At 41.4% G+C, this 288,358-nt stretch overlaps 2 protein-coding genes across 22 annotated transcripts in view; one reads left to right on the plus strand and one right to left on the minus strand.

Moving 5' to 3' along the window:
- The first annotated feature begins 17,552 nt into the window (after window positions 1-17,552).
- On the plus strand, window positions 17,553-168,015 carry MAP3K4 (mitogen-activated protein kinase kinase kinase 4). Of its 11 annotated transcripts, none has more exons than XM_038395736.2 (27): window positions 17,553-18,265; window positions 54,645-54,835; window positions 67,291-68,678; window positions 76,757-76,999; window positions 83,877-84,023; window positions 89,207-89,364; window positions 92,562-92,678; window positions 93,057-93,156; window positions 93,262-93,345; window positions 95,945-96,211; window positions 114,636-114,785; window positions 115,967-116,128; window positions 117,220-117,353; window positions 126,018-126,096; window positions 129,443-129,509; window positions 134,060-134,156; window positions 135,112-135,228; window positions 140,486-140,586; window positions 142,424-142,504; window positions 143,313-143,504; window positions 144,353-144,423; window positions 146,418-146,534; window positions 152,334-152,493; window positions 161,795-161,917; window positions 164,640-164,746; window positions 166,126-166,305; window positions 167,488-168,015. In XM_038395736.2, exons 1-27 carry the CDS (start codon window positions 17,814-17,816, stop codon window positions 167,506-167,508), a joined length of 5,106 nt encoding a protein of 1,701 aa, XP_038251664.2. In that variant the 5' UTR covers window positions 17,553-17,813; the 3' UTR covers window positions 167,509-168,015. The 11 variants fall into 11 exon arrangements, with proteins under 11 accessions (XP_038251664.2, XP_038251662.1, XP_038251666.1 ...); XM_038395734.2 differs by having other exon boundaries at window positions 17,911-18,265; window positions 129,443-129,521; XM_043511246.1 differs by lacking the exon at window positions 17,553-18,265 and adding an exon at window positions 21,347-21,438 and having other exon boundaries at window positions 129,443-129,521.
- A 3,294-nt stretch (window positions 168,016-171,309) lies between these two features.
- The window catches only part of AGPAT4 (1-acylglycerol-3-phosphate O-acyltransferase 4), a 133,264-nt gene continuing 16,215 nt past the window's right edge, over window positions 171,310-288,358 (minus strand). For 5 of the 11 annotated variants that reach the window (XM_038395610.2, XM_043511255.1, XM_038395611.2 and 2 more), the window contains 8 exons: window positions 283,318-283,557; window positions 229,986-230,155; window positions 218,783-218,944; window positions 216,945-217,098; window positions 205,137-205,239; window positions 202,545-202,620; window positions 191,719-191,917; window positions 171,310-173,705 (listed from right to left, as the gene is read on the minus strand). In XM_038395610.2, coding sequence (XP_038251538.1) covers window positions 173,614-173,705; window positions 191,719-191,917; window positions 202,545-202,620; window positions 205,137-205,239; window positions 216,945-217,098; window positions 218,783-218,944; window positions 229,986-230,155; window positions 283,318-283,495 — 1,134 coding nt within the window. In that variant the 5' untranslated portion in view covers window positions 283,496-283,557 and the 3' untranslated portion in view covers window positions 171,310-173,613. Of the gene's footprint in view, window positions 173,706-187,311; window positions 187,908-191,718; window positions 191,918-202,544; window positions 202,621-205,136; window positions 205,240-216,944; window positions 217,099-218,782; window positions 218,945-229,985; window positions 230,156-230,880; window positions 230,972-283,317; window positions 283,558-288,358 lie in introns of those variants that run through there. The other 6 variants (XM_043511252.1, XM_043511253.1, XM_043511257.1 and 3 more) reach the window with 5 other exon arrangements.

Consider the following 288,358-nt stretch of genomic DNA (forward strand, 5'->3'; position numbering starts at 1 on the left):
AAATGTTGTAGTGGGGCCAGACTGTCCTTGGCTCTAGCTTGGCTGCACAGGAAAATGAGGAGAAAGCATGAGGAGTCTTTCCCTCCCTGCACACCCCTTACAAATGCTACAGACCTTTGCAGAGAACTGATTCCTCCTGGTACCCCTGGGGCACAAATCATCCCAAATAAAGGAGGGCAGGGGTAGGGCCTTGACAACATACCTACCTGCTCCAGCCTATTGAACCAGCCAGGCAAGCCCAGAGGAGCAGGTTACACTTTCCCAAAGGATGGTGTAGCTTGTACACTCCCCTATAGATACCAGACAGCTGAGGGAAGGCATTGGCTTCCTTGAGACACTATCCCTCCCGAGCCTCTCCTGGAGGGGTGGAAGGTTACTCCACACCATCCTATGGCAAATGGCAAAGTCAAGTCCATGATCAATAATGATACATCCTAAAGTAACGATAGACTGTGCACTCTCCTCCGCTACTACACATAGATTCCACGGCCAGAATAATCATCCTGTCTGGCCTCCTGGAGAACACAGGCTGGAGAACTTCCCCAAAATAATTCCTAGAACATATCTCTTCGAAAAATATCCAATCTTGATTTTTAAAATTGTCAGTGATGGAGATTCCACCACAACTCTTGGTAAATTATTCTAAGGTTTAATTACTCTCACTGTTAAAAAAGTGTGCTTTTTTTTTCAATGCTTTTTTTGCATCAGTCTTCACAGACAAGGTCAGCTCCCAGACAGCTGCACTGGGCAGCACAGTATGGGGAAGAGGTAAGCAGTCCTCAGTGGTGAAAGAACAGGCTCAGAACTATTTAGAAAAGCTGGAACTGCACAAGTCCATGTGTCTGGATCTAATGCATCCAAGGGTGCTCAGGGAGTTGGCTGATGTGATTGCAGAGCCATTGGCCATTATCTTTGAAAACTCGTGGTGATCGTGGAAGGTCCCGGATGATTGGAAAAAGGCAAATATAGTGCCCATATTTAAAAAAGAGAAGAAGGAGAATCCGGGAAACTACAGATTGGTCAGCTTGACCTCAGTCCCAGAAAAATGATGGAGCGGGTCCTCAAGGAATCCATTTTGAAGCACTTGGAGGAGAGGAAGGTGATCAGGAACAGTCAACATGGATTCACCAAAAGCAAGTTATGCCTGACCAACCTGATTGCCTTCTATGATATAACCGGCTCTGTGGATATGGGGAAAGCGGTGAATATGATATATCTTGACTTTAGCAAAGCTTTTGATATGGTATCCCACAGTATTCTTGCCAGCAACTTAAAGTATGGATTGGATGAATGGACTATAAGGTGGACAGAAAGCTGGCTAGATTGTCGGGCTCAATGGGTAGTGATCAATGACTCAATGTCTAGTTGGCAGCTGGTATCAAGCATAGTGCCCCAGGGATCTGTCAGGGGCCAGTTTTGTTCAACATCTTCATTAATGATCTGGATGACGGGATAGATTGCACCCTCAGCAAGTTCGCGGATGACACTAAGCTGGGAGGCGGTAGATACTCTGGAGGGTAGGGATAGGGTCCAGAGTGACCTAGACAAATTGCAGGATTGGGCCAAAAGAAATCAAATGAGGTTCAACAAGGACAAGTGCAGAGTCCTGCACTTACGACGGAAGAATCCCATGCACTGCTACAGGCTGGGGACCGACTGGCTAAGTGGCAGTTCTGCAGAAAAGGACCTAGGGATTACAGTGGATGAGAAGCTGGATAGGAGTCAACAGTATGCCTTTGTTGCCAAGAAGGTTAACGGCATATTGGGCTGCATTAGTAGGAGCATTGCCAGCAGATCAAGGGAAGTGATTATTCCCCTCTATTTGGTACGGGTGAGGCCACGTCTGGAGTACTATGTCCAGTTTTGGTCTCCCCACTACTGAAAGGATGTGGACAAATTGGAGAGAGTCCAGTGCAAGGCAACGAAAATGATTAGGGGTCTGGGACACATGATTTATAAGGAGAGGCTGGGGGAACTGGTTTTATTTAATATGCAGAAGAGGGGGCAGGAGGGAAATTTGATAGCAGCCTTCAACTACCTGGAGCGGGGTTCCAAAGAGGATGGAGCTAGGCTGTTCTCAGCGGTGGCAGATGACAGAACAAGGAGTAATGGTCTCAAGTTGCAGTTTGGGAGGTCTAGATTGGATATTAGGAAAAAACTATTTCACTATGAGAGTGGTGAAGCACTGGAATGGGTTAGCTAGGGAGGTGATGGAATCTTCATCCTTAGTGGTTTTTAAGGCCCGGCATGACAAAGCCCTGGTTGGAATGATTTGGTTGGGGTTAGTCCTGCTTTGAGCAGGGGGTTGGATTAGAAGACCTCTTGAGGTCTCTTCCAACCCTAATCCTCTATGATTCTATGCCTTATATCTAGTCTGAATTTGTCTAGTTTCAACTTCCAGCCATTGAATCGTGTTATACCTTTATCTGTTAGACTGAAGAGCCCGTTATCAAATATTTGTTTCCCATGTACATACTTATAGCCTGTAATCCAGTCACCCCTTAACCTTCTCTTTGTTAAGCAATAAATTCAAAGAGCTCAATCTATCACTATACGGCATGTTTTCCAATCGTTTAATCATTCTTGTGGCGCTTCTCTGAACCCTCTCCAATTTATCAACATCCTTTTTGAATTGTGGGCTCCAGAACTAGACACAGTACAGCAGAATATCTTTCTTGGACCATATCATTCTCAGGATTCTTTTTCTTCCTAATATATTTAGGAAACTTCTTATTGTCCTTAAGTCTGCTGGCCATAGACTTCTTGTGTCCTGTTGCTTCCCTTATCAATTTTCTACAATTCCTAGCTTCTGATTTATATTCATTACTGTCAACGTCCCCTTTCTTCCATTTGTTATTTTTTAGGGAAGGCACCCCTAAAAGGGACAAAGGACTGATGCAGAAAAGCTCTGCAGCCTGATCCTACAAAAGCCCCTCTGCAAGTACATTGGGGGGCAGAGCTCTGCAGTTCAGGAGCTAGGTGGCCTGCATCAGAAATAGTTTGGTCCAGAACATTGCTATATTTTCTGATATCACCCTTGATGTAAACCTGCATGGATTTCCACACATAAGACCTTGCTGAGCCTACAGCTGTTCAGTTCTACAAACTTTTTTTAAAGGCTTGACTCAACATTTTCAAAACAAATCCACATTTAGGTACCTTTAAAAGTGCCATGACATTCAGAGATGTTGAACGCCTGTAATTCCCATTGAAATCCCTGGAAGCTCTGGATGCTCAGTATCTTTGAAAAACAGGCCACTTGCCTTCCTTCAGACACCCACCTCTGAAAAATGTTGCCTCTTCTTGCTCACACAGAGAGCCCATTATATAAGTTTTCCAAGATTTCTTTGCTTTCAACAACCATATTTAGCACCTTTTTTTTTTTTTAAAATGACCGATATGAACCTTAGGAATAAAGGGTCACTAGTGAAAAAGTGAACAGACTTTTGGTTATAGCAGTGGAATTTGGATACTGTTATGATCATCTTTTTGGCAAATAGAATATGCAGCTGGATCAGCAAAGAATGCAAAAATTCTGCAAAAATATATAGCCTATTCAGCAAAGAATCCATTATACTTAGTAAATGTGCAAGTTTTCAGCTACTGAAATTTACAGCCCTTAGGCCTTGGGTCCTATTTTACTGGTCAGAACACATCTGTCAACTTGTACCTCAGATAAGTGGAAAAAATTGACAGGTTAACTAAGGGCAGAGCCACAAGTACTCCTTTTCTTTTTGCGAATACAGACTAACACGGCTGCTACTCTGAACACTAGAAAGTGTTGCCGGCACAGCTATCTCCATTAGAGGTGTGATCTTTTTGCCAATACACATGGGCAGCATGTGAACCGCCAGCTGGGGGATGCTAGCCCCCAGCCCCACCCCTTCTGTCTGAGGCCTTGTCCCATCCACCCCCACCAGAGGCCCCCTACTGCAGCCACCAGTCCCCACCCCAGGCTAGTCGCCCCAGCCTTTCCAGCCCTGGGAAGGAGGGTGGCCAGCATGGCCACAGCCTCCCCACCCCCAGGAGGGAGGGTGGCGCACAGCCGCAGCCCCCTCATCCCTGGAGCACTGGGAGGGAGCGTGAGCAGCATGGTTGCAGTCTCCCCAGCCCCAGAACATCAGGAGGATGGGCGGCAAGGCCCCAGCCCATGGAGCTAGGCCGTAGCCATAGAGCGGAAGCAGAGGGTTGGGGGGTGGAGCATGGGCAGAGCCACGCCTGGCTGTTTTTGGGAGGCACAACCTCCCCCGGATTCTGGTACCTGCTGCCTATGTGCCAATTTAGCTATGCAGGTAAAAGCTCTAGGGCTAGATTCAAGGGGAACTTAGGCATTACAATGCTCAGCATTGCAGCACCTAACTTTTAGGTGCCCTGCCACCTAGTGGAATTCACAGCCCCCGGTCTCCCTATACAATGCATGCGGAAAGTTAGATACTTGAAAAAAAGGGATTCACAGAACCCAGCAAGCTGAATGGTAAACTGCATAAGCTAGCCAGTAAGAAATGCCAATGAGAGGGGCATGGCCTAAATCCCATCCCTCAAAGGGAGTTAGGCATGAATTCTTTCCTGGAGTTAGGTGCCTAAGCCAGGTCAGCCCTTTGTCAAGAAAAGCTGATGAAGGGGTGGTGGTGCTGACGTCCGGATGTGCTATAGCCCAATAGTTAGAGCACTCAACCAGAATGTGGGAAACAAGGTAAAAATCCCCACTCTGCCTGACGTGCAGCAAGGACTTAAATCCAAGTCTCCTAGCTAGAACTTCTCCCCTGTTGAAGCTGTTCCACTTTGTATAATACTTAAATATTCATTGGAGCAGGGACTAGAACTGAGTTTCCTACATAGTGGAAGAAAAGTGGCTAAAGTGGCCCTGCAGTTGATTTAGCTAACCACTTTAATTCCACAATAGGTACCCACACGGAGACTAGCACCAAAATAACTAAATTGATGTTAGCAAACCCATGCCTTTAAATCAGTGCAAGTTTCTATGTAGACCAGCCTAAAACATGACTCAAGGCAGGTCCTGGTGAGCTGTAGCTCACGAAAGCTTATGCTCAAATAAATTTTAGTCTCTAAGGTGCCACAAGTATTTCTTTTCATCTTAACCTTAGTTATACCATCCTGTTCCTTGTTTTGTTTTTTTAACTAAACTTTAACCTATTTCTTTTCCTGTGTATGTGATATATCCCCTCATTTGCTAACTCACCAATGTGTGATACACACCATCATTTATGCTCAGATTAATGGATTCCAAGGCCAGGAGGGACCATTGTGATCATCTGTGTCACAGGGCACATCACTCACTGCTGGACTGGCGCCTCCTCCTGGTCGCTCTGGGGATTAGCTCAAGGCCGCCCCTTCCTGTTTGCGGTTTACACACCATCACAGCATCTGCCTGAAACCCCTCTCACAGCCTCAGAAACTGCAGCACCCGCTTCATGACTCAGCCCTCTGGCTGTGTCATCATCTGTGTTCCCCCTGCCCCCCTTCCAGGGTTTAGTATCACTTCCCCAGTGGCAAGTTGGAGGGACCCAGTCCCACCCACTGCTCCGAGTCCCAGGCCCAGGATCCTGGGGATGGCAGCCATGTACTGCATCCCCTCCAGCTTCTCAGTACACTTCCTTGGCCACTTCCCAGTGGCCCAGCAGCTTCACCCTTAGCTCAGGGCCTCAGCATGTCAATCCTAGCAGCCAGTTAGGAACTCCCTCTCACTCCTCCGGTCCCTGCCAGCAACTGCTCTGTCCATGATGCCTGCAAGAGACGCAGTCCTGAATCCTTGTGCCTCTGCCCCAGCAACTTCTTAGCTACTGGGCCCTAATACTAGTTGCTCCCAGCAGCTCTTCCCTGATTGGCTGCGCCCAGCACAGCATCTCTAAGATGCTTGAGGACTCCCCTCCACTGCTCACACCCAGGATTAATCCCTTTTACACGTGTGTGGAGTAGATACACTATCACAATCTGGTCTGACCTCCTGGAAACACAGGCCAGAGAACTTCCCCAAAATAATTCCTAGAACATATATTTTAGAAAAAACACCCAACCTTGATTTAAAAATTGTCAGTGATGGAGATCCTTCATTCTATCACTATAAGCCATGTTTTCTCATCCTCTAATCATTCTCATGGCTCTTCTCTGAACTCTCTCCAATTTATCAACAACCTTCTTGAATTGTGAGCACCAGAACTGGACACAATATTCCAGCAATGGTCACACCAGTGCCAAACATAGAGGTAAAATAATCTCTCTACTCCTACTTGAGATTAATCTGTTTATGCATCCCAGAATTGTATTCGCTCTTTTGGCCACAGCGTCACACTGGGAGCTCATGTTCAGTTGATTATCCACTGAACCCCCTGATCTTTTTAAAATTACTGCTTCGCAGGATAGAGTCCCACATCATGTAAGTATGGCCTACACTCTGTTCCTAGATGCATATGTTTATATTTAGCCATATTAAAACACATATTGTTTTCTTTTGCTCAGTTTACCAAAGTCACATGTGACTTTGTCCTGTTGGGTTAAAACCCTGCAGTGTTTATATTTTTATTTAAACATTTGACTTTTTCCCCTGTATATTTTATTCTACATAAATCCTTCTTATATATATAAGCAAAAAGATGTGAACCAAAATATTTCATATTAAAAAAGCTTTGCTAAAAATAGACAAGTTAGAAAACAGAACAGACCAGCCAAATTATTTTTTTAAACAGCTGACCACACTGATTCTTTAGGATGGTTATATAGAGCTCACATGTTTAAATAGTTTATTTCTGACTATTTATAGATGCAAAGGGGAACATTTTGAAAATCAGCCTCTAACATTGTGCCCACAAATGTGTAAACAATTGCACACTGAATCCTCAGATTTGCAGACGAATATGGGTATTTGCACACATTAGTCAGGTTGTTACATGTCTAACTGCTGATTTGCATGTGCAATTATACATTTGTAAATGCAAATACGTCTTTTTCAGCTTCAAAAACTGCAGGCAGACAACTTGTGAGTATAATTTTAGTTGCTGAGCTGAGGAACAAAATGTCTGTGATCAAGTAGGATATAGACACAACACAAAACTAATAGAGATTTTTTGTTTTTAGTTGTTGCTTCCTAAGTGGAAAACTTTAAAACAAATAATGACATATATCTAACCTTATTGACCAGGAAAATCTGATTCTGTTAAGATAGTTTAGCAAGCTATAATTACAGGTTTCAGAGTAGCAGCCGTGTTAGTCTGTATTCGCAAAAAAGAAAAGGAGTACTTGTGCCACAAGTACTCCTTTTCTTCAAGCTATAATTGTGACACCTCCAGTTTAAGCTTTCTAGGAGACTCATGCTTGTGGGATTGCATCAGAGGGTAATCTGATTGCTCTGCCCTTATCCGCTATAGACAAGTGATGAGGAAGGCAAACTTCCCTTTCAACAGACCATGTGACACAGCTATGCCAAGTAGATCCATATACAGTAGAATCTTCTTACTTGGGTCACCCTGGTGGGCATACTGTCATATATCTGGAGTGTACTTAAAATAACTGTAGTAAATGTGACACTAAATGTTACTTTGCAAACATATATAGATTAAATAGATTAAAACCACTTCCCGAACACTCCCACCACACACACTTATTATTTCCTCTAAAATGCAGCTGGTAGCTTGGTTACAACATATCAGATAAATCACTTAAGGCTCCATTGAACCTTTGCTCAATGTGCTGAGCAGGGGATGTCAAGCAGCTGATTCAGATGAAACTCACACTGGTTTTACAAGTGTTTTGCCTGAATAAGGACTGAGTAAGAATTCCAGAATTTTACACTGCCCCCTGCTTACTTGTACAGGGTCATCACTGTTTATTTCCATCATCTAGAACAGACCAAATACACACAATATATGTCTTCACTTTCATTAAGTCCCCTATATTTAAAGTCCAAACATTAAGAATAACATATTTCCTACAATAATAATAAAAAGTAAAAAAACAGACAAAATACAATATAATTACAATTTGCCTGAATGAACTTCTCAAAATACTGTGGATTACATCCAGCATTAACAAAATATAGTATAGAAGATTTCCAAAAATAAATCAGCATAGCACAGCCTGGCTGCAAAACATTATTGAGTTGGTATAATGTAAGATGATATAGAATAATCTAATTGATTATTCAAAGTAAGAGAAAATAGATTCTTCCTTAAAGTTATTCTAATACCTTTGTAAATAATTTTCATGCAGCCTCTTCACGTGGGCAATTCTGAAGTAAATTCTAACGTGAAAGAAATGGCAAATTCTACTGTCTGTTACAATGCTGTTAATCTGGAATAACACTAACAGCATTCTTAGCTGGAGTTACTCCAGATTTAGACCATGGTAATTAAGAGCAGAATCTTACATTAGTTATTACACTACTCAGTTATTTTACACAACTCCTACATTACACATTTATCATATTTATATCTGTATGGAGCTGTATGCTTCTAAACAGCTGCGGTAGTTCATCCTCTCAGTAGCTGCATTTCACTGATGAATTAAAAGATCCTTCTATAATGTCGTTTGAATATAACTTGAAAGTGCTTTGAAATTCCTCAGTATGGAGGGTACTCTATAAATGTGTAGAAGTCTACCACTATATTTTAATGCAAAAACTGACATTAAGTATTACATTTGAAAATTAAAATCCAGAAAAATAAGGAAATTTAAAGTTTACATTTGTATGTAAACTGCCCCTTAAACATATGAATAATAATATTTATGCATGATTGTATATAATATCTCCTTATTCTGTGAGTAATCATATATAAAAACTAGGTTTCAGAGTAGCAGCTGTGTTAGTCTGTATCCGCAAAAAGAACAGGAGTACTTGTGGCACCTTAGAGACTAACAAATTTATTTGAGCATAAGCTTTCGTGGACTACAGCCCACTTCATCGGATGAATAGAATGGAACATATAGTAAGAATATATATATATATATATACAGAGAACATGGAGTAAGAGGCTAATTAATTAAGATGAACTATTAGCTCATCTTAATTAATTAGCCTCTTACTCTACCTTTTCATGTTCTCTGTATGTGTCTGTGTGTGTGTGTATATATATCTATCTATATCTATATATCTTCTTACTATATGTTCCATATAGAACATATATAGAAGATATATATAGAAGATATATATATATACATACAGAGAACATGGAGTAAGAGGCTGATTAATTAAGATGAGCTAATAGCTAATTAATTTGTTAGTCTCTAATAGCTCATCTTAATTAATTAGCCTCTTACTCCACCTTTTCATGTTCTCTGTATGTATATATATATATATATGTTCCATTCTATGCATCTGATGAAGTGGGCTGTAGCCCATGAAAGCTTATGCTCAAATAAATTTGTTAGTCTCTAAGGTGCCACAAGTACTCCCGTTCTTTTTAAAAAAACTAGTTTTACAGCACATCAAGATGAAGATCAAAACTGGATAGTTTCAGATTAGTCTGGCTAGAGTTTATATGCCTAACTAAGGAGGTAGAGCTTGAAGATAAATAACTTTATGACCTCACCCAGGCAAGTTACTGTTATCTAACTAGTGTGATAAAATTTTGTAACTGATGATAGCAAATGCCTTTGACAGATCAGCCAACTAGCTCGAGTCAGCAATCCCTCCCCCGCTGCTACTGAGAGAATAGCATGAACTCCTTACATTAAAAAGTGGGTGGTGAAATCAGTGCATTAGCATTTTTCTTTTAGCCCTCTGTAATATATATTATCACCTATTCATTAATGACCAATCCAGGGACAGAGGGCCTGATCCAAAACTCACTGAGGTCAATGAGAGTCTTTCCATTGACTTTAGTAGGTTTTGGATCAGGCTGCCAGTGCCTGGCCTAAGTAATAGGGCTGGATGCTGAATATCTCCACTAGGGATTAAGGAGAAAAAAATTATTCTTCCAAGCCATGGAATATCTGTGCATGCCTTGTAGATAGGGTTGACAACATTTCCTTATTACAAGGAATGTCCCTTATTTTTTCATCTCTGTACAACAAAATCGGGAGTTGCTGAGTGCTGCAAAAAGCAGCAATAAATACCCCTGGCGAACGTAGGTGAGTACCACTTGTTAATTATTATTAAATAATAATTAATAATATCAGGAAGAAGGGTGGCCCGGGGTGCTCAGAAAACAGTCCCTTATTTTTGAAATACAATGTTGGCAACCCTAATTGTAGAGATGCTATTCAAAGGCCCCACTGCATCTACAAGGGATGAAAGAAGGATCTGCATTGTGTCAGTGCCTTGAGCCCCATTCACTAACTAGCCTATATGATGCGACAGATTGATTGGCAAACCAGTACCTTTCACACATACTAAATTAACATTCAAAACTTCCATCTGTAGACTGTATATTTGAATCTGTGATTACCAATCATAGCAGTGTAGCATTATGACACAAATTCATAGAGTAACAAAGTTAAAAGTAGCCACTTGCTTTTTAGTTTAAAAAACTGTTTACCATCAGAGACATAACTTAGTAATCCTCCCAAACGTGTTTGTGTTGTCCACTATTTTGGAACATCATCAAAAGTATTTCACTTTCTAGCAATAACTGTAGAATATAGCTATGAAAGCGAGGCTCAGGCTATATAGTATTTTAATATAAAAAATTAACAATGCTCATTAATATCAGCTTTAAAAAAACTCTTTGGTTTTTCTCTCAAAGAAAACATTGTCAAACAGTAACACAAACATTACATACAGGAGAGCTACAGTAGACAAGGCTAATTGTAAAACCATAAAGATGAACCATAAAGTTGGGGGCCTTATTCTGATTATTTTCACTCGCTTCTACATATTGTGCAATTAGCTCTTAAGTATGACAGACTTTTAGATATCTGCATTGCAACTTCTGCCAAATACTTATCAAAGCACCTGTGTAACTTTCTCCTGTAAACCTCAGCATAAGAATTCAACACCCTTTAGCAAAAAGAAAAGGAGTACTTGTGGCACCTTAGAGACTAACGAATTTGTTTGAGCATAAGCTTTCGTGAGCTACAGCTCACTTCATCGGATGCATTTGGTGGAAAATACAGAGGGGAGATTGATATACACACACAGAGAACATGAAACAATGGGTTTATCATACACACTGTAAGGAGAGTGATCACTTAAGATAAGCCATCACCAGCGGCGGGGGGGTGGGGGGGAGGGGGAGGGGGAGGGAAACCTTTCATGGTGACAAGCAAGGTGGGGTATTTCCAGCAGTTAACAAGAATATCTGAGGAACAGTGGGGGGGGGGGGAGAAATAACATGGGGAAATAGTTTTACTTTGTGTAATGACTCATCCATTCCCAGTCTCTATTCAAGCCTAAATTAATTGTATCTTGTAGGTGTTTGTCTCTGTCTGAGGGGTTGGAGCAAATGCGGTTATATCGTAGAGCTTGGCTGTAGACAATGGATCGTGTGGTATGATCTGGATGAAAGCTAGAGGCATGTAGGTAGGAATAGCGGTCAGTAGGTTTCTGATATAGGGTGGTGTTTATGTGACCATCGCTTATTAGCACCGTAGTGACCAGGAAGTGGATCTCTTGTGTGGACTGGTCCAGGCTGAGGTTGATGATGGGATGGAAATTGTTGAAATCATGGTGGAATTCCTCAAGGGCTTCTTTTCCATGGGTCCAGATGATGAAGATGTCATCAATGTAGTGCAAGTAGAGTAGGGGCATTAGGGGACGAGAGCTGAGAAAGCTTTGTTCTAAGTCAGCCATAAAAATGTTGGCATACTGTGGGGCCATGCGGGTACCCATAGCAGTGCCGCTGACTTGAAGGTATACATTGTCCCCAAATGTGAAATAGTTGTGTGTGAGGACAAAGTCACAAAGTTCAGCCACCAGGTTTGCCGTGACATTATCGGGGATACTGTTCCTGATGGCTTGTAGCCCATCTTTGTGTGGAATGTTGGTGTAGAGGGCTTCTACATCCACAGTGGCCAGGATGGTGTTTTCAGGAAGATCACCGATGGATTGTAGTTTCCTCAGGAAGTCAGTGGTGTCTCGAAGATAGTTGGTAGTGCTGGTAGTGTAGGGCCTGAGGAGGGAGTCTACATAGCCAGACAATTCTGCTGTCAGGGTGCCAATGCCTGAGATGATGGCGCATCCGGGATTTCCAGGTTTATGGATCTTGGGTAGCAGATAGAATACCCCAGGTCAGGGTTCTAGGGGTGTGTCTGTGCAGATTTGTTCTTGTGCTTTTTCAGGGAGTTTCTTGAGCAGATGGTGTAGTTTCTTTTGGTAACCCTCAGTGGGATCGGAGGATAATGGCTTGTAGAAAGTGGTGTTAGAGAGCTGCCTAGCAGCCTCTTGTTCATATTCTGACCTATTCATGATGATGACAGCACCTCCTTTGACAAGGTTGTATCTAAATCACAGCTGTTATGCTTCATAATCAGCACTCCATTGAGATGAATAGGGGCTGTTCACAACTCTTTTGGAGCTTGCTCAAATAGATAGCACTGCACTGGTTACACATGGTTCACATTTTGAAGGTTATCTTTGTAACCATCTGGAGACCTGGAAAAAGGGAGGGTTCAGATAACCGTGGGTGTTCAGGCTGCAGGAGACCATGTAGCATGTCAGAGAGAATTCTGCAATTGTGTTCACAGAACTGTGTAATCAGGTAGATACATTCAACACAACTGGACATAGGCCATGCCTACAAAAGATATTGTTTCAGTCAGATAAAGGGGCAGGGTAGGCCAAAATTCAATATGCTCTAATGCTGAGATCCAGAGGATGTGTAAACAGGCAACTACTGAAGCGAATACATTGCTGCCACAAAATGGAGCAAAAAACAGTGCAATGAACTTGATCCTATGTGTGGAATCCTATCCTGCCGTGGCAGGATGATGGTACCCAAAGCAGAATAGCTAGCAATGTTTTACTGTACAGGCAATGGGCCCAGGGCCAGGGTTTTGCCCATTAAGATCATGCCACTTCATCCACCACCAAAATTCATATGCTTCCTACGTGGGTCATGCAGTCATATTAATGGCATCAGCAACCCTGCACAATCACTATTTAGTACAGGAAGTAGAGAAGAATACCTTATCCAGTTGAAGTGGCAGGCCAATAATCCTAAGAATGTTTCTGACCTCATGTTACTATTACTAACAAACGCTCCTATAATAGAGATGACTTAATGGCACCAAAGACCAGCATGATCTGACATGCAGAATGTGGGCTGATAGTGTTTAGACAGAAATGTCAAGTTGACTGGCTCCTATTATAGCACAGCTGTTGAACGCTGCAGCTGAGCAAGGTCTAGCAGCTATTAGACAGGATGCTGCAATGAATGAATCACAGGGCTAACAGCTGATTGAGCAGACGTGTATACAAGATGATGCCTTAATTTCCCACAGAGATTCATATATTAAATGAATTGTAGATAGGCTCAAATTATTCCATGCTGCAGATCGAGGTTTATTTCTTAAAAATAGATCCTCTGTCATCCTATTATTGAACTATAACTACTATGAAAAAAACATAACCGTAAATGGGAGAATTCCCAAGTTTTCACATGGAAATTTGTCTTGATACCCTGTTTGGAATCTGGGACAAGACAAAGATCTGTATAAAAAATAAATACCGTCAGATGAGGTTTACTAGTTCTCAGACACAGGTATCATATATCCTGTACTACTCTACTGGATCACAGAAGAGCTGTTTTAATCTCTGACCAAGGAAATATGCAAATCCATTCTTCAGCATTCTTATCTAGATTTTGCACTTCAGTGCTTTCTAGTGCCTAATGAAGGCAGGATTTTGTTTAATTTACTTTGTTTCCAGTTTTTAAAAACTAATTTATTGTGACTTTCTAATAGTTATGAGATGAGGGTAACTAAACCCACAGTCACTCTTATTTTCCTGAAAAAATGTTTTTCAATGCATACATGAAATGTTCATGAGATGAAAAAAGCCTGACATTAGTCTGTGGTAAGGACATTTGGTTGAGGTATAAGTCATACCTTCCTGTGAATAACTGACACAGAAAATGAAATAAATGTTTGAATCTATGACCATGTTCAACTGAAGATGTCTAATAAAGGTATTCTCTGACATTCCTTGTAGCCATCTAGTTGCTGGACATATTTTTTTTTCTTTTTTTAACTGTTTCTTTATTAGTATTTGTTGTGGATAGAGCAAACATATCTAATAAAATACAATGTAATCCAGAAGTAACAAAACCATAGACATGTAGGCCTATCTGATGTTTGTGATGGCATGGGGAGAACTGACCCTATATGCCCTTAATACAAAGGATTTAAAAGAGCACTCAAGGTAGAAATTCAAATAGCTATTCTACAACTATGTCCCTACTTTTGTTACTAAGGCAGTGTTGCCAACTCTTGCGATTTCATCTGAGTCCCACAATTTCAGTGTATTTCTTAAAGTCCCAATTCCTGGAATGAAGAGAATGCATGAGAATCTCCACATTTGTTAAAGTAAGTTTCTAGCCCCCATGATTGCAGAGAAAAGTTGAAAACATGAAGTGCACCCTAAAAGCTCAAACAAGAAGGCAAATAAAAAGAATCTTAAATTTCATATTTTTTTTAAATCATGATTTTTAAGCCAGTCATGGTATGGGGGGGGGGCCCTAACTCATGACTTTTGATTGCTTGAGGTTGGCAATACTGCAAAGAATACCTGAGTAAATTGAGAAAGATTAAAAATCTCATTTACTGTTCCCTATGCTTTGTTTCCTTTTTGCACTTCCTTTTGCACCAACAGTGAAACCAGACTGGTCAATTTTACTTGTGGGACTTCATACATTAGTACAGTGTTGTGTCTGGAATCACAAACTAGCAGGGGAACATTTTGAATTAACAGGAGAGAATATCTGTATTGAAAAAAGTCATTAATATAATCTTATTCATATTAGGTTCTGCAGACCCTTGGTTTTTAAAAGCAAGCAAAGAAAAATCAAATGTGAGGCCTAACCTATGTATAGATTTCATTGCTACATAGATCTTTAGGTCACCAACTATGCCACATATCATGGCTGAGTATAGATATACTTAATGGCCATCCGTATGTGAAAAAACTCAGGAACTCCATGCCCTTACTGCTTGACCTAAAAGAGAATATCCAATAGAAGGTCACACACCTTGTTTCTTGTGGAGGCCACCAGGCACACACCAGGGGGCTCCCTGCGTTCTCTCTCCCTCACCCATCCTAAGTTCCGTTTAGGCCACCCTCCTATCCCCCTCTATTTAAGCAATTCTCTGGAACCCCCATCTCCTCCCTCATGCAAGGGACTCTTTGTGCATCCCCATTTCTCCCTTGTCCTCGGTGACAAGGGCTTCGTGTGCCCTCTATGTCCCTCTCAGACAAACAGAGAAATGTAATCACTCAAGTTGAGTGTGAGATCCCACTTTGCTTGACCACTCAGCTGACGCAGTAGTATATTCTCTGCAGGCCTCCCACAAGCATAGTCACAACATGACATCATCTCCATGGCAAAAGGTGGCATCAGAAATTTTTACACTAGATAATAAAATCAGTGTGATTCTAGTAGACTATTATGGTGCTATAGAACTTCAAAATCTTCCACAGTGACTGCTAAGCATAACCACATCTTTGCCTGACAAAAAATACCCAATGAGATGGTATCAGACAATGATACCACAATACAATACACAAAAATTCCAACAGTTTATGTATAGCTACAATTTTTGTCACACAACATCTAGTCCTTTCTATCTGCAGCAATCAAATGTACATATTGAAAAAATAGTACAGCTTGTGAAGCAAGCAATGTGGGAGAGACCCATACTTCCATTTAGAGTACATGCATTTCTATATACTGGATAAAAATAAGGTACTTATTTATTGGGTAAATAGGGTAAGATTTATAATGTCAATTTCTTTGCTTTTCAGTGCTTTGGGTTTTGTTAATGACATAAATTTTAGTTGTTACATGACAAACTTACCTGGCTTTTGGAACTGTTTTTTGTTTCCAGATTTACATATTTGAGCCAGAGAATCTTTCACACTCATTCACTTCAGTACTGCTTTTGTTAACTGTATCATTTTACTTCGGAAAGTATACAATGTGCACAGAAATATTCTCTCTTGATGGTGAACTATCATAATGATAAATGCAAGTCTGCATAAATCCATTGATCTGGCTCCAGACATTTGGCACTGGCTATTTAACAAAGCTGATAAATTTATATTAGCAATATCTTCTGGATTATTAATGTTCAATACAACACAGAAAAATTATTACTAAAATAAATAGTACATACTGCTTAACTGTGATTAACAGGTCAAGTATTTTAAACATATTGAGATATTTCTCTTTGAGGCACAGGAACATGTCAATAATTTTACATCAATTAAGAATCTGTTGTAGAGTCTGGTGCAATATTTGTAGGATCTTAAATAGATTTGCACATCTGGTGTATGGTTAATTTCATGGAGGATCTTGGCATAAAACAGACAGTGGCTCTCATTCTAATCCCTTATTTCTTGTATTTCATCCTACAAAGAAATATAATATATACCATATGGATATTATGCCTGGGTATAGGAAGTGGAGATGGTGATACAATATGTAGCACTCTTTCTAAATCAGTACTAGTGCTAGGGGGTGCTGCTCTGCTTTCATGATAATTAAATGTAGAAGGCTTGACCACCCAAAGTGATTAACCATCTCCTGGTTCTCTAAATGTTAAGGGTGTTAACCTATGTATTCTAGCCAAGTTCCAGTTCAGGAAATTGCATTTTTCCTTCCTATATTCCATGTATAGTTGCAAATGGCTAATGTGGTTCTACTTCAGTTTTTGTTCGAAATTGGTGGAAAATTCTGCAGTGGGCTTTAAAGTGACCAGATTTCCAAAATGAAAAACCAGAACATCTATTGCAGGGTTTGAGCCTGCAGAGGATAGTTTTGTTGACAGGCGGTGCACCAGAAACTCTGTCAATTGAAGAGAGAGAATAAGGTGATTGCTTCACCCCTGTCAAACTATGCACCTCCCCCTTCTCCTCTGCCATCCTATCCATTTGACGACACTCTATACACCAGGAAGAAAAGGAGGACTTGTGGCACCTTAGCGACTAACAAATTTATTTGAGCATAAGCTTTCGTGAGCTACAGCTCACTTCATCGGATGGTGGGGAAGGGCTGATAACATCTGCCAAGCCTGGTGAGACGTGCTCCTTGAGGTGCAGATGTACCTAGCCAGCCTACTGTAAATTTCTCTGACAGCCAAAAGCTGTTTAAAAAAACAAGTCCCCCCGTCTCCTCCAAGGCCACTAGAACAGTCAGTTTTCAGGGGCACTTCACGTGTTTGTTCCTGGACAACTCCTTGTGTGATTCCTATCCCTGCCTCCCAGGGCATGGGGAGAGAGCTTAATTAATGTTCCCAGCATCCATTGTCTCCCTTAGATGAAAGGAAGCTGGTACCACGGCCTTGGTATTAATTCAGTATCACCATCCCTAGGTGTTAAAAATTAGTCAGACCCCCCCCCCTCCTCCATACTTAAGACTGGCTGAAAAATCATGAGATTTTTACAAAGTAATGAAGGGTGGGTTCGTTTTATTTGACTTCCGGCTTTTCAACCTCAGGTTTCGGGCTTTTCTCTGTAACGGGGAGAGCTAGAAACGTCCTTTGCCCATAGCAGAGCTGAGCGTGTCCCCCATCTCCTGACCCCAAAAGCTGCAGCCTGCGCGCCTCATCGCCCTTGCCAGAGCTGGGAACCGGGGCGGTGGCGGGGGGGGGGGAGCGATTAGGAGTAAAATGTGGGTCAGTAAAACTAACAAACAAGGTATTTATCAATGACATCATCATATTCAACCCCCTCCCCCCCCCCCGCCGTTCGGTCCCCCGGTGCCCCCAGCCCTAGGGATGCAGGCGGCTCTCGGGGAGAGGCTAGCGACAGCTCTAACACCGCCCCGCCCCCTCCCGCTCCTCTCGCAAGGGGAGGCCTGAGCGCCTGTGGTTTCCCTTGTCCCTCGGCGCGCGCCGTAGCGCTGCTCCCGGCTTCTACCCTCTGGAGACTGTTTGCAAGATGGCGGCCGCGCGGGCGGCTCTTCGCGGCCGGATCCCCGCGGCCGGGTAGAGACACCTCCCCCCCCCCCCCAACGCCGCTCCGCGCCGGGCTGCAGACAGGGGCCTGCTGCTGCCATGCCGACCTCGGTGCATGCATGAGAGACGTCGCCGAGCTGCTCCCTGCTGCTGCCGCCGCCATGGAGGAGCCGCCGCCGCCGCAGGGGCTGAGCCCGGGGAGGTCAGTGACCGCCGCTGCCAAATAACGAGCCACACACAGACAGGGGCCCGGCCCGCCGCCACATAGTGAGCCAGCCTTCCCGGCCGCACCTGATTCCCTCCTCGGGGACCGGAGCAGCCACCGGGTCTCCCTGCCCAGGCGCCACCTGCCCCCCGGTGCTGGCGGCTTCGTGATCAGCACAGGCGGGGCAGCCTCCTCTCCCCTGCGGGAGCCGCTTGCCGCGGATCGCTGGGGCGCGCATTTGGGGGCTGCCTCCCCCGCCCGTGTCTGGGCGCTTCCCAGCCCCCCGCGGCGCCCGCGGCACGCGCTCAGCTCGCGCGCGGCTGCACTGGGGATTTTTTCCTCCTGGGGTGGAAAGGCCGCCGCCGCCGCCGCCGCTGCTTCAGCCGTTCTGCAAACGGCCCCGGAGGAGAAACTCGTTAGACAGCAAATCTCTCGCGGCGGCCGTGGGGCACAGCAGCACTTCGTGGGTAGATCTGTGATCGCTAAACACGCACCGGAGCAGCAGGAGAGGGTGATGGTTCTGAAGCATTCACAAAAGAAACAGGCGGCCCCGTTCCCGTCTCCCCCCGAAAAGCTTTACAAACTGGCAATATTTTATGGAGTTGGCACATTTCCTGAGATCAAAAAGGAGAATAAAACCCATTCAAATCACTTATCGTTTTTCGGTAAAGGAGGTACAGGGTGACCTATCCGTGTCGGCTGAAATATAAAAGGAGTACTTGTGGCACCTTAGAGACTAACAAATTTATTAGAGCATAAGCTTTCGTGAGCTACAGCTCACTTCATCGGATGCATTTGGTGGAAAAAACAGAGGAGAGATTTATCATGCAAGAAGGTTTGGGGATTTTGTAGCAGTTCTGGATAACAATCGGTAGTTAGATCTCTGTGGCTCTTAGAGAAAACAGCAGTGTCTCAGAGAAAGCACCTCTTCCTTAAATTATTGCTTTTGGCAATGTTGCAATAGATAACTCTGATAGAAGAAAACATTTTAAAACATTTATCTACAGTCTCAAGCTTCTTACTGCTACCTCTGCCTGCTGAACATGCTGAACTCAAACTGGCTTCTTTCAAGTCTCCATCTCAGCCCCATTGTGAGATGAGTATGTAGATAACGTAATGGTTTAATGATTCCAACTAGCTGCAGAACTGTTGCATAACTTCAAGTTATTAATTCCTTAGCAATTATTTCTCTTTTTAAAATAACATCCTGTTGATACATTACTTCTCACCAGGAAGCATGCAGGAAACATTCTTTTAAAACATTTCAATTAGTGTACAATTAGTAACATAAGGGGAAGAGTCAGGCACACTCCATCTCAGGTGCACTGTAAAGAAGAACTAAGTGCAGTCACATTCATGAGATCCTTCTTGGATGATGATAGTGACTCTTTTATTACTGTAATGTGTTGAGAGGGACATGGGTATTTACCTTTAGATGTAGTTTGGACTAAGGCTGTGAAGTTGGATGGCAACTAGTTTGGATTTGCTTTAATATCTTTTAAGTAAAATAATTTTTAAAAATGTTGTCATAAAAGCCTGTGATTTTTAATATGTTAATAATTTTGACTCATACTAGTTTACATTGACATTAACAGGAGTATTATGCTCTATAAATGCAAATAAGACAAATGAATTCATAAGTTCCCCAGTTCCTTTTCAGAGGTCTTCTAATAGTAGCAGTTTATATTAAGCAGAAAGACTTAAAAACAAAACTGGTATAATCAAGACCCCAAACTAAGAGTCAAATTTAGTGTCTTCATGTACGGTAGATTACTTTCCCACATGAATAGAGCATACCCGTGCATTTCCTGCTTAGGGCCACTTCTGACCTCTGGTGGATCCTGCTTATTAAAATCCAGTTTATGTGGGTGTAGATCGGGGTGGGCAAACTTTTTGGCCTGAGGGCCACATGGGGTTTCTGAAATTGTATGGAGGGCCGGTTAGGGGAGGCTATGCCTCCCCAAACAGCCAGGCATGGCCTGGCCCCTGCCCCCAGCCAACCCCCCCCCCGCTTCTTGCCCCCGATGCCCCCCCTAGGACTCCTGCCCCATCCAACCCCACCTGTTCCCTGTCCCCTGATGGCCCCCCCAGGACCCCTGCCCCATCCACCCCTCCCTGACTGCCCCCAGACCTCCTTCCCCCTGCTGCCCCATCCAATCCCCCCTCCTTCCTGACTGTCCCCCCCAGGACCCCTGCCCCCATTCAACCCTCCTGTTCCCCGTCCTCTGACTGCCCTGACTCCTATCCACAGCCCTGCCCCTTGACCACCACCCCAAACTCCCCTGCCCTCTATCCAACCCCCCCGCCCCCTTACCGCGCTGCCTGGAGCACCGGTGGCTGGCGGCGCTACAGCCGCACTGTCCAGAGCACCAGGCTCTGCAGCTGCGCTGCCCGGTATGAGCTCGCAGCCCTGCCACCCAGAGCATTGCGCCAGCGGCACAGTGAGCTGAGGCTGCAGGGGAGGGGGAACAGCAGGGGAGTTTCCAGGGGCTAGCTTCCCAGCTCAGGGGCCAGGCAGGAGGGTCCCATGGGCCAGATCCACCCGTCCCCGTAGTTTGCCCACCTCTGGTGTAGATAGTGTGGTGGCAATTCTTTCCAACAAATGAAAATTAAATACTTAATTTAATTTTTTCAGAGTGGGTAGGAGGTGTCTCAAAACAATTGGGTATTCTTAGTTTGTGTAGTGCAATTGCCTGTTCTCCACTGTAATTCACCTCCATATGAACTGTAGATACTGACTTATCTTTAGAGTAAAATGATTTCCATGGTTCTATAGGAAACTTGTGCTTATTTTTTAAAAAAATGAACAGAGTACGCTAAAGTTTTTGTAGCAGAATTACTGTGGATTTAAACATTGTTGGTACATTTAGACCTCAATCTCACAATCAGATTTATGTGGGCAGAAGTTGAAGAACCCTGTTGAAGTTGGTTAGACTCTGCACAGACTTAAGAGTCTGCCCATATGGATCTGATTGGAGCCTTTGGTTTTGAAAACAAGATATTTTAAATCAGTGCTCCCTTCACTTAATTGCCAAATTTTGTGTTTAAAATGTAGGGTTTTCGCTAGAATATTTGAAGGCCACTTGATGACATATGACACAAACTGAGAACTTCCAGTCCAGTTATAAGAGCACAAAGATGCTTTCTTACCGTTATTACTGGTCCTTCAGGTTTGTGTTGAGGGACATTTCACTGTTGTTGCTTGTACTGTACTCTCTTTTGGAATAAACAATGAAGTGAGGCTCTATGTATTTTGCATAAACAATACACTTGCATTTATAAAATATAAGTTGACCCGTTTTGTCATTTCTGAAACATTGTCTTGGTCTAGCAAATTACTGAAATAAATCAAGGATTCCATAGCTCGTCAGAGCATAATTTTAGCAATATAGGTATTGGCTCAAGATAAGCACACAGTGCAAAGTCACATTTTGTTTGAATTACATAGAATCAGTTATTACTATAAGATACTCCAAAATATTTGATTGAGAATCCTTCTCCAAAAACAATATTTTCTCCCAACCCTTCTCTTTCTTCCTAAAAAATACCACTCCCTCCCCTCCTCCCCCTCAGAATAAAGAGTTTTTGAGCAAGAGAAAAAGTGAATGCTGGGCAGACTGGAGCACTTAAGAGCATCAAGTGAAATCATGCTGCTAGTGGGGTTTGGGCAGGAGTTCATATGTGGTGGCTTGTTTGATTTTTTTTAAAGACAAATGAAATATGATTGTATTAAAGTTTTAAAGGTAAAATTTGTGCATACTTATATGAATGAGAATACTTGTTCAAAGTGTTCAATTGCTTAGCACTTTTTGATTGTTTAGAAGTTTTGGCTGCAGGTGTTACCTGGTAATTGGGGCCGTAACAGTTTATGTCCAAAAACTGCCTGGCACAAAATCCAAGATAGAGGAAAAGGTGTCCTTAGTTCACCTTTATTGATTACTTTATTGATTTGTGTTCCAATTTGGTCCTTGGTAAAGGGGAGGACAGCCTTAGAGATTTCCTAACTTTCACTTTGTTTCTGTAGCCCTCTTTTCTCCTGTCACAGCTCTGGTGCCAGGACTTGGGATTGGGTGGAGAAGCAAGGAATAGGGCTGCCAATGAGGCATCTGAAGCTGTTGTGCCAGCTATGTACCATGTGGAGACTGGGAAAATTCCCAGCGACTGATCTGCCAAATTTATTGGCCATAGGGCAATGATGAATTGAGTGCTTAATCTATTGAGGAATCTAGTGTTTTGGGAAGTCCAGTGTTGTTTCATGAATTGAATTCAGTATGTTTCTCACACTGATAAATTACATTTGTAGGACTGATAGTGAAAAGAATAAAACTAATTTTCTATTCCCGATTATATTTTCAAGTGGAAAATTAATCTGAAAGAGCTTCATCTGTTGTTTTTCATGTATTTAAAGAGACAAAAAATGCTCCACTTTTATATACTATAGTCTCTTGTTCGAGACTGGGATCAGTGAGTGACTGTCCTCAAACCCCCCACCCCCACCCCAACCACACAGATGGAGTACTACGTGAGATGTCTTTGGCATTCATAGCAACAAGGATTAATTTTGCAGAGTGTGGCTGCTTCAGTTGTTTTCATGGTTGTTAATTGGTGCTTTCTGTGTCAGGGTTGGTTTTATTGTTATGTAAGCTGGTGATGTTGGCCCTTGTGGAATGCAAGCCATGCTGTTGTGAAAAACAGATCCACTGACTATAGAAGGAGAAGATTAGGGGTATGCTGGTAATTTTTAATCTAATGAGTAATATTAATTAGTCTTTGCACTTTACTCCCTTTCCCTTTACCTGAAAATTTAAAAAAGTTCCATCCAGACATATCCTGTGAAATATTTTTATACTAACTTTAAAAATTCATAACTTGCTTCTTTTTAAAAGTGCATTTTTATTTTTAAAACCCTCTTACTGGAATATTTAATATATTGGCTTCTAGCAGCACACAGTATTATATTAGAAGATGCAGTTAGCTCAGCTTCTTTCTCCATCTCTATGATTTAACTTGTTTTACACACTCAAAACACTTCCATTACTTCATAAATCTGCAGAGCAACAGGTTTTAAGCATTTGTCCATAAAACATGTTAATTGCTTTAAAATTATTTGTTGCTTTCCTGGCTTGATACATAAATTCTGAATTAAAATACTTTTCAGGAAGGGATTGAGGAAACCCATCATGTAGTTTAGAATAAAGAAAAACTAGCATCTGTATTATATTCTCTACATGGGGATTGAAAGTTTTACCTGGCATCTTTTATCCAGAGACCAATGTTGAAGATATGGGTGACTGGCTCAGTGAAGTGCCAGGGCGATGCCCTCATGAGAAGCCCAGACTCCCTCCAGTTCCAGCTGCTGGGAAAGGCAAGAGTACTGGGATTCTTACCAGGGTGCTGTCCACATTCCTTACTTGGGGCCTGACATTTCAATCTTATTAGTAGGGATTAATGTGAATCTACTTTTACACTACCTACGCTCTTACTGGCTGCTGGAAGAGAGAAGCTTTGTATCTTTTTAATAGTGATAGTAGATTCTTTTGACTTGTGCAGGAGTAGGTGGATCTCCCATTACCCTAGCCTTCTGACTGTTCCAGGGGAATTAGACAGTTTCTGCTACTTTACCCCTTTCCTAGCTGCCTCTTTTTTTGAAGGGTGTGGGGTGGGGACTCTTCTCTGGAGAATTACTTCAGCGCTTGACTTCTGTGTTTCTCATAGCTTTCCCAGGCAACAACAAAATGAAAGTGACTTAATCTATGTCTGTTTTACTGTACTTACTGGGTTCTTAGTAGCAGCTGTGAAACTGACCTGTGTTTTGTCAATTTTATTTTTTCTGCTCTTGGGTTGAACTTTTACATTCTTCCTCTAAAGGTATATCTACATTTATGGTGGCATATAGTGTATGGACACTGCATGCCCAGCTAGCATGAGTATTAACAGCAGTGTAGACAATGGGGCACTGCTCAGGCGAGTAGTGTGTCCTAGGTGCCTGAACCTTAGACCATGCACCCTACATGGCTCTCTATAAGCTCAAGCAGGGTCTCCAATGTCTACAGTGCTAAAAACAGCACTGTAGTGTCCCACTCCGTCCCCACTGCCAGAGCCTTTTCCTGTTGCCTCCCCCCGCTGGAGCCTTTTGCTGTCGCATGTTGCACCACAGTGACTAGTGTGGATGCAGCCTACCTGCAGTGTGTAGCTACATACGGCATTATGTAGGGTACAAGTAGACCAGGTCTAAATCTGCAAGAATTACTTTAAAGGTCCTGGCTAAAATGAGTACCCATTTGATAACAATTATCTCGTGGCACAATCCACTCCTTAGCCTATCATAGTCCAAATCAAAAGGAATTGTCCAAGGAAACGTAACAGGCATAAGAATTCAGATTCTGGATAGCTAGTATCTATACACTGCAGAGGACAACTACCTATGCATGGGCCTGAAGCAGATCAACGGAAATAAAAATTGATGCTGAGCAATGCAAGATTTACTGTGAACCAACAACAATCAATTTAATCAGCAATGATGCATCCAATATAACCTGCATCCCAGAGGCCTGGCTGGATGATGATTTGAGTCCTTTGCTAACCCCCTTTGTCCCTCCAGGATACTTGGTACATCACAGACTTGGACAGGCCAAGAAGGTCTGGGGCACTGTGTTCATTTTTTTTTTTTATTATTTTCAAAAGAGGTGCCTCAGTTAAGACACATTCATTTGAATTTCTCATCTGACAATAGAAACCAGAATCAATGCTAGCAGACTTTATACTCATTTACAGGTCTCACAGGCTAAAGAGTTCATAATGGAGCTCACTGATACCTGGTTGATGATGGTAGTATTGTCCACGGAGATTTCAACATGCATGTTGACAAGGCCACAGATGCAGAAGTCCCAAAACACATATTCTCACTTGCCTCCTAAGAACTTTCATGGGTCAGCTCTGGTGCATCCCACATAACTGGTCACACCCTGGCCCTGATCTTTGGCCTAGATGTCAGTAGCAAGGACATCATGATCCAGACACTGTCTTGGACACACCATCACCTTTTTAAGTTAGTGATCAGAGCTCTTCCAGCTTGCAAGCAACAAGAAAGAGCCATGACACTGATTCAATCATGAAGACTTATGAAGTATACCAAATTTCAAAGCCTCCTAAAGGACAGCGGTACCCCACCCACAGGATGAGTTGAAGAACTGGCCAATCATTATCATTCTATACTAATTTCAACTATTGACATGTTCGCCCCCAGATAGCCCCTTCTTAACCATCAACACAGATCTCCTTGGTTTTCTAGATGAAGAGAAAGAGGTGGAAACTCAAACACCAATGGCGGAAAATGAAGATTAATACAGACAGGTTGAAACCAAATGAATTCTTCCAAGTCAGTGCTGTGGCTGTATTACAGGCCAATAGCATCTTCCTTTCAGCTTCCATTGAATCTGCCAAATCCTGCCCCAAGAGCTGTCCAGGATAGTAAACTGCATCATTGCGTCTGAATGTCTATAGCTTGCACAGAGTACAGGACAGAGTACTAAACTCTGCAAAGAATGGTCATTGTACTTAGCTGAAGAGAGTGTGCACATTTGAGGATGCTTCCCAAACTACCTTGATCCGCCTTGTCTGCTCCCACCAACCAGTAGTCTGTTTGCATTCCCAGAGTCCAGTACATTCACTCAGCCAGAAATTCTGGATACAGTAAAGGAGCCTTGACTCAAGACCTGTGAATTTGACCCAGGCCTTTCCTGGCTTTTGAAAGAGAGACATGAACAACTGGTGCCAGACATTAAGAAACCCACCCTGGACGCATCTAGAATAGCCAGTTACTGCCCAGTGTCAAACTTCCCATTTGCCAAAGGCCAACTTCAAGCTCATCTAATTGTGCTGAGTCTAGGTTATAAGCATCAGTCTGGATTCAGGCCAACATGGAACTGAAACCGCTTTAGTGGCATGGATGATGGATGATCTCCTACTGTCAAGGGGTAAGGGGCAGACATCCATTCTCATCCTTCTGAACCCAACAAATAGTGATGGGAAACCACACCTTCTCTACTAGAGCCCTCACTTGTGGAGTCTCACAAGGATCAGTTCCGTCTCCAGTTCTGTTCAACATCTGCATGCAGCCACTAGGTGAACTGGTCATTAGACATGGATTCCAGTGCTGGCAATATGCAGGTGAAATGCATTTCTGCGGCATATGATCGCACTACTACTACCAAGATGGCCTAGTGCTTTGATGAAATCAGCTCATTGATGGACAGCTGGTTGAAACTGACCAAGACAGAGGTTATGCTGATTGGGCAGAGGATAGCATTTTGAGGCGTTTACAGCCCTGGTGTAGTCTGCTTTGGTTGAAAGTGCACACCTGCAATTGGTCAATTCTTTCTGTAGTGTAGGAGTGTTCTTGAGTTCCTCACTGATGCTAAACTCTCCCTTACCATTATCCATGAGAAATGTCTTCTGTCATCTCCCATTACCTAGGAGACTCATCCTATCCTAGTGAACTGTGACCTCACCTCAGTTATTCATGGCTTTGTCACCTCTCTACTGGACTACAGCAATGCAGTATACTTAGGCATGAAGCCCTCAGTGCTAAGGAAACGCCAAATAATACAGACTGCTGCAGGATATCGCCTCAGTAATGCTGGCTGTTGTGAACACCTCTTCCGCGCCCTACACTGGCTTTCTATAGAATATTTAATCAGGTTCAAGGTGCCAGTCCTTTATTTCCCCCCAAGGTACTGTACTTAATGGCCTAGGCCTAGGGTATCTAAAAGACTAAAACTCTCTGGGGTGAAGACTGTGATCAGCAAAGTCATTCCTCTGGCACAATGGGACTTTCTACTAGAATCTTGCATGTGCAGGAGACGGAGCTTTCTCGGGGCCCAACCCAAAACTGTGGAATGAACTCTCAGGAACCAAGCATGATCACAAACCTCATCACCTTGCACTCAAAGAGCAAGACAGATTTCTTTGACCTTGCTTTCTATAACATAAACATATAGCAACATATGTGTGTAGAGGGTTTTTTTAAATTAAAAATGAAATACACTACTGCATGCATGTCTCCCTCCCCTCCCCCCCCCCCAAGAGATGAGAACAGACACATGATGGATGTTAGTCATGTTGCTTAATGCACTGCTGGAAGGAGCTTAGATATGGTGATGACAGTGATATAAAAACCCATAGTGTATAGAATAGAATTATATAGACAGAGTAAATTGTGGTTGTCTTTCGTGGGGGACATCGATTAAAGAGATATGTGGATCCTTTAAAAGTTTTTGTGTGGTTAGAGAATATTTTCTGATTCTGCACAAGAATATATTAGTGCAGCATTGTAAAATCATTATAACAATTTGCAAATCTAGACTGAAACGTGCTTGGTCACTCTCGCTCTCATGATGAAAAAGCTAGTATCTTGGCTGCATGTCATTTAACAAAAAAGAAAAAGTAGTGGGCTCATGTGAATAAGCAAGTAGAATTTTGTAAGTTTGGGCTAGAATATATCAGGGCTTGAAAAATTTACCATACTTACTAGCCAAAGGATGCAACATAATGGCACAATTGATGCACTGTCAACTTCAATAACTGTCATCCTGGGCATGGAGGGAAGCAGGAGAGGTGGTAGTTGAAGGACTGAGTGGAGCACTGCTACCAGCTCTGCTGCTGCTGCAGTCCCAGAGGGTGATCCATTTGTGTCTCACCAGCTGGTACTCTCACAGTTTGTTGGAGGAGGATTTGTAGCTTGCAAACTAGCCAGCCAAAATCTACCAAAAGTTTCAGGCCTTCTTTATATGTCACAAAGAAATGCCCCGCACTCCCCCAAAAAGGTGCAGCTCCGTTTCTTTTTCCGTTTGCAGGTTACCTTTGAACAGTAACAGTTTTATTCAAATGAGCTTTCTGTGAAAGAATAAAACTCATAGTTCTAAACGAACTCACCTTTACATGTATATTATGCTACAAATGTGGCAAAGCTCAAGCTGGAGTTGAAAACAATATAATCTAAGGTGAAAAAATTTGTTAATATTTTTCTATTTCTAGGTTTACTAGTTACAAAGAACTGGGAGTTCTGATTATTATTTTTTCTGAGATGAGAACATGAAGGGCTGCCAAAATGTTAAAGAGCTCTATTTATTGTATTTATTTATTTATTTATTTATTTATTTGTACTTATTTCTAGCTGGTACCACTTGCAGAATAAAAGTCCTTTTCTGTAGATCATTTAAATAGTCTGCAACAGTTGTGAATTCTGCTTGTGACAAAAAACAGGTACATTCTATTGAAAATTTATTTGCATTTTCCTTAATTCATTCTCTATTTTTGTCCTGTTTTCTTAATGTTGATCAGATTTTACTTTCAGCCAGAATGTACTTGAACACACTTCACTTACACTTATCGTTTTTGCCTCATCACTCTCTGGCCATACAATTTTCCATTATAAATAGTTATAATAGTATGCTTTGGGGTTTTCTTCCCAGGATGTTATGAAAAGTTGGGATAAGGTGTCAGAGTATCAATAGTGCAATGATATGGCTAGTTAGATCATGGATAATTTTTTAGTTAAATGTAGTTATTCCCCAGTTTCCCAAGATGATTTTGATTAATTAGTAGGACTATAACAGGAAAGGATCTGACTACAATTAGAGAACTATACAAATACAGATAGAGATATTTGAGATATCCTGGAGAAAGGAACTATACTATAGCCTCAGCATCTCTCTGTTTGGGATGGCTTTTTATTTTTATTAAAGGGCTTTAGTGGGTGAGAGACATCTTCCCTCTTTCTAGGTACAGTTTCTATGGCGTTCCATTAAAGAGAAAAATATTTGGCTTTGACCCCCATTTAGAAGTGAAAAAAGCTATTTTCTCCTGCAGTATTTTGCAGAAAAGTATTTCATCTTTCTGAGGAAAATGTTAGACTCTCAGAAATTTTATCAGGGTCATGCAGCAGAAGTACTTATTTGACACATCTGTCTCTTAAGGCCTTACCTGTGCTGGGGATTTACAGTCCTTGGTGGCAGGTTGCTAGCCTAGCTGCACTACCACAAGCCCCTAGTGCAGACAAGGAAAGCCACTGTATATCATGACTTGCACTGGTGCACTTTACTTTGGTATCAAGAAGGAGTTAGCTGAATTGGTGCAAATCAAGGCTTAGAGCACCTGTGCCTATTTGCACTGGTGCAGCCACATTGGGGGTTGACTTTCAAGGACTGTAACCAGGACAAATGCCCAGTATAGACAAGGCATTAGTAGGACCCACTTCTGTTTCTCTTTTGAAGTGGTAGTTGAAAAATGTTTACTGAATCAAAATTACAAAAGTAAATATGGCTTGGATTTCTGCCATAAGACAGTTTAAAAGATGAAAATGTGATGGAGAATTTTTTTCTTGACTTACTTCTTGGCCTTATCTTTACAGCTTCATGTTTCCTTTTCTCCTTTCAGCAAAAGTTGGCATGTACAGAGGAGTTTTGTGGCTTATATAGCTCATTCTGTATATCAGGCCCTGCTTTTTATTTCTAATATTGGTTGCTTTCATTTTGATAGTGATCTTGCTTGTTAACTTTTATTGAACACCCACTAGTAAGGCATATTTGGGTAGATGACTTGAGTGGTAGGAGCTTTGGTATTCAGTATCAGAATTCATATATTTTTCAAACTTCTTCCCCAAATCTCAAGTTGCCTCCTGATTAACTTTTTAATATTCTGATCTGCTTGAGTTCCACCCAGAGCCCTACATTGTAACTACTTAACCCTACAGAGTAATTATTTGGATTGTAATGTCTTTGGGTCAGGGACTGTCTGGGAAATGTACAAAATTGTATGATAACACTGTTGCAGTACATTAAATTTAAGAGTAAGCATTCAGGTGGCAATGCTTATGATACATTTTAATAGTAACTTTTACAGACCATTGCTAACTTATATAAATCTTTTTAAATAGCTGATCAGCCATAATGGCTTTTCACTTCATTTTAAAGATAAATTTCAAGGCTGTTTTCTCAGTGGTAGAGTCGGAGCCTTTCGGTGTGTGTGACATAATATCTAGGTTCTGTGAATTTATTTTATTGGAAGAGAAATTAATCAAAGAAATTTAAAAAGGGCCACATCTAAGGTATCTCTGTGTTCAGCCAAGATGGAGACTGAGTGTATTCAACCAGTGGATGTGAGCTAGCTCTTATAGAAAAAGAACAATGCTACAGATCAAAAGTAGATTCTATGGACATGGAAGCTGACCCAAAAACAATTTCTAGGGGAGCAAGAGTGGAGGAGTGGATAGCTGGCCAGCAAGCAGTCTGGACAGAGTGGTCAGGGAGCATACTGTTTTCAAGAGGTGAGTGCAGTTCACTTTTCCTGTTTTTATCTCTGACTCAGCTGAGAGTACTTAAGATTACTGTTGCATAAGTCATTTCTCTCAGACATCTGTCCTCGGAGGAAGAAAACCCTGTAACTTCTAAGAAAAGGTGCTGAAGGGTAAAGCATTTCTGTAATCTAAACCCCTCCCAGTCTAAATTCTGGGGAATGGACAAAGCTATCCTCTCCCAATGAATTTTGTTGCCATTAAGCTGTGATGTGTGAAAATAAGGTGAGAAACCCAAAGACTAAGGAAGAGGTGAGAATTGGCAATGGTGTTGGTCAAAATGTACTAGAGCTTAAATGGTATAAAGCATGATTTTACTTTTGGGCTTTATGTGATAACTGTTAGTTCAGCTGGAATCATTAATCAGGCTAACTGCACTATGTTACCTATCAAGGTCAAATCATCCCTTCAGTGGTTTAAGATTAAACCTTTTAGCAGATAAGTTAGAGCAGGGTTTGCTAGCTATGTACTTCTTTGCACTGCTAAGCACCTTTATTATCTATCGGAAGGTTTTATGCTGCTCACCATTGATGTAGTATTATGAGCACCTTCCATGTAAAACTGATTGGCAATAGCAAAGTATGTAGTGAACTTCATGGAATCTCTGGACTTTCTCTTGAGATATAAAAAGTTGTAAGGTTGTTTTTGGTTTTAAGGAGGGGGAAGGGACAAGTAGAAGGGGTGTTTAGTGTCACACATTAAGTGTGGAAAGAGTTTGTTAAAAATGAAAGTTCTGCAGCCTTTTCTAAAGATGGACAAAACTCCAATTTCACCTCATCCCCTCTGGAAGTTTGTTCCACAGCCAGATACTCTCAAATGAAAAGGTTTTGTCTCCCAGCTGCATATGCTTTGTCATGGACTTCATGATCTGCATTGTCTCAGAAGAGTTCATCTTCCTTGGCATTTCATATATTGAATAGAACATTCGTGTGGGAGAGAAAATACCAAAGAAGCCCACCATAGTAGTTTTAACTTCAAAAGGGGGAACTACACAAAAATGAGAGTGATAGTTAAATGAAAATTAAAAGGAACAGTCACAGGAGTGAAATGTCTGCGGGCTGCATGGAAACTTAAAAAAACAACAACAAAAACATAGAAGCTCAAGTTAAATGTATGCCCCAAATAAAAAAAATATGAGAGGACTAAAAAAAAGGTCTCTCTATAAACAATAGAGTAAAAGAGGTCGTTGGAGGCAAAAAGGCATCCTGAAAAATTTGGAAGTTTCAGATCCTACTGAGGAAAGGAGTATAAACTCTGGCAAGTCAAGTGTAAAAGTATAATTAGGCAGGCCAAAAAAGAATTTGAAGAACAGCTAGCAAAAGACTCAAAAACTAATAGCAAAATGTTTTGCATCAGAAACAGGAAGCTTACCAAATAGGCAATGTGGCCACTGGACAATCGAGGTGCTAAAGGAGCACTCAAGGAAGACCAGCCATTGTGGAGAAGCTAAATTAATTCTTTGCATCGATCTTCGCTGCAGGGGATGAGAGGGAGATTCCCACAGCCATTCTTTTTAGATGGTAGAAGGGGTTTTAGAACGTAGAAGCCATTCCCTGAGCCTTTCTTTTTAGGTGACAAATCTGAGGAACTGTCCCAGATTGAGGAGTCAGTAGAAGAGGTTTTGGAACAAACTGATAAAAGTGAACAGTAATAAGTCACTAGAACCGGATGGCATTCACTCAAGAGATCTGAAGGAACACCAATATTAAATTGCAGAACTACTAACTCTGGCATATAACCTGTTACTTATATCAGCCTCTGTACCAGATGACTGGAGGATAGCTAATGTAACGCCAGTTTTTAAAAAGGATTCAAAGGTGATCCTGATAATTACAGGCTGCTAAGCCTAACTTCAGTACCAGGCAAAGTCGTTGAAACTATAGTAAAGAACAGAATTATCAGAGAGATAAATGAACATGATGTGTTGAGGAAGAGTCAACATGGCTTTTGTAAAAGGAAATCATGCTTCACCAATCTATAAGAGTTTTTGATTATGTCAGCAAATGTGGACAAGGGTGATCCAATAGACATGGTGTGCTTTGGCTTTCAAAAAGCCTTTGACAGGGTCCCTCGTCAAAGGCTCTTAAGCAAAGTAAGCAGTCATGAGATAAGAGGAAAGATTCTCTCATGGATCAGGTTTCAGAGTAGCAGCCGTGTTAGTCTGTATTCGCAAAAAGAAAAGGAGTACTTATGGCACCTTAGAGACTAACAAATTTATTAGAGCATAAGCTTTCGTGAGCTACAGCTCACTTCATCGGATGCATCCAAAACGCTTATGCTCTAATAAATTTGTTAGTCTCTAAGGTGCCACAAGTACTCCTTTTCTCATGGATCAGTAACTGGTTAAAAGACGGGAAGCAAAGGATAGAAATAAATGGTCAGTTTTCCCAGTGGAGAAGGTGAATAGCAGTGTCCCCCCAAGAATCTGTACTGGGACCTGTGCTGTTCAACATATTCATAAATGATCTGGAAAAAGGAGCAAACAATGACCTGACACAGTTTGCAGATGATAAAAAAATTACTTAAGATATTTAAGTCCAAGGCAGACTGTGAAAAGTTACAAAGGGATCTCACAAAAGTGGGTGACTGAACAACAAAATTGCAGATGAAATTCAGTGTTGATAAATGCTAAGTAATGCACATTGGAAAGCATAATCCCAAAGCATACCGAATAATGGGGTCTAAATTAGGTGTTACCACTCAAGAAAGAGATCTTGGAGTCATCGTGGATAGTTCTCTGAAAAATCTGCTCAATGTGCAGCGACAGACAAAAAGAAAAAAAAAAAGCTAATAGAATATTAAGAACCATTAGGAAAGGGATAGACAAGTCAGAAAATATCATATAAATCCCTGAAAACCCACATCTTTACTACTACATGCAGTTCTGGTCCCCCCATCTCAAAAAAGATGCATTAGAATTGAAAAAAAGTGCAGAGAAGGACAACAAAAATGATTAGGGGTATGGAACAGCTTCCATATGAGGAGAGATTAAAAAGACCAGGATTCTTCAGCTTTGAAAAGAGACTACTGGGATGGGAGGATATGTTAGAGGCTTATAAAATCATGAATGGTGTGAAGAAAGTGAATATGAAGGTTTTATTTTCCCCTTCACATAACGCAAGAAGCAAGGGTCACTGGATGAAATTAATAGGCAGCGGGTTTAAAAACAAACAAAAGTACTTCTTCACATAATGTACAGTCAGTCCGTGGAACTCATTGCTGGGGATGTTATGAAGGCCAAAAGTATAACTGGGCTCAAAAAAGAATTAGATAAGTTCCTGGAGGATAGGTCCATCAGTGACTATTAACCAAGATGGTCAGGAATACAACCCCATGTCCTGGATTTCAAAAGTCTTTGACTGCCAGATGGTGGGAGTGAATGATACTGGATTGATCGCTCAATAATTGCCCTTTATGTTCATTCCCTCTGAAGCATCTGGCATTGGTCACTCTTGGAAGACAGAATACTGGGCTAGATGGACAATTAATCTGACCCAGCATGGCCATTCTTATGTTATGTTCCTATGAAATTTGGTGTCTAAAGTAGATGGGGCTTGGTCTGTTAAATGCTTTGAAGGTTAGGACTGAGGCCTTAAACTGAAATTGGAACTGCACTGAGAGCAAGTGGAGGGACAGGAGCACAGACGTGATGTGTTCATGGCAGCCTGAACCAGGTAAGGAAGTGGGCAGCTGCATTTGAACCTGTTCATTGTTTTTACGTTCAGTTTCAGATACAGTGAATTGCATTCATCCAATCTGGAAATAGGTGCATGGATTATTGTGGCCAGGCTCTCATGAGGGAGCAAGGGATGGAGCTGGAGATGAAAAGGCATTTTTAGACACTGATGCTATCTGATCATCCAAGCTTAATGAGGAGTCAAAGAAAATTCTGAAGCCTTGCACCAATTTGATGAATGGGGGTTGTATGCCTTCAAAGGAGGATGAGGGAGATGATGTGCTGACTAGTTTTCAAAGCATTTCCCTCTGCAGACTAGCATCATTTCGGTCTTTCCTAGGTTGAATTTGAGTCGGGTAGTGTTGATCCAAGAGCTGATCTCTTGAAAACAGTGGCTGTGGTAGCAAGAGTAGAGAATTAGATATACAGTTCAGTATTGGAAGCTAAGTCCATGATGTCTCTTTAGCTTTTCTAGTCTCATGTAGCTGTCAAAGAGAAGCAGAGATAGTAGGGATCCATGAGGGCCCTACAGCTGAGGGCCTTCAAGGAAGTTACCCGTCACCACTTTCTGGGTTCTGCTGAAAGGAATGATTGGAGCCATTGTAATGCTCTGTCACCTATTCCTGCTGTGCCATGTAAATGGGTTAGCAGTACCTTGTGATCCTCAGTTTTTAATACAGTAGAGGGTCCACTATTGTGAGTGGATGGGTCATTACACAAAAAGTAAAACTATTTCCCCATGTTTATTCCCCCCCCCCCCCCACAAACACCCCCCACTGTTCCTCAGACGTTCTTGTCAACTGCTGGAAATGGCCCACCTTGATTATCACTACAAAAGGATTTCTCCTACCCCCACCCCCCCGTGCTCTTCTGCTGGTAATAGCTCATCTTAAGTGATCACTCTCCTTACAGTATGTATGGTAACACGCATTGTTTCATGTTCTCTGTGTATATAAATCTCCCCACTGTATTTTCCACTGCATGCATCCGATGAAGTGAGTGTAACTCACGAAAGCTTATGCTCAAATAAATTTTAGACTCTAAGGTGCCACAAGTACTCCTTTTCTTTTTGCGAATACAGACTAACACGGCTGCTACTCTGAAACCTGTTGTTGTGAGTATGGAGATCTTGCCTGTATCCATGGTCATGTGGAGGTTGTCCATTAGTGCTGCTAGAGCTGTCTCTGCCATGCTCTCTGCGGCATCCAGGAATTGGCTGATGTCACATGTTGTAGAATGTTGGTGATTACTGCTTTCTCAATTACTTTTCCCAGAATAGGAGACTGGAGACAGGATGGTAGTTGGAGATGTCTCCTTGATTGAGTGATGGCTTTTTGAGGATTGGGCAGGTTATTGTCTCTTTCAAAGAGTTTGGTAAGTGTGTTTCACGGAAGGAGACGTATCCTTTACTAGTGGGCATAGTATTTCACTGCCCAGGAGGCACATGGATTTGTTTCACAGGTTCTAATATTCTTCATGGCTTCTTGAGTTTCTGCGAGTGTGACGGGACTGAAGTCTGTCATAGGAAGTGAGATGAATAATGCAGTCTGGTCAGCGTCCAAGATCTTAGTTGATTACTTGGTTTACTGTGCAGAATAGCTCTGTCTGCTGTGATTCTGCTGCATTGATGGCAGAAGAGTAGAAGATGCTTTCTGCCTCCTTTACTGCATTAGCGCAATTCTGTAAGAATTATTTGTGCTATTGGCGGATGTACATCCTGCAAGATATTCTGAGCCATGCTTCAATGGCTGCTATGCTTCAGCAGCCCTCTCTCTGTGCTCCAGGATAAACGTTGCTTCAGGTGGCTTTACAGCTTTATTGTTCCAACCTCTCTTCTCCTCACAGGGACAGAGTAGTGATTAGAAGATCTTTCAGTCCTGGAAACCTGGAACATCACATCACTCAGTCCTGCAGCCCTATTTCTCCCCTTCAACTCAACTCAGTAGTGGGCTTTCTGTGCTGAAGTTGGGACATACGATAATTCTCAGTGCTCCAGTTCTCACTAGCTCTTGTGAGGAAAGATGAGTAGTGGACATTTCTCTCAGGCCCTTTTTCCAAAACATGAGATTTCAGTTGTCAGAGTCCCTCCTGTCCCCTCCCTTTGCCTTAAAAAGAAAAGGAAAAAAAAGAAGAAGAAGAAGAAGAAGCCAGGAATATTTTCTGCTGCAGGGATTTACCTTGAGCTCCAATCCTTAGTCTGCTCATGACGCTTTTTCTTTTTCCTCTCTCAAACAAATTTGCTCATTTCCACCCTTCATTCTCTGACTCCTTTTTACAGACTCTAGGTAGGACAAGAAAAAATTCCAAGAGGACCATTGTAACACTTGGTCTCTGGTGGTGATTTAACAAGGATGATGATGAAACAATGTTCACTGCTTCATTATATCTCCTCGCAATTGTATGCAGATAGAAATAGTTTTAATATGCTTGATAAGGCTTTAATATGCTTGACAATATGCTTGATAAGAGGTAATAGTGTTTTAGAGCTTCTTTAATGCAAATTGTGTCACAAATTTGTCATGATCTCTGTATTTTTCTTGGCCTCAGAGGTATGTGTTTCTAATGTGGAAAATATTAGTGTCCTAGGTTTTCAGATGCAAACTGCTCAGAAATGCTGGATACAGAAGGCATAGTAACTTTATTTTGACAGGTTTCAGTGTAGCAGCCGTGTTAGTCTGTATTCGCAAAAAGAAAAGGAGTACTTGTGTTGGTCAACTTTATTTTGTATTTATGTTTGGGTCCTACATGAATGAGAATCTTTATAAGGAAATATTGAATAGCCTATTGTAATAGCCTAAAAGGACATGCTGCAGTTTTGCATAGGAGGCAGTAGTAGAAATTTATCCCTGGGATGTACAGGGCTGTCACAAACTTTGCATATTTTTTGTTACTCAGGCCACTTTTATCTTTTCATGAGTGTGCAGTTTGCAAGTTGCATAGTATATAATACTATTTTATTATTTATTTTTATTAGTATAGTGCTAGGGTTCCCGATCATAGTCTAGAACCTTGTTGTTCTAGATGCTGTACGAACACAGAACAAAAAAGAAGGTCCTTGCCTGAGGGGGCTTACAATCTATTTTTCTTTTCATACCAGATAATTGAGTATATTGCTGCCATTTCATAAAATTCCAGCATCTAAAAAAAATTAGTTAAACTTCGTTGCTTTTTACCGAAGGTCTCCAGAGAGTTTTGTACTTTTTTCCTTGAGATTTTTTTACATTGTTCTTTCAATGCTGCTTCTATACCGAGGTCTCTATTGTCCACTTTGTGTAATATTTTTGAAACTTCAAGAAGCTATTTACAACAGCAGTGTGTGGAATGCACATCTCGGTGACTGTTTTAGTAGATGGTTACTCTAGTTACGGTCTATAGTCTGCTATAGTACAGTCACCAGATCTGAATTTATTATTCTGCACCTAAAGTTTAACCAGTTGATCTCTGTTACTGTGATTGCTTCCAGGCTTTTGTGCCACTTCTGAGGAGATGTGCATTGCTACAGGTTGGCAAGCATTGGATGACAAAAACCTGATCTAATGTACATGCTAAATATTTATCTTGTTATAATTTCTGTTTTTGTGAAACACCATTTAAGTAAGACACTAGTTTTGCTCTTTAAATAGATTATACTCTCTCTCTCTCTCTCTCTCTCTCTATATATATATTTGTTATGTAAGATAAATATTGTCAGCTGCTTGTTTCTGTAGTGTTTTTCCTACCAACAAGAAAAAAACCTGTCACAGAAATTGTTAACTTAATATTTTGTTCAGAGACTTTCTTTTGCAGATTGAGTGAGTATGTGAAAACAGGAACAGTTTACTCAGCAGATCCTTACTCAGTTCCAATTGTAGGGCCACCTATGCTACCCTTTTTCAGCTATCCTAAGCAACCACAACTTAATCTTTGCCTAAATCCAAGGTAATTATCTGTTGGCCAAAGAACACACACAATGTAACAACAAAAAGGACTTGACTTGAGTATTTTAGAGGATAGAGAGGAAAAAACAGAACAGCAGCAAAAAACAGGCTCAGTGGAAGCTTAGCTGTATGGAGAGGTTAGTGACATGTTTTAATGAGGCTACAAAATTGAAGTATTAATCATTTGAACTGTGGAAAACAGAAGGTGAAGTTACAGCTGTTTTTAATCCTCGTGTAGTGCCTTCAGAGCAGTAGTATGTTGAACAGAAGACAGTTACGGAGTCAACGAATACAATGATTAAGGGAGGGAGAACTGTAGGAAATTAGTGTGAAAGTGAATATGTTGAACAAGGGCAAGGCCAGATATTGCACAGAATGCATTAGAAATTTTTTAAAATAAACAAAATCAAACAATAAGCCAACTAAGGAAATAAAGGGTGTGATAAAATGAACAGCTACTAAAGAGGCTAAATGTACTGGTGGCAGGCTTACAGAAAAAAATAGATGCCAAATATTACTTAGGAGGAAAGTAGGGAGTACATAGCTTTCACACCTCTTTCAATTTATACAGCACCTGCCTTCAGCTTTTATGGACAATGTTTCTCATCAATTTTACTCTAGAGAGTAGTTCAGATTTGGGGATTGGGATGCATAGATCAAAAGCATTGCTAAAGTTTCAGGAGGGTTTGAAAAAAAATGGGACTTTTCCCCTTTTTAATCTCACAATAAATAATCCATGATTTTTCCAGCAAATAAATAGTATATGATATCAAGGTATGTTCTAGCCACCAGTGCAGAACACATTATTTCTCAAAAGCTACATAAATCACAGAGATCTTTTGTGATTCCAAAGCCTTTTATCCATTCCAAAAAGCATCTTTTAGTCTACACAAAGACCTGAATTCCCTAATACCATCATAGATGAGTTATAGAATTTTCCACTGGCTTCATTAATGCCCCAAGTCTCAGCTTTCGTCATATAAAAGTTTTTACGATGCAGCTGCCACTCTTCTTCCAATGGAAATGGCCATTGGATTGCCCTAAATAGACATATGGTGCTTTAATCTAATTACCATTTAAAATTAAGAAAAGACTGTTTTATAAAAGGTGATTTTTAAAGCACCTTTACCATCCTCCATTAGATTGATGATCCACTTTGGTTCATCAGTCATGAATTTTCTTAGCAGGAAGTAACGGAAACGTGTAGTGTCTCACTGATACATTTTCAAGAGCCAGATCCCATGGTTTTCATATGGGCACTGGAACAAGAGCCCTGTGAGGCTAGTATTTTATTTTTTTAATGAGAATAAAGAAAATCTTTTGTAAAGATAAACTTTAAAAAGGAACATCCCTTCATTAAAATTTCCATTTAAACATGAGCTGGAAATAATTGGAGAGGAGAAGTGTAAGGGAGACGTACTGCATTTGCTATAATATCTAAATAAGGTTTTAACTTTACCATCAGTGTTTCTACCTGTATTTGTCCCCAAAAGTTTATGAAATCAAAACATTGAAAATATTTGACTTTTTTCAGTGATAATGAATTATAAAATTTTATGCTAGATCCCTTAACTTCTCAGGTTCTTGAAAGTATATATATAGAGAGGGATTGATATAACTGCACATTGCTGAATACTACAGTTGGCTGTCACTGGATAATTTGACTCCTGCAGGTATATCAGGGGCACCAAAAATTAACACCAAATGGTAACATCTAGTCTGTTTATAATTTATATACTTTTGAAAAATTATATATATGTACAGTACTGTAACATTTTCTTATACTGATACTTGAATCCTCCTTGTTGTTTTCTAGAAAATGTTTGATGGTCTTCACAAGCTGTGGAAACCTACAGTTTTTCCTAGCAAATAACAGTTGATCAGTTTAGATCACACCTTGATTTATGTTTGCCAGGGGTCATTTTATGAATCCGCAAGCTTCATGTTTAGCACCTTTGGCCTTCTTAAGTGTTAGATGTAAGAGAGCCATTCATTTTATAAACAGTACATTGGCCATATGTCAGTGTTCTGTTATAATGGTAACTGTTTCTTTTAAGCAGGAGTCTTGCTGTGAGAGTTTATCTGAAGGCTCTTGGGATTTGTCTAGGTTAGAGAAATGTGCGCCAGTGTAACTAAATTGATGCAGTTACACTGTTCAAATCCTTAAAGTAGGCACAATGCACGTGTGCATAGTGAGGCTTGCACTGGCACAACTAAGGGCTTGTCTTCGCTGCAGAATTAATTTGAGTTATGACTCGAGTGTTGCCCTTAACTTGAGCCCCATCCACACACACAGTCTTACATTGCTTTTAATTTGAGTTGGCTATCCCACGAGGGGAATATTGGCTACAGCTCAAGTTATCACAACTCTTTCACACTCTGAATAGGTCAGTCATTATTTTACTGTGTGGATCCTGCTGCAGGTGTACATGTGCCTCAGGTTTTTTTAGTAAGTGTCTGTCAGGATCACAGATGCTTTCTGTGCCACTTCATGCTCCTGTGCAAGGGCATAGCGGCCAGGACCCTCTGTCAGCATCTGACCGGTTACTCTATTCAGAGACCTTAAACTGGTTCTTTTCTATTCAAATTGGTGAAGAAGCCTTGTCTTCGCATTGTCAGCTAAGGATGTTTCTTAAAAGGGTGGGGGGAGAGAAATGATCAGACATATCACAAGAAGTATAGGCCATGATAGAAGACCTGCCTATTAAAGGAACATAGCTCTTTAACCAGAGGATAGACTAAGTGTGGCAATTTAGATGTAAACGTTCTACAGAAAGCCATACAAATACCAGCCCCAGTTCAACCAGCGAAGTTGAACCCCAGTCATGCGCAACCCCTGTCGTGCAGGAGTGTCCTATTCTGCTCCTAGCACAGACAGCCGGAGTGCCAATAAAGAAGCAAACCCAGGTACTCCAGGGGATTCCCCCTCCAGTCTGGCCACCCCAAGGCAACAGATTTGATGGGAGTGTAGAAAGTCATGCTGGAGCTGTTTTGAAGTCTGCTCCCTTCCCTTCAGGAACTGTTTTATCCCTTTCCATCTAGCCTGAGTTAGTGTCACAGTGGAAAAATGGGCATTAGACATCATGCCCAAGGCTACTATATACATTCTGTGCCCTCCTGCCTACCTACCCTCTTCCCCCCACTGTACTTAGGGGATCCTTCTCATGAGAGCCTCTTACAAACAAAAGTGGCCTCATTGCTTAGTCTAGAAGCTATAGAAGAGGAGGAGTAGAGGGCAAGAGACTTCCAGTACCAATATCACAAAGAAGAAAGTTGGTCTTCATCTTATCCTAGACTCATAGATTCATAGATACTAAGGTCAGAAGGGACCATTCTGATCATCTAGTCCGACCTCCTGCACAGCGCAGACCACAGAATCTCACCCACCCACTCCTACAAAAAACCTCACCTATGTCTGAGCTATTGAAGTCCTCAAATCATGGTTTAAAAACTTCAAGGAGCAGGGAAGCCTCCCTCAAGTGACCCGTGCCCCATGCTACAGAGGAAGGCAAAAAACCTCCAGGGCCTCTCCCATCTGCCCTGGAGGAAAATTCCTTCCCGACCCCAGATATGGCGATCAGCTAAACCCTGAGCATATGGGCAAGATTCACCAGCCAGATACTACAGAAAATTCTTTCCTGGGTAACTCAGATCCCATCCATCTAATATCCCATCACAGGGGATTAGTCCTATTTACCCTGAATATTTAAAGCTCAATTACTTACCAAAATCCCATTATCCTATCATACCATCTCCTCCATAAACTTATCGAGTAGAATCTTAAAACCAGATAGATCTTTTGCCCCCACTGCTTCCCTTCGAAGGCTAGTCCAAAACTTTACTCCTCTGATGGTTAGAAACTTTTGTCTAATTTCAAGTCTAAACTTCCTGGTGGCCAGTTTATACCCATTTGTTCTCGTGTCCACATTGGTGCTGAGCTGAAATAATTCCTCTCCCTCTCCTGTATTTATCCCTCTGATATATTTATAGAGAGCAATCATATCTCCCCTCAACCTTCTTTTAGTTAGGCTAAACAAGCCAAGCTCCTTAAGTCTCCTTTCATAAGACAAGTTTTCCATTCCTCGGATCATCCTAGTAGCCCTTCTCTGTACCTGCTCCAGTTTGAATTCATCCTTTTTAAACATGGAGACCAGAACTGCACACACTATTCTAGGTGAGGTCTCACCAGTGCCTTATATAACGGTACTAAAACCTCCTTATCCCTACTGGAAATGCCTCTCCTGATGCATCCCAAAACCGCATTAGCTTTTTTCACAGCCGTATCACATTGGCAGCTCATAGTCATCCTATGATCAACCAATACTCCAAGGTCTTTCTCCTCTTCCGTTACTTCTAATTGATGCGTCCCCAATTTATAACTAAAATTCTTGTTATTAATTCCTAAATGCATAACCTTACACTTCTCACTATTCAATTTCATCCTATTACTATTACTCCAGTTTACAAGGTCATCCAGATCCTCCTGTATAATATCCCGATCCTTTTCTGAATTGGCAATACCTCCCAGCTTTGTATCATCTGCAAACTTTATTAGCACACTCCCACTTTTTGTGCCAAGGTCAGTAATAAAAAGATTGGTCCCAAAACCGATCCCTGAGGAACTCCACTGGTAACCTCCCTCCAGCCTGACAGTTCTCCTTTCAGTAGGACCCGTTGCAGTCTCCCCTTTAACCAAATCCTTATCCACCTTTTGATGTTCATATTGATCCCCATCTTCTCCAATTTAACTAATAATTCCCCATGTGGCACGGTATCAAATGCCTTACTGAAATCTAGGTAAATTAGATCCACTGCATTTCCTTTATCTAAAAAATCTGTTACCTTTTCAAAAAAGGAGATTAGGTTGGTTTGGCACGATCTACCTTTTGTAAAACCATGTTGTATTTTGTCCCATTTACCATTGACTTCAATGTCCTTAACTAATTTCTCCTTCAAAATTTTTTCCAGGACCTTGCATACTACAGATGTCAAACTAACTGGCCTGTAGTTACCCGGATCGCTTTTTTTCCCTTTCTTAAAAATAGGAACTATATTAGCAATTCTCCAATCATTCGGTACTACTCCTGAGTTTACAGATTCATTAAAAATTCTTGCTAATGGGCTTGCAATTTCAGGTGCCAATTCCTTTAATATTCTTGGATGAAGATTATCTGGGCCCCCCGATTTAGTCCCATTAAGCTGTTTCAGTTTTGCTTCTACCTCAGATATGGTAATATCTACCTCCATATCCTCATTCCCATCTCTCATGCTACCATTATCCCTAAGATCCTCTTTAGCCTTATTTAAGACTGAGGCAAAGTATTTGTTTAGATATTGGGCCATGCCTAGATTATCTTTAACCTCCACTCCATCCTCAGTGTTTAGCGGCCCCACTTCTTCTTTCTTAGTTCTCTTCTTATTTATATGGCTATAGAACCTTTTACTATTGGTTTTAATTCCCTTTGCAAGGTCCAACTCTACTCGACTTTTGGCCTCTCTCACTTTATCCCTACATGTTCTGACCTCAATTAGGTAGCTTTCCTTGCTGATCCCTCCCATCTTCCACTCCCTGTATGCTTTCTGCTTCTTCTTAATCACCTCTCTAAGATGCTTGCTCATCCAGCTTGGTCTACAACTCCTTCCTATAAATTTTTTCCACTTTCTTGGGATACAGGCTTCCGATAGCTTCTGCAGCTTTGATTTAAAGTAATCCCAGGCCTCCTCTACCTTTAGATCCATAAGTCCTTCAGTCCAATCCACTTCCCTAACTAATTTCCTTAATTTTTGAAAGTCAGCCCTTTTGAAATCAAAAACCCTAGTTGCAGATTTATTTTTGTTAATCCTTCCATTTAGTTTGAACTGAATTAGCTCATGATAACTTGAACTAAGATTGTCCCCTACAACCATTTCTTCTATGAGGTCTGCGCTACTCACCAAAATGAAATCTAAAATGGCATCCCCTCTAGTCGGTTCAGCAACTACTTGATGAAGGAATCCATCAGCTATTGCATCTAGGAAAATCTGAGCCCTATTATTATTACTAGCACTGGTCCTCCAGTCTATATCTGGGAAGTTAGTCTCCCATGATCACGCAGTTTCCATTAGTATTTGCTTTATTAAAGACATTAAAAAGGGCTCTGTCCATATCCAAATTAGATCCTGGAGGTCTATAGCACACCCCAAGCACTATCGTAGGAGAGGCTTTACTAGTTATCTTCCCCAATGTAATTTTTGCCCAGGCGGACTCTGTGTTATCCATTGCATCACTTCTTATTTCTTTACATTCTACCTCATCATTGATATACAATGCTGCTACACCCCCTTTACCTTTGTTTCTGTCTTTCCTAAAGAGCACATACCCTTCAATAACTGTAGTTCAGTCATGACTACTATTCCACCGTGTTTCTGTTATCCCTATAATATCTGGTTTCACTTCCTGCACCAGTAGCTCTAGTTCCTCCATTTTGTTACCTAGGCTCCTCGCATTGATGTACAAACATCTTAATTTTTGCTGTTTGGCCTCGCTCACATTTTGTACCCTATTAGGCACAGTCATTCTACAGCCAATATAACCTATTAGACTAGTATCCACACTGCCCTCGCTCCTTATATACATTCTCCTACCCACGGCTGTATCCTTTCTTACTTCGTCGTCTTCCCTCTCAATGCTAAAATCTGGCGTGGAGATTACCTGGACATTTCCCAACCATCTCCCCCAAATTCCTAGTTTAAAGCTCTCTTAATCAGTTGTGCCAGCCTTGATCCTAGAAGTCTATTTCCTTCCCTACTCAGATGAAGTCCATCCCGAGAGAACTGTCCTCTGTCTGTGAATGCCTCCCAGTGGTCATACATCCCAAAGCCCTCCTTATAGCACCATTGCCTAAGCCATCTGTTGACAGTCATAATCTTGTCACACCTTTGTGCTCTTCTCTAGGAACAGGAAGGATCCCACTAAAGATCACCTGAGCCTCAATTTCCTTAAGCGTCTTCCCCAGCCTAGCACAGTCTCCCTTAATACTTTCCAGCGAGAATCTAGCCGTATAATTTGTTCCCACATGAAGGATAATTAGGGGATTCTTTCCTGCTCCCTTTAGGATCCTTTTCAACCTCAGGTCTACATCCCGTATCTTAGCTCCCGGAAGACAGCACACCCTTCTATTCTCTGGATCAGCTCTAGTTACAGGCCTGTCTATTCTTCTCAGTAAAGAGTCCTCTATCACATAGACCTGCCTTTTCCTGGTGACAGTGCTATTCTCCAGTCTCTCCCCTGTTCCCTCTGGCTGCAAGTTCTTTCCATTCCTATTTTCCCTTATAATCCTCTTCAACCCATCCTGTATCCTCCTGGGGCTCATATTTGGTGTAGTCTCCCTTGACTCTTCCCCTTTTCCTATAGGACTAGCCTCTCTTCTCTTCTTCCTTGCCCTTCCACCTTCAGTGATTACCTGCTGAGCCCCTTCTTCATTTTCCAACTCTGCAACCCTGTTCCTAAGCTCTATTTCTCCTTCACTAGCCCGTCTTTTCCTCTGCCTGGTCCTTTTAGTCACATGCTTCCACTGACACTTTCCTCGCCCAGTCTCCCCTCAGAAATCCCCAGCCCTGCTTCCATCTGTGAGTCTGAGCTTTTCCCTTCAGATACCTCATATCTTGGCTCTATCATCTGCTCAAACCCCTTCCTAAACTCAACAAGACTTTCCACCTGCATCTCCAAACCTCGGATCTTTTCCTCCATCAGCTCTATCAGACCACATTTCATGCAGACAAAACTCTTACCAGGTCCCCCCTCCAGGATCATGTACATACCACAGCTTCCACATCCAGTCATCCTCAATGTGTCTTCCACCGCATGAGTCACTCCCACAGCTGCCTCCGTATCTGTCATCGCCTTCCCACCTAAGTCCTGTTAATCTGTTAGACCTGAGGAGACTGAACAAATATATATTCAAATTTAGGATATTCAAATTCAGGCAACACTTATCTGCATCCCATTTCTCCAGCTCAAGACTGGTTCGCAGTTTTTGTCTTACAGGATACGTACTTTAGTGTAACGATCTGTCTCACCCACAAGAAGGTCCTAAGATTCACAGTGCGGGCCTAACCATTACCAGTACAAAGTACTGCCATTCAGATCCTCTGTGGTGTGAAGAATCTTCACAAAGTGCCTAGCAATAGTAGTAACACACCTAGGAAGAAAGGTTGTTCATGTCTACCCTTACCAGAGATTGCAACAAGCCTAGAATGCGCCTTTTCTCTCTTCTCTCAGCTAGGCCTGTGAGTGAGCTATGAAAAATCATCTCTTAGCCTATCACAAAATGAAAGAGTTCATAGGACCCCTGATTAACTCCAGTTCAGCAAGGGAATACCTTCCTGAAGACAGGTTCCTGTCAATGCTATTGCTAGTGTTGGGGTAGAATCAAATCTCACTATGCCACTATGGATGTGTCTGGGTCTGCTAGGCCACATGTTGGCATGCATATATGTGATGCCAATTGCCAGACTTCACCTGTGCCTGCTCCAACTCTGGCTTAGGGCAGACTGTTTCCCACCAAACCACCAGATGGACAAGGAGCTTGTGGTTGCACCTTGCATCATCACAGAACTGAGATGGTAAATGTAACTCAGAAATATGCATGGAAGATGTACTATTCTCTGTTCCCTACCTGACAATAATTAATTATGAACACATCAAGCACATGTTGGGAATCCCACCTGGATCATCTGCAAACTCAAGGGACCTGATTCCCAGAAAACATGGGACTCTTGGAGCTTAGCTGTGGCTATCCGCTAATCAAACAACATGCACAAACCTCTTAGGACACCAAAAATCCAATCTTGTTGTTAAAAAAGATTAATTTTATTACAAAACAAATAGGAAAAATACATCTGGAATTTAGGCTTTTTGCTAGATCTTAAAAGAAACTATTACAAAAATTAAGCACCCAAAATAGCTTTTTTGGGGGGTTCAGCTTAAAGGTTACAAGCAAACAAAAGCATCTGGCCCGTGCACAGGAATAGGGTTCATATTCACACAAACTTTAGTTAAAATCTTACCCTGGTGGAGTGCGTGGAATGTGATGGGGGGAAAAATACTTCAGATCCTTGGAGTGAGGATATAATCACTTTTTTATTTTTTCTGGGACTCCTATTTTATCATACACAGTTTTAAATGCAGTGAAATCAACATGTTGAATGCCTTTTCCTCTCATGGAACAATTACTAGTTCATTTCTTTAAACATCTTTTATTTTTTCATGGCAATCCTCATTGAAGTGTAAGTATATTTTGCATCCACATTATTGCTTCACATCTGACCCTGTCATGGTAGAAGAGAGCATTGTTCCACTCTTTCTCGTTAATCTGACAGATGGTGATTTAAAAAAACTTTTTTTTTTTGCTTTCAGACGCATATAAAGAAAGCACTTGCTCTCCTATCTGTTTCTATTAGGTCACAGTCAGATTTTGAGGTACGTTCAAAACAGTTGAATTTTTGGAAGTAGGAAAATACCTGTATGTTTTCCTAGCAATTGTAGGAGTCTCTTTACATATAATGTAGATTGTGGAAATCAGTGTCCTACTACGTGAAACTCTTTTCTGTTCTAGAGTAAAATTTACTTTTATTTTTTTTTCCCTTGCAGCCTCCCCTCCCTTGTTAGATGAGGGGGCATTTGGCACCCAATCCGCTAAACACTTACACACTTGAATTACTTTACCCCCATGAGTAGTCCTATTGAGCTGATAAATTATAACTTTTTCATTATATTGCTTTCTTGAATATACTATAATGCCTTGTGACAAATGAAATTTTTGCACATTTTATCAAATGGACTGTGTACCAAACAGTGAAATTGCTGTTTCAAATTTATTGATAGTGTAAAAATGAAACTTTAGTTAGTAATCACGTTATATATAACTGTAAATGATATCTTATAGATTCGTGTTTTGATTGAAGCACACAAGTATCACATTGTTATAATTAAGTTGGAGATATTGTTTAGGCTAGTCCAAATCCAACAGTAATTGTATAGTGAGTGATGGCATTGCTGCAGTAAACATTTGGATGAAGTTATTGTAGATGTAGAGCCATGGTGGAGCAAATTTTAAATAATGATTAAATAACTTTTTTAAAAAGTTGATATAAATAAGATTGGGGCTTAAATTATTTGATAATTTGTGCTATTGCAATTGTAGATGTGTAATGAACTAGACTATTCTATAAACAAACCTAGTATTTCAGTGCGACTACTTGTAGGATGTTTTATTGGAATTTTACAAAATTGCTGTAGACAAAAACGAAAATGTTAAACTATAGCCCTAATGCTGCACTTAAACAGGTAAGTAAGCTTACTCGCATGAATAATTCCATTGACTTCTTTGGGATTATTTGTGTTTAAAGGTAAGCATGTGCGTAAATGTTTGCATTTTCAAAGGCTAAACATATAATTAAACTTTTCTTAGTGGCATATACTTCTTGTCACTTCAAAACCAAATAGCTTCTGTATTAACAATGACATGTTGTTTAGATTTTTTTTTTTAAGTAGGTTAGCAAAATTATTTTGAACTTTTTTAATACACAAAGGAAAAAAATTCAAAAATAGCCGGAAGTTAGCCTCCTTAGCATATTTTTAGGCACTGAAGGGTGGGATTTTTCAAAAGCACTAAATGATTTAGGTGCATGAATCCTACTGATTTCAAACTGCCGATTCTGATGGAAGGATATAGATTGTAGGGACATAGCCTGATTGAAGCTTTCTTGACTTGTGATTGTTCAATATATCAGAATGTAGTGTAAGTTACAGATATAGCGTTGTCTGTTTGCAAATGGATTTAATGGTTTGAGTTTGTGGTGGTTTTGCAGTAATGGTTTAAAAGAAGCCCTGAATTGGTCTTTTTCAGCATAGATGATCATTTTAAGTATGAAATTTGTTAGTAGAAAAAAATCTCTATGTAAAATCCTTCTAATAATTAGGATTCTAATAAAGAAGTATAAAACATCCACTTCAGAAATTTAAGACTATAAAATGGGAAGAAAGTAAAGAACTAGCAATGTTACTAAAATATATATTTAAATAAAAATCATTTATATTTTAAAAACATTTAATTTTTTATCATTTTTGTCTACCTTGTGTAGGACTTGATTTTAAAAAGCAGTCTCTTTTTTTGCATCTGCAAATAGTTGTGCCCTTAAGTATTAGTGATTTGTCATTTTAACTAACAAACTTGCTGGTGCAGAGTAGGCACATTGACATCTATTTGTGCCAAAATAGTCTGCACTGAGGCTGAGCTAAAAATCAGGCACTTAATTGTTTGTTATAGGTGTATTCAAACTTCCACAAGATTGATGTCTCCTCTCTTTAAAATATCTCTTGATTTCACCTTCATCTTTAGATTGCTTTATGATTTATGCAGTATTGAGAGTCTATCATCATATGAAAATGATCTGATCTGTTGACTTTTTCATGTTTTTAATTGTCTGTTTGCTAGCCATGTGATTCAGTGTTAGGAGTGATGCTTATTTTCAAACCTATTTCTGCAGAATTTGCATGCTGATGTTGAAATAAATGGCCTTATTTCTGTTTTTATAATAGAACATATACATGAAAGCATATTAATATTGTCATTATGATAGTACTCAAAGTTCCCAGTTATAAGAGAAATAGCATGTTGCTAGCTGTATACAATATAAGAGACAATCATTGCCTCAAACTGCTCATTTTAAAGGCAAAACATAGAGGGGTCGGGGGATATGGATAAAACAGTGAAGCCCAGTGATCAGAGTGATGTTAGGCATATAACAACAATTATAGCCAACTAAGATATATTCAAAGAAAGTTTTAAGGTTGCAAAGTCAAGTCTCAGAATTTAGGTATTGACAAAATTAAGGTTCCCTATGCAACCTTCATTTGGCCTCCTTATGTGTATAAACTGATGATCTTATTATGTGCTCACTTAGTGTTTTGTTTTCTACAGGACCCTTGCATCATTCAGTGAATAGATAGTTATTCAATTTCTATTAATCTTCAGAAACCTATCATGAGAAATTTCAACCTGAACACTTAATATGTATATTTTTTATACCTTTTAAAGACGAGTTTACAAGTTTTTGGTAGATTAAGGTAATAGTATTGATGTGATATACTTCTATTTCTGTAAGGCATTTGCATTGGTACCGCATCATAAAACAAAACAAAACTGGAAAGATAAAATTAACATGGCACAGATTAAATGGATTAAAAGTGTTTCTAGTGGGCATCTTTTCTTGGCCCTACACTATTTAACATTTAAAATAATAACCTGGAAGAAAACATGAGATCATCACTGATAAAGTTAGCAGATGACACAAAAATTGTGGGAGTTGTAAATAATGAAGGCAGGTCACTGATTCAGAGGGATCTGGATGATTTGGTAAATTGGGTTTTAATGTGGCTAAAAGTATACATCTAGGAACAAAGAATGTAGGGCGTACATACATGAAGGGTGACTCTATCTTGGGAAGCAGTGACTCTGAAAATGATTGGGGTGGAGGAGATGGATAATCAGCTGAACATGAACTCTGTTCTATAGATATTGATCTCAAAGGCACAAAGAGTAAAAGGTGTTTATAAATTCTCTCACTGTCCCAACACTAAACGGTGATAGATAGGTTTGGGGTTATTTTTAAAAAGAGCCCTTCGTTACTTGGGAGACACCCAAAAACATTCATACAAATTGAAAGTTTATTAGTTAAACACAAGAAATTAAAATAAGCATTTGTATTGAAACTGTGGTTGAGTGATTGTGCAAAATGGACAGCAAGACTCTATCAGAGTCTCTTTCCTTTTGGAGTCAAAATACCATTCTCATTTTCTGAACAACCTTTCTTTATTGAGAAGGAGGAGGTTAATTTTGCTCTCTCTCCTGATGAGAAGGGCATTCACTTATCCTGTTCATAAATGGACAGATGCAAGTTGGACGAGAGACAGGATAGAAAAGATGGGTAAAATATGGCTTTGGGTGATGTGTTTTGGAACATTGCACTACTGGGTAGTTATGAGTGGATGATTTGGCTGGCAAGTAAACCATGACACCTGCTGCTTGAACTTTGGTTAATTACGAACTAGTCAGGGCTGTCATCTGGTTGGAGCTTACTCTTTAGACAAGGCAGGTTTGGATGATAGCAGTATAGGTGACTTCAGGATTCGATGAAAAGCCAAGAGAGCGAGACAGGATAGAAAGAAAGGAAAAGTGGAGCAGAAAATAAAACAAGGGAAAGGAAATGCAATACAGGATATCGTGTGCCTTTGCTGTGCTGCTAATTAGCACCATTGGTGGGCTAAGGACTGGATGTCATGATAATGTGATGACTTTCAGTGCTCCCAGGTGAAAACAAAGTTCCTTAAACAGGAGCAAGACAGTCCTTCTCAGAAAGAAAGTCCTTTAGATTAGTCAAGATGAGCGAGAAGAGTTGTAGTGCTGGCAGGTATGGGGATGAGCTAGGGGAAGATGAGATAAGGTGAGCTGGGATGCAAGTTGGGACAGGAGATGAGAGAGAGAGAGAGAGAGAGCTGAACTGAATGGATCTCTTTTCAAAGTCTCTCTTTAAGAAACCCCAAAAGGGAAAAAGTGGGCAGTATATTTCAACCCCCCCTCCATTATTTTCTCCACCAACTAGGAGTAATATCTATCACACCAATTTTGGTCTATTAACTTCTGGTTCCACATCTTCTGTTTTTTACCAAGCATGATTTGAACAGTCCTTAGATTATATCCATTGGGCCTTTTTGGTTTAGACTAGTGGTTCTCAAACTTTTTGGTTTTGCGGACCACTTGAAAATTGATGAGGGTCTTGGGGGACCACTTAATGATCTTTTCAAATGTTGTTTGTACCATTAGCTAACTATTGTAAAGAACTTTGGAGAAAAGTGCTCTATAAAAAAACCTGTACTAATAATAAATGTTTTTTGTTCTACAAATAAAAGCACACAACTCATATTTTAATATCAGTAGTCTTACCTTTCTAATGCGATGGATGTGCCCTCTCTCCCCTGCCACGGCAGCCCCTGAGCTGGGGCTGGGAAGCAGGGGGGTCTCTCCCTGGCAGCTGCAGCCCTCGAGCTGAGGCTGGGAAGGAGGAGGGTCTCTCCCCGGCAGCCGCAGCCCTGGACCTGGGGAAAGTTGCCTCTCTCTCTGGCCACTGCAGCCCTGCAAGTCCCCAATTCCCCCCACCCCTTCTTCTCACCCCACTACCCCTACCACCTATTCCCCCAAGGCCACCACCTCACCTTACATGTGCATCTTCTCCAGGGTCCAGGCGCCTAATTAGTGGAGTCATGCCTGCGTGGCTCCACTAATTAGGTGGGGGTCCCTTCATTCTCTTGTGTGCGGCTGCCCAGGCACGCATCTCAGGAGTAACTATCCGCGGACCCCCTGAATGGAGCTCACAGATTGCTGGTGGTCCGCGGACCCCAGTTTGAGAACCTCTGTTTTAGCTTAATCCAACACTTGTGCCTGGTTCTCTTGCGCTTGTTACTACATTCAGCATCGTAAACAACTTGACCTATTTTTCCTTGTTATTGTAACATCTTATGAACATTCACGTATTTTTTTTTACATTTGAGCTCACAATAAGGATACGCGTTGTAGGCCCAGTAGTCACAACAACTCACAAGACAACACTGTGGCCAAAAGGGCTAATGAATCCTTGGGATGCCTAAACAGATATCTTGAGTAAGTGTAGAAAGGTTATTTTACCTCTGTATTTGGCACAGGTGAGACCTCTTCTGGAATACTGTGTCTGGTAGTGGTGCCCACAATTCAAGAAGGGTGTTGATAAGTTGGAGAGGGTTCAGAGAAGAGTCACAACAACGACAGAAGGATTAGAAAACATGTCTTACAGTGATAGACGCAAGGAGGAGCTCAATCTATTTAGCTTAACAGTGAGAAAATTAAGGGGTGTTTTGAGTAGTTTGTAAGTACCTGTGTGGGGAACAGATATTTAATAATGGGCTTTTCAGTCTAGCAGAGAAAGGCATAACATGGTTCAATGGGCATAATTCAGAAGCTAGGCAAATTCAGACTGGAAATAAGGTGTGAATTTTTAAAGGTGAAAATAATTAACCAGTGGAACAGCTTACCAACAGTTGTGTGGGATTCTCCATCAGTGATAATTTTTAAATCAAGATTGGAAATTTTTCTAGAAGCTATGCTCTAGGAATTATGTTGGGAAGGTTCTATGGCCCGCTTTGTACAGCAGGTCAGACTAGATGATCACAGTGGTTCCTTTTGGCCTTTGGATCTATGAAATTTGGCAAAATTAAAGCAACTGAAAGTGGGGTATTTTAATAATCAAAAGTGTCAGGAATCATTAACTACAGAAGTGTTACTTGTTTCACCTATTGTAATATTTATATTATGGAAGACCCCAATTGGGATTGGGACCACATTGTGCTGTGCTCTAGACAAACGTGGGCCATGATGCAGCAAACATGCATGTTTAATTTACTCCCATAAGTAGTTCCATTGAAATCAATAGGGCTGCTCATAGAGGTAAAGCTAAGCATATGTCTAAATTTACATGGTTGGGGTTAGAGAAAAGACAACTCCTTCTGTGAAGAGCTTGTGCTTGTCATCTTAGTTCATTTTAATGTGTTTGTGTGTGTGTGTGTGTGTGTGTGTGTATATGTATAATATATGTATGCATGTAATACTTCAAAAGAGCTGGGAAGATGTGTATAATATATGAAGCTATCCCTAAAAATCAAGGTAGACTTAAACAAACAAATCTGGTAACAAGCAAAATAAAACCTCCTATGAAGAGGTAACTATTTTCATGCTACAAGGAGGAAACAAGAGATTGGGCCAAGAAGAAACTTATTTTATATTGAAATTGATGGAATAGGCACTGAACTTCTCTCTCCCTGATGTGTGAGTACTGGACAGAGTGGAGTGCTTCCCTTGATGGACTTAGGCAATGCCTCTGAGAGGTAGTGGAGTATCAAAATGTAGTGGAGGACTGGAGTTGGCCAATGACCAATTTAACTGTGGTAGTGTTCAGTAGTTCAGTATGTTTTTTGAGCCTTGCTTAAAATCATCCATCCCTTATTTGATTTTTGGTTTCCAACAATTTTTTCTTACGCATATTTTTTTAAAATGCCTAGTTCGCTTACCTGTATGGTAGACCTATATGGTAACGTTTGTTACTTCCAGTAAAAGTTTTCTTATTGACATGTATGATAAGTACTACATATACACTGCACAAGGATGGTAACAAAACTGCATTAGTGGAAGGTGAAAGGAAACTTGCTGTGTTTACCAGCAAGTTTGCTGGTAAAAAGAGTTGTTACATGGGAGCGGCAGGAAAGTACAGAGATGGGGAGGTGACATATTAATGGGTGAGCTCTCTAAAGTAATTAGCTAATTTTTTTAACTCCATATTCTGACTTACTTTTCCCTTGTTCAGACAAGAGTGCAAGTCAGAGGATGTTGCTTGCAAGATTTCTGAATCTGAACCTGAGGAATTATCAGATGAAGCCAGTGCTGACATTTTCTATGGGACCTCTCCTCCTAGCACGCCCCGACAGATGAAACGTATGTCGTCAAAGCACCAGAAAAATAACCTTGGGAAACCTACTAGCCGCTCCACTTTGAAAGGTGTGTGACTTTTTTTTAAAAAAAAAAAATCTATAATTTAAAAGTAGTAGTACTATATGATATTTTTTTGTAACCATTCAGTAATCTATGAACTTTCATAGGTCCTTTTTATAGAGAAATATAGATTTGTAGTAATTCCCCCTTTCTTTTTAATGTACACTGGGCAATAAATCATAGCAGCCATTGTATATTCCCAATTGCAGTTCAGTTTCAGACAGACCTGTTTACCTTCTGGTGGTCAGCAATCTAAAAAGCAGTTTTTGTAAATTGTACAGACCATTTAGTTTTGTTACAGACCATTTAGTTTTATTAATTTTTTATTCTATTAACAAACTATAGATACTGGGTAACCACACTAGTAAATGTACAGACAGGTACATCCATTGTTACAAAATGAATAGGAAAATACACTAGGAAGCCAGCAAGCATTTTGAGCAAAATTATTCAACTTATTATACAGTTTCAGTGAATGATGGACAGCATTTTTTCTGTGCAAGATATAATGCAATTTCAGGCAGAGACTAACAACCAGTTTCTTTGCTATTTGTTGTTCTATTAGGTTCCCCCCACCCCTTTTACTGTAAACCAATTTTACAAGTAGACTTGGTGTTTGGACATATTTGCCGGAAGGGTATTGCACAGAGAAACATGGGTTCAGAATCATGGAAGTTCCCTTGGTATGGACTACATGAGAATAGTTGATTATTAGGAAATGCTGGTGACTTTTGACCAAGTTTTCTCAGTGAACCTAACAGTTCTCTTCTTACCTGTGTGCATAGAGCTATCTGCTTCCTGGGAGCTCTCTAGACCTGGGTTCTAGACTTGCTGGTCCTTAAACTGGCTTGCAGGATCTCACTGAATACTACTGGGTCATTAACAGAAGTAAAAAGAAAAGGAGTACTTGTGGCACCTTAGAGACTAACACATTTATTTGAGCATAAGCTTTCGTGAGCTACAGCTCACTTCGTCGGATGCATTCAGTAGCTCACGAAAGCTTATGCTCAAATAAATTTGTTAGTCTCTAAGGTGCCACAAGTATTCCTTTCTGGGAATACAGACTAACACGGCTGCTATTCTGAAACCTGTCATTAACAGAAGTGGCTTTCTTGGAACTGTTCTTATCTACTGATTCTTTTACTACTATACACTGAGCGATTTTAAGAGAATGGAATCCTATTACCTGGGTTCAGAATAGTAATAATTTTCAAAGTTGTTACCTGTAATATTAAATAGATAGCATTTTATAATATCAGGCAGCCAAACATGCTTTTCTCATTATACTTTGCACTTTTATAGCATTTTCCATTCAAGGATCTCAAAGGTGCTTTACAAACACTCATCTTTAAAGTGAGAAAATTATTAAAGGGACACTCTCCACTCTAGCCAATTTAAGAAATTGAATTAAAAATATTTTCAAATGCTTGAGATTCTGTGGTTTTACAATTACACTACTGTGTTTCTTTAATTGTTCCCCTTTTTGCTGTGTGAAAGATCCACACAAACTGGGAGAAATTGAGTATATAGAAAGAGCTGTCAAAGACGCAGCATAAACGAGCTGATAAAAATAAACAATGTCTCGTAATCATTTATTATAATAGGTAACAACAAATACATAAGTAATGTTATCTGACAACAATAGGTAAACATTTTCACCCAGAAGTATGAATTTTTGAGTTGGTGTTCTTTACTCATGTTAAGTATCATTAGTAATCAGACTTCTGATAGAAAACCTCATCAGATCACCTGCTCTACCGAAAGTGCCACTTTACTTTTTTTTTGTTTGTTTTTTGTTTTTATTGTTCATAAAGTTTTTTGTTAAAGCTGTTTTAAAAAAAATGATTGGTTCATTATTGTTGTCATAAAGAATATACCTACAGTTTTTTAGAAATTTTAGAATGATGTTTGTAAAGTTACAGTGGTGGCACAACTGCACCAGCTGAAATTTGTTTTTAAAACAGTTTTTTTAATGTATATATGAAATCTTAACACTGAATGTATGTTTACTAAAAGGATTGCTTTGCCAGAATGTAGTATAGGAAAAAAAGATAAATGCTTTAGCAGAATCAAAGATATACACAGTATTCATTGAATAATTGTGGGACTGGAGCTGTCTAATGAAACTATTCATAATAATGGAGTATTTATACTGAACATGTTCCAAAAGTTTTGATTCCCCACTATTTTAGGCATCTTCTGTATAAGGTCATCCTTACAGTATCATTCCCAAAAGACCTTTTCTTTACAGTGGAACTTAAAAGAAGGCATACTGTATCTGTTATTAGCTGCATAGTCATTTGAGCTGTTAAACTCATTTTACTGGGTTTTAATTGTGCCTTTTTTAACTTTTTTGTGAAATATTAAAGCCTGTCTAATTTTGCATGTAGCAATTTATCAATAGCTTTTCTTGCCTTCATGTGATTTTAATACCATGGTAACAAAACTTCAGTCTCTGATCTAAGAAAATATAAATCAAAGTAACTGCAGCTGTAGTTCATAGCAGTCTTGGTATGTTTTAGGGAATTGAAATACTGAGAGTATATATCGAGGGTTTGTATCTTTGTGAGAGAGAGGAGTATTATATCAATTAAGACAAATTTTCTTTTGTTGGCTAACTTTATCTATGTTCGTAAAGTTCTGCTGATAGATTTCAAGCTGTGCAGAGTGAGATCTGGTGTGTGTGTGTGTGTGTTTGTGGAAGGCAGGGGGATGTCTGGCAGATTGTAAGTTCACTGGAATATAATACATTTTTAGTTGTATTAATAATTTAAAAATTAGGCCTTTTTTCCCTTTTGTATAGAATATACAGATAATATGCTGAGGCAGGGAATCTGTGGTAGTTGATGGAGGGGTTAATGTCTTCTATCACTAAAAAAACTAACTGAAATTACTCTCCTTATTTCTGAACTAAAACAAATGCTTTCTAGTTAGGCTGAGTTTGTATAATATTTGCTTTAAATGAAGCACCAAACAAACTGTTTTTGAAACAGATCATGAAGCATTTTGTTTGGCTGTCTTGAGTTGATAAAATTTTACTTTTAACATGAAATTACTTCTATCCTGCAGTTAACTGAGAATTAACAAAGCTTTGAGAACAAGGCCAGTTATTGGTGTCACCGGTGTTTGTTCATTTAATCGCTCTCTCACTGGATTTCTTACTACCGTGTATTTAGAAGCAAAAAAGATGACATAACAAACTCTACCTGTTTTAATTAGTTTCTGGATCCTCACCTTCCCCCCCACTCTGAAACATCTGCGATGCACTTTTCTTCCAGCAGATGATGACTGCAGTTCAGACTTGTCCATAAGGCTGGGCTGAGCAGTGCCCCTTCCACACCCTTGCCAGATTCTGTGCCTCCGGTAGTGCAAAAAGAGTGGCAGTTCTGTGCTCCTTACTTAGCCACTGAAATCTCATCTCGTGTACTTGATTTTGGGATTGCATCAAGAAAAAATCATCTCATGTCTCTCTTCCTCCTCAGGGGTCTGAAATTTCTGGAACTTTGTTTCCCAGATGGGACTGCCCAATGATCTTATTCTCTCCATGTATTCTTCCCTCCTCCGTTGTGATTCAACAGGCCAAATGCAGGGAGCTTGAAGGGCAAGAGAACTCTCAGGAGCTACAGAAAGGGAGCTTTACTACAGTTGTTCCCAAGCATGGACCTTTGCTTAGCCAGGGGAATGAATGTAGAGTCTGGACAGTTTGTTGGAATCTCTGCATTCCCCCACACCTCTTGGGGCTCTTCTGGAGACACCTCCAGAAGATCAGATTAATCATCTTCAGCCAGCCAGGCTGAACCTCCTTTAGTAATCAAGGACTCTTCAGGTCATATCCACATGCCCCTTATTCCGTGGTCCCTGCCCTGTTTTTAAGGGGTAATTGAGTCACTTCATAAAGAATCTAACATCCTTTAGGACTCTCCTTCTGAATAGGAAAATCTGGGCTCCCCTAAGGATATTAGATGATGATGATGATGAGAAGTGGGGCTCATGACTTCTTTGTGAGCTGTGACCCAAAAGATAAGAAGAAACTGACCTTTTGATGCTGGTCCCTCCCTCACCAAAACAACCAACCCAAGAAAAGACACACTGCTTCAGAACATTATCTGCTTCCATGCGCTCTAGCTTCTCACCTCAAAAATGAGAACTCTCAAATTTAGACCATCATAACTCAGAGCAAGAGAAACAGCATAGGTTATTTTGCTTCCTGACCTTTTTGAAACCATGTAGAGGAGGTGCGGGCCACTGATGAGATCTTTCATTCAAAATTGAAAATGTAATTTACCATACCCATTAATTCCTCCTTTGAACAGGTCACTCAAGAATGATATAAAATACCCAACAAAGGTAGAAGGTTTTGTAGGGAATCTCTGAAACTTGTCAGGGTCCTACAATGCAAAGACCAATTAGTCTAACTTTGATACCTAGAAAGATATCAGAACAAATTTTCAGATTTTCAGATTGTAAGCACCTAGAGGATAATTAGGAATAGCCAACATGGATTTATCAAGAACAAATCATGTCAAACCAATCTAATTTTCTCTTTGAGAGGGTGATTGGCTTAATAGATGTGGGAAGCAGTAGATGTGATATCTCTTGATTTCAGTATGGCCTTTGGCACAGTCCTATGTGACATTCTCATAAGCAAACCAGGGAAATGTGTTATAGATGAAATTTCTATAAGGTAGGTGCACAAATGGTAGAAAGATAATACTCAAAAAGTAGTTATCTATTGTTCACTGTCAAACTCTGAGGCGGTATCTGTCTTTTGAGAAAAGTAGACCAAGAGGAGACTGGATAACTGTCTTCAAATATATTAAGGCCTGTTGAGATGGTGATGGATTGTTCTCCATATCCACTGAAGGTAGGACAAGAAGTATAATGGGCTTAATCTCCAGCAAGGGAGGTTTAGTTTACATATTAAGAAAAACTTTCTAACTACAAAGGTAATTAAGCTCTGGAATGGGCTTCCAAGGGAAGTTGTGGAATCCCCAGAATTGGAGATTTTTAAGAACAGGTTTGACAAATGCTGGTCTAGGTATATGTTGTCTTGCCTCAGCACAAGGGGCTGGACTTTATGATCACCTGAGAGCCTTCCAGCTCTACGTTTCTCTCATTCTTTGTATCCTCCCTAATGCTGATAGAGCAATAGTATCCCTGGCAAAGGACATGATGATTTTTGCTGAGGGAGACTTTTTTTTTCTGAAAAGATTCCATGGACAAGAAGATAGCTACTCTTAGAAGGGACTTGGAAGCTTCATCAGTGGTTCTTAGTACATTACTGGCTGCCAGTTGCTTCACTAGAACCACAGTGTTCTGGTATGATGACTTATTCTTGACCTTCTGGACCATGGCTGATTCAGGTCTGTTCCAAAGATATCTCCAGCTAATGAGTTTGTGGTGGACTAGTGCATGGACTTGGGTAACTGTAAAAGCTGTGGCTGCTAACACAGTGGTCAGGTGCCAATTCTGTTTTTAGCCTTGGACAGTAGATTATTATTAAAAGTAATTCCTCCCATCCTTAATGAACATACTTATCAGAGCATTATCCCCAGAGACTGTGCCGAAAGGAACACGGAGAAACCCTCTGCCTGAACTGAAAACTGTTTGGTTAACAAGTGTAACTGAGGTCATAGCTTGACCTGGAAGACCCTTCACTTATGGTGGTGTGTGAGAGAGGAAGAACTCAGCTTGGCTGTCAAAGCAGGGTGAGTCCGTGACACTGGTGCTTAGAAAAACTATGTATGTATGTATGTATGTATGTATGTATTTGCAAATTGGATGCATGGAGTAACAGCAAACATGAAACCCCATATGCCATTCTTCAGGGTGGATTTGATTTAAATCACTAGTCAGGAAGACTCGATTTAATCATGGTTTTCTACATAAAAGAGCATTCTTGTTGGTTGTTATAACCTTAATACATATTCTTCACAACTCAGAGATAGATGTAGGTTTCATTTTTAGAAGGTACACACTATACATTTTTAAACAGTGATTTATTTTGAAAACTTTTTCAGATGAGTTTTACAGCTGTATCAGAAAATGAATGACTGGTTATTTCATTTACCAAAGGTAATTGAAGCTGATATTTATGAAGTCATTGGGAGGCGGACTATCTCCAATTCAACAGGTTAATCATTAATATTAGGAGGATTTTCTTGCCATGCTGTATTAGGAAGAGAACATCACCAGACAGACATTTAAATTGTTTAGTTTAACTAAAACAACAACGTTAAGTATTCTGGATTTTTTTCTTCAACAGCAAACACATAATATTTTAACAAAAAAGCATATGTCCCTTGCTTCTCACATTTATCTCCAGATTTCTTCTCCTTGTCCAGATCTATTCAGCCCCCAACAATCTTCTATTCATTGAACTTTTTGAAACTTTGCACTTTTAGAGAGAGGTAAGGGATAGACTCTGTGTACACAAATTTGCAGAGGGACAATAGAGTTGAGGTCTGTTGTTTCTCACCTCTCTATCTTTATTTATTTAAAAACATTTTTGCTGTTAGCATGTTACCTCTGGAGATACAAATCCACAGTTTGAGAACTGCAAAACTAAGCATCTCTGATGGTATCTTCTAGAGGGAGCACTGAGTCTCATTGGCTAGATAGGAAGATTAACCTAAATTATCTATACAGAAGCCTGTGGAACCCCATAAAATTGGGTCCTTAATCCATGAACTATTGGAACTCATTTACAAAACTTTTCTTAAACATTACATGAATATATTGTCTCATACTATAGAATTAGAATTTATAAACCCTATTCCATGATGAGATATCTTTGAGCTATAATGTATCGTTAGATGGGGTTTTTTTCCTCAAAAAGCATTTTATAAAAACAAATCAGATTTTAAATTAAAAAAATCAATTTAAAAAAAAATCATTGATTTTTATCCACCCTGCCATTCTTCCTAGAAGTCCCATTTGACGGTAGAATTGCACTTTTTAATATTGACCACCGGAGAAAATTACAGAAATTAAACAAATTGTGTCTCCTGAAACAAAAAGTTTCAATCTTTCCTCAGTTTTTTTTGCTACATTCCACAATTTTCTGCAAATTCTATCACAGTGTAAACCAATTTTGTGCTGCCCAGTTAACCAAACTGAACCTTGCAAAAAATCTGTCTGACCAAACAATAATAACTGTAAACTTGCCTAAATGAGATGTGAATGTCAAAGCTTAATAATGTTTAAATGCTAACATTTAGACTATCTTTTTCTCTTGTCCTTTAAAATAAAAAACACACATCAACTTGAAATCTAGTCAACTTAAAAAAAAATAAGTTGAAAGTAATGTCATGTTCTACATCTGCAATTAGGTTCCCCAGGCCTTTTGTGGTTTTACAATGGCTTACTTTGTTTTTTAAATGTGTTTTCTCTACCCTGCTGCTGTGAGTCTTGCCCAGAAAAAAGGGATAATGGACTGACTATATAGAAGAATCTGTGAAACTGGCTACACACGCATGCTGTCAAACGCACAAAGCAAATTGAACAATGAAGAAATAAGCTCCCTGTCCCGAAGTAAATTTTACTAAGGTTCAGGGGCAAAAGGCATCTTTAGTGGATTTTTTAAAGTGTTTAATGTTGCACTTCAGAATTAAATTTTATATAGTTGGACAAGGAAAAAGGAAGATATCAGTTGCTGAACAATCTGATCATTAAGTACACACATGCTGGAATTCCTTATAATGAGTGCCTAAAAAATAATTCAGTAATACTATAGTAGAATTCAGTGATACTACAGTAAAAAAGATGATTTGTAATTAAGAAGCCAGTGTCCACATACTGGACATATTAGAATGTAAATAGACATACAGAGTAGGGTCTCCTTATTTCCCTTTCTCACCCGCCCAAAAAAGGGCAGATGTGGGAGAATGCTGGGGTGTGGGAGCAGAGGCAGAAAAAGAGGAAGGAATGATTTACATACCCAAGCAGCAGTTCATAGAATCATAGACTTTAAGGTCAGAAGGGACCATTATGATCGTCTAGTCTGACCTCCTGCACAACGCAGGCCACAGAATCTCACCCACCCACTCCTGTAACAAACCCCTAACCTATTTTGAGCTATTGAAGTCCTCAAATTACATCCATTCCAAAGATGTCAATATTTTCCAGGGAAGGAAGTAGACAAAGCCAAAGTTTTGTTGATAAAATATCTGGTAACCAAGACAACACAACTTTATTCTATGTAAGGCCTATTTACAGCATCTGTCATATAAACTACATCCAAAAATGCTGCTTCATCATTACATATAAATACCAAATTAAATATTTATTAGCATTAATAGAGAGAAATTCAGCTAGAGGCAAGAAAGAAAGAAAAATTAATTTCTGCTCACTTCTAAAATGAGCTGGAGAGTCTGTGAAATTGAGATACACAAGAAGGCTATTCCAGGGGGCAGAAGCTGTGGTAAAGAAGGGGTGAGATTGTGCAGTGGGACAGAGAATATGTGGGTGATGTAAGGAGAAGATAGGATGGTCAGAGCAGGTTCTGATAAGTAGATTGGAATGGATCCATGGAGAGATTTATAAAGTGGAGGGGACATTTTAAATTTAGATCCTTCATATGAATGAGTTTTTTGAAGAAGGGGATGATGTGGTCATGCTTCTTTGTATGCATGAGAAGATGGGTGGTAGCATTCTGCATTTGATAGAGCAGGGGTCCGCAACTATGGCATGCATGCCAAAGATGGCATGTGAACTGATTTTTAATGGCACACTGCTGCCTCCTGGGTCCCAGCCGCTGGCCCCGCTCAGCAGGCTCAGCGGGACCGGGACCGGGGCCGGGACCCCGGCCGGCAGCCGAGTGTCATTAAAAATCCTACCCACCCCGGTCCGCTCTTCTCTGCACCTTCCCCCCTCCCGGCGGGGTGGGGAGAGGGCCGGGTGAAGAAGCTTGGTTCTGCTAGCTGCTGCTGCTGGGCAGGCAGGTTCCCTCTCCTTCACCTCTCCTCCTCTCCTCCCTGCCACCAATCAGCTGATGGCCCTTGCAAGGGAGGGGGAGAAGCGGAGCCGCAGTGCGCTTGCTGCTCTGGGGAGGAGGCGGAGACAAGGTGGGGACAGGGCCTTGGGGAAGGGGATTGGAATCAGGGCATATCTTCTCCAGCCCTCTGCCGTGAGCCGCTCTAGGCAGGGGGCTGGGAGCACCCCTGTGACCCCAGCCCACACCCCTAGCTCTCTGCCCTGACCCCTGCACCCCCCCCACGACCCCAGCCCTGACTCCAGCACTCCCCCACATACCCAGCCCCCCACACCCTCATGCCCTGACTCCTGCACCCTCCTCACACACCCCCAGCCCTGGTTCCTGCACCCCCCACACATACCAAGCCCCCCCACACCCATGCCCTGACTCTTGCACTCCCCACATTCCCACCCCCACCCTGAGCACCAAACAGGAGCTCCTGCACCCCTCGCACCAAATGGGAGCTGCCTAGGTAAGCACTCCACGCCCAAACCTCCTGCCCCAACCCTGAGCCCCCTCCCTCATTCTAGCCCCTGGCCAGATCCTGCACCCTAACCCCCAACCAGCTCCTTCACCTCCAGCGCTGTGCTCAGTGCACTCCTACCCTCAGCTCAGTGCAGAGAGAGAGGAAGAGAATGGGCTAGGACTAGTGAGAAGGTAGGTACCCACTCTGTGTGGGCAGGGCCGGGATCCCTGGGTGGCAGCAGGCTGAGCCGCTCAGTCCACTGCCAGTCTGGGGTCCTGGCCGCCAGTCCCACTCAGCCCACTGCTGGTCTGCGGTTCTGGCTGCCGGCCCCTTGCCAGCTGGAGTCCCAGCCGCAGGCCCAGCTCAGCCTGCTGCTGGCCTACGTAAATGGAACCCCAGGCTGGCAGCGGGCTGAGCGGGCCGGCGGCGTAAGATCAGCATTTTAATTTAATTTTAAATGAAGCTTCTTAAACATTTTGAAAACCTTGTTTACTTTACATACGACAATAGTTTAGTTATATAATATATAGACTTATAGAGAGAGACTGTCTAAAAAACGTTAAAATGTATTACTGGCAGGCAAAACCTTAAATTAAAGTGAATAAATGAAGACTCAGCGCACCACTTCTGAAAGGTTGCTGACCCCTGTGATAGAGCATTGAGCTTTGGGACCTGGGTAGCCTATAAAACAGGGATTGCAATTAATAATGAAGATGAAAGGAGAGACAGGTTTGGATGGAGAAGATTTTAGCAGACATGGTGGTCACATGTTCCGCTTTTCTGCCTCTCTATTGATTCATCTTTGTCTACATGGGGAAATAGTGTAGCATTAGTAACAGGTATAGCTGAACAGAGTACAAACACAGTTTTTTGTCCTCTGCACTTGCATTTAAATCCATGAGCAGCATTGATTTTGCAAAACCAGTTGCTGACATAATGCTATTTTCATATGTAGACCAGGCTTCATTCTTCCTCACTCATTCCATTCCCCACACTTACCACTAGACTTGGCTGACATTTTTCAAACAATGCACTGAAAAATTCAGTTTTGGGTTGACCAAAACTATTTGCAAATTTGTATAGAGTTTGCCAAACCAAACCAAAAAAGTCAAAATGTTTTGATAAGTCAAAACAGAACATTTCATTCTGAAACATTTTGTTTAGCCTTTCACGCATTTTGACAAAAGCAAACAAAAGGCCCACAGAACAGTCAGAGAAGAAGGTAGTGCTGATATTGCTGCTGTGCAAGGCAGCAGGCTCCATATAGCCACTTCTTGTGTGGCAGGCTAGAGCACTGTAGATTTACATCCCAACTTGCCGTACACTAAATCACCGTATAGCCATGCCCTTAAAATCCCTTCTTCAAGGACTATTTATAAAAAGCAGAACAGCTTTGAGACGAGAGGCTGAGAAATCCCTCTATATCTTTGACTAAGGCAGTCTCCTGCAGGGGGGGAGACCCAAATTCAAATTCCTAACTCCCTATCAGGTAAAGGGGGGAATTGAACCAGGGACTCCCAAATTTCAGGTGAGTGCCCTAACTATTGGGCTAAAACTGATAAGGAGAGGGATACCACCACCACTTTTTCCTCTGGCTGTTTTGTGAAAGGGGAGACCAGTGGCTGGACTTTTATGCAGCAGGCATCAGTCTGTGAAGGGTGTCTTCTAGCAGAGGCTGTGCAAGCACAGAGTTTGAGGAGAACCTTGATTAGTGGCCACTTCCCTGATTGCTATCAGGGTTATAATGCAGATACTTTCAAGTAATGGGAATGTACTCAATATAGGGAATAATCATGCATTGACAACGTGGGATGTTTACAGCATTTTGTATTGTTCCTTTGTTCTAGGGAAATAACAGTTTGTGATTTGTTTCTATCTGGTTGTGGATACAGCTAGTGTTAGCTACTAGATATATATTTTTAAAAGTGCTGAATTGTAATTAGCATTCCATCATTGCTAAAATATTTTCAATAAGATGATACTGAGATGTGAGAATCTAGGTGGTTGGGTACACCGTTCTGACTGTTACCACTTTATTACACTTCTAATGTATTCAGTGTAAAGAAAGGAGAGCTCCTTGCATCAGACAAAATGTTTGGTGGTGTAACTTTGACAAGTTCACATTTTGATCACTTGCTGATTTCCCTGTTTTGTAAATACTGTATGCAAGAAACTAAAGCAGGCCCCAACTTTTACTGTCAATCTGCCTCCAGGCCATTAGTCCCTCTGTGCCCTCTGGATTGCTGCTTAGTCACTGACTCCAGCTGCCACATGCAGCAAAAGAGGTAATTATAATTAGAAGTCAATTATTATAATTTTATTTAGTACTGGAAAATGTTCTTACCAGTGGTTGCAGAGTTCAACCTGTTGTTAGAAAATCCCACAATATAATGGTGTGATCTTCATTTTTAAGTGGATTCAGCATTTCGGGAATTATATGTGTTCTAGGGTTTTCACTTGTGTATATGAATTGTTGGCATCCATTTGACTGTGTAATTAAAAGAGAAAATTTTGGAGCTATTGTGTTGTGCCAGTAATTTGTGGATTAAGATTGATGGATATTCAGAGGTAGAAAAATCCTGTTTGGTCATTTTATAGATACCTAATATTTGACCTAGATTTTTTTAATTTAGCTTTTCCCAGTTTAGTTTTTTTAAACTCCCGTAGATGGAGATTTAGAGTAATGTATCGCTATATATATAACTTTTAAAATCAGTAAGTTGATCAGATACCATGATGATAACTACAGTATAAATTCTATTAGTGGAGGTTATGGCATTCATAAATAACAAGGAAATGCCACCTAAACTAATAAAATCAAAATGGAGATATTACTTTTAATTATGGAGCTATTTTCTTTCTATCTATTTAGCATATGATATAAATAAAACAAAATTTGGAAGCTTGGGTGGATAGAAAGTACAAATAAAATAAGACTCATAAAATGTAGTTAAGGAGCAGTGTTCTTTTAAAAGGTCCTCATGTTGCTGTAGTCAAATTCTTTTTCAATTTCTTTTACAGAAAAGATGAGTGCACCAAATCAGCCTCCACAAAAAGACAATGGCAAAACCACTGACAATGTGGAAGAGCACAGCTATAAGCATGGGAAAAAGATTCGAGCCACCCTTAGGACAACAGAACGAGATCTCAAGAAAAATGTGCAGTGCTCATTCATGTTAGACTCAGTTGGTGGGTCCTTGCCAAAAAAATCAATTCCAGATGTTGATCTCAATAAGCCTTACCTCAGCCTTGGCTGTAGCAATGCTAAGCTTCCAGTCTCTGTGCCCATGCCTATAGCCAGAACTGCACGCCAGACTTCTAGGACTGATTGCCCAGCAGACCGCTTAAAATTTTTTGAAACCCTGCGGCTTTTGTTAAAGCTTACCTCAGTCTCAAAGAAAAAGGACCGGGAACAGAGAGGACAGGAAAACACCTCCTCTGTCTGGTTGAATCGATCCAATGAACTGATCTGGCTTGAGCTGCAAGCGTGGCATGCAGGCCGGAGCATTAATGACCAAGATTTCTATCTGTATACGGCCCGTCAAGCCATCCCAGATATTATTAATGAAATCCTCACCTTCAAAGTAAAGTATGAAAACTTCTCCTGTCTAAGAAATGAAGCCAGTTTCAATGGTACTTCAGGAGAAGGACATTGCAAAGCAGCCCATGGAACTACTGCTGTGGGTTACACAAGTTACTATGAACACCTCCATCGTCAGCGGGTCTCCTTTGAGCAAGTAAAGAGGATAATGGAGCTGCTAGAGTATGTAGAAGCACTTTATCCATCTCTGCAGGCCCTTCAAAAGGACTATGAAAAGTATGCTGCAAAGGACTTTCAAGACAGGGTGCAGGCACTCTGTCTGTGGTTAAACATTACAAAAGACTTAAACCAGAAACTAAGGATTATGGGAACTGTTTTGGGCATCAAGAATCTGTCTGACATTGGCTGGCCAGTGTTTGAAATTCCTTCTCCTCAACCGTCCAAGGACAATGATCCAGAGGATGAGGAAGATGGTAGGGAAGCAGAAGTAAAAGAATCCTCAGGAACATGCATTGAGGAAAGTGAAGATGAAGAACAAATCTCTGAGGAGAATGTTGAGGAACTCAGACAAGCCATCAAGAACAATTTTACCAATAAGCCAAATTTTGATTTTCAGCTACAGGACCATTTTTCAAGGAAGCCTGACAGGCTTGAATCAGAGGATGACTTGGCCTGTTGGGTTATTCCAGAGTGCAGGGCCGAGGCCGGCTGCAGCAGACACTGTTTGACCTCTATTTACAGGCCATTTGTAGACAAAGCACTGAAGCAAATGGGGTTGAGGAAACTAATTTTAAGACTTCACAAGCTAATGCATGGTTCCTTGCAAAGGGCCCGTATGGCATTGGTAAAGGGTGATCACCAGCTGGAGGTAGGTTCCTTGCTGGCATAAATGGGAATACTGTAGATTCACTCGACTCCCTCCCCCACCCCCCAGTATTGTTTCAAATGTTACCTACCACAGTTGAATCAAGAGCTTGGAAAACATCAATTATTTTCACCTGACAAACCAGTTTTCTGACTTACATTTTTCTCCTTCTTAAAAATAAAAATAAAATCTCATTCTGGACACACCTGTTTCTTACTTTTGGTATGTAATCTCTGCTGATTAGAAACAGGTGTTTTCTCAGGTGTTGCAATTTGATTTATAAAGTGTCTCACTCTCATTATGTAAAGTGGTGGTAGTAATTCGTAAATTCCAAGAATCAGTCGCTCATTCTAATTGCCATGTTTGTTTGAGATAACTTTTATATTAATGAGTTAATCCTTTTAATTTTATGAGACAAAGGAGGTGCGCTACTATTAAGAGCCTACTCCAGCTAACAATGAAATTAAGAAATGTTTCTGTTGACCTTGGCAAAAGTAAGAATGAACCTTACATGTAGTATAAACTATATTTACTATAAGCACCGTTATTGTTTGTTTGGTAAAGTTCTGATGGTTGGAAGTTAAAGCTAGACAAGTTTAAATTAGAAAGAAAGACACACATTTTGAACAGTGAGGGTGATTAAACATTGGAACATACTACCAAGGGGCAAATGGTCTTCTCCATCTCTTGTCTTTAAATCAAGACTGAATGCCTTTCTGGAAACAACTGCTTTTGCCATACACAAGTTATAGGCCTCAATATGAGATTAAATTCTATGGCCTTTGGTATTCAGGTGGTCAGAGCAGGTGATCTAATGGTCTTGTCTAACCTTAAAATCTATGAAAGAAAGCAGCTTAAGTCCATTAAATTTTTCCACTGGCTCTTATTTGTTTTCATTTTTTTGTTTCAGGTTATAATACACTAAATAAAGAAAATTATGAGTGAATTAAATGGACAGTAATGATGGAAGCAATAAACTGAGTATACTAGTTGAAATGTCATGCAGTAATTAAGGTCCAGGATAATTAGCTATGGACTTCTGAAATTTTTATGGCTAGAATTTGTAGCCCAATCAGGATCTGAATTCAGGTCTCCAGAGGTGAATTAAGCCACAATGCCATTTATGGTTTACTATCTATTTTTGTAGATGTAGATTTCAGCACATCGCACATGTAAGGACAATATATGCAAATGCTTCACTTCATCTAATCCTAACTACACAGTAAACTGTTCTTACACAACATACTACAAATTTAGTATAACACTGAGCAATAGTGAAAAAACTTTAAGGCATATTGGTCACTTCAGTGTTAACTGCTTTATCCACAAACTTCACCTAAGAAAATCTGTTAGCTGTTGAAAAGAAATTGCATAATACCAGCTGCTGACTAAACTTAAAATGTTCTATGGTGTATATTTTCTTTCTTGTTAATGATGCTGCGAACCATTGTGATCATCATAGTAGTGTAAGTGTACGTGAATGGAAATAATCTTGCAAGATTCTACGTTTGTATATAATTTTAAGAAGAAAAAGTAGGTTATTGTGTTATATTTTAGAAATGGCATCTGATCATGTAATTAAGTTGCTATTCAACGTAGCATAAGTATTTCCTTAGTTGTGATTGATTATATAACCTTAACAATATTTTGATAGAAACAACAATTTTCCATGGAGAAATCCTTTCCAGTAAACTAGTTATGTACCTTCATGAATTGCTAACTCTCCTGACACTCACTACTGAAATAAGCATAGCTAATTTATGGAATTTGTTTATTACATGTTTGTATTTTGGAACAAAAATAACATTTCCTACCATATATTCTTCAATAATCATGACATAAACAGTGTTACGTAAGTTTTAGACAATATGTATTTAGCAGTACTAGTAGTCGGGTGTTTTTCTTCCATCATGAGGTAACATTGTTTAGTGGCATGACTAGTCCTGGAACACAGGGATCCTTCTGCGTTCTAATCCCAGCTCTAATATGAATTCCTTCTGTGCTCTTGGACAAGTTGCTGGATCCTCTTGGTTCCATTTTCCTATTTGTAAAAGGATAACATTTATGTACCTCACAAGGGTTTTTTGAGGATTAATAAATTCACGTTTATAAGTAACTTGATGGTGTGAAGAGCCATGCTAGTAGTACTACTGTTGATCTTGAGATCATTTTGTTCTCTACAAAAAATTATTGGCTGAAGTTGCAGCCAGCTTCAAACTGGCTTCAGCTTACGTTCTCCAAGATTTTGTATGAGAATATGTTTGTGCATTTCTGAAGCATATGCATGTGCAAAAAGTTAGTTCATGTATATGCTGATGTGTGTATGCCATTCTGTATTAGTGAACAAATGTGCATTCACATTTTTATAGGCTAAAAAAAAAAAAATAGAAACTATGTATGAAAGTTTGGCCCGATATGTAGAGCTTACTTTTAAAAATGAATAGGAATGAAAAATAATTCCAAGGTTTGAAGGAATATCTGCATATTTTTTTCCTGTTTCTACAGGAATACAGCTGCATGCCTTTCTAGAGCAATGGTTCTCAGACCACAGCCTGAGAACCACCAATAGTTTGTAGAACCCTTGCTGGTCCCTGTGATTAAACATTCTGAGAATCAAGCAGAGGAGTACTTCTAAGATCATTAATCTTTTTGTAGAATAGTTGGGAACACCTTTATGACCTCATAGCACTCAGTGGCGCTCATTTTCACTAAGCTGTTCCTTCATTTTTGGACTATTGAAACAACATTTGTAAACTTCCTGTGCTAGCCTAAAAAATAATAGGATATTATCAAATTGGAAATCACATTTCTCTGAAATGCTTTACCTAGAGTAGTAATAGATTACAGCAAATATATTTTTCAGTTTGCCTACTTTTTGCATTTTGACAGTACTCTGAATATAGTAGTTTTCATTGTTTCCCTTTAAGTCAGTCCCATTCTCCTTTGCTAAAAAAACTCTTGTAGATTTCTAACGGGAATAACAATATAATTTTTATAATTAAAAAAATACTTAAAAAATTCAGGGATTGCTATTAAAAGGTTAACTTTTAGAGTCTATGAGAAACTGCAGTTTTTAAAAGTCCCCTTTCAAAGAAAAATTCCAGTTAACATTAAGGTATAATTTCCTTTTTTGTAAGTGTACGTATTCAACTCTGAGGTTCTGTTTATTGTAAATATCTTACCAGTTTTGCAGGGTTGTTTTTTATTACTGCAGACCATATACATTAAATAATTCCACTTTTCCCTTCCCCAAAACAACCTATAGAGGAAACATTATGTAATTATATATTTCATTGCGAATTTTGTTTTTTCTTACACTTTATTTAATCCTTGTATGTGTATCATGTTAGTGTACAAATGTACTTGTGTTGAGAATCAAACCATAATAGGTACAATTTTTAAAAATGCGTGAATGCTGTAGGTGCTTAAGTCCCAATGGGAAGTTAAGTGCTTTTGAAAATAGGACTTAGGCTCCTAAATTACTGTAACTTAAGCACTTTTTGAAAATGTTACCCAGTGTTAGCAGACTTTGTTTTCTCTAGGTTTTATATTCAGCCTCCTTTGTCCTAATCTTTGGAACACATCTTCAAATGCTGATTAGGGCTGTGATTGTGGCGGGTGCATTTCACTTCCATTTTTGTGTTTATCGTTTTATTAGTTTCCTGTAAAAGTATTACAATCATGAAGTTTCACTGATAATTTTTTGTACTGAAAACACAAAAGTAAAATTTAGACTAATGCACAATTTTATATATTGGATGTGTGATATTGGCTTTTCAGTCTGAGGACTTGTCTACACAGCAGAAAAATCATGGTGTAGCTGGTGGCGCACAATCTGCTCTGTACTAACTTTCTACATGGACACTTATTGTGCATTAGAAGTGCCTTTGTGCAAATTAGCTTAATACACTTTGAATGTGTGTTAAGCTAATGAGCACAAAGGCATTCCTAGTGTGCCCTAAGACTGTCCACGGGGGGGAGTTAGTGCAGAGTAGCTAGTGTGCTTTAAATTCACACCCAAGTTTATTCTACAATAATTTCCCTTTGAAGACTAGCTGTTAGAGACAATGACAGCACTGCTAATCTACAAGAACACTTGTTATAACAAAACTATCCTACTTGTAGTACTTTGTTTTCAGATAAGACTTGCAGAAGTAGTTCTGTTACATATGTGTATGTTATGTATAACTTTAAAGTCTTGCAGTGATTATGCAAATGTCCTTACATTGTTTTCTTTTCCTTCTGGAAATATTACCTATTATATAGTTGTATCTGTTACAGTTTACTTTTGTGGGTTGGTGAGGCTTATTGTAAATCAGGGTGACATTCTTGCTATAATAATTGAAATCATTGGTGTTTCATTATAAACCTTTGTTACTTCTGTTAAAGAATTTTTATATATTGCCTGTGTGCTTGAGTATACACATGTACATTTTACAAAATATAAAGAAAATTTTAATGCAGTGGCTCTTTAAAAATGAGCTTTGATTTAAAAAAAAAAAAAAGTTTCCTGAACTCTCCTATTTTGAAAATGAATTGTTTATGTAATTTAAACATTAATATCTAAAAACTCAGGAAATTTAATTTTTGAATAAAAAAGTTTATATACAGTATGAAACTGAGGTTAGATATTCATCACACTTATGACCCAGTACTACAATGAGCTCCATGCAGATGAAAGGCTTCATCTGTATTAAAGTCATGTAGGACCTGGGCCTTAAAGATTGTGGCCAACATTTTCAAATGTCTATTTCAAAATTAGAGACCTGGGGTAAAATTTTCAAAAGTGCTTTGGGCTATGTCTACATGGCAATTGAACAGTGGTATCTGGCCCGTTCAGCCAACTTAGGCTTGTGGGGCTCAAGCTGCAGGCTCTAAAAACTTCAGTGTCGACATCTGGGCTTGAGGGAGCCTCGGACCCTTCTCCATTGTGAGGTCCCAGAGCATGGGCTCCAGCCTGAGCCTAGACCTTAACACTGCTGTTTTTAGAGCCCTGCAGCCCGAGCCCAGTGAGCTTGAGTCAGCTGACCCAGGCCAGATGCCAGGATTTAATTGCAGTGTGGTCATACCCCTAATGACCAAGTCCCACTTTCAATAAGAGTTAGGTGCCTTACACCCAGATTTTTAAAAGTATTTAGTTACCTAACTTGTGTGGATATGGAACTAAGGCTTGTAAACAGTTTAGGCACTTTTGTAAATTTTACTAAGACCACCATATTTTGGCACTTAAATGGTGCAATATTTCAGAGGTTCTGGAAAAATGTCTGCAGAGAACGATTTGTGGCTACTCAGAAGTTCTGAAAATCAGGCATCTTAAGTGGCTTAATAGGGGTTTAGGTGTCTAATAATAGATGCCCTGTATTTGAAAGTCTTGCTGTATTATCTCTAGTGTTAGAAAATGAAACACCATTTTTAATTATTTTGTATTTTAATCCTGTATTCCTAGAAGTAATTCCCCAGTATTATGAAAAGTCACATGTTGTTTGAAAGAGTCTTTTAAAAGTTTTCTGAACAAACACTAAAATCTATATTCTCATTAGCTATATTCCAAATTGAGAATTTAAATTTCATTAGGTTATTTTTGCTACTAGTGTAGCTCTTAAAACACATTGTTGGCAAAAGTGTGTTTGGAAAAAAATTTATATTAAAACAAAGACTTTAACCTTCAGATGTTTGCACATGGGCAGTAAAATTCATCCTTACTAATTTTCGTATGGCTTATTGCTAATAAAAAAAGTCCCCTTTTAAAAAGCCTTGACTGCTATTGTTATGGGTCCATTAAAGCCCCAGAAAATAGATTAATTTAAAAAAATTGAACGGGGTAAAAGGAAGGTGTAGTGAGATTTCTTTTGAAAAGATTAATTACTGCAGTAGCAGACCATCTAGTCGCAGGGATACACAGGAGTAGTGTTGAAATAAATCATTGATTTTTGTTTTTTACATTAAATTTTATACATGTATAAGCAGAAATGTAGGCACTTTGTATCAAGATACGTGCTGATTGATTCATCTTGGTCTCTTGATTTTTGTCCCAGCAGAGACTGGGAGTTCTGTGGAGACAGTGGGTGAAATCTTTATCTCATTGAAGTCAATGGCAAAAATCCCTAACTTCAGTGGGACCAGGATTTTATCCAGTGTATTCCACCTTTTGGGTGGAGAAGAAGGGGTTCGTGCCTTTTAAAGCTGCTGGTTCACTTGAGAAACAGTTGATTAGCTGTAAAGGTGATTTCCCTGGTCATCCTAGAGAGGAAATGAGGGTGATGACTAGTTACATCATAAATATCATGCTAATATCATGATAGTTAGCATAAACCTTGAAGGGGGCAGGAATTGAAGTTTCAGTTTGGAATGGATAGATTTTTGGAACACAGAAATCCCTTCTATTCATATTGTTTTTCAGGGGTTGGTGGAAACTCTGTGTAAGGAATCACCATATTACCTATTACATGCACAGGAATTAGTTTTACTAATTATAAAATGTGTATAATGCAAAGAAGCCCATATCAGCCCTTTTTTTGTCTTTAAGGTAACTAGTTTGGTCAAATTCAAGGAATTTTCTATCAAACAGTAGGCTAGTGCTTTTTAAAGTCCCTTTAGAATCTACTTCTGCCAACTAGTTTTGTGCCATTGCTAAAAAGCAATGAACACAGTATGTTGCTGGAAAAGTACATTGCCTAACTTTGTCAGGCAGAATAATTCTGTGCAACTGTTCTGGGGAAACAGAGCTTGCCTGATGCAGTAGGAACAAAATGTCAAAAATGTGAATGTGGGTGTAAAGGAATAAACAAGTTTTCTATTAGCTGGTGAGCCTAAAAATAGTTAGCATATTTAAAGTTTTTAATTTTCATGACTGTACTTGATCATTTGATCTACTTTCTATTCTTAATCCATTTACCTTTCACGTTAATCCATGTTGTATGCATCTGGCACTGAAGAAAAAGGAGAGAACCACATGTGAAAGATGCTAGTCACATCTCTTAATGCATCAATGGAAGGTGTTCAAATATCACAGTAATGGGTGCAATATAAGAACTAGATTAGAGTTTAAAGAGCTTAAGGACCAATTTTGTCTTTGGATAATGCACGACTCCCATGAACATTAGTGAGCACTGCATGCATATTAAAGGACAGATTTCTAAATTGCTATCACCCACTAAGCTTGCATGTGCAACTGTGCCTGAAACACACATTACATTTGGGTACACTTATAGTTTAGATAAAATCATTGAGAATATCTCTGAATGCAATCAGCTTAAGATGTTAAATATAATTTTAACTTCCTTAATTTGAAAACATACTAGCTATACTTAGTATTTTGTATTACTTGTTTTAACCACAATGCTGCTTTAAGAAACATAACCAAGTTTGACAAACCCTTGCAGGAGGACACTTTCAAGATTTTTTTTCTTTTGGTTTTGGGGTTTTTTTTGGTTCGCTGTGTGATGACTCCTATTTGTTGCTTTGTGCACTTTCCCCCACTGTGCTATTTCTAATAGAACAGTTGGAGGAAATACGGTAATGCTACCATACAGATACAACACACAGCTTCACAAAGGCCAGTATAACCTTACTTTTCCAGAATTACTCCATTAGCATAAAACACTTGAACATTTTTTGAAAAAGCTTAAATCTTGAAATTACCTTTAAGTATGCTAGGATGATCTGAATAGATGTTCCAGTGTCGTTTTAGGTTTAACACTATTCCAGGCTCTCATGTGCAATCCAGTTTTCTTTCTATACAGAGAATATTCTGCTTCATTGGATAGTTTAATCATATTCTGATCTTGGAAATAAATTAAGATTGGATTGTTCAATCTCAAGTGTCCATACCTGTTGTTAAATTATTTGTCCTCAGTCTGGCAGCTTTATGAGGAAATTGGATTTTAGCTTTTTTAAAAAAGACTTAATTTGAAATCATAGTGTTGCAGACTTTTCAGTATATTAGATCATAATGGATTAATAGCCTGGCTCTTAAAAAGCAATTTCTTTTTTCATGCATGCCATTTTTAAATATTGATCCTTAAACTTAGTTTATTTAAAATCCTTGTTACAATACTTGTTTTATTTATTTTTTGTTACAGTTTTCAGAGTTCCCAGATCCCATGTTGTGTTCAGATTATGTGCAGTTGTCAAATTCCTCATTTTCCTCAGAGCAAAAATGCAGCACTGTATCAATGGAAGAGCTGAAATCTATGGATTTACCATCTTTTGAACCTGCATTCTTGGTCCTTTGCCGAGTACTTCTCAATGTTATCCATGAATGTCTCAAGTTAAGGTTGGAACAAAGACCCGCTGGGGAACCATCTCTCTTGAGTATTAAGCAGGTTTGCTTCAAGAGTTTTTATTAAAAACTGCTTTCTATTCTTTAATTACAATGTTGTCTGTTTAATTGTTTTAAAGAGAATCTGTTACAGAAGTGATAGTACATTATGTGTCCCTTAAATTGCCTTCAATTCCATATGGAAATGAGGTTTATGTAATAAACAACTGGTCACATATAGCTTTGATTTATGCGGCCAGGAATCAAAATGTCTGAGTAAAGGATTATGAGACACTAAGGATGGATGGATGGATGGATGGATGGATGGATAGATAGATAGCATTCCATTGCTGTTATAGGCTGTAGTTATCATCCGCAGTAAGGTTGAAATAGGTCTACCAGCAGTTGTGTTGAATGTGGGCATAAGCTAGTATGAGTGTAGTATGGTTTCCATCACCAGTGTAGAGTAGGATTTTTTTGTCTGCTCCTCATTCCACAATCTGAACCAATGAATTCTTCTCTACTGCTTATACTCGATAGGCAGTAACCAGTTGCTTGTTTCCAAGTTCTTGTTTTTTTTTTTTTTTCCTCCCCATCCAAAAGTATTTCCTCTACTTGCTGGTTTCCTCACTTTCCTTTTGGTCTTTCTTGTGAATTCAAGACCTGTTCAAAACCTGGACATTCAGTGCAGCATGACTAGAAAAATTAAAATAAAACTACCTCTCATTGCCAACCAAACTTGTATGTGATGCCAGAGACTTGCTTCAGGTACTGGCCTGGGAGATGGCAGGCAGTGTAGTCGTTCTGGCTGATAGGTAGGCTTGGCTGAACTCTATTTTTATTTTTTTATCATGTCAACGGAAAATATTGATGTTTATTTTTAAGAATATTTTGATTTTTTTTTAAATTTTTAAATTTTCTCTGTTGCAGGAAATTATGTGAGTGTGGTTAGACAATTTATTTAATGACAGCAGATGTTGAGATATAAAAAGTTAAAGCTTTATAGCCATCAAAATACAAATTGCCAACATCACATGTCAAAATATACAAAGTAAATATTCTCAAATCAAACTAAGTTCTCAAGCAGCATTTTACTTTGGTGATCTGTAAGTTTTTTTTTTTATTTTTTGATGGAAATTTTTTTTTAAATGATTTGTGTGTGTTTGGTGAAATTGATGTTTACTGACATTAACTAGTAAAAATATAATTCTTTGGCCTACTCAAAGGTGATGGTCTATCTAGGCCCTCTTTTATGGCCCTTTTTTATGGCCCTCTCCTTTCAGGGAGATGGCCTTTTTTGGGATAGCCTGCATTGACTTTGAAAAAGACTGCTGATCATAAGAGATCGCTTCCTTCAGACAAAACTAAAAGCTCTTGGCCTCCTTCATCTAAGTCCTTTTAGGTACCACCATTTCATAAATTCTCAGGTTGATTTAGATCCTGGTTCTAGATACTCAAGATTAATTTCCAAACTGTAATCGAGCTCCATACCTCTTGACTGACTGACTGACAGGTTTTTTAAGACCATTTTCTGAGCCCATTCCTCTCATCTCTCTTGGATCTGGATGTCCTTATGTTGGAGGGCATGGGAGAAAACCACTTCAGTCTGATGGGTCCTCTCCATAATTTTAAAAAGATGGTTGCACATTAGTTTCTCTTTTTCAAACTCCTTGGGGGGTGGGAGGTGCTTTCTCTTCATTTTCCTTCCCTTTAGTTTGTAAGACAGCATTCTTCACTGTTGGGTAGAGGTGACTAAGTCTTGCTGTCAAAGTTGTACACCTGGCAGAGACAAGATCAACAGTCAATATTCTGGCTAATTTACTCATCAGAGAGAATGGATTCACCCCCAACAAATGCTAGATGTGTCCCAATCAGTATTTTTAAGAACCTATAGTTCAAAGGTGGTACTTAAATAGATCTTTTGCTAACTGAATAAACTATGTAGGTTCAAGCCAGGTACTTTCATCTCACGTTTTTTTATCTCCATCAGATGGGCAGGGAGCTTGAAATACGCATAATCCCAAGGGTCTTTCAAAAGTGCTTCTTTTTTTTTTTGTTTATTTTAAAGTTGGAGGTATTTGGCATACTCATCACAGCATAGTTTTGAGATCTTGGCTTTCCTACTCCTATCCGCAAATCTCAAGTTTTCCTTTTCATTGCCCCCTTCTTTGAGCCCAGTCTTGTATTGATTACCATCCTCCTTATTGCAATCCTTAAACATATTTCAAGATGGTTATCCTGTCACCACCCTTGGTCTGCTTGTCTCAAGACTGAATGAGCAGTTTATTTAACTGAAGCAAAATAGGCATTAAACACCTCAGCCTTGTTGGTGTCATCCATTTGTTCTGCTTAGTCACCTTAATAGTGGACCTTCACTTTCCTTTGCTTTTTTCTTGTTCTTAATTAATTTATAGAACCTCCTTCTTACTGTCTCTTATGTCCCTTGCTAAGTTTATGTGTTATCAGCAGTGGTGCTGGAACAATTTGTATAGTGGAGGTGCTGAGAGCCTTTGAACCAAACTATAAACCCTGTACATGATGGAAATCACTTCAAGCCAGGGGGTGCTGCCACACCCCCAGCACCCTTAGTTCCAGCACCCCTGGTTATCAGTTGAGTCATTAGAACCATAATACCCAATAGATGTTCATTCCCTTCCAAATTCTGTAACAGGGTTATAGGCAACTTTTTCCCCCTCTCCCCCCCCCCCTATTTAAAGCTGCAGGTCTTCTCTCCTGGCAGCAATCATAACCCATGTCTCTTAGGGCCGTGACTACTAGAGTTGGGTGAAATCTTTTGGATGAAACTTTCTGCTGCTGAAAAATGCATATTTGGTCCACTGAAACACTTCAAGAAAAGGAGTACTTGTGGCACCTTAGAGACTAACAAATTTATTAGAGCATAAGCTTTCGTGAGCTACAGCTCACTTCATCGGATGCATCCGATGAAGTGAGCTGTAGCTCACGAAAGCTTATGCTCTAATAAATTTGTTAGTCTCTAAGGTGCCACAAGTACTCCTTTTCTTTTTGCGAATACAGACTAACACGGCTGCTACTCTGAAACCTGAAACACTTCACAAATTCTTGGCGAATTTGCTGAATTGTTTTGTCCAAAGGGGGGGGGGGGGACTGGAAAAAGTCTAGTCCCTTTTGTTCCAAAAATGGCAGTATTTCTATTTGAAATGATTATTTAGAATTTTGTATCATTTATGTTTTTAAACAGTTTAACACCACCAGCCCTTCTTCCCCACAAAAAAACAAAATACAATTAATGTTTTTCTCAAATTTTTCATTTCACCCCCCCCCCCAATGTAAATTGTTTTGGGTTGACCCAAACTAATTTTTTTCAGTGGGGTGTGTGTGTGTGTTGGGGGGGGGGGGGCGGGGGACTTGGCCACTGAACCAGAAAATCAGCTAATTGCACAACTCTAATAGCCACTTCTCTGGCTGAGAAGGAAAGGTCTTCAAAAGAAGATTTGTGTAAGGATGCCACCTGTTGGTCCTACATACCTTTTTCAGGCACTACAGGTAGAACAATCAGTCTGCACCCTTATTATGTGAGTGCTGAGTTCTGTCATTTTGTAAGAGTTTTTCCCCTCCTTCACTGGGGAGCCAGGGGGCACTGCAATTTATAGCTTTTTGGTTCAGATTATAGACTGGTTAGGAGCAGAGAGAGAGGGAGGATTCCCTACCTATAAATTGGGTTTCTAGGATGAAACATTTTACAATCTGGAGCCATCCCAGGTTGTTTTAACTTGACCCTTATGATTAACTAGTAGTTAGATACTTTAATTAATTAAAAAAATTGTCTATTCTCCACATGTTTGTAGCTATCCAGTTAGTTTTTTTCACAAGTGTGTTTAAGGACTAAGGAAAATTCTAATTAAAGAAAGTCTAGCTGGGGGGTGGGAGATTAACCTTGGAAGCTGGTGATTAGTCATTTTGCCTAGTGAGTCTGAACAGCATAGGGAAATTGGTTGGTCCAGTTTGTCAAAAGCTTGGTTGCAGAACCTAATTTACAGGTGAAGAAAATCTCTGACAAATAATCGTATTATAAAACTGCTATAGACTATAATAATTTGGAGATTACGATATATGTCCAGCATGGTTTTCAGAAAAGAATCCTTGAATTCCTGTACTTATTCTTCAGAGAAGCAGCATTGGCAGCTACACTTTTGGTCAGTGTAGATTGGACCATAGTTGACATCCCTTAGTATGTACAGTTTAGACCATGTTTTTGGAGGTGCTCATTGCTTTGTTGTTTTAAATTCCTATCAAACTGCCACTTACAACTTTTTTAGCCCAGTTCCAGTTTTTTCTATAAAACTTCTACTTGTATTTAATTTCTCTGTTATGAAGTATAAATAGTTTTTTGCATATGGTAATATTAGATGCCGGATTAAGGTTTTGGAATGAATAATCTGCTTTATTTTGTTAACGAAATGTTGTTGTCATATTGGTGTGTAATACAGAATAGGAATTTTGATTTTTAGTTTACCTGTATTCAAAAAGTGACTTGCATATATGTGCAATATTACTCTGGGTCTAACTATTTGATACAAATTATGGAATAGGTACAGTGTTTCAGTGAACAATGCATATAGTTGCTATGTAGTTAAACTTCTTTGAGGCAGCTGTAATATGGATACTTCATTGGATTTATGTATAAAAGCTGCATTATTGCAAAACTCCACCAAATGTGGAAGTATTAGTTTGTTCTAGGACTGTCACACAAAAATATTGGATAAAGTTTATAAACATTTCAATTCACTACTTATTTTTGATACGATTCTTTAAAAATCTATTTTAAAAAAAGGAACTAATGTTAAACATGTAAAATATTTTATGTGCCACTATGGGAACAGCTATTAACAACTTTTAGAAAGGCCATTATAAAGTGGTAACTGAGCTATTTCTAATTTGAACCCTACTATTAGGGTCATAATTTTAACAAATGACCCATAGGCCCTGTAGTAAACTATGCAGTTAGTTTTCTTTTACCTGAATTATTTAGGTACAGTCACTAATCTTGCACTAATACTAGCAATTTTAAGGCAGTTCTTAGTTTTCTTCAGGAGCATAAATCAGCTGAGAATTTACGTAACAACCCCTCAAACCTATGTAAATGGGTCAGCAGCAAATGGTGAGTGTTAGCCAATTTGCAAATAAAAGGCTTTCAGCTGGTCACTAAGCATCCACTGCCACCACTACACTACATTTAAGAGCTGAATAATATGGTATACGTCATGTAAAGGAGGGCTGATATACTGCTCGTTGGACATGACATAAGTCAATAGATTGGCAGGATGCATATTGTATGAGTGAATGAAGAGTAAAAAAAAAATGGGCTTGTTCTTTAAAATATGTGATATGCTAGGGGTTTAGTTATTCTTTTTGCCTGATTTCCAAATCTGTTTCAACAATCTTAGTTGCGCAAAGTAAAATGAGCTGCTGCATTTGGTGCACCTGTAGAATCAGAACAACATTTCTTCCTTTATCCACAACACAGTGTGTATATATACTTTTTTAATATACCAGGTCAGTAATACATGACTAGTGTAGTTCACACAGAGGCATGTCTAAGCCACAATGGCACAGCTACTATGCAGCAGCTGTGCCGCTGTAGGACCATAGTGTAAACACTCCATGTCTATGGAAGGAGTTGTCCATCAGTGCAGTTAATCCACCTCTCCAAGAGGCGGTTGCTAGGTTGATGGAAGAATTCTTCCATTGACCTAACTGCATCTGCTCTTGGAGTAGGTGGTACATGGCACTCAGGGTACAAAAATTTTCCGAGTCCTGAGTGACATAGTTAGGTTGATCTAATTTTAAAAGTGTAGACAAGGACAAAGAATAAGTGATTATTTGTTTCAGTTCTTTGAGACAGTGATTGTCTCTTTGTTCTGTTTGTTCAGCACCTTGCAGAATGTGGTCCATGGTTGGACTGCATAGGCACTGCACCCTGAAAATAATAATAATACAGGATTCTATTTTTTGTATTTCTTGACTTCATTATGTTTAGCCTTCTCATACACTGGGTTCAGTGTAGTGATTTTTTTTTCAGAAAGAAAATTAATTGTAACATTTTCCATAGAATTTAAAAAAGAAAAAAATCCCACTCCCAAACCTAAATCTAATGAAATCGGTGCTCAAGGACAGTGATGCATAGTCAGACCTATGGATGGAAGTTAGGTTTGGAATAATACAGATTTGGGAATGGAAAATTCCTATTATTTCATCCAGACTATCTCTTTGCCAGTGCATGGTTGATTCCTACAGTGTACTTCTAGTGTCTTCTTGTTTAAAAACCTATGCTTCCTAGAGCAAGTATGGAATGGCCAGCCTCATTGGTGTGCCCATGTCTTGACCTGAAGTGATCACTTCTGTGAATAAGTAGATTATTCATTCAGTCCTTGGCTTCTTTTGCCCAAACTGTCAACAAGGGAGGGTGCCAGTTATTGTCAATTGTAGTGATGTGTTTCATGTTGTGGATATCTGCCCAGTAGGAACAGGATCAAGACCAGTATAGTAAATTATTTCACATAGGCTTCAAAACAGCTGACAACTGTCAAATGACATATTACTACTGACTTGCTATGGATTTAAATCATTGATCTAAAGGTGTGAAGCTCCTTGTCCAATTATAAAATTTTAAACTATCCGTTCAGTTGCATACAATGGTTTTCCAAATAGCAAAAATAAAATTTGAAGCATTTGCTGCCATCCCTACTTGCAGTAACTTGCTGAGTGGCATTACAGTCTCAGGAGAACTTATTCAAAAGTTTCCAGGAGATATAGGAACAATCCAACTAGTCTCTGAAAGCCAGAGAAGCACAATAGTGACACAAATGTATTATTTAAATAAGATAAACTTTAATTCCCGAATCTCAGAGGAAATTTGAGAATAGCAAATTGATTGCAGTTTGTGGTCTCTTCTGTTGCAGCTAGCAAGAGAGTGTAAAGAGGTCCTGAAGGGTGGCCTGCTAATGAAGCAATATTATCAGTTTATGTTACGTGAGGTGTTAGATGACTTACAGAAGATTGACTACAACATAGATTCTTTTGAAGAGGACCTGCATAAAATGTTAATGGTGAGTAGCAAAAAAGGGAATATTTTTGGTGTCCCAGTAAATGTGTTACCGTTACTCTATGTGTTACCGGTACAAATCTGTTATATATTTGCCTGATTCTAGGTCTTGGGATCATTTCTGATTGTCCTTCCTTAGCCAGTAACTGTCTAGCCTGCTTATATTACCTTTTTTTAAAAATGGCAGTAATGGTCATTGTTCTAATAAATTTTATCAAAGGATGTAAAAGTATGTTAGAGGCAATGTTGATATTTTTGATGACTGGATTGTGGGAATTGCTATTATCTTAGGTGCTAAGAGAGTCGATAATATACTTTTTTGGCAAATTACCTTGTTTATGAAATAGCTCATCATAGAATCATAAATGTGATACTTAAATTAATTTAATTTTATTTATTAATATTAAGTTTTAAATTAAACCAAGGAAAACAGTTGTCTGGCTAACGTCTTTTTGCTTCAATTTTCACCTTGATATTGTAGCCATCCTAGAAGCATGTCTTATTTTTAGTATATTTGGTACGGCAATAACTAAACACAGAAGGCTGATTTAATGATATACTGCTGGTCTCCAATGAGTGTAACTGAAGTTGTTTTGTTTTTGAGAGTTTAAATTAAAACCTCATTTCTTTAATGTGGCTTGATATATTTTCATTGTGTGGCTTTTTTTTATTTTTTTTATTTTTTTTAAAGTAGCTTAAAGAATAAAGGAGGCTCAGGAAGACTCTGATTTTGGTGTCTGATGATAGGGAGAGCTGACAGCGCTGCATATAGTTAAGGTTAGCTGACACTTCCCATTATTAGACCCTGTTTTCAGTCTTATAACGTTGCCAAACTTCAACCATTGGAGCTGAAATTTCCTGTCTGCCTTAGGCAGAATTTTTTGGAAACTTTCAGCAGAAGTGGTTCAGCCATTTCTGAGAACTAGATTAGAGGAAAAAATGTTTTGACCATGTTTTAAAAAAAATAAATTTAATGTAAAAAAAAGAAGCCACTTTTAACCATTTCATTGAGAAGTTCTAGTGCCTCCATGCTTTGAAGCAAGGGCTTGAAATTTGGCAGCAGGCTTGCCTTCATGTCAGGAATGAGTCTTCTGCTGTTCTTGTGAAAAACCTCCCCAATTGGGCCAACTAATAAGCCTTTGAAAAAAGTCACAGTTCACCAGAGAATTGTTAGTCTGGTAGCTAAATTCTTCAAAGATTCTGTGTGTACTGGACATGCCCCAGGCTGCACAGGACATGAGCAGGGCTTTTGTTGAAAATGCTGCTCCTGGCTGCTGTGGTGCTGGGTACTAGAGCTAAGAGCAGGGACTCTCACCTATGTTCTCAGTGCTTCCCTTACTGGTTCTTGGGCAGAGTGGAGAAGAGAGGATGAGACTCAGACCTAGTGAAGGGATTAGATTGGGATTTGGAGTTGGGAACATCTGGCCAAGGTGATTTGCTTTGGGAGCCGATGGAGAGAAATGGGGGCAGGGAATACGAGAGAATTGGGAGGAGGTAGACGGAGATTAGATGAATTTTGGAGCAGAAAGGGAGATTAGGACTTGGAGCCAGTGGCAAGGAAGTGGGGAGACTGAGCTTGGACAAGGAGCCATGGTGCAGGATGCGGATATACGGTGGATATCTGCTGATTTACAGGGCTCTAGATATAAAATTTGGATCTGTATCCACCTGCGATTTGCTGGGCTCTACTTATGTTCCTTGGTTCCACTTCTGATACAATGTGCCCTTTCTATATGGGGTAAGTAAGTATGGTCATTTCCCCTTAAAAAATCTTCTAGGAATGCACGCTCATCTCCTCAAGAGTGCCTTCAGAGTGATTAGCAAGAACCTCATAGTGAGGAGGAAGATCTTGTGGAGGAATATGAGGACCAACTTATTCCACTGGCTATATCATCTTTATCACTTGATGAAGCTGTGACTCCATCTAATACATCCACAATAGAGAATTTCAGGAGTTTCTTAAAAGAATGGTGGACACCTTAGAAATTTCTCTAATGGTCATCCAGGAGGGATCTCATAAATTATTTGACATTTTGCACCCACTATTCCAAGGTCATTAGTCTAGCCTATAAATGAGGGCATTCTTGAGCCTGCCAAGGACCAGTGGCAAATGCCATTATCTATCTCAGCCATGCCAAAAAGGGCAGATTACAGGTATCAAGTTCCCCTGAAGGGATTTGAGTATTTTTTTTTTTTTAACCCACCTGGTCCCTGGGTATTTGGTTTTGACAACAAGGCTAAGCCCAAGAAGATGAATCTTCTAGGGAGAAAAGCTGGCTCCTTTGCTAGTTTGCAGATTTATATAACCAACTATCTAGCCATGTTAGTTAAGTATGATTTTTCTGCAATGGGACAAGGGTTTAGAGGTAACTGAAAAACTTCCTCAGGAGACCAGGGACTAAATAAAGGTGGTGGCTACCTAAGGCTAGTTGGTGATGAAGACAGCTTTGCAGACTTCATTAGATGCCTCTGACACTGTGGCAAGGTCAATGGCCACTGCGGTCATTATGCAAAGAACATTATGATTGCATCTGTCAGCCATTGCAAAAGAAGTTCAGGCCACAATCAAGACCTTCTTTTTGAAAGGCCATGACCCCTTTAATTGGGGAACTGACAAAGCAATTCACTCTCTGAAGGACCCCAAGGACATCTGTAGTTGTTCACACTCCATTGCAGAAGTAGTAGTAAATTAGATCCTAATCTTTCTCCTTCTCCATCTTCTTCATGTCTGTACTCCAAAAGGCTCCTGACTCTTTTAGAAAAAGGCCTCTCTTCTAAACTTCTGTGACAATGCACTCTTCATCTGACTAGAGGTTTGATTTGAGGCTGCAGTTGAGATTCCTGGATCACGTGTAGAGGATCTTTATTTCTTCTCCCATTGGCAATCACCTTTCTCTTTTGTGGATGCATAGTTTGTAATTGCTGATCAGAGGGCTAAGAAATTATCTAGAAAGATTACTAGCTACTAAATTATCCTGAGGGTTCACTAACTAGTCCCTTAATTTCCAAAAGTTTGCTTTTTTGAAATTGAAAATGTTTTTGATTCTCCTTCCATTTTTAATTTTAACTAAATCAACTTTTGATTGCTCTATCCAGTGTTGTTTTCTCTGACTAGCTTGTCTGTAATGTCCTCACTACTTACCAAAACTAAATGTAAAATATCACCTCTTGTTGGTTCCAGTCATGCTAATTGTTCCACTCTGTTTCTGTTACTTCTATAACATCCAGTTTCTTATACTGAACCGGTAGCTCTAGTTCCTCCATTTCGTTGCCCAAGCTCATCACATTAGTATACTGACATATCAGTTTTATCCCTCTGACCTCACCCAATTTCTAGATGTATTAAGTATAGTCCTTTTGCACTTTTTAAAAAGCCCGAGTTGTATTTCCTCTGGTTAAAGAGCCATTGCATTGCCTACATGAGATTTGAATGTTGTGCTCCTGTTTCTAATGGATTGTCCCTATGAACCTGTCATTATGTTCACTTTTTTGGTAGGTATCACCTTGGCTTGCTGGGTGAGTAAAATTCAGGCTTTGATGATAAGTCTTCCATACACAATTTTTCAGAAAGACAGGTTTACTCTCAGGCTGCATCAGTATTTTTTTTTTACCAGAAGTGGTTTCAGATTTTCATGTAAATCAAAGTATACATTAAATGGTATTTTTTTCTAAATCTTATGGCTCGCCTTCAGACTCTGAACTCCACACACTAGATGTTTTAAGGGCTGTGTCCTTTCATAGGTCATCTGGACTCTTTGGCTTTTGCTAATAAATCAAAGGACAAGCTGTTTCCTTTCAGAGATTCTCTAAATGGGTTATAGACTGTGTTAAGATTTCCTGATCATTAAACTACTTCTTCCCTCTCGAGTTAGGACACAGTCTTTACTAGGGCTCAGTCAACATTTGTAGCTTGCTTTAGGAGAGTCCCTGTTTTTGAGATTTGTAGTGTGGCTACTTGGAGTGCAGTTCATATGTTTGGCAACTTCTAGAAAAGATGCCCAGTTTGGAAGAGCTGTCCTACAGTCATAATTAAGGTTAGATATTGTCACAGGTGTTTTTAGTAAAAGTCACGGACGGGTAGCAGCCAATAAACAAAAATTCACGGAAGCCTGCAACCTATCTGTGACTTTACTAAAAATACCCGGGGGGTTGGGTGGGAAGTGGACTAACAGTCCAAGCCCCGCTGTCAGGAGCTGACCACCGGCTTCTGCTCCAGTCCCGGGGGCTGACAGCTGCTCCAGCCCCGCCGCTGAAGTGGGCAGAAGTCACGGAGGTCTGTTAAATTCATGGAATCCATGACCTCAGTGACAAAATCGTATTCTTAGCGATATTTAGATGGGAATCCTATCACCTATCTCCTTGGAAAGGACTTCTAGTCACTCTCCTACAAAGGGATTTGTGGACAAAGTGCAGACACTTACCTTAAGTAACTGAAATTCTTCAAGATGCTTTTGTCCACACAGATCCCAAAACCCGTGTTTCTTTCCCACTCTTAAGGAGTTTCTGTATTTCTGTATTAGTAAAGGAACTGAGTTGTGGTTGTGACTGTTCTGCCCTTTATACCCTCACTAAAGGGGGCATGAGAATGCGCACAATGCATGTGCAACCCCAGTGGACATTCCTTGCTAAAAGATTCTTGACTTATGTGGGTAGGCTGTGCACACCGACAGTGGGATGCATGTAGAAGAAAGAATCTGAGAACACCACTATTATTTAGATACCTTTAAATTGGCACTAATTCTTCCCTCCACTCAGTAAGCCCACCATTGGCATGCCAAGGAATTCACTGTTGTCAGTAGTGGATGACAACTTGTAGCGACAATGACACTCTTGTCAGTAGTGGATGACAGCGGAGCTGACTGTACTTGTTTGCATATGGGAGAGGGTTTGGGAAGGAGTGCATATACAGTGGAGCTCCTCATGTTTGTGAAGAGATCTGCAGTCTCCAATGTCTTTCTTTGCATATGTTTCTCAAAATAATAATTTGGTGTGTCATTCATCTTCCAGTGCCACAAATTGCAGAGAAGCTTGCAGCATATTTTCTGCTGCAGCAAACAGAATATTACAGATAGTTCCCTCCATCTCCTTGGTATTATGTGGAATCTTTTGTGGGTGTGAAAATTAGGCCCCTTAATTACAGGTTTTATAACACGTACAATTTAAATGACTTTTTTTTTCCATTTTCAGGTTTATTTTGATTATATGCGAAGCTGGATCCAAATGCTACAGCAGTTACCTCAAGCATCTCATAGTTTAAAAAATCTCTTAGAGGAAGAATGGAATTTCACCAAAGAAATAACTCCTTATATACGAGGAGGTGAAGCTCAAGCTGGAAAACTGTTCTGGTAGGACTTCTTCTTCTCTTCTTGTCCTGTCAGTTTATTCGAGACATTTAGGCCAGTTAGAGTCACACTGCATAATTGTAATGACCTGATCTTTCAAAGTAATTTCTGTTATGCTCCAGATTACTGTCACACATACACACACAATTTTCTCTTTGTGTTATCAGTTCCAAGATTTATTTTAATTGCAGAATCAGGATCCAAAAATAAAAGAATACATAAACTCCATAAATAGGACTTTAGAAGCTACTTAATTGAATGTCTCAGTGGATTCCAGTTCATGCAGTTTTAAATTACTATCTTATTTTTAACTAAATTTATCCAAGTATTGTTAGTATCGGCTAATATATTCTAGGATCATGGAAGTTAGGTAGATAAGACATGGTGAACAGAACGAATATGACCCCTAAAATTGACCTCCTGTAGAGGACTTACAAGTTTGAAATTTGAAAGTTGAACTCACTATAAAAGAAACATGGTTACACTTTATATACCTTTTTATTATTGGACAAAATTAACTTTCAATTTCTGACCATTTTAAAAATATCAAAATGCCGAACAGTACTGCTGCCCCTTTTTGACCTGAGTGGGCAGTCAAAGTTCAATACCCTGGGAATATTCCAGTTAGGAGCAAAAATTGATAATGTAGTTGGGTATTTTTTTATTCAGTCTTGTTTATGTACAAGGAATGTACAAAGACCTGTTTTTCTGAAGGCTGAAGGAATGAAAACCAGGGGATAGCTGCTTTGCTTACAGCCATAGCTTCTTTCAACTCGCACCCCTGACCCCGAATCTTCCTTTAGGCTTCTCCCACGGTTACACTGTGCTTACAGGCAGTTGCTTGGCTTTTTTGCTGCCTCTGAGATCTGGTTTACACCTAAAAATTAGCTATATTGTCCAGGCTGTGAAAAATGTCACACCCAGGGCGACATACTTAGGCGTAGACACAACTAGGTTGAGAGGAGAATTCTTCCATCTACCTAGCTACTGCCTCTCAAGGGAGTGGATTTACTGCATTGACAGAAAAAACCCACCATCGCTGTATAAGTGTCTACACTACTGTAGCACCTGTAGTGTAGACATACTCTGAGTCTCTGTTTCTTGTCTGCTTCTCTCTGCCCGCGGGTAGATTTTTTTTTCCAACCTACAGACACCCACCCACGTGGTCAGAACAATACCCAGTGGAACCCTTTGTACACATGGTGCTAGTTTCTGGGTAGAGTCCATTATGCCTTGTTTTAGGTGTGGCTCCTTAACCATCCCTTAAAGCAGTTTTATATGATGTGCACCCTTCGCAGAGAGCAAATGCTAATAACCTATATGATTTCCAATGGACATGTTAACACCTCTAAGGGTACCGGGCAAGTAGGCCAGAAATCATCTCAACAAACAACAAATTTCAGCAACTACAATTAAAACTGCAGAATATTTGCTCAGTTTAATAGGATATCTGTTTCCTGAGTTTTCTCCAATTAAAGTAAAAAGAAAAGGAGTACTTGTGGCACCTTAGAGACTAACAAATTTATTAGAGCATAAGCTTTCGTGAGCTACAGCTCACTTCATCGGATGCATTTGGTGGAAAAAACAGAGGGGAGATTTATATACACACATAGAGAACATGAAACAATGGGTTTATCATACACACTGTAAGGAGAGTGATCTCTTAAGATAAGCCATCACCAGCAGCGGGGGGAGGGAGGGAGGAGGAAAACCTTTCATGGTGACAAGCAAGGTAGGCTAATTCCAGCAGTTAACAAGAATATCTGAGGAACAGTGGGGGGTGGGGTGGGGGGGAGAAATAACAAGGGGAAATAGTTTTACTTTGTGTAATGACTCATCCATTCCCAGTCTCTATTCAAGCCTAAGTTAATTGTATCCAGTTTGCAAATTAATTCCAATTCAGCAGTCTCTCGTTGGAGTCTGTTTTTGAAGCTTTTTTGTTGAAGGATAGCCACTCTTAGGTCTGTAATCGAGTGACCAGAGAGATTGAAGTGTTCTCCAACTGGTTTTTGAATGTTATAATTCTTCACGTCTGATTTGTGTCCATTTATTCTTTTACGTAGAGACTGTCCAGTTTGGCCAATGTACATGGCAGAGGGGCATTGCTGGCACATGATGGCATATATCACATTGGTAGATGCGCAGGTGAACGAGCCTCTGAAAGTGTGGCTGATGTGATTAGGCCCTATGATGATATCCCCTGAATAGATATGTGGACAGAGTTGGCAACGGGCTTTGTTGCAAGGATAGATTCCTGGGTTAGTGGTTCTGTTGTGTAGTGTACTCCTTTTCTTTTTGCGAATACAGACTAACACGGCTGCTACTCTGAGTCCAATTAAAGTAGTTGTTTTGATTGTCCACATCCCATGTAAGCAGTTACTGGAGAAGGTTTCAGACCTGCAAAAATTCCAGAAAAGTACCACAGTTATGTTGCTTCCATTCAACTTGAATGAATGAGTCAGAGCAAATTCATGGTGCCCTCATTCTTTGATATTGCTGCCATATTTACAAAATTTCCAGTTCTCTTATTACTACTATAATATCACATAGCCCAGAGACATCAGTTCTGTGAGGAGCCCCTCAGTCTGGAGTCTGGGCTCCTGCTTCTACTTGCCACATTGTTGTGGGTAACTAGGCTCCATAGATATTCATAGAATATCAGGGTTGGAAGGGACCTCAGGAGGTCATCTAGTCCAACCCCCTGCTCAAAGCAGGACCAATCCCCAATTTTTGCCCTGGATCCCTAAATGGCACCCTCAAGGATTGAACTCACAACCCTGTGTTTAGCAGACCAATGCTAAAGCCACTGAGCTATCCCTCCCCCCAACATGATTGCTAGGCTTTTGATGCCTAGCATAACCTCTCCCTCAAGCAACCATTGTTCAGCTCTAGTCTTCTGCTATGTCAAAGTGAGACAGAAACTCATGCTGAAAACTTTGTAGTGGTTCTGGTGGCAGGAGACAACAGGTACGCATGCTGCTGCAATAATTGAAGCAGGCGTGGCCCCTTCTGTGGCAAGACTATTTGGCCTTCCTTGCCTTATTGGGCTTTCACCCTTTCTTGAGAGGAAGGGGAGACCCCACAAGATGCTGAGACGGGGCAGCATTGCTGTCTTATGTGGGATGCAATAAAGAGGAAATAAAAGGAGTGGTAGTGCATGAATGAAAGTGACATTTCTCCCCATTTTCTTTTTGTTTCAGTGATATTGCAGGAATGCTGCTGAAATCTACGGGAAAATTTCTAGACTCTGGTCTGCAAGACAGTTGTGATGAATTTTGGGCCAGTGCTGATGACAGTACTGCATCAGATGAAATCAGGTATTCCAGTCTTCAATATCTGGTCTCTCTTACTCTGATGCTCCTTTAGTCCTGTCATTGACAAGCTGCAGTGTTGAAACTTTTTGAAGCACATGAAAACAAACTGCCCAAACCATCTCAGGCATTTTCCGTCTGTAGTTAGTAATTCATCTTTGTTTTGTGTATGTGAAAGCTAATAACCTTGGTTATAGCTAAGGGCATGAGAAACATTTTATATAATGTTCTCTGTGTTATTTTTATATTCCTGTGACATATGTGTCTGAGCGATGAAAGTTCATTTCAGTTTGCTGCTTGTGCACATTTATCTTGTATTTTTTCAGGCTGTTCATACTATTGTGTATTTAAAATATAGTAAAGTCATTCTAATCAACATTACAGGAGGTCTGTTATAGAGACCAGTCGGGCACTGAAAGAGCTCTTTCATGAAGCTAGAGAGAGGGCCTCCAAAGCTCTTGGCTTTGCTAAGATGCTGAGGAAGGTAAAGTAACAGTGGTGTTTGATCTAACTTACTAATGTTCATTTTTATTTCTCTGCCTAAAAAACTTCAATTCAGTAAAGAGTTTCTTTTTATAACTGTCATTAGGACCTTGAAATAGCAGCAGAATTCACATTGTCGGCCCCTGTGCAAGAGTTCCTGAATGTCTTGAAAACAAAACAGTATGTGAAGGTAAAATCCATTTAGAGACATCACACTTATATGGTTAATGCTAAACAAGGTATCCAAAACAAAGCTGTACGTGACTTAAGTGCATCTATTTCTTGCTGAATTTGTAGTATCAACTTCTTAGAATTGAGCTGTGGCAATCAAGTTAATTTCTTCTATTTTGAAAGTGCAGTTTTTCTAAAACCACCAGCATTTGTTAGCTGCAACAACTTTCAAATAATCTACAAGATTGGGACAAATCTCCAGTCTGTATTCCTGGTATATCTTGTACTTGTAGGAAGAATCCTACAGTGGCAAGTGTGCTAGCCTAGGTCTTGGGAGACCTAGGTTCACTTGGCTGCTCTGACATAGATTTCCTGTGTTACACTGGGCGAATCACTTAGTCTCTCTGTGTTTCAGTTCCCCATCTGTAAAATGTGATTAATAGCACTTCCCTACCTCACAAAATAGCACTTCTCTACCTCACCTATTTGCGAGGATAAATACGCTAAAGATTGTGAGGTACTCTGATACTCTGATACTATGCTCATAGTTTTCTACTGTGTCCTTTTGTCTTTGCTGTGCAAAACGTTTAATATAAAATTTCTTCCTTGACAATAGTCTGTTATCCTATGTGTGAGCATAAGTGTAGTTAGTGTTAATCAGAGTTGTACATACATTTTAAGGGGAGAATAAAATCGTTAGTTTGAAATGGTTATTTATTGCATCTATTCTGGAATGAGATCTTTTAACATTCTTTTTTTCCTAAATGAATTTTGGGATTTATCATCTTGGCCTTCTAAAAATGCATTTGACTTTTAATGTTGGCAGCCTAGTCAGATCAGATGCAAATTAGTTTCACAAAATGTTTTTTTTTATTTCTAAAGTATCAATAACAACCTTGTAGTTTTAAGTTCTTTTCCAGCCTCTAATCAAACTGGTTTAAATTGTAAAATTAAGAAATGTAATTTTAAAAATGTTGAGTACAGTATTTGAATTTAGGCTTCTTGCAGAAGTCATATTTAGCCTAAAGAGTTGGGTTTAGGGGATTAAAAATTTCCTAATGACATTTGCAGTGTCCCCTCCTCCCGACAGAGAGGCATTGACATATTGAGGATACCTACTGCACTGTTGTTCTCTGTGCCAGGAAATTGGTGTAAACATAGTTGTTTAAAATGATTTGTGTGATTGCAGATGTGGTGGAGAGTGTGGGCTTAGCTTTGAAAACTGAAAAACTAGTAAAGTTAACTAACCTTAGTAATCTTGAATTTTTTTAATGTTTTGCCACATTCCAACCAATGCAGCTGTGTTTGTAAAAGCTGTTTATAGAAACTGCTTTCTTGCACAGGGAAACTAGTGTAGATGCGTCCTGACAGACTCTGAATAGAGTTTTGTCTTTTCTGCAGCTAGAAAAATGCTGACTGACATGTTAGGCCTAGGGGCAGGAGAAGGCATAAACAGGCAAAAGTAAATGAAGGATTTTGAGACCTCATTTATGAGGTCCCAAAACCACTGAAGGGATCATGATAAAGAGGGGAAAAAAATGGACAAATTCTGGTGTTGTGAAAAAAAAAATATGTAAATGGCTTAGTGATGTAACTTTAAAAATGGGTTATACATGATAGCTAATTTTCGTTGCTTTCTGCCACTAAGCAGTTATTAAGATGTGGCCAGGAAGGGAGGCAGCGGTCTTATTTTTTTGAATAGTGTAGTCAGAAATGTAGTTATCTGTGAAGATCCATTTTACAGTGAACAAGAGAAGAGAGTTCCGTTTCATTGGGCACTTGAATAGCATCATCCTTAGAGATTTTGCTCTTTTCTCTCTACAAATTGCCTTAATGTGTGAGATCCATTATGTGTAACTTCTGACAAGACGAATTCCTAACTTCGTAAAAAGAGTTGTGGCACCATTTTTTTTAATAAGAAATTTATTTACCAAATGTAATATTCCTTAAATAATACTTTACTTAAAATGGAAATCTGTCTTTGGACTCTATCACAATAATACAAAACAAATTAACCTCTGTAAATTTGAGTGTCGGCAATAACTAAAGAGACAAGCCATTGTTTTGATCGGTCCTTTTATGCCAAGACAGTACGTGTTTCTGTCATGGGCTGTCAAGGAAAGTATATGAATAGAATTAGAGTGAACTTTTTCCCCCAATTTTTTTTTTAATGTTCCATTGTTTAAGCAGAAGGGAACTAATATTTACTGTCATGGCATCTTTGACTTGTTTCTTTGTTCCTTATAATGATTTTAACATTGGGAAGGGACATCTTTTTAAATGATACATATAAAATAATTATTTGAAGATGTGTGCGGGAGCAACTTTGTATTGTAAGTTGCTGTGGCATCACCGTACTTACAGTGTGATACTTTGATTTTTAGCATATAAGTCATCAGCACAGGTGGTGTGATGTGATTAAAAGTGAGTATATTGCTAGAGTGGCTGCACTTCTAGAGATATCAGTTTTTAGTGATATTTTCTATGCTTAAAATGGGGAATATGTCTAGAGCTGAAATGACCATTTTAAGCGGACTCTGCTGTGTGTGCAACATTCTGAAAAGCTGAGTAGTGGTGTGCAGTTTTGCTCACTGAATGTCGTTTTATTCTTTCTGCAGGTGCAAATCCCTGGACTTGAAAACTTGCACGTATTTGTCCCAGATAATCTTGCAGAGGAGAAATCTGTAATTTTACAGCTACTAAACGCAGCTGCAGGAAAGGACTGTTCTAAAGATTCAGAGGAGGTTGCATATGAGGCCTACTTACTGATGACCAAGTACAGTGGTAAAGACCATGAATTAGATGACAGCTGGAGCACATGGGAAGGACAGCCAGTCAAAATAGTGCCTCAGGTGGAAACTGTTGATACCTTAAGTAGTATGCAGGTACGTGTTTTCCATTTTATGTAGTCTACTTTTTCCTTGGAGGTGAAGTGCTTCCAGAATAACGACCACAGACGTTAAATGAGACATTCTGCCTTCTGTGGCTAAGGTGTATTGGAAGTATAATAGTTATCCAGGACAATAACTTAAAATGTTCTTGCTTTGATATTTTATCTCTAAATATGTTACTTTAGGAATTGAACGAGACTATTTTTGAAAGCAACATTCTTATTTACAAAAACAATTCGTTCCCCATTAAATCAAAACATGAAAGGGAAGGGAGTCCAGGAGAGCTGGCTGTATTTCAAGGAATCCCTGTTGAGGTTACAGGGACAAACCATCCCGATGAGTCGAAAGAATAGTAAATATGGCAGGCGACCAGCTTGGCTTAATGGTGAAATCCTAGCGGATCTTAAACATAAAAAAGAAGCTTACAAGAAGTGGAAGGTTGGACATATGACCAGGGAAGAGTATAAAAATATTGCTCGGGCATGTAGGAAAGATATCAGGAGGGCCAAATCGCACCTGGAGCTGCAGCTAGCAAGAGATGTCAAGAGTAACAAGAAGGTTTTCTTCAGGTATGTTGGCAACAAGAAGAAAGCCAAGGAAAGTGTGGGCCCCTTACTGAATGAGGGAGGCAAGCTAGTGACAGAGGATGTGGAAAAAGCTAATGTACTCAATGCTTTTTTTGCCTCTGTTTTCACTAACAAGGTCAGCTCCCAGACTGCTGTGCTGGGCAACACAAAATGGGGAAGAGATGGCCAGCTCTCTGTAGAGATAGAGGTGGTTAGGGACTATTTAGAAAAGCTGGACGTGCACAAGTCCATGGGGCCGGACGAATTGCATCCGAGAGTGCTGAAGGAATTGGCGGCTGTGATTGCAGAGCCCTTGGCCATTATCTTTGAAAACTCGTGGCGAACGGGGGAAGTCCCGGATGACTGGAAAAAGGCTAATGTAGTGCCCATCTTTAAAAAAGGGAAGAAGGAGGATCCTGGGAACTACAGGCCGGTCAGCCTCACCTCAGTCCCTGGAAAAATCATGGAGCAGGTCCTCAAAGAATCAATCCTGAAGCACTTAGAGGAGAGGAAAGTGATCAGGAACAGTCAGCATGGATTCACCAAGGGAAGGTCATGCCTGACTAATCTAATCGCCTTTTATGATGAGATTACTGGTTCTGTGGATGAAGGGAAAGCAGTGGATGTATTGTTTCTTGACTTTAGCAAAGCTTTTGACACGGTCTCCCACAGCATTCTTGTCAGCAAGTTAAGGAAGTATGGGCTGGATGAATGCACTATAAGGTGGGTAGAAAGCTGGCTAGATTGTCGGGCTCAACGGGTAGTGATCAATGGCTCCATGTCTAGTTGGCAGCCGGTGTCAAGTGGAGTGCCCCAGGGGTCGGTCCTGGGGCCCGTTTTGTTCAATATCTTCATAAATGATCTGGAGGATGGTGTGGATTGCACTCTTAGCAAATTTGCGGATGATACTAAACTGGGAGGAGTGGTAGATACGCTGGAGGGGAGGGATAGGATACAGAAGGACCTAGACAAATTGGAGGATTGGGCCAAAAGAAATCTAATGAGGTTCAATAAGGATAAGTGCAGGGTCCTGCACTTAGGATGGAAGAATCCAATGCACCGCTACAGACTAGGGACCGAATGGCTCGGCAGCAGTTCTGCGGAAAAGGACCTAGGGGTGACAGTGGACGAGAAGCTGGATATGAGTCAGCAGTGTGCCCTTGTTGCCAAGAAGGCCAATGGCATTTTGGGATGTATAAGTAGGGGCATAGCGAGCAGATCGAGGGACGTGATCGTTCCCCTCTATTCGACACTGGTGAGGCCTCATCTGGAGTACTGTGTCCAGTTTTGGGCCCCACACTACAGGAAGGATGTGGATAAATTGGAAAGAGTACAACGAAGGGCAACGAAAATGATTAGGGGTCTAGAGCACATGACTTATGAGGAGAGGCTGAGGGAGCTGGGATTGTTTAGTCTGCAGAAGAGAAGAATGAGGGGGGATTTGATAGCTGCTTTCAACTACCTGAAAGGGGGTTTCAAAGAGGATGGCTCTAGACTGTTCTCAATGGTAGCAGATGACAGAACGAGGAGTAATGGTCTCAAGTTGCAATGGGGGAGGTTTAGATTGGATATTAGGAAAAACTTTTTCACTAAGAGGGTGGTGAAACACTGGAATGCGTTACCTAGGGAGGTGGTAGAATCTCCTTCCTTAGAGGTTTTTAAGGTCAGGCTTGACAAAGCCCTGGCTGGGATGATTTAACTGGGACTTGGTCCTGCTTTGAGCAGGGGGTTGGACTAGATGACCTTCTGGGGTCCCTTCCAACCCTGATATTCTATGATTCTATGAAAAAAATAAATTATCCACAATAGAGCTGCTCAGTATCAGATGTATGGTTAGACTGATAGCGTTTTTTGTTTTAGCCAAAAAGCCATCATATCTTGTGAACTGATAGGCCATTGGTGTTTCTTTTGGGTGCATTATGACATGAAACAAATTGCTTCTGATGCTGGGCAAATCACTTTTTCCAAAATATTAATTAAAAAAATGGGTGCCTCAAATTAGACATGAGTTGGTGCTACTGGATGCTCAGCATTTTTGAAATTCAGGCCCTTATTTAGGTTGTAACTTTAGGCACCTGTTTTTGAAAATCTTGGCTTTAATCTCTGTGTCTCAGTTCCCCATGTGTAGAAACTGAACTAATAGTTCACTATCTCACTGGGTTGATGTGCAATGAAATTCATTCATGTTTGTGAGGTGCACTAAAGTGATAGGAAACTTGTGAGTACCTAAATATAGGAATTCCTAAGCTCTGCAGGAAAAAATCTTCCCATTCATACTCTGAGCCAGCCGGGGGTTCCTTCCACCATTCCCTCTGCTCCACTATATGCAACCAGGACTCCCCTTCCCTTCTGCCCACAACCCCTACCACCAGAGCCAAATAAGATTTTTCCTTCCGGTGTTCTCTTTGCTTCCTCACATCTCTACCCTGATTCAGCTCCCTTATGCCCTGGCTCTTTTACCTCCTAAACCAGCTTTGGCTTGCCTTCAGACTTCCTGGGCTGACCCACTAGTTAAATGTTAGAATACCTCTTCCATGTATACGGTTGTTTGTAATGTACAGACATTGCTTCTTGTTTGTTAATAGTACAGACTGCTCAGTGATAAGTATACGCTAATGATAGCTAATCTAGTCTCCGATGACATCCTTGTTAATATTTTTTGTTTTACAGATATTGTAAAACATCAGGCTTTTTTAAAGTTAGAATTTATTTCTTCTAGAAAATCACAAGACAAAGAATTTGGTTTGGAAATTATATCCACCATCTTTTTTATATATATATATATAATATATGTAATGTGTGTGTGTGTGTGTGTGTGTGTGTGTATATATATATATATATATATATATATATATATATATATATATATATATATATATATATATAAAAAGCATTATTGATTTTTTTTTGAAAGGCTATGTTTAAAAAGTAAGGAAGAAAAAATTAAAGTAATATATGAAGACCTAGTAAATCTTCCACACTTTCTATATTTTAAACTGCAGGGAAATGTTTAAAAATTATATATTTTCATTGAAAATTAAAAGCAATATTTCTGAAAACATGTCTTTAAATCTTAAGCTTTGTAAAATTCTTTTTAATATAAAAAGTTTAATCCTAACAATAATTGACAGTGTCCCTTCAATTAGAATCTAACATTCAGTTTTTGTTCTGTATTGAAGTACATTATGAATGACAGTCATGACTCTGGAATACTAACCATGTAGCTGAATTTGGACTTGATCTGCTGTAATTAATACATTATTACAACTGGGTTCTTGCAGTTTGTCATTAACAGCTCAGAGAGTGAATCATGACCTTGGCTTTGCTCTGGGACCATCTGTTATGTTGTTTATCTTTATAGGTTTTGCTGAAACACTGAATGTTGGTTCCTAAAGGATATATGCATATTTTAGGAATTCATAAGTATAACATAGTTCTTTGAGTGCTTGCTCATGTCCATTCCATTGTAGGTGTGTGTGCTCACCACATGTGCCGGTGCTGGAAGTTTTTCCCTCAGTGGTATACATAGGGGACTGGCTCTGGAGCCCTCTGGAGTGGCATGCGTATGCACCAGTATAAGGAGAGCTGCTGGCTCCCCCCACCCTCAGTTCCTTCTTGCTGCCAGTGACGGTGCTGGAATGTCTTCTTGCCTTGGCAAGCTTACTACTCTCAACTGTGCCTAGTTGTGAACTTTCTGTATATAGTTGTTAGAAATTCGTTAGTTTTATAGTTCCCTTAGTGTAGACTTAGGCCTTGTCTATACTACAAAATTAGGTCGAATTTATAGAAGTCAGTTTTGTAGAAAGTGTTTTTATACAGTCGATTCTGTGTGTCCCCACACAAATGCTCTAAGTGCATGTAGTCGGCGGAGTGTGTCCACAGTACTGAGGCAACCGTCGACTTCCGGAGCATTGCACTGTGGGTAGCTATCCCACAGTTCCTGCAGTCTCCGCTGCCCATTTGAATTCTGGATAGAAATCCCAGTGCCTGTTGGGGCTAAAACATTGTCGCGGGTGGTTCTGGGTACATATCGTCAGGCCCGCCTTCCCTCCGTGAAAGCAGGGGCAGACAATGGTTTTGCACCTTTTTTCTTCAGTTAACTGTGCAGACACCATACCACGGCAAGCATGGAGCCCACTCAGCTCACCATCACCATATGTCTCCTTGGTGCTGGCAGATGTGGTACTGCATTGCTACACAGCAACAGTTTATTGCTTTTTGGCAGCAGACAGTGCAGTATGACTGGTAGCCGTCATCAGTGTAGTCCAGGGTGCTCTTTTAACCAACCTCGATGAGGTCAGGGACGCCTGGGCAAACATGGGAGTGACTCAGCCAGGTCATTTCCCTTTTAAGTTTTGTCTCATGGTGATTGAGTCCTACCGGCAGTGCACTGTCTTTTAATCTGCAGTCAGCAGAAGACGATAGTCAGCGGTCGTACTGCACAGTCTGCTGCCAGCAAGATGTATAAAGACAGATGAAGTGGATCAAAACAAGAAATGGATCAGATTTGTTTTGTATTCATTTTCTCCTCCCTCCCTCCGTGAAATCAACGGCCTGCTAAACCCAGTTTTGAGTCCTATCCTCAAGGTTTTGAGTTCTATTCGTGAGGGGGCCATTTTGTTTCTCGCAAAGCCATCCCCTTTGTTGATTTTAGTTCAACCCTGTAAGCCAACCCTGTAAGCCATTTTGTCAGTCGCCCCTCCCTCCACCAGAGCAACGGCAAACAATAGTTTCGCGCCCTTTTCCCTGGATTGCCTGAGCAGACGCCATAGCGCAGCAAGCATGGAGCCCGTTCAGCTCACCCCAGCAGTTATGTCCATTGTAAACACCTCGTGCATTATTGTGCAATGTATGCGGAAACAGCACCTGAAAAACCAGGCGAGGAGGTGACGGCAGCATGGAGATGAGGCCCTGAACACACTTTTCTCTAAAACCGCGTTCCCCGCAATTTGGAGATCATGGTGTTAATGGGGCAGTCTCATGCAGTGGAACGCCGATTCTGGGCCCGGGAAACAAGCACAGAGTGGTGGGACCGCATAGTGTTGCAGGTTTGGGATGATTCCCAGTGGCTCCGAAACTTTCGCATGGATAGGGGCACTTTCATGGAACTTTGTAACTTGCTTTCCCCTGCCCTGAAGCGCAAGAATACCAAGATGAGAGCAGCCCTCACAGTTCACAAGCAAGTGGCAATAGCCCTGTGGAAACTTGCAACGCCAGACAGGTATCGGTCAGTCAGGAATCAATTTGGAGTGGGCAAATCTACTGTGGGGGTTGCTGTGATGCAAGTAGCCAACACAGTCACTGAGCTGCTGCTGTCAAAGATAGTGACTCTGGGAAATGTGCAGGTCATACTAGATGGCTTTGTTGCAATGGGATTCCCTAACTGTGGTGGGGCTATAGACGGAACGCATATCCCTATCTTGGGACCGGACCACCATGGCAGCCAGTACATAAACCACAAGGGGTACTTTTCAATGGTGCTGCAAGCATTGGTGGATCACAAGGGATGTTTCACCAACATCAACGTGGGATGGCCGGGAAAGGTTCATGACGCTCGCGTCTTCAGGAATTCTGGTTTGTTTAAATGGCTGCAGGAAGGGATTTACTTCCCAGACCAGAAAATAACTGTTGGGGATGTTGAAATGCCAATAGTTATCGTTGGGGACGCAGCCAACCCCTTAATGCCCGGCTCATGAAGCCGTACACAGGCACTCTGGACAGTAGTCAGGAGCTGTTCAACTACAGGCTGAGCAAGTGCCGAATGGTGGTAGAGTGTGCATTTGGACGTTTAAAGGGTTGCTGGCGCAGTTTACTGACTCACTCAGACCTCAGCGATACCAATATTCCCATTGTTATTGCTGCTTGTTCTGTGCTCCACAATCTCTGTGAGAGTAAAGGGGAGATGTTTATTGCGGGGTGGGAGGTTAATGCAAATTGCCTGGCCGCTGAATACGCACAGCCAGACACCAGGGTTGTTAGAAGAGCACAGCAGGAAGCAGTGCGCATCAGAGAAGCTTTGAAAACCAGTTTCATGACTGGCCAGGGTACTGTGTGACACTTCTGTTTTGTTTCTCCTTGATGAAAACCTGCCCCCGTGGTTGACTCTAATTCCCTGTAAGCCACCCGCCCTCCCACCTTCAATCACAGCTTGCTTGCAAAGAAGTAAAGTCACTATCGTTTAAAAAACATGTATTCTTTATTAATTGATTATAAAAATAGGGAGATAACTCACAAGGTAGCCCAGGTGGGGTGTAGGAGGAGGGTAGGAGGGAAGGAAAAGGCACTTTAAAACTTGTTGAATGCCAGTCTTCTATTGCTTGGGCTGTCCACTGGAGTGGAGTGGTTAGGTGCCCAGAGCCTCCCACCCCGTGTTCTTGGGCGTCTGGGTGGGGAGGCTATGGAGCTTGGGGAGGAGGGATGGTGGTTAAGCAGGGGCTGCAGCGGCAGTCTGTGATCCTGCTGCCGTTCATGAACCTCCACCAGACGCCGGAGCATGTCCGTTTGATCCCGTGGTATCCACAGCGTTTCCTCATGCCGCCTCTGATCTTCCTGCTGCCACCTCTCCTCATGTTCATCGGCCACCGTTCTGTACTCTGCTATTGTGCCTCTCCACACAGCTCTGTCAGTGCCGGACAACTGCATGAGCTCAGAGAATGTGTCATCGCGCGTGTGTTTTTTTTGCCGCCTTATCTGAGATAGCCTCTGGCATGGAGGAGGGAGGCTTGAAACATTTGCAGCTGCTGGAAGAAAAAAAGGGAGTGAAGTATTTAAAAGATACATTTTACAGAACAATGGCTATACTCTTTCACGGTGAACAACACTATTCACATTACATAGCACATGAGATTTTGGTACAAGGTCACATTTTGCATCTTGCCTGCGTGAGTGCCTGCGGCTTTGGTGTTAGAGATCACACAAGCATGGCCGGGCAACAGAATTCGGCTTGCAGATGGCCATGGTAAGCCATAGTCTTTCGGCTTCTGCAACCTTCATAGCAGCACCCCCTTCTTTCCCATACCAAGCAAAGCCCATTGAGTTGGCCATTTGCTGCAGCAGTTAACATGCAGCAGCAGAAACTAAACTAATCCTCTCCCTCCATCCAATTCTCTGGGATGTTCACTTTTCCCCTCCTCACACCGTGTGGCTGGTATCAGGGAAGATGCCTGCTAGCCAAACGCGAATAGCTCAGTGCCAATGACCCCTCCCCTCCCACCGCGTGACTAACTGCTGGGAGGATTTCTTTTCAGCCACAGGCAAACAGCCCAGTAGGAACGGGCACCTCTGAATGTCCCCTTAATCAAATTCCCCTATTTCAACCAGGTTACCATGAATGATATCACTCTCCTGAGGATAACACAGAGAGATAAAGAACGGATGTTGTTTGAATGCCAGCAAACACCGGGACCATACGCTGCCAGGCTTCATCATGCAATGATACCAGATTACTTGCTACTAGCATGGCATGATAAAGTGTCCTACCATGGAGGATGGAATAAGGCTGCTCTTCCCAGAAACCTTCTGCAAAGACTTTGAGTACCTCCAGGAGAGCTTCATGGAGATGTCCCTGGAAGATTTCCGCTCCATCCCCAGACACGTTAACAGACTCTTCCAGTAGCAGTACTGGTCACGAATGCATCCCAAGTCCTCAGGGCTACTTAATCATTAAAAAACGCTTCTATAACATGTATTATATTTTAAAAGGTACACTCACCAGAGGTCCCTTCTCTGGCTTCATTGGGTTGGAAGGGTATTTCAGTCAGAGTGATAAAAAGATCCTGGCTGTCGGGGGAAAATGGTGTGCTGTGTGCTCCCCCCAAGCTCGTGCTCCTCCTCATCTTCCCCATCTGCAAAATTCTCAGCCATGGCGGAGAGTATCCCATCCTTGGAGTCCATGGACGGGGTGGGGTAGTGGTGGCGCCCCTCCCCCCCAGAATTGCATGCAGCTCAGCGTAGAAGCGGCATGTCTAGGGCTCTGTCCTGGAGCGTCGTTTGATTCTTTCGTTTTCTGGTACGTTTGTCTGAGCTCCTTATGTTTCACGCGGCACTGTGTTGCATCCCTGATGTAGCCTCTGTACCTCATGGCCTCTGAGATTTTTTGAAATGTTTTGGCATTTTGTCTTTTGAAACGTAGTTCTGATAGCACGGATTCCTCTCCCCATATAGCGATCAGATCCAGTATCTCCCGTTGGGTCCATGCTGGAGCTCTTTTTCGATTCTGGGACTGCATGGTCACCTGTGCTGATGAGCTTGCCTGGCCACACAGGAAATGAGATTCAAAAGTCCACGGGCTTTTCCTGTACACCTGGTCAGTGCATCCGAGTTCAGAGTGCTGTCCAGAATCGTCACAATGTTGCACTGTGGGATAGCTCCCGGAGGCCAATACTTTCGAATTGCATTCACACTAACCCTAATTCGAAACGGCAATGTCGATTTCAGCGCTAATCCCCTCATTGGGGAGGAGTACAGAAATCGGTTTTAAGAGCCCTTTATGTGAAAAAAATGGCTTCGTTGTGTGGACGGATGCAGGGTTAATTCGGATTTAATGCTGCTAAATCCAACATAAACTCATAGTGTAGACCAGGCCTTAATATTGGTTTGTTAGTCCTGAATAGTACTTAGCCTAAGCCCTGGTCTACACTAGGCATTGAGGTCGAATTTAGCAGTGTTAAATCGATGTAACCCTGCACCCGTTCACATGACGAACCCTTTTTTTCGACTTAAAGGGCTCTTAAAATCGATTTCCTTACTCCACCCCCGAGAAGGGGATTAGTGCTGAAATCGGTTTTGCTGGGTCAAATTTGGGGTACTGTGGATGCAATTAGATGGTATTGGCCTCCAGGAGCTATCCCAGAGTGCTCCATTGTGACCGCTCTGGCAGCACTCTCAACTCAGATGCACTGACCAGGTAGACAGGAAAAGGCCCGCGAACTTTGGAATTTCAATTTCCTGTTTGGCTAGTGTGGCAAGCTGCAGGTGACCATGCAGAGCTTATCAGCAGAGGTGACCATGATGGAGTCCCAGAATCGCAAAAGAGCTCCAGCATGGACTGAACAGGAGGTACGGGATCTGATCGCTGTATGGGGAGAGGAATCCGTACTATCAGAACTACATTCCAGTTTTCGAAATGCCAAAAACATTTGGGAAAATCTCCCAGGGCATGAAGGACAGAGGCCATAACAGGGACCCGAAGCAGTGCCGCGTGAAACTTAAGGAGCTGAGGCAAGCCTACCAGAAAACCAAAGAGGCAAACGGCCACTCCAGGTCAGAGCTCCAAACATGCTGTTTCTATGGTGAGCTGCATGCCATTTCAGGGGGTTCAGCCACCACTATCCCAGCCGTGTTGTTTGACTCCTTCAATGGAGATGGAGGCAACACGGAAACTGGTTTTGGGGACGAGGAAGACGATGATGAGGAGGTTGTAGATAGCTCACAGCAAACAAGCGGAGAAACCGGTTTTCCCGACAGCCAGGAACTGTTTCTCACCCTGGACCTGGAGCCAGTACCCCCTCGAACCCACCCAAGGCTGCCTCCCGGACCCACCAGGCGGAGAAGGGACCTCTGGTGAGTGTACCTTTTAAAATACTATACAAGGTTTAAAAGCCATCACGTTTAATGATTAATTTGCCCTGGCATTCATGGCTCTCCTGGATATACTCCCAAAGCCTTTGCAAAAGGTTTCTGGGGCGGGCAGCCTTATTCCATCCACCATGGTAGGACACTTTACCACTCCAGGCCAGTAGCACGTACTTGGGAATCATTGCAGAACAAAGCATCGCAATGTATGTTTGCTGGCGTTCAAACAACATCTGTTCTTTATCTCTCTGTATTATCCTCAGGAGAGTGATATCATTCATGGTCACCTGGTTGAAATAGGGTGCTTTTCTTAAGGGGACATTCAGAAGTGCCCATTCCTGCTGGGCTGTTTGCCTGTGGCTGAACAGAAATGTTCCCCGCTGTTAGCCACGTCCCTTGAAATCCACTAGTGCTTGCAGCACTATTGAAAAGTACCCCTTGCGGTTTATGTACCCGCTGGCTTGGTGCTCCAGTGCCAAGATAGGGATATGGGTTCCGTCTATGGCCCCACCACAGTTAGGGAATCCCATTGCACAAAGCCATCCACTATGACCTGCATGTTTCCCAGGGTCACTACCCTTGATACCAGCAGATCTTTGATTGCATTGGCTACTTGCATCACAGCAGCCTCCACAGTAGATTTGCCCACTCCAAATTGATTCCTGACTGACCGGTAGCTGTCTGGAGTTGCAAGCTTCCACAGGGCTATTGCCCCTTGCTTGTGAACTGTGAGGGCTGCTCTCATCTTGGTATTCTTGTGCCTCAAGGCAGGGGAAAGCAAGTCACAAAGTTCCATGAAAATGCTGTTACGCATGTGAAAGTTTCGCAGCCACTGGGTATCATCCCAGACCTGCCACACTGTGCAGTCCCACCAGTCTGTGCTTGTTTCCCAAGCCCAGAATCAGCGTTCCACCGCATGAACCTGCCCCATTAGCACCATGATGCCCACATTGGCAGGGCCCGTGCTTTGAGAGAAGTCTGTGTCCATGTCCTCATCACTCTAGTCATCACACTAATGTCGCCTACTCGCCCAGTTTCGCTTTGCCAGGTTCTGGTGCTGCATATACTGCGGGATAATGCGTGTGGTGTTTAATGTGCTCCGAATTGCCAAAGTGATCTGAGCGGGCTCCATGCTTGCCATGGTATGGCATCTGCACAGAAAAAAGGCGCAGAAGATTGTCTGCTGTTGCCCTGATGGAGGGAGGGGCGACTGATGACATGGCTTACAGGGTTGGCTTACAGGGAATTAAAATCAACAAAGGGGGTGGCTTTGCGAGAAACTGAATGGCCGCCTCAAGGATAGAACTTAAAACCTCAAGGATAGAACTGAAAACTGGGTTTAGCAGGCCGTTGATTTCACAGAGGGAAGGAGGGAGGGAGGAGAAAATAAATACAAAACAAATCTGGTCTATTTCTTGTTTTGAGCCACTTCATCTATCTTTATACATCATGCTGGCAGCAGACTGTGCAGTACGACCGCTAGCCATCGTCACCTCCTGGGTGCTCGGCAGAAGACGGTGCAGTATGACTACTGGCCATCGTCTTCTGCTAGCTGCAGATTAAAAGACAGTGCGCTGCCGGTAGGACTCAGTCGCCATGAGACGAAACAAGGGAAATGACCTGGCTGAGTCACTCCCATGTTTGCCCAGGCGCCCGCTTAAAAGAGCACCCAGGACTACGTCGACGACGGCTACCAGTCATACTGCACTGTCTGCTGCCAGCAGCAATAAACTGCTGCTGTGTAGCAATGCAGTACCACGTCCGCCAGCACCCAGGAGACGTATGCTGACGGTTAGCTGAGTAGGCTCCATGCTTGCCGTGATATGGCGTCTACACAGGTAACTCACGAAAAAAGGCGCAAAACGATTGTCTGCCCTTGCTTTTACAGAGGGAGGGAGGGAATGGGAGCATGACGATATGTACCCAGAACACCTGTGACAATGTTTTAGCCCCATCAGGCACTGGGATTTCTACCCGGAATTCAAATGGGAGGTGGAGACTGCGGGAACTGTGGGATAGCTACCCACAGTGCAAAGCTCCGGAAGTCGACGGTTGCCTTGGTACTGTGGACACACTCCACCGACTACATGCCCTTAAAGCATTTGTGTGGGGGGACACACACTCGACTGTATAAAAATGCTTTCTACAAAACCGACTTCTATAAATTCGACCTAATTTCGTAGTGTAGACATACCCTAAGGATGGGGCATGCCCTGGTTCCCGGGCTTTGAACCTTGTGGCTGTTGCAAGAAACCCATTCCAGTCAGTGATCCCCATAGAAGAAGTTTGAAGTGCTTAGGGAAACCCATGTTAGTGACAAGAGCTTCAGACTGTGGACCAGAAACCAGTGGGACATTAGTCTCTACGTGATCGTTGTGGAGTCAGCCCTTACGCCAGCCTCAGAGCCGACCAAATTGGATTCTGCTCCTAGCACTGCGGCCTCAGTGTGGAGTGCACCGCTGGTATCGGCCTCAGACCGGCACTGATTCCCATCCTGGTACCGGCTAAAAAGCAAAGAAAGGTTGGGAGGGGACATTCTTCTATGTCCCGTAAAGAGAAGGAAAGGGCCGGAGGAGAGCAAAGACCTGTGAGGGGCTGTTCTCCTCCTCCAGACAGAGGTCGGGCTCTGACTCACGCTGAGCAGTTGAGCCCAATCCAAGACCCGCCTGCAACCCCCGGGAGCAGCAGAGGCACTCAGTACCTGGCAGTGCATTCCACACTGGAGACCTTTCAGGCCATGAAGGACATTTTGTCCCTGCCAGTGCAGCCCATGCCACTCACGGAGATGCCCCGCTCTAGGGATAAACCTGCCTTGAGACCCTTCCAACGGTCCCTATCAGTGCAGCACCGATCCTTGCCGCTGGGGGTGCCCCGCCAGCGCTCGCCTGAGCAGAGCCATCTGGATGCAGGTCGGTTTGCCAGCCAGAGTTCCTGGAGTCAGTCCCCAGACTCCGGGCAGTATTCCTTGGGCTCGAGGCAGCGGTCACCAGTGGGCTGGCACAGAGGTGCAGCACCAATTTCCAGTGCCAGAAGTAACCAAGCCACTCTCCCAGCTCACTGTACTGCTCTGGAGGGTCAAGACTCTGGAGCCCGATTGCTGTACCGCTGATACGGTTCACCGCGAGCATGTTGACAGTCTCCAACACATCAGCTTACTCACATTCCTGCTCTGTGGAGCAGCACCACTCACTAAGTGTAAAGCGTCAATAACCGTGGTACTGTCACCGATCCGCCAAATGCCGTTGCTGCACCGAGAGCCATCACCCTCCTACAGAACCTCAGCGGAGGTCTGGGGCCAGAGCTGACAGGATCGGAGTAGACAGGTGGCCTTGGCACCTTCCTGGTCCCTCAGGCATGTATCCTCCTCCTTGGGCTCTGACAACGAGGAGGAAAACTTGCCTGTGGACCAGGGAACCCATCAAGGTGCTGGCATTCCCTGCTGGGTCACCAATGGCAACATGGCCCCAGGCCCAGTGGCCTGCCCCCTGGCAATTTTGGAACCCTTGGGAATTTCCCCAACCATTGCAGGGGCATCTGACAAATGGTCAGCGACAATCACCCGCCTGCCCCCTGATTTGGATGCAGAGTCAGAGCAGGCTCCCCAGCTTCAGTCAGCTTCTCCTGAGGCTCCCATGGCAGAAACGACGCAATTGGGAGACCTACCTGTACCTGCCTCCTCGTCTTCTTTGCCTGATGAGGGATAGCAGGACCCTCTCACCCGGTTCCCCAGGACGATGCCTAGGAGCTCCTGAAGAGGGTCCCCTCAAACCTGGAGCTGGAAGCTGAGGAGCTGGCAGACCCCTCAGACTCCCTGTTTGATGTACTGAGAGTGGCAGCCACCGCCAGGGTGGCATTGCCAGTGCATGAGGGAGTGGTGAAAATCACTAAGGCCCTGTGGCAGACATCTTCCTCACTGCCTCCCATCTGCAAGCGGGCAGAGCAAAAATACTACATCCCCGCTAAGGGGTATGAGTATCTTTATACCCACCCTGCTCCAAGCTTACTGGTTGTGTCAGTGCCCAATGAGCACAACAAACAGGGCCATCCAGGATCGACGCCTAAGAACAAGGAGGCAAAGAGACTCCATCTCTTTGGTAGAAAAATTTATTCTACATCCAGCCTCCAGCGGAGAGTGGCTAACCATAATGCCTTGCTTGGCCACTATGATTTTAACATCTGGCGTCAATGGCCAAATTCTCAGACTCGCTGCCAGAGGAACTAGGAAGGAATTCCAGGCTATCCTCAATAAGGGCAGGGCGGTGGCCAGGGCAGCACTCCAAGCGGCCTCAGATGCGGCAGACTCTGTGGCCTCGGTCATTTTGATGAGGCAGGCGTCCTGGTAGCAGTCGTTGGGCCTTTTGATGGAGGTTCAATAGTCCATCCAGGACCTCCCATTTGATGACCTGGCACTGATTTCTGAGCAAAGAGACAAAAATTGCATGGCCTATAAATTCACGGGCTATCTTGTGCACCCTGAACCTGTACACGATGGGGCTGTCAAGGAAGTTGAAGCTGCAACAGACTCATAGGTTTGGGAGCCCTTCTGTAAGAAGGGCAAGGGCTATAAGCACCAGCAAGGCCACCAGCCAGCATCCTCTGCTCACTTGAGCTCCACCCATAACCAACTGGGTGGTAAGCAGGCATTTTGAGGGTGCATTCGAGCGTGACCTTCCAGCCTGTGTCCTGGATTCTGCTCCCTTGTTGTTTTCCAACCACCTGTCTCCCTTCCTCCCTGCCTGTGCTTCTATAACATCAGACCAGTGGGTCCTCAGCACAGTAGCCGGGGGATATACTCTCCAGTTTATTTCTATCCCCTGCTCTAGCCCCCCCTCTTTCCGTCCCTCTTCAGGGACTCTTTTCAGAGGCATCTGCTCGCTCAGGAGGTGCAAGGCCTTCTGCAGGTGGGAGCCGTGGAAGAAGTCCTATTGCATTTAAGGGGCAAAGGGTTTAACTTTAGCTATTTTTTAAGGCCAAAGGGGGTCTACAACCCATCCTCGACCTGCGGAATTTCAATAAGTACCTCAAGAAGTTGAAGTTTCGCATGGTCTCCCTGGCCTCCATCATTCCTTCCCTGGATCTGGGAGACTGGTACTCTGCTCTCGATTTGAAAGCCGCTTACTTTTACATATCGATATTCCATAGTCACATATGGTTCCTACGGTTCATAGTTGGGACCGCCCGCTACCAATATGCAGTGCTCCCTCTTGGCCTAACAACTACACCAAGAGTGTTTACAAAATGCATGTTGCTGGTTACGGCCTACCTCAGGCATTGGGATATCCAGGTTTACCCATGCCTGGACGACTGGCTCATCAAGGGCTGCTCCAGGGTCCAGGTCCAGAGCAGCGTCAATATGCTGCAAGTCACTTGTCAAACTCTGGGCCTGCTGATAAATGAACAAAAATCAATGTTAATCCCAGTCCAACAAAGAGTTTATCGGGGCGGTACTTGATTCTACCTGAGCCAGAGCATTTCTACCAGAGGCCAAGTTCAGGGCAATCTCGCATCTAATTGCCAGTGTCCGCGCACATCTGCTCATCACAGCCTGAGTCTTTCTCAGACTGTTGAGTCATGTGGCAGCATTGCACATATGTTGTCCGCCATTTGAGACTCAGGCTGCACCCCCTTCAAATGTGACTAGTGGTAGTCTACTCCCCATCCAGGCATCACCTGGACGAGGGTAATTAACTCTGCAGTGGTGGACCACCTTGAAGTTGGTGTTGGAAGGAGTGCTGTTCAAGAGTCCATGACCCACGGTCTCCCTGATATTGGATGTGTCCAACCTCGATTGGGGAGCGCATCTTGGTATGCTGTGGACTCAAGGGACAAGGTCTTGAGAGAAGCTCATGTTACATATAAACGTCAAGGAGCTTATGGCCATCCGACTAGCCTGTGGTATCTTCCTTCCACAGCTGTCCGGAGTTGACCTATTTGCCACCAGACAGAACAGAAAGTGTCATCGGTTCTGCTCTCTCCAAGGCCTCGGCAGAGGCTTTCCCTTTCCAATGCTTTTCTTTCTCCTGTCATGGTTGAGAGACCTGATATGTGTTCCTTCCAATTCCGCTTTTCAGCAAAGTCGTCTCAAAAATCAAGAGCGACAAGGTGCGAGTCATTATGGTTGCCCCAGCGTGGCCTTGCCAGCATTTGTTCTGATCAATGGAAGTGGCTGGGGCAGCTCTGTGGCTACTGCCTAGCCACCCAGACCTACTCTTGCAGGATCATGATCAGCTCCTGCACCCGAATCTTACCTCTCTCCACCTCACGGCTTGGATGCTGAGTCTGGAGGACCAGGCCTGCTCTAGTCAGGTACAGCAGGTTCTCTTGGAAAGCAGAAAGCCCTCCATCAGAGTAACTTACCTGGCAAAGTGGAAGCGTTTCTCCTGCTGAGCGTCGGAGCACATCATCTGCCTAACCCAGTGGTTTTTGCAATCCATCCTAAATTACCTGCTTCAATTAAAGCACCAAGGCCTTGCCTTCTCTTTGATCAAAGTGCACCTGGCAGCCATGTCGGCCTTGCATCCAGGGTAAATCAGTATTCTCGCATGAGATGTCGATCAGTTTCCTGAAGGGCCTTGAATGGCTCTTTCCGCCAATCCAGGACCCAGTCCTTGAATGGGACCTCAACCTCGTCCTCTCCAGCTCAGGGTTTCCCCCTTCGAGCCCATGGCGTCTTGTTCCCTTTCCCATCTGTCGTGGAAGGTTGCATTCCATGTAGCAATTAGCTCAGCGAGGCATGTATCTGAGATCAAAGCCCTTACTTCGGAGCCACTGTACGTGGTATTCTACAAAGACAGGGTCCAGCTGAGGCCCCATCCGGCTTTCCTGCCAAAGGTGGTGTCTCATTTCCATGTTGACCAAAATATCTTTCTCCCCGTGTTCTATCCAAAACCTCACTCGATGAATGAGGAGAGGTGGCTACGCACTCTGGATGTCCGGAGTGCCCTGGCGTTCTAACTGGAATGCACCAATCCCTTCTGCATATTGGCCTAGCTCTTTATTGCGGCAGCTGACAGGATGAAGGGCCTTCCGATGTCCTCTCTGATGATTTCGAGGATCACCACCTACATCTGTATTTATTGCAACTTGGCACAAGCTGTGCCTCCATCGATAGTGAAGGCTCTCTCCACTGGGGCTCAGGTGTCTTCATCTGCCTTCCTGGCATGTGACCCTATCCAGGACATCTGCAGGGTCGCGACGTGGTCTTCAGTACACATGTTCACAATGCATTATGCCATCACTCAGCAGGCCAGAGATGATGGTTTCGGCAGAGCTGTGTTGCAATTGACATGTCCATAAACTCCTACCCACCTCTGGTGGCACTGCTTGGGAATCACCTATATGGAATGGACATGAGCAAGCAGTTGAAAAAGAAAAGACCTTTTCGTAACTGGTGTTCTTCAAGTTGTATTGCTCATGTCCATTCCATGATCCACCTTCCTTCCACACTTTTGGAGTTTCTGGCAGGAAGGAACTGAGGGTAGGGGGAGCCGGCGGCGCCCCTTGTACTGGTGCATACACGCACCACTGCCAGGGCCAGTCCCCTACCAATACCACTGAGGGAAAAACCTCTGCCACTGGTGCATGGGGCGAGCACACACGCCTACAACGGAATGGATGTAAGCAACATATCTTGAAGAACAGCAGTTACGAAAAGGTAACTGTCTTTTTTCCTGCTTAGGAAATGTTTGTTCATGTTGCTAAAGTCTCTTCTGAAATCTGCTTATTCCCAGCATTTGTCACCTATTTTGGGTGACAGTGTAGTTATTTTGCTAACAGGCTAACTTTTCCAAGTGTAACTAGTTGGTTCATTGGCACAGTTTTTCCCAAACTTCTGAAGTCTGAGCTTCCTTTCAGGAAATGAAACCTTTTATGTCTCCCTTGCAACCCAGTCATGTGGTGTTAAAGCCCTACCCATCTTAATTTTTGTATCTTGTGCTTATAAAAATGATTCAGGAAACATACTACTAGTCAAAGCACAATTGCCAAAGAACTCCTCTTTGTATAAGTGGGTTTTAGCCCATGAAAGCTTATGCCCAAATACATTTGTTAGTCTCTAAGGTGCCACAAGTACTCCTCGTTCTTTTTGTATAAATGAAGTATCCTTATAGTATCAAAGAATAAGATTTATAATATTTTGGGGTTTTCCCAGAAAACATTTGGGAACAGTAAAATTGCCATTATGAAACAGCTTTTTCATACAATTGGCTCTGGTAGCCATTTTTATCTGTAAGAACTTGACAGTATCATCTTTAGCAGTATGTTTAATCTTGTATTCCTAGGTTGACAACCTCCTCTTTGTAGTCATGCAATCTGCCCATCTTGTGAGTCAGAGAAAAGCTTTCCAACAGTCTATTGAAGGGCTCGTATCTTTGCATCATGAACAGACATCCAGCCAGCCAGTCATTGCCAAAGCATTGCAGCAGCTAAAGGTAAGCAGCCTTCTAATTTATTTCCATGAGGATTGTTTATTGTTTTATCATTTGAATTTCATTCACTGGTATAAATTAAAACACAAATGGCTCAAAAGCTGTTGACGTGATTTAATTCCAGTGATGATGATAATCCAATACTCTGCATTTGTACTTTGTACAAGTTGTTGTAGGCCATGTTTTCTGTTCAGTATCCATTGCGCTCACATAAATCACTTGTGAATGCAACTTTTGAGCAATATCATGTGCATGTACAAGTCAGAGAATCTACACACAAAAAATAGGAAGCCAGTCTGTAGTACAGTAGACATATGAACCATGGCAAAACAAAAAGTTTCATAGAAAGGGGTCACAGAGTTGAAATGAAGTACATTTGCTAGTTCTTGAAAACTTCGTGTTCAAAAAGTCAGAAAAACCAAACTTCATTTATTATATATAATATATTATATATATAACTTTTTATAGATGATGGAAAAATGAGAATTTTCAAAACTGTGGACAGCAAACATTAAAATGCTTTTATGTGACATGAAAGTGGGTAGGCCTACGAAACCACAGGACCCAAGGAAACAAGGATTTACCAACTGAAGGAGTCATGGCTGTCCCCAGATGTCCCACTGAAGTCAGTGGCATCCGTACCCCCACACCCACGGATAGAATTTGACTCTGGGTTATGTTCTATATAGATAGTAACGATAGTACTCTTTTTCTAACTCAGCTAGCTGTTACTGTGAAATGTAGTGTCTGAGAATGTGGGCATTGATTAACTAGCAATGTATTTATTTATTTCCCACAAAACTATAGATTTTGGTCAGAATTTGGTAAAATAGTACTGTAGCCAACAAACAGTATTTTAAGCAGCTGTTTGGTTTGTATAGATCTGCATGAGTTAAGAATTGTTGATTTATATGAATAAAGCGCATCACCTGCTAAGTCAAGTAATTGTAATTCTTGATTGTCTTAAAAGATCTACGGGTGTACTCTCTTGTACAATCATCCTCTTATTCCTGTGACTTCATCTTCACTCAGGCATTTGTTTTATCCACTCTTTGACTGTGTGTCCTTACAGCACTTAACATAGCGGTACCCCAACTACTTTGGGACTTTGGTATTGCTGTTCTATAAATAATAATGATTCAGTGTGTCTCTTCAACTGAAGCTGACTTCTTTTTGTTCTTCAGAGTGATGCATTACAACTATGCAATAAGATAAGCTGCGCCATTGATAGAGTTGATCGCATGTTCACTTCTGAATTTGATGCTGAGGTTGATGAGTCTGAATCTGTCACTTTGCAGCAATACTACCGAGAAGCCATGATTCAGAGTTACAATTTTGGGTTTGAGGTAAGTGAGCAAAAGGGAATGCATTTTTTGTGGTAAAAGAATGTTTTTAACGTATTTTTGGGGGATAAACTGATAAAATTCCACTCTTTCACTTCCAAAAATTAGTGAATTATGCTTTTGTGTGAATTCTGTTAATTCTTATAAGAGTATTGTGTGGTGCTGTGCAAATCTTTTCATGATGTGAAAATTAAAACTTTAGACTACATAAGAGAGAGAGCAGATCTGTTGAATCTGCCAAACTCTCAAACTCCTTGAAACTCTTACTTTGGCAAGGCATTCCTAGTTGGCAGTCTGAATTTTAAGTTTAGTCTTTTCAGACTTTGCACGTTGACAAATTTTTACAGGAGATCAGAAATATTCTGATGTGAGCTGTGTCACTTGATCTTTCTCTGCCTCATTTTTTTCTTCCTAAGCCCATACAAGCTACTATGTAAATGCAAAATATTTTAATTTTTTAATGTTGAGCCCTTATTCTAAGGTTCTCTTTAAACCCTTCATGTCAGTGGATGCAGCTCATCAATGCCTGCCTTAGTGTGCCAACCAGGAAATGTCAGCTTCAGGCCACTTCTGATACATCTTCACTTGTATGATTCCTTCAAACCCTTTTTAAATACATCTTTGAGACAGTACACACTTCACTATGTACAGAATCCTTGTAAGAACGATCTTCTAAAACAGCCCATGTTCCTGTTTGCCTCTAAGGTATGAATATTACTCAATGCTAGTTTGAGACTTGCTCTATATGATAGCAGAGCTGCGTATTGTTCCTGTCAAGACAGTATAATTCTTTCTTGGTATGCACATTGTTTAAAAGTAGTGCATGCTCACACCTAGTATGCTATATGGCTGAAACGCTACCTTTTTGTCTTGGTTCTTTTGCTCTAAATGTCTTGTATTTGGGGATTTCCCTTGAAGATACTGTTAAATAAATAATCATGCAAATTATATGGATAGAATTAATTATATGAGAGTGAGATGTAATCGTGCTTCCTTGTAATGTTGTATTAGCTAGCAAATATTTCAGTAGATATTATATATAATTGATTTATTTTAATTTTAATACTTGAAGGATAATTTTTAATATATTGTAGTACCATAAAGAAGTTGTTCGCCTGATGTCTGGAGAATTCAGGCAGAAAATTGGAGATAAGTATATCAACTTTGCCAGAAAATGGATGAATTATGTGCTAACAAAATGCGAGAGCGGTCGAGGCACGAGACCCAGGTAATGGCTAACTGGGCACCTTATCATAATATGATGTGTTGCTCTTTTCTTAAATATAATGCAGGATATTTCGCATTGATTAATGAATAATAGCTACTTCCCATATAAATTGTTGGTGCTTCCGTTCCTTTTATTTCCGTGAGATTTTCCATAGTAAAAGTACATAGCAAAGCACTACCCAAACTACTTATTGAGTTTTTCTTTCCAGACTCCTTGCCCTGAGTGTTAGCTGTCATGGAAGAGAGAGAGAAGAGATACCTGAGATAACTAGGGCCCAAACCATTCAAAGCTTTCAAATTAGAGGCCAACACCTTGATGAAAAATTACTATTTGGTCAGGAATCAGTAAAGATGGCAGAGCATTAGTGCAGCAGGCATTCTTTGGGGTGTCCTATTTAAAAGGATGATGATGTTGTGTGGTGAATTACTACGTGTGCAGCATCTGATGACTTTCTCCTTCAGTAAGAGTTCTTTGTATTAATCCAGCCTGAAGGTGACAAAAATGTGGCTCACAAGTGACTAGATCTTCTTTTAACAGGAAAGGTTGGGCAGTCTTCTGACGAGATGAAAATGATAGAAAGTATTTTGCCATTGTTTGATATTCAGGAACAATGAGAAATCTACTAAGACCTTGGGACTATGTACTCTTTTGAGCATCGGATGACAGGTGTCTTTTGAATGAGAGTGTGGTCATTGTTTTTGGAGCGATTTCACATGTCCTTTCCGCTTTAGGTGTGTGCATGCCCAGTATACCAAAGTCGGAGATTTTCCCTTAGTGGCATGTGTGCGCCCTTTGTAGCCTTGTACTGCTGTGTTATGTATTTCTCTTTGTATCACCCTTCTGCCCTTTGTACCACCCTTGAGCCCTCTCAGTTCCTTCTTACTGCCCATGTTGGTAGTCTGAGTGTGTTGACTTGCTTTGCAAGTGTTTTCCCTATCAGGGAATTTGTTCTCTTTTATATAATTAGGGTACTCATCTATAGTTAGCTAGAGATTTAGAGTAAATTCCATTTGTTATTTTACTTAATTTTAATAGTGTGTTGATTCCCAAATGTTTTAAATACTAACTCCCAGTACCAGGGCATGCCTCAATCTCTAGACTTTAAGGCTTACACCAGCTGCAATAAGTCTATGCTGGTGAGTGACCCTCATTCCAGGAGTCTAAAGTGCCTCAGGGAGGATCACCTCAGGGACCGTTGTCAGATCTGCAGAGACTTCAGGTCCTGGACTAGAAAGGATAGGGAGATGAGACTGCGTAACCTTTTCATGGAGTCCATCTTGCATCCACCATCTGAACCTTCCCCCTTAGGATAGGTATTGAGCACTTCTTCCATCAGAAGTGCTCCTCCAGACATAGCATAGTCTCGGGACTGTTCCCCTTCCCTGATGCCCAGGAAGGAGCTTAAAAACCATGCCTCAAAAGTATGTCTGGTTCCTTCACAAAATCGAGGTCTCTGGTACCGTCTGCCAGCAAGAAAGCTGGACGGTGAGGTAGAGTGTTCTCCGATGATTGACAGGTCCCACTACCGACTTCGTCTTGTCCAGGGTTGTTGACTCCATCACCAGTGGTGTTGAGACTGACCCCCTACTGTTGTATCATCCCTTTAATGCCACAGCCTCGGGGGGGAACCGCGTGGTAATGACAACACTGACTGCTTATGCTGTGGTGTGAGATCTGCTATGCCTCTTGGTACTGGGTGCTCCAGCAGCACAGGAGACAAGTCATCCGGTACTGATATATTTTCAGTCTTTGTTGGAGTTACCTGCCAGTAAGGTCCAACCCTTGGTACTGGCATAGCCAACTTTGTCATTCACCTTCATTAAGAGGATTCTGCCCCTGGTATCTGACACAGGTGCCACAGTGGTCCAGGACATGGCTTCTTGGGCCGATAGAGATTAGGCTTCAATACTCTACCATGGGATTTCCTCACCACCAACAGATCATCCCCAGTTCCTCTGCTTTCCAGACCTCTGAGCAAACGATGGGATGATTCACATGAGAAATCTCAGGAAGTCTCCCAAGCCAGTACTGAGGAACAACCTTCCATGCCACAACCTACACCTGGGGCAGTATAGGAGAACTCCAGCTGAACCTTCTTTACACTTGTCCTCCTTTTCATCTGATGAGGTGGTGTGGATTGTCTGGATTGTCCTCCTTTCTCCAAGATGACTGCAGGGCCTACTAAGAGCTCCTAAAGAGAGTTGCTTCCTCTCTAGATATCTGGATTGAGGTAGTGCAAGAGAGTTCCAATAGACTGGTGGACATACTGGGGTCAGCAGAGCCTTCCTGTCTTCTTCTACCTATAAATGAAGCCATACTAGAACTTACAAGATTGCTGTGGCAAACACCCTCTCTCTGTCACTGACAGTCAAGAGAACGAGTGCAGGTATTATGTCCCTTTTCAGGGTTCTGAACATTTCTACACTCGTATCTCACCAGGTTCTTTGGTTGTCTTGACAGTAAATGAAAGAGTGTTTCAGGGATGGCCATCTTCTACCCCAAGGGATAAAGAAGCAAAAAGACTCAACTTTTTCAGTAGAAAAAATTATTTCATTGTTGGCCTACAGTTTCGTATCTCTAAAGAGCAAGTCTTGCTGGGAAGATATGATTACCATCTCTGGGATAATGTTCTCAGGGACAAGTAAACAGAGGATGCTAGATAAGAGTTCCTGGCCATCTTGGATGAGGGTAAACTCATAGCTAGGACTTCTCGCCAAACTATGTAAGATGGGGCAGATTTGGCAACCAGAACTATTGCATCTGCAATAATGATGCACACATGTTCATGGCATCAATCTTCTGGTCTTCCACAGGAGGTCCAGCAGACTATCCAGGATCTTTTTTGAGGGTCCCACCGTATTCTCACAGCAGACTGATGAGAAGCTTCACAGTCTCAAAGACTCCAGGACTACATTGAAATCATTGGGGATTTACTCTCCATTCCCTATAAAGAATTAATTTCTCCCTCAGTCGAACCAACAATACCCACCTTTCCTGCCTAGACAAGCTTGATCACTCCAGGAGCAAAGGGAAAAACTACAGGATGAGACCTCCACTTCCTCACTTTGTCTTCATCCAGTCCTTCTAGAGAACCCAGAAAGACCAAACAATGTGTTTGACTACCTTGTTAAGGGGAAAATATCAGTGTGTCTTGGGCCACTTTCTCCTATCCCTGTTTTTCCCAACAGCTTATCCCACTTTCAGTATGCTTTGGGCCTACATTACCACAGACCAGTGGGTTCTAAGCATAGTGGAACTGGGATAAACCCTTCAGATTTTCAATCCTTCCCTGTCCCTCTTCAGAGACCTCCTCTGAGAGGTCCAGTCTCTCCTCCATAGAGCCATGGAGGAGGTTCCTTGTTTCTACTGAGAAAAAAGGGTTTTATTCAAGTTACTCCCTGATTCCAAAGGCAAAAGAAGATCCCAGACTTATCCAAGATTTGTGAAATCTGAACAAATATCTAAGGAATATAAGGTTTCACATGGTCACCCCAGCTTCCATTATCCCCTCCCTTGATCCTGGCAACTGGTACTCTGCCATGGACTTGGACACACATTTCCATGAAACTATTGATCAAAGCCATAGGCTATTCTTAAGATTTCTGGTCAACAATACCCATTCTCAGTTTACAGTCCTGCACTTGGGCCTCTCTGTGGCGCTGTGAATATTTACAAAATGCATGGTAGTGATGGCTGCATTCTCAAAAAAGCAGAAGTGCAAGTATTTTCCTACCTTGACAATTGGCTGGTATGGTGTCGGTCCAAGAACCAGGTGGAATTCGGTATAGCAGAACTCAGTATTTTGAGGTCTGTTGATCAACAAGAGCTAGTCAGTCTTGAGTTCAGAGGACAGAGTTTATAGGGGCACTCTTGGTTTCTACAGTAGGCAGGACTTTTCAGCTCAAGCCAGATTCCAGGCAATGTTAATGATTTCGACAGATCTGAAAGTCCATCCAACCACAGCTTCAAGGAACTGCCTCAGACTTCTGGAAATGTGGCCTCATGCATGTACATGCTCTGTCATGCCAAACTTTGTCTCAGAAGGTTGCAAGCCTGGTTAAAGTCAGTGTACTACCTAGCTCATAACCCATTCAATGTGTTGATTTGTGTGCCTGCAGGTGTGCTGTTCTTCTTGGACTGATGAATGGATGCAATCCAATGTGTGTATGGGAATTGCCTTTGCCTCTCCTCTATCCACACTGACTCTGGTTACAAATGCTTCTTTTTTAGGGTGGGGAGCACACCTAGGCACTCAGCATCTGTGGTCACAACAGTATTTAGCTCTTCACATAAACATGCAGGAGTTGAGGGATAATCATCTGGCCTTTTGGACTTTTCTCCCTAACATCAAAGAAAAACTCTGTCCTTATGAACAACACTGCAACAATGTTCTACATGAACAGACTGGGAGGGACCAGGTCAGACAGTCTTTGTCATGAAGCATTACAGCGTTGGGAGTTTTGTATCATCAATTAATTCACCTCAAAGCACCCCATCTTCTTAGGGTTCACAACCGTTTGGCAGATTGCCTGACCAGATCTTTCAGCAAAGATCATGAATGGTCTCTCAGGCCAGGTATGGACAGATTATATACCCAGGTTGCAGTTCCTATCCCTCCCTGGACTTGAATCTCATGCTAAGAAGGTTGATGGGTCCACCCTTTGAACTGATGGCTTACCTGCTCATTACTCCAGCAATATATGAAATCTGCATTTTTGGCACGAAGAGTAGCAGAATTACGAGCATTGGTAGCTGACCCTCCCTACACAATCTTCTATAAGAACAAAGCAAAGTTATGTCTGCATCCACAAATTTTGACTTTAGTATCAGAATTCCACCTCAATCAAGCAGTATACTTACCAACTTTTCTAAGCCTCATTCTCCTAAGGATTAAGAGAGACTCTATACCTTGGAAGTTAGAAGGGTGTTAGTGTTTTACTTGGACAGAACTAGGTCATTTTGTTTGAGTTTCGCTTCTACCTCAGATATGGTAATATCTACCTCCATATCCTCATCCTCATTTGTCATGCTACCATTATCCCTAAGATCCTCTTTAGCCTTATTAAAGACTGAGGCAAAGTATTTGTTTAGATATTGGGCCATGCCTAGATTATCCTTGACCTCCACTCCATCCTCAGTGTTTAGCGGTCCCACTTCTTCTTTCTTTGTTTTCTTCTTATTTATATGGCTATAGAACCTTTTACTATTGGTTTTAATTCACTTAGCAAGGTCCAACTCTACTTGACTTTTAGCCTGTCTCACTTTATCCCTACATGTTCTGACCTCAATAAGGTAGCTTTCCTTACTGATCCCTCCCATCTTCCACTCCCTGTATGCTTTCTGCTTTTTCTTAATCACCTCTCTGAGATGCTTGCTCATCCAGCTTGGTCTACAACTCCTGCCTATGAATTTTTTCCACTTTCTTGGGATGCAGGCTTCCGATAGCTTTTGCAGCTTTGATTTAAAGTAATCCCAGGCCTCCTCTGCCTTTAGATCCATAAATTCTTCAGTCCAATCCACTTCCCTAACTAATTTCCTTAATTTTTGAAAGTCAGCCCTTTTGAAATCAAAAACCCTAGTTGCAGATTTATTTTTGTTAATCCTTCCGTTCAGTTTGAACTGAATTAGCTTATGATCACTTGAACCAAGATTGTTCCCTACAACCATTTCTTCTATGAGGTCCTCATTACTCACCAAAACCAAATCTAAAATGGCATCCCCTCTAGTCAGTTCAGCAACTGCTTGATGAAGGAATCCATCAGCTATCGCCTCTAGGAAAATCTGAGCCTTATTATTATTGTTATTATTATTATTATTAGCACTCGTCCTTCAGTCTATATCTGGGAAGTTAAAGTCTCCCATGATCACGCAGTTTCCATTAGTGTTTACTTCATTAAAAACATTAAAGAGGGCTCTATCCGTATCCAAATTAGATCCCGGTGGTCTATAGCACACCCCAAGCACTATCCCAGGGGAGGCTCTAGTAGTTTTCTTCCCCAATGTAATTTTTACCCAGACGGACTCTGTCTTATCCATTCCATCGCTTCTTATTTCTTTACATTCTACCTCATCATTGATATACAATGCTACTCCACCAACTTTACCTTTATTTCTGTCTTTCCTAAACAGCACATATCCTTCAATTCCTGTAGTCCAGTCATCACTACTATTCCACCATATTTCTGTTATCCCTATAATATCTGGTTTCACTTCCTGCACCAGTAGTTCTAATTCCTCCAGTTTGCTACCTAGGCTTCTCGCATTCGTGTACAAACATCTTAATTTTTGCTGTTTGGCCTCGCTCACATTTTGTACCCTATTAGGCACGGTCATTCTACAGCCAGTATAACCTATTAAACTGGTATCCACATGCCCTTCCTCCTTATATACATTCTCCTATCCACGGCTGTATCTTTTCTTACTTTGTTTTCTCCCCTCTCAATGCTAAAATCCGTCGTGGAGATTACCTGGATATCTCCCAACCATCTCCCCCAAATTCCTAGTTTAAAGCTCTCTTAATCAGTTGTGCCAGCCTTGATCCTAGAAGTCTATTTCCTTCCCTACTCAGATTAAGTCCATCCCGAGAGAACTATCCTCTGTCCATGAATGCCTCCTAGTGGCTATACATCCCAAAGCCCTCCTTATAGCACCACTGTCTATGCCATTTGTTGATAGTCATAATCTTGTCAGACCTTTGTTGCCCTTCTCTAGGAACAGACAGAATCCCACTAAAGATCACCTGAGCCTCGATTTCCTTAATTGTCTTCCCCAGCCTAGCATAGTCTCCCTCAATACTTTCCAGCGAGAATCTAGCCGTATCATTTGTTCCCACATGAAGGATAATTAGGGGATTCTTTCCTGCTCCCTTTAGGATCCTTTTCAACCTCAGGTCTACATCCTGTATCTTAGCACCTGGAAAACAGCACACCCTTCTATTCTCTGGATCAGCTCTAGTTACAGGCCTGTCTATTCTTCTCAGTAAAGAGTCCCCGATCACATAGACCTGCCTTTTCCTGGTGATGGTGCTATTCTCCAGTCTCTCCCCTGTTCCCTCTGGCTGCAAATTCTTTCCATTCCTATTCTCCCTTATAATCCTCTTCAACCCATCCTGTATCCTCTTGGGGCTCATATTTGGTGTAGTCTCCATTGACTCTTCCCCTTTTCCTATAGGACTAGCCGCTCTTCTCTTCTTCCTTGCCCTTCCACCTTCAGTGATTACCTGCTGAGCCCCTTCTTCATTTTCCAACTCTGCAAACCTGTTCTTGAGCTCTATTTCTCCTTCACTAGCCCGTCTTTTCCTCTGCCTGGTCCTTTTAGTCACATGCTTCCACTGACCACTTTCCTCACTCGGTCTCCCCTCAGAATTCCCCAGCCCTGCTTCCATCTGTCAGTCTGAGCTTTTCCCTTAGGATACCTCATGTCCTTGCTCCATAATCTGCTCAAACCCCTTCCTAAACTCAACGAGACTTTCCACCTGCATCTCCAGACCTCGGATCTTTTCCTCCATCAGCTCTATCAGACGGCATTTCATGCAGACAAAACTCTTACCAGGTCCCCCCTCCAGGATCAGGTACATACCACAGCTTCCACATCCAGTCATCCTCAATGTGTCTTCCACCACATGAGTCACTCCCACTGCATCCTCTGTATCGGTCATAGCCTTCCCATCTAAGTCCTATTAATCTGGGAAACACAAACCACACCACAACACCACCGCCCACAGCAAGAACAAACCCCAAACAAGCACCACAATACAAACTCCCACTCAAACTCCCCTGTTTACAGCTCTGTTTGCTAGCTCCTGTGCCGCTGCAGCTGTCTGTGCCGCTGCCTGGCTACCTTTATAGGACCCCTAGTCAGAGAAACCCCACCCCCTAATCAGGGCTCAGCTTCTTTCCCAGCACAAAGCCCCTACAAGCCTCTGCACATCCAAATATACAAATACAAAACCAAATACAAATACCTTCTCCTAGCTAGCTCCTGTGCCGCTACAGCTGTCTGTGGGGAATTGATATGTACTTCCTAAGACAGTAGTGGGCTGAGGTGGATAACCAGGCCTGAGGCAGGTAGCCTACTATCTTTATTTGGGGACGTTCATATTAAAAGTCCAGAACTCAGAATTTCATGTCCATTTATCACCTGGCTAAAGATTAACCCCTTGACAAAAGCCAGATACTGCACTCTGTGCATGAATCCAAACTGTTATACAGAACTTTTGTTAACGTAAGCAAGTAAGCAGCAGTCATTGGGTATGTCTGCACTGCAAAAATAAGCAATAAATAAATAAACCCGCAACAGTGAGCCACAGAGCCTGGGTCCATTGACTTGGGCTTGCACTATGGGGTCAAAATAGTAGCGCAGACATTTGCGTGTGGGCTAGAGCCTGTGCTCTGAGATCCACCCCTGCCTTGCAGGGTTTCAGATCCTGGGCGCCAGCCTGAATCCGAATATCTGTGCTGCTGTCCTGTAATGTGAGTCCTGCAAGCCCAAATCAGTTGAGCTGGGCTCTGAGACTTGCTGCCATGGGTCTTTCTTTTTTTTTTCTTTTCTTTTTTCTCAACGTAGACATACCCTTAACCATGTATATTAGGATAAGTCACTAGAACTCATGTGACATTTATGTAATTGTTTTTGGCTAATGAACAATTCCCTTCTGCTTGACAGGTGGGCAACACAAGGTTTTGATTTTCTTCAAGCCATCGAGCCAGCCTTTATTTCAGCTCTGCCTGAAGAGGATTTCTTGGTATGGAATTAATTGTTCTCCCATTGTAGCCCAACCTGCTTTCAGTTCAGTTTCAATCAATAAAATCTATTATCTGTCTGTTATGTTTTCTGTGCTCTTATTTCTGATTAATTACTGTTCCGAGACTGTTCTATATAAATCTAAATGTCTTTTGCTTTGATTTAGCTTGCAAAATTCTGAATAGTGCACGGTAATGACATCAATATACTAAAAAATTAAAATTGTCATGTCAGGTTTCTGCAGTACTGAAACCTTTGTATAGTAACTACATTCACGACCCGGGATACTTGGCAGCAGTTTGCTGATGAGCTATTAATTTACACTAAACGTAATATTGCTTTCTATTGGATGATCTGAAATGTATCTTTAATAACCCTAGTTCATGTATGGAGCAAACATGAAACATTACAAAATAACTGTATTTCTTTAGAGGTAGCGTACAAGATTTAAAATTTGAATCTTGCCTTGTTACTGTTAAGTTATATGGTAGAGCATAGTTTGTGTTTGGTTTTGGTGGGCAGAGGTTGTTTTGTTTCTGTGAAACAGAATCCTGGAAGCTTTAGTTCTGTAATGTGGTATGTTCTTGGTCTGCAGTGGAGGTGAAAGTTCAGCCCCCTCAAAAGTAGCGGAACACAGAGAATAATATTGATGGCAATTGATTGTGTTCACTTTTATTTAGAGTCAGCTTTGCTTTGGAATTTTGACAGATATTTTCCCCAGTCAATATTTTGTTTCTCAACTAGTGTGTCTGCATTTATTTAAAGAAAAGGACAGGTTACTCAAAGCCTATCTCACAGTCAGTACATTGCTATCGCTGCAGCATTTTTCAGCTCTACTGTTTCAGGAGGGAAAAGAGCATTGATCCCCAGTGGCAACACACTGTAGTTGAGTTAATTAGGAGACAGATCATTAACCACTGTTAATTAGGAGACAGATCATTATGAACAAATTAAAGATACATTATGAAATACTAGGGTACAGTAATCTTATTAAATAAATACTGAAACTATAGCATTCATCCTTTTCCTTTAATATTATCTTTAAAACTAAACTGGCTATTAGCACAAAAATCCTAAAGTGGACTATTTTCCAATGTTTGCATTGCTGGGAAACATAGTGCTTTTAAAAAATTCCAGATCTTTAAATATGATCTTAATAAGCTTGAGTATTGTGCCTGATATGTCAGATAAGATGTAAAGTTCTAGCTTTAAAAACTAGCCCCAGCTTATTTTTTCCCCAACTTTGATGCAGTTTCTAAAGTATCTATAACAGTTTGATGGATAGTACAAGTATTTTTTTTTTAAATAATCTAACTGTAGTCCTGGCACCTTCTGATGTGATCTCTCCAGTTCTCAAGCTCAGGTGAATCTCAGAGACTTTGAGAAAATAAATATAAAGTGGTTTGGTGCTTTACAATCATAGTATTCTTTCCTCTGAATGTGTATGGAACCAACACCTCAGCTAGCATTGTATAGTGTGGGAGCTATTTATATGATAAAACCTAAATTCGAGGTTCTGACCACTTAAGGTCGTTGAAAGATAACTTGGCACTTTTGCAAAAAGTGGGATTTGCAATGGGAACTGCACACAAACATCAAGAGAATACCCCAGTAACATTCAGGATAGCTGAACTAAATTCAGACCTGGTGTAAACAGAAAAAGACTGAGTTGAAGTCAGTGGAGGTTGTGCCATCTTACACCTGGTTTCAATTTAATAGATTTTTACAGTCAGATGGGACCATTATGCTCTAGTCATATCTCCTGTATAACACAGGCCATAGAACTTCAAGGAGAAATCCCTGTGGCAACCTCAAACTCTGTTTTGAGCTATAATATATATATATTTTAGAAAGACATTTATCTGGATTTAAAGATTTAAAGTCTTCAAATGATGGAGAATCTATTATATTCCTTGATATTTTCTTCCCGTGGTTAATTACCCTTACAGTTAAAATACATCACTTTACTGGGGGGCTCAATTTGTCTAGCTTCAGTTTCCATTATTATACCTTTGAATTGCAGGAGGAATTTTAGCAAGGCAGAATGATGTTTGTCTATATTTATGACTCTCACAGCAGTTGTAACTGAACACATTAAAAACATTAATAATTTTATCCCCAGAAAATACCTGTAAGATAGGGAAGCATTAGTACTCCTGATTTACAGATGAGGAAACTGAAATATAGAAAGATTAAGTAACTTGTCCAACTTCTCTCACATGGTATGTAGCAAAGCTGGGAGATGAATTCAATCCCCTGCATCCCAGTTCAGTACCTTAATCCCCCAAGACCATTCTTTCTTGAGAGAATTGCTGATGTTGTGGGTGGACAGAAGAGGGTCTTCTCTTGTGCTAACAAAAGCAATTTTTCTGGATCAGTGCTGAGCACTATATCTCAGAGTGAACAGTATCTTTGAATGTTGTCAGCCAGGTCTAATGCTTATCTCTGTGACATAGAACACTTTTTTTTTTTCCTTGAAAGAAGATAATGAAAATAAAGCAGTTTATTCAGTAAACATGATACTTAGTTTTATGGTCTTTGTCAATGCTTGCATATAATTCCTACTAGCATTATAGTGTAGAGGGGCTGTTTTATTGTATATCGTTCATGCAGTGTTGTTATAGCCATATTAGTCCCAGGATATTAGGAGAGAGAAAATCAGTGAGGTAATATCTTTTTTATTGGACCAACATCTGTTGGTGAGAGAGACAAGCTTTTGAACTTACATAGAGCTCTTCTTCAGGTTTGGTCAGGTTTCCCAGATTTGAAGAAGAGTGCTGTATAAGTTTTCAGGCTTGTCTCTCTCACCAACAGACGTTGGTACAATAAAAGATATTACCTCACCCAGCTTCTTTCTATGATTAAGTCTTTTTAACTACTTAATTCTGGCAAGTCTATTGCAGAGAGGAATGTCTAGCAATGAAATCCTAACTTTTGGCTCCAGAGATTTAACTTAATGGAATAGATAGAAGCAGTAGTATTGCACTTGACAGACTATGCATGTATTAGTACATTTTAAGCAATAACACCCTGCCTGTGTTGACTTCACCTCAGGATAACTGACTGTTAGAGAAATCATGTTGCAGTCATTGTCTAAGCTATCTCATACATTTACAAATATATTTCAGTTAGCAGCATACTTAACTATATAGGTCATATCTGTTGTAAAGAAACATATTTTGGGGATTTGGGATTTTTATGTCTGAAGACAAATTTAAAGGCTTGATCAAAATTGGAAAAACTAGTAAGCCAAATTTTCTTCAAATCTAGATAAATGATTTTTTTTGGCAATTATCTTGTGTAGTGTACAATATCATAACTTTTTTGTTGTTGTTTCCCTCTCCTAGAGTTTACAAGCTCTGATGAATGAATGCATCGGCCATGTAATTGGAAAACCTCACAGTCCTGTTACAGGTTTGTACATTGGTAAGACAGCAGTTACTGGCATTACTTCTAGAACCTAGCTACTGTACTTTGTATAAATAAGTTTGAAAAATAACAATTTGATTGCAAGTTCATTTTAAAACATTAAAGTTAACAATAAAAAGGTACTTTTAAAGCTTTTCCTGGTTGTTCTTATATGAACATTACTGTCTGATTTCAGAGTAGCAGCCCCGTTAGTCTGTATCTACAAAAAGAAAAGGAGTACTTGTGGCGCCTTCGAGACTAACAAATTTATTTGAGCATAAGCTTTCATGAGAAAGCTTATGCTCTAATAAATTTGTTAGTCTCGAAGGCGCCACAAGTACTCCTTTTCTTATTACTGCCTTAGTCGTCATTAAACTGTGGAAGTGTTAACACAAGTAATGTGTAAAATGAAAACAGTCCATATTTTCAAGTAGTTTTTGGTGTTTTTTTTTTTTTAAATAAAGTAAATCACTCAGGTGATTCCTCTGACTAAGGGCAAGTCTACACTACAAAATTAAGTAGACCTAAGTTATGTTGACGTACAGTCACTGCAGTAATTAAATCGCTTTTGCATGTCCATGCTATGCACCTTGTGTTGGCAGTGTGTGTTCTCACCAGGAGCAGTGCACCGATTTAACTGTAAATATGGGGCATTGTGGGACGGCTTCTGAAAGGCAGCAACAGTCGATGTAAGCAACACAGTGTCTACTCTGACACTGCATCAACTTAAGTGCTGTGCCTCTCACGGAGGTAGAGTTATTAAGTCGGTGTAATGGGGGAGTTACACTGGTGGAAGCTACGTTTTAGTGAAGGCACTTACAGAGTTAGGTCGATGTAAGCTGCCTATAGTGTAGACCAAGGCTAATTAGTGTCCGTAAATGGCTCCCAATAGAGTCCCATCAAGTTTTCTGAAAAAAATATTATGGCTGTGAGGAGTTACAGCTTTGGGGAAAGTCAGGGCTATATAAAGGCCTCTTCTGTAGTTGATCCCATTGCAGATAAGAATAGAAAAGTGAAAGGGTGGCTACAGCAGAATTTCAGATTCAAGTCAGAGGCAAGTGTTTGTAAGAGCAATCTAGTTATTCTAATATAGTATATTATCCAGTTGGGGGGCTTGTCTGCAATGGCAAGTCACTGTGTGGAAAGTCAGGGTCTGAATCTACAGAGCAGCTGTTTGCCACATAGTAATGTTTTGTGTGGATACTGCTAAAATGCACTGAAAGCCAAGCCATATTCCAGGATGTTTAGTGCACTGTAGCAATGTCCACAAGTGACATTACTGTGTGGCAAGCTGGTACACTGCAGATTCATATCCTGGATTGCTGCACAGTAACTTGCCATGTAGACAAGCTCGAGTGATTTGATGTGTTCTGTGGATCAATTTCCTTGCAATGCATTTTTGACTTGTTTATTTTTATATTACATTGAAGCTTTGTAGACACAAGTGATAATGCAGATATTAAAACTGTTTGAAAAGAAGCTTTAAAATGTTCCTTGTTGTTTGATCCCAATTAACACAAAACAAAAATTTTACTAGATCTAAAATGAGCTACTTCCCATGTGGGCTCATAACCTCCACTGAAGTGTTAAATATGGCATTGTATCCTTGTTTACAAATCTACTTCTTGCCTAGAGTTACTATTTTCATTCCAAACTAGATATATATTTCCATGTAGTGAGTGTCATAAAATTATGCTAATTTATTTTTTAAAAGACAAATGTTAATATTACATTAGTTTGCATTGAACATCTATTGGTTGTAAATATTTTCATAAATAAGATTATCTAATTACTAATGAATGAGTCTGATTACATTTATTTTGGTTTAGAATTAAAAATGAATTCTATTTATTTGTTAAAATAATCATATTCAGACATGATTCTGGATAAAGAGTATACAGCAATATGTTTGCTGTATACCACCTACAAGGGGAAATAGGTTGGAAACCATCTGAAAGAGCCAAAGTTAAATGTCAGTCTGTGTAAAATGGTGATACTGTAGCTGCAGGCTATTGTGAATATCTTTATTAATTGTATGGCCTAGGAAAAAGCAGTGTGATTTTTTTCTAAAATGTAGATTAGAAGACTTGCCAAATTCTTAATTCAGTGCATCTAACATTATAATCAACTATGTTATTGACTCAGAACTTTAAATTGAATTAAGCAAATGTTAATTGCAAAGATTTTCTTTGATGTTGCTATTCAGTAGTGTTGCTACAACAATAGAGATGTGACATTCTGTTAGGCTTTAAATGCAACCAAGCTGCCTTGCCAACAGAGTATTTCTGATTGTACCTGCAACTCTTGTAAACCATCTTGTGATTTGTCAAGGTTAAAAATGTCCTTTGTTAAAAAGGTAAACTTCTGTTTTGTGGTATTTCATGCATGAGGAGTATTAACTTTTTTTTTTCCATACATATGTTTCTGTCTTATGTCCTTGTAGGAGACTTCTGTGCTGATGTCTGGTGCAGTACTTCCAGTATCTTTGTTAGATTCCAGAAGATATAACTTCCAAAATCATTTTGGCTGCTTACTGTCCACACTGCAATTATTATTTCATTTTAGCACCATTGTTGCGGTTAGGAATGCTATCTAGTAATTTCTCTCATTTCCCACCTCTTTGCCAGTGCAATTAGTCATTGTTAGACATTCATACCTCTCATTTTTCCTGAAGTTGCATTCTGGTCCCTCATGTTTTCACATAGTCTTGACACACTTCACACGTGTTAAGGCACAACATGGAGTGGGGTGCACCTGCTGGTTTTGAAATCATAAGCAGCTCTTCCACACCATGATGAATGAGGGCAAATGGGTTTAGATGGCAGGGGGAATGAAAGGATCAGAGGAAAACAGGAGAAGGAAGAAGTGTGGGTATTGTGTAAAGTACAGAGAAGTGGCATTGGGAAGAGAGAAAGTAACAGGGTTGAGCTGACGATATCACACATGGAGGGAGGGAAGCAAAAGTAGTACAACTGGAGGAAAAAGCATTATCTCTCTGTTGTTTTAAGTTCAGTGAATTTTATATCAAAATAGAACACTTTTATTTGCAAGTAACAAAAAAAAAATAAACTTTATTACAGTATCTATGTTCAACTGACTGCGACTGTAAACGGTACAAGGTTCAGTGTGCGTGTGTGTAAGTCTTTGCAGTATTCGGATAAAACACTGGGTTTAATGTACAGAAAGATAGAGATGTACAGATATCTAACTTCTTTAAAAAGGAAGTGCCCAACTTTTTGGTCAGTTGCACAGCATTAATTGTTCATTTTGGTTGCTGGGAGGTGTGTTTCTTATTCTGGCAGGGTAGCTTTCTCCTGTTATGATCCCCTGTCTGCAGATCACATATCAAATACGTAGTTTGAAAGAATAATGTGCAATGTCCTCCTTGAGTCTAGAGCTAGGGTTCATTTTATTATACATCACACCAACAGTTTGGGTTGTAAATTTATAAGGGAGTCAGCTACTTTTCTGTCCACATAACCCTTACCCCACTCTGTGCTTTCCTTTAGAATGGAATGGTTAATGTACAATAAATACTATTTAGAATAACTCAACGAAGTGTTCCGTGCTCTTCATATAAGCTTCTAGATTCACAGTGAAACTAGTTCAGAGATGACTGGTTTCAGAGTAGCAGCCGTGTTAGTCTGTATTCACAAAAAGAAAAGGAGTACTTGTGGCACCTTAGAGACTAACAAATTTATTAGAGCATAAGCTTTCGTGAGCTACAGCTCACTTCATCGGATGCATTAAATGAATCCGATGAAGTGAGGTGTAGCTCACGAAAGCTTATGCTCTAATAAATTTGTTAGTCTCTAAGGTGCCACAAGTACTCCTTTTCTTTTTAGTTCAGAGATGAGACTAATGTTAATTTTGGTTAAAACAATGGTTTTAGCATGCATATGAGCCCAAAATACTGAAACACTTGCAAATGCTGCTTCAGCCATGACTGAATGCACGCTCTTGGCTGACAACTTTTAGTACTGATAAAACTATTTATTTAGCTTACTGCATATATGCATGGCATTTGACCAGCATGCTTTTACTTTTTATCATTGTCGAGAAAATTAATATTTCTGGTGCTAAGAGCATCTTATAAAGCAGTAGTGTTGGCATTATTCAGTTTTTAACATTTTGTTTATTTACTGCATAAAAAAGTAATAAATTAACACTTTCCTGTGAAGTTGAAAAAATGAAAATACAGTTACAGTATTAGATGCACATTTATTAGATGCACATCCTGTTACAGCTATTTTTTCATTCCCTTGATTGTTTTAATGGCTGCTTATATTTTTTAGAAATCTGATGCTGAAAGTTACTAGTATGATTAGTATTACTTTATAAGTAATTTATTTTAAATGAGTTTTTTGGGTTTTGTATATACAAAATCAATAAAATATTTTGATGTAAATAGAAGCTGAACTTATATTATATAATTGATTAATTTGTGGGGGGAATCTTTAACAAAATTACAACATTATTACTTTTTAAATTTTTCATATCAGGTGTTTTTCTGACATTTATAATAATATCTATGTGTTGACTTTTACCATTTGCAGCTATTCATCGAAACAGTCCTCGTCCTGTGAAGGTACCTCGATGCCACAGTGATCCACCAAATCCCCATCTTATCATCCCAACTCCTGAAGGGTTCAGGTATTCAGCACTTGTCCAGATTCTTAAGTGTCAGCTTTCTCCTCTTTCACTGAAAGTTTGATGTTACTGAAGCTGTTTGTTTAACTCAGGGAACTGAATATAGTTTCTCTAAAAATTTGTTCTGATAAAGCCAATACTTCTGTTTTTGCAAGAGGAAAATCGAGGAGATTTTTAAAAAAGAGTAAAAGAAATCTGTATTTTAAAGGCATGCTTTTGGAGATGATGCATTTTCTCATTTGTTTAATGCTCTTATTGCTGCATGCTTTCCAACTTTAAAGTCATTCTTTGTTTCCTTCTTTACAAAATTGCTTTGGGAAAAGAATATTTTATAATGAGATTCAGTATTTTAAATACTGGCAGTTAACTAGCTTTTTCCCTTCCCCTGAATGAGTGAGTGAGCGTGTAATGCCTCTGACTTTGCTTCTGAAGTTCAGTTTACATGAGATTTTTCAAAGATAACACCCTTGAATATGGTGGCATTTCTGTATCTTAGTTTTAAATAATTTTTAAACTATATTCACATAATTGTTCCCCATTAAAAGTTTTGGTCTTGAAATAGGGCTAAAATATTTTTGAAAAGCTTCCAAACTAATTTTGCCATAGAGCCTTCCACATAAACATCAAAGGGGATGTTGCCCAGCCTCAGAATATGGATCCACATTTTTTCAAAGCCTGGTATTTATACACACAAATTGGGAGCTATTCTAGAGGTAACTGTTGAAATGTTGGTCTCTTAACATATTAGGTGGTGGTTTGCCCATTGACTACTCTGCTTCGAAAACTTTTGGGACCAAATTTATTTTACCAAAAAAAAAAACCCTTCCCCCCCCACCCCCATGAATAAACTTTAGAAATCGACACTGTTTTTTATTGTTTCGCTATCTTATTTTTAAATTAAATTTTCAACTCCATACACTTTTTCAACTGTTTCCTGAAGTCTTTCTTCTCATCGCAGCACGCGGAGTGTCCCTTGTGATGTACGGAACCATTGCAGCGCTGCTGTCAGTCGCCCCGCTCCCATCGGTAGCGACTCAGCTCAACCAAAACCTGTCAGCAGTGCAAATGATACCAGGTAGTTCCACTCCGCAACGCAGAAGTCTCATTTCTGTTTACGTCACCCATGCAAATTGCTCCCATTAAATACATTCCATTAGATAATTTAAACAGTAAAAGTCCATCCCGTCATGTGCTCTGTTCCAGTGGCTTCTTCATCTGTGTTCAACTTATGTGAAATTATTATGCTATAGAAGAGCATGTTTATAAGTCTGCACTGAGCTAAAACAAGAGGGTAATTTGAACATACAGTTTTGACCTTGCATATTGGTCAAAAGACTATACATTAATTCATGCAGTAAAAATACTCATGCAGTTAACATATGCCATTCAGTTCCTCAGTAGATTAGCTTTGATAGGCTATTAGTAATTGATAAATGTTCCACTGCACATGTATTTCTCAAGGAGGTTTTAATATGCAAATTAATCAGTTTATTGTTTACAATTAAACTGTAAGAATTTTTAATATAATACAGAACTGGAAGGAAATTATTTTTAGTGAAGAAAAATACTTGTGAAAATTTTCTGGTAGCAAATACAGAGTACTACAAATAAGTTTTGTGGGTTTTGTGGGATTTCTACCTGTGGTTTCTTATACCTGTGCAGAATAAGAACATGACCAAAGATGCCTTTCATGTTTCAGAGCAGTGCCATTTTAAAAGAACGTCAATAAATTGCTGGAAACAAATCTATTCCAGTATCTTTCCATTATCAGGCTTACAACATTGGTGTCGCATTTTTTTTTGTCCCCTCACATCTGGCCACTGCCAAATGCTGTTGGTTCCTCCATGGTTTCTAAGTCTGCTTTTTCCTCTGCATCCTGACCACAAAAATCCTTGTTGATGTCTTGGTAATCTCTTGCCTCATCTACCGCAATCTTATCTTTTCTGGCCTCTCCTTACTCCCCTGCAGTCCATCCAAATAGTTGCTAAAGTCATCCTCCTCTCCTATGATTGCTGTCACTTGCTTCTCCTTGCCTTCTGCATCAAGTTTAAACTCCTTGTTCTAATGTTCAAATGTCATCCTGCTCCCCCTCTCTGTACCTTCTATTCAAGCCTTTCTTATATCCTTTCCAATCCTCTCCCTTCCACTCTTTTCCCTTGTATATTTCTCCCATGTCCATGTTCAGGCTTCTTTCCCCTTGCTTCTTGTGCTTGGTGTAATCACATATGTGCTGTGTGCTAATTGACCACACCTTATCGCCACAAAAAACCTGCACTGCTTTGAGTTTAGACCGGCTGTATGACATCATAATTGTGTTTGTGACAGATATAGCAATTTCCTGCAATATCCTGAACAAACCTTATTGAATTAAGTTTAAGTAACTTAGAAGTTCATTTTATTAAAAATGAAAATGTTTGTGTTACTGTGGGATTGTATGTAACGTCCCTAGGGAGGAGACATGACTAATGTAAACCCTGAGAAGTGCTATCAACTTCAAAGGACTATTTGAAACATGTGTCAGACAAGAATGAACGTCTAAAGTTAAGCAGGTTCCCAGGAAATCTCTAGTGAGAGGTGAAAGCAGATGTAACTCCTCCAGTTTTGCAAGAACTTAGCCTTTTGAAGCTTCACCCAGTGGGAAGGGACCTTTATCTGCTGATAACCTGTTACATGAGGATAAGATCAGAGGCCCAAAAGAATGACTTACAGATTCATGGGTGTTCTTATTCTGAGCTAAGGTGGTTATGAACATGACAGAAGAACCTCTGGGTGCAGTTTTGAAGGCCTGTTCACTTGCCAGAGCCCTTGTTGGAGTTGGGGTAATCTCTAGTAAATTTATTAGAATGCATATAGTTTTTTATTGTTATGTTTTCTCTGTAATGCTTTCACTTTAAGAATAAATGTTCTTGCTTAGGAAAAGCTGTGTGGTGGTTTATAACAGTGGATAATTATGCTATTGATAGCCTCTGAAGAGAAAGCAAATCAGGCCTGCTTAGGCAGTCTGACTTGATGGGGAACTCACAGTGAAGGCAGAGAAAACACCCCAGTCAGGAGGGAAAGAGACATGGTCTCCACCCAAGAAATATAACAGCTGGGGAGCTAGATGCCTGAAAGTGGTTCCCTTGCTGGATTACAAAGGGGGAGTATTATCTAATTAATGTTGCAAGCCCCTTTTGGCTGAGACCACATCTGCCTCCACAGCTCTGAGCACTGTGACAATACTCAGCAAATAACCTTGGAGTAGCAATCTCATTAGTGTTCTACTATTGCCACCTTCCTTATAGTTCAGGGCGGGGGGGAAAAATTAGGAAAGGGAACAGTCTGTCAGTGGAACATTCATATAAGGGCTGTAACTAACTTCCTATGTGAGTTGAGTGGGAAAGAAATGAACTTCAATTTTATTTGTTCAGCAATTTTCTAGCAATTTTCACTTACATTTTTGTGGTACTAAAATGTTCATCACGGCCATGCTTTGAAATAACATCTGTTAAAAGCATGAGACACACTTTTAATTACAGTGGCTAGTAATTGTGCAGAGGTATGATTATGAGTTAATAAATGAATAGCAGTTATTGTTTAAGACCTCTTAATATTTTGACATTAAGAGGATTTATGCAGTTAGAATACTGTTAATTATACTAGTCAAATAGTGACTATATCTGGAGTCTCAAGATTTCTAAATACCTTATGGATCTTAATTTTTATTTGTATGGTCATAGTGCCAAGAGCTCTGTTGTGCTAGTCATCATATACACCTAGCTCATGCTCTAAAGAAGTTACAAACTCATTTGAAATAAAACACGACAAGCAAATGTAGCAAACATTAAGAAGTGAAGGGGAGGCAGAAAGAACAGGACAACAGTAATAAGATTGTATGGTTACCTAGATGAACTATGCACCCAGCTTAATTAGTCTGAACTATTTTAAAGTTTGTTATTTTTAATAAATAATATCTGCTATCTGCAACTGCTACTGAATCAACCATCCTTGTTAGCTGATTTGTTGTAGGTGGCACAGTAGAAGCAGGTTTTGAGATATTTGGAGAGGAATGGATTGTGACCTTATAGATCATTTCAGGGGGAGTGTTCCAGGCATAAGGTGGCAGTTCTTTTGACATAAAGCTCTAACTAGCATATCTTCAAAGTATCTTGTCACTTCACATTCTAAAAGTTTTGATTTGCATCCCAAAATGGTCTCTACATGTAGAAGCTGGCTGTACAGTACACTCTGTGTTCACTAAAAGAACAGTCCTGGTCTTTGGAAGAATACTTCTGGATGCTATTTGCATGTTTATCAAACATTCTCTGTACTTCCATTTTAAGACCGTCATTACAGAAGACCCAGTAGTAGTGATCAGCTGTGCCAAGCATGTTACAGATCCTTTTCATGGTTTACAGACAGAATAAATAACGCATGAACTATACCTTTCATTTAGGAGTTCTAGCAGTTTCAGAAATCAAGAGAGATGTGGTTGAGTAGTATTTGTGGTTTCTAAAAACACACATTGAATCGATCCATTATTTAAATATTCCTTTTGTGTTACAGACCACGTAAAACAGATTTCCCCTATTCTGCCTCCAGCTCCTTCTGTCCCGCTCCCTTCAAATTTCCCCTGGAGCATGTGGGTTACTTGAAGTGTTGCCTGAGCAGCTGCTTTTTGAACAGGCACAACAGAGGGATAGAATTTTTGACTATCTTATGCTTTGGTGTGATATTATACTATTGAATGTAACTGGGACAGACTTGTAATTCATGTGTGATGACGCACCCATGTACTGTGGTATCTGTAACAGTTACCATGTGTGTGTTTCTTGTTTTCATTTTTTTAAACCGATTAAAAATGAAAGAATTAAAATGTTTGTCAAACTACAAAAGAATCGAATGATCAACAATAGTTAATGGAATGAAAAGAAATAAGAAATATACATTTCAAAGGACTGGGTCTTCACTTCTTAAGAGCATCCACATATATATTTCAGCCAATAATATTAGAATGTTGGAATGGCTGCAGTGTGGTACAGAAATCTGTGTATTCTGTTAATTAAAGAAATAATTCCCTAGAAGTTCGCATGCTGTTCTTGGAGCCATCTACTTTGCCACTCTTTTGGGAGTTGGAAATAACAAACTGCCATGTTTTCTTCTACAACAGAGGCAGTGAATTCTGATGTGCACAATCTGTAATTTTAAGTTGAACTCCGATCACCCATGAACTAAATAAATAGTATTTTAAAACTAACTAAGGAAACCGGAAATCTGTAGTACTGTAGTAGCATTGAAGAGAATTGTCATTCAAGAATGACTATAATGTTCTGTGCACAGTGTAATCCACTTGAAGTGAACTTCAGTTTTAGTGAAAAGGAATGAATGTCCCAACTCAGTCTGCAGATTGCTGTCTTAATTATAGTTATCTTCATTTATAGTGACGTTATTCAATGGAAAAAAACCCCTCTTCACCAAGGAAGGCTCTATTGTATTTAAGAGGATGGAGGCCTAGCCACTAGAATAGTATAGAAACAAAGCTTTAATCGGTTCTAAACATTTGCATTAGGTGCATACAATTTATAGAATATGAGAACTTTCTAAACCAGTTGCACTAAGCAATGTGTGGTGCACAAATGCTACCATAGTTCATTCAAGGCTGTTCTTAAAATATTCTTTTTTTATGTAATTTGAAAATTAAATGCAAAGCAATTTTAATCTAGTAGTTTATATTGAGCTTTTTGACAGTTTGGGTCTGTGCTATTTCTATACTGATTTTTCCAATTTAGTTGTTGAATGTCCAAGGTCAGAGAAGGTTGTGGTTGGTCATTTTGTATTTACCCAGACCTAGTATTTGAGCAGATTTCCTTCGGTCTTTCTCACTGTTTCTTTACCTGTTTAATAATTTGCATATACAGAGGCTCATAATTAATTTGTGCAAAGTAGGGTTCCTGTTTTGTCTTCTGGCAGTATTTATCTTTGAAATAGGACTCTGAGCGGAATATAGCTCTGAAGTGCTTTGAGCTTGATCTGGTAAGGTGTTGAACCCCTGTAGATCCCATTTTAATCAATAGGAGTTTCAGGTGCTTAACGCTACATAAGATCCAACCTTTAGATTGGTGGAGTGGGACAGTTTCTCCATCCAGGATTTAAATAATGTCACGGAGAGAGCAGGAAAGAAAATGCTGAAGATGTATAGTACTTCAGTTTACTTCCCAAGAACTGGTTTTGCCTTTGTGTGGTTTTCATTAATGGGATCACGGTGGATACACTCGCCTCGTAAGCTTTAGAAGTTCTGTCACTTCAGAAGTGCAGTTAAATTGCTAATTAGGACAGTGGCTGTTTTTTAACAGGGGTTCCAGTGTTCCTGAAAATGATCGACTGGCTTCAATAGCAGCTGAGTTGCAGTTTAGGTCCCTGAGCCGTCACTCAAGTCCCACTGAAGATCGCGAAGGTGATTATTTCGATAACAGATTGTGATCTGGATCTGCAAATGATTCATGTGATTAATATGATTAATGAATGTATTGTCTCTCTCCTGACCCAGGTCCATAGAATTCCTTTATCAACACTTCATTTCTAAACAGGTCTTTACTGTGTTAGATTTAAATTAATGACCAAATTTTCAAATTAGGTTGCCTAAGTTTTCCCAAATATGTATGTGTGGGGTTTTTTTCATAAGTAGCTTGTTTGGCTTTTTTAATAGACCCCTGGGGTGTTCCACTACAGCAGGGTGGGCAAATTTTTTGGCCCGACAGCCACATTGAGGAATAGGAATTGTATGGTGGGCCATGAATGCTCACAAAATTGGGGTTGGGGTGCGGGAGGGGGTCCAGGCTCTGGGGTGGGGCTGGGGATAAGGAATTTGGGGTGTAGGAGGGTGCTCTGGGCTGGGACTGAGGGGTTTGGAGGGCGGGATCAGGGCTGGGATTGGGGTGTGGGGAGAGGTTCAGGAGTTCAGGCTCCGAGCGGCACTTACCTCATGCGGCTCCCAGAAGCAGTGGCATGTCCCTTCTCCGCTCCTACACAGAGGCACAGCCAGGCGGCTCTGCACGCTGCCCTACCTGCAGGCACCGCCCCTGCAGCTCCCATTGGAGTGCGTAGGAGCCAGAGTGGGGCCATGCCGCGGCTTCTGGGAGCTGCTTGGTGCGGATTCCGGAAGCTGCCTGGTGCGGCTCCTGCGCCCCAGCCAGAGTGCTGGAGTGGAGCCCAGCTATGTAGTGCGGCCCCCAAACCAGTGTCCCGACCAGAGTGGGGCCCAGCGCCGTGGTGCAGTTTGCAGGCCATAGTTTGCCCACTCCTCCACTCATTCAAAATGAGATTGATACCATAGTGACGTTTTGTTGGGATATCCCGTGTCAGTGACTAGATCTACTCTTCCACACACCTTCTCAGCACAGTAACCTAGCTGTGAGGTGAGGATTTCTCAGGCTGTGGATCAGAAGCAAAGACTGTAGCTGCTATTGCAGCATCAGTGTTACAGAAGTCCCCAGAGCCAGTACTTGCACCCACCACTAGTGGGGAGAAATGGCTGGATCCACATGTTGGTAGATCGATTGGTCCAGGCCTCTCCTCCTCCTCAGGTTTCTCTTACCCCTCATATTCTTAGGCATATAAGTGAAATATATTTAAACAACTTCCTTAGAAAATAAACTTGTTCATTAAGAAGTTTCATTTTATTTTTATATATATATATATATATATATATATATATATATATATATATATATATATATATATATATGTCATATATTTGTATGACAGACAATGGACTTCTCAGTGTTTCAGCCATCACTTATGACTGGAGTTTGAATATAGTAGATTGTGTTGTCTGTCTCCAAATTGGAAGAAACGTTTAACAATTGAACTTTTAAAGTATATTTTTTGATTTGCTTGGGTTGCCTGATCATTGCCTTTTACCTGTGCCTGATATTGAAGGGGAGACTAACTAGGTTGAACTGACTATTTATAAACAATTTTGCAATGCAAAGTCACTTTTTATGTATACAGATGCTGAATTTCTGCCATGTGTTATATACATATATATATATAAAACTATTTCTAAAGATACTAAATTGTCTTAAAGTTCAAAGAATGTAACTAGCTGTGGTGTTGCCTCAAATACCATAACGAAGATCAGTGTGAGTTGTTAAATTTTCAGGTGTTTTAATCCAGAAATGTAAAATGCAAGATTTTGTTGTTGAATATGGCAACACTGTTAATACCTTAAAAGTAGTATGAAAACAAACAATTTTTAGGCAACATAATTTCTCACATTACTGTTTTTACAGAACCATTGTATCCTAAAGGAGACTTGAGTGGATCAGCCCGAAGGAGTTGGGAGCTTCGAACTCTCATCAATCAGACCAAAGGTAAGAGACAAAGGAACACTACTTAATGCAGTATATTTCAAGCTTAGCTAAGTCAGTATATTTAAAAAAAACAAAAAATCCTTAATATTGTACTTCAGAAAAATACTGATTTCTGATATCAGAGGAGTCTAAAAAAAGAACAGTATGTCGTCTTTGAGGCATTATCTATTGTTCTTGATATACAAAATTAGTATTAATAGTTGCCAACATGCTTATTATCATCAGTTGATAGAAGACATTTTTGAGAAGTTGGGTTTACATGAAATCTCTAGATCTAGAGGTTCATAAAGAAGTTAGAGGTTCACACAACCCTTCAGAATTATTTAAATTTGAGAAAAGTTCTCAAATCTACATGAAGTAAAACCTTAAATTTCTTCCTTCCCCTGTTTCAATATGGTAATGAACTCAACTGTATTAATATCCAAACTAACAATCAGTGCTTTAATTAAAGGCTAATCAAAGATAAATCATATTGTAAGTTTATTACTTCAGTGCAGCTAACTTCTTTGAATTATGTTAGTGGGAATTAAAATCATGTTAGTGGGAATTAAAAATAGTTTAATATTTTCATCTAAGATGCAAAATAAGAAGTTTCATATGAAACCAGAACATGTATTTTCTGCTTTCCTTAGTTCCAGCTTGCTTATTGTTTGAACTTCTGTTAAGAAAATAGTTGCATTGTACCTCATAACACTTGTTCAACGTGGTCTCATCATAATATAGTAGTGGCAAAGGAGTAGACATGCAATTCAGATATAGGGGTGTAGGTCTCTGAATCAATGAATTTATGCACTGCTTTTTTTTTTAGACACCGCTTCCAAGCAAGGACCTATTGATGCTGTTCAGAAGTCTGTCCGGTTGTTTGAAGAAAAGAGATACAGAGAAATGAGACGGAAGAACATAATTGGCCAAGTCTGTGATACCCCCAAATCTTATGATAATATCATGCATGTAGGTCTAAGGAAGGTGACCTTCAAGTGGCAGAGAGGAAACAAAATTGGTAAGTCCGTAATGGACTTGTCATGTAGCTTAAAATACTGTATTCAGACCTTGTTTCGCCTTAAGATTTGCATTTGAAATCTTGCATCTTGGTGTAGATATTAAAGTTTGTTTTACTACACAAGGAAGGTTTACAGAATATTAAACACAAAATACTATTGGAACTAGCATTTCCTATATAGCATTTACTGCAAAATCTTCACTGGTCAAGTAGTTAGAAACAAAAAATTGATATGTGACATGAATTAATTCAGTAGCATGTGCTGAACAGCTTCATTTTGTGCTTGATCCTGCAATCTCTGAAAATGTGACATCCTCAGGGCCATACAGGTAGAGTGAGTGTGTGTGTGTATATGTATGTATATGTATATGTATGTGTGTATATATATAGTGTGTGGGTGCTGCCCACATAACTAATATAGAGCTGCATATTTGGCCCACAATGATAAAATGGGTTGAGAGCCACTGTTGTAGGGTATTCTGCACATGGAAAGATTGTGAGGTTAAGTGCAACACATGTTGGCACTAACTTCAGTAGACTAGTTTCACTTACTGATGTAGTCACTGTTGGCCACCCTGGAGAGAGATGATTATTTTCCCACTGATTCTGACTGTATATGTCTCAGACTATTACTGCATAATCATGAGAAGATTCTACTCCTGATAAAGCTTAGAGTTAATGTGCTTAACTTTTAATCATCTTGAACATAGGATTATAATTGCTTTATTATGTTGAACAAGCATTACAAGTTGAAATATTTTTGAAGTTAAAAAGGAAATCAAGGAAGAAAATCTGCCAGACTGAGAAGTGTGTTTGAGCTGTTCATTGTTTTTATTGTACTTCTATAGGTGAAGGCCAGTATGGGAAAGTCTATACATGTATCAGTGTTGACACTGGTGAACTGATGGCCATGAAAGAAGTGAGTACATTACCTACAAGTGCCACTGCTATTTAATTTTAATGATGCATATGCTGTTTCCATAACCACATATACATAAGTTTAGATGGCAGGTCTCCTTGTCAGAGCATTGTTGACAGCTGGGTAGAGCAGAGGAAATGGGAATATGATTTCCTGCTTCAGATAGGCTGTCATATAACTTTTCTGTAAAGTCCAGGTTAGTCCTAAATGTTCAGTATATACATAAGTAAATCTATGTATGAATTGAGACCTTCTGTCTGTTTTGTATTACATTTTGCTTGGTAAGAAATTTACCAGTCTTTTTAGTTTTTTTGCATTCATCCTTATACTTCCATTTGGAAGGTTGCCTCGGTATGACTGGCTCCCAGCAATTCCTCTGACGGCCACTTGACACTAATGTAATTAGGTAGGTTTGGGGCCAAATTCTGTCCCCAGATTTACAGGTACAATGCTGTTGTCTAACATTTGTATAAAAGGGTGGAATTAGGCCCTGTTTCTATTATTCCTATCCCAGTATTCATCCACTGAGCTTGTAACACCGACTCCCAGAAGTTCACCCTGGTGTTGTTTAAGAGGAGATTATCTTTTTCCCATCAGGAGCTCTCTCTGTCCCTCTTAGCCTTAGGTGCAATTATTTAATTTTCTAGATATCAACTGATATATTCATTCAAGAGAATGCATTGAGCAAAGTTAATGCAAGAGAGACTCACACTTGTTGATGGACCTCACATTGATGGGTTAAATATTTAGTACCGGTATATTATTTTCCTTATGCTGTTTTCTAGCACTTAGAATCTTATTCCTCACCAATTGTTTTCAAAATATTCATTCCTCATTGGGGATTTATATACAAGCTGTGTTTGAACTTTTCAGTACAGAGTCTCTTTGAGTATAAAAAGGTTCAGAGGTTTTTTTGGTTTTGTTTTTTTAATACTGATTGAAAAACGTTTTTTCCCTCTAGGTGTTTCTTCAGACTTTAAAAAAGAAAGCCTTTCTGAGTAAAGGAGAAACTTTAGAAACTTCAGTCTAAACCACTGAAATAAGGGTTAGAATAGATATCTCAAATATCACTAACATCAGTAAAAATGATGGGGAGTGCTTGTTTACAAATATACATCAGACCTTCATAATTTTGAAACTTGAGAGAAGTATTTGACAAAGAAAAGTATTTGAACTTTCTTTGTCGCTGTTATTACCTTTTTATAATTAAGTTTAGCACTGTTTACCAAAGTATGAAACCTCATGTTCTGAAATTGTTATACGGAAGCAACCAATCATAATGTCCTTGCTACACTATGTACCTTTACTTTTTCTTAAGGTTGTCACTAACTTGGTGTATTAAGTTTTTTCTGATCTCTGACCACACAATAAAAGTAGCACTCCCTGTAATTTTTATTAAGTGTTTTGTTTGACTTAGTCGTATGTTGACTAGGAAAAGAGGAAATCACTTTTTCAGAAGAAATTTTTTTGCTAATTTGTATTTACCTCCAAAAAAAAAGAAAAGAAAAATCCATGACAAGGCATCATTGGGATATTAATGAAAACTGCTCTTTTAGTCAAAGCCTTCTGACTCTGTGCCTCCTTCCGTTCCACACCTTACTCTTGGAAAAGCCTCAGCTAAACTGCGCGCATGAAGGAAACTCCTCTTCCAAATCTCTCTTGGCAGCCTGCTTCTTCATGAAGCCTTTCTACACTGATCTCACCATGTTGTTTCAAGGCCTTCTTGTATTTAACCTGTTGTGTTCTAGATCATATCTGTCTGAGTTAGGTTGCAAGCTCCTTAGAGCAAGGGCCTTGGTTTTTTGTTGTTTTTTTAAGTGACAACACCCTATCCCTGTAGATGTCTATAAATCATCATATCTCCAAATCTTTTCCTAGAAATATCAGAAGACATCTGTAGATGGCTTCTTAGATGTTGTTCCTCTCTTGGTGGTTTTTTTTTATTTCACACTTACGTTAATAGCAGCAATAATGAAAAATGATCACTTTTGCAGATAAGATTTCAACCGAACGATCACAAAACCATCAAAGAAACTGCAGATGAACTGAAAATTTTTGAAGGCATCAAGCACCCTAATCTGGTTCGTTACTTTGGTGTGGAGCTCCACAGGGTAAGCAAACATTCATCACTGGATTTTCATAAGTTAGGAGAGAATCTTTAGGAGTTCAGAAATGGAGTCGTGTGTTCTATACCACAAGTTATCTTACTTCTGAGAACTGTAATTTTGCCTAATTATCCAGGAAATCTCCGTGAACTGCATCATTTCTGTCTTCCCTGACTCTAGAATTCTTCCTGAAACGTAAGTTGTAGAAAGCTGTTAGACATCAAAGCACTAAAACTCACTCTACTAGTAATAGCAAAGGACACACCAGTGTCTTAGCACTCCTGCCCACCCCGCAAAAGCATGTTTTGCTTGTGTGAAATCTTCATGAGCAAGTTAGGTATGTAAACACTTCAAAAAAGACAACATTTTCAAACAGCTAATATTTGTTACCTATAGTGACCATACCACAGTCTTTTCAGCATCTTTTCATGAGAAACTAAAACTGCAAAATAGCGAGGAGTTAGAGAAATGAGACATCCTTAATAGAAGCGCAGAAACTGGAAGCTGGCCCACAGAGCGATTTGAACATTCCATCATAGTAGAACCGGCAAAAGAGGGGATAAAATTACTAATCTTGTTTACTACTTGCTAGTTTACAAAATTTTCTTTTTAAAATGTGACTAGTTCTTAAGCTATGGAAACATTGTAAGTATATTATCTTATTCTAGTATTACAAAGTGCTCTACTTGCTATTTGGGCGATTCCAAGAACCCCTCATCTATAACTTGTAGTATTTGGTGTCACAACTAACTTTATAGTTACAGAATTACATGCATGGGAGATTTATGCATATGTGAAAGAGAATGTAAAATTCATTTGCAGCAAGGGAGATTGAGGTTAGATATTAGGGGAAACTTTCTGACTCCAAGGATAGTTAAGTACTGGAATAGGTTACTGAATGGGATTGTGGAATCCCCGTCACTGGAGGTATTTAAGAACTGGTTAGACAAACATATGTGTCAAGAATAGTTTAGGTATACATGGCCCTGCTTCAATGCCAGGGGATGGACTCTTGAGGTCCCTTCCAGCCTTTCATTTTTATGATTCTATGATACAGATGTTCAGTCTGTAATCTTAGAAAAGTACAATGAAATTTGCATGAAGGCTTGGTTTATTAGTCCAGGTTATTCCAATTGAAACTGACCCCTCTCAAAAAACAAACAAACAAAAACCCTGCCACTGTAAAAAATAATGCAGGCAGAAGTCCAGCAGCAGGGGGACTATCTGATTTATTGCACAGAATGCAGCATGTATGATTACTGCCTTGTGGGCCGATGGCAACTTATGGCCCTCAGAGACCGAGTATGGGCTCTTGAGAGAATGGTTGAACTGGAGGAGCTAAAGGAGACAAAGGTACAGAAATGAGACTTTACAGGACACAGTACTGAAGTCCCATCCCCAGTCTGACAGCCTCTGTGCTGTTGAGGAGGATGAAAATCTCGTGGAAGGAGACCCTCCAAGCTGGAGTGCAGAGAAATGATCCCATAGTTGGGAACCATGCTTCCAGATGATGTCATGGTATCCTTTCGCACTGAGGATACCTCTCTGGGCGAGGGAACCTCAATTATTAGGAAGAAACAGGTAATAATAATGGGGAGTTTGATTTTTAGAAATGAAGATAGCTGGGTTTGTGATGACCGGGAGAACTGCATGGCAAATGGCCTGCCAGATGAAAAGGCTGTGGACCTCTAAAGAAATCTAGATAGATCTATGTACAGAGCTGGGGAGAAGCTGGTGGTCACAGTTCATGAAGGTACCAGTGACATAGCGAAAGGTAGGAGAGAGGTCCTGGAGGCCAAATTTAAGCTGCTAGGTAAGCGATTAAAGTCCAGGACCTCCATGATAACATTCTCTGAAATGCTTCCAGTTCCATGCGCAGGGCCAGTTAGATAAGCAAACTGCAGGGTCTGAATGCATAGATGAGACAATGGTGTTTGGAGGAGGAACCCAGGAGCAACTGGGGAACCTTTTGGGAAAGGAGGAGCCTATACAGCAAGGATGGGCTCCACCTAAATCAAAACAGAATCAGACTGCTGGCATGTAAAATTAAAAAGGTTGTAGAGGAGTTTTTAAACTAAGGGAAAGCTGACAAATGTGGAGGAGCACATGATTAAGACACACCTATCCCTTAGGGGAGGAATTATTAAATGGGATACGCCTATGTTCTGAAGAGGAGTGGCTAGAAGTTGAAAAAGCAGAGGTCAGAACTGAAGAGAAACAGTGAAATGAAAGAGTCCCGTTCAGTTACATCATATGAAGGCAAACAATACTGACAATTTTATAAGTGAGTGTATACAAATACAAGAAGTCTAAATACTAAGATGGGTGAAGTTGAGTGCCTGCTATTAAAGGAGGATATTGATATAACAGGCATCCCATAAACTTAGTGGAAGAATGATAATCTGTTAGCCAGTAATACCAGAGTATAAAATATATAGGAATGACAGAATAGGTCGCGTTGGTGGGGGAGTTGCACTATTGGTGAAAGAAAGCATAAAGCCACATATAATAAAAATCTTAAATGAAACAAACAATACCACAGAATCTCTGTGGATAGAAATTCCATGTTTGAACAGTAAGAGTATAGTAGTAGCAAAAAGAAAAGGAGTGCTTGTGGCACCTTAGAGACTAACAAATTTATTTGAGCATAAGCTTTCGTGAGCTACAGCTCACTTCATCGGAAATGCATCCGATGAAGTGAGCTGTAGTTCACGAAAGCTTATGCTCAAATAAATTTGTTAGTCTCTAAGGTGCCACAAGTACTCCTTTTCTTTTTGTGAATACAGACTAACACGGCTGCTACTCTGAAACCTATAGTAGTAGCAATATCCTACCAACCACCTGACCAGGATAGTAATGGTGATTGTGAAATAATCAGGGAGATTAGAGAGGCTATCAAACCCGAAAACCCCATAATAAAGGGGGAATTTCAATTATTCTCATATTGACTTGGGTGCATGTCATCACAGGATGGGTTGCAGAGATAAAATTTCTAGATACCACTAATGACTTCTTGGGGCAGCTAGTCCTGGAACCCACAAGGGGAGAGGCAGTTCTTGATTTAGTCCTAAGTGGCACACACGATCTGGTACAGGAGGTGAATATAGCTGAACCACTTGATAATAGCAACCATAATGTAATTACATTGAATATCGTTGTAGGAGGGAAAAATACCAAAGAAATCCACCACAGTACCATTTAATTTCAAAAGGGGGAACTCTACACAAAAATGAAGAAGCTAGTAAAATGGAAATTAAAAGGAACAGTCGTCAGAGTAAAATGCCTGCAAGCTACATGGAAACTTTTTAAAAACATCATAATAGAGGCTCTATATATATATATAAACCCCAAATTTTAAAAAACAGCAAGAGGACTAAAAAAGACACGGCCACAGCTAAACAGAGTAAAAGGCATCCTTTAAAAATTGAAAGTCAAATACTACTGACAAAAATAGAAAGGAGTGTAAATTCTGGCAAGTGAAGTATAAAAGTATAATTAGGCAGGCCAAACAAGAATTTGAAGAGCAACTAGCAAAAGACACAAAAACTAACAGCAGAAAATGTAAGCTTTAGAAGCAGGAAACCTGCCAAACAATCAGTGGGGCCACTGGATGATCGAGGTGCTAAAAGAACACTCAAGGGGGTATGTGTACACTGCAGATAAAAACCGGCACTAGCCCGTGCCAGCCTACTCAGGCTTGCGGAGCTCAGTCTGCAGGGCTGTTTAATTGCAGTGCAGAATTCCAGGCTTGGGATACTCCCATGTCGCAGGATTCTAGAAACCCCAGAAGTCTGCATTGCAATTAAACAATTGCCCAAGCCCCGCAAGCCCAAGTCTAATTGCATTGTAGACATACGCAGGGAAGAAGACAAAGCCATTGCAGAGAAGCTAAATAAATTCTTTGCATCAATTTTCACTGCAGAGGATGTGAGGCAGATGCCCACATCTGAGCCATTCTTTTTATATGAGAATTCTGAGGAACTGTCTCAGATTCAGATGTTAGTAGAGGAGGGTTTGGAATAAATTAAACAGTAATAAGTCACCAGGGCTATATGGTATTCACTCAAGATTTCTGAAGGAACTCAAATATGAAATTGTAGAACTACTAACTGTGGTATGTAAACTCTTACTTAAGTCAGCCTCTGTACCAGATGACTAGAGGATAGCTAATGGGACATAGATTTTTGAAAAAGCCTCCAGAGGCGATCCTGGCAATTACAGGCCAGTAAACCCATGTTCAGTACCAGGCAAATTGGTTGAAACTATAGTAAAGAACAGAATTATCAGACACATAGATGAACACAATATGTTGGGGAAGAGTCAACAGAGCTTTTTTTAAAGGGAAATCATGCCTCACCAATCTACTAGAATTCTTTGAGGGTGTGAACAAGTATGTGGACCGGGGGATCCAGTGGATATAATGTACTTAGATTTTCAGAAAGCCTTTGACAGGGTCCCTCACCAAAGGCTCATAAGCAAAGTAAGCTGTCATGGGAAAAGAGGGAAGGTCCTTTCATAGATTGGTAACTGGTTAAAAGATAGGAAACAAAAGGTAGGAATAAATGGTCAGTTTTCATAGTGAAGTGAGGTAAGTAATGGGGTCCCACAAGGATCTGTCCTGGGACCAGTGTCATTCAGCATATTCATAAATGATTTGGAAAAAGGGTAAACAATGAGATGGCAAAGTTTGCAGATAATACAATATTACTCAGATAGTTAACTCCAAAGTAGGCTTCAAAGAGTTACAAAGGAATCTCACAAAACTGTGAGACTGTGCAACAAAATGACAGATGAAATTCAATATTGATAAATGCAAAGTAATGCACATTGGAAAACATAATCCCAACTATACATACAAAATGATGGGGTCTAAAATAGCTGTCACCACTCAAGAAAGAGATCTTGGAGTCATTGTGGACGGTTCTCTGAAAACATCCACTAAATGTGCAGTGGCAGTTAGAAAAGCTAACAGAATGTTAGGAACCATTAGGAAATGGATGGATAGATAAGACAAAAAATATAAAACCACAGTATTAATCCATGGTATGGCCACACCTTGAATACTGAGTGGAGTTCTGGTCATCCCATCTCAAAAAAGATATATTAGAATTGGAAAAACTATAAAAATGATTAGGACATGGAGCAGCTTCCATATGAGGAGAGATTTAAAATACTGTCACTGTTCAGCTTGGAATAGAGGGGAGATTTAACAGAGGTCTATAAAATCTTGATTTGTGTGGAGAAAGTGAACAAGGAAGTATTTACCCCTTCACATGACACAAGAACCATGGATTACTCAATGAAATTAATAGGCCGCAGGTTTAAAACAAACAAAAGGAAGTACTTCATCACACAATGTGCAATCAACCTGTGGAATTCATTGCTGGGGATGTTATGAAGGCTGAAAGTATGACTGGGTTAAAAAAATTAGATAAGTTCATGGAGGATCGATCCATCAATGGCTATTGGCCACAATGGTCAGGGATGCAGCCCTGTGCTCTGGGTGTCCCTAACCATCTGACTGCTAGAAGCTGGATCTGGATGATGGAGACAGATCACTCGATAAACTGCCCCGTTCTGTTCACTATCTCTGAAGCATCATGCACTGGCCACGGTCAGAAGACAGGATACTGGGCTAGGTGGACCATTCGTCTGACCCACTATGGCAGTTCTTGTGACCCTGTTTCACAAATAGCAAGGAAGTTAGAGGAGGCTACGGGCAAACATTAGCATTTGAAAAGAAATTAAGATTAGAAATAAAACCAGCGCAGACATCAAAGAAACCTAATTTGATTCCCACAACAGGAAGAAATGTATATCTTCATGGAGTACTGTGATGAGGGCACTCTGGAAGAGGTGTCAAGGCTGGGCCTTCAGGAACATGTCATTAGGCTCTACACGAAGCAAATCACGATTGCTATCAATGTACTACATGAACATGGTATAGTTCATCGGGACATTAAAGGTAAATTGTTTTTTAAAAAAAGTTAAGGTAATGTTGCTTTACGGTGTTGTAAGTAAGGTATTGCCTAAAGCATCTGTGGGGATTTGAGGCAAGTTCTCTGCTCTAGAGCAGTAATTATGTTAACATGCCCTGCCCCAGCGCTGGACAGTTGATAAGCTTGCATTACTGGCTATTGACTTTTATTTAATGCATTAAGCTTGAAATGTTGGCACACAGGGTTGCAAAATTAGGGACAAATTCTGCCCCGGGTGCACTTATGCAACTTCCTTTGAGTTCATTGGAGCCCTGTGGCTCCATCCAGGGACAGAATTTGGTCCTTACACTTCTAACACTAGTATTACTGTAACTTATCTGGTATATTTTTATTCTGAGCTTTTCAAGAATTGAAATTGGAGAGATGGAATTCTCTGGGAGTTTAAGAGTATCAAAAAGATAATTTGATCATAATATTTTCTCTGTGGTTCTCAGGGCCCAAGAAGGGTTGTAGGATTTCAAAGGGATGATAGAGTCATCATAGTGGTGAAAAGCTGCTGTTTTATGTTAGAGAGATTATGAAAACAAATAGGTTTAAAATTAGACCTATCCAATGATTCTCTGATGTATGGTAGTCTACACACATTTCGCTCTCAGCCGTCTCTTACAATGAACAGGCTGGAGCTACAAAAACTGCAGAATTCTTTGGCGTGCTCATAGAAACCTCCTCTATCTCCAGTTTAACTCCTTTTCCCACATGATCAATAGCACGGCTTCTTGTCTCCTGCTCCTTTCAAAACATTCTCCTAGTCTAGCTGTTCTATTTTTGTTTAGTGTGACTTGTCTTCCTCAACAATGGTAGAGAAACCAGAGAAGGAAAGGAAAAAACTTCACACAAATTATTCCCTGTAAATGCTCAGTTTACAACAAGGCAATGCAACCCAACCATGCTGGGTTTCTATGTCCCTCTTGCTCGCAGGGTTCTGAATCATCGCAGCAGTCTAGGAGATTCCCAGTTGCTCTTGGTCCTTTGGCCTCATGCTCCTGAGCTGGGAAAGAACTGTCCATGATCCAGAGGCCTCCCACCCAGGTAGGCCACTCTTCAGTCAGCTTTGGATTTTTTTTAGGAGATAATTGCTCTCTCCTCTCCTCCACTACCCTGCCCTAGCATTCTTTCCTTTCCTGTTTTCCCTGCTGGCCAAGGCTTTTCGTCCAGGTGTGAACTCAACTCTGTATTCCCCATAACCCCATATCTATGGTGATCATTTCTTGTTTAGATAACTATTTAGTAGAAGGTTGCTCCTTCGTGGAAGACCAGGTCAGCTGTGACAAAACCCAGGGCCTGTTACAGAAACTGGGCCTCATGAACAGGATCAAGATTCCTTTTGCGCCGGTGCAGTCTTTCATTAACGTTGGGACGCAATTCTAGGCTGACAAAGAGGGTGTCTTCCTCTTGTCCAAGAGAAACACTGAAGTGAGAACTTTTATCCAGCAGTTCAGGGAGCTGTATCACTACATCGTCCAACAGGGTCTCCACTGGCTGAGCTTCTTAATGTCCAGTATTACAGGAGTGCTTCTTGGGAACATTCCAGCTTCAAATGTTGAAGCTATATCGGATAAGGGTCAGCGCTTGAACTTCCCTAATCCTTAATGTTAAAGTAGTGCTGACATGGTGACTGCGGGAAGGTCAGCTGTACAAAGGGGGCATCTTTGCACCACTCCTAGTCTGTAATTTCCTTGGATAAATCAGATTAGGGATTTATATAGGTTGCCAGATGGCACATTGTAAATCATCTCCCCCGAACTCATGTTATATACACAAGTTCTCAAACTCAGGGCAGTGAAGCAGGCTCTATTCTGTTGTCCTACTAGGATCCCCTTAAAACAAATCAAGTGGTCAAATGCTTCTGTTTTTATGGAGGGGGGTGGAAAATCATATAACGGAGAGGCTGAGCTACAGCACATTCCCATAGCATTAGATCCCTAGTGCCCAGCTGGCATCATCTTTTGGTGAATCTTTCTGTTAGCAATAAACACGCAGTTTGTCTTTGAGTGATTGTCCATATATATTCCACTCTTGGTGTTGGATTGGAATCTTTTGCCACTACTGTCCTTTGGAGCAATGCTTGTACCCTGACTGCTCTTGTGCCTCCCTGCTCTTCCCCACCACTTGAAGATATAAAGGGCAGAGTGGGGCCAACAGTTTCTCAGTTCCTTCTTTCTGCACATGGCTGCCGGATGGAACTGCAAGGAATGCCTCTATCTCTTGCACTTGGCTAGCTTTATTTGAATACAGCTACTTATCTTGGCATACACAGCAGTTGATTAGTATTAATAGGTATGTTTTTTGGGGGGCTTTTTTTGCGTGTTTCTATCTGGTACTAGGCTTCAGCCCTTATGGCTGAAACCAAATCTCCCTCTCTAAAATATTATGCCTCTTCTGTCTGGGGAAAAAGGCATATTCCTGAAAAGTGTTCAGTCTGCAGATCATTTTCAACACAAACCCAGATGGTTGAGGGGAAGCTCCTCTGAAACTTTTCTTATTTGACAGGTCGATGAGACCTGCCTCTGTTCCGGGTAGACAGGCCCCTCCAGGGACAGAGCAGTCCTCATTTAAGAGTGCTCCAGTGAGCTGTGACTCCGTTGTTACCTCCCATGTATCTCCTTCTAAAGAGACCTCTTCTGTTCCGGCTCTCAGGTCCTTGTCATCAACTACTGAGAGGTGTGGGAGAGTGCACCACACCACTCGACAAAAGAGTACAAGCATAGGTCATCTTCCGAGGGTCTGAGTAACAAGAGGCAGCTAAAGTTGCCTCTCTTATTCTTATCAAAGCATAGCATATGGCCTGTGGCAGCATAAAGGACTCTGGTCACCAAGGAACAGTTTCAAGCTGCATCCATTTCTGGAATTGCAGTAGCAGCAACGGGGCTTTTAGTACTGATGCTGGGACTTTTGGTGCTGGCACCAACATTTTCGGTACCAACATCTTTGGCATCTCCCACTCTAGTGCTGTCTGTTTCCAATGTGGTGCTCATGGTACTGACTTTCTTGGCACGGAGATTCACGATACCAAGTGACATCACTGTATCGGTGTTTCCTGAGTCACCACTGTTAACATCTGGGGTGAAGGTACCCCTCTGAACTGACTGCTGGCTTGATATTGATACTGAGTGTTTCTGGGACACAGATGAGGGAACTCCTTACAGTACACCAAGGGACACCTAGAAAAACTTGGCTAGTACTCAGAAGCACTCCTCTGAAGGTTACAAGAAGGGTAGAGGAGCCTGTCCTGGATACTGCCAAAGATCTTAGTCTGCTTAAAACCTATATACATCTGATAGGGATTCTAGGTCCCATTAACTATCACATGCAAAGGGGATCTAAAGAAAGACAGTCCTCATGGTATCACTGCCACCTCCCTTGCCCTTTTCTCCTTCCTCCTGTGGCTCCCAACCCTGGCCATATTGGACCCTATGGGGGTTACACCCAACAAGGAGACTCTCCTCAACAGCTTTTTCTCGGGGCAGGGCCTAGTCTCCAGTAAGATCCCTTAATGTGCAACATCTTCATCAGCCCCCAGGGCCTCACACTGAGCCCCAGCAACAACCACGACCATCTGATGAACCTCAACAGATAGCAGCTGCTGTCTCTTCTTCATTGCCCGATATAGCTGTGGCTCCTGTACTTCCTCCTATCCTGACAATTATAAAGCTTTTCAGGACTTTCTGCATAGGATGGGAGATGCTCTGGAAATCCCTTTGGAGCTTGTACAGATGAAGTCCTATAAGCTTCTGCAAATTCTTCGCTCCTTCATGCTGGAGAGGTTGGCTAAGGCAATCAGTGAGATCCTGCTGGAGCCAGCACAACGTCTATGGCAGACACCATAATCCACTTGCATCCAAGAGAGCTGACAAATAGTATCAGGGCCCTATCTGTAACACAAAGCAGAAAAGTTTGCCCAAGACTAATGTATGCAGGGAAGTGCAAAAGATTTCTATTTGGGCAATTCTGCAGCAGCTCTCTCCTTCGGAGAATCTGATCCTCTGTGTTTTGGACTATTGGTTATTTTTCAAGAACTCTGAATTATCTGTTGTTTATATCCTAGTGCACCTCGCAGCAGTTTCAGCCAGTCCAGGGCCACGTGAGATTCTCACACTCAACAGTAGCTGGGTTCCTCAAGGGCCTAATTCATGCTTTTCCTCCAATACAGGAGCTTCCTCCTTCCTCAGATCTCAGTGTAGTTTTAGCTAGGGATTGATAGATCCCCCTTAGCATCATGTTTTCTAGACCATCTTTGAGTAAACGCAGCCTTTTTACTAGTGATCACGTTAGCTCAAAGAGTAGGGGAGAAGCAGGCAGTCATGGCAAACACACTGTCTTCCACAAGGACAAAGACTCCATCCAAATTTTTTTACTTAAAGCGATCTCTGACTTTCATCTAAATCAGATAAGCCACTTACCTGTGTTCTTCCCTAAACCACACACCAATGGGGGGAAGCTAGACTTCACACCTTGGATGTACTCAGAGCCCTCTGCTTGTACCTTGATAGAACCAAAACACGCTGGGTATCCCCTAGACTGTTTGTTGCTTTTGAAGATAGGGTGAAGTCAAGGGTAGGTCAAGAAATATCATCCAAAGGTTTTCTAAATGGGTCTTTGATGGTATTGAATTATGTTAACAGCTACCTAGTTTAGACTCCAACCCAGTCAGGTGTAGGGTTGCCAGGTGTCCAGTTTTCAACTGGAACGCCTGGTCGAAAAGGGACCCTGGCCGCTAAAAGTCTGGTCAGCTGCACGGAGGGGCTAAGGCAGGGTCTCTGCCTGCCTTGGCTCCAGGCGGCTTCCGGAAGTATTGGCGTGTCCCCGCTCCCGCTCCTAAATGTAAGGGCAGCCAGGTGGCTTCGCATGCTGTCCCCACCCCAAGCACCAGTTACATAGCTCCCATTGGCTTGTAACCATGGCCAATGGGAGCTGCGCAGGTGGTGCCTGTGGATGAGGCAGCGTGCAGAGCCGCCTGGCTGTGCCGCCACATAGGAGCCAGAGTGTGGACATGCTGTTGCTTCTGGGAACTGCTTGAGGTAAATGCCACCCGGAGCCTGCACCCCCTCCCGTGCCCCAACCCCCTGCCCAAGCCCTGATCCCCCTCCCTTCCTCTGAACCCCTCAATCCCAGCCCAGAGCACCGTCCTGCACCCCAGACCCCTCATCCCTGGCCCCCGCACCTCAACTCCCTGTCCCAGCTGGAGCCCCCTCCTGCGCTCCAAACCCCTTATCTCTGGCCCCTGGAGCCACACCCCTTCCCTCACCCCAGTGCTCTGAACCAGCCTGGTGAAAATGAGCAAGTGAGTAAGGATGGGGAGGGGAGCGACAGAGGGAGGGGGGATGGAGTGAGCAGGGGGGTGGGACCTCAAAGAAGGGGCAGGGCCTTGGAGGAAGGGTGGAGCTGGGGGCGGAGCAAGGATGTTTGGTTTTGTGCAAGTATAAAGTTGGCAACCCGAGTCAGGTCAGAGCTCATTTGACTAGAACACAGGTGTTGATAGATGTTTGGTTGCATGTGTGTGTGTGTTTCCTCCAGTCTGTGCAGATAGCGGAGAAGATAGCAGACTTTGACTGAACTGCCCAATAAATCCACAGACTCGGGTTTCAGCGAAAGAACTTGCTCAGGTTTGTTGCCAACGAAGCAAGGTGCTAATGCCCCGGCTCAGTGGTTACAGGAATACTAACACATGTATGCTCGTGCCAATGGACTGGCTCAGTTAGTGGCAGGACTGTCCACTATCCCCTTGGCCAGACATGCTTTGCTTCCTTTGATGCTTCATTTTATACAGCAATACAAACAAGTTTTTGCCCCTCTGATGTGGATTGTTACCACCCATTACCTTGTACGTGTTGGTTTGATCACAACGTATCTATCCATCATCCTGAGCTTATCTTTGAGAGGACAACGTGTTCCTGTTCTTTTGGGGGAATGTGTTTGTATCAACTTGGTTTTGGGGTTTTCTGGTACTACCCTTCTGGAATGTGTTTGCGGGAGTGTTGTGCCTAGCACTCCTTAGGAATGTATGTTTCTGCACCGTCAGCCCTGTTCTTGCTAGATTCCGTGAGCAGGGCCTGCCTCTTGCTCACAACCTGACTTTGCTTTTATCAGCAAAGTTTTGACCACTACTTTAGTTCAGGCCTCTGATACAAGGCCTTGTATCTGAGACTGTCTTTCTACTACAGCAGGCAGCATCTGTGGCTTCTTTGAGAATTGTAGCCATCTCTGAAGTTTGAAGGGCAGCTACCTTGGCATCAATAACATACATTTATAGAATACTATTCCCTGGTAGGGGCATCATGCTTGTTTTGGCAGAGCTGTCTTACAGTCACTGTTTGGGTAGACTCCAAGCACTCACCTCCTACACGTCAGGTCACTGCTGAGAGTCATCAGAAGTGGAATACATATGGACAAGTCCCTCAAAAAAGAAAGAATGGTAACTTACTGTAACTGTGGTTCTTTGAGATGTGTTGTCCACATCTTTCTTGACCTATGCTCCTTCCCTGCTACTATGGAGATGGTAACATCTGAATTATGTATTGGCAAAGGAACTGAGGGATGGTTGGCCCTACCCTGCCCTTAATGTCCTCCGGTGCGGGGAGGGTGCAAGGACATTCAGGGCACAGACATGGCCCCAGTGGCCAGAAAACTGCCATCTCAAGGGGCATGTGCAGCCAGAGGACAATACATGTAGACGACACATTGCTAAAAACCACAGTTACTGTAAGGTAAGTTACCATTCTTTCCCAATAGGTACAGATTCTGTTGGTAATCAAAAAAAGCCTATAAATGGAATTTATTCCTGCTACTCATTTTCTCCTTTTAGTGTTAAGTATGTAACTTCTCTGCCTCCCTTATTTTAAATAATATCTAAACTTTGTTTCTAAATGTTTTGATAGCTGTCAAGGAACCTCTGAGTGAGAAGAGAGTCCCAACTTCGTGGGGCTGCACTGCCTTTCCATAAACTGAGCATTTTAAGGGCTATTTACAGTTCCTTTCTGGTTTCTTGGGTTTCTTTGTGGAAGAGCTAAAATGCACTAACTGGAAGTTGGAGAATATTTTAGAAGGGTAAAGGAGACAAAGGGTCCTGCACTGCCCCCTGTGCAATACAGAGCAAAAGTGGGGAGCTGGTGGGAGGACATAGTGCCTAGATGAGCACAAAAATATCGTTGTGTGATGTGGATAGAAGGCTAGTAAGCGTGGATAAACCTGAGACAATGCAGTGATATACCATTTGCAGGGAGCAATTTTGTTGATTCATGTGTGCCACTCATTTTCCATCAAGAAAAGCCACCACTAAAGTCACAGCATTAAGGTTTCAGCATCTCTGCTGGGAGACCCACCACCAACCAACCGAGAGCTTCATTATGATTACTCACTATTAGTCAAGATTTTGCTTGACTTGCATAGTGTACAGCTGCTTCTATACTTGTTAGCTCTAAACATATGGGTTGGCACAATATTGAAATGAAAAAGAATGCTGGTCACCAAGGGTCAGGTTCTCCAGTCCACTAAGTTCACTTTCCAGCTCCTACATGAAGCAAAGTGAATTTAAGATGACCAGTTATTCCTCCCGGAGAACTCTTCTGCACCACGTAGGGGGAATCTCCACACATTAAGGTGGCAGTGGCAGAGTAGTCACCTGCTACAAATAAGGAACGTTTCTGGCAATGGAAAAGGGCCTGTATCAGGAGTGGGATAGGGGATAGTGGTACAAAACGCCACTATCCCTGATAACTAGGGCCCTACCAACTTCATGGTCCATTTTGGTAAATTTCATGGTTATAGAATTTTTAAAATAGTCAATTTCATGGTTTCAGATGTTTACATCTGAAATTTCATGGTGGTGTAATCCTGGACGGGGATGGTCACAAAGCACTTGGGGCGGCGGCATGGGATTGCCACCTTCACTACTGTGCTGTGGAGCTTCCTGCAGCTGGGGGAAGTACTGGGAGATGTGTCTGATCTCCCCCAGAGAGTGGTTGTGCAGGGGAAGAAGTAGTCCCATCCTTCCCCAGCCTTGCTGGGACTAGCAGCTGGAGCCTGGTCTACGGTAGGAGCTAGATTTCATGGGGAAGATCTGATTTCACGGTCCGTGGCACGTTTTTCATAGCTGTGAATTTGGTAAGGCCCTACTGATAACGCAGTGGTGTAAGCTCCATTAGGCAGGTTGGCCATAGTGTTGAATTGGGACCCAAGTGCTTTAGATAGCAGGGTTCCATTATACTGCAGTGTCCTATCTAGCTCACTTGAACTGAGCAGATGGTTACAGTGAGGGATGCCATTATGAGCATGTATGAGTCCTTGCTTGCAAGGAAACCCATAATACTGGAGTTTGAGCAATCACTTAACAGAGCACCTGGCAGCTGTCCAATTATGCAGCTCTCATTTTGACAATCTGATAACTATTTCAGGCATAGGATTACAGTGTTAATTTCCTTCACATTCTTAATGGAGCCAATTTTAAATCTGTTAACCATGACAGGGCTTCTTAAAAGTAGTGTTAGATCAGTTAAAATCTTAAAAATCCAACCAAAAATAGCTCCTAGAGACAGTGTGAATGTGATTTTGTGACATGTGCAAGGAGCAGAGCATTTGTTCCTTTGCCAAAAGGAATTCTGTACTTGTATTGAATATAATGGACAAGGACTCCTGAATTCCTAGGAGAGTGGTTTCATTCTTGTCAACACCCAATATTTTGTTCAGAAGAGAATGAACACTTTTAAAAAAAATAGTTTGAATTTTTCATAATGTTTATAAAAAGTTTAGTAGAAATGACCATTCTGGGCTTCCCTACAGAGCTGTGCCACTGCATCTCATTCCTGACTGATAGTCTTGGGCCTACCAATGGAGGCAGATTTTGTGGTGATTTTTGCCATATGGAGCAATGCCGTCCTGAGATTAGAATGAAACTCCCCAGATTCCTTGTGTCCTAAAATTGCACAAGAACACAGGTCTCCAACGTTTGTAAGACAGATGAATTAACCCACTGGGCCACCTAGCCCCCTGGACAATTTGTTTTGCTTTGTCATGAAATTTAATTCTTGGATCATACTGACTTGATTTGTGGACTTCATGGGTATGCCTAGGCTTAGTGTTTACAGAAGATGCCCAGCAAAAGGCCAGTTTGTGCGAAGAATGCATCATCTCTGGAGTACTGCCAAATTACACATATGTGACTTACTATGCACCATTTGTCTTAGCATACTATGCTGAAGTGTCCTGACCTCTTAATTAAGCAGAAATTTAACAAGTTGTTTAATTTTTTTTTGTTTTGTTTGCATTTCCCAGGAGCCAATATCTTCCTTACCTCATCAGGACTGATTAAGCTTGGAGACTTTGGTTGCTCAGTAAAATTAAAGAACAACACACAGACAATGCCTGGAGAAGTGAACAGTACTCTGGGGACTGCAGGTGAGGAAGGATGTGCTAAAATGCTGACATGTTATGAACATGTTTAGCACTGACTAGTGAAACCCTTCGGTCGAAAAAAGAAAAGGAGTACTTGTGGCACCTTAGAGACTAACACATTTATTAGAGCATTAGCTTTCATGAGCTACAGCTCACTTCATCGGATGCATACAGTGGAAATATAGTGGGGAGATTTTATATACACAGAGAACATGAGACAGTGAGTGTTACCATACAGACTGTAAAAACAGTGATCACGAAAGGTGAGCTATTACCAGCAAGGGGGGCAGGGGGCGGAAAACCTTTTGTAGTGATAATCAAGGTGGGCCATTTCCAGTAGTTGACAAGAACAGTAGGGGGGAAATAAACACGGGGAAATAGTTTTACTTTGTGTAATGACACATCTACTCCCAGTCTTTATTCAAGCCTAAGTTAATTGTATCTAGTTTGCAAATTATTTCCAATTCAGCAGTCTCTCGTTGGAGTCTGTTTTTGAAGTTTTTTTGTTGAAGAATTGCCACTTTTAGGTATGTAATCGAGTGACCAAAGAGTCCACACAAGAGATCCACTTCCTGGACACTACGGTGCTAATAAGTGATGGTCGCATAAACACCACCCTATACCGGAAACCTACTGACCGCTATACTTACCTACATACCTCCAGCTTTCATCCAGACCACACCATATGATCCATTGTCTACAGCCAAACTCTACAATACAACCGCATTTGCTCCAACCCCTCAGACGGAGGCAAACACCTACAAGATCTCTATGAAGTGTTCTTACAACTACAATACCCACCTGCTGAAGTGAAGAAACAGATTGACAGAGCCAGAAGAGGACCCAGAAGTCACCTACTACAGGACAGGCCCAACAAAGAAAACAACAGAACGCCACTAGCCATCACCTTCAGCCCCCAACTAAAACCTCTCCAATGCATCATCAAGGATCTACAACCTATCCTGAAGGACGACCCATCACTCTCACAGATCTTGGGAGACAGGCCAGTCCTTGCTTACAGACAGCCCCCCAATCTGAAGCTAATACTCACCAGCAACCACACAACAGAACCACTAACCCAGGAACCTATCCTTGCAACAAAGCCCGTTGCCAACTGTGTCACATATCTATTCAGGGGACACCATCATAGGGCCTAATCACATCAGCCACACTATCAGAGGCTCGTTCACCTGCACATCTACCTATGTGATATATGCCATCATGTGCCAGCAATGCCCCTTTGCCATGTACATTGGCCAAACTGGACAGTCTCTACGTAAAAGAATGAATGGACACAAATCAGACGTCAAGAATTATAACATTCAAAAACCAGTCGGAGAACACTTCAGTCTCTTTGGTCACTTGATTACAGACCTAAAAGTGGCAATTCTTCAACAAAAAAACTTCAAAAACAAACTCCAAGGAGAGACTGCTGAATTGGAATTAATTTACAAAATGGATATATTTTACTTAGGCTTGAATAGAGACTGGGAGTGGATGTGTCATTACACAAAGTAAAACTATTTCCCCTTGTTTATTCCCCCCCCCCCCACCCCCGCACACACTGTTCTTGTCAACTGCTGGAAATGGCCCACCTTATCACTACAAAAAGTTCTCCCCGCCCCCGCTCTCCTGCTGGTAATAGCTCACCTTTCCTGATCACTCATTACAGTGTGTATGGTAACATTCATTGTCTCATGTTCTCTGTGCATATAAAATCTCCCCACTATATTTCCACTGAATGCATCCGATGAAGTGAGCTGTAGCTCATGAAAGCTTATGCTGAAATAAATGTGTTAGTCTCTAAGGTGCCACAAGTACTCCTGTTCTTTTTGCGGATACATGACTTTCGTCGAAATGGTGCTGGGGACAAATTTGAGTAGAGCTTGGTGTGACCTTATCGGGGAGGGGTGCCTGGGGCAACTTTAACTGGTAGAGTGTATAGAGAGAGGAAGGCCCAAAGTATAGCACAACAAACAAAAGTTTAAATGGAACAAAAGATGTGTATATAGCTTCTGAAAACTCACTCATATTCAGTGGAAAGTGTACACAGCTGTACTGTTCTCTTTGACTAGATAAACATCAAATATTTGTCATATTTTCTATTCTTGACACATTGTTTTTTTGCCACTCTGTTATGACTAAGCAAGATAGCCTAAATTAAGAGCAGGGGTAAATAGCTGCAACTCTGTAGAAGTCCCAATTACATCAGCTCTGAATTTGGTTCTGTGTACTGAATATGGGCCCAATCCTGTGTGTGAACTCCCACTGAGTGCACCTGGAGGACTTGGACTTAATTGGGTTGCAGAATTCTAGAGAGGTAAGACTGCATCTGCACAGAAAGAGTGTGTCACTGCATTTCACAGGAGTGTCCCCTTTTTTCCTATTTAAGATGGTACCTTCCTCTGCCCCCTTATGGAAATGGCCTAGGATTCTTTTGCATTGGTGTTGAATTTTTTTTAAGCAAAGGAAAGTAACTGAAAAATATGTACTGTTTCAGCCCTGTTAACTATTCTACTTAAAGATGAAAAACGTTTATGCTGGAACTATTTCAGAGAACTCAAGAAGCCAGTAAATGACATCCTAGAACAGAAAGGAATAACCAGCAGTAATTGACTGCAGATATATTGAAAAGCATTTGATTGCTCAGTTTAATCACTTTATTTAGATACATACTGTTCCTTCTGTTGTATAAATTGACACCACCATATGTGTTGTTTCAAAGCATACATGGCACCTGAGGTAATTACTAGAGCTAAAGGAGAAGGGCATGGACGTGCAGCAGACATCTGGAGTCTGGGTTGTGTTGTAATAGAGATGGTCACTGGCAAGGTAAGAACATTTCACGTACCAGACTGGTTCTAAATGCTCAATAATACAGGCTCCGCTATTTGTAAAAGAGGCTGGTGCAGTCCTCCTCATTGAACAGCGTAAAATGGATATTCATTTATTAGTTGGCATCCCCCAAAGAAAAATCAAGTTTACAGACTTGTATACATTCTTATTTCCAATGACTAAGACTGACTTGGTGTTGCAGGGAGGTTCTGGAATCTCCATCGTTGGAGCTTTTTAAGAGCAGGTTAGCCCAACACCTGTGAGGGATGATCTAGATAATACTTCTGCTATGAGTGCAGGGGACTGGACTAGGTGACCTCTTGGGGTCTCTTCCAGTCCTATGACTCTATGATATGTTAACGTTTGGAGGATGGAACAGTCATTTGTTTATTGACCTAGAGCAAGGGAGATCTTTCTGTTCCTTGGGTCTAAATCTTTAATAACTTCTTGACCATACCATTTTCTCCTCCCTTTTGTGTAACTTTTGGGGTGTGTCTCATCATTCAACTATGTTGTGCAATCATTTCAAGACCTGTGTGTGACATTCACTCCCCATATTCTCAGCCTCTCAGGAATTTCACAATAAAATCACTGGGAAATGCCCTCTACTCTGACCACTAAAAATGGCATTTTGTCATGTACCTGCAGATTGTTTCCTGTGTCCCACTTTAAGTTTCTTATTCATTCTTCCCCTGGTCTGTCTTCTGTTCTGTATAAACTTGCACTACTGTTCCATACATGTTCTGTTTAATACAGAATAATGATCCCTCCCCCTCCTCAATTTTAGGCTTGCTTCAGACCAAGTGCCAGTCAAAGCATGTTTGTCTTCCTTACTTCCTAGGCATCAGCAATTGCTCTGTTTAAGCACAGCTTGGGCATAGGAAGTGTGGCTCTAAATGATATGACTTTCTTTTGGTTGCTCACTGTTATACAATGCAAAGTCTGAGGACAGAATTTAGCGTTCTTTCTTGTTCTGTACACGTTTTTACATTGAGCTCATCACTGTAATATCTGGGCACCTTCCAATAGTGCATTAAGCAACGTAACTGGCATCCATGAATTGTCTGAAAATGAGCTGCACGTGTTCATCCGAGGCCTACTGTGTTATATCCGATGAAGTGAGCTGTAGCTCACGAAAGCTTATGCTCTAATAAATTTGTTAGTCTCTAAGGTGCCACAAGTACTCCTTTTCTTTTTGTGTTCTTAGCAGTTTGTTTTAAAGGCCCACAAGGCGTAATTCACAATATCAAGTCCATGAGCACTGGGGTTTTTAGTAGATTTCTGGAGCTAGAGAAATCTATGCTCCCTTCACTACTGGCTAACAAACAGACCTATTTACCAAACCTTGCATTCAGCAATTTTATTATTTGTTGCAGAGACCCTGGCATGAATATGAGCACAACTTTCAGATCATGTATAAAGTGGGGATGGGTCATAAGCCTCCGATACCTGAAAGGGTAAGCCCAGAAGGGAAAGACTTCCTTTCTCACTGCCTGGAAAGTGATCCAAAGATGAGGTGGACAGCTAGCCAGCTCCTTGATCATCCATTTGTCAAGGTTTGTCAAGTTGATTTAGTGCCAGGATCGTAGTAGATACGAATGAGAGAGATGTAACTTCATTGAATACGTGTACAACTGTAGGGCGTTGTCTCCTGATAGTGCCTGCAAACCATGTGTGTTTTAAAATTTGTTACTTTTTGTGTTCTGCATTGTATTGGCTTAATATTTTCACAGCTACTAACTTAGGTGGTACATTTACCTGCTTAAAGGAGTGTGGCTGCAGCAAACTTGCACTGGTGTCTCTGTACATCTTATAGTTGACTTTCATCATTGAGTTTTAAGGGCTGTTACTATGTACATATGTAACTTAAACACAGAATAAAGCAACCTTGACACCTATCTTTTTAAATTTTAAAAACCTCTAGTGAGAATTTAGTGGTAGTACCAGCTGTGCTGTTAATGGGAGTCGGACCTAAAACTTTAGAGAGCACATTTACAATGACTTGAGTATTGCATAGATGACAGTCCATTCCCTAGCAATTTAAACTTTTTTATGCCAGAGAACTTATATGTGACAGGGTTTGTTTTATTTAATGACTGCTTTCTAGTTTTGTTTTGGTTTTTTTGAGGGGTTGATACTGGTTTTGGTTTTGAAGCATCTGAAATGAAAGTGCTCTGTCCATTTCAAAGCCTATGTTGTTCAGTGGGATGTAGATTTTGTTTGGTTCTTCAGAGATTGGAACAACTTAAATAAATGTTATAACTTTTTTTTCATTATTTAAAGATCTTTTAATATACAATTTAAAACGTATTCATAGAATCAGAAAAAAGACAAAGCAGGCCATCTGTCCCACTCAGCCACTGCAAGATTGTTTAAGCTAATTCAAACAAAGTCAACTATGCATAATCCACACAGTCCGGCTGCTTTCCCTTGGTGTTACTCCATATAGCCAGCAATGCTTCAAGACCATTCATCTTACCGGAATTAGAGTAATGAAATCCGATCAGTCACGTCAGCAGAAAGCACTATTATTCACGGGAAAGTTTTTTGATGGGTGGGGATAGCATACAGAGGCATTAGCTTGTATCATAATATTGTCAATGAGTGTGATGAAAAGAGAGGGAGTTAAACTGTAAAAACGCTATCCACTTGGTGAGGGGGAAGAAGAGGTGACCTACTGATTTCTTTACTGCAGTCTGTACAAATTAGACTCAGTGTCTTGTATCCTTCTTTCACAGGTTTGCACAGATGAAGAATGAAGTTACTCAATATATGGCCTCTTGTACTCTGGCGAAGTATCTGCTAATCACTACTGTATGTAATATTTACATAAAGACTGTGCTAAGAAACAGTATAAAATTTAAACTTACCATGACTGAAGACTGCACAAGTGACAAGCGTCACTTTTACTGCTGCTCCTGTATGTTTTACTTGGCACATGTTGCTCATGTGACTGTGTCTGCATGTTTCAGTGAAAGTGCCATTACTACTGTATATGGACCATTACCTTTTTGTTCTTTCTTTAAATGTTTCTCATTTAAGTGAGAACTGTAATGTTAATATGTAGTATTTTTGGACTTTCTAGGTTCGAAAAAAGTTGTAGTGTTACCAGGCGTTCTGGACCTTGTTTTTTAAATCTCCTGTTTGAGTGCACTGACTGTGAACTTTTACTCTGTTTTTTTGCCCAGCTTCAGATTTGTTATGCAAAAGGCTGATTAATGAAATTACAAAAAAAGTTTTTCTCAATAAATGGTTTATTTTAGGAAGTTCTTTGTGCAGTTCTCTCTTCATGGTTGAAGATGCCAATATGTATAACAAACCCAAGACATTCTGGGATAAAACATCCACCCTGAAGCATTTGAGAAGCAACAACGCTTGGATTGAAATCACAGCCTTCTGTGCCAGTGAGTTCTTCTGGATAAGTTACTCTTACAAATGCCTGTTGAGTTCATCAATAAGCAAGCAAGAGTAGTTAAGGTTTTTACCCCTCATGCTGCTTGTGAAGGAAGTATGAACTGTTCAGTGGTTACAGCTGTGTTCAATATGGCCAATGCATTTTTGCAAGTACACAGCATCTGCAGTGAGGAAAAAATACTAGAGCTTTTGGCACAAATCACATGGGTGGGTTCCTACTTGACAGCTAAAACAAGTACTTTTTAAAACCTTAGAATTCAATAGTGTGGAACATAAGAGAAATCTTTTACAGAATGTGGGGCATTTCCTTTCATTCAGGAGGTCCTGGATTTTCTTCCTGTGCTCTTAAAAAGCAGCGTACCACCTCCTGATATAAGTACGGGTTTCTGAAATTAAACTTCACAGGGGAAGGCACAGTGCTGAATCTCTAATCTGAAATGTCACTGATCACCTAATTTTTGACTTCTTGTACCCCCTCTGGCTAATCTTCCCAGAGGCAATAACATCTCCCCATTAGTGTATCCACAGATCATGATAGTCGAACAGCCTTCATCACATATGAAGGCTTGCTGCCTAGCTAACATATTTAGAAGGCTGCTGATGTTAGGCCCTGCTTAATGTAAGATACCCCAACTTCCAGTTTGCATTGAATTGCAGAACATACTTGTGACTGTTTTACTAACATTGACCAGCATTCTATATTTCTTGCTGGCAAAGTCACCGCAGCAAGGTATGCAACAGCTGTATCTCGATAGTCAAGTGAATGATGTAGCTATCTCTTGATTTTTTCATGTCTAATTTCCCCTATTTAGGGAGATGAACAGCTTGCAAAAACTGCACTGTTGTCAAATTAAACTACACAGTGTGTCGTCAGCCCTCCTGTAGAGCTGAGAGAGTTGGATACTTCTAGTGGACGATTTAAGCTTTGGTGAGGCTGCTTAACCAGAAGTGGTTATGGAAATGGTTATGGAAATGGAAATGGTTAAGAAATGCTTAACCAGCATTCTTGTCAGCAAGTTAAGGAAGTATGGGCTGGATGAATGCACTATAAGGTGGGTAGAAAGCTGGCTAGATTGTCGGGCTCAACGGGTAGTGATCAATGGCTCCATGTCTAGTTGGCAGCCGGTGTCAAGTGGAGTGCCCCAGGGGTCGGTCCTGGGGCCCGTTTTGTTCAATATCTTCATAAATGATCTGGAGGATGGTGTGGATTGCACTCTCAGCAAATTTGCGGATGATACTAAACTGGGAGGAGTGGTAGATACGCTGGAGGGGAGAGATAGGATACAGAAGGACCTAGACAAATTGGAGGATTGGGCCAAAAGAAATCTAATGAGGTTCAATAAGGATAAGTGCAGGGTCCTGCACTTAGGATGGAAGAATCCAATGCACCGCTACAGACTAGGGACCGAATGGCTCGGCAGCAGTTCTGCGGAAAAGGACCTAGGGGTGACAGTGGACGAGAAGCTGGATATGAGTCAGCAGTGTGCCCTTGTTGCCAAGAAGGCCAATGGCATTTTGGGATGTATAAGTAGGGGCATAGCGAGCAGATCGAGGGACGTGATCGTTCCCCTCTATTCGACACTGGTGAGGCCTCATCTGGAGTACTGTGTCCAGTTTTGGGCCCCACACTACAGGAAGGATGTGGATAAATTGGAAAGAGTACAGCGAAGGGCAACAAAAATGATTAGGGGTCTAGAGCACATGACTTATGAGGAGAGGCTGAGGGAGCTGGGATTGTTTAGTCTGCAGAAGAGAAGAATGAGGGGGGATTTGATAGCTGCTTTCAACTACCTGAAAGGGGGTTTCAAAGAGGATGGCTCTAGACTGTTCTCAATGGTAGCAGATGACAGAACGAGGAGTAATGGTCTCAAGTTGCAATGGGGGAGGTTTAGATTGGATATTAGGAAAAACTTTTTCACTAAGAGGGTGGTGAAACACTGGAATGCGTTACCTAGGGAGGTGGTAGAATCTCCTTCCTTAGAGGTTTTTGAGGTCAGGCTTGACAAAGCCCTGGCTGGGATGATTTAACTGGGACTTGGTCCTGCTTTGAGCAGGGGGTTGGACTAGATGACCTTCTGGGGTCCCTTCCAACCCTGATATTCTATGATTCTATGATTCTAAGTGTGACTAATAAGAGATTAATTTTTAAAAAGAGCACAATGATTGCAGAAAGATATTCTCTCATGTTGGGGCTCAAGGCACAGTGCATTAATCAGGCAAGATTGCAAGCAGTTTTTAAAGATCCAGCTTTGTTAGAAACAGGGCCACATATAAAATGTCCACACTCTATATTGGATGCTAGTGCAAGTCTGTTGCATCTGAAGTTCTGAGGGTAGTCAACTGCTATAGTGGAGCTGTCACCTGAAAAAGACCACCTCAAAGGTTTTCCTAACATGGTTGTGGAGAAATGTTTCAAAACTAACTAGGGCTATGGGAAGTTCACATTTTGGCTGCTCTGCTTCCTTGAGTGTGATACAGGAGGTAGAGTTTTACATTCTTTAATCTGCTCTTTAGCCCAGAAAAGCCAGTTGTGTAACCTAATAAAAAAAAACCCTCCACAATCAAAGGTGTATGTTTAAACAGGCCGGGGTGCAGCGTCCTCAACTGTATTGAAAGATCAGCAGACACACCCTCAAACTCCACCTGGTTAAGAGCACCTCAGACATCACCACGCCTTACAAACAATAGGACAGCCTATAAAGTCACACTGTCCACCTGAAGCTCAGAGGTGTTTTGAAAAACACACAAAACAAAAATTTCACTTCACTTTAACAGCCTTCACATTTTCCTTCCCAGTTGGTTGCAGATACAGAGTGAAGCAACCCTCAGCTAGTGTGTGTTTGGCATCAGTTGCATTAAAAATTCCTTGCATTTCAAAGACAAGTTTTGCACTCTAACTTTATTTTTTTTTTTTGTATAAACAAACTTAAGACTACTTTTGTTAAGGCAGTTGTAAAACATAAGTTGCTCAGGGGAGGGGAAGTAAACACTGATGTCTAAGACAATATGTCATTCTTTTAATACAATAAACCAGACTTTAATTTTGGCAAGTACCTTTTACAGGCATTCCAGCAAAGCCACAAGAAGTACAATGCTGATTTCAGCAGCAAGGGCAGGATAATCACTTAAATTTATGTAGTGTTTGGGAAGGTCCAATCCTACGTTCCTTGTGCATCTAAAATTCCCAGTTAAATCAAGGGGACTTCTGGGAGTGCATGGAATGAAAGACAGATTTAAGTGCTTTAGCCTAATCTAATCTATTTTAATTCTCTCACTCAGAATAACTGATATGTACTAAGAAACACTCCACAATTACATAAACATTTTCATATTAACATTAAATACAAGGGTTGTGTGCCTCTGAACTAATACACATTTGCTGTTCAGCAGTGAGCCCCACTTGAAAAAACCCTCCCCCTCCTTTACCAAACCATACATTTTATCTGCACCACTAAGGTGGCTTAAACAGAGTTCTCCCTTCCTGCCCTCACTTTCAAAATGACCAGGACAGGCCGTGCAGCAGTAGGGGTAGTGGTGGTGGCAGCAGTTCCCTTCATGTCAAGCCATACCCTAAGGGGTTTCTGTATAGCACTGGTGCAGTATGCCAGGTAGTTCTGTTCTTCTTCTCTACACCCGTAATGTACCGTGGCAAAAGCATGCGAGTAGCCTTTATTTTCAGTATCTACAAGGAAGTTACCCTATTCTATAATGAAGAAAAGGCCTAAGGAAGCCTGCAATTATATCATCTTGGTTCACCTTCATTTCACTGAATATTGAGAATCTGGAAGGAATAGGCTATCCTTAGCAGTGAGTTTAAAAGACCCTTTCCCACTAAGAGCTAGTTAAGGCTGTGGGGGCAGGAAACGCTGAAGTCTCAGCAATTAGATACCAGTAAAGTGAGCAAAATCAATCTGCCTCAGACATTCAGACTCCTTCCTTCAGACTAACAGCCATGCGTTTCAAACCCATTCCTTGCAACTACCCCTCTACTAAAAAATAGTACTACCCACACCCTCATTAAGTTAGACATATTCATCTCTGCTCTCTTAAGTCACATTTCAACTACTGAACAGCAAATACCTTGTTCATGGATTTCTTTGCACTGTTTCTTTGAGTCTCCCACTGCACTCTTATCTGCTACAAATCAAACTGCTTGAGAAGCTTTCACTAAATTCCCTAATACAGATAGAAGCTGTGGCTTGGTGAAATGCACTATGCCAAAATCTAGGAGAACAAGTGACTAGTGACCTTCAGGTATTCACTGGTTACAAAAAACTTTTTAAAAAGGAGGCAATTTCCACAGGTTATGATGTTTAAAAACCAAGAGGGCACAAAGGCAGCAGAGCTAGGATATAAAAACAAGCCTAGCTTAATGAAGGACAGAATTCTTTCCAAAGGGCCAGGGACAGGAATCACTACAGGCAGTAAGGTTTTGTCTCTGGAAACTAGATTAACTCTATAGGACTCTGAACTGGAAGGCATGCCCAGAAAAAATTAACACTTCAGGAAATCATCTAGCTTCAAGTCATCTTAAACTGCACCCTCTGAGGCTAAGTGTAGTTATTTCTCAGAAGAGACAAAAGGAAATGATTCCCCAACCTTGTTTTGTTGAAGGACATACAGCTGCTTTTCTTTCTTACCACTGTAAAGGCCCATATGTATAAGTATTTTGTAAGCTAAAAATGATCTTTTACTTCTCCCAAAATGTAAACAGTATTCAGTCTAATCATTGCATACATCAGTGCTCTGAAGCTAATCCAAAACTGCTTAGTAATTATAAGAAATGGTGGTATAGTAGGTACATTTGTCATGTCTCAACACCACAGCTGTGTTCAAAATTCACTGGGCCAAATTCTACTACCAGTTACATCACAAAGACCCTACTCTTGCAGTTTGAGCTGGAGGGACAGACCCTCATACTCAGTCCCATTCAAGTTAATAGGTGCAGGGACTGAGTGGATCTCATTGTATGAATAGGACCAATATTGGAATAGCTCTGCTGAGACCCGTTTCCTGCAGGGGGCTTGGTTCAATTTGTCATTTCTTTAATTGAGCAAAGTATATTGAAACAACAGATTATGGTCATTAAATTGGTAACATGATCTAGACATACAAAACTTCCATTTTAATTACCACCATTTATGATCCATTCCTTACAGCATGTTAAGAAAAACCTGTATCCCCCCCCCCACAGCCAACTGCTTATATCACACTAGATTTTCTTTTCTTCCAAATGTAAGACACTTCATAGGAAAACCAACAAACAAAGGCCAACCTGTTTTGGAGAGGTGAGATGCAGAACACCTTTCAGCAAGTCTGAAATCTAGCCCCAGCTCCAAGGAAACAAAATGGAGCACAAATTCAGTTACGCTCACCCCCACCCTCACTTGAAGGAGCATGATGTGCAAGTAAAGAGTTTTCAGAAGTTGCATTTGTTCTCTCTGGAGCTATTACATTTGTTTCTGCTTGTTGTCATTGTTGCCATAGGTAGAGCCCTTGTTAATTTCAGTCACTCCTATCATCCATCGGACACCAACAGAAGCTGTAGCGAGAGAAGAAAAAAAATTACGTAAAACTTGACTGCCACGAGGTAGCGATTACCATGTAAGCCACACAGAAGAGGTTTTAAAAGGCTATTGAGGATAACACGAGACCTGCTGTATTACCTTGTTGACAATAGTAATTATAAAGCACTTTTTAATCCATAGATCTCCGTGCTTTACAAAGGAAGATAACTATTAACTCTGTTTCACTGACAGGAAATCAGAGCCAGCGACGTGCCCAGTGGAAGACAACAGTTCAGCAGGAGCTGTGGAAATAGAACCCAGCCCTTGCAAACACTGGACATGCTTCAGTCCATAAGATACTTTATATGCTTTTGCATATTAGAACACTACTGCTGTTCCTGCACTAATGAGTGCCACAGTTACGAATGTGCTTAGAACTAACCACATTTCAATAGTTAAAGTCCAATGTCAGCTTCAATGTTCTGCATTTGAAGGAGCGAGTGTATTAATATGATCCATTTGAACTAGAAAGGAATTTCATTTCTCACAAAAAGTGAACCGACTTGTTTAAACAGGTTTCAGAGTGGTAGCCGTGTTAGTCTGTATCTGCAAAAAGAAAAGGAGTATTGTGACACCTTAGAGACTAACAAATTTATATGAGCATAAGCTTTTGTGGGCTAAAACGCACTTCATCAGATGCATGCAGTGGAAAATACAGTAGGAAGATGTATCTACACACACACACACACAACATGGAAAAAACAGGTGTTGCCATACAACTGTAACGAGAGTAATCAGTTAAGGGGGGCTATTATCAGCAGGAGAAAAAAACACTTTTGTAGTGAGAATCAGGATGGCCCATTTCCAACAGTTGACAAAGATGTGAGTAAAAGTAGGGGGAAAATAAGCATGGGGAAATAGTTTTACTTTGTGTAATAACCCATCCATTCCCAGTCTTTATTCAAGCCTAATTTAATGATGTCCAGTTTGCAAATTAATTCCAATTCAGCAGTTTCTCTTTGAAGTTGTGTTGTTGTAGTATTGTGACTTTTAGGTCTGTAATCAAATGACTAAAGAGATGGAAGTGTTTTTTGAATGTTACAATTCTTGACATCGGATGTGTGTCCATTTATTCTTTTATGTAGAGACTGTCCAGTTTGGTGTGCATGCACGTGTGTATATCTGTCTGTCTTCCTACTCTATTTTCCACTGCATGCATCTGATGAAGTAGGTTTTAGCCCACGAAAGCTTATGCTCAAATAAATTTGTTAGTCTCTAAGATGCCACAAGTACTCCTCCTTCTTTAGAGACTTATTTAAAGTGCATTGGAAACCCTCATTCCCTCACACTCGATAATAAGCACATCGAGGTATCTTTGCTAAATATCTTACTTTTTTCAGCTAACATTGCTCTAGCCTGTGTGGTGTTCTCTGAGTATCCCTTGTAGACTGATAGGTTATCAAAGGCTGCATTGAAAAGATTTTCAGATGTGATCACTGCTTCCTATAGCTCATTGTAGAAAGGGGAATCTGTCTCTAAAAGGACAAGCTTAATAAAGATATCTTGGTGGCTAACGCTCAAGTGACATAGGAGCACAAGTCTCAGTGCACAGCCATGACACTTGGAGCCTGATCCAAAGCCTACTGCAATCATGAAACTATTCCTACTGATTTTTTGAAAAGCCCAGCCCCTGTTGTGATTTTGGCTGAAAGTGACAGGGGAAGCCCCTGCCCATTCTTTGTATCCATTATTTTTCTATCATCATTTGCAATAGCATCATTAAATTCAAATTTATCACCAGAAGAATTAACACTGAACAAATTCCCCAAGTCCAAACATCCTGCACATGGTAGCAGAGGCCAGACGCTCAAGTGCTTTGTATCAGATCAGGGCCAGTACTGGGGCACCCTTGGACATAGAGCAACTGACCTATTATCTCAGAATGCAAAAGAAAAACAGTCATACTTAAACAGTTGTGTTTAAAGGTCCCAAAGTCAACAGGAGACCTTCTCAGGGTTGGTCCCATCAGATGCTGCAGCAGCAATCAAATCAACCAAGAAAAACAGAAGCTGAAGAAACTTTCCCATGTTACTTTAATCAACACCAGCTTTAAAAAGTGATTTCCCCTCTTACAACACAATGGACTTTTTCATGGGGAATCATTACTGCATGTTTCCCTTTACTGGAGTGATAAATGAGCCATTTGATACAGGTATCACATCTCCCCCACTGCCACAACATGCCAGCCAGGTGTAAAGAAAACCTCCCAGTATCCTACACAGTAAAGTGAAAGGAAAGCATTTGCAGAACAGGTTAAAGGTTCTTGATACAGGGCCCTGGAAATGTCCCATCTGAAATTATGATGGGATATGCATTACTAGGGAGGTATTAAATACGAACATTAGATTTCACTTTGTGTCTTGGAAAGGAGCGTGCAGTTACATCATTAACTTAGAGGATTACTGATTTAGAGGGAAGTTTTGCTATTTGCCTCCGTGGGGATAAGATCAAAGAAAACTGGACATATTGGTCAGAAATTCCCTAGATGGTTTATAACAGGAAGAAGCACAAGTTGATTTGACAGTAGTTCAAAAATAATCAACTAATAACCTTATTCCCCCTGCCTCCCACTCCCCAAGCACAGGGATGGCAATTCAACCCAGACTTTACATGGTCACACAAGCTCCTCCTCTTCCCACTGAAAAGACTAGGGACAGGCTCCAACAGGGGAGTCCTCACGCTTGGCCTGCTCCTGCAGATATTTTGCAGGAGAAAATGCTCAAACTCTTACTTCCAGAATGACAGATATGATTCCATTTCCCCTCTCCAGCATCCATGCAGTTGTTTGCAAATCCCTTTTTCTTGGGATTTATGCACTGTTATTCAGCTGGAATCTTCTCTGGACACCTCCCCTCATTAAGATCATTCAAAGACAAATCATTAGCAGGTGCCTGTACATTTAATTAGTTCCTCTCATATCCGAATATGAACCTCCGAGCAAGGGTTGTTTTGTTTTTACTGAAAAGCCCAATTGGTGGCAAACATATAGCACTAAGCCTATGAGAAGCATCACCACAAGAAGGAAAAGGCTTCTCTGATGAAAAGCTCAACACTACCAACATATCCCGAATCAGCCAGCCCAAACATGAATCATTTTCTGAAGTCTTATGGGCAACCCTAGGGAGCTCAAATGATTTCACTTACTATAGTCAAGCCTTCATCAAGGTCTTTTAGCCACCAAGCGGAGTCTAGGAGAGAAGGAGAGACAGAGGAACAGAGAAAGAGAGAGAGACATCCACACACACTCATGCACAGTTTATTAGAAATACATGCTCTCATGCTCTGTTAGGGCCCAATCCAACACCCACTGAAGTCCGTGGAAGACTCCATAAATACTGACCAAGTTGCTTATGAATTAATGATTTTTGTACCAATCTGAAGAAAGCAAGAAATAACTCAGCATTCTTCCCTAAAGCATCAGCACATCCCTAACCAACCTGAGAAAATACAACCAGCATGACCAAAAACAGTGGCTATCTCTTGTCCACATTACAGTCAAGGTCACTCAAGTAACTTAAAATAACCAAAAAGTCTCTTCTTTGCTGGAAGTATTCCCTGACTGGTTTGCCCAAATAGGCAAGACAGGACCAACAATGGTTGGCAAGAGTTGCTCATTTGAAATGTAGCTGAATGAAGTAAAATCTTTTTGTATACAGCCAGAAGCCACTAAACGTGCAATCCACTGAGATTGCGTATCAAGCCTCTCTGGCAAATGCTAAAAGGTTTGAATTGTTACAGCAGCTCCTGTTTTGTGCTCTTGGCAACTTGTTCCAAGGAGGTGAACTGTCTGGCTTGTTAAAATACCCATCTGCCTTTTTAATAGGAAGAAGAAGAAGAAAAGAAATTTGAAAGAGCCAGATTATCAAACTACAGAATGTTGAGAAAGACACATGGGAAAGTCAAAAGGGCATATTTTGCCTACAGGCTCAATTTCTAAAAAGAGACGGAAAAAAAAAATAAAGGTACAATAGGGATTTTTCCAAACTTCTTCAGGAGAGGGATCTATAGGCTGGAAATAAGCTCACAAGACACCCTCATTTAGGAAGGCATTAAAGAAAGAGATCAGAAACTGCAAACCTTTACAGCTAACCTCAGTAGAGGGAAAGACTGTAAAGTCATTGATTACAGACAAAGAGGAAAATACCTGGACATGTATAAGCACCACAATAGTGAATATGGATTCAAAGGGAAGATCAGAATTAACTAATTCCTTTCAAACACAGTTTGATCTTTCAAGGATGAAGCCACAGATGATCTACCTGAACCTTCAAAAAAGGTTTCAACAGGATGCTGTAGTAGTTGGATCAGGTGAAGATAAGACTGCTTGGTTCTTTTCCCAGCTTTCCCCCCAACTCACCATGTAACCAAATTCTACACTGATTTACATCCTCACTGAAGTAATGGAGAGTCAGTCTATGGATAATTTGGCCCATTGCACTTCATCTTACTGATCTGTAAAACAGATCACCAATAAATAATAATACACCTGGCTGGGGTGTAGCAAGGTTCACTGATGATATAGAATATGCTTTGAGCTGCTTGGATGAAAGGCTAAGTTAGGCTAAAGTATTTCTTTTTAAAATGTTGTATACAGAGAGTGTGCTAGGGTAAAATATAGAGGAGCAAAATCACAAGTGAAGGACTGGTGGAATGAAATGTCCAGTCCCACCTCCTCCTGCTCCCTTTCAGGCAGCTATTGCCCACAGTGAGATCCATGGTCCTCAGTGATGCAGCTGAAGCAGCACAGGGCAGGGAAGGGAGAAGCTGCCTCGAGATAGCCTCACTCATGCAGAGAGAGGCTGCACTCTCACTCGGACTGGAAAAAGTCTGTAACACGAGGACTCAGTTCAATCAAAAACAAAATGGCAACAATGATTTTGGCTTCAAATGGTCAAGAGCTAGGAAAGAGAGTGGAGAGGAAGAACCAGAGTAGGACACGTGAGCTGGGATAACAACAAGACAGAAACTCAAACCATCACCGCAGTGCCTGGCAACAGAGAAAGAGGAAATCGGCATGTGGAGCTGAAAAACTCCAGTTGGTGGGCTCAGTGCTATACCTGCTACAGGAAGGCTACTGCAGAATTGAAGAAGGTACAACAGATGGGAGTTAGAAGGATGACAGGGCTGGACAGGGGTGAGGTAGTTACGCTTAAGAGAGTATTAAGAAGTGCTCAATTCTGAGGAGCTTATATGGAGGAGGTGGATCCCAAAAGCTGCCTGGGGATGGTGGAGGGGACAGAAAGGAAAAGAAGTAATAGCACAGCACTTGAACCTTTGAAGGCAACGCTGCATGGACAGGGGCTCATATTTAATCCCAAAAGGTCAGATTCTCTTTACTAAAGTTCTCAACCTGAGCCCAGTAGCAAACTGAGTAAAAGGGTTTTGTCCAAAAACTCTAAGTTTGGGGCATGGAAGGCCCAGCACCAGGAGCATGCAGAGACAGGGTACAGCTGCTACTACAGCCCAGCCTATGGACTGGATTCATAGATAGAGTTCCAACTCCAGCCACACAAATAACTTTGTTCCCAGATCCCCCACCCACTATTAAGTATGGATATGGTGCGAAGGGAGTGCAGTCTCTTACACTTTACCCTCTTCATGCAAGGAAAGAGTTGCTTTAAGATCTAAAATGTCCATTTAAGTAGCCCGAGTTCTCGCTCAGGCAAAACTGAAGGACTTTTGAAAGAATAAAGAATGGAAGACTGGGCTCAAAGAGTTCATCAATGCGAGGAGAACCTGCCAAAGGCAGCAATATGTGGTACAACCACCATGGTATTATAACAAATCCACGGTAACTTACAGCTTCACAGTTAGCCCCGTCCCCATTCTCCTCCCCAAGGGGTACTTGAAATTTCATGGCTATAATGGGATTAGGTAGAAACTTCCCCTATGGAACATCTCTCATCCCTTCCTCTGAAGCACCTCAAACTTGCCATTTTCTAAAAAGAAAAGGAGTACTTGTGGAACCTTAGAGACCAACAAATTTATTAGAGCATAAGCTTTCGAGAGCTACAGCTCACCTCATCAGATGCATTTGGTGGAAAAAACAGAGGGGAGATTGATATACACACACACAGAGAACATGAAACAATGGGTTTATCATACACACTGTAAGGAGAGTGATCACTTAAGATAAGCCATCACCAGCAGCAGGGGGCGGAAAAAGGAGGAAAACCTTTCATGGTGACAAGCAAGGTAGGCTATTTCCAGCAGTTAACAAGAATATCCGAGGAACAGTGGGGGGTGGGGTGGGGGGGGAGAAATAACATGGGGAAATAGTTTTACTTTGTGTACATTTGTGTACTTTGTGTACTCATCCATTCCCAGTCTCTATTCAAGCCTAAGCTAATTGTATCCAGTTTGCAAATTAATTCCAATTCAGCAGTCTCTCATTGGAGTCTGTTTTTGAAGCTTTTTGTTGAAGGATAGCCACTCTTAGGTCTGTGATCGAGTGACCAGAGAGATTGAAGTGTTCTCCAACTGGTTTTTGAATGTTATAATTCTTGACGTCTGATTTGTGTCCATTCATTCTTTTACATAGAGACTCTCCAGTTTGGCCAATGTACATCGCAGAGGGGCATTGCTGGCACATGATGGCATATATCACATTGGTAGATGCGCAGGTGAATGAGCCTCTGATAGTGTGGCTGATGTGATTAGGCCCTATGATGGTGTCCCCTGAATAGATATGTGAACAGAGTTGGCAACAGGCTTTGTTGCAAGGATAGGTTCCTGGGTTAGTGGTTCTGTTGTGTGGTGTGTGGTTGCTGGTGAGTATTTGCTTCAGATTGGGGGGCTGTCTGTAAGCATGGACTGGCCTGTCTCCCAAGATCTGAGAGAGTGATGGGTCGTCCTTCAGGATAGGTTGTAGATCCTTGATGATGCGTTGGAGAGGTTTTACTTGGGGGCTGAAGGTGATGGCTAGTGGCGTTCTGTTGTTTTCTTTGTTGGGCCTGTCCTGTAGTAGGTGACTTCTGGGTCCTCTTCTGGCTCTGTCAATCTGTTTCTTCACTTCAGCAGGTCGGTATTGTAGTTGTAGGAATGCATGATAGAGATCTTGTAGGTGTTTGTCTCTGTCTGAGGGGTTGGAGCAAATACAGTTGTATCGTAGAGCTTGGCTGTAGACAATGGATCGTGTGGTATGATCTGGATGAAAGCTAGAGGCATGTAGGTAGGAATAGCGGTCAGTAGGTTTCCGATATAGGGTGGTGTTTATGTGACCATCGCTTATTAGCACCGTAGTGTCCAGGAAGTGGATCTCTTGTGTGGACTGGTGAAGGCTGAGGTTGATGGTGGGATGGAAATTGTTGAAATCATGGTGGAATTCCTCAAGGGCTTCTTTGCCATGGGTCCAGATGATGAAGATGTCATCAATGTAGCGCAAGTAGAGTAGGGGCATTAGGGGACGAGAGCTGAGGAAGCGTTGTTCTAAGTCAGCCATAAAAATGTTGGCATATTGTGGGGCCATGTGGGTACCCATCGCAGTGCCACTGAATTGAAGGTATACATTGTCCCCAAATGTGAAACAGTTATGGGTGAGGACAAAGTCACAAAGTTCAGCCACCAGGTTAGCCGTGACATTATCGGGGATACTGTTCCTGACAGCTTGTAGTCCATCTTTGTGTGGAATGTTGGTGTAGAGGGCTTCTACATCCATTGTGGCTAGGATGGTGTTTTTAGGAAGATCACCAATGGACTGTAGTTTCCTCAGGAAGTCAGTGGTGTCTCGAAGATAGCTGGGAGTGCTGGTAACGAAGGGCCTGAGGAGGGAGTCTACATAGCCAGACAATCCTGCTGTCAGGGTGCCAATGCCTGAGATGATGGGGCGTCCAGGATTTCCAGGTTTATGGATCTTGGGTAGCAGATAGAATACCCCAGGTCGGGGTTCTAGGGGTGTGTCTGTGCGGATTTGTTCTTGTGCTTTTTCAGGGAGTTTCTTGAGCAGATGGTGTAGTTGCTTTTGGTAACTCTCGGTGGGATCAGAGGGTAATGGCTTGTAGAAAGTGCCATCATGTATATCAATGTATTTATCAATCTCCCCTCTGTTTTTTCCACCAAATGCATCCGATGAAGTGAACCGTAGCTCACGAAAGCTTATGCTCTAATAAATTTGTTAATCTCTAAGGTGCCACAAGTCCTCCTTTTCTTTTTGCGAATACAGACTAACACGGCTGCTACTCTGAAACTTGCCATTTTCTGAGACAGATAGGACATGGGACTAGATGGACCACTGGTCTGAGTCAGCAATTTCTCTGTTCCTAAGTTTGATTTTACAAATATTTTATCTAAGAGTTTGACTTTTCCCATTTATGCTATATTCTATAGTCTCCCCCCCCCACTTTGAGAGACTTAAAAATAATTCTACAAAAAAGAACCTGGACATTCCAAACTAATATACATTTGTCATGATGTGCATGCATGGAGAGGGGGAAAAATTACATTTGTGCAATTTTTTTCAATACCCTTCACATATTGTAAGATTATTCTTCATATTTCTCTTAAATTTCCACTTCTAGACAACCAGGGATGAAAGATGCAACTCTGACAGTTCTAAGACATGCTTTTTGTAGGCAGAATGTGAACTACAGCAACCAGAATTTAAACAGAGCCAACAGTGCAATGTGCTGCACTCGCAGAAAAGGATTCTCTAACAGAGCTCTCAACCACAAGTACAATTCTTTGGCATTTTCTGAATTCCGTTGTAGCTTATAATAAAACTGGTTTTTGAGTCAATTCAAAATTACAAGCAAAAGTTACAATAAAATTAAAGGGTCTGGTCTTACAGACTCAAATATTTGCAATACTTTTCAAAGGTAACACTTGAAATCATCTTTTCTCTCTCTCTCACATATACCTCATGTGTCAAGGAGAGGTGGAATAAGGTGTTTTTATTGTTCTCCTGCAGAACATTCTTATTGACTTACTACACTCCTGTGAAAAAGAAAATTGCTAACTTGGGTATTTCCCATCTTGCTGTGACTCAGTCACGTTTAAGGTTATAATAATAAAAAAACCCAGCTGCAATGATAGGAACACATGCCTCTCATTAAAGAAGGGGAAGGAGTAACCAGGCTGTGACTGCTACGTCATTCCAGCCTTTCTAATTTGCCATGGAAGTTTAAGTTATCTCAGACGATGATAGAGGGGAAGCCTATGGCTAGTTGGTCCCCAAGAAACCAATTGGGGAGGGGGAAGGGATGTAAACCAGGACAAGGTTGCCCCAGAGCAGTGTGAAGGAGGGAGCTGGACTCAGCTTGGGTGGCTATGGCCCCAGACCAGTTGACCAATTTACAAGGCCATTAGGGAGTTGCTTTTGATTGGCTGGCCAGTGAATCTATTAATAGGGATCGAAAAGCTTGTCAGACTGAGCCAATTCTGTGATCTTTGTTCTGTGCAATTGGTTTTAGTACTAAGAAAAGAGTCTCAGTACAGATCCTATTTAGTAATATACAGTATTTAAAAATATGTTAATTCCCCCCTCATCAGTTAATTCCTGGCGTTTCTTCAGCATAACCACTGCTGTAAGCAACGTGTCGGTGCATTCTCGGTAGGTACAGGGAAGTTCCACGTTTATGTTACAATACATATGTAAGTCATATAGCTTACATAACTGACATGCAACAGCATTTGAACAACCAGAGCTGCTTCATCAAGATTTCCACTTGGTTTAGTCCTGAATAGTATAAAAAAAAGTTAACATATACAGAAATCGGAGTTTAAGAAGGGCAACTTTTTCAAAGCTGTGTGGCTAAGTTGCATGCACAAAACGTGCAACTACGCATGCGGAAAGTGAAACTACACAAAAAGAGTTTTCATTCGGTCACAAATTAATTGCTTCGGCAGACTAGGTGGTTTTTAATTTACTGACAATACTAGGGGCCCATTCTGCCCTCGGGTACATTCATGACAACACTAGTTTTACCACATAGAACAGTTTATTTTAACCTTTAAAACCTTGTTACAGTTCATATTGGGAGCTGTTGGGAGTTATGTCAGTTGTGATCCACTCCTGTTTCCATTGCAGCCAATGGTAGCAAGTCCTGCGACAGCACTCGCACACGTATAATAGAAACGTACACAAGCTCATGCGGATTTTAAGAGATCTCATTATTACTCATGCTTGTTTTGAATTGTATAATTCTCTTGCCTGTAAAAGATACTTTATGAACTGGAGCCATGTCAAAAAGCCCAAATGTTATCTTTTTAGCATTAGACATTTAAGAGCGATTTCCCCCCTTAAAACCCAAGAGCAATCCTTTATTCTCCTGCATATGAAATCAACTTCCCCTTTGAAATACTGTTGACAGCTTCTTTACTAACAAAGAGTACACTTTGGATATAACAAGAACTGTTCTCTTCTATACCAAGTTCAAAAATTCAGAACATGACCCAGTCCTGTGTTCTGTCTGAAGTCAATAACCACAATTAATTCTTCCAATAGAGTTACCAGAGTTTGGTTTAATCAGCCCTCATTTCTTGTTCTAACCCATTAAGTAGATGTACCATAGGAATTAAGTGTAAAATTTTCAATAGTGCCTTAGTAATTTAGGAGCTTAAGTCTCACCAAAAGTCAATGAGACTTAGGCTCCTGGTCACCTTTGAAAATACAATTTAGGTGTTTTGGGATCCTAAATCAATTAGATGCTTGCTCTCTGGTACAGGGGATTCCCATACAAACACCAAGATTATTTTTGTGTAACTGTGAGAGGGGATCTCTCAGCATTCACAGTATGGAATTATAAAATCACACAGGGGGCTTGAAGAGTTCAAGCTGAACTGATGTAGTTAAATATAGTCCAGTTATCTATTGCTTCCATCTACCCAAGACAATTAAAGATACTATAATGATGGGAGCAATAAATAATTGCTAGTCTACTATGATATTGCTCTGATTCAACCATAGAATCAGCCATTTCTCTTATACAATTCTTTTCTTCAAAAACACCAGGTGCTAAGATTGCAAGCAAATACTTTTATTATTCTATAATATGATTGGTCAGAGAATGCGTCTGGAAGAGAAAGAGGGAAAGGTTTGAAACAGAATTGAGGATTACAGGCAAGAGAAGCACTCAAATACCTCTCATCTCTTTCCCCTCACAGGATGCTTGTTCATCTTAGCTCTCTTACCTTGAGCCCATAAAACAGAAATACATGACAAACCTGGCTCTGAAATTTCTGCTTTGCCAGAGTGCAGTAAATCTGTGATCAGATATTATGGACTCGGGTGGTCCAGAATCAGGAAGCTTATCTGTGAAATATGGGACACAGAACAATCATAAACACAAAAAATACACCTGCGTATCCTGGATGCCACCTTTTGATCTAAGGTATTTTCATTAGTAGAATGGAAGAACGAACTGCATCCTAGGATGAAATATACCTATCAGTTTTAAAAGTCTATTACAGCATTAGGCTATGAACAATGGTAAATTGCCTTCAGTACATTCCACTAATCGCTGTTTACAATAATATAAGCTTCCTTTGGCGGAGATATGTTAACTCAGCTGGGCACTAGAGCTCTGACTCACATTGCTAATGAAGGCAGAGAAGCTAAGGTTGTGCAAATATAGTATGGATGTATTACATGCTGGATCTGCCAAATAAACAGCTCTACTTGGTGCAGAGGGTCATGAGATTTAATGTAGTTTTGTATTGTTCCATCATCTCCTCTTGGCTAGTAAATTTTTGGAAAAAAAAACAAAAACAAAACCTTAAAAAACCACCCTGCGGACTATTTAGCTATTGCAAAAGATAGGGGCCCACAACTATGTGATGTTAGGGCACCTCTCCATAGGAGCAAGTGTAGCAAGTTCATAGCAGAGATCCTCAATACACAGAAAACAGGACAGTTTTTCTAGGACTGTTACTGGAGCTCTGCTATTGGCTACAACAGCTTGTGTGACCAGATGAGCTAAAATTGAGGTGTCCCAGCAGAATGTGACTGAAGATGTTGCCAATTAAAGATAAAATACATACACATTGGAATTTGTAGGGAAAAGTATAGCCCTGTAAATTAAACAAAAGTAACTGACTAAAAATAAAACCGGAGATATTGTATCCTATAAGGCTCAGTATTCTTTTACTCCTGTCCCTTTCTGAACCCTCAATTTAAATGAGCTTGCTGTTTCCTAATGAGCCATGAAGCTTGCACCTTTTGGGGCTCAGATGCAGCCCAGTATCTTTTGGGTATCTCAACAGCACGATGAACCAGTCCCACCCCAAATCAATTGATACTATGTTTCACATGCTACGGGATTTTTCCCTCCTCACAATAAATACAGGGGTTACAAGTTGTCATTAATTATCTGTTAAGCTCCAAGGTTGGGCTATTCAAAGGAACCTAAGAGAATTAGTCCCTCAGTTCCCACTGAAATTCAACAACCCTTGGTGCCTAACTCCCCTGAATTTCAGGTTTCTTTTAACATTAAAACACAGAGGAGTGCAGAGCTGCTGTGAAAGACAATAGGTTCTCAAATCCCTGTTGAAGGTTAAACCCTGCAGCGTCACACAAAATGTGACTGCAAGGCACTTGCATACCATACTTGTTGCTAGTAACAATTCATTAATCTTGCTAGCTTCACTACATCCCTCAACCACATCTCAGTGTCCTGGGAGCTTGCTCACTTGCTTTGGCTGCAGCGAACGGTTGTAGATTACTTTTTCAAACTTCCAAAGTAGAGACCTAAAAACCAATCCTGTGGATGAGCATCACATTCAAACAGAAGTCTCAGCAACCTGCTTATTAAACTAGCCTATTAAATTGCTGGAACCAGCAAAGTGCTCTAGTGAGGATGAGGCAGGAAAGAAAAGCAAAGGGCTTCTTTTGTATTTGTGGTACCATAATCAGCTTTCTTTGGTCCCTTCCTCCCTTATTGTTCAGGGAGAGAAGATGATGTAGTAGTTAAGGCCCTAGGCTTCACCTTGGGAATCACTCGACTAAGTCACTAAAGACCCAGATTTTTAAAGGTATTTAGGTGCCAAACTCCCATTCATTTCAGGAGCAGTTAGGCGCCTAAATACCTTTAAAAATCCAGCCTTAGTCTTTCTGTGCCTCAGTTCCCTACCTGTAAAATAGAGCTAGTAGCACTTTCCAACCTCACCAGGGTGTTGAGAGGGTAAATGCATTGATTGTGAGGAGCTCAGATATAATGGTAATGGGGTCCATATAAGTATCTCATATAGATAATAGAGTGGTGTCAAATGCCTTGGGCTATAACCTACTGCAAAGGACTACACAAGCACCATCCACATAGACAATAACCCTGCTACCTCTTGATCAGAGTGTCAAGTCCTCCCCAGGATGAAGGAATGCTTGAGGTGGCTCTGCCTCTCTTTTCATCTCCCTCCCCCCTTTTGAGCAGCTGACTGAACCTGGATGTCTTTCTACAGGAGATGCCCTAGTTCCAATCACAAATTAGTGGATTAGATGCAGGAACCGCGGTGTGTTATGCAAAAGGCAGACTGGATGGCCACAGTGGGTCCTTCTGGCCTTAAAATGAATCAATAAACATGTTGCATTTCTTTGGACCAGTAGTAAAACTCCAAGACCAGGAGAAGGTATTTACAACAGTTAGTGTCACTGGATGCATAACTCAACAGAATGAATGAGCATTAAATTCTTCTCTTGGACTTTCATGATGTCCCAAAGCCCACACTCTACAAGAAGAGAAAACTTCATAAACCTGTAGGCAGCCATCTGGAGCATCACTGATTCTATGCCTTCTATGAAAACCACCACCTTATTAAGTGGCACTCCAACAAAAAAACAAAACAAAACAAAAACACACAACTACACCAGACTTAGAGCAATAAGACAACAGATAATATGGAGATACAATTGATACTCTGTTGGATTTATTAGTTATAATTATTTTATACTTAATGGGCCAGATCCTCAGTAGCTAGCTCCATTGCCTTCAACAGGGTTGTGCCAATTTACACCAGCAGAGGCTCTGGGCCTATATTTTTAGCATCAATGTACTCAACGTGATCTCGGTAGCTGGCAAGGCTCATACACAAGTACATAACCTCTAAGAATACTGTTTAGTTGTATAATAAGGGGTCTGAAAAGGCTTTGTTTCTTTATTTCCTCATTTCAATTTTAAGCTTCTTTTCATGAAAGAGAGAGATCCAAGGTCCAGAAGAAGGCGAAAGGCAATCCAGTTGAAAGTCTCTGGCTGAAGATAAAAGAGGAAGAAAAACAGGGGTGATATAATGGTAGGGGCTTAGAGTAACAAACCAAAAGGTGGATGAGGCATTTTTTAAGAACAAAAACCAAACTACCTGGTAGTAATAGGGAATTTTAACTACCCAGACATCTGTTGGAAAAAACAAAAGAAATAAACACAGAATGTCCATTAAGTTCTTGGAATGCATTGGAAGCAATTTCTTGTTTCAGAAGACGGAAGATGTAACCAGGGGAGAGAGGGGCAACCATTTTAGACTTGATTCTGACTTACAGGGAAGAATTGGTTGTTAAATCTGAAGTTTGAAGGGAATTTGCGTGAAAGTGATCATGAAGTGGTGGATTTCATGATTCTAAGGAAAGGAAGGAGTGACAGCAGCAGAATGAGGACAATGGACTTCAAAAAAAATCAGATTAAACTCGGAGAACTGGTAGGTAAGATTCATTGGGAAGAAATTCTAAGGGATAAAGAAATTCAGGAGAGCTGGAAGTTTCTCAGACAATATTAAGGCCCAACAGCAAACTATGCCAATGCGAAGGGAAGATAGGAAGAATAGTAAGATGCCAATAGGTCTCCATCAGGGATTCTAAAGATCTGAAAAAATCATAGAATCATAGAATATCAGGGTTGGAAGGGACCTCAGGAGGTCACCTAGTCCAACCCCCTGCTTAAAGCAGGGCCAATCCCCAACTAAATCATCCCAGCCAGGGCTTTGTCAAGCCTGACCTTAAAAACCTTTAAGGAAGGAGATTCCACCACCTCCGTAGGTAACCCATTCCAGTGCTTCACCACCCTCCTAGTGCAGAAGTTTTTCCTAATATTCATCCTAGAAAAAACCAACCAAGTTTTTCACTAGGAGGGTGGTGAAGCACTGGAATGCTTCAAAATCAAAAAAGAATCCTGCAAAAAGTGGAAATATGGACACATTGTTACGGATTAGCAAGCAAGTAGGGACAAAATCAGAAATGCTAAGACACAAAAGTTACACCTAGCAAGGGACATAAAAGGCACTAAGAAGAGTTGTTAATACATTAGGAGAAAGAGAGAGAGATGAAGGCAAATGTAGGTCCACTACTTAGTGGGGAAGGAGAGCTAACAACAGACTATATCAGCAAGGCTTTGGTGTTTTATACGTATTTTGCTTCAGTCTTTATTCAAAAATTTTATGGTGACCAGATGCTTAACACAATTAATATTAACAGGGCGGAAAGACCACAAACCAGAATAGAGAAAGAACAGGTTAAAGAATATTTAGGTAAGTAAGGTGTATTCAAGTTGACAGGACCGGATGGAACTCATCTGAGGATACTTAAGGAATTAGCTGAAGCAATTTCAGAACTGATAGCAATTATCTTTGAGAACTCCTGGACAATGGGTAAGGTCCTGCGAACTAAAGAAAAGCAAACATAGTACCCATCTTTAAAAATGGGAATAAAAAGGACCTGGGGAATTATAGACCAGTCAGCCTAACTTCAATACTTAGAAAAATACTAGAACAAATTATTAAACAATCAATTTTTAAGCACCTAGAGGATAAGAGAGGATTATACAAATATTAGCCAGCATAGCTTTGTCAAGAAGAAATTATGCCAAAACAACCTAATTTCCTTCTTTGACAGGATTACTAGCTTAGTGGATGGGGAAAAAAGTAGTAGACATGATATATCTTGATTTTAGTAATGCGTTGACACAATTCCACTTGACATTATCATAAGCAAATTTTTAAAAATTGGTTTAGATGAAATTTCTATAAAGTGGGTGCACAACTGGTTAAAAGACCATACTCAAGAAGTAGTTATTAATGGTTCACTGTCAAACTGGTAGAATGCATCTCATAGGGCTCACAGAGGTCTGTCCTGTGTTTGGTACTTTTTTCATTAATGACTAGGATAATGGAGTGGGAGTATGCTTATAAAATTTTTGAATGACCTGGGATGGATTTCAAGCACTTTGGAGAGCAGAATTAGAATTCAAAATGACCTTGACAAACTGGAGGATTGGCCTAACTTCAACAAGGTGAAATTCAATGAAGACAAGTGCAAAGTACTTCACTTATGAAGGAAAAATGAAACACACAACCTCAAAATAGGGAATAAACTGGGCAGGTGGTAAAGAGTCCTGTGGTACCTTATAGACTAACAGACGTATTGGAGCATAAGCACCCCACTTCTTCAGATGCATGTCAGGTGGTGGTATTGATGACAAGGATCTGGGAGTTACACTGGATCACAAATTAAATAGGAGTCAACAACGTGAGGCAGTTGTGAAAAAGGCAAATATTACTCTGGGTGTATTAACAGGAGTGTAATATGCAAGACATAGGAGTAATTATCCTGCTGTACTTATCATTGGTGAGGCCTCAGCTGGAGCACTGTGTCTAGTTTGGGGCATCACACTAAGATATGGACAAATTTGAGAGAATCCATAAGAAAGCAACAAAAATGATAAAAGATTTAGAAAAATCTGACGTATGAGGAAAGGTTAAAAAAACTGGTCATGTTTAGCCTTAAGAAAAGCAGACAGAGAGGACTTGATAAGTCTTCAGACACATTAAGGGCTGTTATAGAGCACAGTGATCAATTGTTCTCCATGTCCACTGAAGGTACAATAAGTAGTTATCAGCTTACTTTGCAATCAAGGAGATTTAAGTTAGATACCAGAAAAAACTTTCTAACTATACAGATAGTTAAGTACTAGAATAGGCTTTCAAGGGAAGCCATGGAATCCCCCCCCAGCATTGGAGGTTTTTAACAGGCTAGACAAAACACCTACCAGGGATGGTCTAGATACACTGGGTCCTGCCTCAGCACAGAGCATCAGATTAGAGGACTAATAAGGTCCCTTCCAGCACTACATATCTATGATTCTATGAAATCAGACCCGAGGCATGAAGTTCAAACCCCATCTACACTCTCCCAAGCTCTGGGGAATTTGGCACAAAAGTTTTGGTTTGTAGCCATCTATAATTTAAAAAAAAAATAATAATGAAATGTGGCCCAATGCCTGCTCATTTTCCTCACAAGGGATTCCACAAAAGTCAATAGGAATACTCTGTGTATGACAGGGCTCTGTAGCATGGATATCAGGCAATACTAAAACAATGACGTTTTCAGATTGTGCGTTACAACCTCACAGCCACCAACAAATAATTTTATCTTTAGCCACAAGAATGAGGGTCTGGGGAGGGACAGGAAGGAATGTTCTCTGAGTGCTAATTATCAATATATTTCATTAATTATTCAGTGCCAGGTAGGGACAATCAAACTGGTTTAAATGAAATAAAGCAATTCAATAATTTTTCCAAACTCTGGAGTTTTGTGTAAGTATGAACAACAATTTCCACTTTTGCTCCCCTCCCCTCCATTTCCTTACCCAGTTCAGGGCTGGAAGTTCAGAAACAGGATTTTCCTGAGAAATTTCCAGCTCAATTTTGCAGACTCCAGAAGGCCAGACAGTTCAGAGAAGCAAATCACAGAGATTCACTCATCATTATTTTAAAGGTACAGTGCAGCTGTGCCCACATCCACAAACCCCAGTTCTCTCGCATGCACTGGAACAGCATTGCTTTTGGACTGGTCTGTCTACAGCCCACCTTTTAAATCTACATCCACATTTTTACACTAGCAACTGAATTGTGGGTGCAAGTCTGGAGACCTGCACCCTAATTACCTGATTGTAAGTGCAAATATGCACCAGGAAATTACATCTGATTTGCATCTGGAAATTCATTAGCCAAAAAAATGAAAGATGGGCCTTTGCCCTTTTAAAGAGCTATTTCTCAAGTGATCTTCAAATAACTTACCCACAATGATGACAAAAGCAAAACTAGCAAGCGTCAGGGATGATCCACTGCTGATCATGTTGATAAGCAGCTGGAATAAAGGATATAGCAGCAATAAGGCCCAGAAAAGCCAGTTCAAAAGAGTCCATGGCCGTCGAGGTGAGACTATGGGAGTAGCTGGATAGGTTCCTGTTCGGTAGTATTCTTCTTGAAAGGCATCCTGGTTAGAACAAAGAAACTTAACATTTGAATCCCTATTGGATAATAGAAGCAGCCTTTTATAATTCTGATATTTCTCTTGCTGAACAGTAGTTATTCTGAAAGGAAGATCAAACACCAAGTGATGGCTGGAAATCTTGTGCTTTTTAGTGAATGAAAGCTCATGCTCACGCTCACGAGTACACACTGATTAGTGTTCCCTTCCCTTCCTTTGCTCGTTTAGATGATTCTACATTCCCGCAAGTCTGCAGTTTTAATGAGCATCCAGCCTGACCGTACTCAATTTTGTGTACATCCTTACACCGATAGGTACAGGACTGCTATACCTACAGACAGCAGTGACAGCCATCAGACAAATACCCTTGGTACATCACAGAAATGTCTAGGAATGCTCTCATCACCAAACCCTCCATTTTCTAATGTTTTCTGCAACATGTATCTGAACAGTTTCCACAGTCCAGATGGGAGTTTGGGGTAGTGCCAGCTGGCCTCGTACTCCAAAGAATGTTTTTCCTCAACACCCACCTTTTTGGCAGTAGACTGATGCTGCCAGTGTAACCCAGATTCACGGAGCATGGGTCTTTATCCTCCCTCTAGAGCAGTGGTGGGCAACTTGTGGCCCATCAGGCCATGGCGGGCCACGAGACAGTTTATTTACATGGACTGTCCACAGGAATGGCTATCCACAGCTCCCAGTGGCCACGGTTCACTGTTCCTGGCCAATGGGAGCTGTGGGAAGTGATGTGGGCTACAGGGACATGCTGGCCACCGCTTCCTGCAGCTCCCATTGGCCAGAAACAGCAAACCGCAGCCAATGGGAGCTGCAGGCAGCCATGCCTGCGGATGGTCAATGTAAAACTGTCTTGTGGCCCGTCAGCGGATTACCCTGACGGGCCACGTGTGGCCTGCGGGCCACAGGTTGCCCACCACTGCTCTAGAGACTTGTCCACATAAGAGGTTTGAATCTCATCTGGTTTTCAACTAGAGGACTTTTTCCTGATACCGTAAGTAGGAGAGGGTTGTGCTTGTAGCACTGAAGGTCTTAATTCCAATGCCATACCCTACATCATATAACAGAGAGAAGCATGGGGCCCTTAGCTACTTTCTCAGCTCAAGCTCACTACTTTACCTGTTCCCACTGAAGTCAATGGAAAAAACCCACCAGCTGGCTCTGGGATGGAGCATCCAGCCCCTGCAGCAATGTTTACCAGGAAAAAAAATTCACTGAAGCTGATGGATTTACACCATGTAAGTGTGAAAAACATTGCAAGAGAAGTCAGAATGCGGCCTTATCTCCCTGTCCATCAAGTTACATAGCTAGCTTTGTGACAGAATTAATTAATAACTCTTCACTAGCCAGCATTGCCCCAAACAACGTAGTAAAAGGTCATTTAATTTCTGTTCTTTTATATGTAATTAAACTAATTTATACTAGCAATTCTTTAATCAATAATAATTTGAGCAACTACAGGCTGCTACTGTTTTATCTAACTCCAAGTGAACATACAACTTTCAAAATATTATATAATACTTAAAATGTTACTCTTTCTTTTTAGGGAGATTAGAGAAACGTATTACACACCTTCTTTTGCCTGTGAATTAGAATGAACTGGAATCATTATGGTCAATTAACTGTCTTGGGCAAATTACCCAAAATATGAAATTTCCTTTTAAGTGCCTTGAGGGTCTGGCTTATGAGCAGGTTAACCTAAATATACTAATAATGAGTGGCTTACGTCATGTCACATATAGTTATGTTTCTAAATACCAGCATTAGTCAGGAATTCTTAATTTTCCCTTGTTGTTATAGACATCACCACTAGGCGAATTCTGCACTACCAAAGCAAGTGTTTAGCCTTCCTCTCTGCAAGAGGTTTGAGACTGACTTACATAATAGGTGCAAGGACTCAGATTTCTTCACCTTTACCAGTGTATCCACAATGTCATGGATAGCCTGGTTATACTGGGTTGCCTCCATTCAGTTATGGAGCCAAGTTTCTTGCTGTGAGGAATTTTCACGGAATTTTGCAGATAAGGTTGTTGGAATCTGAGCCAACCTGTCTGCCTAGATTTCTAGGTTTTTATAAAGTCACTCTTTAACCATGGCATCCATGATTAGCTTAAATTTGTTAAAAATATTACATCGAGTCTTGAAGCACTAAGTCAGCCTGATGCAAGTGATGTGACTCAGCAAAAATTTCCATTGAGAATATAAAAAAAAAAATAAATCTATTAACATAGCAATCATTTACTGAAATTTATTTTGGTAATTTGTTCCCACATTTCAGGATGATTCCTGTCAGTGCTTCATCAGTTAAAGCACATTTATTAGAAATAATTCAACACTGTCACATTTGTGCATCTCTTTCCATTTCATTAATTAAAGGGTCCTGTTCAGCACTCTTCACTTAGTCAAAACTCCCACTCAAATCTAGTTTTACCTAGGTCAGGAGTGCTGGATAGGGCTCTTCATAGACGTAAGGCCAGATAGGACCATAATAATCTCCTAGACTGACCTCCTTCATATCACAGGCCATAGGACTCATCTGAGCTGATTCCTGTGTGAACTGGAGCAGCACTTCTCAAACTGGGGTCCCTGAGTGTACTCCAGGGGGCCCGCGGGCCGCACTGATCAACTCCTCTGCCTCTCTCCCAGTGCCTCCTGCACACCTAGGAACAGCTGTTTCCCGGGGCCTGCAGGAGGCGCTGGGAAGGATGGGGAGGAGAGGGGATGGGGCACACTCGGTGGAGGGGGTGGAATCATGTCCGGGGCTGCTGGCCCGGCTGATCAACTATTCCCTCTCCCTCCCAGTGCCTCCTGTACTCCAGGGAACAGCTGTTCAGCAGCATGCAGGGGGCACTGGGAGGGAAGGAGAGGAGCAAGGCAGGGAAGAGGTGGGGTTGGGGTGCGGCCTGAGGGGAAGGATTGGAGTGGGGGCAGGGCCTGGGGCGGAGCAGGGGACTTGGGGGTCAGTGAAAAATTTTAAATCAAAATGGGGGTGCTCGGGTTGCTAAAGTTTGAAAACCGCTGAACTTGAGCATATGTTTTAGAAAAAACATCCAATCTGAACGTAAAGATTTCCATTGACAGAGAATCTACCACAAACCTTGGTAAATTGTTCCAATGGTTAATTACCCTCACTGTTAAAACTGTGCATCTTATTTATAGACTGATTTTGTCTAGTTTCAACGTCCAACTATTAACTCTTATTATACCTTTGTCTAATAGATGGAAGAATCCTCTGCCATCAAATTTCTTTTCCATAGAAATTTGATATTTTTTTATTATATATATATATATATATATATATATATACACATACATATATATATATATATATATACACACATACATACACACACACACACACACACACACACACAGATCAACTCATTCCTTAAGATTATCTTTGTTAACTAAACAAATTAAGCTCCTGGAGTCCATCACTCCAAGGCATGTTTTCCAATCCTTTAATCATTCTTGTGGCTCTTCTCTGAGCCCTCTTCAATGAATTAAAAAACAAACATTAACTGATTAAAAACTGCCTAACTTATAGGTCTCAAAGCATAATTGTGCATGGGGAATTATCAAGTGGGTGTGTTTCTAGTGGCATCCCACAGAGATTGGTTCTTGACCCTATGCTATTTAAAAGTTTTGTCAATGACCAGGAAGACAATATAAAATCATTTCTGATAAAGTTTGAGGTGACACAAATATTGGTGATGGGATAATTAATGAGAGGACAAGTCACTGATACAAAGCCATCTGGTTTGCTTAACTGGGTTCAAGCAAACAAATGTGTTTTAAATATGGCTAAAAGCCAAGTTGTACATCTAGGAACAAAGAATGTAGGCTGGGGGACTGTACTTTGAGAAGCAATGGGTCTGAAAAGAACTTGGGGGTTAGGGTGGATAATCAACTGAACATGAGCTTTCAATGCAACACTATGGCCAAAAGGGCTAGTGTGATCCTTTGATGCCTAAACAGAGGAATCTCTAGTAAGAGTAAAGAAGTTGTATTACCTGTTTGGCACTGATACAACCACTACTGAAACCGTGCGTCTGTTCTGGCATCTTTTACTGATATATCTTTCCGTCAGCTACCACCAAAATCCACATGCGTACTTAGGTCCTTTTAAATTGTGTGGATTTAATTCTACATGGAGGTACTTAATTGATTTCAATAGAGTCACTCCTGATTTATACCAGTGAGAGATAAGGAATGGGCTCAGGGGGTCTAAACTATCAAAAATATTTATCTTGCTCCTTTTATTATCCCAAAATGTATTTTCCACTTTGACCTTCAGATGCCGGTGTCATTAATACAATAAAGTAACTTTGCCTGATGAAAAGTCAAACTGAATGAGCTGAAATTTGTTTAAATAATCACAATTTTGTGTACAATGAAATTATGAACCCGACCCCCTTGAAAGAGCTGCATATTCTCAACTTCAACTGAAATCAGTGACTCAAGGGTGTTCAGCACTTCCCAGGAGACACTCTGCAGGATCAGCTGCTAATTTTTGAATTACATGAGTTTTGTTGCTCTATCTGCTTTCCTTTTATTTCCAGTTGCTAAAGTGCGTTAGGTGATTGTTTTTACATCAGAACAGAAATGCCTACTAATGTTTGTCCTGAAGCCTATGAATGTCACCAAATTTGGGCTGTTGCGACCTTCAAATCCCCCCTTGCTCTAAAAGTTCCAAAGTCTGAATCCTGTTTGGGTTAGTCAGAAATAAAAACTGGAGGAAAAAAACCATATCCAAATCTTTTTTTTAAATATGTAAAGATTCGGATATTTTTTTTCTCCAATTTTTATTTCTGACTAACCCAAACAGGATTCAGATTTTGGAACTTTCAGACCAAGAGGGGGATTTGAAGGTCACAACAGCCCAAATTTGGTGACTTTCTGAGCATGCTGAAAGATATATCTGCTTAAGAGAAGTCCAGGATTAAGGGCCCCAAGTATCCCCACACATGAAGAAACCTCCGAGAGGGGAAAAGATGCTGTTAATATAATATTTGTATGCTTACTTATAGTGTTCTCCTATGGATTCCCTACTCTCCTATAGATGCACATTGCTAACTCCACCATTAAAATCTCCATAGCAATTTGCCATCGAGCGTCATGCCAAATTGTGTTGTGGGAACATGTTCACTAAGGACTGGGGCAAGACCAATAAATTCAACGTCCACCTGGGTCTATGCCATGTGCGCTCTGGTGTTCAGAGGCTGAAAAACCATTGCATTAATTCTCTGTGCCACCTAGTCCATTAGCAAAATATGCCATATCGATGAAAGATATAAAATTTTGCTACGCCAGAAGAACCAACTCTACAAACTTGATTAACAGATTGCTCCACTATGCAAATGTGTCCCATGGACAGAATTACTGTCTCTATCTCCTAGCTATGTACATCGTTCAATTAGAAAATTGAAGTTGGAAAAATCGAATGTTTTACTAGAACTCAATAATATGAACATATTTTCATCTGAATTACACTTAACTCCCCATTTGTTCAGATAATTGGGTTGCCACAGCTGCTGCCTATTTGTTTAACCCCTCAGTTAATTTACCCAGGAAATAGGAAAGCATAATCAATCACTCTTGTATAACAAAATGGGTTCCATTCATCAGGGACTAGCATCTAGCATATTATTATATATATATATATATATATATATATATATATATATAGGAGCATATAGCGGAAAGAGCAAAAAGGTCAGAAGAATAGAAGGCCATTTTGAAGCACACTCCTTCGTTTTGGTGGAGGAAAGATTCTGGGGTTTCAGCATGTTTGTTGAGAGTTAAAATTGTGTTTGTGCCCACTGAGAGTGGAATGTTTGCTGTGGAAAAGAAATTTTTTGCTGACTGCCATATTGCCAACTCACAGCATCCAAAAAGCAAGAGTTAGCACCACAGTTGCCAACTTTCATGTGGTAAATAAGCACCCCAACTTTCACAATAAGCCAAAAATCAAGTGAATCCCATTTTAAAACAAGACCACAACAAGCCAATCCCTAAAAACCCCACTACTCTATGTGACTAGATCCCCCTGAAGTGCAGTCTGGGACTGTGGTGGGCCCTCTGTGCACGCCTGACTCTCTCCCCTTCTTGCCCCTCCTTGCCGGGAGCCAATAAAAAAAAAAAAAAAAAAAAAAAAAGCAGCAACAGGCTACAAGCCAAACAAGCAACAAGCCAAAAACTAGCCAACAAGCAACTCACAAGCATATTAAGCCAAAACTAAGGCTAATTTCTGTATTTTTTTTCATGGGTTTGGCATATCTGGTCAGCACTCAAAATCATGGTTTTAAAAAATAGTATATGTTGGGGCTCCTTTGATCTGCATTCTGTGTTGGAGCTGTGACCTTAACAGCATCCCAATGCTCACAGGTATGGGTAGTGAGTTTCAGCTGGCCTGAACAGTTGAATATACCCAAACTCACTAAGGTCATAACCTGTATCTAAAAGGTGTCATGTAAAATATCAATAGAAAGCTAATAGCATACTGATGATTAATATTACTACATGGTATACGTGTGGAGGACAAATTCAACATTATTTCCAATACATTCGTAATTTTTAGCAAAGCGTTTCTGCTAGGAATAAGTGATATTTGTTTCCATTGCTAGGGCCATTTATCCGCAAAGGCTGTGTGTGTTAGATTTGCTATAATGGCTAAGCCAGAAATGAACCAAACTGAAATGGAACGCACCCCTGCATTTACATTCTACACCCTACTGCAATAATCTTTGTACAAAATATGATTTGTGATGCATCATTTGAAAACTAGTAACTTGGTGGTCAATATCATCATGGAGAAATGTATGAAGCAACATTATATGTAAAATTATGAATTCCCCCAATATGATTAAGTTAGCACACGTTCAAACTTACATTGCCCTGAGTAGGCAAAAGTTGTTAAACAGGTTTATCTTAAACAAAGGAGTGTGTGTTTACCTCAATTTACATACAAGTAGTAAACAGGGTCCTTGAGTCAGAAAGGGGGCAAATGGACAGGACACAAGGCAAATCTACATTTCAGCATACACAGGGGAGAAGGAAGAGCCTGGAGCCACCTTCATCACCAAACTCCATATCATCATCTTCACTGTTTGAATACACTTTGTTTGGAGAGGTAAGTCCCAGAAATATCTACTTCAAAAGGTGACTGGACTGTAAAAGTGAAAGCAAAACCACCCCAAGGCATCTCTCCATAGAATCATAGAAGTGTAGGACTGGAAGGGAGCTTGAGAGGTCATCTAGTCCAGTCCCCTGCACTCAGGGCAGGACTAAGTAATAACTAGACCATTTCTGACAGGTGTTTGTCAAACCTTTTCTTAAAACCTCCATCCCTCTCTCTTTACCTAAGACTATAAAGGAACCAGCCTTTTGATGATGGGGGAGATCCTGACCTGAGAATTTGGTCATCACTGGTCCTGGGAACACACGGTAAAAATTTTACCTTGATCCAAGTCTAGCTTGTTAAGTTTTAGCCACTAGAAAAATGTTTATATTTATTTCTCTTAACTATTTCTGACTTTAATGCCTTATACTTGTACTGTCTTAAAACTTCTCTCTGTAGTTAAATAAATCTGGGTTTTTTTTTTTTTTTTAATTAAAACTAATCCAGTGTTGTGTTTAAACTTAACTGTCCGGTAACTCCAGTTAAAATATCGAACTGAGCAGGAGCAACAGACCTTTAGTATCTGGAGAGGGCTGGACAATGCAGAACAAATGTTTGGGGCCAAATCCAGGACTGGGAGTCTGGTGGGGCCACCCTGCAAGTAGTAACCCAGGCTGATGGAAGCCAGAGTGTGACTGGAGTGTTGCTGACAGACTTTGAAGTCAGAGCTGCTGGACCAGGGCTGTAGCTACACTCAGACACTCAGGGTGTGACCTGCATGCTGGAAGGTGTGATTTGTGAGCAGCGCAGGTTGGGAGCTACAACAGCAAAGCATTGTGAGGCACCCAAAGTTGCAGTGCAGACAGTGATGACCGCTCACTGGTCTGGATTGCATCCCAGAATGCAACAAATGACATCTCTGATTAGAGAACGCATAACTGAAACTTGACAAGAAGGTAATAATGCAGTAGAACTTGTCTAAGGAAACAGGGTCATGTCCACTGGTTTCCATTAACTGCCCTGAAAATTCTCTCATTTATTCAAACCCATTAATCCAAACAACATAGAGGACATTTATCAATATTGTATGGATTTATGCCTGGATCCTGCAAGGCAAACATTACTCTGGACTTGATTCATGGTTTATTTTAAGCACTTGCATAGTACCAGTGATCTTAGGGGAAACTAGGGCTTGATCCTGCACCATTCAAGTCAAACTGGAGTTTTTCCATTGACTGCACGGAAGCAGGATCAACCCCTTACTCAGGTGCTTAAAGCAAATCCTCTGCTTTGGTGCTTTGCTGGATCATGGCTGGAGCACTCAGCACTTTGCAGGGCTGAGTCCTTAACATTTAAACAGTAATTCTGGCACGCCCTGGGTACACTGCAACAGGCCAAAGAAACGCATTGCCTCAAGGGCAATAAAACAAACAACATACAGTAGTATGTCCAGTAACACAGAACATGCAACAGGGAATATACGCAGCAGCTAACAGATGCCCACCTTGGGGTGCCTCACCTCACTTTTAAAGATATCCCACACATACATAGGTAGCTGATAAGTACATGTCTTGCAGTGCATCATTGCCCCTTTAAATATATCATTTGTTAAGTTTTCAAAAATAAATAAATAAATAAATAAAATCTGAAAATATTAACCTGCAAAAGAAAACCCATTTTAAAATATCCCTAATGTGGCTCTGATACTTATTATCCAACTTAAAAATATATATTTAAAAAAATGGTGGTAAAAAAATTCGAGGGAATTATGGTTTTTCCTCCACAGTTTCTTGAAGAAGCAATCAAGAGTACCTTTATCTCAAAACTCTCTGCCTCCAGCCCTGAGGAGAATATGGATTTTGAGTAAGAGCTTGATTCTGCTCTCATATACACTAGTGAAGGTCAGGAATAACCGCAATGAAATCAGTGGAGTTTCACTGGAGTAAAAAAAAAAGGCATGGGAGCAGGCTCAGACCTTAATCTTTTTAAGGATTCTCCTCAGACTGAGGAAGAATTGGCTGCACAGAGCTGCCTTCCTATACTTAATGGAATATTAGGATTTATAAATAACTGGGTGTAGCCCAGCTTTTATTACACAGAAGAAATTATACTGTATACCTAGCCTATTTGTGAACCTAGTACAGGATATTTTTAAATTATTTACTGGCATTGCCTGAACATTAGCCTGTAAGAAAGAGATCAATAAGATATTTGATAATTAATATAAAGGCTGTGACAGGGAGACAGAAGTAGGGGAGGAACTGGAAAGCAGTAATCACCACCTTGTTCGGTTCAAGCGTTCTATTGACTAGATATTATCTTGGGGACGGAAATTCCAGGGAAGAAGCCACATGGTAGAGAGTAGTAAAAAATGGCATATTAGTGACGCATGAAAGGACCATGTGTGTTTACTTTATACCTTCCACAAGGTCATAAGGCAGAAGGTGACTTAATATACTTATTGTGGAAATATACCATTTATGTCCCCCCAAACCATGCCTCAGTATCATGACTTTGGAGCCAGTGGGGAGGGGAGGAGCCCAAAGACAAAGCTGACAGAACTATGTCTACAAGACTTGAAAGTAATTTATACTGTATGTACATATTAATAAGCTGCTTAAGGGAGTTATGGATGAAGCCAAGAACGGGACTAGAACTTAACCAGTTCAGGAAAAATGTCCTTTATACAAACTGTTTGAATACAGAAACACAATAAGTGGTATAGCTGGTGGCTTACTATTCCATTGATATGTTTTACATGAAACAGGTCTTGGCAGACCCCATAGCCATCTCTGGATCTGAAAAGTCCTATATTATTATACATCAAAAGATATCACTCATACATTTCCTGGCTAATCAGACTAGACCCATATTCCTTGCACATACCGACTCCCATTGACTGAAATGGGAGTTTGGGGTGCGTAACTAATAGACCCGCAACACATTGTCTCCCATGTTTATAGACTAGGAAAACCCAGAAGCTGAGCAGTTCTGCCACTCTAAAGATGCCACACTCCATTAGCAGAAAGACACTGACATACCTATTTTTATCATCATCAACACGTCCTAAATTAATATTTGTTTTTTAAAATGTACGTCTCCCATACATCCTGTAGCAGAGACAGGTGCTCAGCCCATTCTAAAATTACTTTTATAACCCTGTTAAAAATATTACCAAATTCAAGAGTGGGAATATTGAATCTTCCATCTGCAGTGTACCCAGAGAGAATCAGTTATGAGGTTTTCTTGCATACAACACTTCTAAATGCCTTCTCCATGATTCAGAGGCAGCTACCATTTTGTATTCCTCTATTCTCTCATTGAAACTTTACTTATGTTCTTTTAATTTAAAATAAAGGTGAGCCTGACTGACAGTATAAGGCTGCTTTTTGTGTATGGAGAAAGAACACCTGCCCTCCTAAAAAGCCCTGCTGCAGTATGCATGATAATATTAATGTAAATTTATCATAATCTAGTGGTTCCAAATAATAAACCAACCTTTTCTTGATAGAGTTTGTGAAGCCACTTAGAACATTCCTGTTCATCTTCTGGGACTTCCTCTAATGGAATCCGTCTGCGAACAGTAAAGAAGAGATAGTAAAGAAAAAGTACACTCATATTGTTTAATGTGGATCTTAAAACTGCTATCTAATTTAACTACTACTCATTTACTTTACTAATTATTTTTCCCTCTTAGTTCTGCCTTTTGAGGTACAAATTCTGGACATAGTGATGTGTAGTTTCAAGTGTAAGAGCCATAAACAGTTTTTAGAAATATCTGGAGCTAGAAATATACTGTAAAACTTGCAGCTCAATAAAGACTTCTTCCAGTTAATATGATAATGGTTTGCATTTCTATATTTCTAAATAAAAGTTTCAAATAGGTTAACTTCCTACCTCACAGATTAAGTCATCCCAAGATTTTGTTTAACAACTGAGCACTCAGGAGGTAAAACTTGTTTCCCTTTGCAATTAGGGTCAATCATATTTAGTGCTTTTGGAACACCTATTCCCAATGCTTAAAATGTCTTTATAAAAAACATTTGCTTTATTTCAATAGTAATTTACCAGTAAGAAAAGGAGATATCTATGAAAAACTACAACCATCTCTGGGAATGAAAATTACATTGGCCTTGGACAAGGACTTGACAATGTTCACTTCTAGAACAGTATCCAGAGCACCTGGCAGCCTAAGGCACCAGTAAAAAATTTAAAATCTAATTGCCCATAAATCACCACCACCAGAAATGCATGTCTTGTGTCTTTGGAAAGCTGCAATTTTTTGGGCTTTGTAATGGTATGAAGCAGCCATTCAAAAGTCCCAACAATTCACAAGATACCAGATATTAGAAAAAACATTATGATTAACATAATTCCCATCCCCTCAAAACTCCAATTCTCCCATCTTGAGAATTGCTACAAATAGAAACTAATACTTGTTTCACTATTGGCAAGCTGGAGTGCAGGCTTTCAGTGGAAAACATTTTTCTCTAGAAATCCATGAGACAGCAGCTGTTAAAGTGATACAATAATTTAAGTAGAAACAGGTAGATGATCAGAATCTTAAAAATGCAAATTGTCTCATGATCAGCAAGACCTTGAAACACTTTGCTGGGCAAATATGATGCTTCCAGGATCAAATTTACCAGCGTTGATCTTGAAGCAGTGACTGGAAAGGAAAAGTTCAGTGCCCAATCCTGCGCTTACTTCAGGATCTACGCAGGAAGTTCAAAGGGGCAGAGGAACAGTGGACTAGTGAGGGCCATGTACAGCAAATCTGTGTTTCCAGAACCACCCTCAGGATAATACAGGGCTCACAGACTGGAGGAAAAGGAGAAGGGAAGCATGCAGGGAGGCACATATCCTACTTTAGAAGGACTGTTGAACACCTATGGTTAGAACAAGCTGCTCACTTGTGAGCAGTATATGAGCTGGCCACCTGATCACATTCTTCAAGCATCACACAGGGATTCTAGGGCATGCGAATAGGTTTGGTAGCAACCTCTCCCCTCAAATTCTCTTGAGAGCTTGTAGCTATCTCGATATTTTCCACTGGCACTGTGTGGATACTCAGGGGTGTGTATATACAGTGGCTTCCTATTACATCTAGTTGAAAAATTCTGAATTTTGAGGGGAAAAAATTGTGCTACAAGTGCCATTAAAAACATGAAATGCATAGCAAGGTACCTATCAGCTGTTGTTCTGTGCTCACGAAAGTAAACCCCAAAACACAAACAAAGAAGCATTAGCCAATTGAATTAACAAAATGTTTCAATTCACAGGGATTCCAGCTACAGATGGCAGCTCTATATTGTGGCCAGGAACTCAGATTCTGCTGCTTGGAAACTGCATCTGAATCAGCACATCTCCCTTTTGTGGGCAGTGCTGTAGATTTCCCAGTATAGCCGGGATTAGAGCATTATACTTCCACTCCTGGTGGACTCTCTAGCTTCAGTGACCTGTCACCTAGATTCTGCTGGTGGAACCCAGACTGTGAATAAGGTTCTATATATAATCACACCTCTGCCTAGTGATGGCAGATTATGGGACCTTGATGGTTGGTAGAGAAATCTGGGACATGGAGTCAAGGTATTTCTTATTGTAACTTGTTTTATTTACACAATATGTACTAGTACCTACACAGAAGTGGTCTCACAAAACACAGGCCGACCCCTCTTTCAGGATCTCACCCAAAACAACAATGGCATGTCCACTGGTAGCAACTAACTAGACACACTTCTTGGGGCAGAGAGACTAAGGCAATGGACAAGCTGTTCCATGGATTACAACAGCTCCCCCAAAATGAAAGTGCATCACAAGATAAACAATCCAGCATTTCATCAAAGACTAAACAATGCTTTTGTGCTAAGGAAAAACAAACTTGTAAAACTATGTGTAACTGCACTCTGGAGACTCCTATCATATAGTGACACAATTTGAAAACTTGCAGCTATAAATGTTCACCTGAGCTCCTTTGAAGAAAGTTTTACACCAATTTATAATCAATTACCTGCAAGAAAAAACATTTCCCTGCTTGTTAGTAAAGTGCACACCACTGTGTATGGAAAAACATGAGCATGGATAACTTGCCTTACATATAAATCTGCATGGTATTTCTTCCCATTTAAAACTCCCAGCAAAGTTGGATTCTCATTATTTCTAAAATTGAGCGTAGAATCATACACAGCTGAAACTACAAGGAAAAAAAACTGTTTTACTGTTTGTAAAATCAATTTTCAAAGTTCATAGGGTGGTCTTGGTTATATTTAAGGTGCATTTGAAAGGACATTTCATGAGCAATTTCAATTTTCCATATTCATTCTCTCTCAGACAGTGGGTATATTTAAACATATAGCCTCCAGCAGAAGCTGACATAATTAAAGTTGTAAGCAATGTCAAGATGACAGGGACAAATTCAAATACACATTAGTAGAAGCAGGGCGTCTAAGCATGTTTTTCAAGACCAGTATCAACAAAATTTACTTTTAAAAGGGTTATCTTTTTCTCCTATGATGAACAGGTGGGTGGGTGAGAGAGGAGAAAGAGAAGAAACTAGAGGTGATTAATACAAGAATGAGAGGACACCCAAGGAAACTGAATGGCAACAAATTTAAAACTGATAAAAGAAAATACATTTTTGCATTAAGTGAATAGTTGAAGTCACTGCTACAAGATAGTGAGGTCAAAAACATAACAGGATTTTAAAAATAAGTCAGTCATTTAAGTGACTAACATCCACAGTTGATCTAGAAAACATAGAAGTTTAGTTGGGATATAAACCCTCTTGCGTTACAATACAAGAGGTTAGGAACATCCATTATGGGGCTCTTGCAGCCTCTTCTGAAGCATTAGCTACAAGCCACTGTCAGAGACAGAATACCAATTTAGATTCACTATAGGCTGACCTAATCTTGCAATTCCTATGTAGGCACATGACTAAGATGAGAATCATTGGGATATGCATTTCACAGAACTAAACTGCAGCCAAACTCTCAACAACTAGGGAATAAAACTTTCTGTAATTCAACAGATGGCCTAAATATTTCCCAGCAACAATAAAAAGAAAAAAAAGGCAAAGCATATTGTTAGTTCATTAAAATAAAATGCCATGGTGCAGCTTAGAGAGAGGGAGAGAAAGGGAACAGGAATAGTTTACAGAGATGGAGGGTTTTAATTTTATTTTGAAAAGTAATAGACTTCAGAAGTCCAGACACTAAATACAGTAGAACCTCAGAGTTACAAACAAGACCGGTCAACCACACACCTAATCTGAAACTGGAAGTATACAAGTAGGCAACAGCAGAGACAAAAAAAAAAAAAAGGGCAAATAAATTATAGTATGGTGTTAAACTACTAAAAATAATGGAAAATTTAAAAAAAGATTAGAAAGGGTAAGGAAACTTTCTGTGCTTGTTTCATTTAAATTAAGATAGTTAAAAGCAGCATTTTCCTTCTGCATAGTGAGGTTTCAAAGCTGAATTAAATCACTGTTCAGCTGTAAACTTTTGAAAGAACAACTATAATGTTTCATTTAGAGTTACAGACATTTCAGAGTTACAAACAACCTCCATTCCTGAGGTGTTCATAACTCTGAGGTTCTACTATAGATTCATACATGAGTTAGTCTTTGACACACTTTATTTCTCTGCTGGGTCACAGAATTGGCAAACAGCAGTTGGTTCTTCTGACCTGATCTACTCCCATTTGAAAGGGGAGGGGGTAGGTCAAAAAGCACTAGGGAACCGTTAGTGTACAGTAACGGGGTTAACAGGGACACAATATGTAGCAGGCTAGTGTGGGGTGGATATACACCCCAGTTTGCCACAAATTAAGTGTCTGTGTCAACGAGCCCTAAATCTGTTAATTCTCTCTCCTGGAAACATGTTAAGAATTTTGACTTTGCACTGTATAGAATTTTTCCTGGAATTGTGGGATCAGACACCCTGTATGAACAGATATTGAGCTGGAAAGCCTAACGCCTGCTCAGCAAGCCCAAACAACATGGCCCAATTCTCCTCCCACGTATCCCTGTCCCTGGGTACATCCAGAGTGATTCCACTTAAGTCAACAGATGTAAAACCAGTTGAGAGAAGAGAACCGGGTTCATCGCGTGTAGGAAGTTTGGTTTGATCTTTTAGAGTTTAGTATAGAACGCAGGGCACAGTTCTGCAATAACCAGCCACCATATGCAGACTATTTATATCCCACTCCGAAATCCAGCCCAGCCCTGGTTTTAAATGACCATGTTTGCAAGGTGTTTTCAGCTGCTACTTATTATTGGAAATAAAAACCAAACAAAAACACGAAATCCCCACTGAAACACATTCCTAGCTGCATGTTTGCACACTAAAGACAGGAAGAATCCATCTTTTCAAGGTCTCATATTTTAAAAGCCTTTTAGGGTAAGAAGTGCTTATTAATCCCTGTATTACATCTTAAAGGATAAAAATAGTGGTAATGAGATAGTTTAATGCGACTTGTGCAATAAGGAGTCAGTTAGGTTAATCATTACTTAGCAACAGAAACCATAAAAACAGGATTTACCCAGCATTCATTCTGTTGTCTTACCCTATACACATAACGGTTAGCGCTTGTCTTCAGAGGAAAGAAAATAGATTCCTTTTCAGTCTGATTAACCTAGAGTATGATAAATCAGTCCTGAAGGGAATACTTTTCAAGGATATAAGCTCATTTGTTGCTTGCACGACACTGGCAAATAAAAGACATAATTAATATTGTACTCTGGATTAACACCGTTACTGGGAAGTGAAGTAACTGTTCAAATTAATTCTGTTTGTTCAAAGCTTTTCCACTTGGTAAGCACAGACAAGACACAAGTGTAAATTTATAAAACACAACAATAGAGACGTCAAAGAGAAAGATTGAACAAGACCAAAAGTTGCCAGAAAGTTTCTATAAATAAGGTGGCATTAATACAAGTTGTGTTTTCTTATTCAAGAATTAGTCATGTTTGTGCAGAATATGGGAAACAGGTTTTACTTTTTTTAAAAAAAAATTAAATCCTTTACAATCCATAACTAGAGAGTTCAGCAGGAAGTGGTTTTCCCCTCCCATGTGAATTTTGGAGGTTTCAAACAATTTTCCCATGCCGAATTGGGACCAAAAAAAAAAAAAAACCAAAAAAAAACCCCAAAAACAAAGTATTAACCATTTTCAAAAACTGAAATTACTGAAACAAAACATTTAAATTGACCCAATCCAAAACCTTTTTTCATATAGTTAGTGTTTCTTTTGATTCTGTCCTATTTTATTTCATCATTTCTTTTACTATAAATTTACCTACCTTTCAAAACAAAGCATTTTCAAACTGAAAAACAAAATTCTGTTTTGAAAATGTTGAAACAGTATACTGAATTTCCCATTTAAAATTTTGGAAAAAAAAAAAAGTTTAGAAATTGCCATTGAAACTGTCACAGGGTCCCTTTAAGAAGGAGCTGGGTCAATGCATCTGTGACTGGACAGCTGACCTCAATTAGGTTTAAAAAAAGGACACCTGGGCTTAATGATGGGGTTGGTGGGGAGAGATGAGAGGGGAGAGAGACAGACCCAGTGAGTCTGAACCACTGAGCTGCAAGAAGCAGAAAGTTCTCTGGGAGGGGCTACCAGAGTTCCCTGGGAGAGGAGGCAGTGGGAACCCTCTGGGGAAAAAGGGCCTCCAAGAAGAAATTCTTGGGGATGGTCCTCAGTGAACTGAGAATGGAAGACTCCTGCAGGATGCCCTGAAGCAGGACAGACAGAGAGGTAAAGGAGAAATTCCCCTGGGAGCTGTAGCCCAGATGGGCCGAGGAACTGTGTGGGTATTTTGCTTATGTTGGAGAAATAAAACTGCCTGGAAAGACTGTGTGTGCGCGACAGTGGGTTCTTTGTGAGCTGGGGAGAAGGCCAGCCAATTACACCAACCCTTTCCCACAAAAAGGTTCAGTTTCAGTGAACTGTTATTTTCTGACAAAAATGTTTCATCAAAAAAATTCCCGACCAGCTTGAACCATACACTTAACAGAGGTTTCTTCTGTCCAAAACGCTGTTTGCTTTACAATGCTTACCAATGTGAGTGAATCAGGCCAAGGACTGTTTTATAATTGGAGATAGGCCCTTTCCAAAATCCCAGATCCCTGAGCTCCTGAGCTTTGGGGAAGTCTAAATCTTGATCAACACTGTATGGCTCAGGCCATTGTCTACTTTCCTTGAGGAGACAGTGTTCTCATTGTATTCCTTAGTCCTATGTAGGAGTTGACCGACGTGCAATGAAGGACACGTACTCCCTCTCGCTTTCATGTAACTGAAAAAGGACCATGTTGTGCTGCCCAATTTGCAAAAGACAAGGTTATCACTGTCATAAAAGTTAAACAGTCTAGCTGCCTCTCTTGTGAAAAGCTCTACAAAATCTGAGAGATACCTAGCACATTATTCACTGCAGAATATTTTGTTACAGATAACTGTTCAAGGTATGCTTGGTTCAAGATATGCTTAGTGAAAATCTGATCTTGTTGAAGTCAGTGGGAATTTTGAGATTGACTTCAATGGGGTCAGGACTGTTTGAACTGAATTAGGTTGTCTTACCTATAAGTTAGTGTTCTAACTGCACACATATCCACCATTCCAAAAGGATTGCTAGGTCTGGACTAACTATCAATACTCAAATAAGTAGCTCTATCCATTTTTGGTTTTCACAAGTTATTTGCTACAGGCTGCAATGCACCTAAATCCCCAGAAAATAAACTTCTGAAGTTGTGTAATCATTGTACCAAGACCAACTAAAGAAGAGATAGCAAAGAGACAACTGTGATGAATTGGGCATTCTGTCTGTACTACTTCCGAATTCTAGACGGTTTTATTAAGTTGTCTCATAAAAATACTGTGTCCTGGAAAGCCTATATGTATATGGATGCAATCAGGGCTTATCTACACTTAAAACACTGCTGCAGCTGGGCTGCTGTAGCACTTCAGTGTAGACATTACCTATGCTGACAGGAAGGGTTCTCCCATCATCATAGGTAATCCACCTCCCTGAGAGGCAGTAACTAGGTCAACAGAAGAATTTTTCCATTGACCTCGTGCTGTCTACTTTGGGACCACATGTGGTGACTCTGTGGGTGCTTTGGAGCTGGAGGAAAAAAAATGGTTAGTGCTAGAGCATCCACTTGCAGCCCCCTATCAGTTCCTCCCTAGTGCTTCCTGCCCACCAGTGGGCTCCGTTGATCAGCAACTCTGCCTCCCACCCACTGATCAGCTGTTTTGCAGCATACAGGAGGTGGGGGGGAGGGGAGGGAGGCAAGCAAGGGGAGGAGCAAGGCACAGCATGCTAGGAGGAGGGGGCAGAACAGGGCAGTGGTGGGGTGGGGGCAGGAAGGGGTGTAGTGGGGGTGGGGCCTGGGAAGACCTGAGGGTCAAGCACCCCCCAGCACATTGGAAAGATGGCACCTATGGTTGGGACTTAACTACACTGGTTACTCAGGAACCAATAACCAGCACTATTCAGTGGCAGGGATTTTTCACATCTGAGTGACATGGCTTGTTTGACTTAATTTTCTAGTGCAGACCAGCTCCCGGAGTTAGTAGGGTTGTTACATGTTACATTGTCAGGGCAGAGACAATGTGAGTGGTCAGCACTCAATGATAGTCTATTCAAAGTAAGACACATTAGGACAATGGGTTTGCTCTATCTGGGAGAGGACACTTCCTCCTCTTATCGGAAGGGAGAGGGAGTTTGGAATGTAATGGAAAGTTACCATGGCAGAACAAAAGAAGCTGATGGCCTCAGCAGGAGTCTTTAAATAGACTCAGTGAGGGGAGGGGGAGAAAGGGGGGAGGAGAAGAGAAGTGGAGAGCCATTTTGCACAAGATTAAGAGGAGAGAGACTGCTCTAGCAGCATGGTAGACAAGACCCCACCTGCCTGCTTGACAGAACACACGTGATCCTCAAGGAAAACGGTAAGCAAATGAAGAACATTGCATTTACAGTGTTGTATATGATCCATACTCTCCTGCGCTTTACATTAACTCGGAAAGAGAATAAAGATATTAGACGTACGTGTGTGCACACGCGTGCTACTTCATGACGGCGTGCCCTAAGAGCTAAACTGTAAGTTAGAAGCTTCATACACTTTGGGAGGCATTCTGGGAGACAGGCATGTTCAAGTATTTGGGAATCTGAACGGTCAACACCCAGAGGGGTCCAGAGGGGCTAGGTGGGTTGACAGTGGATTCCAATGCTCACAGAGGGAGCGAGATAGAAGGTCTGTGCCCTGAGAGTGTGTCTAAGGACCCCATGATCAAGGCAGTATCTAGACTTTATTCAGGCTCCAGGAGCTTGAGAAGCCTCAGGGACCCAGAGCAGAGAGGACTGGCTTCCTCTCATGGGAATCCTAGTGCCTGGCTGGCGCCAGGTGCTCTTCAGGATATGTGACATTTATGGTGGCAGCGTGTGTAGGATCAATGACGGGGGGAATTACTAGTAAAGTGCCAACAGCAGTGAAAACAAGTACTACAGAAGGGAAGAGCACAGAGAAGTCTTGGCCTATTCAGGAAAGGAATAGCAAAAAGAGTCAGGGAAAATGAGTTATGAAGAGCTGAAAAAAAAAGTCGACTGGTTGAGACATGCAGAGAAAGACAGGTCAGCACTGAGGAGTGACAAAGGCACCAGTAGCTGACCTGCTGTTCTCAGAGGGCCAAAAATGAATGATGGTCCAGGATCACTGTAAACATTTAGCCCATTGGCAGAGTGCAGTAGGCGAGCAAACCTCAGAGACACTTTCCTAGAGGGAAGGAGGCTGAGAGGCTCCAGACTTCAGCGGTGATAGAGGACAGATTTGCAAGTAGACCAAGGGAAGCTGCAGACTATCTAGAAGCTCATTGTTTTCAGTCCAGGAGCAAGACAGCAGATAGAAGAAGCAGCACCAGTATGGAGGAAAGAGGGGAGGACAAAGATATTTAGCATCAACTCAAGATGAAGAGATTGTGCCAGCAAAACCCTAACCTGTTAGGTGGAGCCAGACCCCATATGCCTGTCCCAGTGTGTGGTGTAGACTCCAAATTATTTCCTTGCTTTGGGGATGGGTATGTCATGGATGCATTTCTAAATGCTTTGAGATGGGATGTGAATTGAAATGGAGGTGCAAATTGAACCGGAGGACAAAGTATGGTACCTGGCTCCACTACAGTCAAGGATTAAGTCCTTCGACATTTTCACCCATATGGACAGAGAGGACTATAGTAGAACCTCCGAGTTACAAACACCTCAGGAATGGAGGTTGTTCATAACTCTGAATTGCTCGTAACACTGAACAAGACATTACGGTTGTTCTTTCAAAATTTTACAACTGAACATTGACCTAATATAGCTTTAAAACTATGCAGAAGAAATATGCTGCTTTTTTTTAAAGTAGTTTACGTTTCCACTACATGCATCCGATGAAATGAGCTGTAGCTCATGAAAGCTTATGCTCATATAAATCTGTTAGTCTCTAAGGTGCCACAAGTACTCCTTTTCTTTTTACAGTACTGTACTGTATTTGCCTGGGTTTTTTGGGTTTTTTTTTGTCTCTGCTGCTGCCTGGTTGTGTACTTGCAGTTCCAAATGAGGTGTGTGGTTGACTGCTCAGTTCATAACTCTGGTGTTAGTAACTCTGAGGTTCTACTGTATATAGATTATGGGCGATGTAAACAAGCTTTTTGGTGAACCCCTGAAATGTAAAGAAAATAGTTTTGGGGAGTTCAGAAGAAAGGGGATCTGACCTAAACTGAGGTATCAAACCAAATTAGGAGTTTTGTAAGAAAATGGGGGAACTAGTCGGGTAGTTCCCATGAAAGATGAGGTCCACAAATTAATGGGTTTAGAAGAATTCTACTAACTCTGCTCCTTTGACCTAAAATCATGGTTAATGGACAAGGACAAGAGACATAACTGTAGCCGGGAAGTGGGCAATATGCGGATAGCTGGCCCAGGTTTGATAAAAAAAAAAATTCAAGGGACAGTGGCACAAAGCTGAATGAAGACAGAGAATGGGCTAAACCCAGATCTGTGCGGGGAAGTAAACCCTAATTGGACCCAACAAAGGAACATAAGAATCTGAAATGCTTTTACTGTTACAAAAAAGGTCATAAGATGTTACACTGTCCAGTGCTGGAGAGACCAGGGGCTAGTGATAGCCTACAGTGGGTCCAGGGGGCAGTGACTCTACCAATGGAAAACCCAGATCCAGCCCTGACAGTCAGTAAACCTGATTATTTCAGACCCAAAAGGAGAATCAAAAGTTTCCCACTGGAGTTGGATGGGGAAAAGGCCCAGTGGTTGAGTACAATGGAGCCCAAGTAACTGGCACACCCAGTAGGTGGTGGACGCCTCAAGAATCATCCCTGATATTGTCATGATCATTCAGGGAATAATGCCAAACCAGGGGCCTAAGGATGTTGGGATACACTCCCAGCTACTGACAGAGGTCTTGCTGACGAATGACTTAGAATCCTGGCTCAAGGCCACTTGTATGGTTATTCGGAGTGTAAAACAGAGAGCAGTAGCCCTTGGCTCTGACCCTGGGCTGCAAGCTGACAGGCAGAGAGGCAGCTCTGAGCTGCTGCCTGGCAACCTAAATACACGCCCTGGGACTGAGCTGAATCCAGCTGATGAACTAGGGTGACCAGACAGCAAGTGTGAAAAATCGGAACAGTGGGTGGGGGGGTAATAGAAGTCTATATAAGACAAAGCACTAAATAATCGGGACTGTCCCTATAAAATCGGGACATCTGGTCATCCTATGATGAACCCGAGGGAAAGTGGGTTCCAGTGACCAGGCTGAGTCAAGTCTCCCAACTCCTGCTAGGGAATTCCAACAGTAACAATTGACTTACCCCGCTCCAGAAAAGCTAGGGTTGCAGCTGACTCCCCTGGCAGCCCTCTGAGAGGAGGGCACCTGGAAAGGTTTCTCTGGGATCAGCTGCTACTCTACAGGAAGTCTATGCTCCCTGGAAATGTTGAGCCATGGGGAATACTGAGACAACTGGTGGTACTGATTTAGGCTACTCAATCTAGCCCATGATATACCTTTCTCAGGGCTTGGGAATACAGAACACTAAAAAAGTACTTACTCCAGAATATCTACTGGCCTTGGGTTTCTGAGGCAGTGCAAAAACACTGCAAGTCCTGTGACCCATGCCAGACAGTAAGGAAGGGCCAGGACAAGGGTAAGGCTGTCCTAATTCCAATTCCCATTCCCATCATAGAGGAACCCTTTCAGAGGGTTGTGGAGGACCTTGGGGCACCCCTTAGCAAAGTTACCCAGACAGAGAAAAAATATATTCTGATAGTAGTAGTTTACACTACCGCTATCCAGAAGCGGTAGCTCTGTCCTCTATAAAGGCAGACTAAATGACTGATGCCTTGCTAGAGGTATGTAGCCAGGTAGAGTTTCCTCATGACAGATCGGAGGCAAACTTTACATCTGTCCTACATAAAGGGACAAGAGAGAGATGTGGGATTCATCACTTCTGGTCACCTTCCTACCACCCCAGATTAACAAGCTATTCGAGAGATTTAAAGAAACCCTTCAAATGTTGAAAATGTTTGCGGACCCACACCGCAGTGACTAGGATAAATGTTTACCTTAGCTGCTGTTTCCCTATCGGGAGGTTCCCCAGAAATCCACAGGATCTTCCCCTTTTGAACTGCTCTCTGTATGGGAGGAGAGTACAAGGCCCCCTGGCCCTAATGAGAGAAGAGTGGGAAAATACAGCCTCTCCCAACGAGGAGTCCATGATGTAGCATGTGTTGGCCTTTTGGGAAACAAACACTCACCGAGTCTCCACATTTCACCCACGAGAATCTAGCTTAAGCTCAGGACAAACAAAGTTTGATATGATCACACTGCATATGCTCAGACATATGATACAGCTGAGAAAATTATGGTGCTCATTTCAGTGCGCAAGAATAAATTCCATGCTGCCTGGGAAGGGCTGTTTCAAATCAAACATGTCAATGAAGTAAACTATGTGGCTGAGCTATCTAAATCGCTCCCATCAACACTGAGTGTATGTGTGAACATGAAAATGATATTACGGCAGAGAGAATCTGGCCCTGGGAGGGGAAAGAAGAGGTTCTCCTCATAGATTTGATAGCAGAAACGGGGGACAGCCCTTCCCTGGACTCCTTATCTCTCTCTGATCACTTAACCCCCACATAGCAAGCAGAACTCAGAGCAAAGCTGCAGGCTTACCACTAGGAATTTTCCAATAAGCCTACACACATCTTGCCTGCTGTCCAATTAAAAGTTCACCCTTCAAGCTTACTGGGAAAACAGCCCAGAGCCTGAAGAGAGAAATTGCTGATATGCTGGAGTCAGGGATGATCCAATGGCCAATAGTCCATGGGCATCCCCCAACGTACTGGTACCTAAGAAGCCTGGGTCAGAGTCTGTGGAGATTACAGAAAGCTCAGTACCATCATAACATCTGATACATACCCCATGACTAGAACAGAGGAGATCCTGTCCAAGTTGGGAGGGGTCCCAATTCCTGATCACAACTGACCTCAGTAAAAAAGTTACTGGCAAGGGTTGCTGGCCTCAGATGCTAGGCTTAAATCAGCATTTACCACGCTAATCGGGCTCTGAGTTCTTGGTACTACCTTTTGACCTCAAGGGGGCTCTAGCTACCTTCTAGCAACTAGTAGATGGAGTTATTACATGGGATGGGGGAGTTTGGCCTGGCACACGGATATTTGCATCTTCAGCCAGACATGGGAAGAGAATGCGACTCGTGTAAGGAGCATGCTTCACAGCATTCACACAGCAGGCCTGACTGTAAAGATTGAGAAATGGAAGGTTGAAATGGCAGAAGTGGGGTCTCAGTCACAGAGTGGGGAGGAGCTGCATAAAACCAAAACCTGCAAAAGTGGAAGCCATTAAGAATTGTCCCACTCCCAATACAAGGAAGAAAAGATACAATCACGTATTGAGATGTCAGAATATTACAGGAGATTTGTCCTTCACTTTAGAACCCTGACTGCCCCATCACTGATCTATGTAAAAAGGGTGAACCAGGATCTGAACGCTGTCAACAGGCCTTCTGCGAACTGAAGAAAGCCCCGAGTACAGACTCGGTTCTGGTAAGCCCAATCTTTGACACAACATTTATGGGTTTGAGAGAGACACCTTTGACATAGATCTGTGCCCATGCAAAGGGAAGAAAAGGGGGGGGGAGACACCTCATTGTGCATCTGAGCAAGAAACTGCTTCCGTGAGAGAAGGCCCTCAGCAAATTGCAGCCCTATCTTTTCAGATGATATTTCACTCTGTATACTGACCACTCACTTGGTTGCATCAAATGAAAAGATGAATGCCTAGTTGCTAAAATGGAGCTTGCTGTCCCAAGATTATGATATGGAAATGCTTCAGGTTAAAGGGAATGCAAATTTGGTCACTAATGCTCTGCCCAGGAAATAAGTTAGTGGGTCCCTGTGGTGTGGTGGACAGCCACCCTGTTAATGTCCACTTGTCTAAGGGGTAGATGAGATAGATGTCAGACTTGGAAGTGTAAGTAGTTCAAACAACTATATTTAAATGTGCCAGACAGACATGGACTTTGGGGACAATAAGCATTAAGTGGGTTTCCTGTCCAACCTTTTGAAGCTATGCCATTAGGACAGGGCCATTGAACGGTGATTACCAGTTCCAGAGTAAGCAAAAACAAGTTAGCAGAGCCGCCTCTGCGAATTTTGCTCTACAGTTCTAATCCATTTGTCTGTGTGAGCTGATAGAAATATAGATCAATGGGGATTCTAGCTTAATTTTACAGACACACATTCTAGAGGAAAAAGAACAACGCAGGATGACAGCAGGAGACTGAAATGATCATTTAGAATTTGCTCTGTGACACTTTCCTTACCTACATTTCTCAAACATTGCACGGTGACAGCAAATCCCTTTGTCCGGGGCAGCAGATGATACTTGAGCTTAGGCAGGCCTTTGGCTTCAGCAACCTGCATGCTGATTTGGTGCTTTTGCTCTGTGAATCTCGTGCCCTCACAGTGTATCAAGAACTGAAAGCAAGACAGGGCTGTAGTTACAAAACCAGCTCACACATTGATCACAAAACAAGCAGTCACTAGTTTGGGTTTCTTTAAACCTTCCTTCTTAGCTGTATTTTGGGAATGAAGTGGTTGAAAGGAAACAAAAAAAAATTTTGAAAAAAATCTTACTTTCCTCCCGATAGCTCTTTTGTCTGGTATTACGGCTCAGACTACTGTGATCTGCGGAATTTTGAGCAAGAAATGCAAGTGTTTCTTTCAATAAAACCACTCCCTTTCTTACATCATCCCAGCAGACCAAAAAAAAAAAAAAAAAGTTCTCCAGTGATAACACAGAGGCTGGTTACCATGAGGAGCACCAAGGCAGTGCACTAGGACTTCTGTTCTGACTGAGTGGTATACATATCATCATCATCATCATCATCTCCTCAAAGGGGATGTACTAGAGACAGGCCCAAACCAGAACTTCAGATTCCAACTCCCCTCAACTATGGGAAAGTTCAAATCTAGATCTCGATCCATATTTCATGGCTGGCCCCTCAGGCCCATTCCCAATAAATATTTACAGAAGGGACATCTGTGACAGTCTATACTATTATGTTCACCACTTTTACAAGACGACGAAAAATTATGTACAAAGTAGGCCTTGTGAGGTATCACTGGAAACCTCAGCCTGCTGAACATTATAGTTCTAGTAAAGTATGTGTAGCAACACTATATGAGAGGTTATAAGATTCTACCGTATGACTGTTACTGAAGTGTGTTATAATTCTGCGTAACACCCACGAACCAGTTTTTCGGAGAAAAAAAACTCACTGTCCCCAGCCAGGTGTTTCAGAGTTATCATCAGCTTAAGCAGCTATTCTTCACTAATGGGAAGATGCAAATAAGAAATTTACATTTAGTCACTGAGATGGTTCAACCCTCACATCCGCAAAAGACTACTTGTTGCCTGCACCCCAGTCGGGGGTAATTCTCAAAGAGGGGAGAGTGGTAAAGAGAGAGACAGACACAGTGGCACCCCCTGGGAACTACGGAAGTCAGCACCTGTCTTGAGGTGCCTTCCAGCTCAACAGTATTATGATTTCTTCGATTCCCAATTGCAGATGCAATTATGTTTCATCTATGAATGTGGTGAGGACAGAAAACTATAGACCCATAAATGCATTGCCACTAAACAAACAGTGTCCCATCCTATATAAAATATACCATTTCTGGTGAAATTATTCAGATATGAGAGCCTAACATTTAAATTTTCCCATCAGCACATGCATGAGAAACTGATTACTGGAAGATTAGTGGAAAGTGAGCTTATTTTTAAATGAAAGGAAATATTGTGTGGCATTTGACTAACTCTACTAGTAACACAGGGCAAGGATTTGTCCCACAGAAATTAGAGATAGATTATCTGCTCTAACCCCCAATGCACCATACTCGTGCAGTATACATATCTTGTTAAATATGAAGATGAAGCATTCAGAAGGTGATGAGAAAATCCTTCAGCAGGTCTAACTGGTTTCCTTTCTGTACCCAAGGTGCTATTCCTTTCTCCTCATTGTTCTGACTTTTTCTGAGAAGTTCATGAAACACTAAACCAAATTCACAGCATTGGCCCAGTGAAGGCCTGTTGCAATTATGTTCTCTGTCCCTCGAGAAACAACGGTGCCCTAAACTCCACTCCCCTGTCACCACTTACCCAAAAATTTTCAGGGTAATCCCGGATATTGAGCAAACTCTGCATGACAATTTTCCGATCTTCCTCCCATTTACGCTTGCAGAAGACTATCTCTAGGAAATACCACATCCAACCAACGATAGGCACATAAGAAAGTTCCTTTTTTGCAAGCACTTTGGAACTCTGCAAGGAAGAACATAAGAAAAGCATTACATAGTTCCTTTTAAAAAAATAAAATCTGTTTATTGAATTTTATGGGTACATGACACACAAAGGGCCAAATGCCAATACACTGACTCATGCTGAATAGTATCTTACTGTGCAGCTTGTATCATTGGTTTTAACCACCAAAGGTTCTTCACATCATCAATTAGGGAGCAGAATTTGGCCCCGACTATGTGCATAAAAGGAAGTTATATACAATTTTAAAAACCCACATCAGCTAAATTGTTTTGGAAAGCGAGGAACTCATGCAAGGGGTTAGGCTGCCAGTCACAAAGATTAAGTTCTTGATTTATCCAGAGAACCAATACAACATGGGCAGTGGCAGCACAAGTTCCTTTATGAGACCCTGCCAATATGCTTCCATGCTGAGCTAAAAGGATTAGATATTATGAGGGAAAGAACTTCTTTTTGCATGTCTTTGTTACAGAATCTGAACAATCTGTTGTTGAATTTTTTGACTGTCTGCATCACAAATCAGCAGTCCACCCATACAACTTACAGAGTTCATAGGGAAAAATTTAGTTACGTATAGGCTTTTCTATAGCGCTCATCACCGTACTCCCTCAGCACCACTCATACATTAATGAATTTCTCTTCACAATATCCCTGTAGAGAAAGGAAGCATTGGCTCCATTTTACAGATGGGATACAAAGAGATTCAAGTGACTTGTCCAAGGTAATGCAGGTGGTCTGTGCTAAAGTCAGTAATACTACTCCCAAGTCCTAGTCCAGGGGCCTAAAGGCAATACTTTCCTTCCTCTCACAAAACAACCTTTCCACAATGTATTTTATTGTTCCTTTCCTCCCTTCCTAACCAGTTCAACTCTAAACTGTTTTGCAGTTTGTTTTGTTATTTAATGGTCAGAAAGAAGAATAAAGCTGTGTGAAATGTTGCTGCAGCACTGACTGAAATAAGTTCCATTTTCTACAGGGTAGATGCAGCAATAAGGGGGTCCATTATGCATTTGTTCTATCATCATAAAGCGCTGTAGCCAAGGGCTTGGACATCAGATTTGACTAGTGACAATCGGTGAACTCGACATTCAAGTAATGACTATTAGAGATAAATTTGCTTTTTTCATTACTATGGCAATAGAGACAATTTAGTTCTTGTCTTCTCGCCTCATCCTTCTTTTCTGCTCTCCCCACCTTAGAAAAATTTCTGTAAGTAATTAAGCTACCTACAATACTCATGAGACTAGAAGGCAAATATATGTCACTTAGCTTTATTAGTAACAGCCACACAGAAGCCAAGAAGAGCAAATGTGGGGAAGTCAACTTCCAAAAACTGGAAATAGGAATTAAATTTTTCCAGTCATCCAGATTGCAGCACACAGACCCCCCACGCTCCCTCCCTCCCTCTCAATTCTATTAGTAGTGATGGCAAAGCAGAACCCTGAACTCTCTACCATCACAGCTTGGGGGGGGCAGGGTGAGGGGGGTGTTAGCATCAGGATCTGAACTTCATGGCTGAGGCCCAGCTCTGTTGATCAGTGATGTGATGAACACCTGGTTAAGAATCAAATTGTGCATGAATCTGGCCATTTTTGTCGCATTCATATTTGTACAAATCTGATTCCAAAAATCAGTCCAGATATTTGATACTTAAAATAGCCCCTACCATGCTGCAGCAGCTATGCCGAGCACGGCCCGGCTCTCCAAGGCCCCTTCCTGCCCTGATGCCTTTTGAGTTTCTGCTTTGCTATTACTAGTAAACACCCTCTGGCAGAGCCTGGGAAGGATATACATCAACAAACCAGTGAAACTTACTATACACTAAGTGGTCTCAAATGCACCAAGTACAGTAAACAAACAGAAAAAAATAGACATTTTTCTTCATCTTTCATTATAGTATATTTTGGGATTACTTCTAATACTAACTATTTTCAGATGGAAGTGTGATTTTCAAGTTGCTTGCGTCTCTTTAACATAACATTACAGTTCTTACAAAAAACCGTCTAAAGAAAAAAAAGGCACAGTTAAAGTCATATGTCAACTGCACAACCTGAACTCTGTCCCTTTAGCAATACTTGCCCTTCTTGTTTCCAATTAAGTGCTGACCAGGAAAGGTTGCGAGGGTTACTGTGTGTTTTTGGAGCATTCTGGGATCCTCAGATAGCAGCTGCTATAGAAGTGCAAAGGACCACAGCATTAAATGGGAAAGAAACCTCATGGGTGCATAGAGTGCAGTGTAAGGAAATGGGATGTATTGTATTGTGCATTAATTAGAAGCAGTCACAAACTATACACTGCCTCACACTAAACAGTTACAGAGCTATATATCCACATTTAGAGCATGGCTTTTGGGTATTGTCAAAGTGTCTGCAGAAAGCCAACTATACTGCATGAATATATTCAAGATTCCCCCTTCCCCCTGCAAAAACTCAAAGTGGGCCTTGCACTGTGCCAAAAGATCAACAAATCCAGGCTGTTTCACACCAGCAAAGGAAGAAAATTTCAGCTAAGATCCCTCCCTGACAGTATCCTGACCCCAGATATTTAAATCTGGGAACCATTAACTCAGGTGCCTCAGCTAATCTCAGCTGCCACAACCGTAAGGTGGGGAAGAACGATGTGGTATTCCAAATAGCCACACAGCTTTACGGAACAAAACCAAGCACCTTGAATTGCAGCTGGAAGCAAAAAGAAAGCCACACCAGAATTAGGTAGGCCAGAGATGGCCAACCTGTGGCTCCGGAGCCACATGCGGTTCTTCAGAAGTTAATATGCAGCTCCTTGTATAGGCACAGACTCCGGGGCTGGAGCTACAGGTGCCAACTTTCCAATGTGCCCAGGAGTGCTCACTGCTCAACCCCTGGCTCTGCCACAGGCCCTGCCCCCACTCCACCTCTTCCTGCCTCCTCCCCTGAGCCTGCAGTGCCCTCGCTCCTCCCCCCTCACCCCCTGGAGCCCCTGCATGCCAAGAAACAGCTGATTGGGAGGCATGGGGAGGCATCAATAGGTGAGAGATGCAGGGAGCAGGTGAGGGGGGAAGCTGATGATGCATTACTGTGGCTCTTTGGCAATGTACATTGATAAATTCTGGCTCCTTCTCAGGCTCAGGTTGGCCACCCCTGAGGTAGGCAAACATGTTGCCCAAAAGAGGAAACAATCTCAATCTTGTAATACACCGGTAATAGTAAATGTGTATTGTACTGAAAAGCAGAATAGATAAGATTGACCTGCAACAGGGCCACTGCAACACAGCTTCAACGACAATTGAATACAAGGGTAACAGTGAAATTCTGTGTTATGCAAAAGGTCAAAGTAGATGATCTCATGATCCCTTCTGACGGTAATCCGAATCTACAAAGGTTATGCCTCCAAAGCACAATAAAGGTTCTAACCATTTCTTGTCACCAATTACTGTTTAATTATACTTTCTTAGTATATGCAAAAACTCTGACATTTACATGCGGTGGTAAATTCTCTATTCTCCCCCATTTTTGATGAATTAGAAAATGACATGCTGGTATGATGTTTTAAAAGTATTTAAGTCAATACCTATGCTAGATATAAGGAATGTATGCGGAGGCAATTTGGACACCTGAATTCTGTCCAGTATGTGAATACTCAAGGCTTTATTGGATTTGTTTCTTGTTTCCTTCTGCCAACGGCTTCCCCCAAAACTTCGTTTTGGCACTGAAGTGGATAATCTCTCTTAGATGCACATGAAGAGAACTAAAGCATCTTATGCTATTTTGTGCCAGAAGTCTGCATTAAGTGTAGAAGGAACTCTCTAATTACAGAGAACTAACTACAGGAAGGAAGCTTTTCAATGAGTTATATTAGCAAGACTGTTCTCTTGTGGGAGGAATAAATTAGACTTGTAATAGACAAATTATCCTCTCCTTTCTCCCAGTATATAGAACTAGAACCTGCTCTGTGCATATATCATATAACATGCAGAAGAATGGAGGAAAGCATGCATCTACAGAATTTATCCCATTATCTCTCCTTTTAATGAACTGGTTTTTTGTAACATACTAATCCTCTTCTGTAGCCTTTAAATTTCACCTTCCCTGCAAGAGAAATTCCATAGACCACCACTGGGTGACTGCACACAAGATATTGCCTTCCTGCAGAAAAGGAGGGATTTTAAGGCTCCAGAACTATATTACAATCACATATGTGATTACAAGGATGCCTGCTGGGATTAAAGCTGGATGATAACAGAAAGAATATATTTCTTCATGTACTCAATCTAGCTCTGAAATGAATTAGCTTTGGTTGTGTATGCACTTGTGTGTTTAGTTACAAACACCTATGTGATCAAGTTCCACTTGCATGAATGGCTGCAGAAAGCAAATTTCAATTCTACATATACATATGAATAACCACAGCAACTGAATTTTAGATTGTGCAAGTGGTTTCATACTTATCCACTTAAAGAAAACCCCTCATTACTTATCTGTGCAGTCCCAGCTAGCTAACCAACACAGCTTGAACCATGAACACCACATACTGACAGAAAACTAAACCACTTAAAGAGCCAACAACAATTTATTTCATAACTTCAGATAACAAATTTAATGAAACTGCTAGCAGCAAATAGGCTAAATCTGACTGATAAATTATTTGCCGTGAAATGTTTTGATGATCTGATTTGTTGGATTTGGGAGTGCTCTGTTTTTGAAATATATTTCCCCAAATCTAAAACAATCCGAGGGTACTAGAATGGAGTTGAGGGAGCATTTCCTTAGCCCCCACAGCAGTCCTCATAGAACCGTAAGTACGCTTAATTTATAAGGCTTTACTTTCCTGAATTCAGTAATTCTTCCAAGTTAATGTTGCAATCATATTTTCTCTCTCTCTCTCTCACACACACACACACACACACACACACACACACAGATCTGAGTGACAAAACTTGCACATGCCTGCTTGCACAAATCCCACTTTATTTCCTGAATTCGCTTTTATAAATAAAAAGTGAGTGCTCTCAAAAAATGAGCAATTAACATTCATGAGAGACATGGGTCCCTACTGGACAGTGACCTGGTAACACAACAAAGTACCTAGCCCCGTGTATGAGTCTAGGATTATGCCCAATCCTTTGAAAGTCATCACAACTGTTCAAAAAGTAACTTCCTTATGTTTCATTTTTATTGCCATGTGGCGAGATTTAGAACAATTAACCAGGGCTAAGAAGAATTATCCGACTCATCTGCACTCCATAGGGTGTTTACAAAAAAATTAAATTAATTTAAAATTATGGTTCTGTACCAAAGAATTTTCTCCCAGATGATCAACCTCAATAAAATTATGACTTCCCCCCCCTTTAGAAATATATTTATTTTGCAGCCAATATTGTGAATTGCTCAGTGGATAACATACACCAGTCTGAACTCGATGCTTTGCTGAGGCAGACAGTCCACTGGCATTCAGACTACACCACCATCACCACATATTATACAAAAAAACAAACACACAGTTCCTGCCTCAAGTCATCCACAACTGTCCCTGAAGGCCTACATGTGAATTCTTGTTAAAGAGTTAATGAGGCATCAAATGGAGGTATTAGTAATGACCTTCCAGCTGCTATACAGAAATGAAATGACAGTACACGCTGTCCCTTTAAGATAAAGTAGCTCCCCTAGCTCACCTCTGTTCGGCTAACATCTCATTCATTTGTGTTTTAAGAAAAGGAGTACTTGTGGCACCTTAGAGACTAAAATTTATTTGAGCATAAGCTTTCGTGAGCTACAGCTCACTTCATCGGATGCATTCAGTGGAAAATACAGTGGGGAGATTTATATACACAGAGAACATGAAACCCATTGTCACCCAGCAGGCCAGTGTCAGAGCCAGAAATAGAGCCCAGATCTCCTGAGTCCCAATCAATAGGGGTAGAAACGCCTTATCTCCGCTGTTTTGCGGATATTTATCTGTTAAATTGTTCTAACCTTTTCTTTTCATTTTTTTTTAAAAGGTTCCCTGTACTATACACAGCCCACCTCCTTGCAGCCCAAAAGCCCAGATGACCTTACAGAATGCTTGTTGCCCAGCAGCCAATATTCACTTTCTTTAAAATACAATTTAAAAAAAAAAAAAAAGAATATTGACCTGTTCCTAATTTAATTATTACACTAGGAAATGGTTTAAAATGTTTGAAAGGGCCACAAACGGCAACTTGACACCCTGGCGCAGAGTAAGGCAGCAGGCATTTTAAAACTCACATTTCCCCCCTCCCCCTTCAGTCCCTCACTGCCAAATCCCCAACTACCTCTCTTCACCCCATTCCTGCAAGGTGCCATCTTGTTATGTTTTACAAATGACAGTTTAAAGAATTAAGAATAATTTTGTTGATGCTGTCCATGCCCTCTAGTATACTCTTTCCAAGGAAACTGTCAAAGCTGATTTGTCATAGACTTATAGAACTGGAAGAGACCTCGAGGGGTCATCTAGTCCAGTCCCCTGCACTCAAGGCAGGACTAAGTATTATCTAAACCATCAATGACAGGTATTTATCCAACCTGGGTGTTAAAAATTCCCAATGACTGAGATTCGTAGGCAATCTATTCCAGTTCTTAACTACTCTGATAGTTAGAAAGTTTTCCCTAATGTCCAACCTAAACTGCCCTTCTGCAATTTAAGCCCATTGCTTCCTGTCCTATCCTTAGAGGTTAAGAACAATAATTTTTCTCCCTCCTCCTTATAACAACCTTATGTACTTGAAACTTATGTCCTCTCTGTCTTTACTCCAGACTAAACAAATCCAATTTTTTTTTCCAATCTTCCCTCAGATCATATTTTCTAGACCTTTAATCATTTTTGCTGCACTTCTCTAGACTTTCTCCAATTTGTCCATATCTTTCCTGAAATGTGGTGCCTCGAACAGGACACAATACTCCAGTTGAGGCCTAATCAGCGCAGAGTAGAGCAGAAGAATTACTTCGTGTCTTGCTTACAATACTCCTGCTAATACATCCCAGAATGATATTTATGGGTGGTTTTTTTTTTGTTTTTTTTTGTTTTTTTTTTTTTTGATACAATGGGCCCGTCCCTTATTGATATAATCCAGTTTCACTCCATTGATGACAATGGTGCTACACTGATCTACACAAGCTGAGGATCTGGGCCCAGTGTGATTTTTTTTTCCCTGCCTGTCCAATGTTGTTTTGTATCGCTTCTTTTTGGCAGGGTGAGGAAGCAGCTAAGTGCACCTGCCTGCTGTTCATAGCACCCTGACAACCAAACCAGAGAAGCTCTTTACAAAATAAAAGTGGAGGATGAGTCCAAACAACCCATTAGTTCAGACTGAAAATGAGTTTGAAACCCCTGTCAATTTCCAGTTTTTATGGGGGCCATTTCCTGTTTAACCTTCAGGAACACTATTAAAACTTAGGGTCCAGGGCCTGCAAACATGTACACCTATCATTAACTTCACTCATTCATGGAGTCCTGCAAAAATTAATGACACTACCAATGTGACAAACATAATTTCCATGCATGAAAATGTTTCCCGAATCAGTTTTGAAACTAATTTCCTTCTCCCCCTTCCTTCCACCTCCAATATTACCAACCCAAGACATTCAAATATCCTGAGTTGGGCCTCAAGAAAATGTGAGATTTTTACAATAAAATACATTTGCCTCTTGAGTCCTTAGGGTGCACTTGCAAATATGATCCAAGGCTTCCCTTTGCAACAACAAGGGCTAGCACTTTTTTTTTTTTTTTTTTTAAATGAAAGTGAAGATTCTCATGGAATCACTTAATTACAGGAAGTGAGACTTTAAGAAAAACACCAAATATCATGAGACTGATAAGACCAAGAGAGACAGCAACATTCCATTCCCCCCTCAGAAGTCCCCCACATTGACAATGAATTGTAAGCCTTTTCCTGACAAATTTTTGAATTCCTGAGACAGCTGAACTGCAGGTAAGGTGAGGAGGCAAAGCAGCTGTTAATGGGGAAAAGAAGAGGCGAGGAGGAAACTTGTTTCCAGGTTTAACTGCCAGTTCAGCTCAAAATCTGTAGGGATATTTTTTAAGTACCACTTAACAAGAGCAAGGAAGAATGGATATTTTAAAAATTGCCTTCACCCATTTAAAACACAATAGTCACTGGGTTCTGTATTTTCCATTTGTGTGATGAAGTTCAAACTATGTAGCACAGAGTTTGTGCACAACTGTGACATTGTTAAGAATCAGACAGACAGACTTCCTTATAGCTCCGACTCTTTGAGGGTTGGAGTACCTTCAAATCTTATTGAAATGATGGGAATTAAAAATGCTCAGGACCTCACAAAGATTTTGGCCTTGTAAGTTATGAGCCGCAACAATGGAGCAAGTATTTTGTATAGTGACGCACCCAAAGACTGAAAATCTGAGGAAGGAAAATAAATTCATCCCAAAAAAGAAAAAGGCAAAGATACAAACATTCAGTAATAAATGTAAGAAACCAGGCCAAATATAAGAAAAACAAACAAACATTGATTTAGTACAGTATAAATACAGCCCTACCAAATTCACCATCCATTTTGGTCAATTTCACATCACAGAATTTTTAAAATCGTAAAATTTCATGATTCCAGGAATTTGCATCTGAAATTTCAGGGTGTTGTAACTGTAGGGGTCCTGGCCCAGAAAGGAGTGTGGGGGCATGTCAGTACTGCTACCCTTACTTCTCCGCTTTGCAGCTGCGCTGCCTTCAGAGCTGCGCAGCCAAAGAGCGCGGCAGCTGCTGGCTGGGAGCCTAGCCCTGAAGGCAGCGTCACTGCCTGCAGCAGCACAGAAGTAAGGATGGCATGGTACGGTGTTGCCACCCTTACTTCTGTGCTGCTACTGGTAGGGCACTGCATTCAGAGCTGGGCACCTGGCCACGGTTGCCACTCTCTGGCTGCCCAGCTGTGAAGGCAGCACAGAAGTAAGGGTGGCAATACCATGACCCCTGCCTAAAATAACCTAGCGACGCCCCCTGCAACTCCCTTTTGGGTCAGGATCCCAAATTTGAGAAAACACTGGACTCCCCCGTGAAATCTGTATAGTGTAGGGTAAAAGCACACAAAAGATCAGATTTCTTGGTCCGTGACACGTTTTTCCGTGGCCGAGAATTTGGTAGGGTCCTAAGTATAAAGTAACTGCTGGACAGTTATACACAGTGTAATGGCTTTCACTAGGAGGCAAGAGTGAAACTAAAACAGAAAAACAGGTTACGTTGGGAAGTTGTAAAACATAACCAGGGACAAATTTTGTTACGTACACTAGTGCAATCCCATTCAGCAGTGCTGCACCAGTGTAATCAAGTGAAAAATTTGGGCTTTAGATATTAGTTCTATACAAATTAATCAATCAATCATTCTCCAAACACAAATAATGGTTTATGGAAGAAACTATGTTCCACGTTCCTCTAAAAATACAAATGTAATGCATCCATCTGGAAGTGTCTTGGTTCTTTTAGGTCTGCATTCTCAGTGTCACAACTTAGTAATAGTGCAGAAAGGGTCAGTGCATGAGTATACAGCACCTGGTGTATTTATAAAAGTGACAGTTTTCTTCTACTGTTTCTTACATCCATTACCTTCCTTGAGAACACAGCAAGTCCCAAGCATGATGAAAAGGTTATAAAAAACCTCTTCCAGAGCAGCAAGAAGTTGATTCAGTAAAATGCACAATCTGAGGAGTTTTGGTAATAATTTCCCCCATTTTTTCCTGCCTCTGAGTGTGACAAGGGCATTTTTATTATTAGGCCCCTTTATCATAATTTTACAAGATTTGTGCTGTTGCCTGTAAAGCCCCACAGAGGCTCAGAACACAGAGAATAACATTGAGGTGAGAAAATATGGAAACCCCATCTCCCATACTCCAGTACAGAAATGTCAGATGAACACTAGTCCATTCTAGTGTTGAGGCTTGGACAGTGGTCAGTAGCAAATGCTTAAGAGGAGGAGAAGATCAATGTAATGGACTACTGTAACATGCTTATGGGAGGCAGAGGGTGCGGGGAGATAGATGCTATCTTCCTAACCCCTAGCTGTTAGGGTACATCTTCACTGCAGAGTTAACTCAGTTTCTGACTCAGATGTTGCCCTTAATCTCCCTCCCACCACAAACAAACAAAATGCTCTCTGAATTTGGAGAATTTTTCTGTTTGGGCTAGCTGGGTATCTTGGACTGTAGGCTAAACACTGAGTCGGGGTTTCACTCATGCTGGTAACCCATCCACTTGGCAGTTTGATGCAAGCTAAATGTCTCAAATGCCGACAGTCCTCCAATGTCTTCCCACAATGCCCTTGTGTGTGTTCAGGACAGACAAAATCTCCTACAATTCACTGGGGAAGAATTGCAGAGCACTTCAGTTTACATCAACACAAAGAACCATGGGAAATGCCCCCCAAAAATCCTAGTGAAACACCGGGGAGTGCAGCATCAGTGAGGACACAGTAAATTGAGGATGGCTTTGCAGTGGAGCTGCTCACACCCACGCGAGGCTAAGCTGACCCAGACTCATGTGCTGACCACTCAAGTTAATTCTGCAGTGAAGACATACTTTAAATGGTTGGCTTCTGCCCTGAATCACGAAGGTTAATATCCCACGTAGTAATATTTGTGGACATCTTAACCATATAAAAATGTTTAGTCTTTTTAAAAGTCTTACTGAATTGTTGAGCTCAATGAAATATGGTAGCAATGAGTTCTACAGATTAAGTTCTACATTAAAAATATTTCCTTTTATTAGTTTAAACGGTGTCTTTTTTTTGGATACCCAAGTGACCCTCTCCACACCATTCACTCATTCTTCTATATACCTTCATCATATCACCCTTTATTCATCTTTCATCTGGATAGTCCTAACCCTGTCAATCTCTCCTCCAATAGAAATCTTTCCAAACTATGAAAGACAGCAAGATGAAGGAAAAAAACACTAAGATCAACTAATGCCTAAAAAGAGCTGTATGAAATTTGGACACAAATCTGGTTATTTACTAAAATATGAATATTTTCTGTACAAGTTAAAGGTGAAATTTAATTGGTTTAAATGCTAATCAGAACTCACCCCTAAAACCCCAAATCTTTCACAAAAGTTCCAACCACAGAGAAAGTCGATTTCATAGTTGTGATTAAGGATTACGATGGCATTCTCTTTCCCGTACTTGTGGTAACTCTCTGGGTCAGTGTAGAGGGTGCAATCAGTGCCTGACCACCATTCCAGCAACATCACCATCTCTGGAACAAACAACAACAAATAAATGAATATATAAATTACATGTGCACCCACAATTCACTTACACCCTAAAGCATCACTTGCCTCTTACGCGATGTAGCAAAAGAAATAACTGCAACTCATCTAGGTTGAATCTGCAAACATCAGTCACACAATCATGCAGTTGGGCAGAGAGTGGGGGTACAGGGTTAGATGGAAGATAAGTACAACAACACTTTCTACAGTGCCCAAGTTCTTTTAAAAAAAGCTTTTGAAAGGAAGGCAGGAATCTGCTTCCATTTTGTGGGAGATCTTGCCAGCACTCTAGCAACTCTGAAGGCTGAGGTCAACCAACAACCTATAGCTAGGCTTGGAAGGATTAGGTTTTTATCAGTAAATGTCAATTTCACTGTACACAAAACACACACACACACACACACACACACACACAATGAAAAAAGCACTTCCATCAATAACAATCAAAATTTACAGATAGGCAAAGAAAAATGCTGCTGGAGAACTTCAGAGTTTGATTTAAGGATATTTACTTTGAATATTTTGACATGTGATTTGACAATTTGCACTTTAATGGTTATAAAGCTTTAACTTTTTGAATCTCAAATGTCTACTGTCATTAAATATCATCTAAACCTCCCCTCCAATAATTTCCCACAATTGTAAAACTTTAAATATTACCTATCAAAATTGTAAAAAAAAAAAAAAAAAAATCAAATTTGGCCAAGTCTACCGATAGCACATAGGGCCTGATCTCAGCCACCTTCTGGGGGTGTTCAGAATCTTGCTAGATCAGGCTCAAATTCTAGGGCTCTTAATCTCATCTGCAAAATGAAAAAATATAATTGCATATTCAATTATTTTGTACTAGGGTGTTCATAAGGTACCATCCATTATTACCACTCATGATAGCCACCTCCTGACCCTATGCCTCTTCAGATACATAGAAGAGAAGTATGAATACCCACTCCCCAGATCACATTCCTAAAAATACACAACAAAAGTTTGTTTGGTAACAGGTGACTTACACCAAGAGGTTTATCCTCCTGGTCAGGCAGTCAAATCAAGAGTGCTGGGCAGAGAGGCAGACAGGTGGGATCAAAGCTCCGTTTTCCTCTTAGGTTGGGCCGGGCCTCAAGTGCCCATAGCAAAAGACTGATGTGAGTGAAATGAGCAGTGACAATTGTCACTTCAAGCACTTGTCCAAACCAGGCGGCACTAGCGTTGACCCCATTCTCTGCTGAGCCAAAGCACCCTCTCTGAATATGGCTCTTCCTACTGCTGACAGACAGGAGGCACTCCTTCCAATAGTGCTAATATTGAGGAAGGAGGGGCCAGTCAGGTATCATGTTAGCAGCTGCACATCAAGCATGTTACACACTGGAACAGCGATCCAGTTGGGAAGGCTCATTCTATGGCAGGGTGCCCATTTCATAGAACTACACTCTGTTGCCAGCTTTGTCTAAGGTTGCACACTTTGCTACTCAAACAGCAGCTCTCTCAGAAGACCCCGCTCCATGTAATTGGATCAGAATTAGGGACCCAATCCACCTTCTGCTGTACTAAATGTACTAAACTCCCTCTGGATTTGATGGGAGTTGGATCAGGCCCTAGATGGACAAGTCAATAGTGTGGGATGGTGCAAATGAAGGGAAATGATGAGGAAGTGAAATTTAAATGGACACTGTCCGTTTATAAATCATTTATTTGAAAAAAATCCTTTCCTATTTCACCAACATATGTTATTAACAAAAAAAAGTAATTGTTTAATTGGCTATTCCCCACTTACTCTCTTCGTTTACTTTCTGAACTTCTCTCAGCCTGGACAATGAAAATAGATGAGTCAATTTCACTTTGGTTTACAGTTAGCTACTCTGGTACCCATGGAGAGGCATAAACCTACAGTGTTTGGGTTGCAAACTCTTTGTGGAAATGTTTAAGTGGAAACAACAATTGGTTTCATTCTCAAGAAGAACACTTCTATTAGGAGCAGGTTTTGAAACCATATTAAACTAAAGCAGTTTAAGTGTGATTTAAACTGAAGTATGTTCATCTTAAGGATTTGCACTGGTACAAGTGAAGTCATTTTATATCAATTTAGTGACACTAGTGCGAGTTTTCTACTATAGGCCTATGGTAAAATTTTCAAAAGCACCTGAATCCCGTTTTGAAAAGTGCCTAAGTTCCACTGACTTCCAATGAGACAGACTCATTAGTGCGTAAGTTACTTTTGATAATGAGATTTAGGTACTTCTGAAAATGTTACTCCTGGCCTTAGAGTGCATAGGTAAAGATGTAGTTAGAGAAAGAGGGTCATATTCAGAGGCATGGGAAATGTCAATTCAACCCCATTACACTAACTTAGACACCTTTACATTCAGGGCTTGTCTATATGATGCCAAAGTACACTAGAAGTGTGAGATTTTTAAACCACACAAACATGCTGGGCTCTAACTGCCCTGCACAGACCCTGCTGGCATGCTATAAAAGGTACCTAGTTCACATCACAGACTGCAACATCAACACAATGAGTGGGTTGTGCTGATTATCATATACACATCTGCTTGGAATTCGGCCCAGAGACAGATATCGGCACGGCTTTCATACACTTGCACTCATCGAAAGGGAAGACTACAGTTTGGCTGTAAATAAAAGGGACAGCTATTTGCTTCTAGGTTGCTTCCATCTATTGGTCCAACGTCGCTTACACTGAAGTCATAGTAGGCAACACTGCAATCACTGTTGCATCATGGGTCTCAATATCTGGTGTTTTGTTTTAAGCCCAAGATCCTGGATTCACAAGATTGCATGAGAATCTTGACATTCATTTATAAAAGTTTCTAGCTCTCCTGGGTGTGGGAAAAAAAAAAAAGCTTGAAAATGTGACCCGAGTGCACCCTAAGGTCTTAGAAACTAGACGGCAAATAAAAACCCCAACATTTATCTATTTTTATAGTTTCATTTTTGAGTGCTTGGTACTGGCAATACAAAGACAAAACCCTTGTTGACTTCAGTGAGAGCTAGATTAGGTCCTGTGTTGGTGTTTTTCCTCAGGGACAGATGCTAGAGTTAAGAATGCTTGCTAAGAATAGTGTGGAGTGGTTGTCCGGGAAACAAAGGAGAAAAATTGGATCAATTAAAAAAAAAATAAATTAAAACCACACTTGTATACAATAAGAACACAAGAATGACCATACTAGGTCAGACCAATGATCCATCTAGCCCAGTATCCTATCTTCTGATAAAGGCTAATGCCAGGTGCTTCAGCGAGAATGATAAAGTGCCCTGTTCTGTTCAAGTGATCCATCCTGTTGTCCAGTCCCAGCTTCCGACAAAGATTGGAGCCAGGCCAGCCTTTGAAACATTTTTGAAGTCTTTTCTGTTTAGCTTTCTAAACCAAGACAACTGGGAATAGCCAAGAACAAATATATTCCTTTTTTCAGTAATCATTTGGTAATTAATTGCCTGAAGCTTTGGGATGACATCATTCTGGGGGGAGAAAGACCAGGTTGTATGAGCTAATGTTAAACTCAGATTAATAGGATCCTCCATCCAGACAGCAGTATCTTAACATGGTAAGACTAGTTAGTGTCTTATACAGTTTACCAGCGACTTCCCGGTGTTTCCTGCTTACTCATAACCACAGCAAATAACTATTTCCCTGTCAGAAAAGGACAAGGAAACATCCTGCTAACTTTTGTTGCAATGGTTAGAGGTGGCGGTTATCATTGCAAGGTAGGTCTGAGGCACGTTAATGAAAAAATGCTTCTAAATGTCATTGTTTCAGAAAGCTTCAGTTTCTAACAAGGACCAAAATATTTCATCTGAGAGAGAATGCTATGAAGATACACAAATGAGTAAAATAAATGTGGTTAAGCCTCCAGAAGTGATCTGCTAAGAAATTCCCTATAAGAAACAATCCTTTATTATAATTTGAAATCCTACATCTCCTGTAGTTTACATTTTTCTATTAGCTTTTTGCTTAAGTTAAAAAAAACATTTAAAAAGTACTGAAACTAAAGCCCGAGTAATTTTTGATAGCATCTCTAAGATTATGTAGCAGGGGCAGAACAAAAAGGATCAGAGAGAGGAAGGAAATTTGTGGGGGTTTTGCTCAGCTTTATATCCAGCTGAGGAAGGGGGGGGGGGGAAAAAATCTGTTAATTCATTCCCGTATCCTCTTTTGCTACCCAATTCATCACTTAAATCATTTAAGAAGTTCAAGAGAACAGATAATTGTGTACGACTTCTCCAAACAAACTATACTTTATCTAGATAAGAATCTTTTAGTGAAGGTCATCCTGTTTTATTCCGAATGTCACTTTTTTTTTTTTTTTTTTTTTTTAAAGAATCTGAACTGAGCTAATAATACATCAGGACGTTCATTATACAGGTACTTCACGTGCATGTAGCATTTTAATTACACGTTTTCAACCTCAAATACATTCCATAGCAGAAAGACTCCACCTGTGTTACCTTGGTGTGATCCTGTATGATTTTTGCCTGAGAAAATACTGCAGGATTAAACCTTTTGCCTCTTGTTTGCAGAGTTATTTATCATTGACGTGCTTGTTCAGCTGCTGCAGAAGACATGCCCCAGAGTAACACTGTATGCTTTATTAAATGCAGAAAAAAGCAGTCTCTGAATTTCTTAACATTCTCCCCCCCCCCCACTTATTCAAATTCCTGTAGACCTTTTTCTCTTTGTGGTTGTCATGTGACACTCCCTAGTGCCAGTTTGCAATAAACTAGCATCATGCTACCAGTTTACTCCCACAGATTGCCATAGTAATTTATTATTTGGCTAACTTGCTGTGGCAGCTCAACAGCAGGAGGTCATTCTCACACACACACACACACACACACACACACACACACACACACACACAGCCCACCTCCTCTGCACTGCTGCTGACCAGTGCAAATTAGCTAGAACCCTCCCCTTCAATTAAGCATTCTTTTTGAAAATCAGCCATACTTGAAACCACACATCAACTTGTTGAGAAAAACATGCCTTCTCAAGTGCACAGATAGGGCCGATTGAAAAATTCTCAGACTAAGTTGTTTTACAAGGTTTTTCCAACAAAAAGAATCAAATGCCCCAAATCCAAAATATTTCAGTTGGGATATGCTGCCACAGTGCCTCACAAGAGTTGGAGTTTGTTGCTTCATGTCCCCATTCTGCTCTATAGGCTGGGATCCCCATCCTGACTACATCTCCAATGATGTACTACCTTCCCTCCCCAAAAGGCAAGAGCTGGATAGGTCACAGGAAATGCAGTCTGACAAGGAAGCCACGTCTATAGAAGAGAATGGATATATGAAGCATCCAAACTGCAACTCCCATGAAGCATCATGGCAGCATTTCAGAATAGAAATATGCCAAATTTTGATTTCTTTAAACCGAAAAGTTGAAATTTTCTACTGAAATACCTATCTCTGATTTTCATTTTTCCTTTTGTTCTTTGGAAACCCTTTACGTTCTCTAGGCTTTATTCTCTGTTGCTCTTTCCCTGCAGAGTCAATCACTTACACCAATGCAAAGCAAGCGTACAATGATTTTGGAGCATTTTGCACCCACTGTGCACTAGGGTAAGTGACTATAAAATATGTAAGGCAACAGAGAATCAGGCCCTCTACATATTATCTTATAAAATTATACCAATACTGCAGTATCCTTGTAATGCTTTTAGAGTTCTTGTTGTGCTCACAACTTAAAAACTTATTACACAGCCACAATTATTTTAAAATTTGATATTTAATTTTGTATAAGTGATATACATGTCCCCTGAGCCAACTCCAAAAACTCTTCATCCTTTAGCCAGTGTTCATATAAAGAATACCACACCTGCTAATAAATATAACCAATCAAATTCATTCAGGGCTGAATCCTGCAGCTTTTACTGAATCAAGCAGTCGGTCTGATTTCAGAGAGCCACTGTTTGGTGACAGAGGCGAACTGACAACTGCACATTGGGGTTTGTAATTTTAAATAATTGATGTTATTTTTTTTTAATTTTATATATACACACATACATACACACACAAACAAACACACCCCCCCAAGGGTAATATATATTACACACACACACGCACACACGCACACACACACAGTGTGTGTGCGTGTGCGTATAGATAGATACGTGTTTATTACACTAAATCACAGTAAAATAAAATTCAGTAGTACTGATTATGTAAATAGGAACTACACAATTGAGCCCATAGTATATTCAACATATTATAAAATTGAACCTCTCACAAATACAAGCATATTGAACTTGAATCTAAAATTCCTCCAATGATTGAAATTTAGACATTTACTGTGTGGTGATCTCAGATTAATCTAATATCTACTTCACTTACTCTTTCTTCATTGGACAAAATTAAACCTGAAACATTATTCCTCATAGTTGTGTCTAACACATATTGATATAAACATCCTCTTCCAACAAACAACTTCTGTAAAACCCTTGTGCTTTTTTCCACTCAGTGCTTGAATACTCCAATTGATCTTTGCCCAATTCAAATTCCCAGCTTTCACTGTGGTTCCTAACCTAAAACTTTCCCACCTCCACCCTGACATGAACAGCGAAGGAAGGAAGAAAAAGAAGAAAAGAAATCCCTTTGTCTTTGGGGAAGGAGGAAGAAAATCAGAACACAAGAGGATCTTTACACTATGCTCGTGATAATCTTTGCAAGATTCTGATAGTAGAGTGACAAGCATGACATTCATGTTTTTACACAGACAGATGCTATTTCTGTTTTCTCTAGCACTTCATTGCCCTGATCCACAAGGTAGTATATAAAGATTCTTGGCCCCTTGACCTGTAGTATTTCAATCCTCCCCAGCTCAACATTCCTACATTTTTTAAACGTCTCCAGGACACCTTTATCCAGAACTAATTTCACGTAATTTTTTTTTTTAAAAGGGGTGGGGGGAAATCAGTCTATCGATGCTTGCTATTTCCTATTTCAAAGGAATGCATTTTAAAAAGATGGTCCTGTTAAAATAATTTAAAACTGTATTGTATGTGTAGATTACCTTTATAAAAGACTTCTGTTCTATGAGACATGCTTGATAAGTGACAGAAATACTTACATATTAGTTAACTATCTGAAATTATTTTCAATAATTAAAGGGGAAAATGATGGGCATGCGATCCATCTTGGTAGCGTATTCAATTTTTAAAAATGTTATAATTGCAGATTTTGCAAACATATGGCCTGTTCTAAAACTCAGCAACACTTCTTCCCTTTACATAGGGCTTCATTTAATCTAACATGAGTATTTAGAAGGCACCCAGAAAGAGGACAGTTTTAATTTGATTTTTCCATGGGTTTGTTGCTAAAGCAGAAGTTACCACACATTTACACTGCAACAAAAAATTAAAAAGGCAAAAAACTAGCAGACAATGCTGTAGCAAGAGCCATTCATAAAGCCTAGTACTATGTTAATTCCTCAGGATATGAATACATGGCACAGAAAACAGGAACAGAGATTCTACACCATAGGATCAGCAATAAGATCATGAAGGCAGCACTAGGTTTCAGGTTCTAAGGTTGTGCTTATGTACATTAATAATTAGAGCTGAGCTGGAATGGGATTTTCTGTTCCACGAAAACATCGGAGATTTTGAAAAAGATTTTGTTCCATAGCAGAATGGAGAGAAAGGCTACATCTACACTGCACATCATTGGTGGTGACTTATAGGCTACACGTAGCTGCACGTTGGCAGTGGAAGGCAGGCAGTGTGAGGAAAGGCTCCAGTACATGACACTACTAAAAACAGCAGTATAGATGGGGAAAGCACTGCTTGGGCATGTACAGAGCCATGTAGAGTACATATCCACAGAGTTCAGGCATGTCTTTACTCGCCTAAGCAGTGTCTCACTGTGTACACTGGTATTCATACCCATGCTAGGGGTGTGTAGCATATGTACTCTACATTCCACTGTATAGTGTGCGCAGTGTAGACGTACCTAAAAAGTCTCCGATTTTTTCCATGAAACACCTGCCCACCGGGTATTAGGGAAGCTGGGAAGCCCAGCAACCTACCTTCCAGGAGAGGAGCCCAGGGATCCTGCTGGGTGGGGAAACAGCCACCCAGCCAGAGTCAGAATCCATTCCTTTTATGCTGTCTGAGTGGTACATGGGACACAATATAACAGAGAATCTGGTCCTGATCTTCAACCAGGATAAATCAGCTTAGCTCTACCGACGTCCATGGACTTACACCAGCTGAGGATCTGACCCGGTTTCATATTTTGGGCTTTTTTTTTTTTTTTGAGAACTAGTTTTAAAAACCAGACAGAAAACTTTTCTCTCTCTCTCTGTGTGGTTAAGATTCTTGTTGATACTGTGACTGTTTCAAGCTGGTGGCTCATATTTTTACTCTAAAAACATAACTGCATTCCTAGAAGTAATATACACTGGGTCAGCAAAGAAGACCTCTGAAATGAGAAAAATAGGCATTGTCTGAGGTCCACACTCCAAAGGGACTGCTAAATAGGATGTGCAGAAAAATATGCCCAAAGAAACAGAGTTGATCTTAAGGCCTAAAAGTATGTAGCATGGAAAGGGGCACAAGCGGTAATTGAAGAGAAAATTAACTAAGGAGTTCCCCTTTCAAGTGGTTTTATTTGTTTTATTTGTCTCTTTCCATAAGAAATAGTGACACCATGAAATACTGAGAATAACATGGTTACTTTCAGAGAAATACCCATGTACAATTCTAGAGAGTTTGTTCTCTGTAGATTCCACCCTTCCCCCATCCAAGTTTTATTTAAAATTTTACATGGGACATTGGAAACAAGTTACTTGGGACCCATCATCTGTGGGCAGAAGGGAAAAAGGAACCCAGAAGATACATGTGGTGGGAGGGTAGGATGGTAAAGTGCTGCTTCTGTGGCATTACAACCTCCTTTCTCTGATTCTGTAGAAGACATTCAAAGCGGTTTGATCTGAAGCAGTATCCCCACCACTCGCTCTTGATTTTAGCAGATAAAGTAATGTTGACCTTGTTATTTAGCTTGACCTTTCTAACTCCTTCCCCACGCCCCTAACAATATAGAATTCCTATGTGTGTAATATACTGCACACGTTTTGTGAGGGAGCAGCCACTCTGTGGCATGTGCCTTGAAAGCCAATTAGCAAGTGAAAGTTTGGGAATCATTCCACTCAATTTCTGTTTGAGCTCACCCACTGTACTCAGTTCTGACACTGACTCAGAGGGCAGCTACTCTTAGAGTGTCATCTGTACCATATTGATGACACCAGGGCCGGTCCTAGAGCAAATGGTGTCCCACGTGTGGAACATCTTCTGATTGGGATTGGCATTGGCGGCCCTTCTCTTGCACCGCATTCACCACGAGGGAATTCAGGGCAGAATGTGAAAATAAAAAATTTGCCTTTTTTTTTTTGCAGGTACATAATATTTCCTATCTGCCCATTTGCATGTAGGGGGAGATCGAGGCTGGAGTCTGACAAAGGTGGTTTGCCGGTTCAAGTAGTATACTGTTAATAGGTAGGGCAATTTTTGTTGTTGAGGAGGTATGGAGAATGACAATCAATTCGTGTTGTTGTTTCTTAGAGTGGCCGACTCCCTAAACATCCCACTTGAGGAGGTCAAGGAACAACTCCTGAAAGTGACAAAAATCAGCCACTGTGGGAGGTGGCAGCATGACTGCTTCATCAGGTGAAGATGAAGGAAATGGGAGGACTGGAGGTACCTCTTCATCCTGCTCTCCTTCCAGTTCCTCCCCCAATAGTGGCTGTGGTTCTGGAGGTCGAGAGATTGTTGAGAAGGGGATTGATGGAGACCGGCGTGTTTGCAGTGGTGGGGGATGACTGAATTGTGCCCTAAAGATGGCCCACGGCCCCAATATGACCAATGAGTGGGGTGGGGAGAGGGAATATATGGTTGCATCCATGGTGGGCCCTGAAAAAACTGGGTGCCCTTAAGTGCAGCAGGGCAAGGCTGGTAAGTTGATGTCAATTGTCCTGATGTTGATGGGGCAAGAGAGTTGATAGTCCCTCGTCCTCATTGACATCACTAAGGAAAGGGAGGTGCTGTCCCTGTGGGAGAGCATGAAGAGTGTGTTGATTGAGAAGTGGGTGAGACTTGGGACACCTCCTGTCTGAGGAGTGGAGTGGAGAATCCAGAGTGTCAGATACAGCTGTGTGAATTCCTGTGGGTGATCTCTCCTCAGTGCCTGTGTTGAGCACAGTGCCAAGGTGTGATACGGAAAAAAAAAAAATCAGCAGATGGTGCCAGAGAGCTTTTTAGAGCTGTACCTTGAGTAGGAGTTTGCAAACCTGCTAGAATCTCTCTCTCGGAGCTGAGAGCTTCAGTGCTGTGTGCAGCATCGGGGCCGAGGGCTTCACGGGAGCCAGCTATTTTGCCAGTACCAACTGCATCCTCAGTGCCAGAAATGGACCCGGAGCCGCCAAGGAGATAAAGGGCTCCCTTTGGTCACCCACAACAGTAGGTGAAGTGATAGCTGCCGCTTCGCCCTGGCACAGTCCTTAGACTTACTTTCAGAGGCTGAGGTTGTCAGTCTAGGACAGTAGTTCTCAACTGGTGGCCCATGGGCCACTTACAGCGCGATCAGCGCAGCGCTGTGGCCCATGTAACATCCTCAGGGCCATACAGGTCGTATTGGATGCAGCCCACAATGGTAAATAGGTGGAGAACCACTGGTCTAGGAGCAGTTTCAAGTCTCTTGTCAGAAGCCGTTAGCACCACTGCTCTAGTCAGAGACGGCATTCCTGCAGTTTGTGCCTCAGAAGCTGAGGGAGGGACCGCTCTCTTCTTAGCATCAGCCTGGTCAGAGGATGATCTTCCCTTACTTGGACAAGGGGAAGGAGGGTCGGCAGATGACCTTTTGAGCATGAGGGCCTCTCCGGTGATGAATAAGAACTGGGGTCCGATCCTAGTCGCAGGGACTTTCCATAAGGAATAGTTTGAGTTTAAGGTCCCCATCTTTCCTTGCTCTTAACTTTAAGCCCAGACAGTAGGAACATTTCTGGGAAACGTGTCCCTCTCCCAGTCAATGGATACACCGTGTGTGGCCATCCATTATAGAGGATGCAGCCTGCACAACACACACTTCTTAAACCCGGAGGAGCCAGGCATAAGGGTGAGGGAGTAGCTTCCCTGTTGGGAATTAGGGAAAACAAAAAAAACCTATTTTTTTTTTTTTAAAAAGGATGAAGAAGAAAAGAAAATGAAGCAGCTAACTAAGAGAGGGAAAAAACAGGTAAAAGTCTAAATAACCAAGTGGGCTCTGCTAACTGTTCCGTTCCACACCGCAGGTGGTAGAGAAGGAACTGAGGGCGGTCGGACTAGTCAGCGCTATTTATACTACCTGTGCACAGTGTGGGGGAGGGGAGGTGCGCATGTGCGGTCCAACAGGCACTGCTATTGAAAATTTCAGTCTCCAGCAACAAAGGCACTGCCGCACCTACAGTGGGGCATCCCGGGGACATCACTTAAAGAAGAACACAGTATTTGATGGCACTGCTCAGGAAGTTTCGCTGGTTGATTTTCACCCATCCAGCTACATAAAAAAGAGCCAATACTACTTTCTCCTCATTTATATTATAACACAAAGGCAAGCCTCACTGGAACTTGGCAAAGAACAATCCAACTCACAGGTTTCAGAGCATTCTCTCCTGGGGCTCCTCCTAAGATGGCAATGATCTGCATCACTCAACCCAGAGCTGTGTGTAAAAACTTATAGCCCAAGACATGCAGAAATTAAGGTTTCAACAGCAATGTTAACTTGACTACACGGTACATATATGGTAGTTCCAGTTTGTGTTTTTCTGGTCTCTGTGTAGCGTAATTTATTATTGTTTAAGTCCTAAAACAGAAGCTCTCAAGCTTTTTCATAATGTGGACTTATCTTAATGGATAGATGACAGTGTTGCAGATCCCAAGTATTCAAAAGTCATAAATCAGGCCCTAAAAAGTCATGCGATTAGCATAAAAATTATGAGCGTTCAGAAAAAAAATGGTGTTTTTTTTTTAAAATGTATTTGCCATCTGGTTTTAGGATTCATGTTTTCAAGCATTTTTCTGCAACTGAGTATAGTTACGATTATGTCACAGAAGTCACGAAATCCATGACTTCCAGAGACCTCCATGACATTTTCTGCCCTGGGGCCAGACTGCCGTCAGCAAGCAGCCCCGTAGTTCTTAGCTGCTGCTAGCAGAAGCCCCCCAGCAGCTTTTAGCCACTAGGCAGCAGGGGACCCCAGAGCTCCCTGGGGGTCCCCCAAAGCTCCCACTCACCGTGGGCAGCTGGGCTCCCCACAGATGCCCAGCTATGGTGAGCAGCAGAGGGAGGGCAGAGGGACCCTGAAGCAGCCCAGCCGCTGTAGGTGCTGGACTCTCCTCCCTCCACGTTTTGTCAGGGATGTTTTTAGTAAAAATCACGGACTAGTCACAGGCTTCCATGAATTTCTGTTTATCACCTGTGACCAGTCCATGATTTTTACTAAAAATAGCCATGACAAAATCTGAGCCTTAACTATGAGAGCTAGAAATTTACTCTTTTGTTTGAAATGAAAGCTGAGATTATCACATAATGACATGACTCTTAGAGTTGGCTCTTTAAGAAAAGACAAATAAGCTTTACAATAAAGAAATGAGAGTTGACAAAATAGATTGCTTTGCAGACCCACCCACGACTGCTTGTATAATATACCCCTATTTGTGATTACACAGTGACCCTGTGACAACTACAGCAAGTGTTCACAGGAAGATACAAGTATCAAGGGAATATTTAATGCCCCTGAGCAGCTGGAGCCAGCACCATGAGATCAGCCAGTTATCTACAAGTAATTTCACCATCCATTAGTGGCTCATAGACCAGAGTTTGAAAAACTGGTCTTCCAAAGCGTACACCACAGAACAAACAAAATGTGTACTGTGGTCAAACTAATGGTGCTATTGGACCCTTAATTTTGTATTTCCTGGTTGATGATTTTGACTGTGCAACCTTAACGCTGAAATAATAATTTTTTGTAGTTCATTACGCTACCTACATTGTTACGAGCAAAAGCCCAAGTGGGTACATCAGGGTATGCCTTCATGAGATTATGTTTTCATGCCTAATGAAATGCTTCTCTAAGAATGCAATATTTATTGGCCAACAGCGCATTCAACATCTCCTCCCACTTGGGGCTGATTTTTAAATGCTTCATTAGTGCTTTAAAACAAAAAACACTTCAGGAAGTGGGAATCAGTATTTTCAAGTTTTTTTTTTTTAAACTAGCCTTTATCACCACACCTGTTTTTACAAAATACTCATTGCTTCTGTGTAAAAGTAGGTTATCCTCATCAGCTTAATCCAAAACTGAACAGAAATAAGAGTTTGAACAAGGGGAACAGCAGGTAGGAACAGTAGCTGCTCCATTTTCTAGACATTCATTCCCACTCTCTCCACATCTTCTGAAACATTAAACCAAGAACACAATTTCACTGCAGCTAGTTTCATGTCTTGCTCCCAAGTGGCGCTCAACCAGCCCCTTCAGTGACTGAGGGGGAAGTGATAGTTCAATTCAGCTATCAGAGTAGCAGCCGTGTTAATCTGTATTCGCAAAAAGAAAAGGAGTACTTGTGGCACCTTAGAGACTAACAAATTTATTAGAGCATAAGCCAAGTGAGCTGTAGCTCACGAAATCTTATGCTCTAATAAATTTGTTAGTCTCTAAGGTGCCACAAGTACTCCTTTTCTTTTTTCCAATTCAGCTAGGAGACAAGGATTGGGGATAGAGAGCAGAACAGAGACTAGGGATTGGCATAGAAAGCAGTCTGGAACAGAGACTTGGTATGGGAAGAGAGGGATAGTTTGATTATGGAACGGGGGTCAGGGGTGGGGAGGAGAGAATAAAAGCCCAGGGAAGTCTGTAATACAACAATTTGTGGTTTGGGTTTTTGTGTGGTGGTTTAATTTTATTAATGGGCGCAATAGCAGGGGACTGCCTTGATAACCTAGGAAGTTCCTTCCAGTCCTATGTTTCTAAAAAGTACATCTAAACCAGTATAAGAACAGATTAAAAGAATCAGATTATTGCCCATTATCTGAATGTGCAATAGTGTAAGTATCTTGGAGGTGTGATTAGAGAGAGAAAAATGAAAATTATTTCTCCTGTGGAATGAATTAAGCGCAGGTGAGATGTGCAGGATTGAGTTTTCCACAGTTTTCCATGAATCTGTAGAACAGGAACAATGCGGGCAGTGAAAGCTTCCTTTCACTGTCCACGTTAGTTTGCCGACATGTCATCATTTTTACGTATCATATGTATTCCTAATAAATACTCAAGTGTTGATATAATGAAATGCTACAAATAATTTCTTTTTGGGAGGCAAGAGAAGGCAGCATTATGATCTGGCTTCTCATGCACAGCATGTTATATCGTGCTTTAGGGATTCATCACAAGAGCTGTGCTGTAGCAACAGTATTTTAAACTAAAGCATCTTAACACCTGCACTGTTTACATTCGATTTAATTTTGATTTAAGCTAATGCAGATTAATCATTCCACCTCTGCCACTCTGAAAACACTGCTCAGAGTACAACCACCCATTTTTTATTTAGATTTATTGGATTCACAGACTCTTTGCTTGTAATCTTACAGTATCACATGTCTCTTGAGGGACCAGAACTGTGGTCCAGAGTTTATTTTACTTTCTTAGCATGTCCTCCACCCCCACCCCAAACTCAGTGATCTTTACCAATTCTTCTTTAAAAGGGACATTGTCAAGTCAGAACTGGCTTAAATTGAGACCAACAGAAATGGTTTCCATGCATACAAAAATCCTTTTCAACAATTGCAACCTAAATGTTGCAGCTTTGTGCATAGTACATAAAACCTTCAAATTGACTAGACATTTAAAAAGCTAAACTGGTTAGTCTCTTTTCCTCACTGAAAAGAAATGCCAAAAGAAAATATACAGTAAAAGTGGTGAAAAACAATGTAGTAATATTTCTTTCATTTTTAATGTAAATCACTCTTTGTACCATAGGTAAGGACACTTGGTTTAAAAAAAAAAAATCTGCCTAACCTGACTGCATTCCATTAATTCCTCCCCAAAAATTTACATGAGTGCAACCAGAAGAGAGAGACACTAACGTGTTTGGAAAAACTGAAAGCAAGTGATGTTCGCATGTTGAGACTCCACTAATTCATCTAACGGTTACCTTTTACAGCTCAGGCTAAAAGAGAACCTGTAAGAGGGCTTTATGAGCCTCCCACTTTGTATTCCCAATGAGACAATGCAACAGCTCCAGAAATATGCATGGTAGCACTACCCTGCCTGTTTTTTCTGCAGGATCACCTGAGACACAATGTGGTGTGCTTACATTCAAAGGCACCTGCACTGAACAGCTTCCCTAGCAAACTGTATAGTTGGATTATGTGGTGAACTGCAATCTGATATGGTCATAATGATTAAAGGCTGCATCCTGTTTAATCACAAACAGACCTTGCCAGCACCAGAAGGCATGCTGCCTCCTTCTGGAGAACAGAACTGTATTGTATTTGCCTGTTATCATTGTAATGGAATCCGCTTTCCACTCAGTGCTGAGCTGAGCAGCCAGCCTGACATGCCACTTCCATTAGCCTTAGCAGGAAGAGCTATTGTTTCCTTTAAATGCATTGGCTTGTCCCAGAAGTAACAATATAGCTTGAGGAAGGCACCACACAACAACCTTAACTGTGTTAAACAGGAAAACCTTTTGATGCTGGCCTCCCCGTGTTCATTGTAAATACACCCTGTGTAAGAGGTGAATATAATGGAATTACAGAGACAGGAGAAACTAAGAATTAAATATTTTAAGACTCAAAGGAATATAATTATATATAGGACTGTTTATAGTCAGCAGAAAAATGGAGAAACTTAATTGGTATTAAGAATGTTAAAAAATGTTATGACGAACTGATGAAAATTAAAAAGGTTAGAGAAAATTTTTTTTTATAAGTTGAAAAGAGAAATACACAACTTTTTGTACTCCTGGCCTATGTCTCTTTCCAAATAAGCAACATCTCTTATAAAATTTCACATCAAGTAGCATGAGGCCTATCCTAAAATTACAAAGTATTGTTGCCTTATGACACCCAAGGAATGCACACCACAGATTTTCTTTAAAAGAAACCAAAAACGTTAAGTATGCTCCCTCCTCAATAGGAGGCAATTTTCAGGAAAAGATGAAAGTATTGCAGAGGTGTGTGTTATGAACTGGATGCCATATACAGAGATTCTTTAGAGGAAGCAGCTTGCTAATAGAGAATCCTATAATAATAAAAGTATATAGTATTGTTTTGTACGAAATGCCCCTCTGATATGAGAAAGTGGATTGGAATGTTAGAATACAAGTTATCCTGCTATTTAAAATGAAATGAGAGCAAAACAACAGCATTTTCTTAAGTAAATTAATCAAACTATGTAACCCACACTGTGATTATAAAAATAATGCCAAAAAAAAAAACCTAAACCAAAACAAAAACACCCCACACTTAGAAATGAAAGATCTGAATGCAATTTAAAAAAAAACTGAGAAAAGTATTTTTGCAACTGTCAAAATTAGATACCAGTTCTTATAGAGTTATAGTACACATGGGCGAGTGAGTTTTTTTCTTTACAACTAACATTTACATAGCTGAGCCAGCTGGTCAACTGGTGTAAATCAATATAACACTATTGACTCCAGTGGAGCAATGCTGATTTACACCAGCTGAGGATCGGATTTGAAAAATACATTGCAAAACTAAAGCTTAATTACTGCTTTGATCCTCACACAAACCCTTTTCTCCTTGGTTGTTGCTTAGTTACATGAATAAAGAGTTTATTTAAATGAGTAAGGATGGACCCTTTATCCTCTCTTGATGAACATTAGCAACTAGAAAGGCTATATTGGCAGAAGGAAATGCTCATCCCACAGAGGAAACTAAGACCCACCCAAGGTGCTTCCATATCACATTTAGACCTACTAGACAGAGTGAACCCTACAAACATGGCAGCCGTGGAACTTTGTGCTTTATTACAGTGATGTGTATTAACTCTCAAGCTGGCAGGAAGGGAGGTGCAGTTAAAGTACTTGATGACACATCACTGCACTGCAGTGGCCAGAAACCACTGTTACCCTAGGGAAACAAACAATGTACCATGGAATCTCCGAGTTACAAACTGACTCAACACCACACCTCATTTGGAACTGGAAGTATGCAATCAGGAAGCAGAGACCCCCCAAAAAAGAAATACTGTACAATATAGTACTGTGTTAAATGTAAACAACTAAAAAAATAAAATGAAAGTTTAAAAAAAGATTTGACATTGCAAGGAAATTATTTCTGTGCATGTTTCATTTAAATTGAGATGGTTAAAAAAGGCCTAATTTTTCTCCTGCATAGTAAAGTTTCAAAGCCGTATTAAGTCAATATTCAGTCAAACTTTTGAAAGAATGTTTTGTTCAGAATTACGAACAAGCTCCATTCCCAAAGTGTTCAAAACTCAGATTCTACTGTAATTGGAAAAGATAGGTTCCTGCAACACTGTGATTATACAGAGGTTAACAGAGCTCAATGTTACTGTTCTTTTAATAAAAGCTCTGAAATCATGAATGGCCATCAGCCAATTTCCTCCCCCTGCCAAGTTGCTACACTGACCAGTTAATGACTACATAAAGAGTGTTGCTTTAATGCAACATTATGGCTATGTCTACACTACAGCCAGGATCAACGCTCTGAAACTGATCCACCGGCGGTCGATTTAGCGGGTCTAGTGAAGACTCACCAAATTGACAGCAGATCTGCTCTCCAGTCAACCCCTGTACTTTACCCCCAATGAGAAGAGTAAGGTATGTCAACACAAGAGAGTTTCTCCTGTCGACCCCCTGCGGTGCAGACCCCACAATAATGCAACCTAAGGTATGTCGACTCCAGCTATGTTATTCACATAGCTGGAGTTGCGAAACATAGGTCGACTTACTGCGGTGTATAGACATAGCCTGAGACTGTATTTTAAATGCACAAATGCAGGAAATTCAAAATTGTGATTCCATGGCAACCACAACTTGGTCTCTGTGAATGTTGAGTTTATCTCAGTCATCACGTTAATCTGTGTTACTTTCACCTCCATTATATAGAAGCATTTGAGCATTTTATTCCATACTTACCTATTATAAAGCTGTGTGCACCTTCTTTGAAGATATCTGGTACTGGTGTCCTTCAAAGACACGCGAGACTAGACAGACCTTGTCTGACCTACGTGCAATGCCTATATTCCTCTGATGTAGCCAAATTATAGGTTCTGTGTGAACTATGACTGGAGTAATCTGCAGGGATTGAACCCAATGTCTACAAGCATGAACCTCTAATACTCAAGCTAAGGACAAGGTCTATTAGCTTAGAGGCAGTAGCAGACTCAAACCTTTACACAAAGTTTCACTGCTAGAGGGGAGAAAAAGCCATACTGTGGTAGCATGGGTTACACACTCACTTGTCCCAAACTTCAGCAGTCCAGAGCAGTTCAAATCCCCTCACAGGCCATCACATGTAATGAATGATGCCCTCAGCTAAGTCATTTTGGGGACTGAACCAAAGGACCTTTGGATCTATAAGCATAAGTCTCTACTGCTTTGAGCTAATGACTCTTGTGCCGGATTCAATCTCTGTACGTAATCCTTCCAGGCGTGTCATTACAGCCACCCTACCTGATTTTTCTGTGTGTGGAATCTCAGCCATAAGTATGATTATTGTAATGTGCATTCACTGAAAACAAATACAGCTAAAATAACTTCCTATTTGCTTCAAAAGGCCTTTGAGAGTCAGGGAAGTTTGGATCCATACCTGAATATCGTGGCCTTTTTCCTTCAATGAGCTGAACTAAAACCCCAGATGCAATCACTGAACTTTGGGAAAGTTCACACCGAAATCCAGACTCATACCCATCTCTACTAAAAACTGTTGTAATCTTCTGAAAAATACCAGGTGTCCTCCCCGTTCTGTTGTGATCATTCAAAATTGGCCAAATGAATTTCTTCTCCCCAACTCTCACAAAAAATATTTAAAAAGTAAACAGACATCTTGACTGGGAGAGCAAGCCTGAGCATTTTAGCCTGAAATATACGTTTCAGAAAACAGTGGCTTGATACTATCAGTTTATCTCAATCATAATTACAGCACTGGGCTAACCAGACGGGCAAACATACCAAGTTTGTTCCTCTTTAAGTATGTCTACTTTGCAATTAGACACCCGTGGCTTGTCTATGCCAGCTGACTCAGGCTCATGGGGCTCAGGTTAGGGGAATGTTTAATTGCAGTGTAGATATCTGGGCTTGGTCTGGAGCCTGGTCTCTAGGACCCTGTGAGGTGAGAGGGTCCCAGAGCCTGGGCTGCAGCTTAAGTATCTACACCTCTATGCTGGGAGCCCGAGTCAATGGCCCAGTTGCATGTCTAATTCCAATGTAGCCATTGCCTCCATGTAAAATGTCTTGCCCCAAGTGATGCTAGATATGCATTAAATAGCTCTCCTTAAAACAGCTGCAAGCTCTCAGTCTTAAGTTTCACTGCATTTTTTTCCTTTTCCCCACCTTATAGGAACCTCTTATAGATAAATTATTTCACTCTATTATAGGAGTATGTGGAAACAAAGCCAATCTCATAAGTACATTAAGTTATACTATACACAGGCCTACAGTAGTGCACTGATTTGAAATACCCTTTTTGACCCCTTTCGGGAATTCATCACGTAATAGAGCAGTCCACAGGATATATCTCATCTCACATCTGAAGGTTTCCCTTACCTCTCCTCCCCAAGGAATTTAGCAATACGTCAGCAAACTTTTACCAGTAGTTGTGCAAGCCAACATTCTCTTTCAAATGGTAATGTGACCGGTTGGTAAAGATAAGAATCAAGCACACAGTTCCTGCCTCAAGTCATCCACAACTGTCCCTGAAGGCCTACATGTGAATTCTTGTTAAAGAGTTAATGAGGCATCAAATGGAGGTATTAGTAATGACCTTCCAGCTGCTATACAGAAGTGAAATGACAGTACACGCTGTCCCTTTAAGATAAAGTAGCTCCCCTAGCTCACCTCTGTTCAGCTAACATCTCATTCATTTGTGTTTTAAGAAAAGGAGTACTTGTGGCACCTTAGAGACTAACAAATTTATTTGAGCATAAGCTTTTGTGAGCTACAGCTCACATCATTGGATGCATTCGGTGGAAAATACAGTGGTGAGATTTATATACACACACAAAGAACATGAAACAATGGGTTTTATCACACACATGCATCCAATGAAGTGAGCTGTAGCTCACAAAAGCTTATGCTCAAATAAATTTGTTAGTCTCTAAGGTGTCACAAGTACTCCTTTTCTTTTTTGCGAATACAGACTAACACGGCTGCTACTCTGAAACCTGTTATTATGCAAGGCACTGAATTTAGCCGTATGGAGTGGAAATCTATCAACTTCATGAAAAACCTTGCACAGATACAGACAGACATCTTCCTCTCCAAATGCAAACAGATGGACATCATTCCAAAAGGACTGAAGGTAAAGAATCTATTACAATCTACATACCACACAGACTATGCTGACAGCTTGTGCCACACACTCTCAAAGAATCCCACCATCAACCTCAGCCTGGACCACTCCACACAAGAGATCCACTTCCTGGACACTACGGTGCTAGTAAGCGATGGTCACATAAACACCACCCTATATCGGAAACCTACTGACCACTATTCCTACCTACATGCCTCTAGCTTTCATCCAGATCATACCACTCGATCCATTGTCTACAGCCAAGCTCTACGATATAACCGCATTTGCTCCAACCCCTCAGACAGAGACAAACACCTACAAGATCTCCATCATGCTTTCCTACAACTACAATACCGACCTGCTGAAGTGAAGAAACAGATTGACAGAGCCAGAAGAGGACCCAGAAGTCACCTACTACAGGACAGGCCCAACAAAGAAAACAACAGAACGCCACTAGCCATCACCTTCAGCCCCCAACTAAAACCTCTCCAACGCATCATCAAGGATCTACAACCTATCCTGAAGGACGACCCATCACTCTCACAGATCTTGGGAGACAGGCCAGTCCTTGCTTATAGACAGCCCCCCAACCAGAAGCAAATACTCACCAGCAACCACACAACAGAACCACCAACCCAGGAACCTATCCTTACAACAAAGCCCGTTGCCAACTCTATCCACATATCTATTCAGGGGACATCATCACAGGGCCTAATCACATCAACCACACTATCAGAGGCTCCTTCACCTGCGCATCTACCAATGTGATATATGCCATCATGTGCCAGCAATGCCCCCTGCCATGTACATTGGTCAAACTGGACAGTCTCTACGTAAAAGAATAAATAGACACAAATCAGATGTCAAGAATTAGAACATTCAAAATCCAGTCGGAGAACACTTCAATCTCTCCGGTCACTCGATTACAGACCTGAGGGTGGCTATCCTTCAACAAAAAAAACTTCTAAAACAGACTCCAATGAGAGACTGCTGAATTGGAATTAATTTGCAAACTGGATACAATTAACTTGCGCTTGGGCTGGGAGAGCCTAGGCTTTAAACAGAGACTGGGAGTGGATGGGTCATTACACAAAGTAAAACTATTTCCCCATGTTATTTCTCTCCCCCACCCCACCCCCCACTGTTCCTCAGATGTTCTTGTTAACTGCTGGAAATGGCCCACCTTGCTTGTCACCATGAAAGGTTTTCCTCCCCCCCCCCCCCCCCACCCGCTGGTGATGGCTCATCTTAAGTGATTACTCTCCTTACAGTGTGTATGACAAAACCCATTGTTTCATGTTCTCTGTTTGTGTATATAAATCTCCCCACCGTATTTTCCACCGAACGCATCCGATGAAGTGAGCTGTAGCTCATGAAAGCTTATGCTCAAATAAATTTGTTAGTCTCTAAGGTGCCACAAGTACTCCTTTTCTTTTTGCGAATACAGACTAACACAGCCGCTACTCTGAAATTTGTGTTTTAGTAACACTTAAAAGCTTCAGTCAAGAGTGAGGGCCAGCTGTGCTAGGCACTGCTCATACACAGCAAGCCACAGTCATGAAAAGGAACAGTCTCACAGAGCTTACATTCTAAATAGACAAGACAAAGAATTGAAGAGAGATGAGGTGACTTGCTCAGGGGTTGACAGCAGCTCAATGGCAGGAATGGGGAAAAAGCACCTGTCGAGTCCCAGCTCACTGTCCTCTCCACTGGATCACTCTGCCTCTAGCACTAGATTATAAAACTATATGTAAGCATACTTTAACAATCATCTTCTTCGGCTATCCCTGGATGCGAGGATGTCGTCTGCCAAGGGGTCTCATTGATGAGTTTAAGTGGCTTAGGACCCCAATTCTTGCCCTGCAGATTTCCCACAGAAGTGACAGGTGTAATCTCGGAGGAGACATAGTTGTTGGCTGGAATGTTATGTCCTTTCTTTCCTCCTTTGTCATTCTCTGTCTCATGAGTACATCTGTTCTCCTCCAAGTGAGCTGTGGCTCGGTGTATGGTGGGGCACCACAGTGTTCTGTTCCGCACCGAGTCCTCCCAGTTTGTTGAGTTGATGCCTTTCTTTTTAAGATGTACTTTCAGTACGCCTTTGAAACACTTCCACTGCCCTCCATGAGCCCTTTTTCCCTGACTTAACTGAGAGAAGAGTACTTGCTTTGGGAGTCGAGTGTCAGGCATGTGTACACAGTGGCCAGCCCAGTGGAGTTTGTATGTCATGACCTGTGCTTCTATATTGCTGATGTTGGCTGCAGAGAGAATGCTTATGTGCTGGCACAGCAGATCCTGTATTCAATTTCTGCGTCAACGTTGGCATAATATAGAGTGCATTGAAAAGTAAGGAGAAATTTCAGTCCAGCTTTCTACATGACAGATCTTGTCACACTCTTTGGGTATGAGGAAAATAAGATTCAGTGTTTTCAATGTATTTATACTACAGGCTTAGGTCAAGTTACGATCCGGGGACACCATTTTCTACTCAGACCCACACAGCAGTTCTGGACTCCAAATTTCTTCTACATAACTCTGTCTGCCAGTTCCTGTTATGTGCCCATAGGAAGAGTGGAATTTACAACAATTAATAAAAAGATTGTCTTCAAAATCAGTAATGCCAGAAGACCAGGAGATTAACAATTAAGGTTCAAGGTTCATATCTTTGTCCAACCTCTACCTGTAGGTCAGAGACTGCTATACAGATGGCACTGAACGTGGGTGTATTTCCAATGCAGGCCTCAGATCACCACTCTCCCTACATACCAATTGGTGAACCATCCACCCACTACGTATGGGTGTAACACACTGGAGCTGTGAGCCAGTGTTAGCTCTCTGCCTCACTAAGAGAAAGCTTTACAGGAGTTTAGACTGTGACAGTTCGATGCCACACAACTCCATCTTCCTCACCACCAAACTCCTTAAGGCTCTCCCAGCCCAAATTTTCCTTGGCAGGTAACAATCAGTGAAGTCCATCTCCCAAGCTTCTCAGAGATGTTTCTCTGCAATGCACAGCCCCTATTGTAGAACAACCACAGAACGTATTAAGTACACCGCTCTTTTAAAGAGTTGGTACATTACAGCTTATTAACATAACTGGGGTAAATAAACACAGTACTTTGCTCGAAGCAAAGGGTGTGTTTGTAGTCAAAATAAAATTAGTTTATTCATAAAAGAGCATAGGTTAAGTAGTACCAAGTAGAAGGAATAAAGATAGAAATGATTACAAATAAATAAAAGTAAAAATATACATTGTAATGGTGAACACCTAACTTAACAAGCTACAGTTTTTGTTCAAGGTAGTTTCCTCACTAATCTTCTTTTTCCAGCAACAGCTACTCTTAGCCAGGATCCCCACAGAGTCCAAGGCACTAGTTTTCTTTGTCTCCTCGGGTGAAGGAAAAGCCAAAGTCTTTTTTTATGGTGTTCTTATATCTCAAAGTCTGCCTTTGTTTCAAGGGTCAAATAGATCCCCTGGATTTAGTATCCTGTCTCTCTTGAAGGGGATGGGGCATGACTCCATCTTGATTAAAGGGCCCTGGTGTGTCCTAATGTGATGCTTCCTGCTTCAGTTTTACAACATAATTATTCTCTTCTGGCAATCGCCAATAAAAATGAATAGCCCATTGACTTTGGCCAGACTTGGTTTGAGGTGTTGGCCTCTTTCCTTTATCTCGAGAAAACCTCTTCATCAACTCCCCCTGGTCACAGACTTTGAAGATTATCAGTGAATATCCATAATTCCACACACAGGATTGTCATACACATTTCACAATGTTATTGACAAGTGTGTTGTTAGTTTTCAAATGATACCTTAGAATGCATATTTTGTACAAATAGCATGGCAGTAGTGTGTAGGGGTGTGAACGCAGGGCCTCAGACCACACTCTCTCTGCTCTATAGACTAGGGCAGGGGTAGTCAATAGGTGGACCATGGGCCAAATCCAGACCACCGGACCGCAAAATCTTTTTATTTACTCATCATCATATATTTAATTATTTTATATTATTTTCTCTAAAGTCAGGACCTTGACTATACTTTGACAAAGAATAAATGGATTCCCTCTGGGCTACAAACTCAACCTTCCTGCTATAAAGCATAAAATATCTGGCATCTTACCTTTTACATACAGTCCAGAGACAACACCACCTCCCCTAATCGTCCATTCTGATGTGGATCAAGGTACTCAGGCTACTCCATACACCCTCCTGATGTGGTTCAGAGAGCTCACCTTCCAGATTCAGTGCAAGAGATCCACCATTAGCCCATCTATTCTCTGCACAATACAGGCAAATCCTGGAATACCCCACACACCTCAGTGGAGGCTTTACTACTTCTTGACACAATCAAGTATGGCACACGTATCAGCCCTGCTTGGCTAGTTCTTTCCATGTCAAGTAGCATGCAATTACCAGCTCCTGCCTGACCATTCACATTCCCCTTCCCTCAGGTCATGTCACTAGGCCATGCAATGTGACCTAAACGGGGTGGGACACTCCTCGTCTATTGCCTGTTATTTCTGCTCACGTGCAAACACATCAGCAACATATGGGCCATCAGCAATCACCACTATACCACTTGTTGACAATCTCAGGGCCTCTTTCCAGCCTAAGGTCCAGATCCCAAGGATACATGGAACTGCCATTAATCCACCCTTACACCTTCCTAGCTAATGGCTGGATGTACTTGTCAGTTCAGGGCAACTATGCCTGTATTCCCTCTCCATGGTTCAGCAAGGGCACCCACTCTAGGCTCCCAGCTCCTCAGCCATTAGCAGAAAGCCACATCTCCCTCCTGACCAGAGTTTCTCCAGGCTACACAGTTCCCTGCCTACATTGAGATATTCCCAGCAAGACTGACTACCCAAAAAGACCAGCATCTGCACTTTGCTTTCTCTTTGAAGGCTTTGAACAATGCAGTTGCCAGCAGCCACAAGTTACCCCACAGCTTTCTCTAAGCAAGCATTTATTCTTAAAATGAAAACATTACAAAGAAAACAGACAATAAAAGAACCTAAACATATGCTAATAAGCTCACACAGAGATCAACCGAGCTCCAACAAGGGCTCTGGTTGGAGTCAGTACTTCAAAGCTCACCGAGGGATTTTTCTGTGGTTACAAGTTCATAACAGCCATTGCTCAAAACAAGCATACCCATGAATAGTTTGGGGCACATCTTCACTGGCAACATTAAAGCACTGCTGCAGCAGCGCTTTAACATGGCTTGTGTAGTCGTGGCACAGCGCTAGGAGAAAGCGCTCTTAAAAACAAAAAAACCTCACACACACCTCCACGAGGGGCGTGGCTCCCAGAACTGGTGCATGGTCTATACTGGCACATTACAGTGCTGAAACTTGCAGCACTGTAAAGTGCCAGTGTAGACAAGCCCTTAGTCTTTCCTTTATACTGCTTGGGTTTTCTATCTTGGCCTTATGTAACAGGCAATGAGCAGACAAAAAGTCTGTTCCTCAAAGTGTTGCTTCAAAAGCCTGGATTTTTGCATAACCAGGGGGTGAGGAATTTGCATTCACCTCCCACTAGATAGCACCCAGGAAATCCACTTCACATGAATTGTCCCAAAAGCCCATTCTTGTCTGACACATCATTCAATATACCCAGGCCCACAATAATACACAACTTTTGCATTTAATACAATGGACTCCAAAGATAAACTTAATTCAATAAGATTTTGCCAGGATATTGCAGGACATTGCTATAACTATCATAGTACTCAGCATACAACTAGAAGCTTCTAGCATAAAACTAGAGACCTTATTCTGGGAATTCAGTCATGCAGGCAGACTTAAGCTTTGTATGACAACAGTATAGATGTCCTGCATATATTATGTATGTAAGACTGAGGCTGGGCAGTGACTTGGGGAGGACAGAACTATGGTTGTCATTGGGACATTAACTATGACTTCATTGAATTTCTAGCATTTAGGTTATTTTTAATATCTTTAGTATTGTTTTGTCAAAATGTAACAGATCCTCAACCTCAACACTAGTTTAATTAAGTCTGTCTGGAAATTAATCTGAAATTTCATATGTGAGTGTGCACATGTGTTCGTTCACACTTAAAATGGGAACAGCATATTTATCTACAAGCTGGTGACCGATTTCTGTTTCCACATGAAGGCAATAACCTTTCGTCTTGATCAGATATCAGTATCACAAAAGCAATCAGCACCATATACACAGAATCGAGTTTATGTTCAGATAATAATAAACCATATCCATAGATGTGTCAGATATAACACTTCACAGATTAATTAAATTGACAATTTGGGAGGAGCAGTGATCAAGCTCTGAAGATGTAGCTGAATTTAGACAATGAAAGCATTTTTCTAAATACAGCTGGGTTAAAATTTCTTTCCCTCTGTCCTTTGTGTGGAACAAATACCATCAAGAAATGCAAGGCCAGAAAGACCCTTGAGATAAGAAGCCATTACAATTTTGTTCTTTCAAACTCAATTAGACTATTTAAGTTTGCTCTAAAGCCAGTTTTCCAGTATAGCAGCTTCCACTAAGTACAGGGTATCATAAAGCTACCTTTGCTTGGATAAGACCCCAGGACAACAACAACAGCTGGCAAATGTAATCAGTTTTTGATTATTTTAAAAGCAGCATTAGAAGAAGATACAGAAAAGACTGAGAGTGCAGCAAAACATTTTAACAAGAGCCAGTGTAAAATTCCTTCTGGCTAGAACCCCCCTAGTTCCCCAAAAACCAGGTAAACTTTTTCAGTGGTGACTGCCATAAATCTCCACATTTCTTCGCCTAGCACAGTAAAATATCCCTTCCTCAGAATCTCTCCTCAGTACTGCACATTGATTCGTGGACCTTTGGTTCTAACTACAAAGCCACAAAAGATCCTAGCCATGTATGGAAGAGACTTCTTGTTCAAAATGTAACTTTCCAAGTCAAATACACAGTATTGAGATTCCAACTAAGTACTGCTTAAATACAGAATAAATACAAGCAGGAAAAATTTAAAAACAGTAATAATCAGGTTCAAGCATGCCCTTCCCTCCTCTAGCACCAGGAACTAAAGGAAACATTAACTATGTATACCCCACTGTGTTAGTGCTGGAGGGAGAGAATACAAACACAAATACTAATTAAAATTGGCAATGAAAAGGCAGGAACAACTTACCAGTAGACAGTCATACTGTAAGGAATCTCTTATGCTGTTTTGGCTTTGTAGTTTCCTATTTTAAGTTATGAACACTATCACAGTGGACAAAAGGGATACTTGTAAGACCAACTGCCTACCAGAAAGCAAATGGCCTGCAGAGCTGTTTGTAAATCTGAATTATTTTTTCCTCTCTCCCTCTCCCCCCACCACTGGGGTCACAAGTTCTTTATTTCAGGATGGAAAAAACAACTGAAACACAAACAGACGGAGGAAATTCAACTTGGCAAGTGTTGCTGTGTTTCCAACAGGTTTTTTTGAAGGCATTTTGTTCCCTGCTGCAGCATTCTTCAGAGACAGGGACAACACAACCCTGAATATCTACATTCAGTTACAGCATGGAGTTTCATCCTGAGGATCATAAGCAGGTTCAGGGGAGCTACAGCCATCAACCACCCTCCTTTTCTCATGGGTAGATAAGCAGGGTGGGGAGAGAGTCCAGAAACTTTCCCGTTCACATGAGTGTCATGGTATAGTAACCACTGAGTTGAAGATACAAAGTAGTAATAGAAGAGAATGTTATTTACCACCTGATTTGGTTAAGAGCCCTGTGGAAGACATCGCCAAGGGAGAAAAACATGGGACAATACACACTAACAACTAGACCAAGGCTGGGAAAACTTTTTGGCCCGAGGGCCACATTGGGGTTGCAAAACTGTATGGAGGGCCAGGTAGGGAAGGCTGTGCCTCCCCCAACAGCCTGGCCCCTGCCTCCATCCGCCCCCTCCCACTTCCTGCCCCCCTCAGAACCTCCGATCCATCCAACCCGCCCTGCTCCTTGTCTTGACTGCCCCCTCCTGGGACCCCCAGCCCCTATCCAACCCCACCTGTTTCCTGTCCCCTGACTGCCCCAACCCCTATCCACACCCCCATCCCCTGACAGGCCCCCCAGGACTCCCACACCTTTCCAACCACCCCGTTCCCAGGCCCTTCCCCCCCCAGAACCTCCAACCCATCCAACCACCCTGACAGGCCCCCTGGGACTTCCAAACTTATCCAACTGCCCCATCCCGACTGCCCCCTGGGACCCGCCAGCCCTGACCCCCTTAGCATGCTTCTCAGAGCAGCATGTCTGACAGCTATGCTGCCCGGCTGGAGCCAGCCACACCGCCTTGCAGGAGCGCACAGCCCCGCCACGCAGAGAGCTGCCCGCCTGGCGGTGTGTCTGTGGGGGCCGGGGGATAGCGGGGGAGGGGTCAGCCTCCCCGGTGGGGAGCTCAAGGGCCAGGCAGGACAGTCCTGTGGGCCGGATATGGCCCGTAGTTTGCCCACCTCTGAACTAGACTCTAGTATGGGTGTACAAGAAGTCTACCTCTCCATCGCAGGCCATGATGCAGTCCTTGTGCTTGGCGGTGCACGTTATCCTTGAAAAGGGAGGGAGAAAGATGGGTGTGTGCCCCACTCTCACCTGCTCCATCCTCACACACACACACACACACACACACACACACACACACACACACACTGCACCAGCCTTGTGCACTAGCCTGCAGGGGGCGGGCATTAGGGTGTCTGTGTGTTTGCGTCAGGGAAGCCTGGCTGTTTGAAAATAGCCAGAGCCTCGCGAACCAGCTGAGCGGCAGCGAACCAGCGGAGCAGCGGGGACAGCAGAGCAGCTCACAGCAGGAGTTTGCCTGGGACTGGTAAGTATCCGAGTGTGTGTGTTTGCTTGCTGAGGAAGTATCGGAGCGTGTGTTTGCTGGGAGGGCAGGGAGAGAGCCTGAGTGAGTGTCTGATTGGCTGCTAGCCTGCAGGGGGCGGGCATTAGGGTGTCTGTGTGTTTGCGTCAGGGAAGCCTGGCTGTTTGAAAATAGCCAGAGCCTCGCGAACCAGCTGAGCAGCAGCGAACCAGCGGGGACAGCAGAGCAGCTCACAGCAGGAGTTTGCCTGGGAGTTCGCCTGGAGTGAGCCGAGTGAGGCTTACATCTTGCCAACGTCTCTGAGGAAGCTCATAGTAGGTAGGTGATATGGAAGGGGGGGGTTCAGCTATTGTGACCTGCACTGGATGTGCCATGTTTGTCTTTCTTCCACAGGACAGAAGCGACTTTGTCTGTACAAAGTGCAAGCTGGTCTCCATATTGGAAGAGAAGATTGAAGGTCTGGAGCAACAGGTAACGACCCTGCGTTGTATACGAGAGACTGAGGATTTTCTGGACCAAACTCAGGATAGCCTTCTAGGGGCACAAAGCTCTAAAGATATAGAGCAGGTTGCACAGAGGAGCCAAGAGGCCAGCGAAGAAGCTTGGCAACATGTGACCTCCAGAAGAGGTAAGCGGAATGTCCGGGTTCCAGTAACACAGACACAGGTAACTAACCGCTTTCATGTTCTCTCCACAGGTACCATTGCGGAGAGTGGACCAGATGATATGTCTGGGGGGAGAAAGCAGAAGGAGACTCCGCTGGTTGGGAGGCATGAGATGCGATGTCCTGAGGTTGGGGGTTCCACGACCACCACTCCCAAGAGGAGAAGGCGGGTGGTGGTGGTCGGGGACTCTCTCCTCCGGGGGACTGAGTCATCTATCTGCCGCCCTGACCGGGAAAACCGAGAAGTCTGCTGCTTGCCAGGGGCTAAGATTCGTGATGTGACGGAGAGACTGCCGAGACTCATCAAGCCCTCGGATCGCTACCCCTTCCTGCTTCTCCACGTGGGCACCAATGATACTGCCAAGAATGACCTTGAGCGGATCACTGCGGACTACGTGGCTCTGGGAAGAAGGATAAAGGAGTTGGAGGCGCAAGTGGTGTTCTCGTCCATCCTCCCCGTGGAAGGAAAAGGCCTGGGTAGGGACCGTCGAATCGTGGAGGTCAACGAATGGCTACGCAGGTGGTGTCGGAGAGAAGGCTTTGGATTCTTTGACCATGGGATGGTGTTCCATGAAGGAGGAGTGCTGGGCAGAGACGGGCTCCATCTTACGAAGAGAGGGAAGAACATCTTTGCCAGCAGGCTGGCTAACCTAGTGAGGAGGGCTTTAAACTAGGTTCACCGGGGGAAGGAGACCAAAGCCCTGAGGTAAGTGGGAAAGCGGGATACCGGGAGGAAGCACAGGCAGGAATGTCTGTGAGGGGAGGGCTCCTGCCTCATACTGGGAATGAGGGGCGATCAACAGGTTATCTCAAGTGCTTATATACAAATGCACAAAGCCTTGGAAACAAGCAGGGAGAACTGGAGGTCCTGGTGATGTCAAGGAATTATGACGTGATTGGAATAACAGAGACTTGGTGGGATAACTCACATGACTGGAGTACAGTCATGGATGGTTATAAACTGTTCAGGAAGGACAGGCAGGGCAGAAAAGGTGTGGGAGTAGCACTATATGTAAGGGAGCAGTATGACTGCTCAGAGCTCCGGTACGAAACTGTGGAAAAACCTGAGTGTCTCTGGATTAAGTTTAGAAGTGTGTGCAACAAGAGTGATGTCATGGTGGGAGTCTGCTATAGACCACCGGACCAGGGGGATGAGGTGGATGAGGCTTTCTTCCGGCAACTCACGGAAGCTACTAGATCGCATGCCCTGATTCTCATGGGTGACTTTAATTTTCCTGATATCTGCTGGGAGAGCAATACAGCGGTGCATAGACAATCCAGGAAGTTTTTGGAAAGCGTAGGGGACAATTTCCTGGTGTAAGTGCTAGGGGAGCCAACTAGGGGGAGCGCTTTTCTTGACCTGCTGCTCACAAACCGGGTAGAATTAGTGGGGGAAGCAAAAGTGGATGGGAATCTGGGAGGCAGTGACCATGAGTTGGTTGAGTTCAGGATCCTGACGCAGGGAAGAAAGGTAAGCAGCAGGATACGGACCCTGGACTTCAGGAAAGCAGACTTTGACTCCCTCAGGGAACAGATGGCCAGGATCCCCTGGGGGACTAACATGAAAGGGAAGGGAGTCCAGGAGAGCTGGCTGTATTTCAAGGAATCCCTGTTGAGGTTACAGGGACAAACCATCCCGATGAGTCGAAAGAATAGTAAATATGGCAGGCGACCAGCTTGGCTTAATGGTGAAATCTTAGCGGATCTTAAACATAAAAAAGAAGCTTACAAGAAGTGGAAGGTTGGACATATGACCAGGGAAGAGTATAAAAATATTGCTCGGGCATGTAGGAAAGATATCAGGAGGGCCAAATCGCACCTGGAGCTGCAGCTAGCAAGAGATGTCAAGAGTAACAAGAAGGGTTTCTTCAGGTATGTTGGCAACAAGAAGAAAGCCAAGGAAAGTGTGGGCCCCTTACTGAATGAGGGAGGCAAGCTAGTGACAGAGGATGTGGAAAAAGCTAATGTACTCAATGCTTTTTTTGCCTCTGTTTTCACTAACAAGGTCAGCTCCCAGACTGCTGTGCTGGGCATCACAAAATGGGGAAGAGATGGCCAGCCCTCTGTAGAGATAGAGGTGGTTAGGGACTATTTAGAAAAGCTGGACGTGCACAAGTCCATGGGGCCGGACGAATTGCATCCGAGAGTGCTGAGGGAATTGGCGGCTGTGATTGCAGAGCCCTTGGCCATTATCTTTGAAAACTCGTGGCGAACGGGGGAAGTCCCGGATGACTGGAAAAAGGCTAATGTAGTGCCCATCTTTAAAAAAGGGAAGAAGGAGGATCCTGGGAACTACAGGCCGGTCAGCCTCACCTCAGTCCCTGGAAAAATCATGGAGCAGGTCCTCAAAGAATCAATCCTGAAGCACTTAGAGGAGAGGAAAGTGATCAGGAACAGTCAGCATGGATTCACCAAGGGAAGGTCATGCCTGACTAATCTAATCGCCTTTTATGATGAGATTACTGGTTCTGTGGATGAAGGGAAAGCAGTGGATGTATTGTTTCTTGACTTTAGCAAAGCTTTTGACACGGTCTCCCACAGCATTCTTGTCAGCAAGTTAAGGAAGTATGGGCTGGATGAATGCACTATAAGGTGGGTAGAAAGCTGGCTAGATTGTCGGGCTCAACGGGTAGTGATCAATGGCTCCATGTCTAGTTGGCAGCCGGTGTCAAGTGGAGTGCCCCAGGGGTCGGTCCTGGGGCCCGTTTTGTTCAATATCTTCATAAATGATCTGGAGGATGGTGTGGATTGCACTCTCAGCAAATTTGCGGATGATACTAAACTGGGAGGAGTGGTAGATACGCTGGAGGGGAGGGATAGGATACAGAAGGACCTAGACAAATTGGAAGATTGGGCCAAAAGAAATCTAATGAGGTTCAATAAGGATAAGTGCAGGGTCCTGCACTTAGGATGGAAGAATCCAATGCACCGCTACAGACTAGGGACCGAATGGCTCGGCAGCAGTTCTGCGGAAAAGGACCTAGGGGTGACAGTGGACGAGAAGCTGGATATGAGTCAGCAGTGTGCCCTTGTTGCCAAGAAGGCCAATGGCATTTTGGGATGTATAAGTAGGGGCATAGCGAGCAGATCGAGGGACGTGATCGTTCCCCTCTATTCGACACTGGTGAGGCCTCATCTGGAGTACTGTGTCCAGTTTTGGGCCCCACACTACAAGAAGGATGTGGATAAATTGGAAAGAGTACAGCGAAGGGCAACAAAAATGATTAGGGGTCTAGAGCACATGACTTACGAGGAGAGGCTGAGGGAGCTGGGATTGTTTAGTCTGCAGAAGAGAAGAATGAGGGGGGATTTGATAGCTGCTTTCAACTACCTGAAAGGGGGTTTCAAAGAGGATGGCTCTAGACTGTTCTCAATGGTAGCAGATGACAGAACGAGGAGTAATGGTCTCAAGTTGCAATGGGGGAGGTTTAGATTGGATATTAGGAAAAACTTTTTCACTAAGAGGGTGGTGAAACACTGGAATGCGTTACCTAGGGAGGTGGTAGAATCTCCTTCCTTAGAGGTTTTTAAGGTCAGGCTTGACAAAGCCCTGGCTAGGATGATTTAACTGGGACTTGGTCCTGCTTTGAGCAGGGGGTTGGACTAGATGACCTTCTGGGGTCCCTTCCAACCCTGATATTCTATGATTCTATGATTCTATGAACAGAAAGAGTGCACAGGGGAGTATGCCCCACCCCTCCATCCACTCAAGGTGCCCTTCCCTTGGGCACTGGAGAACACCCGAAAAAATATAGAATTCCTCCTACAGCATCACATATGGTGAGAGCTCTGCATAACCTCCAATGCAAAATTGAGTCTAATTTTTATGTGCTAGTCTTTTGCCACGAACAACCAAGGCCCAGTTCTCCGCTCCCTTATACAACAGCTACACAAGATGCAAAGAGGGAATAAAAACAATGCCATTGTGGTTTGGTAGTGCTTTACGCTATTGAATCCACTCTTCAGTCTTTAAAAGATTAAGGGTGGGATTTTCAAAAGCATGCAAATAATTTAGGAGCCCAAGTTTCAGTGACTTTCAAGGGATACTGTGCTCCTAAATCATTTAAGGGTTTTAGAAAACCCCACCCCGAAACCAAATAAGGAAATATATCATTGTATTAGTATGTTTTAACAGTAAAAAAAAAAAAAAATTTTTTTAAAAGCAGCTGATCATATAATCACAAGGCCAAATTCTGCTCAGAGTTATACCAATGTAAAACAAGAGAACCTCCACTGAATTCAATGTCAAGAAAAGCAGAATCTAGCCCTAACACACTACAGTTGTGAACTGGCTCACCTGCTTAGCAAGAGGTGCTAACAGATTTATTTCACCCAGAGATGCAGACACTAGATAATTGTGTATGGACTGCACCCCCTTTAAAGTCTCAAAGTAGGAAACTGTGTTTACAATTCAGTCAGAAGTCTGACTGAGCCACAATAGTAAATGGGCATATGGAGGACAAGAGAGTGTGATTACTACAGGCACTATCTTGACATTGACTGGTAGCAGCCAAAGGCTGCCTGGAATCTGTCAGTAACCCACATTGCCTCAGGACTATTCCATGGCCCAGGCTTTATGCCCTGCCCCCTGCCATCCCTTACAGAATACACTAATCCTGTTGGATGATTATCACATCATCACACACCCTCCCAGACCCAGAAATGAAGTTCTTTACCTCCTGTGCACAACCTGTCCTAAAACCAGAAACATCCCTCTGAGCATCCACAATCTCCTCCTTCGAGCTGGGAAGTCTCCTCTCCATTATGGGTCCTGGCTTCCTCTTCTGCTCTGCTGTATAAAGCAGATGGACCTGGCTGTCTGAAGAGCTATAGCTGCCTTCGGTTCCCTACCCTTTTCTGTCTGGCCACTGAATCCTATCATCAAGCACAGGAAAGGGAGTTTGGGAGTGAGAGTCAGACTCCTCTTGCATAACACCAGCCACAGTGCCAGATTCTCCTCTCACTTACACAGATGCAATGACATTCACCTTCAGTGGAGGTGCTCCTGATTTACACCATTCTAGTGGGAGCAAAATCAAGGCTATGAGGTCCTCTTGAAACCTAGACCAACACTACTGTCAGAATGTCTACAAGTAATCAGCTCTTGGATGAAGAGCAGCTGGCTCAAGATTGAACCAGGCAAGACTGAAGTGATGCTGGTATAAACGAGGAAACATTTTGAAAAATTAGCTGAAACGTCTCAACCTCTCAAAAGGAATACAGCTTCCATTCATTGAAGTGGTGTGAAGCCTCAGTCCTATTTGACACCTCACTAAGCTTGCATGACTAGGTAGCATCAGTATCTTAAACCATACCTTCTTTCACCACCAGCTTGCTAGGACACTTTGTCCCTTCCTCCCAGATGAGGGCCTGGCTACAGTGATCCATTCACTTGTCACCTGCAGGCTGGATTACAGTAATTTACCGTATATGAAGATGTGACATAGGCTCCAGCTGGTACAGAATTTGGCTTCGCTCCTTCTTCATGAGCATATCAGGCCTGTAACTCAAGTCCTTCTACTAACTGCAATCAGCTTCTGATACCAGTTTAAAAAGCCTTGGTCCTAATACACAAAGCAATTAAGGCAGGGGTGGGCAAACTTTTTGGCCTGAGGGCCGCATCCGGTTTCAGAAATTGTATGGAGGGCCGGTTAGGGGAGGCTGTGCCTTCCCAAACAGCCAGGCATGGCCCAGCCCCTGCCCCCTATTCGACCCCCTCTGCTTCTCACCCCGACAGACTCCAGGACTCCTGCCTCATCCAACCCCCCTGTTCCCTGACTGCCCCCCCCCCCCGGGACCCCTGCCCAATCCACCCTCCTGCTCTCTGTTCCCTGATTGCCCCTGGACCCCGGGGTTTTTTTGGCCATCCTCTGCAGTGTTCCCATGGGTCACTTGTTGGTTTGAATTAGAGAGAATGGTAGATTCTTTGTCACTTGACGTCTCTAATTTAAGATCGGAGGACTTCAGTAACTCAGCCACAGCTTATGGGCCTACTACAGGAGTGGATGGGTGAGGTTCTGTGGCCTCCAACGTGCAGGAGTCAGACTAGATGATTATGATGGTCTCTACAGGCCTTAAAAGTCTATGAGTAAGTTCTTCCCGCTACATACTCTAAAAGAAGATACTTTGACCCTGTATCATCACAAGGCAACTGGCAGAAGAGGTAGCAGCAAAAACAAATATTTAAAACTGAGCCCCTTTCAGGAGCATATTGGCAAGTTTGTTATTATACAAAGGTTTAAGAGGCATCTTTACACAAGATCTTAAAAAAAAAAAATAGGTAAATAAGTCAGTAGAACAGAACAAGTGCCCTAAAAAAATAAAATCCAAAATTTTGAAATAGATTCCATTTTGCAAGTTTAAACTAAACTATAATGGTTTTCAAAATGTGAATTTTAAAGTCAAAAGCATTCTAATTTTTCATTTACAAGACATGGTTTTCAGTAAGTGAAGAATTTTGATAACTATTTTGATCAGAAGGATCACAAAAATGTTTTTTTATGAAACATTTTTTTTTAAAAACCACGCATTTTAAAGAGGGCTATTTTTCAAATTAAAAAAACAAAAACAAAACACCTGTTAGAAAAATTTCGCCCAGCTCTACTAAAATCCTTATGAGGAAGATGTGTGCGCACAATTGTAAATAATGAACAAAAACTATTTAGGGGAAGTCCTTGCAGGAAAATGAATTCTGCTTGTATCAGTAAACCAGGGACATATCATGCTTTGAAAGCCAGTGGAACCTTGCCATAAATTCAGTAGGCCCAGGATTTCAGCAAAAGTCATATAAATGAGACCCATTTTACTTCCTTCTTTCGTTTCATTGTTGAGTCTGGTATTTGCACACAGTCCTCCTTCTGCCCCTTTGCCACCAGCAGGGATGCACAGTACTATTATCAGCACAGTAAGCAGTTTGGGGAAAGGGGAGTAAATTGCTGTCACTATTGGATCTCAGCCTTTGCTAACAGAACCATATTCCTAACTTTTCAAGCCATTAATTTTGATAAATGACTCCTAAACCAAATAATATTTGGGGGTTTCACAACTACTGGACATGACAGACAACGGCCTATTTTTCTTCTCATTGTTAAGCCAATGTCAGTGAAAACCGTTCTGTTAAAGGGAGGGTACAGAGACCCGAGGCTACAATAGTGACTGTGGGGCAACTATACTGATGCTTCCTGGACTGTCAGGGAGAACCCTGGGCAAAGCCCAATTATTCAGATTCTCTGAGGGGGTTTTTATTTGGACCAAAGTAAGGGTGAGTTTCAGCAAAGAGTTTCTTTTCCATCCCCTAAGCCCTTGGCTTCTTAGTTTCAGAAGGCATTATGAATATTTGCCCATCACCTTTAAAAAAAATAAAAAATAAAAATAAAAGGTGAACAGACGTTATCTGCTTCATGGCCCACATACCATGAATGGATAGGTGGGGAGGAGAACATTTGGTTAAAAAAATTTAAATGCATCTTTTAGGTCCCCTATGACCAGGCCTCACTAGCTCCAGATCAGTGAGGTATCAGGCCATGCATTATGTTTGGTGATGACCCCAGAGCTCAGCTCCACGAGGGATTAGAGAGTATTATCTAGTGAAGGTTGCTTTTCCACGCTCAGGGTGTATTACTACTATGATTGCAACACATTTTAAAAAAAGCCTACCCAGGTTTTTTGTAAGTTAAATTTACATTATCTGAAAAACAGAGTCTAGATATTTTAATTAGTATAAGAAGGAACCAAAGTCAACAAGAGTTCTGGTTGTATGTGTTTTAAAGAAGTTAACATTTAAATTGCTACCATCCCAAGTTACGGGATGTGCTCTGTTCTGTCATACTTCCATTTGGGAAAGACCTCATATTCCCCCTATTCTGACAGTGATTAAATCAACACCTCTTTCCCCCAGTTCACTACCTTTGTTCTCAATAAAAAGGTGAGATCTCATCACTTTGCTGATTTGTCATTAAGTTTTATTGCAATGCAGTGTTTCATGACTAATGCCAGTATGTGACTGGATTGTTTATCTAGAGGGAACACAAGGCAACTTAGAACATTATGTATTACAGTGGTTATGACACATACAACTCTGCAATTTGGCCATAAAGCTTTGTGCAATATGGAAAAATCCACTGTAGCACTGCTACAAATGCATCTCTTTAAATCTAATGCATAAGACAAAGAGCTATGGCAAATAATGTACCATGCTCTACCATTTACCATCTCTTTCTTAGAAAGATTAAATCCAAATGTAAACATTCATTAATAAATTACTGTTCTACTAAGACTGGAGCTCAAAGACTACTAATCAATTACATAAATTAAGGGCCAGTTCATTCCTTGGGTCCACAATAGCCTTTTGTTCATTTATGTTAAGTGTCGTTTAAATTATTAAATGATAAAACCTCCCAGAACACTAACAAAGGCACTGTAGTATATTTCGTAAAAATAATGAAGTCTTTGTAATATGATCTCATTGCAGCTGCCAGCTATTAAATCTCTGCTGAAAAGTGGAACAAGATTATTTGATTAGTTTTGGAGAAAGTTACTGGGTGTATGAATTAATAACATGAGAATTTCTTAGGGGTAAATTGTAATAGAATTCACACAGCATAAAAGGAGAACATGTAGTTGCTCTGCCCACACAAGCAAAGCAGGGCTCTACCTGTAACTCAGAGTACTTTACACTGCAGCTACAGCCATAATTCTCAGCTTGGGTGGATATACACATGCTAGCTTTGATCGAAGTAGCGTACTGAAATTAGCAGTGTAACCACAGTGGCAGGACTGGTTGCCTTGAGTCCAATCTCATTCAGGACCCTAGGTAGATATTGCACGTCTAGTCCATCCACTACCCATGCCACAGTGGTTACATTTCCATTTTTAGCATGTTAGCTCAATCAAAGCTAGGACGTGCATGTCCACCCAAGCTGGACATTAAACCTTCAGCTGCAGCATAACAAGGGCCCTAACAAATTTATGGTCATGAAAAATGCGTCACAGACCGTGAAATCTGGTCTTTTGTATGCTTTTACCCTATACTACACATATTTCATGGGGGGAGACCAGCTTTTCTCAAAGTGGGGGTTCTGACCCAAAAGGAGGTTGCGGGGCAGGGGGTTATTTTAGGGAGGCCGCAGTATTGCCACCCTTACTTCTGCACTGCCTTCAGAGCTAGGTGGCTGGAGAGTGGCGGCTGGTGGCAATACCACACCAATACCATATCACACCATCTTTACCTCTGCGCTGCTGCTGGCTGCGGTTCTGCTGTCAGAGCTGGACTCCCAGCCAGCAGTCACCGCTCTCCAACTGCCCAGCTCTGAAGGCAATACTTCAGCCAGCAGCAGCACAGAAGTAAGGGTAGCAGTACCGCAACCCCTGGAGACCCGCCCCCTCTCCTTTTTGGGTCAGAACCCCTACAATTACAACACTGTGAAGTTTCAGATTTAAATAGCTGAAAAAAAATGAAAAATTATTTTTAAAAATCTATGACTGTGATATTGACCAAAATGGGCCATGAATTTGGTAGGGCCCTAAGCCTAACTTTTCCCTTTCAATCCCTACTGCTCACTTGCTCCATGGGGAGCATGACCTTCGTGGCTCATCTCACTTCCTGTGCATGCCTGCCGATCCACCTGCACAAGAGAAGGAAGTTGTGTTCTCCCCACCACACCATTTCCCTTCACACAGGTAGCAAGTACAAGGATGTAAGAGGGCTCCTTACACCTCTAACAGGACACTGGGCCTTGGGGCACATATGTACACCTCAGCATGCTTTGAGCTGTAGTCACAGGGCACATGATTAGGAGTGAGCATGCATGTGACTGACAGTAAGCCATCTGTCAATAATAGCCAGGAAAGGGTGACCTCAGGGGAAGGATGCATCTTCTCCCTGCCAAGTTTATGAAAAGTAGAAAAGTGTTACTTTCTGCCTTTTCCATCTCTGTTATTAATAAAGCACACGCTGTGGAAGGGGATGTGAAACTGAACCGGAGGATTTAGGCTGTCACAGCAGCCTGTCTGCCGCACCAAACTCCTTCAGACTCTACCATTCTTAATCCTGACTTGCAGGTAACATTCAGTGATCCCCAGTTTCCCAGGGATGTGTTTCTGCAGTGTCCAGTCCTTCTCAAGATACCAACAGAAATTAAGTTTGCTGCCTCCAAAGTGACAGTGTACACACCAGCCTGTTGGCTTACTGAGGGCACACTGTACCTTAAATATAGTAAATATCTCAATGCTAAGAATGTTTATTTATAAAGAGCAGATTTAAGCAACACTAAGGCAAACAAAGAAAGGGTTACAAACAAAACAATATAACACGCTTTTTAGTTTCTAAAGGCAGGTCTGCACTTAAAATGCTTGTTTCAGAGTAGCAGCCGTGTTAGTCTGTATTCGAAAAAAGAAAAGGAGTACTTGTGGCACCTTAGAGACTAACACATTTATTTGAGCATAAGCTTTCATGAGCTACAGCTCACTTTGTTGGACGCTAACGTGCCACAAGTACTCTTTCTTTTTACTTAAAATGCTGTAGTGCTTTAAGGACGCTGCCACTATGCCGATGAGAAAGCTTCTCCCCTGTCGGCGTAGTTAATCCACCTTTGCAAGAGGCGGTAGTTATGTCGATGGGAGAAGCCCTCCTGTCAACATAGACTACATCGGAGGTTAGGTTGCTATAAGTGCATTGTTCAGGGGTGTGGATTTTTCACACCCCTGAGCCAGGCAGTTATACCGATGTAAATTTAGAGTGTAGATTTGGCCTAAGACAACTTTAGCAAGCTACAATCTTTGCCGAAACAGCTCTCTCATGTCCATCAAGTTACCAGCAGCACCAGCCCTTCTGGTAGGAGGATCCAACTTTCACAGAACGAGAGGGTGCTCTCTTTTCTGTCCTGTAAGTGATGGAGAACTAGAAAGTCTTTTGCTCTCCTTATATTTCCAAAAGTCCATGGTCTTTTAAAATGGAACCCAGACAAAGTTCCTTCCCCTGACTGGTGTGCAGATGCCAAGCGGTCTTCTTCATGATCCTGTGAATTTGCTCTGTTTAATTACTTTGGATACCTTAATGTTCCTTCATTGTCTCCAGCATCACCTTACTCAATTTATAATGCAGACATGGGCAAACAGCTAAAAGAACGTTCTTTTGTCTAGGACAACTTTGTTTAACAACAACATGCCGCCACAGCATGTTTTAAGAACATATTACCAGCATACATACATACCTCTGCATACACAACTATACATACACCATGCAAAGATATTCATTACCAGCCTATCATCAGCTATTAAGATGATACCTTAAAAGATGCCATTTGGCTAAACACTCGGACAACAGCAGGTTGAGTGGGCCGTTTGCCAGTTGACGTAAAGGGTCTCTTAGGGTCGCAGAAAATTTAAATCCACAGAAAACCAAAGGGTACATGTTACTGTCTGCACATAGGGGCAACTCTGCCCAACCCCCAGGACACAAGGCCCCATGCTTGGCAGAGCTAGCTTTATTCCTTCCACTGAATGAGGGAGGCAGGATGCAGAGCACCCATGCATGCACTAGAGAACAGTTCTGTGCGGTTTATGTATATCCTGGAATAAAGGGAGGTCTTGTGGTATATGATGGCAGGTGAGAGCTGGGCTAGTGGATCCATTGTTTTTCCATTTCATTTCTGCTCCCTCAGCAAGTAGGGGTGAGGAGCACCCCCTATTCCCTGGCACTCATATCCCCCAAACAGTAATTTGTAAGTTGTAATTTGCAAAGTAACTTTACCCAGAAGTGTAATAATATCCCTTTGAAAGCACAAGAACAGTTATTTAGCACTGCTTTAATTTATTTATAAGTCAGATTAGAAGCCAAGACATTTTAAAAGTAAGCATTTGTTCACACAACTGTACCACTGCTTTTATTCTTCAGTTTCCTTTTGAAAGCCAAGTGCACCCGTTGTGAAGCAACGCATAGCAAGCAACACATAGGGCAAACTTTACCCACCCTTGCAGAGAGCTTGCAAGAGCACTGAAGTGCGTGAGCTAATTTCCCCCTGAGCAGATGGCCCACACAAAGCCTAGGCCCCACTGAAAACCCTCTGCATGGCACTAAATGACACCTTGAGGATGTTGTTTACCCAGTAATTGGAGCCACATTCTGGTTTATTTCAGCAGAATAATTTTGAATGTGGAGAAGAATCTCTCTGTAGCAGAGCTACATTCTAAAGGGCCACTTCAAAAACTGGTCCATGTTGGAGATCAGCACCGCCCCAGTCAGAGCTCTGCCACAGAGACTGTGACCTGAAGAACCCTTCAATGCCAACTGATACAAGAATATCCTGAAGCTGGTACGTACATTCTGGTTCCAACAAAGAAAATCAAATGAGATCTTAAATGAAAGACAAGGTCACGATGGTCATTAATATCATTGTGAAATGCATGTACACAAACTATGTAAAAAGTTCGCTGGATACAGAAAATATGTTCATAAAGACTGTCAAGGCAGAGGTGACAAACAGCTTTCTGCCAGAGAAAGGATGTTTATTCACCTGTCTCCCTCAGCCTAAGTTAACAAAATCGGAAGTCCTTCACATATGAAGTCAGCAGTGGGGGAGAATAAGCTGCAAGCAGGCCTCCTGACGCTGAGAACAAACAAACAAGGAACTTTGGAGAAGATAAGAAGGCAAGGAAGATACTCTTATTTTGCACCTAGGAAATAATCAGGCAGTGCAATTACATTAATGAAAAAAGAAAAGGAGTACTTGTGGCACCTTAGAGACTAACAAATTTATTTGAGCATAAGCTTTCGTGAGCTACAGCTCACTTCATCGGAGTGAGCTGTAGCTCACGAAAGCTTATGCTCTAATAAATTTGTTAGTCTCTAAGGTGCCACAAGTACTCCTTTTCTTTTTACTGTAAGGAGAGTGATCACTTAAGATAAGCCATCACCAGCAGCAGGGGGGGAAAGGAGGAAAACCTTTCATGGTGACAAGCAAGGTAGGCTAATTCCAGCAGTTAACAAGAATATCAGAGGAGCAGTGGGGGGTTATGCTACAGCCAAGCGCTATGATATAACCGCATTTGCTCCAACCCCTCAGACAGAGACAAACACCTACAAGATCTCTATCATGCATTCCTACAACTACAATACCCACCTGCTGAAGTGAAGAAACAGATTGACAGAGCCAGAAGAGTATCCAGAAGTCACCTACTACAGGACAGGCCCAACAAAGAAAACAACAGAACGCCACTAGCCATCACCTTCAGCCCCCAACTAAAACCGCTCCAACGCATCATCAAGGATCTACAACCTATCCTGAAGGACGACCCATCACTCTCACAGATCTCGGGAGACAGACCAGTCCTTGCTTACAGACAGCCCCTCAATCTGAAGCAAATACTCACCAGCAACTACACACCACACAACAGAACCACTAACCCAGGAACCTATCCTTGCAACAAAGCCCGTTGCCAACTCTGTCCACATATCTATTCAGGGGATACCATCATAGGGCCTAATCACATCAGCCACACTATCAGAGGCTCGTTCACCTGCGCATCTACCAATGTGATATATGCCATCATGTGCCAGCAATGCCCCTCTGCCATGTACATTGGTCAAACTGGACAGTCTCTACGTAAAAGAATGAATGGACACAAATCAGACGTCAAGAATTATAACATTCAAAAACCAGTTGGAGAACACTTCAATCTCTCTGGTCACTCGATCACAGACCTAAGAGTGGCTATCCTTCAACAAAAAAGCTTCAAAAACAGACTCCAACAAGAGACTGCTGAATTGGAATTAATTTGCAAACTGGATACAATTAACTTAGGCTTGAATAGAGACTGGGAATGGATGAGTCATTACACAAAGTAAAACTATTTCCCCATGGTATTTCTCCCTCCCACCCCACCCCCCACGGTTCCTCTGATATGCTTGTTAACTGCTGGAATTAGCCTACCTTGCTTGTCACCATGAAAGGTTTTCTCCACCCCCCCACCCCCCCCGCTGCTGGTGATGGCTTATCTTAAGTGATCACTCTCCTTACAGTGTGTATGATAAACCCATTGTTTCATATTCTCTGTGTGTGTGTATATAAATCTCTCCTCTGTTTTTTCCACCAAATGCATCCGATGAAGTGAGCTGTAGCTCACGAAAGCTTATGCTCTAATAAATTTGTTAGTCTCTAAGGTGCCACAAGTACTCCTTTTCTTTTTGCGAATAGAATCATAGAATAATAGAATATCAGGGTTGGAAGGGACCTCAGGAGATCAACTAGTCCAACCCCCTGCTCAAAGCAGGCACAATCCCCAATTTTTGCCCCAGATCCCTAAATGGCCCCCTCAAGGATTGAACTCGCAACCCTGGGTTTAGCAGGCCAATGCTCAAACCACTGAGCTATCCCTCCCCCCTACAGACCAACACGGCTGCTACTCTGAAACCTTACATTAATGAAAACAGATCACAACCTGCCCTGCTTGAAATACTGCAGAGGACATTTGGGTGAAAAACTTATTTAGACTGGAGGTTAACTTGTTAAGTTTAGTCTCTAGGAATCATGTTATGATTTTGGTTTTTTAATGTAACCCTTCTGTTTGCATTGTCCTTACTCAGTATCTCTTACATTTTGAAGGTTGATAATAAACTTATGATTGTTTTTACTATAACTGTGGCTCAGTGCTGTGATATTATACAAGGAGCTGATCCAGAGTTGAATCAACCACGCTGTTGTGTACACTGACCCCTTGGGGACAGCAGATCTGTTTTTTTCTGTAAGTAACCAGTGGGTAAGGGGCTGGACACTACAAAGAAAGGTTTCAAAGGGACTCAGACTGGGTACATCTATTATTAACCTACAAGCCAAAGTAAGGGCTGGCACAGCCCAGAGGAGGTTGTCTGGGTGTCTAACAGGCTAGAGGTGTCGGGGAGCTGACACCCAGTTAAGCACATGCAAGTCTCCCTCTCATTGGAAGGGGAAGTAACAATGTCACCATCAGTCATGGTCATCCAAAGAACAATGACAGAGACATAGTCCCTCCCTCAGCTCTCATGTAGTCCGTGGGAGTACCCAAGCTATACTCTATCTTTAAAGGGTTCAGACTGCTCCCCACATTACACAAGACCAGCTTCACAGACCAGCACAGGTCAGGGGCATGGTTCTGCATCATACTCTTTGTGGTGGTTTGCAGCCCCCCCCCGCCCAAGATCATACAGAGGAAACAGTCCTTTTACAAGTGCAAGAATTGTGATTGCCCCCCTCCAAGGGTCCATTGCACCCCACACTAAGGGGGGGAGAAGAGAGAGATTGATTCTTGAGCGCTCTTAGCTTCTATGCAAAGGCTGAGCAGTCTATTCCTATGTAGTTTTATAAAAATCTGGTGGTTTGCCAGAACTATGTTCCAACACCAGCTTTTAAGCACACATTTATTTTAAGCTCCATGTTGTTGAACTTTGCAGTGTTTGATATTATATTACAGCAGCACCCAGCAGTTCAGTACAGAGGAGGGTTTAATCGGCGTTGTCATTTTAAAGAGCGGAATTAACAGAGATTTGAATCAAAATTATTAAACACTTGTTTGAAGCTAAGCCTTATTGGCATAAAAGTGTTTTCAGCCCAGAGCAAAGATTTTGTACCAATATTTTGTTTCATTTGGGATAGAATGTTGTACTCACTAAAGTGAGTGACTAATAATCACATGCCAGGCTTGAGCCAAGAATAATGCAGACTAGCAGTGTATAAACTTCCCCATACAGTTCTGCCAAGGCAAATGAACACCCTGTGCTCTTGCAGCCAACAGGGAGTGAGTGATGTGGACAAACAAGACTCTCACTAAACTCACTTTGCCAGATCCACATCAGGATTTGACTAGTGGTTTGCAACGGAGACATTGTGAGGATGAAGGGTCAGCATGCAGTAGCCTAAGTTGGTTGCAAATTACTTCTTACTTCTGCCCATTGGAGTTAGAAGCAAATTGCAGCTGTAATAACCCCCTTCAAGTTAAAAATTTTCCTGCAGCATTTGATCGTATTTTAAAAACTGGTCAGTGAAGACTGAACTGCATTATTTTATTTAGGTGGTGGCCTCCCAGGGCATCGGGAACATTGGGCAGGCAATGCAGGGAAGCTCATATAGCTGCCATTTATAACTCTTCCTGTTTTAAGGATGGGGGAAGGGTGTACTAAAAATAAGCCAATGATCTCTTGAAACTAACAGCACATATAAAGTCTGATTATGATCACTCTTTTCTGGTGCAGGAGAGATTAGAATCAGGATGAGAACATATAAATTCACGGACTATTCCAAGAAGCCAGCAGTACTTAGTCATGATGAGAAATAAAGGAAGATAAGCTACCATGATAGCAGATGCTGAAAATGGACGAGTGAGAATACTGTATGTCCAAAGCAGAAAATAAAGCAAAACCAATCTCTACCACCCTTTGCATTTGTGACTTCACGAGAACTTTTGTAGTGTTGAAGATGAAACAATTCTTCTGAATTTTGTGAAATTATCTTTACCATCAACATCAAAATGGAGGCGCTTGCTTGATCTAATGGAATTTGGTATGCTGCCCTCACTTAGCTCTGGAGTTATACCAACTATTCCTACTCTATTTCACTGTTTTGGTTGACTCTGTGATTCATGCTATTACAAATCGCGCAAAGCAATATGAGGTTTATCACCATTTCAAAGTACACTCTTATTTACTTTCTCCAAGTATAAACCAAGGGCCTGATCCTGCAAAGACTTCCGTCAGATCTACACGTGGAATGACCCAACCTAAACTGTTTTATTAATCAATACCCCAAGGCTCCAAAGACTTTACTGCTTATACTTTTAAAAACACTAATTTTTACTGATTAATTTAATGCAGTTTCTTTCAAATACAGATTGTGTTGTTGCTTTAACCTTAATACCATTTCCCTTTGTTCAAACACCAAGCACATATGGATAACTCATCATATGGATGACTCATTCCAGGCTTGCTGACCTTTAGTGCACCATGCAACGGGGCGGAGAGAATCACTCTTACCCTACAGCTAGCTTGCTCTGGGCATGAACGGACAAAATTTTAAAACAAGGCCTCTTTCAGCCAAGTCAACGTTGTGGGCCAGATGTGCAGCAGTGGCTGAAGCAGCGCTTTGCATAATTGAGGACAATATGCAACAGTGGCCACCACTCCTGATCCCAGGTCTATCCAGATGCTAGGCCAGCCTCTAGCATAAACTAGAGAATCTTAACATCTGTATTTTCCACTGAATGCATCCAATGAAGTGAGCTGTAGCTCATGAAAGCTTATGCTCAAATAAATTTGTTAGTCTCTAAGGTGCCACAAGTCCTCCTGTTCTTTTTACAGCTGTTCTCATCTAGGAGAATTGCCAGCCTCTAGGGGCCTTTTGAGCAGCTGGGGGATCCCAGTGTAGGTAAGAATGCTATTGCCCTCAGGAGACAGAATCTTTAACCAATGCACTCTAAGAGATCAATCAATAATCAATACTCCCATCCACAAATAAGACAACACCAGGTTGCACCCTTGCAGTAACAATCATGCATGAGGGTGGAATAGAAGCTGCTGTGGCTCCCCAGCCACACAAGTCCTCTCCACAGGGGGACTTCTCTAGTAGACAACTAAGCTGGCTTTAGTGCTACTCTGTCCCACTGGCCTAGGCTCAGCTCCACTATCTGGCCCTATGCATGGAGTCACTTATGCACAGAAGCGAACAGCACCTGCAAGCAAAACACTCCATGTTCAGATACAATGAGAGTACAAATACAATCTGAGTATTCAAACACATTAAAGTGACAAAACTTGTTGCCTACAATACAAATGGAGGCTTCTTTCAAATCTGGTGTGGCAGGGTACATTCAGTTTTGTGACTCCCTACTGTGGATTTCCACGGTCCTGCTACACCCCACTTCAAGAAGCAGTGAGCTGAGAGGAACAGAGAAGGAAAGGTGGGTCCTTCAAGCTTGCCTAGAGAAAAGACTCTCCAGAGCATCCATTTTGAAAGCTAGATGCACCTGGTCCTCCAAGGGCGAGCAGCCACCAATCAGGGCCTGCTGGCTGCCTGGCCTTAGCAGTTCAGTTCCAGGTTGGGAGCAGCGGAGTGAAGGATGCTCCTCTCTGGCCAAAGGAGCCTGGCAATCAGACAGAGATACACAACTGGGAAGAACCTGAGGACACTGGCCCTGAGTTACGGCTAGAAAGAGGGGCCGGTAGGAAGAGCCCCAGGGAAATAGCAGTGAAGGACTGAAGTTGATCAGCACATGGCTGGTGTGCGTAGGGTCCCTGAGTTAGAACCCAGAGAAGTGGGCAGGTCTAGGTTCCCCTACCAGCCACAGGTAAAAGAGACATAAACCTCAATGAGGAGGCATGGCTTATCTGGGAGCCCGAACAAAGGAATGAATTTAAAGGGCCCAGAGCCAGGGCTGAAGATCCTAGTGAGGGAAAATAGAGTCCAATAAACACCCTGGACAGGGTTCACTTGGACTTTTTGACTTGGCTTAAGGCCCAAGACATTGAAAAAACTCACCAAGATTATCTGGCAGCCTGCAGAGGGTGTGGTAAGTGGGTCCCTTTGCAACTATTCTTGTAAAAAAAAATGCTTAGACCCTGGTGTAAATGAAAACCATATAAAAAAAAAGTAAACATCTCAAAAGTCTATCACTACTAGATAATGATTTTAACAATACTAGATTTTCTCTAGAAAATAAAGTGAACTTGGGGTTTTTGGTGGAATGGGCCTGGTGACAGCTCTGGGAGGGGAAATCATCAGACACCAAATGTCTTTTCTTTAGAGCTTCCCCTGATCAAATGATGGCTTTATGAGATTCTAAGGGGCTCCCCTTCTCTTTATTCCGAGAGTCATTTGCCATTGGACCCCTCCCAACTAAATCATTCCTATGCTCATCTTCCACCAAGTGCCTTCCAATAAACAGACACTAATGTCAGTCTGCTCAGTGCCTCTTAAAGATGTGTTTAAGGGCAGAGACATCTACCTCGCTCTCCATGCATCAGAACTTAAGACAGTTTAATTTACAACATGCCCAAGGTTGGTCACAGAGCTGCATATGGCAGTGGTGGCCAACCTGAGCCTGAGAAGGAGCCAGAATTTATCAATGTACATTTCCAAAGAGCCACAGTAATAAGTCAGCAGCCCCCCATCTGCTACACCCTCCCCCCCCCGAGCCTCCCACCTACCAGCAGCCCCACTGATCAGTGTCTCCCCCTTCCTCCCGATCAGCTGTTTTGTGGGGTGCAGGAGGCTCTGGTGGGGGGGGAGGGAGGAGTGAGGGCATGGCTGGCTCAGGGGAGGGGGCGGGAAGGGGTGAAGTGGAGGCAGGGCCTGTGGCAGAGCCAGGGGTTGAGCAGTGAGCACTCCTGGGCACATTGGAAAGTTGGCACCTGTAGCTCCAGCCCCGGAGTCTGTGCCTATACAAGGAGCTGCATATTAACTTCTGAAGAGCTGCATGTGGCTCCGGAGCCACAGGTTGGCCACCCCTGGCATATGGGTTCTTGTTCTCAGGTGTAAAATGAGAGGGTCCATTCAAATGACAGTGTTACCAGTTTAAAAGATTGTGGTTACACTGATTGACACTGTGGATAGTTGGGGGGGGGGAGGGGGGAGAGGAACTCCATTTTGTCTCCCAACAAGCAAAGTGTGTCATGTGTTGTGGAAAACCAGCAGCTGCTTATGAGCAGAGAAGTATAGCTGATTTTCCAAAATGCACAGTGATTCATCAGGCACTGCTGGGCAGGATCAAGCCTCTTCCTGTCTCAGGTTCTTAGTACTGGATAAACTGAAACATTGTTTTCAGCAAGCCGTTTTTACTGCACTTAACTGCAATGCATTTCTAGGGGCTCATGTTCAGGCAGTTTTCTGATACAATGATGATATTCTCTCTTCTATAACTGTGCTGAGTCCTGTGCAATTTAGAGCACTTGAACAGTCGTATGTGGATATCTTTCATGTACCTCACAAGGCTGCACTTTTATAATAAGTCCAGAAAGCTAACCTGTCTCACAGCATGATTCACCACCACTTATATTTATGGCTCCAGGTGGTCTAACAGCAATGGGCCAAATCCTTAAATCCTTGCTCATTGAAGTCTATGGAAGTTTTTTAGCTGAGCAAGGACTTTCCTTAAATCCATGTACAGTTTTTACATTTAGCCCAATTATTTTGGGAACAGTGACAGTTGGGAACACATTAGTATTCTACAGTCCATATGCTGCTATTGAAAATGAGCAGGTTACATTGTGTCTCCTTTATAACTAAGCTTTTGGGCTGATTCTGATCACAACTGGTTTTTACGCTTCCCACCTCTATGGACTTGTTCCTGATTTACACCAATGAGATCACAGCCATTTGATTTTTATTAAACATGCATAAACATTTTACCATGTACTGTAGAAAAATACAGGCAATAATAGATACTTATATGCCAAATTCTGCCACCCTTTTCCTCCCTGAGTGCAATCTTATTGTAAAACTAGACCCACTGATGTCAAAAGTAGTACTGAGCATAAGTAAGTAGCAGAATCTGACCCTATAACTTTCTCCTAGTAATATTCTGAACATTATTTTCCTCAATAAAATAAGAGGCCAAAAATTCAGGACCCTTATTCAAACAAAGCTCCCATTTGGTGCTAGATGAGCAGTTTAACTATTGTATTCTCTATTAGGATTCATTAGGAAAAGGATAGATAAAACAGAAAATACATTGCCTCTATATAAATCTATGGTATGCCCATATCTTGAATGCTGCATGCAGACGTGGTCACCTCGTCTCAAAAAAGATACATTGGAATTGGAAAAGCTACAGAAAAGGGCAACAAACATTATTAGGGGTATGGAACAGCTTCCATATGAGGAGAGATTAATAAGATTGGGTAGGACTTTTCAGCTTGGAAAAGAGATGACTAAGGGGAGATAATAGAGGTCTATAAAATCATGACTAAGGTGGAGAAAGTAAGTAGTGTTATTTACTCCTTTGCATAACACAAGAACTAGGGGTCACCCAATTAAATTAATAGGCAGCAGGTTTAAAACAAACAAAAGGAAGTATTTTTTCACACAACGCAGTGTCAGCTGTGGAACTCTTTGCCAGAGGATGTTGTGAAGGCCAAGACTATAACAGGGTTCAAAAAAAGAACGATACACAATAACTCCTCATTCAATGTTGTAGTTCTGTTCCTGAAAAATGCGACTTTAAGTGAAACTATGTTAAGTGAATCCAATTTCTCCATAGGAATGAATGTAAATGGGGTAGTTAAGTTCCAGGGAAATTTTTTTTTGCCATACAGTACAGTACTATAGTTGGGAGGTGCCCCCGCCTTACCCCACATAGGCACTGCCCACTGGCACTGGAGACAATGAGGCAGGCAAGGAGGCTGAAGGTGCTGTAGGCTAGGAGAAGCACGTTGCGCAGCAGCAGCTTCCCCTATTCTGCAAGCACCAGAGGCAGGGGCTCAACCCTTGGCCCACCCACTCCACCCCTCCCCCAAGCCCCCCCCCTTAACCTGCCTCCTCTTCCCCCCCCCCTTTACTCCACACGCAGAGTCCTTGCTCCTACCTGCTCCCTCCGCCTCCTGCCTGTGGCAATCAGCTGGCTTGCCGCGGTTCAGGAGGCAGAAGGGAGGAGCGATGACACAGCATGCAGGCTTCCACTCCCCCTCCCTCCCCCGCCTCCTGAACACCGCAAGCCAGCTGATTTCCCCCCCCCCCCGCCTGTGGCAGAGGCGCTGATCCGTGGGGTCTGTCGGCGGGGCATAGGGGAGCTGATGGGGGCCTGCTAGCTATGGACAAAGCAGGCAGCCAAAAACGACTATCGCAAAGCATTGCGCAACTTTAAATGGATCATGTTCTGTAACTGAGCAGGGACATAAGATCGAAACAACGTTAAGCGAGAGGATGTTGTTAAGTGGGGAGTTACTGTACATTCATGGAGGATAGGTCCATCAATGGCTATTAGCCAAGATGGGCAGGGATGCAAAACCAAACTCTGAAGTGTCCCTAGCGTAGTCTTGGTTTGCCAGAAGCTGGGAATGGGCGACAGGGGATAGATCACTTGATGATTACCTGTCCTGTTCATTCCTTCTGGGACAGATGGCATTGGCCGCTGTCAGAAGACAGGACACTGGGCTAGATGAACCATTGGTCTGACCTGGTATGGTCATTCTTATGATTATATACACCTAAATACTGTGCATAGGTCAGTGGTGTAGCTAGGAGTGGAAATTTGGGTGGGCGGGCGGGCAGGCAATGACAGACTGTGCTAGCTCAGCTTCTCCCCTGACGCCATGCCCTCTTCCTATCCCTGGTGCCCCCAGACACAGGGCTTCACCTGCCAAGATGGGCATGCACATGGGGTGGCTTAGAAAATGGCAAGGCAGAGCTGCTGGAGCACAACTTTCTGAAGGGCGGACACATAGCTCCGTCCTGGATTTCATGTGCCTGAGTGACGCTCCGGTCCGCTGTGGCAAAGCTATACCTCTGCTCAGATTTGGATGGGCCAGGATGCTAAGTGATTGGGCTGTGGCCCACCAGTGGTTACATCCCTGGCATAGATACAGTACTCTAAAATTTGACATGTTTATTCAATGAATAAAAGCAATAGTTTCAAATCAAGCTAGTACTGTATGCAAGAGTCATGTTGTAAGCCAGTATTATTTATCATCTTTTCATGCCAACACTACTGAAATCTGGAACACTTACCCAATTTAAAAAACAAAGTCATATGTAGCCATGCATCTCTTCAGGATAATGGAGAAATCAGAAGATATACTAGATGAAAACCATTTAGAATGGTATGTAGCTATATACAGTGACAGTATGCCTCTGTAAATATTAAGTTGCATCATTCCTTGGTCAGTATTTACTTTTTTGGCCAATCAAACGTGATGCTCATCATAAGAATCCAATATCTATATTATCTTGTGTCAAATGAATGCCGCAATGTGAGTGGATGAAAAAGTTATATTCTAGCACATTTTGATAAAAAAACCTCACATACTTTAACCAATACCCATATAGTCTCACAGCAAAATGTAGGGATTTATATGCATGAATATGCAAACATAGATAAGATTACTACCTAACAAGTAACTCATTGGTCAAGATATGGAAATAAAATTTTAAAAATTCTTACGGCTTGAAATGCAGTAAGCCAGTCTGCAATTGATCTTCCTGAAAAGCTGCTTGTTGATTGGCCAGAGGACAAGCGTGAAGAGCTGAATGAAGTTAATCATCAGTCCAGACACTATAAATATGTAGCAGATAAGAAGGTGGCAAATGAACTGAGACTTCAGAAAGCCAATGATGTCCATGGTTCTTTAAGAAAGGAAGGGTAACTTCCAGAAAGAGAAAATCCAGGAATTCAGAAGATAGTCTGCAAAACCAAGCAACAATAGCAGCTGTTAGTAAACAAAAATAAAGTTAAATAGAAATAAAAATTTGAATACATAGATAACTCATGGCTAGTATTAGCAGTGAAGTCACTGCTTTCCTACTAAATCTTTTTTTCTATTCTTAAGAGAAAGACCTGGTTACAAATACTTACAAAAACAGACACTGAAAAAGAAAGCCACATTTTCAAACAATTTACATCACTTGGTGATAAACACTTCCTCCTATGCTTAAATCCCACTGACTTCAAGAATGAAGTGCTTTGCTGGATAGAGATGGGATTACCTAGGTACTCAATGTCAACCATGCTCATATGCTCTGCTGAATCAGATCCTTATTGATAAAGTAAGAAATAGCTAAAAAGAAAAGGAGTACCCGTGGCACCTTAGAGACTAACAAATTTATTAGAGCATAAGCTTTCGTGAGCTACAGCTCACTTCATCGGATGCATTTGGTGGAAAAAGCAGAGGAGAGATTTATATACACACACACAGAGAACATGAAACAATGGGTTTATCATACACACTGTAAGGAGAGTGATCACTTAGGATAAGCCATCACCAGCAGCTGGGGGGGGGGGGGGAAAGGAGGAAAACCTTTCATGGTGACAAGCAAGGTAGGCTATTTCCAGCAGTTAACAAGAATATTTGAGGAACAGTGGGGGGTGGGGTGGGGGGGAGATATACCATGGGGAAATAGTTTTACTTTGTGTAATGACTCATCCATTCCCAGTCTCTATTCAAGCCTAAGTTAATTGTATCCAGTTTGCAAATTAATTCCAATTCAGCAGTCTCTCGTTGGAGTCTGTTTTTGAAGCTTTTTGTTGAAGGATAGCCACTCTTAGGTCTGTAATCGAGTGACCAGAGAGATTGAAGTGTTCTCCAACTGGTTTTTGAATGTTATAATTCTTGACGTCTGATTTGTGTCCATTCATTCTTTTACATAGAGACTGTCCAGTTTGGCCAATGTACATGGCAGAGGGGCATTGCTGGCACATGATGGCATATATTACATTGGTAGATGCGCAGGTGAACGAGCCTCTGATAGTGTGGCTGATGTGATTAGGCCCTATGATGGTATCCCCTGAATAGGTATGTGGACAGAGTTGGCAACGGGCTTTGTTGCAAGGATAGGTTCCTGGGTTAGTGGTTCTGTTGTGTGGTGTGTGGTTGCTGGTGAGTATTTGCTTCAGATTGGGGGGCTGTCTGTAAGCAAGGACTGGTCTGTCTCCCAAGATCTGTGAGAGTGATGGGTCGTCCTTCAGGATAGGTTGTAGATCCTTGATGATGCGTTGGGGAGGTTTTAGTTGGGGGCTGAAGGTGATGGCTAGTGGCGTTCTGTTTTCTTTGTTGGGCCTGTCCTGTAGTAGGTGACTTCTGGGTACTCTTCTGGCTCTGTCAATCTGTTTCTTCACTTCAGCAGGTGGGTATTGTAGTTGTAGGAATGCATGATAGAGATCTTGTAGGTGTTTGTCTCTGTCTGAGGGGTTGGAGCAAATGCGGTATATCGTAGCGCTTGGCTGTAGACAATGGATCGAGTGGTATGATCTGGATGAAAGCTAGAGGCATGTAGGTAGGAATAGCGGTCAGTAGGTTTCCGATATAGGGTGGTGTTTATGTGACCATCGCTTATTAGCACCATAGTGTCCAGGAAGTGGATCTCTTGTGTGGACTGGTCCAGGCTGAGGTTGATGGTGGGATGGAAATTGTTGAAATCATGGTGGAATTCCTCAAGAGCTTCTTTTCCATGGGTCCAGATGATGAAGATGTCATCAATGTAGCGCAAATAGAGTAGGGGCATTAGGGGACGAGAGCTGAGGAAGCGTTGTTCTAAGTCAGCCATAAAAATGTTGGCATACTGTGGGGCCATGCGGGTACCCATCGCAGTGCCGCTGATTTGAAGGTATACATTGTCACCAAATGTGAAGTAGTTATGTGTCAGGACAAAGTCACAAAGTTCAGCCACCAGGTTAGCCGTGACAGTATCGGGGATACTGTTCCTGACGGCTTGTAGTCCATCTTTGTGTGGAATGTTGGTGTAGAGGGCTTCTACATCCATAGTGGCTAGGATGGTGTTTTTAGGAAGATCAGTAATGGACTGTAGTTTCCTCAGGAAGTCAGTGGTGTCTCAAAGTTAGCTGGGAGTGCTGGTAACGAAGGGCCTGAGGAGGGAGTCTACATAGCCAGACAATCCTGCTGTCAGGGTGCCAATGCCTGAGATGATGGGGCGTCCAGGATTTCCAGGTTTATGGATCTTGGGTAGCAGATAGAATACCCCAGGTCGGGGCTCCAGGGGTGTGTCTGTGCGGATTTGTTCTTGTGCTTTTTCAGGGAGTTTCTTGAGCAAATGCTGTAGTTTCTTTTGGTAACTCTCAGTGGGATCAGAGGGTAATGGCTTGTAGAAAGTGGTGTTGGAGAGCTGCCTAGTAGCCTCTTGTTCATACTCTGACCTATTCATGATGACGACAGCACCTCCTTTGTCAGCCTTTAAGCGCTACGACATAACCGCATTTGCTCCAACCCCTCAGACAGAGACAAACACCTACAAGATCTCTATCAAGCATTCCTACAACTACAATACCCACCTGCTGAAGTGAAGAAACAGATTGACAGAGCCAGAAGAGTACCCAGAAGTCACCTACTACAGGACAGGCCCAACAAAGAAAACAACAGAACGCCACTAGCCATCACCTTCAGCCCCCAACTAAAACCTCTCCAACGCATCATCAAGGATCTACAACCTATCCTGAAGGACGACCCATCACTCTCACAGATCTTGGGAGACAGACCAGTCCTTGCTTACAGACAGCCCCCCAATCTGAAGCAAATACTCACCAGCAACCACACACCACACAACAGAACCACTAACCCAGGAACCTATCCTTGCAACAAAGCCCGTTGCCAACTCTGTCCACATATCTATTCAGGGGATACCATCATAGGGCCTAATCACATCAGCCACACTATCAGAGGCTCGTTCACCTGCGCATCTACCAATGTGATATATGCCATCATGTGCCAGCAATGCCCCTCTGCCATGTACATTGGCCAAACTGGACAGTCTCTACGTAAAAGAATGAATGGACACAAATCAGACGTCAAGAATTATAACATTCAAAAACCAGTTGGAGAACACTTCAATCTCTCTGGTCACTCGATCACAGATCTAAGAGTGGCTATACTTCAACAAAAAAGCTTCAAAAACAGACTCCAACGAGAGACTGCTGAATTGGAATTAATTTGCAAACTGGATACAATTAACTTAGGCTTGAATAGAGACTGGGAATGGATGAGTCATTACACAAAGTAAAACTATTTCCCCATGGTATTTCTCCCTCCCACCCCACCCCCCACGGTTCCTCAGATATTCTTGTTAACTGCTGGAATTAGCCTACCTTGCTTGTCACCATGAAAGGTTTTCCTCCTTTCCCCCCCCCTGCTGCTGGTGATGGCTTATCTTAAGTGATCACTCTCCTTACAGTAAAAAGAAAAGGAGTACTTGTGGCACCTTAGAGACTAACAAATTTATTAGAGCATAAGCTTTCGTGAGCTACAGCTCACTTTTTCTTTGTTTTTTGTCTTTTACATTCTTACAGTCTTGAGAAATTACTTTTGGGGCTCATCATGAAAAAAATTTCAAGGAATATATCTTATATCAAATGTAATTGTCTGAATACCATTCTGTACAGCTATTTCTTAGGTTTAAGAGTAGCAGCCGTGTTAGTCTGTATTCGCAAAAAGAAAAGGAGTACCCGTGGCACCTTAGAGACTAACAAATTTATTAGAGCATAAGCTTTCGTGAGCTACAGCTCACTTCATCGGATGCATTTGGTGGAAAAAGCAGAGGAGAGATTTATATATATACACACACACACACACACACACACACACAGAGAACATGAAACAATGGGTTTATCATACACACTGTAAGGAGAGGTTTCAGAGTAGCAGCCGTGTTAGTCTGTATTCGCAAAAAGAAAAGGAGTACTTGTGGCACCTTAGAGACTAACACATTTATTTGAGCAGAAGCTTTCATGAGCTACAGCTCACTTCATCGGATGCATCACGAAAGCTTATGCTCTAATAAATGTGTTAGTCTCTAAGGTGCCACAAGTATACCTGCAAGTGTAACTTATGTTGCTTTGGAAGCCCCAGTCCCCCTCTACAAAACACTCAGTTTTGCCAGGTGCTAAGCATTCTGGCTCAGTGCAGTACAGACTTTAAGCATGTGCTTCTCATTTAAGCACATGAGCGGTCCCACTGAAATCAATAAAACTACCCAGCTGTTTACAGTTAATCACATAACTAAGTGTTTTGCTAGATAGAACAAGTGAGCTGATCATCTTGAAGGACTGAGTCTTTATTCAGTAGTGCAGAGAAGCTGAAAAAGTGAAGGAGCTGAGAACATTTTGCAGGTCACCTTTAAGCCTACAAAAGCTTCAGAGGACTATCAAACATCAAATCCATTCTTGATCATTTGAAATGAACGTATCAGAAGCTTAAAAATGAGAAGTCGTCCTCCTTTTTAAAAATAGCATGTGGCTTTTCTCCTGCTATTCCAATATAATGCAATCAAGTCTTGGTTTACTTCTTTATGCACTGGCATCCTCAATGGGATCTCCGCTGCAGAGCTCTCAGAATAGCGTTGTTAAGGCAACTGTTGCTACAGAGCCTGCAAACAGCACCCCAACAATATAGCCTTTAGATCCCTTGTAAAGGAATTATTTTTTGTGACAAAGTGGTGACATTTTTAAAAAGTTTACCACCATTAGGCAATTTTAAGAT

This window comes from Dermochelys coriacea, chromosome 3, assembly GCF_009764565.3.
Source record: "Dermochelys coriacea isolate rDerCor1 chromosome 3, rDerCor1.pri.v4, whole genome shotgun sequence".
Lineage (NCBI taxonomy): Eukaryota > Metazoa > Chordata > Testudines > Dermochelyidae > Dermochelys > Dermochelys coriacea.

Coding starts and splice junctions, on each gene's coding strand:
- MAP3K4 (XM_038395736.2), top strand. CDS start 17,814: ATGACATCATCATATTCAACCCCCTCCCCCCCCCCCGCCGTTCGGTCC. Junction 96,212..114,635: donor ATACCTTAAGTAGTATGCAG/GTACGTGTTTTC, acceptor TTGTATTCCTAG/GTTGACAACCTCCTCTTTGT. Junction 135,229..140,485: donor AGCAGTGCAAATGATACCAG/GTAGTTCCACTC, acceptor GTTTTTTAACAG/GGGTTCCAGTGTTCCTGAAA.